This window comes from Cervus elaphus, chromosome 23 (assembly GCF_910594005.1).
Source record: "Cervus elaphus chromosome 23, mCerEla1.1, whole genome shotgun sequence".
In the NCBI taxonomy this organism is placed as follows: Eukaryota; Metazoa; Chordata; class Mammalia; order Artiodactyla; family Cervidae; genus Cervus; species Cervus elaphus.
Window position 1 is genome coordinate 6,485,931 of NC_057837.1, and position 220,696 is coordinate 6,706,626.

The 220,696-nt window shown below is 42.1% G+C and overlaps 1 protein-coding gene and 1 non-coding gene across 2 annotated transcripts; one reads left to right on the forward strand and one right to left on the reverse strand.

Moving 5' to 3' along the window:
* The first annotated feature begins 19,881 nt into the window (after positions 1-19,881).
* On the forward strand, positions 19,882-177,124 carry SPTLC3 (serine palmitoyltransferase long chain base subunit 3). The gene is made up of 12 exons (XM_043883774.1): positions 19,882-20,320; positions 55,907-56,089; positions 76,466-76,620; positions 77,254-77,402; positions 102,885-103,009; positions 105,791-105,884; positions 120,947-121,052; positions 130,870-131,089; positions 139,558-139,684; positions 160,747-160,882; positions 167,278-167,407; positions 173,078-177,124. The coding sequence occupies exons 1-12, from the start codon at positions 20,207-20,209 to the stop codon at positions 173,189-173,191; spliced, it is 1,653 nt and encodes a 550-aa protein (XP_043739709.1). The 5' UTR covers positions 19,882-20,206; the 3' UTR covers positions 173,192-177,124.
* TRNAF-GAA lies at positions 92,405-92,477 on the reverse strand. The gene has a single exon. It is a non-coding gene; the product is annotated as a tRNA-Phe (tRNA).
* Positions 177,125-220,696: the final 43,572 nt, after the last annotated feature.

Genomic DNA, 220,696 nt, shown 5'->3' on the forward strand with positions numbered 1-220,696 from the left:
AGCGGCTGTCACGCAGCGCAGCGAGCTCCAAGGTCTGCACGCCCGTCATTGCTGCGCATCATTGCTCCGCACCCTGTTACCAGGTAATGGGGTCCTGCTCAGCTGTTGGTCACCACCCACAAGCAACCAGCTTTTAAGAAACGACACTTAATAAAGGGACTCAGACCGCAGTGGAAGGGTGGTCATGAGGTGGAGAGTCAGGTAGGAGGCAGATCCTGGCCTTCTCCCCGAGACCCTCCAGCTCACCCAGCCTTGGGCCGGTGGGTAAGCTGAAGGGCCTGGGAAACAGACTGGGAATTACTCCCTGCAGGGCTTCAGAGCCCTTCCTAAGGCCCTCCACCAGCCTTGGCCCAGCCCTTGAGGCAGTGGTGAACCTCTCTCCAATTTGGGCACCCTGAGGAGACTGAGAGTCAGTTGGGCCGGATGGCTGACTCCCCCCGGGGGGATGACAGCTAGGCAGAGTGTGGGAACCGGGCCCTGAAGGAGCTGCCAGCAGAGATCTGCATCGTTTTAGCCAGGACTGGGAGCAGGGATATTGCGCATTGGGACCTTTGCCCTTCCTTGTCAGGACAGAGAGCAACATTCCTTTGATAGAAATTTACAAGAACATTGTTACCTGACCCTGGCCTGACCTCAAGAACAAAGGATCTGACATCAAGAAGTCTGCAACACTGAATCCCGCCGCTGCCTCACGTTTTCCTTTTAAAGGGGCTTGCTGAGAGCTTTCAGCCACTTTGGTGTTCTTAGGGCGTGAGCCACCCATCTCCTTCTATGAACCTGTAGTCAATTCTTCTCTGTTCCAATCTCCAATGTTTTAGTATTGATTGGCCTCACCTGCATGGGGCCTTGCGATTTGGCAACAGCTGTGCTTAGAGTGGTTTAGCCCACCAAAAGGCCCAAAGCTCGATCTCCAAGGATCCACAGTCCTGAACCTCTTATTACCAGCATCAGAAAGGCTTAGCCACATGCCTCTTGGAAGCTTAGAAAATTTCTCCATCCCAAGGCATAGAATAACCTGGGGACTCACCTCCAGGGTCAGGCCACCAGAGAGTGGATTTATCCTTTGAGAGTCTGGAACCAGATACATTTTACAAAAAAAAAAATTTTTTTTAATTTTTATTGGAGGCTAATTACTTTACAATATTGTGGTGGTTTTTGCCATACATTCACATGAATCAGCCATGGGTGTACATATGGTCCCCATCCTGACCCTCCCTCTCACCTCCCTGGAACCAGATAGATTTTTTTAAACTGCCCAGTAAGGGTGTAAAGTGACCCAGTCATACTTAGGAGTCCAAATATACTACCTAGGAGAGACAGGAGATGTAAATGCCTTTCACGGAGTCTTTGCATTCAAGAAGTTTGGAAATAGGTTTTAAACAACATGACTTAAAGTATTTTATGAACGTTTTTAAGGGACTTCCCTAGTATTCCAGTGGTTATGACTCCAGGCCCCTAATGGGGCCCAGGTTCAATCCCTGGTCAAGGAACAAGATCATGCATGCTGAAATGAAGATCAGGCACAGCAAATTTTTTTTAAAAATGGCATTGACATATACCCACTGGTATATTTAAAATGAATAAGCAACAAGGTCCTACTGTATAGCACACATTGAGCTCTGTTCAGTGATGCGTGGCAGCCTGGCGGGGAGGGGACGCTGGGGGAGAGTGGATACACGTATATGTGTGACTGCGTCCCTTAGCTGAGCACCCGAAGCCCTCGCAATGTTTAATCAGCTCTGTTCCAGAATAAAATTAAAAGTTAAAAAAAAAATTTTTAAGAGCCTTTTATCTTTCCTGCATTGCTGCCACAGTGATGTGGGCAATGAGTATATTGCCATGATTGTGGGAAAGATTGCCCAGGGTCAGACTCTGGACCATCCATGGTGAGATGTCTAGCAGTCATCAAAATCTACCTTTCTGTCTTCTTCCCAGATGCACAGCGAGCTTCATGGCATTTCCCAGCCTCCGTTACCGTGAAGTATGGCCAGGTACGCCATGCCAAGTATGGCCCGAACTGCAGCCAGCGGAATTAGGACAACAAGATGTGTGTCACCGCCAGGCCTGACCCATAAAACTCTCCCAGGGACACTGTTCCTTCTCTGCCTTTTCTCCTATGGTCAAGGGAAGCGAGTGGATCACATGGCCTTGGAAGGCATAATCTGACATGGCCTGGGTCACTCCAGTGTGGACCTCACGCTTGAGCTGAGTTATACAGTTCCTGTCGATGCCCAGGGCCCTTCCTGCTTTCCTGGGTAGCGGTGATGATTTGCAGTCACAGTCCCCAGTGGAGCCTTCATATCATTGGGTAAGCTTAGCTTGAGGTCTTTGGACCTTTTTTCCTTAACTCTGCGAATGTCATGATATTATCACTAATGTAGTTTATGGTGGCTCAGTGGTAAAGAACCTGCCGGTCAATGCACAAGACTCAGGTCCAATCCCTGGGCTGGGAAGATCCCCTGGAGAAGGAAACGGCAACCCACTCCAGTATTCTTGCTTGAGAAATCCCATTGACAGAGGAGGCTGGTGGGTTACAGTCCATGGGGTCGCAAAGAATCAGACACGACTTAGTGACTTGAGCAACAACAGTGTTTGTGAATAAAGGAAGAAGAGAGACTCAAAACTTTTGTACCACATGCTTCGGTGTTCTCTCACATAATCCATGTAACAACAGCCCTGGAGGTTGTTATCATCTTTTATAGATGGAAACAGACAAGATTCAGAGAAAGGCATTCGCTCAATCCCAGCAATGCTAGTTATCTAGGCCACCCAGCCTTCACAAGATACATATAACTAAAATAAAAGTTGAGGCTATTTCACTGGACAGAGAACATTCAGGTCACTGTTTATTCACAGACATTCTATTCTCTACCTTCTTGACTTGCAGGTAAAACAAAACTACATGGCACATTTGCTATAATGTGAAACATCAATACCACTGTGTGCCAGGAGCATGCATCCTGTATTTTAACAATGACATAACTACCTTCTCATGCAAGAATGTGACAAGAGCTGAAAAAAAGGAGACTGCTTTGAATTCTGAATGCTCTTGAGCTAATTCTTATCGCTTACTTGTGGTTTGGCACCATATCCAAGAGCTTGGAGACAAATAGGCAAACTCTCCTGATGCCTGGTTACTATGTAATGTTTCTGAGTCTCTGCCTTCCCTTTTCTAGGACAAGTGTCCCCTCAGGTCTGAAGGTAAATGGCCTGTGAAATGACTAACATGTTCTGACTCAGTCAGTCCAATGGTTCATAAGCTTGATTGGATGCTTGCTTGTGCCTTTATATTACGGTTAGCACTAGAAGGAGTGGGTTAAGAGCTTAAAGTAAACACAGTTTTCCCTCTTCAATCACAAGAGATTTAATTCCCCCAGAATCCTCTTGATAGAAAAACACACAAATTGGAATCTTAAAGTTCAAACAAGCTTGCATGCAGTCGCTCAGTCGTGTCTGACTCTTTGCGACCCTATGGACTGCAGCCCACCAGGCTTCTCTGTCCAGGGGATTTCCCAGGCAAGAATACTGGAGAGGGTTTCCATTTTCTTCTCCAGGGAATCTTTCTGACCCAGGGATCAAACCCATATTTCCTGCATCTCCTGCATTGGTAGGCAGATTCTTTTCCACTGAACCACCCAGGAAGCCCTTCAGACAAGTTTAGAGTTTGATAAAATTCATTGAATTCATTGAATTGTTCAAACAAGCTTAGAGTTTGAAAAAAAATCATTCAAACCCTTAAGATCTGTGTACTTAGCTATCTGTAAATTCTACCTTATAAAAAAGAGAACAACAGCAAACAAATAAATCTTAATGAGCTATCACTATACACTCACCCGCAAGGTTAACATATTTAAAAGACTGACAATACCAAGTGTTGCTAAGGATGTAGAACAACGAGAATGCTCATGGCCCAAACACCTGGAACACTTGTCAATATAGTTCAAAGATGAGTATGTGCACACTTTATGTCCCAGTGGTTCCATCCCATAGATACCCAACATTAATGTATATGTGTGTGGTTACAGAGAGATACACTGGAAAATTCATGGTGGCAACTTTAGTTAAAAGCTAGAAACAATCCAAATGGCCACCATGTAATGGATAACTAAATGGTGATATGTTCATAAAGTGGAAACTCTATACAAGTGAGAATGAACAAGTTATTGGTACAACAGGAAAATCTCTTAAGGCAAGAAATGACTGAAGGAAGCCAGACACCAAAGGATATATTCTGTATAATTCTCTCTGTGTCAGATTTAGAGGCAGAACGAATCTGTGATACAGAAATCGAGATACTAGTTTCTGGGAGAGAGCAGGGAATGTGAGTGAGCAGGGCAGAGCATGAGGAGAGTTCCGTATGCTAGACATGTCCTATTTCTTGATCTGATTGTAGTTTCCAGAGAAGTTCACTTGTTGAAGTGTTCTTTGGTCTATGAATATTAGATTGCAATAAAAAAAAAAATCCCAAAAGTCGTTTGGGATAGTCAATTTGAGAATGAACCTATGAAAGCCTTTAAAAATATGCATTTACTGTATTCCTTCAAAACTAAAAACAATAAACTAAAGATACACTCTGTGATCTTTTTTGAAATCTATTTCAAGTTAGTAGTTATAGGTACTGTGGTAGGCAGCATAATGGCCACCCAAAGATGTCCACACCATCATCCCAGGAACTTGTAAATATGTTATTGAACATGGCAAAAAGGATTTTATGAAGTGATTGAAATTATTCTGACATTATCTCGGAGTATCCAGATCATCACAATCTAATCACATGACTTCTTGAAAGCAGAGAACCTTCCCAGCTGGAGTCAGTCAGAGATGCCATATTGCTGGCTTTGCGGTGGAGGAAGGGGGCCATAAGCCAAGGAACACGGATGGCCCCCAGAAGCTCGAAAAGCCAATGAAACAGATCCTCCCCTAGAGCCTCTAGAAAGGGATGTAACACATGATACCTTTTTTCAAAAGTTAATTTTTACTGGAGTATATTTGCTTTATAATGCTGTGTTATTTTCTACTATAAAGCAAAATAAATCAGCTATAAGTACACACACACACACACACACACACAAATACACCCCTCATTTCTGGATTTCCTTCCCGTTTAGCTCACCACAGAGCCTTGAGCTACACAGTAGGATCTCATTAGCTACCCATTTTATATATAGTACCAATTGTGTGTGTGTATATATATGTCAATCCCTGCTGATGCCTTGATTTTAGCCCGACGAGAGCCATGTCAGAGTCCTGACTTACAGAACTGTAAGGTGATGAATCTGTGCTGTTTCAGCCAAGTCTTTGATAATTTATTATGGCAGCAATAGGAAACTAATAAAGACACTGAGTGCATGATTTCCATTTATCATCCCTTAGTAGCTAAAAACAGGGTCTCTGCCCAGGAAAACTTTAAAGAAAGGATAAATCAGTTTTACTTTTTCTCCAAATAAAATACATGCTAAAAGAATCTGTGGAGTTTGTTCCTCATTCAAATGTTTAGGACTTTTATGATATTGTAACTCAAAATGCATGGCTTTCTTTCCCCTAACTAGGGTGTAGAGACCTTCTTCTCACAAATATCTGGCAAACATTTCCTGTAGGAAGCACAGGAGCACAGCTTTCCTATCTCTCCCAAATTTATTGATGTTTTACTCAATGAATGTATTGAGGTTTTTTATATGCTGTCTCTCCTAATCTTCTGGGCAATCTGATGTCATAATTCAAAATATCCAATCAGATGATCAACAGATCTGATGGACTAACTGGGCCTTGTTTGTCTTTGTTTAGGTTTCCCCCAAATAGACTCTAAGACAAGGATTTGGATGCAAGCAGTTTATTTGGAGGTGTTTTCAAGAAGAATGACAGGCAAAACCAGGAAAGGAGGAAAGCTAACAATAGATGCTTTCACATGAGGGTTACTGTCAAAGGGAAAGGGGCACAATCGCTCTGGGACTCTAGAGAGACTGTGCACACCCCTCAGATCATCCCATAGAGAAGAAAAGTGTGGGGCTTTTATAGACAACTCCTTGCCCTCATTGGCTGAGGATTGCTCCCAGGGATGTGATTACTTAGCACATCTGGCCTCGTTGCACGAGCAGAGCACATGCTGTGGTCAGAGAACCTGCTCAGATAGACAGAGATGCAGGAAGCAGCTGGCAGGTCAGAGGACTGTCTGTTGGAAGCCAGAAGCAGTGACTGCATCGGCAATGGTGGGTATGACTTGCTTCAAGCAAAGGTGTGTGTGCATGCTCAGTTGTGTCTGACTCTTTGTGACCCCAGGTCCCACTTGTCCATGGGATCTTTCAGGCAAGGATACTAAAGTAGGTTGCCATTTTCTCCTCCAGGGCATCTTCACAACCCAGGGATCAAATCTGGGTCTCCTGAATTGCAGGCAGATTCTTTAACGTCTGAGCCACTAGGGAAGCCAATAGGGAAGCAAGGTAGGTGGTGATAAATATGTCATTCTTGACTTTCTCAATCACAGGGTGTACAAAACCCAGATGCGTCAGAACTACACTTCACTTGACCTTGGTTAAAAGTAGCAGTTTCCATCAGAGAGCAGACAAATTAATGCGGTCACTTTCCGAGTTTTCTCTGAGAATTTCAGTGACTTCTTGGTCAATTCCGATTTCCAGTTTGGTCTTGTGTTTTCCCCTGTCCCTCTCTCCACTCCAAGGGTGCTTACAGGATAGCCCACCCTGGAAGGAGTAGGAAGGGAACAACCTCACTTCTGCCCTGGGTTTCCACGTCCAGCCTGCAGTGCTGTCTGCTCAGTCTTGCTCCCTGCAACAGTGAAGCCTGGTGCTTCGCAGTACTGTGCTGGGTGTTCTCTGGCACAGACCCACACTACTAGGCGGCCTGCTGCTTACCAGCCTCCGGGACACACAGTGGTCCCCCTCTAGCCATTCTGGGTCCTCACTAACAGCCTCCTTGATTTCCTGGAAGCCTTGAAGGCACTAACGTCATCACAGCTGCTTCTCAGCCCTACTTGGAACCCACTGAAGTATCTGGATTTCCTCCCACTCCTTTGGAGATCAGAAGATATCAAGAACGCTCTAAGCAATCCATTTCCTGGGCATATATCTGGACAAAACCACAGTTCACAAAGGTACATGCATCTATATGTTTATGGCAGGATAATTCACAACAGCCAAGACGTGGAAACAAACTAAATGCCCGTTGACAGATGAATGGATAAAGAGGACGTGGTGCATACATACAGTAGCATACTACTCAGCGGTAAAAAATGTAAAATAATGCCATTTGCAGCAGCATGAAGGGACCTAAGCAGGAGTCCCCAACCTTTTTGCTACCAGGGACCTATGTCATGGAAGACAATTTTTCCACAGACTCAGGTTGGGGGTGGTCTTGGGGTGATTCAAGCACATTACATTTATTGTGCACTATATATTTCTATTATTATTCCATCAGCTCCGCCTGAGGTCATCAGGCATTAGATCCCAGTGTTTGGAGACCCCTGAACTAGAGATTTATTCTGCTTTATTGACTGTGCCAAAGTGTTTGACTGTGTGGATCACAGTAAACTGTGGAAAATTCTTCAAGAGATGGGAATACCAGACCACCTGACCTGCCTCTTGGGAAATCTGTATGCAGGTCAGAAAGCAACAGTTAGAACTGGACATGGAACAACAGACTGGTTCCAAATAGGAAAAGGAGTACATCAAGGCTGTATATTGTCACCCTGCTTATTTAACTTATATGCAGAGCACATCATGAGAAGTGCTGGGCTGGATGAAGCACAAGCTGGAATCCAGATTGCCAGGAGAAATATCAATAACCTCAGATATGCAGATGACACCACCCTTATGGCAGAAAGTGAAAAGAACTAAAGAGCCTCTTGATGAAAGTGAAAGAGGAGAGTGAAAAAGTTGGCTTAAAGCTCAACATTCAGAAAACTAAGATCATGGCATCTGGTTCCATCACTTCATGGCAAATAGATGGAGAAACAGTGGAAACAGTGTCAGACTTTATTTTTGGGGGCTCCAAAATCACTGCAGATGGTGACTGCAGCCATGAAATAAAAAGACGGTTACTCCTTGGAAGGAAAGTTATGACCAACCTAGACAGCATATTAAAAAGCAGAGACATTACTTTGCCGACAAAGGTCCGTTTAGTCAAGGCTATGGTTTTTCCAGTGGTCATGTTTGGATGTGAGAGTTGGACTATAAAGAAAGCTGAGCACCAAAGAATTGATGCTTTTGAAGTGTGGTGTTGGAGATGACTCTTGAGAGTCCCTTGGACTGCAAGGAGATCCAACCAGTCCATCCTAAAGGAGATCAGTCCTGGGTGTTCATTGGAAGGACTGATGTTAAAGCTGAAACTCCAACCATTTGGCCACCTGATGAGAAGATCTGACTCATCGGAAAAGACCCTGATGCTGGGAGGGATTGGGGGCAGGAGGAGAAGGGAACGACAGAGGATGAGATGGCTGGATGGCATCACTGACTCAATGGACATGGGTTTGAGTAAACTCTGGGAGTTGGTGATGGACAGGGAGGCCTGGCGTGCTGCAATTCATGGGGTCGCAACAAGTTGGACACGACTGAACAACTGAACTGACTGACTGACCGAACTAGAGCTTATGGGACTAAGTGAAGAAAGTTAGACAGGGAAAGACAGATGTCATATGATAAGGTTTAAATGTGGAATCTAAACTATGGTACAAACGATCTAATCTGAAAAACAGAAACAGACCGACTGACAAAGAGAACAGGCTTTTTGTTGCCACGGGGGTACAGGGTGGGGGAGGTTTGGGAGTTTGGGGTTAGCAAATGCAAATGAAGTATACATAGGATAGATAAACAACAAGGTCCTACTGTATAGCACAGGGAACTATATTCAGTATCCTATAATAAAACATAATGGAAAAGAATATGACAAAGAATGCATATATATGTATGCATAACTAAATCACTTTGCTGTGCAGTAGAAATTAACACAACATTGTAAATCAGCTCTACTTCCACTTCAATAAAAGATTTCATTTTTAGAAAGAGAGCTGTGAGGTGTCCTCTGACCACCTGCTTTCACCGCTTTCCCTTGCCCTTCCAGCTCCACGTCCCATCTGCCATTCAAAGAGGACTCCAGACTTACCGTCTCTCATGGAGAAAGTTGGCCTGTCTCTCCTCACACTTAGAACATCTCTTTTCTCATCTGTTTTCCTATACATGCCTTACATTTGCACATTCCTGCCGCTCCCTCTGCCTGAAACCTTCTTTCCCCATCTCATCTCATGATCCTCTCCCATGCGTGTTCCAAGTCTCTTTCAAATCCTGTCTTTGATGTGTGGTTTTCCATGACTTGGCAAAGTTAGCTGCTCCCTTTTCTATGCTCCCTGGTTTTCTTGAACAACCCCCCCACACACACACTCATTGGACTAGAGCTCTTGATGTCTGTCTTGCCCACAATTCTTTGAAAGTTCTGATTGTGTCAACTTAATCTTTATTTCCTAAGAGCCAGGAACAGTGATTGGCCTATTTAGGCAATCATTAATTTGAAGAAAATCTAATTGAGATGCATCTAATAGACCCATCTCAGAGGTTCGTTATTACTAGAACTCTGCTTTGATGCAGGATAAATGGGTTTCATGTATATTTTATCCATCTTATTTCAACCGTCAAAGAGGTAGCAAAATAAAATTTCATTAAAACGTTGTCCTATAACATGGTTATGGTATTATATTTTTAAATTAAAAAGGAAATAAAATTGAAATAAGCTTATCTTAAAGATTTAATTTTTAAAACTCCATATTTGGACATCATTTGATATCTATTCAGTCCAGCTGTCTATGCCCACAGAAGCCTGACAATGAGAACTGAGGCTATAAAAGATCTAAAGGTGCGATAGGTGATTAGGTTATCACAGTTCTGCTTTATTAAATACACTAAACTTATTAATACATGAGCTAATGAAAGAACTTGATGTCCAAGGAACAGCAATACAGGAAACCGGGACTAAAATCATCATTGCAGCAACCAAAGAGCTGGGTCTAAGCATACAATGGAACAAGTGTATGAAAAGAAACAGGATCCACCAAGATGCTGTAAAATGACTTTAGGTTTTTTCAAATTCCCTGGTGGTCCAGATGGTAAGGAATCTGCCTGCAATGTGGAAGACCTGGGTTTGATCCTGGGTTGGGAAGATCCCCTGGAGGAGGGCATGGCAACCCACTCCAGTCTTCTTGCCGAGAATCCCGTGGACAGAGGAGCCTGGCGGGCTGCAGTCCATGGGGTCACAGAGAGTCAGACAGAAGTGAGTGACTGAGCACATGTGAGAACATTGCGAGGAACAGTGTGACCAGAAAGAGGCAAGTGGTGGAGGATTCCAGAACTTGTTCTTCCCAAATAAGCAGTAAGAGCAGATCGCGGGGCAGTGTGAACTCAGGGCTCCCTGATGACATGATGGCAAACTGTGGGGCCAGCCGGCGCCCAGGGATCTGAGTCAGCCCTCCCAGATTCCAAGGCCGTGAGTGCCCTCACACCTCTGCTGATTCTCATTCCCCTTAGGAATGATACCAGGAACCTCAGCTTCCCCAAGAGGGTACACTTGTTCGTTAAAGTCGGATGATTGCATTTTCAATCCTGGGAATATTGAATTGAATAGGGACATGATAAAGAAAATCAACCCATAGTATTAATACTTGTCTATTAAGTTTAGGAATAATCTATGTGTGTGAATGAGCTAAAGAATCTATAAGTGTTTTATAGACAGGATTAAGATATTGAGAAGAACTTGGATTTGCCATATAAATATATTTTAATGTATTAAAATTATATGATTCACGTTTGTGCTTGGCTAGGTTTTGCTTACTCAGGCTAAAAGTTTCCCCAGTACCCATTTAAAGTATTCAAAAGAAAAGAAAATAAAAGTGTTTTACATTTTAAATTTTAAAGGTATTAAATTAACTTTTAAGTGTTTGAAGGCAGTGCTTTAGTTAAGTTTGTAAATGGCATTGTTCCTTTAAGAATTTAGCCTACTCAACATACATCAATCACACATTATTCAATTAACAATGTGAAAGTGATTGTTTTTATTTCATACAGAAGTTTATAGACTGAACTTTACTAGGTCTCCATTTGAAATTTAATATGCCAAATATTAATTTAAAACCTACTTACGTAAATCCTCATTGCTTTATACAGTGATTCCCCAATGGAAAAAAAAAAAAGAAATTCATGTTGACAGAAATAAAAATGTTTGGGGGTTTAACAAAAATCGATAGCTGTTCCCCAAAATATAGTGACATCAAGAAGCTCATTTCCAAGTATCTAGAGTTATAATAGTGACTCTCAAGTACTACTTAGGAATACCCAGGTTTATTATTTGAGTCTGAGCCCTGAAGGTTTTGGGGTTCTTTAATAAATATTCAGTTTCATAAGCAAAATGTTGGGACATCCATTGGGAAGGGAAAGTTGTCTGTCCTTTGCTAAGGGACATTCTAAAGGTAATTGCTATTGTAAAGACTTAGGTGACACTTGTCCCTGGAGGATTATACCATGAAGAAAAGCAAAATTACCCCAGCAACAAAATTGCTGACACTGGGGTAGGAACCAATTAACTTTCTTTTTTCTAACTTGAAAATAGTTTTGCCATTCTATTAGCAAATGTCTTGATACAAATTAAAAAACCAAACTAAATACCTGACATCTGTAATGTTAGTAGCTGGCCTCCTTCTGTCGTGTTATTTACAAACAATTGATGAGAAAAGCTTTGGAACAGAATTTTCTCTACACTGAGATTTTTTCCATACTGAGTTCTTTGAGAGGTGTAAGTACTTCCTTGCAGAGGAATCTCAGAGTATCAAATTCCAGTAGGTACTGAGATGTCATTACATCTTTGCATCTTTTTAAATAAATTACAGGATTTTAATGGTCATAAAGGCTAAATAAAATAGTTTGCTATAATTTGGCCAGTTCAATCAAATTTCCCAAATCATAAAAATTTCTGTTCCTTCTTTATTTGGTGGTTGATGATTTTCAGGATAACAGTTGAAGGAGAGATGTCCCATCTGTGAGTCACTGTGCACCCAGAAATTCTAGAATTCAAAACATACTTCTGACCCATATTCATGTGGCTTTAGAAAAGTCACCTAACATGTTGGAATTTTAGTTTTTGCATCAGCATCACCCTCTATTATAAAAGTAAAGACCAAATCACTGAGAATTAATGGATTACCAGATACCATATAATTCTGGTCATTTGTTTTGTTTGTTTCCTCCATTTTTCACCAACTTTCCATTTCTCAATAGGTCCCAGAACTTTTTCAGAACACACTACCAAGCTTCTGAACACCCCTTTCTTGCCTGCCCCTAGAAGCTTGCAAATGGACCAAAAAAAAGTCCCTTTAGGAAATACCACAAGGCCATCAATTAAGTAATTAGATCTTTGCCTTTAATACACTAATGGGCAGGTTTATTTTAGTCTTCAATTAAGAGGTCTCTTGAATAGAAGATATGCAAGGTGCTGCTAACTGCTTCCCTGTGAGGGCAGAAATTACTACTGTCTTGTTCATTGTTGTGTGAAAAGGTTTAGCAAATGGCCCAAGACACAGTAGTTATTCAAACATTTGTTGAGTTTACTGGTTGATCTAAAGCACACCTAGTTATTCATACTCAATATTTAGTTTGTGTTTTAGTGATTGACTCTTTAACCCATTTTGGTTGCTTTAACAAAATACCATAAATTAAGTGCCCCACTAAACAACAGAAATTTATTTCTCTCAGTTCTGGAGGCTGAGAAGTCCAAGATCAAGGCAAAAGAACACTTAGTGTCTGGTGAGAGTTTGCCATCTTTCTAGACAGCCACCTTTCTGATGTAACCCCTCAGGGCTGAAGGACCAAGGGAGATGCCTAGGCTTCTTACAAGGGCACTAATCCCACCACAAGGGTTCCACCCTTCTGACCTAATCATTTCCCAACAGCCTCACTACCTAATAGTTTCACCTCTGGGAATCTGGATTTCAACATGTGGATTTAGGGAGCATACAAACATTCAGACCAATAGCAGTAGATATCTTTAAACTCAAAACCACCACTCACTCAGACAGGCCTCCACATTTATTTTAAATGGAGATGATATGAAACAATAGCCACACTGGTTATACATACCCAAGGTACCTGATGTTTGAACAGAATTTCACCTATTCTGGTATGGCAAGTAGACCAGTTTTGAAAGTGAGAACATGTAGTACATACTGCCTGAAGGTCATTGTGTGATTACCTAAAGTTGGCAGTTGAGATTAGAAAGAAAAAAAGAGAAGCAGATTTCAACTGTGGTTTGAAATGTTTTCTTTTGTTTTTAATTTGCATCAAATATAGCTTTCATTCTGTCTGCCCTCTGAGAGATAAGGATAAGAGGCTTATGGAAGCTTTCTGTTGTAAGAGACTGACTGCAGGGGAAACTGGGTCTTGTTCTGATGGATGGGGCCATGTTCAGTAAATCTTTAATCCAATTTTCTGTTGATGGGTGGGGCTGTGTGCCCGCCCTGTTGTTTGACCTGAGGCCAAACTATGGTGGAGGTAATGAAGATAATGGGGACCTCCTTCCACACACTGTAGCACTCAGCGCCCCCAACCCTGCAGCAGGCCGCCGCAACCCACGCCTCCACTGGAGACTCCTGGACACTCACAGGCAAGTCTGGCTCAGTCTCTTGTGGGGTCACTGCTCCTTTCTCCTGGGTCCTGGTGCCCACAAGGTTTTGTTTGTGCCCTCCAAGAGTCTGTTTCCCCAGTCTTGTGTAAGTTCTGTAATCAAATCCTATTGGCCTCCAAAATCAGATTCCTTGGGGGTTATCAATCCCTTTGCCAGATCCCCAGGTTGGAAAATCTGTTGTGGGTCCTAGAACTTTCTTAGCAGTGTGAGAATTTCTTTGGTATAATTGTTCTGCAGTTTGTGGGTCGTCTGCCCGGCAGCTTTATGGTGGGTTTATTGGTGACCTCCTCCAAGAGGGTTTATGCCACAGGCTGTGTGAATAATCAAATGGATCACATGGACCACAACCTTGTCTAACTCAGTGAAACCATGAGCCATGCCTTGTAGGGCTATCCAAGATGAACAGGTCATGCTGGAGAGTTCTGACAAAATGTGGTCCCCTGGAGAAGGGAATGGCAAACCACTTCAGTATTCTTGTTTTGAGAACCCCATAAACAGTATGAAAAGGCAAAAATATATGACCCTGAAAGATGAACTCCCTAGGTTGGTAGGTGCCTAGTATGCTGCTGGAGAAGAATGAAAAAATGAATCCAGAAAGAATGAAGAGATAGAGCCAAAGTGAAAACAACACCCAGTTGTGGATGTGACTGGTGATAGAAGTAAAGTCTGATGCTGTAAAGAAAAATCTTGCATAGGAACCTGGAATGTTAGGTGCATGAATCAGGGTAAATTAGAAGTGGTCAAACAAGAGATGGCAAGACTGAACATCAATATTTTAGGGATCAGCAAACTAAAATGGGTGAATTTAACTCAGATGACCATTATATCTACTATTGTGGGCAAGAATCACTTAGAAGAAATGGAATAGCCCTCATAGTCACAAAAGAGTCTGAAATGCAGTACTTGGATGCAATCTGAAAAACTACAAAATGATCTCGGTTCATTTCTAAGGCAAGCCATTCATTATCACAGTAATCCAAGTCTATGCTCCAACCAATAATGCTGAAGAAGCTGAAGTTGAATGGTTCTATGATGACCTATAAGACCTTCTAGAACTAATACCAAAAAAAGATGTCCTTTTCACCATAGGGGACTGGAAAGCAAAAGTAGGAGGTCAAGAGATACCTGGAGTAACAGGCAAGTTTGGCCTTGGAGTACAAAATGAAGCAGGTCAAAGGCTAACAGAGTTTTGCCAATAGAATGGACTGGACATAGCAAGCACTGTCTTCCAAGAACACAAGAGATGACTCTACACATGGACATCACCAGATGGTCAATACCAAAATGAGATTGATTATATTGTTTGCAGCCAAAGATGGGCAAGCTCTATACAGTCAGCAAAAACAAGACCAGGAGCTGACTGTGGCTCAGATCATGAACTTCTTATTGCCAAATTCAGACTTCAATTGAATAAACTAACCAATAGACCATTCAGGTATGACCTAAATCAAATCCCTTACAATTATACAGTGGAAGTGACAAACAGATTTAAGGGATTAGATCTAATAGACCAGAGTACCTGAAGAAATATGGACGGAGGTTCATGATATTGTCCAGGAGGCAGGGATCAAGACCATCCCCAAGAAAAAGAAATACAAAAAGGCAAAACAGTTGTCTAAGAAGACCTTACAAATAGCTGAGAAAAGAAGAGAAGCTAAAGGCAAAGAAGAAAAAGAGAGATATACTCATTTGAATGCAGAGTTCCAAATGATAGGAAGGAGAGATAAGAAAGCCTTTCTCAGTGATCAATGCAAAGAAATAGAGGAAAACAATGGAATGGGAAAGACTAGGGATCACTTCAGCAAAAGGCAATGGCACCCCACTCCAGTACTCTTGCCTGGAAAATCCCATGGATGGAAGAGCATGGTAGGCCATGGTCCATGGGGTCTCGAAGAGTCGGACCCGACTGAGCGACTTCACTTTCACTTTTCACCTTCATGCACTGGAGAACAAAATGGCAACCCACTCCAGTGTTCTTGCCTGGAGAATTCCAGGGATGAGGGAGCCTGGCGGACTGCCTTCTATGGGGTCATACAGAGTCGGACACGACTGAAGTGATTTAGCAGCAGCAGCAGCAGGGATCACTTCAAGAAAATTAGAGATACCAAGGCACTATTTCATGCAAAGGAGGGCACAATAAATTACAGAAACAGTATGGACTTCACAGAAGCAGAAGATATTAAGAAGAGGTGGCAAGAATACACAGAAGAACTATACAAAAAAGATCGTCATGATGCAGAAACCATGATAGTGTGATCACTCACCTAGAGCCAGACATCTAGGATGCCAAATCAAGTGGGCCTTAGGAAGCATTACTACAAACAAAGCTAGTGGAGGTGATGGAATTCCAATAGAGCTATTTCAAATCCTAAAAGATGATGCTGTGAAAGTGTTGCACTCAATATGTCAGAACATTTGGAAAGTTCCATAGTGGCCACAGGACTTGAAAAGGTCAGTTTTCATTACAATCCCAAATAAAGGCAATGCCAAAGAATGTTCAAACTACTGCACAAATGTACTCATCTCAAACACTAGCCGAGTAATGCTCAAAATTCTCCAAGCCAGGCTTCAACAGTACATGAACCATGAACTTCCAGATGTTCAAGCAGGATTTAGAAAAGGCAGAGGAACCAGAGATCAAATTGCCAACATCTGTTGGATCATCAATAAAGCAAAAGAATACCAGGAAAAATCTACTTCTGCTTTATTGACTACGCCAAAGTCTTTGACTGTGTGGATCACAACAAACTGTGGGAAATTCTTATAGAGGTGAGAATACCAGACCACCTGACCTGTCTCTTGAGAAACCTGTATGCAGGTCAGGAAGCAACAGTTAGAACTGGACATGGAACAACAGACTGGTTCCATATTGGGAAAGGAGTACCTCAAGGCTGTATATTGGCACACTGCTTATTAAACTTACATGCAGACTCCATCATGGGAAATGCTAGGCTGAAAGAAGCTCCAGCTGGAATCAAGATTGCTGGGAGAAATATCAATTACCTCAGATATGCCATACCCTCATGGCAGAAAGTGAAGAAGAAGTAAAGAGCCTCTTGATTAAAGTGAAAGAAGAGAGTGAAAAAGCTGGCTTAAAATTCAGCATTCAAAAAATGAAGATCATGACATCCAGTCCCATCACTTCATGGCAAATAGTTGGGGGAAACAATGGAAACAATAAGAGACTTTATTTTCTTTGGCTCCAAAATCACTGCAGATGGTGAGTGCAGTCATGAAATTAAAAGATGCTTGCTCCTTGCAAGAAAAGTTATGACCAAACTACACAGCATATTAAAAAGCAGAGACATTACTTTGCCAACAAAGGTCCATCTAGTCAAAGCCATGGTTTTTCCAATAGTCATGTATGGATGTGAGAGTTGGACTATGAAGAAAGCTGAGCACTGAAGAATTGATGCTTTTGAACTGTGGTGTTGGAGAAGACTCTTGAGAGTTCCTTGAGCTGCAAGGAGATCAAACCAGTCAATCCTAAAGGAAATCAGTCCTGAATATTCATTGGAAAGACTGATGCTGAAGATGAAGCTCCAATACTTTGGCCACCTGATGAGAAGAACTGACTCATTGGAAAAGACCCTGATGCTGGGAAAGATTGAGGGCAGGAGGAGAAGGGGATGACAGAGGATAAGATGGTTGGATGGCATCACTGGCTCATTGGACGTGAGTTTGAGTAAGCTCTGGGAGTTGGTGATGGACAGGGAAGCCTGCCGTGATGCAGTCCATGGGGTCGCGAAGAGTCATACATGACTGAGTGACTGAACTGAACTGAACTGAACTAAAAATATAGTTTATTTACAATGTTGTCTTAGTTTAAGGTGTAGAGCAAAGTGATTCTGTTGTACGTATGTATGAATAAAAATATACATATTCTTTTCTTTACTTTCTCTTCTATTATAGGTTATTACAAGATATTGAATAGAGTTCCCTGTGCTATGCCGCAGATCCTTGTTATTTATCTGTTTTATATATCATCATCATGATCATCTTATAGTCGCTCAGTCATGTCTGACTTTGTGACCTCATGGTCTGCCAGACTCTTCAGTCCATGGGGTTCTCCAGGCAAGAATGCTTGAATGAGTTGCCAGTTCCTTCTCAGAAGTGTGTATATGTCAAGTCCAAATTCCTAACTTGTCCCTCCTGCCTTCCCCTTGACATGTTTTCTTCACATGTGATTTTTGCCCCCTTGTCAAAAAAGAAAGAAAGAAAGAAAAATATGAAGAAAAGGGGGAGAAAGAAGGATGGGGGAAGGAAAAAACAGGAAATTCAAAAAGAACAGGGATGGAGAGGAGGAAGAAGGAAAAGAGCTGAAAGGGTGGAAGCATCTAAGGTTCAGAAGTTTTACATCAAAATTCTTACTCAAAAATAACTTTGTAGGGTCAATAGAGCTCAGTTAAAATAACACCATGTATTTAATGTGTTTTTCTAAGGTGAGGTAGTCAGACCAGCAGTTATCTGCACTCCTTCTTACTTTTTCTTCTTTCTTTTATATAAATCTAGAAGGAAATAAGCCAACACAGATTTAGCTCCCAAATCCTAGTGGAACAACCACAGAAGAGAGCCATTCTCCCTTGAAGAGAAAGGCTGGGAGAAATACAATAAAAATTCTAATCCTGAGACATGAAAGGGAGGGCACACTTATTACTTTTAAAAATTTATATATTTATAATTGGAGGATTAATTACTTTACAATAATGTGTCGGTTTCTCCCATACATCAACATGCATCAGCCATAAGTATACACATGCCCCCTCCCTCTTGAACTTCCCTCGCATGTCCCACCCCATCCCACCTCCCTAGGTCGTAAGAGCTCTGGTTTGAGTTCCGTGAGGCATACAGCAAATTCCCACTGGCGATATATCTCACATGCACTGGTATTAGTTCCATCTTTTGGCCCAGGTCTCTATGGGAAAGGATACCTCACAGGCAAAAGCATGGTTGAGAGAAGCATTCTGATCACTTCCTCTCTCTGCCACATCTTCCTGGAGGGGAAACCAACCCTGCCCAAAAGAACTGAGAACCAGGACATGAGGCTCTGACAACAGGGCTACTTCTGTCTTTTTGTTGCATTTGCTTGTTTGCGTTCATTGACCCAAGATATGCGTTTGTTTTCTAAGGTGTGATGTTAAAGAAGTCTCCGTCCAAGAGAACCACAAGGGCCTGCTTGGAAGGACTCAGACAGGCTATAAAGAATTAATGCTGGCCACCAATCTGTCTCATCACAAGGGCTTTAGATCTCTCTGGTGACTGGTGCATTGAGAGAATAAGAACTGATGAGTAAACCAGAGCTATCAGGGCTAGGATGCTGCCTCCAACACTTGTGTTCATAACAAACTCCCCCATCAGAGGTTAGCCCACAAAAAAGGCTTCATCTAATTTTATAGTTGGAGAAATAAAGGCAAAAAGAGAGAAGACTGCTTTCCCAAGGTCACATAATAAAGTTAATGCAGTTATGCATGTTCAGTCACTCAGGCGTGTCCGACTCTTTGTGACCCTATGGACTGTAGCCCTCCAGGCTCCTCAGCCCATGGAATTCTCCAGGCTAGAATACTGGGGTGGGTTGCCACGCCTTGCTCCAGGGGATCTTCCTGACCCAGAGACTGGACACACATGTTTCTGGATCAGTTGATGCTTCTCCTTGATGTCACTGGTTTTAACACAACATAGGTTCTGAACGGTTTTCATTTGCCATTTTGGTATTATGGTAAAGTATATATGATATCAAACTTACCATTTTAACCACTTTTTTTTTTTTTTTAATTTTTTTATTAGTTGGAGGCTAATTACTTCACAACATTTCAGTGGGTTTTGTCATACATTGATATGAATCAGCCATAGATTTACACCATTTTAACCACTTTTAAGTGTATAGTTCAGTGGCATAGGGCACATTCACATAGCAATCATCACTACCATTCATGCCCCAACTTTTTCCATCTTCTCTGACATTAAACAGTAACTTCCCATCTCTCCTCCCTCTAGCCCCTGCCAACCACTTCTGAACATTCTTTTACAGCAAAAAAAAGTGTTGACTTTGACCTTGGTTTACAACCAGAAATGTAATTAGATGCAGGAGCAGGGTGAGGAGGGGGTAAGTGTCAATTCAGCACTGACCATCTTTGGTAGGAGACACCTGGGGAGTGTACCGTGGTGTGTGTGTGTGTGTCTTTAAAAGATTCTCCACCTCCCGGCCGGCCTCCTCACCATTTGCCACTGGCTTTTGCAGCCGGCCGGTTGCCTCAGTCCAGGCTAGGAGCTAGCAATCTCCTTTGTAGTTTCAGGAGCAGTTTTGTTGCCATGGAGGCCACTTTCTGATTTGAGGAATGTAAAGGTAATCCTTTGCTTTTAGTTCCAAAGATCTGCCCCAAAGATAGGCTGTTGCTCTTCTTCTGGAAAAACCTGATTGGTAGGTTTCCTCCAAGCGCTCAGTCTGAAGTGCTTTATCCTATCCCCTCACCAACTTCAAAACTCTAGGTTTCCCAGGGCCTCTGGAAGGGAGTCTGGGGCTTCCATCGATTTCCCACAAATGGCTGATCCTGGAGGTGGTGCTGTTTGCAATGGGACGCTTCACAATCAGAGTGCCGCCGCCGACCGTCACGGGGGAAACTGCTGGAAGAACGGGGTGGTGAAAGAAGCCCAGGTAAGAGGCGATCCCTCCCCCTTCATCTGAATGACCGGAACACTTCAGTATTTTGCTGTAAAGCTCTTTGAAGCTGTCCTCGTTGAAAGTCCTTGGCAGGAAGTGTTTTCCACGTTTGGACTCTTCGCTTTGGCTCATTTCAAATGCTTGGCTACTAAAAAGTTTAGATGTGGGTTAAGGAGGGACTTTCTTCTCTATACAGGAGAGGAGACACGTAGATCCAAGAGCTTTCAACCCCTAATGTACAAACATCCCTACTAGACTGTTGTTTTCTCTCAAGCGTTTCGGGGAGCACAGTTGCAAAGGCTAAAATTCTTGCGCTGAATTTCGGTGCATCAGAAAATCACAACAGACTGCCTTCACCATGCTTCATAAGAAATAAAAAAGGAAGTGAAAGTAAACACTGCCGAGATTATGTGGAGTGGGTGGCATTTTCCCCTGGTAGAGGAGGAATGCCTGTCTGTTTGAAAGGCGACTTCTTTTCGGGGTTCCATGGGGCCTTGTCAGAACTCACAGCTTGATTTGGGGCCAAAGTCTTTCTTTGAAATTTGACATCACAAGCATTCCTTTTTATAAGACGCTTCAGAAAGTGTGGCTTATTGTTACATGCTGCACACAGGAACCAAACAGACTTTGAATTGTTTTCCCAAGTGAGGCTTTAAAAAAATTTTTTTCACTCCTGCTGTGGCAGAATGTTTGAGGGGAATGTGCTGAGGAGGAGGAGGAGGAGGAACCCAAAAAATGTTGTCAGCTTATTCAAAGAGGGAGCCAAGCCGGGTCTGCAAGCTACTTGTGAAAACAAGCAGGCAGTCCCCAGCTTCTCATTGGATGCCCAGGCCCTCTGCTCTGAGCCGCGGGAGCAGCAGGGTGACCTCACCTGCTTGGGAGCAGATTAGCATAGGCAAACCAACAGCTTTCCCGAGAAGCTGAGTGGCAAGGAACCCACTCGGGAGAACTGGGGGGAAGGGGGGGAAGTCTGATGGTTCTAAGATCACAGGACAGGTGGGGCTGGTTGGAGGCCAGCCCACAATTCAGTGGATTAAATTCATGTGTCCAGTGGGACGAAAGAGGTGGAGAGGGGAACCACTCTGGAGTCTGGGTCGTTTGTGAATAGGCTGTAGTCTCCAGAATGTGTTCCTTTCTCGACAAAAGGCCTTTACCCTAGCCTTGAAGTGCCTACTAAAACCCTCAGGCCTGTCCTCTTCCAGCTGACTACTGGGTCGGTCAAAAAGTTCATTCTGGTTTTTCCATGCTATCTTCCTGACAAACCTGAATGACCTTATTGGCCCTCCCAATATAACGTGAAGAAAAAGTATTCAAGTCTCATTATTTGAATGAGAGGGATCATACTAATTCCCACCAACTTTTCATCACTGAATCAATTCAGACCACTACCACTCAAGACTCTCTTTGCTCCTAAAATGACTGTAACACTGACCCCTGACCTATTCACCTTCTGAACCATCCCGACCCTGAGGGCTCTCATGTGGGCAGAAATGCCTTCAGGGGATTCCCTCTCTCTGTCTCTACTTTATCTTGGTTTCTGTAACCACCCTCTAGTGTCTGAGGCTGGAGACTTAGCTAGGTGGTGATGACCACTCCTAAGTAAAAAGAAAAGCAAGAATCCAGATTTGTTACTAAGTGCTCCTACAAGACTGTAAAGAATTTTGAATTTACTGACACTTCCCTAAGAACAGCAGGAAATATTAGGGCAGCCACTGCCTTTTCCAACAGCTCTTTCTAAAGGAAGGAACATCCAGAACCTATTTGCTCAGATATATTTAGGTGTTACTAAGTTGAAATTGGCTTCCCCTGAGAGCTTCAATTATGGCTTAAAAAGTATGTTCCAGAAAGAAGAAACCCTTCTGAGTTCTTAGGGCAGTAGGGCAGACAAGGGTCTGTTTTCCCCTCTGTGGTTGTAGGTGTGGTCGCCTTTACTATCATGATCCTCAGTCACTGGTTTTAGTCCATTTTGCTTTGAGGACACCTTAAGCAAACTGAGTCTTGACCAAAAGGCTTGCACCTTGAACCCAGTCCTCATAGAACAAGCTCAGTCTTGGAACCCAGCCACCATGTTTGAAGGAAGCCAAAGCAGCTCAGGAGAAACCCAAGCAGAGAAAAACCAAGTAACCCAGGCAAGACGCAGTGCCAGCTGGTCGCCTGCGTGAGTCAGCTGGCTTAGACGTGGGTGCCCCAGCCCTGGAGTCTGTCTGTTCCCATTGTACTTCATGGAGTAGAGATGACTTGTCCCTATTGCTCCCAAGTTGCTTCAGTAGTGTCCGACTTTGTAACCCCGTGGGCTGTAGCTGCCTCCTCCCGCCCACCGCTGCCCACCCAGGCTCCTCTGTCCATGGGATTCTCCAGGCAAGAATACTGGAGTGAGTTGCCATTTCCTTCTCCATGTCCCCACTGGCCCTGCTCAGATTACAGATTCTTGAGCAAACAAGTGGTCGTTGTTTTAAGAATGGTGGTGATTTATTAAACAACAATAAACACGTAAGCACATGGGTATTCTATTTCTTTAAAATGCCTAGAAAAATCATTCTACAATCTTATTACAACCATTTTCAGTGCCTTCAATTTGAGGAAACAGTTTTGGCCATCAATCTTTAGCAAAGATTCCTTTTCCTAATCTTTGTATTTTTATCTTGTTTTATTTTGTATTTTGCATAAGGTGAGTGTCTTATGCAAAATACTCACTCTTACTCTGGCTGGTAAAACCAAACACAGTGAACTCACATGTCACCAATGCAAAAGCACAATCATTTAAATGCCAAAGTGTAATTATTCAACCTGAGGAGGTCTGTAACTTGCTCCCTTATCTATGAAGAAATAGCAGGCAAAGAAGGATGTGTGTGTTCTGGTTTAGCTGTTTTGTTAATTGAAAGAATATATATTTTAAAGTATATTTAATATCTTCCAATTATAAATTAATTTTATCTATTGGTTAAAGTTTCCTAGAAAGTGATTCTCTTTAACACAAGTAGAAGTAGATTGATGTTAACCTAATTATTCTCAAGGAATCCACTACATTTATTTTGAAATACACTTGTTTTAATCTTCCTACTCAGTATTGTTATCTCTTAGTTGGCCTGAACTAATGTTGTTTTACTGAAATTCTAAAGTATGCCAACCCATAAATTCATATGAGAAGTTTTTGCCACCATATTATTGATAGAAAGTCATTGGGCCATTAATTCACAAATTAAACACTTGGAAACAAACAAACACTATGAGCACAGCTCAGAGAAATATTCAAAACTGTTCTCCATAATCTACTTCATCCATCACAATTCTTTCTAAATAATGTTTCACTCAAACGCTTTCCACATTGAAGATCATTTGATTACAGCAGAGGTTGAGACGACAAAAACCCAGTAGGCTGGCAAGGCCTGGTGTGGACAACAGAAAGCGGTCAGCATGGATTAGGGCTTCCCAGGTGGCTCAGTGGTAAAGAGTCTGCCTGCCAAGCAGGAGACGCAGGAGATGCACGATCAATATTTGGATAAGCAAGATCCCCTGGAGAAGGAAAGAGCAACCCACTCCAATATTCTTGCTTGGAAAAATCCCATGGGCAGAGGAGTCTGGTAGGTTACAATCCATGGGGTTGCAAAGAGTCAGACACTGCTTAGCAACTAGACAACGGTAACAAAGCATGTGTTTACCTGAGTAGAGCAAAGCGGCTCAGGTAACAACAACAACTATTCAGGACAGTGTTGTATTGACAGATTTTATGATTTTCAAAAGAAGCTGGAAATCCAGGTGGGGGAGGAGGGGAAGAGAATATCCTAATTTTTAAGTATTGTCATTTAATCCTTCAAAAGGCCAATAGTGTAGATTTCAAGGAGACTTTGCTACCAGCCACAAATCTATAATCTCTGAACTATTGTTGTTTAGTCATTAAGTTCTATCTGATTCTTTGTGACCCCATGGACTAGCCCACCAGACTCCTGCATCCATGGGATTTTCCCAGCAAGAATACTAGAGTGGGTTGCCATTTCCTTCTCCAGGGGATCTTCCAGACCCAGGGATCGAACCTGCATGTCCCACATCTCTAGCATTGAAGGCAGATTCTTTACTGCTGAGCCGCCAGGGAAGTTCTTCTGAGCTACAGGATGAGAAAAATAAGAAATCATAAATAGAGTGATTCAGGGAACTTGGATCTTCTTAATGTAGACTTATTTTATATTTTAAAAAGCAATAGATGTATCTTCTTAATTTTCTTGAGTTGTTATATTAACACATGTTCCTGGAGTGTGCAAGTTTGAGGAACAACCCTGACTCACCCATGTATACTGGGCTTCCCAGACCGACCCTGATGTCAAATATTAGATGTCAAGAAGTCACAGAACTGACACCATTTTACTGCTCAGTCTTCCTCTCTCAAACTTCGTAGGAAGTGACATACAAACCTTTTGTTAGACAGTGCACTCATATATCTTGGTGACCATTATTATTCTCTAGCTATGATATAACTGGGTTTTCACAAGTTGCCCAGGAAAATGGCTTTGTGTAAATATGATTATCCTGTCAACTACACGTTATACCTGACTGTTCTTTCCATTGCCAAGTAGAGCTTATCCTTTGGGAAGTCAAGGATCCTTTGGGAAGCTAATAGATATTTTCTGTATTGCAGAATTTTCCATGTAGAAGGTTCACGTGTTCCTAGACTTTCTCGGGTCCCCAGATTAAGAACCTTAACTTTCACCCCGGTCAGAAAAACCAACAAACCCGTCTTTCCAGAGAAGTCAAGGTAAAGGGATTCATAAATTGACTTACCAAGGAGAAAACACACACACACACATAAGCCAAAGTGATTCAACAAGACCACTTGTTATTAATCTATTTAAAAACTTTATATTAGAATTTTGTACCCCACTTTTTAATACTATTTTCAAAATATTTCTTTTACTATAAAACTACGTGTATATCCTGCCTTAAAACCTTGAGTAAAAATGAACTCTCCAGGGAGATATTTCTTTTCTGGTGGCTTTTCACAACCTAGCACCCCTCAGGATTTCCCAGGGAACCACTTAAGGAAGAATGATAGCAGGAAAATGAGCTTTGACACCAGCTAGAATTGGGCTTGAGTACTAGTTTGACCCTTACTAGCTGTGCCTCATTGGAACAGTAGCTTCATGTCTCTGATCCACATCTCATAAGGCAATGGTGAAGATTTGATGAGACAGTGTATGCAAGGCTCTCCTCATGTGTACCTGGCAATAAAAGGTAGCTATTATCTGTGGAAGTTAACCTACAGCTATCTCTAACTCCTCTTCTGCTATTTTAAGAATGTTCAATACAATGTCTGGCATGCAACAGATGCTCAATAAATGACAGTCTTATGCCTTGAATTCCCTTATCCAGTGGTGGCTTTATTTTACTTGGTCTGTCAGCAGCACTTGACACAAATAATCATTCCTCCTCCTTCAAGCACTTTGTTCTCTCGGCTTCCAGGTTATGACCCTCTTATATCACCAGCTCTTCCTTTGCAGTGTCTATTCCTGGCTTTACTCATCTCCTTGACCTTTAAACAGTGGAGTGACCCAAGGCTCAGTCCTTGTACCCCTTCTCTTTCCTAACTGTAAATATTTCCTGATTGGACCTTGCCCCATCACTATACGAACATCACTATACATGTTTATGTATTATGCGTACATATGCCATTTCCAATGGCCTACTTGATATTTCACTTGGAGGATCAAAGGTATCTCCAACTTAACACGCCTAAAACTGAGCCCCTGATACCCCCTCTATCCCAAACATGCTTCCTTTAGAGTCTTTCCCATCGCAGAAAATGACAACTCTATTCTTCCAGTGGCTCAAACCAAAAACATGGCCTCGTTCATGACTTTTTCATTCTGCATTGAATGAGTCAGCAAATTCATGATCCTCCCTTCACAGGATATCCAGAATCTGACCACTCCTCACCTCCCCACAGCAACCTCTCTGGTCTCAGCCTCCACAGTCTCTCACCTTGATGGTTTTGGAAGCCTCATCCTTTTTCCCCATTCCCTGGCTATCCACCACTGAATAACCACCCGTACCAAGATGGAGCGACACTGAACAAGAACTGTTTCATTACGATCATGGACACTGCTGGGTAGGAAAACACCCTGCAGAGATAGCTCTTCCCGGTTCCGTGATAGCTAGGACTTCGATTAGCTGGACCTAGAACAGCTGAGCCTGGAGAACTCGCCTGCAAGATGGAGTCCTCACTCCAATGCCCCATGCAGTCTGAGATGGCTGAGAAACAGGGCAAGCCAAGACTGTGGGCTGGATCGCCCTTATGTTCCCATCAGCAGGGAGGGCTCGAAGAGTTTTCTTGTAAGTGAAGCAGAACTCTCACGGCCTTCTGTACTCTAGCCTCAGAGGTCAGCTTCATGAACACCTGTTGAAGCAGTCACAAGCCCGCCAGGTTCAAGCACAGTCTTTGAGAATAAACAGGCGTATAATGCCTACTTAGATTTTTACCAAAAGTAAAAAAGTAAATTTAAGAACAGCAAGTCGATGATACTGTCACTGTATTTGTTATGAGGCTACTTTGATTGAGGCAGCCTGTCTTTATTATGCAAGACTCTTGTAAGTGTAGAGATTTTTTTTTTTTCAATTGTATTGTATTTTTTTTCATTGGTATTATAAATGAAGACAGAACAAAGTAGAATGCTTTGTGATGTCGTATGGCAATTGCATTTTTTGTCTTTCAAAGCTTTGGGTAAAAATGTATTAGATCTGTAATTAAAGTCTCTTTTAAAAGCAAAAGCAAACAAACAAATTAAAAAAAAAAACACCTACTTCTCAATAGAAAGATGATTAAAAAACTTACAGACATCTTTTAAATTTCATACCCTGCTTCCACCCTACTCCCCCTCCACTCCCACCAGCAAGACTGTTCTCAATACAGCAGCAGAATGATCCTGTTGAAATGACATCAAGAGCTCACTCTTCTGCCCAAATCCTCCCCGTGGACCCCATTTCACTCAGAGTGAAAGCTGAGATCCTTACAATGAGCACAGGTGCCACGGGCTCTCTGATCCATCCACGACTCAGCTCCTTCCCCTTTCTGGGTCCTTGGGGTGTCCCAGTCACACCTGAGCCAGGAGCCCAGGATCCACCCACCTGGGGATATCTCCACATCCTCTCCCATTTACACTTCCCAGAAACCCAGCTGACTGTACCTCTCTCCTTTCAAGTCAAATGCTACTCACAATCCTATCAAAATTGCAGACCTCCTAGCTTCCTGCCTGCCTTAACTGCTTGTTTTCTTTAGTACTTAACACCATCTGCACATACACACATAGATTTACTTCCTCTGTATTTGCCTGCCTCTGGTTCTAGAATGGGAGCTCAGCTCTGGCTGAGATTTCCATCTTACTCACTGCTGAATCCCCGGAAACCTCGACCAGAGCCAGTACGCAGTAGGTGCTCAATAATGGTTGCACGGTGATTAAAGACCTGATTTCAGCTTGTTTTATCTCCTTTGGCATTTGCTGGTTCTTTAAAAGATGGAAAAGGCCCCACCCATATGACACATAGTCTACTTTGTAGGTTTTGAAGTATCTAACCTCTTATTAATTAGTTACTAATTTAATTATTAGTAATTAATTATTAATGAAAGGTTTCCTATCCTTGGTTGGAGAACATGACTACTGTTTACTTCCCTCTTTTTAAAAATCAGTAGATAGCTAGATTATTTTGTGTGACCAGGTCACTACATACTTTTATGTCGATATCCAAATATTAGGTATACTCTAAGTCTGTGGTTAGAGAACACGCTTTCAGCAAGCAGAACTTTTTAAAGGAAATTAAAATAGAAATAAATATTATTAATTTATCCTGATGATTCTACTACCTCTTAATAGAAGATGAAATATGCCTGGATTAGAGGGAAAATGACTAATACCTCAGGGTACAGAGACCTGTTATCTGGTTTTAATAAAAATTCTGCATTCTCAGGATTGCATATCCAAGAAAAATCAGAATAACCTGCTTTCCCATTCATGACCCTGTATATGAGATGATTTTTAAAATTTAATTTAACAAATTTTGCATCACACTGTATGCTAGGAACTTTCTAAATACAAGCTTATTTGATTCTCAGAACCTTATGAACTTAATTATGCAAAGCATTTTTATATTATAGAAAAGTTAAGTAAATTTGCCTAAGATTAAACCTCCTGTTAGTGGAGACTGGCCCCAGGGTCTGTGTTTTTAATCACCAGAAAAAAAAAAGAAAAGCCTTTTCTTTAAAGGCTTTTTTCTTTTCTTTTCTTTTGTGAATAATTTCAAACTTACAGAAAATTAAGAGTTCTGCAATGAATACTCATATACCTACCACATAGAATCTGCAATTAACATTTTACTATATTTCTTTTACCACACTGTTTTCTGTCTGCGCATCCCTCTACCCAGCCATCAATCCATATGTTTGGTGCATTTCAAAGAAAGTTGTAGAATCAGCACATCCCACCCCTAAGTATTAGCCAGACTTCAGTATTTGTCCATAGCTCTTTTTTTTTCTTCTTTACATTTACATTGAATTTTGGCTTACATCACATTTTGATTTCTCTTGTTGGAAAGAGTTTCATAATGTAGTTTTGACTGTAGCAAGATTTATAAAAACCACTCACTTGACACTGGAAAGCTTAACCCCTGAACAAAAAACCTGAGTGGTGTGTAAATTCACATCTAGTGAGATGGAAGATGGGCTTTCCAGGTGGCGCTAGTGGTAAAGAACATGCCTGCTAATGCAACAGACATAAGAGATGCAGGTTTGATCACTAGGTCAGGAAGATCCCCTGGAGGAGGGCATGGCAACCCCCTCCAGTGTCCTTGCCTGGGAAATCCCGTGGACAGAGAAGCCTGGTAGGTAGGACAGAGAAGCCACAGTCAGTAGGGTGGCAAAGAGTTAGACACAACTGAAGTGACTTAGCCCAGCACAGCAGAGATGAAATAAAGACTCAGCAGAGACTGTCCCTCTTGAGAAACTCCCCTGCTGTACATCTGTAATTCTACAGGGATCAAGAGCCATTTCCTTTTTTTTTTTTTTGGTTTTGTTTTCTTTAGTATAATCCAGCTAACAGGAAAGGAACTTAGTATAGAAATTCTTACAATTCCATTCCATGCTCTGTCTTTCTTACATGTGGAGGAATGAATTTCAACAAAGTTAAGTGGCTGTCTCAGAGGTCACACCAGTGTGAGACACCCTCATCATTCTAGTCTCTTGATATCTCAACCAAGGACCTTTCTGAAAAGGTCCATTTTATTGGAAACCTCCCACTTGTGAAAGTAAACAGCCAGGGAGTAAAAGGTATTTGATGATTCATAGTGGTACCAGCTATTGCAAATTCTTTAGCTTTGACTTCAAAATTGATGCTGCAAAATTGCATTTGTCTCATGTAAGATGTAAAGACCTCTTTTTTTTCCTATTTCCCAAAATAAGAGACACATGGAGGGAGCCTCTTTCTTTGTGTATCTTAGAAAACATATGTCAGAAAAATCAATATTTATTTAGAGTTAATGATTGCTGCCACACACAAGATCCCACCAAATGTTTACACTTTTTGAAATATTGTTAATTCTCACCCATCACTCTCAAATTTTATATATAAGGATCCAAGATTCAAAGAAGTCAGATAATCACCCACATGGAAGGCAAGTAGTAATAGGAGGCTAGTATGACCCCTTTTATCACATAAGGGCTTCCCAGTTGGCGCTAGTAGTAAAGAAGCTGCCAGCCAATTCAGGAGACATAAGAGAGGCAGGTTTGATCTCTGGGTTGGGAAGATTCCCCTGGAGGAGGGCATGACAACCCACTCCAGTACTCTTGCCCTCTTGCCTGGAGAATTCCATGGACAGAGGAGCCTGGTGGGCTATGGTCCATAGGGTCACAAAGAGTCGGACATGACTAAAGTAACTTAGTGTGCACGCATGCAATACCACATAAACTGCCGCCACATCTCACAGCCTTCCTGTTCTCTTAAACCGAACCATCGTATAGAGATTGGGAACAGGGCCTCTCCTTTGCACTGCTTGGGCTTGAATTTCAGCTTCACGTCATCATTTTGTGACCTTGGAAAAGTGATTTAATCTCTGTGCTTCAGTTTCCTCATCTGGAAGATGAGGATAATGGTAGTGTCTGCCCTTTGGATTCCTTGTAAGAAATAGATATGATGGCACATGCGAAGACTTAGAACGATTTCTTGAAATTTAACCAGTGCTTGGCCCCTTTAACTTTCAGCATCAGCTGTAATGATCCTAATGTATATATCCAAGATCTTGTTGGACGCTCATAACAATGCTGTGAAGCTTTGAAGGCTATTGATCCATTTCATGGATGGAAAAAACTGAGCTCAGAAAAATAATGAGACCAAAGAGACATGGATGAAGGGGAAAGAGTTTGGACAAGAATCTCAGACATTTTGCCTCTAAGTTCAGGGACGTCTCAAAGGACTGGACACAGTAGGCCGTTACTCTGCACACCAACTCCATCAACTATTCCTTATAAAAACAGGTAGGAAGTTAAAAAAAAAAAATCAGTGCCTCTATTCTTCAGTAAATATATTCATAGCAAGAGATGAAGTGCTATTTTGGTCATTACACTTAGAAGAGCAGCTTTGGGGGGTCAGTCATAGTAATTGTTTTAAATTTATGAGATTATAAAAGTCTTGAATAAAGTTAATTTCTGTCTTAGATTTCCATAGCCAGGCAGCAAAGTGATTTTACATGGCACACCAGATAGCACAACTTCCTATAAATCTTTCTTTAAAATCATTGACCTTCCTTTAAATCTTTCTTTAAAAATCATTGAGCCTTGTCAATGATATATATATATATAGCATGTGTGTTCCTCAGAATTACCTTCTTCTGAACCTTCGTGAATCCTCAATTACATTTTTAAGTGCATGCCATCACAAAGGCTTGCTTCCAGACCCAGCATGGGAATGCAAGTCACTTGGTTCCTTTGTTGAGCTTCCCTGAAGCAATGACATTGATGACGTGGTAAAAATTCTTAGGTCTTGCAACATGGCATGTTTCCCAGTCATCTACTCTGATAGTCTGAAAGAAACCAGGCTCCAGATCTTCTCAAACGCAAGAATATTCACAGAAGAATTGATCTCAGATCTCAGAGAAGCATGTTATCTCATTTTCTAGGTCTTAGCAACATATTTCTCAATAGAGTAAAGAGCAGAACTGAGACTCTCTTGCCCAATATCTCAAAACGGCCAATCTGGGATAAGACAGACCCCTATCCACTGCCAATTTCTGGAGCCTCTACACAGTACTGTTTCTCAAAGTGCAGAATTCTGTTGGAGCCCTTGACATTAAGGTCTTTTGCCAAACCATGCAAATAACGAGGGTATCTTGGAAAATCCCACAACTTATGTAAGGTTTGATGGACTGGTTTGTAAGTTTATGCAAGAGAGACTGGCATTTCATTTACTGGGCTGTGCTTCTCACTGATCAGTTCTTCCGAAGCCCACTGCATCAGTGCCTATGTGCGAAGATACAAAAGTTCTCCACAGGGTGGCCTGAGAAAATGACTCAATGGCTGAAATAAATAGGTTGCGAATATCAGTTTACTTTTTTTTCAAAGTGTTTTATCCATCTTTATACTGGTCAGATGACTCATGTTTTGTGTCCGTCCATTACTTAGGACCCATAAATTATGATGGTTAAAAAAAAAATGCCTGGAATTTCTAAATGGTTGATTCAGGTGTACAGATAAAAACTAATCAAGACTAGCCTTGCTCTGGGAGAAGTTACTTTTAATTTTTTTTCTGTTTTGTATACCACAATACAGAATAACTTTTAAAAAAATAGTTAATCAGATAATTATAGGTGTGACCATGGATGTTATCAGGTTTTCTTGGAAGCAAAGAAACAAATCATTGTGGTGCAATACTCTGGGGGAATTGGTTGGTTGGAGACATTATGCCTACTTTCCCAAGGAGCAAAAGGTTTTCATGGAAAATCAAATGCACACTGCCTTCCATGAAAACTGAAGATATCAGCCAGAGAAACTGTATGCATTCAAGCAGTGCCTCTTTAAGGACACATTCTGTCTTCAAAAGCAAGCAAAGAATGAGCCAGGTTGTAGGCTAACTGAACCTAGACTGTTCTAGACGTGTATAAAATGTAAGGGATTTTATAGGGTGATGGGCAGAGGAGGAAGGGAGGTAAGGAGAATAGTTCTGTGAAACCATGAGCCAAATCCTGATAAACACACAGGAAAGGAAGACTGGTGGAATCCTGGGCAACTTTCTTTCTTGGTAGGGGGGCTTTCTGCTTCTTCAGATTACTCAATGGCAGGTACCATTTGGTCCGTCTTCAGGGAATGAGAAGTTTTGGTTGGGGTTCAGCATAATCAAAGTGCAAGAAGAAAGTGTTTCAATTTGATTCAAAGAGAAAAGCCATTGTTTATACTTCAAGTTCAGTTCCCCGAGCTCAGCCAAGTGACTCAGAACCACACTTTGTGTGCCTCTGGAGCCCCACCCTGGTCTCAACTCACCTATGAGTCACCAGCTGCCTGGCAAGAGAAAGAAATGCTACAGCACACACCTCACTTGTACGGCAGAGCTCGTCTCTGGTGTTCATTCTCAGGTGGCTTAGGAGACACTTTTCTTTTGATTTTTGGTCATAGGTTCTAACTTTCAGAATCAACAGAATGAGTTTGCTTCATCAAATGTCCTTCCTCAACGGATACAAGAAAGACTTTAATTTCATATTGGCATGTAGTTGATTAACAGTGTGTTGGTTCCAGGTGTGCAACAAAATGATTCAGCAGTGTGTGTGTGTGTGTGTGTACATATATACCCCTGTATCTATTTTTTCAAATTCTTTTCCCATTTAGATTATCACAGAACACTGAGTGGAGTCCCCTGTGCAGGACAGAGAAGTCCTTGCTGGTTATCTATTTTAAATAGCAATGTGTACAGTCAATCCCAAACTCCTAGTCTATCCCTCCCGGCCATCCTTCCCCGCCCCCACACACACCCCCTGTTAGCCATATGTCTGTTCTCTGTGAGTCTCTGTTTTATAAATAAGTTCACTTGTATGATTTTTTTTAAAAAGATTCTCCATATAAGCAATATCATAAGCTATCTGTCTTTCTCAGAATTACCAACCACACAACCATGAATCACTGTGAATCACTGAATGCTGAGGTTCCCTAAAGATCAACTCACATACATGGCTTTGCAGGGGCTCTTATGAAAACAGATATCAGATCAGATTTTAAGCCAACATTTGCGATTTACAAGCTCTGTACAACCTCCCCAGCTGATTCATCCATTTATTCATCAAATATTTGCTGGACACCTACTTTGTATCAGATGACCATCTAGGCACTGGAATACTAATGATGAACAAGGTGGATGACATTCCCCCTTTAGAACTGACCTGTGACCATGTGTGCCCCTCTCTAGTCCCTGCCAGTCCGCTACCCAACCTCCTTCCCTCCCCACAGTTCCCAGGCTCTTCCTCCTGCTGGGAACACTGCACCTTGTTAAATCCTACTGACTTTTTGTTTAGTCACTCAGTCACATCCGATTCTTTGTGACCCCGTGGACTGCAGCATGCCAGGCTTCCCTGTCCTTCATTATCTTCTGGAATTTTCTCAAACTCATGTCCAGTGAGCCAGTGATGCCATCCAATCATCTCATCCTCTGTTACCCTTTCACCTCCTTCCCTCAATCTTGCCCAGCATCAGAGTCTTTTCCAGTGAGTTGGCTCTTCTCATCAACTGGCCAAAATATTGGAGTTTCAGCTTCAGTATCAGTTGTTCCAATGAATATTCAGGGTTGATTTCCTTTAGGACAGACTAGTTTGATCTCTTTGCTGTCCAAGGGACTCTCAAGAGTCTTCTCCAGCACCACAATTCAAAAGCATCAAATCTTTGGCGCTCAGCCTTCTTTATGGTCCAAATCTCACATCTGTACATGACTACTAGAAAAACCATGAGTTTGACTATATGGACCTTTGTCAGCTAAGTGATAACTCTGCTTTTTAATACACTGTCTAGGTGTGTCATAGCTTTCCTTCCAAGTAGCTCACATCTTTTAATTTCATGCAGATCTTATTTTAAGCATCGTCTTCTTCAGGGAGACCTTTCTCTTTTCTTTTACAAGGTCAGATCCTGTCCTGTCCACTCCATAGCCCCCAGACTTATTCATCATTTCCCTTTTTGTAAGCAATTGCTTTGCATCTGTACTTCCCTTTAGACCTGGGGTTGGCAAACTTTCTCTGCAATAGGCCAAATAATATTTTCAGCTCTTTGGGGCACGCAGTTCCTGTCCCAACTACTCATCTCTGCTTTACGGTGAGAAGGAAGCCATGGACAACAAATAAACAAATGTGTTTGCTGGCTAAATGAATGAACAAATATGTTGACAGATGATCATACTAAGTGAGTCTAAGTAAGAGAAAGACAAAATCATATAATATCACTTATATGTGAAATCTAAAAAATGATACAAATGAACTTATTTACAAAACAGAAATAGACTCATAGACACAAAAGACAAACCTATGATCACCAGAGGGGAAATGTAGGGGGGGAGAGATGAATTAGAAGTTTGGAATTAGTACATACACACTCCTATATGGAAAACAGATAAACAACAAGGACCTACACTATAGCACAAGAAACTACTCAATATCTTGTAATAACCTATAAGGGAAAAGAATCTGAAGGAGAATGCTGTTGCTAAGTCGCTTCAGTCATGTCCGACTCTGTGCGACCCCATAGACGGCAGCCCACCAGGCTCCCCCGTCCATGGGATTCTCCAGGCAAGAAGACTGGAGTGGATTGCCATTTCCTTCTCCAATGCATGAAAGTGAAAAGTGAAAGTGAAGTCGCTCAGTCGTGTCCGACTCTTAGCAACCCCATGGACCGCAGCCCACCAGGCTCCTCCGTCCATGGGATTCTCCAGGCAAGAGTACTGGAGCGGGTGCCATCGCCTTCTCCCTGAAAGAATAGATTCGTGTATAAACGTAACTGAACCACTTTGCTGTACACCTTAAACTAATACAATATTGTGAGTCAGCTATACTTCAATAAAAAAAGAGTTCCTAATTTAAAAAAAACTATATTTCAATCAGAAAGTTTAAAAAAAAACAGGAAGGGAAAAAAATGAACAAATGTATAAATTGGAAAGCCATTAAACTTCTGGTTTGCTTTTTCTACTGTTTTACACTGGATTAGATGTTGTCACTGAAGACTTCTTGCTCTCTGGTCCTGAGATGTATTCTGCATGCACAGAAAAGCTCTGTGTTCCTCAAGTGATCCAGCTGGTTTTAGGTAGATAAGAATATGTTATCCTCCCCTTGGCCCATAAGCACGAGGAAGATGGAAGTCGTAAGATAAAACTACCTGAATGACTCGTCCACTGCCAGGCATCGGTGCATAAACAGTAGTCAGCCTTCTCAGGAGAGTTGACAGCTACCCGTGCCCATCTGGGAAGGAAAAAGAGCCAGTCCCATGGCTAATTTATTTCTGAAATATGTTCTAATCTGTCATGTCTCAAAGGTCTAAGTTTTGAGCACCTCAGGGATGAACGCTCTCTCACCTGGACTGAGAAATTATAACTTAAAAAGAAGACAGTAGGTGGTAATTAATCTCAGTGATACTGAAACACATGTGCATTGCTTTCTCTGGCTTATCAGGATAGCTTCAGAAAAGCTGTGCTTCTCAAGTGATCCAGCTGGCTGTAGGTAAGATTGGAAGACTGCAGTCATTACAGGTTGATGAAGGATGACCGCTTTGTTCCAAAGTTCAGTTATGTCCGCCTGACTTTAGAGACTCCACCCCAGCTGTCAAATCAAGCAGGATCCTGGGAAAGCTCCGGCTCACCCTGCTGTGTAGCCTATGCTGTTCCACCAGGCACTACACATTTCATCTCCAAATAGGCAGGAAATGAGGTCCTTGCAAGGTCCCTTTCCTCTCCTTTCCGCCACTAAGTGCCTGTGCTGGTTCTCCTGTCCTGAAAGACCCTCACCTCCTCCCTCAGCATTTCCCAGTCTTGACTCTGTCTCATTCACTCACTCCTACTGCAGATCTTCCTGTGTCTTGCTGCTAAGGACTTCGTTTAGCCCCCTCCAAGCCATCTGACCTTTTCTGTGACTCTTTCACTTCCCAGTCTGAAACTGCAGAAGCCTGGGATTCTTCATGGGCTGCCCAGACTTGTTCCCTAACTTCCCTGGTGGTGGATGGGCAAGCCGAGACATGGGGAAAGCAACTTAACCTCTCAAGGACTGAACTTGTGCACCGTGAAAGTTTGGAGTAGCTGATACATAAAGAACTTGTGCCTTCAAGAATTTCCATGTTTATTACCTGTCTCTCTGTCTTTCTGACTTCTGTGGTCACTGAGGCCTAACTCTTATCATGTGATTCTTTCTGTCAGGCACCACCTCACACACAGAGGTGCTCAATAAATCAAGAATTAAATCTTTGACTCAGCTTTATGGAATAAGCTTGCACAGAATGATTGATTGATTTGATTGACTGATTACCTCATTCCATCTTTTTTTAAATTATAGTTGATTTACAACATGGTTTCAGGTGTATGACATAATGATTCGATACTTTAATAGATTATATTCCATTTAAAGTTATTATAGAATATTATAGAATATTCTTTACATTCCCTGTGCTGTACATTACACCTTTTATCTTATTTATTTTATACATAGTAGTTTATACCTCTTAATCACCTTTCCCTATCTTACCCCTCCCAGCTGGTAGCCACTAATTTGTTCTCTATGAGTTTATTTCTGCTTTATTATATTCATTTGTTTTAGTTTTTTAGATTCCACATATAAATGAGAAATTACAGTATTTGTTTTTCTCTGACTTATTTTACTAAGCGTAATACCCTCCAGGTCTATCCATGTGGTTGCAAATGGCAGATCTCGTTATTTTTAAATAGCAGAGTATTATTCCATTATATATATATACATACATATACATATATATATACACACACACACACTGTACATATATACATTGGGGTACATATCTTTTCAAATCAATGTTTTCAGTTTCTTCAGATAATTACTCAGGAGTGGAACTGCTGATCATATGGTTGTCCTGTTTTAATATTTTCTGAGGCACCTTCAAACCATTTCTTCAGTGGCCACACCAATTTACACTCCCCAGATTTAAAATTGAATATTGACCAATGCAGACAGGTCCTGATGCATTCTTTTCCTTGGGGAAGTAACTTGGTTCCCAGGTGTCTTCCAAACCCTTCTAAGCAAGATTTAGACATGAAAGAATTTTAAAACAATTCTTATAGTATCTATTCTTCAAGGTACTATTAGACGACATTAAAAAAATGAGTCTTCACTGGTGGTCCAGGGATTAAGAATCCACCTGCAGATGCACGGGACATAGTTCCATCCCTGGTCCAGGAAGATTCCACATGCCCAGGATCAACTAAGCCCAAGCCCCACAGTTACTGAGCCCGCAGGGTGCTTCTACTGATGCCCGTGCACTCTAGGGCCTGTGCTCAGCAAGACAGGCCACCACAGCATACAGCCCACACGCCACAACTAGAGAGCAACCCGCTGACCCAACCAGAGAAAGCCCACTCAGCAACAAAGGCTCGGCACAGCCAAAATAAAAACCCTTGCTAAAATACTTTAAAAAATGCATCACCAAACCTCATGGCATAACCCGACAGAAGTTTATTTCTCACTCCTATGAAGTCCAATGGGCAGTTATAGGAATCTGGAGGGGTAAACGGTGAGGACTCTGCTCCACATGGTCATTCAGGTCACCAGGCTGAGAAAAGCTCTGCAGACTAGACTGGGTGGCTTCTGAGGTCACAACGGCCATCAGCATTCAGATGGCAGCAGGGCAAAGAGAGAAAGAGACGGATCATGAGAGAGCCTCTTGTGGGTCAGGCCCAGAAATGGCACGTTTCGCTTCTCCCAGTTTCACACTGACCAGAACTCAGTTGCATAGTCACACTTGTCTGCCACAGACGTGGGACTTGCAGCCCAGCTGAGAGACAGAGGAGAGGGAAGTGGTATGATGCACACAGCCAGTCTCCCCCACAATGGACAATGGTGTGAAAATATTTGAAATATTCAAAAGGCCTGAGTGAGAGATAATAACAGCTATTATTTTTTGCAAGCGATCCTTTATTTTCTGTCCTTTTATTAAATAACTTCTCTTTTAAAAATATTTTTGTAATACAGTGTGGGGAGTATTACAATGGTGTCATGCAGTGAGAACACCCAGCCTGGATCTTTTTAGGAAGTGAAGACAGAACTAAGTCTTAAACAGTGGATATTAGGCAGACAAAGGTATAGGGGGTGGAGTGAAGGAGGGGGGCAACAGAAAAAGGAGTAGAAATTTAAAAAATTACAGGAAAGTGTCAGCATGAGAGAAGGTTTGGAAGGGCGTAAAAATCAGGGTATCAGGATGTGAAATGAAAGCAAGTCACCTGTTTGTGACAAGATGATACGAGTTAGACTAGAGTTTGAGAAAGCATTTCTAAACATTTATATCTATAGCAGACTGTAATTAAAATACTCATTTCTTAAAATCCCAAGCAACTTTAAGATATTAAGTACCTTTCCAGCCAAGGTAGGACTATGTCCTTCCATCTCTCTTGCCTCATTCCACTTTCATAAGCTTTGGAGCTGTGTCATTTCTACAACTTCAGCCAAATCTAACTGGCATTTCGAAGTATTTTAGAACAGAAATAAATGGCAACTTTGAAATAAATAAGATTCTCAAATGTCTTAGAATAAAAATAGAGGATTCTACTGAGGAAAGCGCTGCTTTGAGTTTTACCTGCCATTATGAATGAAAGTTTATTACACATATACAACACAACATACGGCATACACACACAGTAAGGAATGTATACCTATCAGTTAGAACAGGGCACTCATTAACCAATCAGATGGATGCTCAGGAGAAATAACTGAGATGAATATATTATGAATACTAGATGAACACCAGTCCCACCTACCCCCACCAGCCTCTCACCTCGTCTACAGTTCTTGTTACTCTCTTGACTGGGGAGATGAACTGATCTGCTGGGATCCTTTCAGCTGCCAGTACTGGAAGACTCAAATATAAGGAGATTAAAAATAAGATTTTGTTATTCTCACATAAAAACAGTCTAGAGTTGGGAAGAGTCTCTATTTGGATGGTCCCTGGATTGGTTGTTCTGGTGCCTTAACTCTTGGTCATCAAGGATGAAGTATTTCCATTTCTTCTTTCTACCATCTTTTGTGCATAACTGTCCTCAACTGTGGCCACAAATGGTTGCTTCAATTCCAGATGACCCAAGCATCATGGTCTTTCTCAGCTTCAGTATCTCAACAACACCCTCCCCCATGCCTCTAACCCCCACCTCTTTGTCCCCTCCCACATTTACTGTCTCCTCATGGGTCCTCAGTCTCTTGCTTCTCCCTATATATAGGTACTGGCCAAGGCTCTATACATATTCTTTCTCTTCTTTCCCAAATATTTCTCTAAAAGCAGCATCATTCATTCTAGCAGTTACCTTTATCATCGTACTCAGAAGATTTCAGGAACATTTAAAGAGTGTTTGCTCTGGGACAGGTACTTTGCATATATTATCTCATTTAATTTTCAAAATAAACAATGGATATCAGTTCAGTTCAGTTCAGTTGCTCAGTCATGTCCGACTCTTTGTGACCCCATGAATCACAGCACAGGCCCCCCTGTCCATCACCAACTCCTAGAGCTTACTCAAACTCAAGCCCATCTAGCCGGTGATGCCATCCAGCCATCTCATCCTCTGTCATCCCCTTCTCCTCCTGCCCCCAATCCCTCCCAGCATCAGGGTCTTTTCCAATGAGTCAGCTCTTCGCATGAGGTGGCCAAAGTATTGGAGTTTCAACTTCAGCATCAGTCCTTCCAATGAACACCCAGGACTGAACAATGGATATGAACTTAGGCAAATTCCAGGTGATGGCGAAAGACAGGGAAACCTGGTGTGTATTCATAGGGTCATGAAGAGTCGGACACAACTTGGCTACTGAACAACAACAGAAACCTTAATAGCTCCATTTTACATTGAAGGCATTTGAGAGCAAGAAAAAGTAAGTGACTTGCACCAAGTCTTACAGTCAGCAAGGGAAGTGCCTGAATTTGAACCCAGGCAGTCTCCCCCTAACTGCGCCCTCCCTGCCATCAGACCCTGCCTCCCTCCAAGACTGGGCTCAGATGTCCCTTTCTTTAGGAAGCCACTCCTGATTACCCCATGTGATACAATCTCTCCATTTGGGTCACTCAGATGGCATTACTTTTTGCTCAATGTTATGATCATACTTGCTCCCCTCCACCCGCCACATTATGCTATCAATTCTGGGAAAAAGAGGCTGTATTTTTTATTTCCTGTCCTCTCTAATAGCTATAGCCCCACAGGCTACAGGCCACCAGGCTCCTCTGCCCATGGAATTTTCTGGGTAAGAATACTGGATTAAGGTGCCATTCTCTTCTCTAGGGGATGTTTCCAAGCCAGGGACTGAACCCCAGTCTCCTGAATTGCAAACAGATGGGTTTACTGCCTGAGCTCAGGAAAGGCCAGTGTTAGCTTGAAGTGAAAGTGAAGTTGCTCAGTCGTGTCCGATTCTTTGCGACCCCATGGAAGGTAGCCTACCAGGCTCTGCCGTCCACGGGATTTTCCAGGCAAGAATACTGGAGTGGGCTGCCATTTCCTAGGGCAGTGAAAAATAGGCAGCCAATAAGGGACCTGCTCATTTGAGTGGACCTGCTCATTTCCATCGTGGTAAAGAACCTGCCTGCCAATGAAGGAGATATTAGGGACACAGGTATTATCCCAGGGTTGGGACAATCCCCCAGAGGAGGGCATGGCAGCCCACTCCAGTATTCTTGCCTGGAGAATCCTATGGACAGAGAAACCTGGTGGGCTACAGTTAATAGGGTCACAAAGAGATGGACACAGCTGAAGCATCTTAGCACGCGCAGCACGCATGCTCATTTCCATCACTCGATGGAAATGCAGGAAGTTAACAGCCCACAGCGGGTCGCAGAGTCCCAAGTGACCAGGCACTCTGGGGAAGGTAGCTCAGAATCTATTGGTTTCCAGAGCTACAAAAGAAAAAGTAGAACATCAAAAGAAGATGTATTTCCGATAGGTAGAACAAAGGAAGTGCATCACAGATTACCACACTATCTTGATCTTGGCTAGCAAATCTTTTAAGCAAGACTTTAAGCTTTATTTACTTTGACAGTACAGATTGTTATATTTCAAAAGAATTATCCAACACCAGATTGAGAAACCCTTCCCAAGAGGTGCCACCAACTTCAGTTTTCATTAAAGAAATTCGGTGAATATGTTGTTTTTCATCTGTTAAGAAATACCTATGCATTTCCAAATAACATTGCTCTCCATAAAGGTATCTCATTTCTTCTCTGCCAAGCAAAATTACGGTAAATTAAAAATAAACTCATATAAGAGAGAGTAAAGTAGATACCAGTTGAGGCCAATGGACTCTGTTGGAAACCCCTTCTTTATGATAAAGCTATCTTCCAGAACAAGTCCCAGGGGCAAAAAGAAGGAAAGAAAGAGTTACGCAAGCCCAGTCTGTGCACTCAACTGAGGGTTTTATTTCCATAGAGGTAGACAGTCTGTTACATACAGCACAGGTTTGCCTGAAAGCCAATTTAAGCAAAAAGTTCCCATTGATTAGGCCACACATGGGGCTCAGTAATGGCTTTAGGGCCAGGTAAGGGAAATGGGAAATCTCACTGATCCTCACAGGATGGCCTTGATTGTCCTGGGAATTTCTCTTCTTAGGTGTGCCTCTGAGACTTAGCCAGCTTCACAAGTGGCACAGTAGTAAAAAATCTGCCTGCCAGTGCAGGAGATGAAGGAGGCATGGGTTCAATCCCTGGGTTGGGGAGATCCCCTGGAGTAGTAAATGACAGCTCACTGCAGTATTCTTGCCTGGGAAATCCCATGGACAAAGGAGCCTTGCAGCTACAGTCCATAGGATTGCAAAGAGCGGGACATGACCAAGCAACTGATCGTGCACTCACATGTGATTCAGTCATCCTCCAAATCAGCCAAAGGGGTTCATTTGTGAGCAGGTTGCATCCAGGTTCTGAAGTCACCCACACTGGCACCCTTCACTCACCCTTCTTCATCTATGGTGCCCTTAAAATCAGGGGATCCCAAAATTTGGTCCCATGCTTCCTGCTCTTTTTTATTTTGTGCTTTATTATGTTTGCCTTTAACCATGGCTCACTCAAAGTAACTGAGTCCCCCATCTTATACTTCAGCCAGGCCTTTCTCTTTTTCTTTTTTCTCATTTAAATTAATTAATGTTAACTGGAGGATAATTACTTTACAATATTGTGGTGGTTTTTGCCATACAATGACATGAATCAGCAGGTGGACATGGGTGTATATGTGTCCCCCATCCTGAAACCCCCTCCCACCTCCCTCCCCATCCCATCCCTCAGGGTCATCCCAGTGCACCGGCTTTGAGGGCCCTGTTTTATGCATCAAACTTGAACTGGTCATCTGTTTCACTTATGGTAATATACATGTTTAAATGCTATTCTCTCAAATCATCCCACCCTTGCCTTCTCCCACAGAGTCCAAAAGTCTGTTCTTTATATCTGTGTCTCTTTTGTTGTCTCACACACAGGGTCATCATTGCCATCTTTCTAAATTCCATATATATGGGTTAATATACTGTATTGGTGTTTTTCTTTCTGACTTCATTCTGTAAAATAGGCTCCCATATCATCCACATCATTAGAACTGATTCAACTGCATTCTTTTTAATAGCTGAGTAATATTCCATTGTGTATATGTACCACAGCTTTCTTATCCACTCATCTGCTGATGGGCATCTAGGTTGCTTCCATGTCCTGGTTATTATAAACAGTGCTGCGATGAACATTGGGGTGCACGTGTCTCTTTCAGTTCTGGTTTCCTTGGTGTGTATGCCCAGGAGTGGGATTGCTGGGTCATATGGCAGTTCTATTTCCAGTTTTTTAAGGAATCTCCACACTGTTCTCCATAGTGGCTGTACTAGTTTGCATTCCTACCAACAGTGTAAGAGGGTTCCCTTTTCTCCACACCCTCTCCAGCATTTATTGCTTGTAGACTTTTGGATAGCAGCCATCCTGACTGGCGTGTAATGGTATCTCATTGTGGTTTTGATTTGCATTTCTCTGATAATGAGTGATGTTGACCATCTTTTCATGTGTTTGTTAGCCATCTGTATGTCTTCTTTGGAGAAATGTCTGTTTAGTTCTTTGGCCCATTTTTTGATTGGGTCATTTATTTTTCTGAAATTGAGCTGCATGAGCTGTTTGTATATTTTTGAGATTAATTATTTGTCAGTTGCTTCATTTACTATTATTGTCTTCCACTCTGAAGGCTGTCTTTTCAACCTTGCTTATAGTTTCCTTCATTGTGAAAAAGCTTTTAAGTTTAATTATGTCCCATTTATTTATTTTTGCTTTTATTTCGATTACTCTGGATGGTGGGTCATAGAGGATCTTGCTATGATTCATGTCGGAGAGTGTTTTGCCTATGTTCTCCTCTAGGAGTTTCATAGTTTCTGGTCTTACATTTAGATCTTTAATCCATTTTGAGTTTATTTTTGTGTATGGTGTTAGAAAGTGTTCTAGTTTCTTTCTTTTACAGGTGGTTGACCAGTTTTCCCAGCACCACTTGTTAAAGAGACTGTCTTGCATCTCTTACTGCCCCCAAACACTCCACTTAGGCAAGTAGACACCACCCCAACTCAACAGGTTCCATACACACTCATTGTCTATCCCCATGTCTCCTTCTAATCCCCTCTTTCTTCTTATCCACATCCGAGCAACATTCCTCACAGGTACTGTCATGATCTCTTCCTTGACTTTATATCTAACCAGTTATGAAATTTCATCAAATCTATTTCCCGAGGCTCTCAGCCCCTTTTCCTAGAGTCTGGACAAGTAAGGAAGGAAGGAATCCCCTTACATATTCCTATGTTGTGGAAAGAACCAGGAGGTGGATCTTAACTGGGTCGGCAGGTCACCAGGAATGCTGGAGATGGATGCAGTTCAAAGGTCATGCACAGAACAGAATCCAGGAAGGGAGCCAAAGGTTGGCACTGGCCATCATCAGATCTAGGACTGGTGTGGGCACAGAGTGAGGTCACGATCTCAGGAGCAGGGATGGAGTCTGTCTCATTCATCTAGGAATTCCCAACAGATTAGCATGTTGCCGGTTCATAGAAGACACCCAATTAGTGCCCTGTGCTCCCAAATACAAGGCATTTGTTATTTCCTTCACCTTCCATCCCAGACCTTATGTTAAGCAATGCTCTCTCACTTTCATTGTTTTAAACCATCAGGTAGCGCTTGGGGAAGATACTAGACAAAAGCAACATCCAGTAACATTGGTTTGGGTTGTCTAGAGAGGACACTATTGCCAAAACTCGGCTTCTAGTCCCCAGTGTCAAATAGAAATGCAGAGACAGAGTTTGGGGTGAAGTAGAAAAGAACAGTATTATTGCTGTGTCAGGCAGAGGGGCCACAGCGGGCTTCCAAACTGTGTGTCCCACCCTGGAGGGTATAGTGAGGACTCTCACAGTGTTTAAGGGGCAGGGCACGGTCGGCTCATGGGCATTCTTCTGATTGGCTGGTGGTGAGGTACCCAGCAGTCAGCATCATCAACCTTCTGGTTCCAAGCAGTCTGGGGTCTACATGCTGATGAGCAGCCTGCAGCTAACTTCTCCCTCCTGACAGAGGTTTTCAGTATCTGCAAAACAGCTCAAAGGACCTGGCTCAGAATATTATCTATAGTATTGAGGAAAAGCTAAAGGTCCCTGAATTTATTGAACGGCTAAAGTAATATTATTTTGCTTTGCTTGACTATTTTCCTTTCTTTCTCCATTTTCTCCCTTCTCTGATTAAATTTACTCTTTGACTTTAGTTTTTCTACAGATAAAAGGCAGGGGGAGGACACGGGTGGAGGTCTATTCTGAGAAGGCTTTATAGGGTCCTGCTCAATTGCAACACTGGTATAATGGATAAATAAGGAGTCAACCATTTTAATAAGATTTAATAATACTTTGTGGGCTTTTGACTGAACAACACAAGTGTAAAATATCATTACAAAAAGGCTTTTCAAAAATTACTTTAAAACCAAGTAATGTAAATCAAAAATATTCTTCTATCAGGTAGACTTTTTTGATTATCAGAACTAAGTCTCACAAATTCCAAAAATACTTGCAACTACAACAGTGTAGATGAAATAAAAGCATAAGGGTAGAACACTGTGTTGGTGGAATCAAATTGTGCTTATACCATGAGAGTAACAAAGACATTATTTCAAATTAGCATGATTTTTATATAATTTGCTGTTGTTCAGTTGCCCAGTCATGTCCAACTCTTTGTAACCCCATGAATTGCACCATGCCAGGACTCTCTGTCCCACACCATCTCCCAAAGTTTGCCCAAGTTCATGCCCATTGCATTGGTAATGTCATCCTTCCATATCATCCTCTGATGCCCTCTTCTCCTTCTGCCCTCAATCTTTCCAAGCATCAGAGACTTTTCCAATGAGTCAGCTGTTCACATCAGATGACCAAAATCCTGGAGTTTCAGCTTTAGCATCAGTCCTTCCAGTGAGTAGTCAGGGTTTATTTCCCTTAAGATGGACTGGTTGGATCTCCTTACTGTCCAAGGGACTCTCAGGAGTCTTCTCCAGCACCACAGTGCAAAAGCATCAGTTCTTTGGCACCCCACCTTCTTTACAGTCCAACTCTCACAATGACCACTGGGAAAACCGTAGCCTTGACTAGATGGACAGTTGTCAGCAGAGTAATGTCTCTGCTTTCCAACATGCTGTCTAGGTTTATCATAGCTTTCCTGCCAAGAAGCAAATGTAGTCTGATTCCAAGGCTACAGTCACACCGCAGTGATTTTAGAGCCTAAGAAGAAAGCTCTCTTCCACCTTTTCTCCCTCTATTTGCCATGAAGTGATGGGACTGGGTGCCATGATCTTTGTTTGTTTGTTTTGTTTTTAACATTTAGCTCTAAGCCAGCTCTTTCACTCTCTTCCTTCACCCTCATCAAGAGGCTCTTTAGTTCCTCTTTGATTTCTGCCAGTAGAGTGGCACCATCTGCATATCTGAGGTTGTTGATGTTTCTCCCGCCTATCTTGATTACAGCTTGTAACTCATCCAGCCTGGCATTTCTCTTGATGTGCTCAGCGTATAGATTAAGCAACAGGGTGACAGCAGACAGCCCTGTCATACTCCTTTCTCAATTTTGAACCAATCAATTGTTCCATACAGGGTTCTAACTGTTGCTTCTTAACCCACATACAGGTTTCTCAGGAGACAGGTAAGATGGTCTGGTATTCCCATCTCTTTAAGAGCTTTCCACAGTTTATTGTGATCCACACCATCAAAGGCTTTGGCATAATCAATAAAACAGAGGTCCATGTTTTTCTGGAACTCCCTAACTTTCTCTATAATCCAGCAAATGTTGGCTGTTTGATCTCTGGTTCCTCTTCCTTTTCTAAATCCAATTCAGACATCTGGAAGTTCTTGGTTTGCATAATGCTGAAGCCTAGCATGCAAGATTTTAAGCATGACCTTACTAGCATGGGAGATGAGTGCAATTGTCCGATGGTTAGCACATTCTTTAGTACTACCCTTCTTGGGAATTGGGATAAGGATTGACCTTGTCCAGTCCTCTGTCCACTGCTCAGTCTTCCAGATTTGCTGACATATTGAGTGCAACACCTTGATGGCATCATCCTTTAGGGTTTTGAATAGTTCTACTGGAAGTCTGTCTCATCCACTAGCTTTATTAACAGCAGTGCCTCCTAAGGCCCACAAGACTTTGCTCTCAGAATGTCTGGCTCTGGGTGGCTGACCACACCACCATAGCCATCTGGTTCATTTGGGCCTTTTTTATACAATTCTTCCATGTATTCTTTCCAACTCTTCTTGATCTCTTCAGCATCTACTAGGTCTTTACAGTTTATGTCCTTTATTGTGCCCATCTTTAGGCAAAATATTCCCTGAATAGCTCCAATTTTCCTGACGAGATCTCTTGTTTCTCCCCTTCTGCTGTTTTATTCTGCTTTTACACACTGTTCACTGAAGAAGGTCTTCTTGCTCTCTGTGCTTTCCTTTGGAAATCTGCGTTTAGTTTGAGGCACCTTGCACTTTCTCCCTTGCTTTTCACTTCTCTTCTCTCTTTAGCTGTTTGTAAGGGCTTCTCAGATAACCACGTGGCCTTCTTGTTTTCCTTCTTCTTTGGGATGGTTTTGTTTACTGCCTCCTATACAATATTATGGACCTCTATCCATAGTTCTTCAGGCGCACTGAAGAACTAACCCCTTGAAGCTATTCATTACCTCCACTGCATATTCATAGGAATTTGATTTAAGTTGTACCTGGCTGGCCTAGTGGTTTTCCCTGCTTTCTTGAGTTTAAGCATGAATTTTGCTATGAGAAGCTGATGCTCTGAGCCAAAGTTAGCTCCAGCTCTTGTTTTTGCTGACTGTATACGCGTCTCCATTTCAGCTACAAAGAATGTAATCAATATGGTCTCAGTATTGACCATTTTGTGATGTCCACGTGTAAAGTCATCTCTTGCATTGTTGAAGAAGGTTATTTGCTATGACTGGTGCTTTCTCTTCGCAGAATTCTGTTAGCCTTTGCCCTACTTCATTTTGTCCTCCAAGGCCAAACTTGCTTGTTACTGCAGCTATCTCTTGACTTCCTACTTTTGTATTCCAATCCCCAATGATGAATAGAACCTCTTTTTTGGTGTTAGTTCTAGGAGTTCTTCTAGGTCTTCAAAGAACTGATCAACTTCAGCTTCTTCAGCATTTGTGGTAGGGGCATAGACTTGTATTACTGTGATGTTGAAATGAAAAGAGATCATTCTGTAGTTTTTGAGGCTGCACCCAAGTACTGCATTTCTGACTTTTGTTGATTATGAAGGCTATTCCATTTCTGCTATGGGACTCTTGCCCACAGTAGTAGACATAATGTTCATCTGAATTAAATTCGCCCATTCCTGTCCATTTTAGTTTACTGATTCCTAAAGATGTCTATGTTTATTCTTACCGTCCCCTGCTTAACCACATTCAATTTTCCTTGATTCATGGACTTAAAATTCCATGTTCCTATGCAACACTGTTCTTTGCAGCATCAGATTTTACTTTTATCACCAGACACATCCACAACTGAGCATCATTTCTGCTTTGACCCAGCCACTTCATCCTTTCTGGAGCTATTAGTAGTTCTCCTCCATTCTTCCCCAGTACCATATTGGACACATTCAGACCTGAAGGACTCATCTTTTGGTGTCATATCTTTTTGTCCTTTTATACAATTTATGAGGTTCTCACGGCAAGTATACTGGGATGGTCTGCCATTTCCCCCTCTACTGGATCACGTTTCGTCAGAAATCTCTGCTATGACCCAGCCATCTTGGGTGGCCATACACGGCACGGTCCTGCATGATATTTTATATAATGTGTCAATCTAAATATATATAATAGGCTAAATTAGTAAGTTAAGTATGAGTAGGCACTTTACAGTTTCCTGTAAATCACTAAAAGTGATCAAAACACTGGTTACGGATCATCTCATTCAGAAATGGAGAATCTGAGGAATGCATTATCTATGTTGAATTAAAAAATGGATGAATGCATAAATATTTATTAATTACTAACATTAGGAATAATTTATTCACTAATGCTTTGAGCAAGCATTAAGCTACTATGTGCAAATTAGTTAACCAGAAATAAGAATGGTTTGATTTAAATATAGGTCAGAAATGGTATGGACCTAACAGAAGCAGAAGATATTAAGAAAAGGTGGCAAGAACAAGTAGAAGAACTATACAAAAAATGATCTCAATGACCCAGATAACAGCAATGGTGTGATCACTCACCTAGAACTAGACAAACTGGAGTGCAAAGTCAAGTGGGCCTTAGGAAGCATCACTACAAACAAAGCTAGTGGAGGTGATGGAATTCCAGCTGAGCTATTTCAAATCCTAAAGATGATGCTGTGAAAGTGCTGCACTCAATACACCAGCAAATTTGGAAAACTCAGCAGTGGCCACAGGACTGGAAAAGGTCAGTTTTCTTTCCAATCCCAAAGAAAGGCAAATACCAAAGAATGTTCAAACTACTGCACAATTACACTCACCTCACATGCTATAAAAGCAATGCTCAAAATTCTCCAAGCTAGGCTTCAACAGTATGTGAACTAAGAACTTACAGATGTTCAAGCTGGACTCAGAAGAGGCAGAGGAACCAGAGATCAAATTGCCAACATCTGTTGGATCATAGAAAAAGCAAAAGAGTTCCAGAAAAACATCTACTTCTGCTTTATTGACTACACCAAAGCCTTTGGCTGTGTGGATCACAACAAACCATGGAAAATTCTTTAAGAGTTAGGACTACCAGAGCACTTTACCTGTCTCTTGAGAAATCTGCATGCAGGTCAAGAAGCAACAGTTAGAATGGGACATGGAACAATGGACTGGTTCCAAATTGGGAAAGGAGTAGATCAAGGCTATATATCGTCACCCTGTTTATTTAACTTATATGCAGAGTACATCATGAGAAATGCCAAGTAGAATGAAGCACAAGATAGAATCAAGATTGCTGGGAGAAATATCAATAACCTCAGATATGCAGATGACACCACCCTTATGGCAGAAAGCAAAGAGGAACTGAAGAGCCTCTTGATGAAAGTGAAAGAGGAGAGTGAAAAAGCTTAAAACTCAGCATTCAAAAAATGACTATCATGGCATCTGGTCCCATCACTTCATAGCAAATAGATGGAGAAACAATGGAAACAGTGAGAGACTTTATTTTCTTTGGCTCCAAAATCACTGCAGATGGTGACTGAAACCATGAAGTTAAAAGACACTTACTCCTTGGAAGAAAAGCTATGACCCACCTAGACAGCCTATTAAAAAGCAGAAACATTGCTTTGCCAACAAAGGTCCATCTAGTCAAACCATGGTTTTTCCAATAGTCATGTATGAATGTGAGAGTTGGACCATAAAGAAAGCTGAGCACCAAGAATTGATGCTTTTGAACTGTGGTGTTGGAGAAGACTCTTGAGAGTCCCTTGGACTGCAAGGAGATCCAACCAGTCCATCCTAAAGGAAATCAGTCCTGGGTGTTCATTGGAAGGACTGATGCTGAAGCTGAAACTCCAATACTTTGGCCACCTCATGCAAAGAGTTGACTCATTGGAAAAGACCCTGATGCTGGGAGGGATTGGGGGCAGGAGGAGAAGGGGACAACAAAGGATCAGATGGTTGGATTTCATCACTGACTCATTGGACATGAGTTAGAGCAAGCCCCAGGAGTTGGTGATGGACAGGGAAGCCTGTTGTGCTGCAGTCCATGGGGTTGCAAAGAGTCGGACGTGACTGAGCGACTGAACTGAACTGATATTTGAAAGTCTCCTTGCCACTGACATTTGCTGCTTGTTGTTTAGTCACTAAGTCATGTCTGACTCTTTTGTTACCCCGTGGACGTAGCCCGCAAGTTTGCTCTGTCCATGGGACTTCCCAGGCAAGAATACTGGAGTGGGTTGCCATTTCCTTCTCCAGGGTATCTTCCCAATCCAGGATCAATTTTCTGGTAGAGTCTTTAGGGTTTTCTATGTAGAGGATCATGTCATCTGCAAACAGCGAGAGTTTCACTTCTTCTTTTCCTATCTGGATTCCTTTTACTTCTTTTTCTGCTCTGATTGCTGTGGCCAAAACTTCCAAAACTATGTTGAATAGTAGTGGTGAGAGTGGGCACCCTTGTCTTGTTCCTGATTTCAGGGGAAATGCCTTCAATTTTTCACCATTGAGGGTAATGCTTGCTGTGGGTTTGTCATATATAGCTTTTATTATGTTGAGGTATGTTCCTTCTATTCCTGCTTTCTGGAGAGTTTTAATCATAAATGGATGTTGAATTTTGTCAAAGGCTTTCTCTGCATCTATTGAGGTAATCATATGGTTTTTATCTTTCAATTTGTTAATGTGGTGTATTACATTGATTGATTTGTGGATATTAAAGAATCCTTGCATTCCTGGGATAAAGCCCACTTGGTCATGATGTATGATTTTTTTAATATGTTGTTGGATTCTGTTTGCTAGAATTTTGTTAAGGATTTTTGCATCTATGTTCATCAGTGATATTGGCCTGTAGTTTTCTTTTTTTGTGGCATCTTTGTCTGGTTTTGGAATTAGGGTGATGGTGGCCTCATACAATGAGTTTGGAAGTTTACCTTCTTCTGCAATTTTCTGGAAGAGTTTGAGTAAGATAGGTGTTAGCTCTTCTCTAAATTTTTGGTAGAATTCAGCTGTGAAGCCATCTGGTCCTGGGCTTTTGTTTGCTGGAAGATTTCTGATTACAGTTTCGATTTCCTTGCTTGTGATGTGTCTGTTAAGATCTTCTATTTCTTCCTGGTTCAGTTTGGGAAAGTTATACTTTTCTAAGAATTTGTCCATTTCTTCCAAGTTGTCCATTTTATTGGCATAGAGCTGCTGGTAGTAGTCTCTTATGATCCTTTGTATTTCAGTGTTGTCTGTTGTGATCTCTCCATTTTCATTTCTAATTTTGTTAATTTGGTTCTTCTCCCTTTGTGTTTAACGAGTCTTGCTAACGGTTTGTCAATTTTGTTTATTTTTTCAAAAAACAACTTTTAGCTTTGTTGATTTTTGCTATGGTTTCTTTAGTTTCTTTTGCATTTATTTTTGCCCTAATTTTTAAGATTTCTTTCCTTCTACTAACCCTGGGGTTCTTCATTTCTTCCTTCTTTAGTTGCTTTAGGTGTAGAGTTAGGTTATTTATTTGACTTTTTTCTTGTTTCTTGAGGTAAGCCTGTAATGCAACTCCTGCAGCTCAATTCCAGAAAAATAAATGACCCAATCAAAAAATGGGCCAAAGAACTAAACAGACATTTCTCCAAAGAAGACATACAGATGGCTAACAAACACATGAAAAGATGCTCAACATCACTCATTATCAGAGAAATGCAAATCAAAACCACAATGAGGTACCATTACACGCCAGTCAGGATGGCTGCTATCCAAAAGTCTACAAGCAATAAATGCTGGAGAGGGTGTGGAGAAAAGGGAACCCTCTTACACTGTTGGTGGGAATGCAAACTAGTACAGCCACTATGGAGAACAGTGTGGAGATTCCTTAAAAAACTGGAAATAGAACTGCCATGTGACCCAGCAATCCCACTCCTGGGCATACACACTGAGGAAACCAGAACTGAAAGAGACACGTGCACCCCAATGTTCATCGCAGCACTGTTTATAATAACCAGGACATGGAAGCAACCTAGATGCCCATCAGCAGACGAACGGATAAGGAAGCTGTGGTACATATACACAATGGAATATTACTCAGCCATTAAAAAGAATTCATTTGAATCAGTTCCAATGAGATGGATGAAACTGGAGCCCATTATACAGAGTGAAGTAAGCCAGAAAGATAAAGACCAATATAGTACACTAACGCATATATATGGAATTTAGAAAGATGGTAACGATAACCCTATATGCAAAACAGAAAAAGAGACACAGATGTACAGAACAGACTTTTGGACTCTGTGGGAGAAGGCGAGGGTGGGATGTTTCGAGAGAACAGCATCAAAACATGTATATTATCAAAGGTGAAACAGATCACCAGCCCAGGTTGGATGCATGAGACAAGTGCTCAGGGCTGGTGCACTGGGAAGACCCAGAGGGATGGGGGGGGGATCGGGATGGGGAACACATGTAAATCCATGGCTGATTCATGTCAATGTATAACAAAAACCACTACAATATTGTAAAGTAATTAGCCTCCAACTAACAAAAATAAATGGAAAAATAGATAAATAAAAAAAAATATTGACAACACCAAAAAAGAAAAAAGAAAGATTACTCCAATCCAGGATCAAACCTGCCGCTCCTGCTTTTCAGGTAGCTTTTTTTACTGCTGACCCTCTAGAGAAATATTTTCATTAACTTTTTACTAAGAAAAATTTCAAGTATGCAGAAAAGTGGAAAAATTATCTAACAATCCCCAGTATAGCCTCTAATGCATCTAGATTCAACATTCTCCCAAAATTGCTTTATGTATGTGTTTAATTTTTGATGAACCATTTGAAAGAGAACAGTTATAACTCTTCACCCTCCTTAAGCCTTCAGCATGCATTAACAAAGATTAAAACATCCTCTCACACAACTATATAACTACCATCACTCCTAACAAAAATAACAAATCCTCAAAAATATACACTTCCTGTCCACATTTGTTTAAAAATATGTCCTCTTACCATTTTTTTTTTTTTACAATAAAAGAGGATCTAGTGGAAAAACATACAGTACACTTCAGTCTCTTTTTTTTTTTTTAAATGTTGATTTATTTATTTAATTTATTTGTTTGCCCTGGGTGTTAGTTGTGGCATGTGGGATCTAGTTTCCTGGTCAGGGATCGAACTCGGGCCCCTCCGTTGGGAGCGTGGAGTCTTAGCCACTGGACCACCAGGGAAGCCCCACTTCAGTCTCTTAAGTCCCCTCTCCCACCCTTCATTCTTTTCTCCGCAGCTTGACTGAGGTGTAGTTAATAAATAATAATTGTATGTATTTGAGGTATACAAGTTATTATTGTATACATTATTGTGTACATTATAATGTATACATTGTAAACATATGTATACATTATTAAATTATCACCACAGTGAAGCTAATTAACATACCTATCATCTCACCTAGCTATGCGTGTGAGTGTATGTGTGTGTGAGATGAGGACACTTTAGATCTACTGTCTTAGCAAATTCAAGTATGCTATACAATATTAGTACCTATAGGTACCATGCTGTACAGCAGGCCCCAGAATTTCTTCATCCTATCACTGAAGACGTGTACCTTTGGACCAGCATCTCACCATTTATCCCACCCATGGTCTGGAAGTCACCAGTTTACTCTCTATTTCTGTGAGCTCAATTTTTTTTGATTCCACATGTAAGTGAGATCATGCAGCATGTGTCTTCCTGAGTCTGGCTTATTTCACTCAGTATAATGTAATCTAGGTTCATCCACATTGTCACAAATGACAGAATTTTCTTGTGTGTGTGGCTGAATGATATTTACCATGTGTGTATGCACAGCCACATTTTCCTCATTCATTCATCCTTTGATCAACAGATTGTTTCTACATCTTGGCTATTGTGAATAATGTTCCAATAAACATGGAAATACAAATATCTCTTCAACATACCGATTTCACTTCCTAGGAATATACACCCGGAAGTGGGATAGCTGGATCATATAGGAGTTCTTTTAATTTTTGGAGGAACCCCCACACTGTTTTCCATATTGATTGTACCAATTTACATTCCCACCAGCAGTGTACAACGTTCCCTTTTCTCCACATCCTTATCAACACTTGTTACCTCTCTCTCTCTCTTTTATTTTGTAATAACAGCCATGTCTGCACATGCCAGGTGATATCTCTTTGTGACTTTGATTTGCATTCCCAGATGATTAATGATGTTGAACACATCTTCATGGAACTGTTAGCTATTTGGATGTCTTCTTTATTTATTCAGGCCCTCTTCCCATTTTTGATTGAATTGTTTGAGTTGAATGAGTTCCTTATTATTATTAACCCCTTATCAGGTGTGATCTGCAAATATTTATTTATCTTATGTGGTTTGCAAATATTTTCTCTCATTCTGTAGGTTGACTTTTCATTTTGTTGATCATTTCTTTTGCTGAACAAAAATTTTTGGTTTCATGTAGTCCCACTTGTTTATGTTTTGCTTTTAAAAACCAAGTCATGGGACTTCCCTGGTGGTCCAGTGGATAAGAATCTGCCTTGCAATGCAGGGCATGCAGGTTTGATCCCTGTTCTGGGAACTAAGATCCCACATGCTGTGGAGCAACTACACTTGAGCTCCACAAGTGCACCACAGTGAAAGATCCTGCAAATAAACAAATAAAAATTGAAAAACAAAACAAAACAAAACACAAGTCAGTTGTCACATAGAAAGTCCCATATTGTGGATTATCTGATTATCTCATCATGAAGTTATTTACCTGATATTTCTTGTAAAATGGAATTTAGATATTAGAGTTTCACTAAATTCAGCTTAAATATGTCATCAGTATATTGAATATTACATCATGATAAGAGTATAGAATGGTGAGTTGTCCTAACATCTCTGATGTAATTTGATTACCTGATTAAGACTGTAATCCCAGGTTTGTGATTAAGGAGTAATTTACAGGGTGGTACTTTGGTATCTTGCAAAAACCCTATTCCTCACTAATTTTTCACTTAATGGATTTAGAATCTGTTCATAATTTTTGCCTGAATCAATTATTTCTTTAAGAGTTGTGGAATAAAATGTACATTGCTGATTACCTTCTTCGGTGATCGACTTCCAATTTTCTCCAAGTATTTTCATAATCTTAAATGTGCTCTTTGACATGTAAAAGATTGAAAGTTCAAAATTTTCAGTATCATGGTTCATTGTAATGGAAGAGTGCTAATTTTCCATTTCCATTTGTCTTTTCAGCAAAATGGAAATTCAAATTTTTGCAAGCCATTTGTGGAATCCTTTGAGGAAGCACCTCTTCATGTTATGGTTTTCACTTACTTGGGATATGGAATTGGAACGCTGTTTGGCTATCTCAGGGACTTTCTGAGGAACTCGGGAATAGAAAAATGCAATGCAGCCGTGGAGAGAGAAGAACAAAAGGTACGCATGAGCAGCTCCATGAGTCTTTGTCAATGCCAATTCTTCTCTGAAGTGTTCTCACAAGTGGTAATGCATGTACAGATCCTGAGAAGAGTGATATGCTCAGCAACAACTCAAGGCAAATTCTATTCCCCTGCACCCCGTAAAACCCCCCAAAGTTACCCATGTATTCATGGACTTGTTTTCTTTACAATATTTATTGAGCAATTACTAGTTGCCAGGCTAAACTAAAGGTTTCCATATACATTGCCATAAATATAATTTTTAAAACAATCCCATGAGATAGATATCAAAATAGCATATTAGAGGTGAAAAGTCAAAATAGGAAAGTGAGAGTATGAATGGGACTGTATTCTGGTCTTCTGGTTGTAAGCTGAGTATTATTTATATTCTGTCCTGGAATAGGAAAGTGTGCTTGAGTGACAGGTGAGACTTTTATTTCACCTAGGTCAGAGTTTCTCAACTTTGGCACTATTGACATCTCAAACTGGATTACTCTTTGATGTGGGATGCATTGCAGGATTTTTAACAGCATCCCTGACCTTGACCCACAAGATGCAATTAGAACTCTCCCACGTACTTGTGACAATCAAAAATGTCTCCAGACATTGCCAAATGCCTTACAAAGTGGAATATCACCCTCACTGTAGACCCACTGATCTGGATATTTTCAATAGTGAATGTATAAATGTCTACATCATCTCCTTTTCACATAGAGCTAACAGGGCAACTTGGAAAATATACAGGCATCTGTGAAGAGCCTGTGTCCTTTTACCATGTTTTCCAAAATTGGTTCAAATGATATACAATGCCATGAATCTCTTTTTCCTAAAACTTGCTTTAAAATATACAATTGTGGCTGCAGATTATTCCACATGATGGAGCCTTGAACACATCTAAGTAAAGCATCAATGACACATGTAATAGGAGAATCTCAAATCCTATAACTTACTGACCAGTACCCATAGCAAGCTAAACTCTTATTATAGCAACGTAACCATGAACAGGTCATGTAGAACACTTATTTTGAAATTACCAAATTGTAATTAAGTTAAGCATATCTTCAGGGGAAAATCAGGCCCAGTTTGACTGTTGAACTCTCTCTTACCTTTAGCAAGTATTAAGTCATATGTTCTATACCAAGAGCATGCGTACTATGTCACTTCAGTCACGTCAGACTCTGCAACTCCATGGACTGTTGCTGGCCAATCCCCTCTGTCCATGGGGCTCTTCAGGCAAGAATACTTGAGTGGGTTACCATGTCTTCCTCCAGGGGATCTTCCTGACCCAGGAATCGAACCCACATCTCATGTCTCCTGCATTGGCAGGCAAATTCTTTACCACTAATGCCAACTAGGAAGCCCCTATACCAAGTAATGGGGACTAATGGAGAAGAAAATATAGGTCCTTCCAGCAGAAAATTTGAAGTCTGGTATGGAAAAAAAGACTCATGAGCAAAGCAAATGATAAAAAGTGATGAGGAGGAGGAAGTTGATATGGGAAACAGGGATCTATGCCCTGTGATTCTCTTAGGAAGTTAGGAAGGCGTTATGCTGGGACTTAATGGTGAGCAGGTCTTTGCCTATTGGGCAAGGTACAAAGGAAGACACTCTAAGAGGGCTGCTTGTGTCAAGCAAGTCAGATTCATTTGGAGTGTGTATTTTGTGCCAGGCACTATACAACAGTCTGGAAATAGAGAAATAACTAAGGCAGATAATGGTTTTGGAGAGCTAACCACAAAAGAAGCAATTGCAGAGGAATTTGATAAGAGGTATCATAGAGGTAAGTAGATGACATCAAGGAGGCAAAGAATAGGAACATTTAACCTGGACTTGGTGTTCAGTGAAGCCTGCTGGGGGGAAGAGAAACTTAAATTGACATCTAAAGACGGAAAAGTAAGTAATAAGGCAATGCATGCGGCAAGATGAGCTGGAAGGAGTCTTCAGGGAAAGGAAATGTGTGAAGTGGCCCAGAGATAAGAGAAAGCATTGAACGTTTAAGAAACTGAGGAATTCGAATGATCAGAATGTTGTGAGAGTGAGATTACGTGGGGAGAAAGACTGCTTGAGAGGCAAGCAGAGACCTTATTATAAGGGGTTTTTATAAGCCATAGACATTTGTTATAAGAACAATGGGAAGGCATTGAAGGATTTCAGGCAGAGGAATGAAGATTTGCAGATTAGAAAGATCATGTTTACTGCAATGTAAAAAGTGGATTGCAGGAGGGACAACACAGGGACCAAAAAAAAAAAAAAAAAAAAATCCAATAAAGAGGCTAAGGCAGAAGTCCAAGTTGACAAAAATTCTAGATGATACCTTGGGCTGGGCCCAGGTTAGTGGTAGGTGATGAGAGACAGACCAAGAGATGCTTAAGGGTTGGAATTAGGACTACCCCACCAGAGAAAAGAATGAAATCATTCCCATTTGCAGTAGCATGGATGGACCTAAAATCTATCATAGTAAGTGAAGTAAGTTGGACAGACAAATATCATAATATAACTTATATGTAGAATCTAAACAAATGATACAAATGAAGTTATTTACAAACAGAAATAGACTCACAGACATAAAAGACAAATTTATGGTTACCAAAGGGGAAATGGAGAGTGGAGGGATAACAGAGGAGTTTGGGATTATCAGATATACACTACTGTATATAAATTAGATAAATGACAAGGACCTACTCCATAGCATGGGGAAGTATTAATATAGTCAACATCTTGTAATAATGTAAATGGAAAAAATCTGAAAAAGAATATTTATCTAATTAGATAGATAGATCTATATCTATTCTGTATAACTGGATCACTTTGCTTAAACCTGAAACTAACACAACATTGTAAATCAACTATACTTCAATTTAAAAAAAAAGAGGTAGAGTTAGGGATGATTGATTTGACTTGAGGAATTACAGAGATGTACAAATCAAAGCCCACACTTGGGCTACAACTTGGGCAACTGGATACAAAGAAGGCAGTATCACATTGAGATGGGGAATAGAGAAGGAAGATGGAGTTGGAGGGGAACGTGATCAATTCACTTTGAAACAAGCTGAGTTGAAAGAATCGACAGCCAGATATAGAGGTCTAGACTTCCAGAGAAAAGTCTGAGATGGATGCTGTAGCATCTTCAGTACACTGGAGCATATTAAATTAATCAAAACCATAGGAGTGGATGTGACCTCCCAGGGAAGGTCTATGGAAGAGAAAAAGAAAAAGGGTGCGAAGAGGACAGAGAACTTTAGAGAATGTTATAAATGGCAGAGATGGAATTCTGACTCAAGACTAGAAGCAATGTGACAATAAAAATCCTTATAATAATCTAGGAAGGAGTTAATATGTGCTTGAGTTGGGGAAGAGGCAGATGGAATGAAGAAAAGGAAGTTGGTTATAAAGATATTTAGGAGGTATAATCAACAAGTCTTGGTTGCTGAGTATATGGAAAATAAGACAGAGGAAGAAACCAGGATAATCTCAAATTTCTTCTTTGGTCAGATACAGGAATGGCAGCGGCACACCCATCACTTGAGGACTGAGTTAGTAATACTAAGTGAAAAGATTTAAAAAAAAAAAGCAAAATCTCCCTCCAAAAGAGCACTAAAAAAATCTCAGACCCAGAGCACTTGCTATCTCAACAGACTTGATTAATAATCAAGACACTAACAAGGAAAAAAGACAACCCAGACAGATACAAGGTTTCAATATTTTGCTTCAATTCTTCTTTTAACCCTTTAAAGGCAACTTTAGAGTTGAATTGCAGTGTATTAAAGATCTCCAGCTATAGTACTTTCTCAGTGATGTCATGGCCCAACTTTGCTAAATCCAGAATAGGATGTCAGAAAATATAATCAAAGGCATATCAAGCATTGTCAGGGATTTTAAAAACTTCAAGAACAGCTGTGTGTCTCAGTCCCTGTGGCCCCTCCTGGTATAAGACTTATCAGTTGCAATACCATGCTTCCGTTAGACCCAGGTAGTCCCAGAGCCCTACAAGTAAAGCCCAGATATTTCTGGCTCATCCCCAGAGATTTTTACTCCCACATATAACAAAAACGTTTCAGCAAACTGTAACTAGAAAATTTGGACATAAATCTCCAAATGTTTGCATGACTTAAAGCTTGCTCTTTCTTATCCATACTTGGCAGTTCTAAAACAACAGCAGGATTGGTGCAGCGTGACTTTCTCCGGAGTGTTTTGAAGGATGGGGTTGAGGAAGGTCACTGGGTGTGAGGCATGGTTTTGTCCAAAGCAAACAGACAGCCCAGTGCTGGGCTTCCTGTTTGGGTCTGGGTGGGTCCAAAATGAGAGAGTTTCCCTGGGAACCCAACATATTAGCCAGCAGCTTGTGGGGTGGGAACGGTTCAGTCCCTTCATTCTCTTCTCAGTTAACAACCAACATGATCTTTTTAAACCCAAGTCGGTTCACATGAGCATCTCTGGCCGAAAGCCTTTAACGCTTTCGTTTCTCGCTCAGAGTAAGAGCCGGAAGTCCTCGAGGTGCTACAGAACCGCCCCCTCGATGAGCCCTGCCCCTGTTCCACAAGCTTCTTCCTCTTCCTCAAACACAGCCCCTCACATCTACCGCAAGGATTTCTCCTTTGCCTTTGCCTCTGCTCAGAATGATCCCTCTTCCTTCAGGTATCAGCACAGCTCACCCCCTCACTTTCTTCATTAAATCCATCTGGAAATCACCAGCTTTAAAGGCTGCCTTTAAGGCAGCAGGGGTCACCAGCAGTAGTATCCTCGGACTCCCCAACCAAGCTTGGTTCCAAATACCTCCTGGCTGCTTCTCAAAATCAAATGCACCCTCACAAGAAAGGCATATTTTCCACTATTGCATCTAGATTTGGGGAAAAAACTTCAAAATCAAAGTTTGAGAAATAGTTTGTAAAATAAGACCATTAGTAAAATCAGATTATAACCACCCATGGTGAGTTTTCAGGTCAACATTTATTTTGTTGTTGTTTAGTGTGTTGTTGTTGTTTAGTCTCTAGGTCGTGTCTGACTCTTTTGCAAACCCCCATGGACTGTAGCCTGTCAGGCTCCTCTGTCCATAGGATTTCCCAAGCAAGGATACTAGAGTGGGTTGCCATTTCCTCCTCCAGGGGATCTTCCCAAACCAGGGGTCAAACCTGCATCTCCCGCACTGGAGGTGGGTTCTTTACCACTGAGCCACCTGGGAAGCCCCAGCGTTTGTTTGGATATACACAAATATCCAAATATCCAAACACCCACAGGCATGCAATTTCTGATGTGCCATTAAAATGTTGGTCAATTCATTTTGTTTTATTTCTTTCACGATATAGACCTTTCTGCTTCCCTTAGCAAGAAGGAATCCGCAGTGGTAGGTTTTTTAACAAGAGTAGTAGCAAGGATGATGGATCTTGGTAAGGTAGAGCTTTGCTAACATCTATCAACTAGTACTAAGCCAACGTGTGGAATGAGTGGGTTATGACTAGCCTCTTCCTGTGTCTTTTTTCCCTTTCCTTTTTATTATGGAAATAGCCAGCAAAAGCTATGTTCATCCTCCCTTTCTTTTTCATGCACTTAGTTACACACATGCTCATTTGTACTCATCCTTTCCCTTCCTTAAGGTATGTTCATAATATACATTTGTGTGTGACTGTCTTTTTTATTTTTTCAAGAAATTGTACACTGAAGATCTTTACCTGCCAGAAGAGAATTACCTTCATTGTTTTTAATAGCTACATGATGGTATTGTATAGTAGGGTTATATGATTTATTTTTATTCTCTTTTTTATTATTGAAAATAATGCTTCAATGACCTCAGATATGCAGATGACACCACCCTTATGGCAGAAAGTGAAGAGGAACTAAAGAGCCTCATGATGAAAGTGAAAGAGGAGAGTGAAAAAGTTGGCTTAAAGCTCAACATTCAGAAAACTAAGATCATGGCATCTGGTCCCCTCACTTCATGGGAAATAGATGGGGAAACAGTGGAAACAGTGTCAGACTTTATTTTGGGGGGCTAAAAAAATCACTGCAGATGGTGACTGCAGCCATGAAATTAAAAGACGCTTACTCCTTGAAAGGAAAGTTATGACCAACCTAGATAGCATATTAAAAAACAGAGGCATTACTTTGCCAACAAAGGTCCATCTAGTCAAGGCTATGGTTTTTCCAGTGGTCATGTATGGATGTGAGAGTTAGACTGTGAAGAAAGCTGAGTGCCAAAGAATTGATGCTTTTGAACTGTGGTGTTGGAGAAGACTCTTGAGAGTCTCTTGGACTGCAGGGAGATCCAACCAGTCCATCCTAAAGGAGATCAGTCCTGGGTGTTCATTGGAAGGACTGATGCTGAAGCTGGAACTCCAATACTTTGGCCACCTATGCAAAGAGTTGACTCCTTGGAAAAGACCCTGATGCTGGGAGGGGTTGGGGGCAGGAGGAGAAGGGGACGACAGAGGATGAGATGGTTGGATGGCATCACCAACTCGATGGACATGAGTTTGAGTAAATTCCAGGAGTTTGTGACGGACAGGGAGGCCTGGGGTGCTGCAATTCATGGGGTCGCAAAGAGTCAGACACGACTGAGCGACTGAACTGAACTGAACTGATGCATTTATTCAAGGATAACGCATAGAAATGACTTTCTGGGCCCAAGAAATAAACATTTTATCTTCCAAAATATTGGCAAATTGCCTTTAAAAAAGATTGCATAGCATGTCTCTAGTAGTAGGCGAGAGTGCTTGCTTTCTTGTCAGCACTTGATACATTGATATTATCAAAATATTTCTTATTTTTTCCGTTTTGATAAGGGAGCTTTTTTTTTAATGTTCTTGTGTTTTTTTGCATTTCCCTGGTTAATAATGAGACTGAGCTTTTCACATGATTATTTCTCATGTATGCTTACTCTTCTTGAATTACCTATTGATATCATTTGCTCATAATTTTATTAAATTATTTTTCTTATTTATTGAGAGAAGCTCTTTCTATATATCCTTTATCAATAATTTGGCTCTTAAATCTGTTTTAATTATTTTTTCAATTCTATTTCTAGGCTTTTAACTTTTTCTATGCTATATTTAGCCATACATATATCTTTTAATTTTTAAGTCACATGTATCAAACACCTCCTTTATGTTTTCTTTGTTGTTGGTTTTGCTATTTTTTGCTGTCCTTTCTCTTTGTGAAGGGGGAGTAGTTTAGGAAGGCTATTTTCATCTTGTAAGAAAGATAAAAAATTTTCCGATGATTTCATTCAGTACTTTTATAATTTGGAGTATTTATTCATTTAATCTACAAACTCATCTAGGATTTAATTCCTTGTGCTCTAATTGGAGTATTTATTCATTTAATCTACAAACTCATCTAGGATTTAATTCCATGTGCTCTGTGAAGTAGGAGGGCTACTTTTTTATTGAAGTAAAGTTGTTTTACAGAGTTGTGCCAATCCCTACTATGTAGCAAAATGACTCAGTTCTATATATATACACACACAATATATATAGTATATATAAAATATAAGAATATAATATAAAATACATATAGAATATAAGAAGATTATATTTTTAATCTTCTTCTCCATTATGGTTTATCACAGGACATTGATAATAGTTCCCTGCACTATACATTAGGACCTTGCTGTTTTCTCACCCTAGATGTAATAGTTTGCATCTACCAACCCCGATCTCACTCCGGACCCCCACACCCCAACAACCACAAGCCTGTCCTCTGTGTCTGTTGAGTCTGTTTCGATTTTACAGATAGGTTCGTTTGTCCCACACTTCAGATTACACATATAAGTGATATCATATGGTATTTGTCTTTCTCTTTCTGATTTGCTTCACTTAGTATAATAATCTCTGGTTCCAGCTATGTTGCTGCAGAAGGCATTATTTTGTTCTTTCTCATGGTTGAGTAATAGTTCATTGTGTGTACATGTATCACATCTTTATTCATTCATCTGTGGATGGACGTTTAGGTGGTTTCCATGTTTTGGCTATTGTGAATGGTGCTGCTACAAACAGGAGTGCATGTATCTTTACGAATTACAGTTTGTCTGGATATATTCCCAGGAGTGCGATTGCTGGATCATATGATAATTCTATTTTTAGTTTTCTGAGGCATCTCCATACTGTTTTCCACAATGGCTGCACCAATTTATATTCTCACCAACGATGCAAGAGGATTCCCTTTTCTCTGCACCCTCTTCAGGATTTGTTACATGTAGATATTTTAGTGATGGCTGTTCTGACTGCTGTGAGGTGGTACCTCATTGCAGTTTCGATTTGATTTCCCTGATAACTAGTGACGTGGAGCATCTTTTCACGTGCCTGTGGGCCATCTGTATTTCTCCTTTGGAGAAATGTGCACTAAGGTCTTCTGCCCATTTTTCAGTTTGGTTGTTTGTTTTGTTGTTGTTCTTTAGTTGTGTGGGCTGTTTTAATCTTTTGGAGATTAAGCCCTTGTCTGTCACATCATTTGCAAATATTTTCTCCCATGTCATGCCTTTTCATTTAGCTGTTGTTTTATAGTGGTTTCCTTTGCTCTGTAAAGCCTGTAAATTTAATTACATATCATTTGTTTATTTTTTTATTGCTACTGCCTTGGGAGACTGGCCTAAGAAAACACTGGTTATGCCAGAGAACATTTTGCCTAGGCTCTCTTCTAGGAATTTCATGGTGTCATGTCTTATGTTTAAGCCCTTTTGAGTGTAGTGTAAGAGTATGCTGTACCATCACTGGTTTACATGCAGCTGCCCACCTCTGCCAGCACCATTTGCTCAAGAGATGTTTTCCCATTTTATATTCTGCCTCCTTTGTTGAAGGTTAATTGACTGTAGATGGGTGGGTTTATTTTCCTGCTCTCTATTCAGTTTCATTGTTATCTATGCACATTTGCATAGCAATACCACCCTGTTTTGATTACTGCAGTTTGTTGTATCTGAAGTCTAGAAGAGTTATGAGGAGGACTACTTTTTCAAGGAATTTTTAAATTGTCTCAGTATCGGTAATTGAATAGTTCAATTACTTTTTACCCACTGATATGAAATATTGGCCAACGTGTTGCTTTTTTTAGGCAAATTTACAAGTTTTCAAGTAGTTTGTAAAGATTTTCTTTCTATATACCTTAGAATTAGCTTTTCAGGTATTGAATTTTTAAGAAGAAAATGTTGCTGCTTTAAATTGGTAATGTATTAAATCTATATGTTTTGACTTTGGAAAATTTGACATCTTAATAACAATATAATATTATTCTTTTTAGTCTTCTCATTCAGAAAGGTGGTATGTCTCTCCTTTTATTTAAATATTTATGTCCTCTAATAAAATTTTATTTCTTTTTAATTTTTATTTATTATTTAATTTTTTTAGCTTTTCTTATTCTAAAGTCATCATTTTCTCTTATTATAGTTATTTGGGTACAAGTTTTTGATGATGGTACTATTTAAGTAGTACTTTTCCCCTATCTTTGATTCTAATTAGTTATTGATGGCATACAGGAAAGCTATTACTATTTTCATATTTTAAGTTCAAAAACTCCCAACTTAATGAATTCTCTTTTTAGTTGTCACAGCTTCTCAGATAGCTGTATTGGAATTTCATGTGTGTCATAGAAAACTGTATATTGTCTTTTGATCTATTATAACAAACTTGTTAATTATGATATTTTTTGTTTGTTTTTATTTTTTAATTTATTTATTTTAATTGGAGGCTAATTACTTTACAATATTGTAGTGGTTTTTGCCATACACTGACATGAATCAGTCATGGATTTACATGTGTTTTCCACCCCAATCCCCCCTCCCTCCTCCCTCCCCATCCCATCCCTCTGGGTCATCCCAGTGCACCAGCCCTGAGCACCCTGTCTCATGCATCCAACCTGGACTGGCGATCTGTTTCACATATGATAATATACATGTTTCAATGCTATTCTCTGAAATCATCCCACCCTCACCAATATTTTTTCCCCTCTCAAACTTATAATTTCTGAGAAATATGTGTTAATGCCTTTCACTGTGATTGTACATATCTTAGGCTTTTTTTTTTCTAGTGTATTTCAATGTAACTCTCAGGTACACAAAAGATCATTGTTCTTATCATTCTTAATGGATTTTTCCTGTTAACTTACTTTTTTTACCTTGTACTCTGTTTTGTCTGACATTAATATTTATATATCTGCATTTTCTTCAATATTCATCTCTTTATTTTCAGCCTTTATCATTTTCAGAAATGTACACCTCTGATGAGAAACATAGATTTATCTGTAAAACAAATGTGAAAACTCCCTTTTAATAATACAACCTATGAGCAGTTACTTACTTGAACCATATGAAACTTCTTACAGGTGTCAAACATTGACAATTCTATGTGGCTAAACCTATTATTTTAACGCTCATTTGTTTAAACTCTTTCCTGCCATCTTTATATTTTACATCCACATTTCCTGTTGCTTACTTTTAATTTATAAATTTTAAATATTTTTCCTTTCATATTTTTGGTACATTTAATTGAGTTTCCCCTGTTCTGCCTTTTTTCCACCTTATCCCTATTAAGAAGTTATGTATAGGTTGCATGAGTACATGCTAAATCACTTTAGTCATGTGTGCAACACAAACTCTGCAACCCCAGGGACTGTAGCCCACCAGGCTCCTCTGTCCATGGGATTCTCCAGGCAAGAATACTGGAGTGGGTTGTCATGCCCTCCTCCAGCAAATCTTCCTTACCTAGGGATTGAACCCACATCTCTTATGTCTCCTGCATTGGCAGTTAGGTTCTTGACCACTAGCACCGCCTGGGAAGCCCATGTATAGTATATCGCCTACTATTTTTTTGATAATTCTCTTAGGATAAATAATACATATACTTAGAATCTGATTACCAGGGAAGCCTTTCCTGGGCTTGCCTGGTGGGTCAGAAGTTTAAGAATGTGCCTGAAATGCAGGAGACCCTGGTTTGATCCTTGGGTCGGCAAGATCCCCTCAAGAAGGGAATGGCTATCCACTCCAGTATTCTCACCTAGAGAATTCCATGGACAGAGGAGTCAAGGGGTTGCAAAGAATCAGACATGACTGAGCAACCAACATTTTCGCTCTTCATTTAGTAGCTAGAGTCTTCCCTTGGCCACAAGAATTTAATAAAGTTTCACTTCCTTTCCCCACATATTCGTTCTTCAGATGGTGATTTAGTTATGAATTGTTAGTTTCTGTTTCTTTATATTACAAGCGTTATAAAACTACTTGAGTTAAACCATATTCCGTCAATTTCTTCACTCACTATTTTTTAATTGGCATCTGTCTTCCTCTGTAGTTATTTCATTGTTTTACTGAGGTACATGCTCAGTTATTACAGAAAAGAGAGTTAAATTCATTACTTTTTACATATACCAGAATGTTTGTATTTGGATTTTTCATTTGTTTGCTGGCTTGGCTGAGGATAGATTTTTAAGTTAAAAATAGTTTTCTCTCAATTTTTTTCCACTTTTGTCATCTAAGTGACAACCCATTCCAATATTCTTGCCTGGAGTATCTCATGGACAGAGTCAGCCTGGTGGGCTACAGTCCATAGGGTCGCAAAGAGTCAGACATTACTGAGCAACTAACAAACACACACACACCCCTACGGAAAGCTTGAGGCAATCTAATTCTCATTCCCTTGTCTATAAACTGCCTTCTCCCTTCTCTGAAGACTTTTGAGATTCTTCCCTATAGCCTTTTGAAATTTAACCAGGATGTAGCTTGGTGTGGATTTTTTCCTTATTTTCTGCATTCAGGACCTGAGAGACCATTTACGTCTTAGAAGTGAAAACTTCCTTCCTCTCCAGAAATTTCCTTTCTTCCTTCTTCTTTACCTCCTTTTCCTCTTCTTTCACCTCATCTCCTCCTCCTCCTCCTTCCTTCAACCATGCAAATCCCTTCTGAACCTGTCCTGCATATCTCTTGATTTTCCTTCATATGTTATTTTCTCTGTCCTTTCCCATTATCTCCTAGAAAGATTAGTCAACTGACTATGCTAGTTTAATTAATTTACTTCTTAGCTAGATCTATGATCATTTTAAATGTTTATTTTTTTAATTAATTTACTTTTTATTTGAAGGATAATTGCTTTACAGAATTATGTTGGTTTCTGCCAAACATCAACTTGAATCAGCCATAGGCATACATATGTCCTCTCCTCTGGAGCCTCCCTCCCTTTTCCTACCCCATCCCACCCCCCTAGGCTGTTCCAGAGCCCCTGTTTGAGTTCTCTGAGCCATACAGCAAATTCCCATTGGCTATCTATTTTACATATGGTGATGTAAGTTTCCATGTTGAAGGATATAATTTTTTGTTGTGTCTTTCTAAACATGTTACATATTTTTTTAGTTTGTTTTCTGTTTGCTGTATTAAGTCTTTTCACTCAAAGTTAGTTTTGCTTATTGAATTTCATGCCTCTTATTGGACTAGTTTTGCTACAGTAGTGATGGCATTTTGTTTTGTGCTTATTTTTGTATTTAAGAATCCTTATTTGCTTGCATATTCACCTGTCTTGAGTGATTGGAGGAGGAAAATGAAATGTGTTGCCAGAACCAGTGGTTTGTGTTCTTGCTGGGTTGGGGGTGGTTCCCTACCTCTCTACACTAGGGCATTGTTCTTCCACTCAGTTCTTGCTGCCCATCTCAGCGCTTTGTACTGTGGACAATGCAGCTTCTTCTTACTTTTCAACCCAATCAAAGAAGAACAAAGAGATCTTCAGTTCAGCTCAGTTCAGTCGCTCAGTCGTGTCCGACTCTTTGCGACCCCATGAATTGCAGCACGTCAGGCCTCCCTGTCCATCACCAACTCCCGGAGTTTACCCAGACTCATGTCCATCGAGTCGGTGATGCCATCCAACCATCTCATCCTCTGTGGTCCCCTTCTGCCCCCAATCCCTCCCAGCATCAGGGTCTTTTCCAATGAGTCAACTCTTCACATGAGATGGCCAAAGTATTGGAGTTTCAGCTTCAGCATCAGTCCCCATTAATCACCCAGGATATCAATTTCTTGTAGTAATTGACTTTTGGCTGTGAGGTCCTCTATGGTTAGTGTACATCCAATCTTCTCTGCAAGTGTTTTATACTTTAGTCGCTCAGTCATGTCCAACTCTGTGACCTCATGGACTGTAGTCCTCCAGGCTCTTCTGTCTATGGAGATTCTCCAGGCAAGAATACTGGAGTGGGTTGCCACAGGCTTCTCCAGGGAATCTTCCTGACTCAGGAATCGAACCAGGGTTTCCTGCATTGTAGGCAGATTCTTTACCAACTGAGCTACCAGAGAAACCCAGAGCTATGGTTTGTTTCCTATGGTCTTATTTCTACATTGATCAGATCTTCTTAAGTTTTTTCTTTTGTGATCTTTCAATATTTCTGATTCATTGATGATTTATAAAACTAAAAATTTATTTTGTTACTTTTTATAAGAAATACTTTTTAAAATTAATTTATTTATTTTAATTAGAGGCTAAATACTTTACAATATTGTAATGGTTTTTGCCATACATTGACATGAATCAGCCATGGGTGTTCATGCATCCCCCATCCTGGACCCCCTCCCACCTCCCCCCCATCCTGTCCCTCTGGGTCTTCCCAGTGCACCAACCCTGAGCACCCTGTCTCATGCATCAAACCTGGACTGGTGATCTGTTTCACAATTGATAATATACATGTTTCAATGCTATTCTCTCAAATCATGCCACCCTCGCCTTCTCCCACAGAGTCCAAAAGTCTGTTCTTTACATTTGAGTCTCTTTTCCTGTCTCACATATAGGGTCATCATTACCCTATTACTCACATAAAGGGTCATCTTTCTAAATTCCATATATATATATGTTAATATACTGTATCGGTGTTTTTCTTTCTGACTTCCTTCACTCTGTATAATATGCTTCAGTTTCATCCACCTCATTAGAACTGATTCAACTGCATTCTTTTTAATAGCTGAGTATATTCCATTGTGTATGTATACCACAACTTTCTTATCCATTCATCTGCTGATGGGCATCTAGGTTGCTTCCATGTCCTGGCTATTATAAACAGTGCTGCAATGAACATTGGGGTGCACGTGTCTCTTTCAATTCTAGTTCCCTCAGTGTGTATGCCCAGCAGTTGGATTGCTGGGTCATATGGCAGTTCTATTTCCAATTTTTTAAGGAATCTCCACATTTGTTCTCCATAGTGGCTGTACTAGTTTGCATTCCTACCAACAGTGTAAGAGGGTTCCCTTTTCTCCACACCCTCTCCCGCATTTATTGTTTATAGACATTTTTATAGTTTATTTTTTATATAATATAATGTAATCTAACTTTATTATTAATTAAATAATATACATATTTACAGTCTATTGTTTATAGACTTTTTTAGAAAAACTTTTTGCCCTCACCACAATCAATATTGTGGGGTCTTAGTTTCCCTACCAGGGAGTGAACCTGGGCCCTCAGGAATAAGAGAGTGCAGTCCTAACTGCTGGAGACCAGAGATTTCCCTGTGGTGGAGTCCAAACTGCTGGAGCACCAGAGAATTCCCTGGTTTTGTTTCTTAAATATACACTTTTTTGTCATTTCACAGGGCTTTTAGATGTGTGGTAGAACACATACAAGCACTGAATCTACCATCTTTTTTCAACCTCTAATTTCTTAAGAAGAAAAATCAGATTTTGCCATCCTTACTTTGTGTTTCTCGTACTTCAATGAATTGCCTATAATAAAATTACCCTTCCCAACAAAACGGAAAACACAAATATATTTTATTATTTTTCTGAGCTCAACCCTTGTAAGAGAAACAGCTGTTTCTCAAAAGGAAGTAATACAATAAAATGAAATGTTAGGTGAAAAGAAAAGTGTCATTGTCCACACAAGTAAAAACTGTGTTTGACAATGACTTTTCCTCTCTCTACAAATCCATAGTTCTATTTACTACTGAATGGGAAGGCAGTTAAACCAAAAATGAAGAAACATACTTCCAAATTTGGTAGTACTTTTTGCAATAGACCATGGATATGTTCACTTAGCCCTGCAGTGTGGTTTGTTGAAAAGAGCATTCATTGGTACAAACATCAATCTGTCCACTCAGATGTTCTGACTTTCTGTTGAATTGTCTATAAAAGTAGGATAGATAAATCTATAACACTTGGAAAATGATAAAGTACCCTACAAGGTTAATGGTGGAAAAAGAAAGAATGTCATATTGCAGAAGAAACAAGGTCATTTTGTGGCTGTATTGTTATTACGGCTTCTCCACCCGCCTATAAGGCTTCCCTGGTGACTCAGCAATAAGGAATCTGACTGCCAGTGCAGGAAATGTGGGTTCTCTCCCTGGGTCAGGAAGATCCCCTGGAAAAGGAAATGGCACCCACTTCAGTTTCTTCACTAGGAAATCCCATGGACAGTGGACCTGGTGGGCCACAGTCATTGGGATTACAAAGAGTCGGTCGCAAGTTAGCAATTAAACAGCAACAATGACCCTCCCATACCCTACTCCAGAAAATGATTGTGTCCTTGTGGCCGGGGGTTCACTCTCACATCCAGTTTGTGTCAGGAAGAAAAATATAATAAGTAGACCACGTGATGAGCTAAATATGCAGATGGATAAAGATACGTCCCATTGCAGTACTTCAGCTTTTGCAACAGCTAGTCCAGATTCATATTTTGATATAGTGACAATGCTGTGGGAGGCCTTCCTGAGACTAGAGGACAATGACCTTTGGAAGGCATTCACTGCTCCTAAAGAAACCTCATCGTGTTCAAAGGAATGGGGTGGGGTGAAAAAACACCCACACAGAGGCAGGAACCTTCATGGGTGCAGAGGAAGAGGAACTCTGTAACCAGAAAGCAGAACTTCTTCTCTGGACCAACCAGATCTAATTCTTTTTTTATTTTTATTTCATATCGAAGTATAGTTGACTAACAAAGTTGTGCTAGTTTGGGAGGTACAGAAAAGTGATTCGGTTACACATATACATGTATCTAATGTTTTTCAGATTCTTTCCCCATTTAGGTTTGTACAGAGTATTGAGCAGAGTTCCCCGTGCCATACAGAAGGTCCCTGTTCTGTTCAGTTCAGTTCAGTTCAGTTGCTGAGTCATGTCTGACTCTTTGCGACCCCATGAATTGCAGCATGCCAGGCCTCCCTGTCCATCACCAACTCCCGGAGTTTACTCAAACTCATGTCCATCGAGTTGGTGATGCCATCCAACCATCTCATCCTCTGTCGTCCCCTTCTCCTCCTGCCCCCAATCCCTCCCAGCATCAGGGTCTTTTCCAATGAGTCAACTCTTCGCATGAGGTGGCCAAAGTATTGGAGTTTCAGCTTCAGCATCAGTCCTTCCAATGAATATTCAGGATTGATTGATCTCCTTTAGGATGGGCTGGTTGGATCTCCTTGCAGTCCAAGGGACTCTCTAGAGTCTTCGCCAACACCACAGTTCAAGAGCATCAATTTTTTGGCACTCAGCTTTCTTCACAGTCCAACTCTCACATCCATACATGACCACTGGAAAAACTATAGCCTTGACTAGACTGGACCTTTGTTGGCAATTAGGGATCTATTTTAAATCTAGCAGTGTATACCTGTCAATCCCAAACTCCCTAACAATCCCTCCCCCTCACCCTACCTTCACCCCCAGCAACCATAAGTTTGTCCTCTATGTCTGTGAGTCCATTTCTGTTTTGTAAATATGTTTATTTGTATCCCTTTTTAAAGATTGAACATGCAAACAATATCATATATTATTTGTCTTTGTCTAACTTACTTCATTCATTATGATAATCTCCAGGTCCATCCTTGTGGTGGCAAATGGCATTATTCTTGCATTCTAAGGTTTCAACCTCATTTTTCCCTCTCAGGAACAGGTAGATGACTGAGCCGGTGATTCAGATTTAAGTTAGCATTTATAACATCCACAAAGAAACGGCTCTATGTGGTTAAAAATTGCCCTGCCTCCTCAGCAGAGAAGTTTCAAGTGCCTAATTTATAGAAATTTCTATTGAGTGTGAAGATTATTCCCTAGCAGAAAGTCTTCTCTTACCCCACAAAATTGGTTAGAATCCCCATGTCTTGCCTTCAGAACATTTTTCTCAATAAAGAGCTAGCTGCCCATTTCTTCACAGGTAGAAATTCTGGATCTCTGAGCCAGGAGCCAGAAGTTTGGGCAGGATAGAGCATGTTCACACCTTTCCTCAGGGCACCTGATGAGAGGCACACACCTTCATGAGACCTCAATGACAGAAGTTGCAGACTTTTTCTTAAGTCAGTGCCGAGTTCCGTACAATGCACGCACCCTCCTCCATGGCATGGCAATTTGTTGGCCTTCATATTCCATATTATAGGTCGCTTTTTAAAATTTTTATTTTATAGTGGAATATAGTTGATTCAGTTTGTGTTAATTTCAGATGTACAGCAAAGTGATTAAGTTATATATACACATGTATCTGTTTTGTTTTTCCAAATTCCTTTCCCATTTAGGTTATCAGAGAATATAGAGCAGACTTCCCTGTGCTGTATAGTAAGTTCTTGTTGGCGATCTCTTTTAAACGTAGCAGCCTGTACATGTCTGAAGTGACTGCTGGTAGAACAGATGGAGCTGGAGGTAGACTAGGGTTGAAATTACTCATCTAATTGAGCCTAGTTTTCCTCACAGCTCAATTGGGCATTTGAACTCCATGATTTCCATTGTTCTTTCTGCCCTGGTATCTTGAGCATCTTGTGGCTCCATGTCTGAAATCAATTTTATTTTAATTTTGTAGGCATAATATTTTGGTTCTTTTCTTTCTAAAATCAACTGCTTTCTTAAACCAAAGTTTAACTTCTCCTCTAAACTAACTGCTAACTCTATTTTGCGTCAGACTTCTCATAAAACCTAGAACTATAATTCCATTCATAGTCCAGACATATTACTGACAGATACACTCTCTCTTTTCTTTTTTTTTTTTGTAGGATAAGTTTAGATGACTTCATTTCAGATAAATTAAAAATTAGAAATAGAAGGACACAAGCAATTTTTGGGAAGATAGAGTAACTGACAGATCAGTTGAAAAAAAAACAGTATGAGAAAAATGTATGAAATCAAAACAGAAGTAGTTTGAAAAAGATTTTCCTAGAATTACATAATCAAATTTTCTCTCAAATATATGTCCACTTCCATGTTAAATGTAAAAGGGTATGATTATCATAATCTATAGATTTAAATAATAAAATCTATCTAAGGGCATTTCACTATTTGAGAGAAAATATATTTGATATGAGAATTTCAACTTACAAATGTAATCAGTAGAGTTGCCCAACCATCCTTCAAATTCACATACACTAGTCCCCAGGACTTTTTTTTTTTCTCCATTTATTTTTATTAGTTGGAAGCTAATTACTTTACAATATTGTAGTGGTTTTTGTTATACATTGACATGAATCAGCCATGGATTTACATGTATTCCCCATCCCCCTCCCACCTCCCTCTCTACCCGATCCCTCTGGGTCTTCCCAGTGCACCAGGTCCGAGCACTTGCCTCATGCATCCAGCCTGGGCTGGTGATCTGTTTTCCCATAGATAATATACATGTTTTGATGCAGTTCTCTCGAAACATCCCACCCTTGCCTTTTCCCACAGAGTCCAAAAGTCTGTTCTGTACATCTGTGTCTGTTTTTTTGTTTTGCATATAGGGTTATCATTACCATCTTTCTAAATTCCATATATATGCGTTAGTATACTGTATTGGTCTTTATCTTTCTGGCTTACTTCAGTCTGTATAAAGGGCTCCAGTTTCATCCATCTCATTAGAACTGATTCAAATGAATTCTTTTTAATGGCTGAGTAATATTCCATTGTGTATGTGTACCACAGCTTCCTTATCCATTCATCTGCAGATGGGCATCTAGGTTGCTTCCATGTCCTGGCTATTATAAACAGTGCTGCAATGAGCATTGGGGTGCACGTGTCTCTGTCAGATCTGGTTTCCTCAGTGTGTATGCCCAGCAGTGGGATTGCTGGGTCATATAGAAAATCACAGTTATCCCCCGATATGATGCCATTGTCCCTAAAAACCAAAAAGTGAAATAACAGAAAAAAGCTGTGTCATGGATGCAGCCAGCAGCCATCAAAAGACGCAGATTCTATCTTTTTCCATCTGATTGGGCCATCTCAGAAGATGAGAAGGCCAGATTAGTAGCATAAGAAGCCCTTCCTCAAAGCCTTTCCCCATCATCCTCCTTGTGTCTTTAGGGCATAAGCTCCATTTCATAAAAGGAAGGAAGAATTCAAAGAAAATGAGAGGGAGCAGGAAGCTCACTGCTCCAGTCTTCAGGGGCTCCTTACTCCCCCAGGGTAACGTCTGAGCTTCTCGTGAGCACATGTAAGGCTCCCACGCTCTGTGCCCAGCAGATACGGCAGCCTCACCCACACTACGGTGAATGGTAGGGAACTCAGGCAACAGAGCCAGGCCATCAGAACCTTGGCTTTGACTCCAAGTGAAGTGTGAGCCATTATAAGCTTGGAGCAAAGAATGGAAGGATCCATCATGTTTTATTCTTGCTCATGCTTCTCAAAGATACCCTACATTTCCAGCAAAGAGACCGATTTACCCTGAGTGTCCTCTCCAAGCGTACCTACCCATTGTAATCTCATCCCACCATCAGTGACCATCTCCAAAGCCTCTCCTGCATAAAGCCATCTTGACTCCTCTGGCAAAACATGATTCCTCCTCTGGATAAAACCTTACAAACACCCAAACTACTTGACTTTGCCCAAGGTTTGCATTTTCTACCTTGTTCTAGCTTAAGAGTTAGATAACAAAGTCAAATATGTCTTGCTCTGAGCCTCACCTGGATTGCAGGTCCCTCAGGCATGGATGGCATTTGATACAGCAAAACAGTGCTGTTGCTTCAACTTTGAGAGAAGCCAAATGCCTCCAGAAGCTCTCCAGCTCAGCGTCTATGCCCTCGGTCGCCTGCCAGCAGTTACGCCAATGGGTCCAACAATTCAAGTTCAGCCACATTTCTAAACACATTATGAGTGGGGCTGTTCATTGTCAAAAAAGTTAAGACCAGATTATCATCCATCCAGTTCTCTTCCAACTAAACTGCTTTAGACATAAATACCTCTTGCTACATTTTGGATGAAATTCACCAGGATTCATTGTCTCCAGCATTCTTTTAGGTACTTGTATTGTGCTGTCATTTTTGATACCTTTATTTGCCACAGGTGTTCCTTCTCCCACTAAAATGAAAGCTCCTTGGAGGTGAAGGACTCACAGAATTATTTGTGGACCTAGCCCATCCCTTTACCCGAGACCGTTGCTCAAAATATTTGCAGATGGAATATTTTCATGGCTCCTCCACATCTTTCAGTGTTTATTTGTAAATGAACTACAAAAAGGGAGAGACTAAAAGTAAACTTCTGCCTCTCTTATAACAGGACTTTGTGCCACTATATCAAAACTTTGAGAATTTTTATACGCGGAACCTTTACATGAGAATCAGAGACAACTGGAATCGGCCCATCTGCAGTGCCCCGGGAGCTGTGTTCGATGTGATGGAAAGGGTGACAGATGACTACAACTGGACATTTAGGTGAGGCAGCCACCTGGGAGGGCTTGAAAGAAAATGCTTTCAAGGAAATTCTAGCAAGGGTGACAGATTACAGATCTGAAAGAAAAACAGAGCAATGAAACAGCTGGTCTTCCATTATTCAGCCCTTTGCAAGCCCTCATGATGCCAGCGGGGGAAGTCACAGTAATTAAGTTGCCAAGGGCAGCTTATTTGTGTTGCAATTAAGAGAAATCTGTGGCAGAAGGTGCAGGATACACAGAGCCAGCCAGAAAAGAGTCCTTTTCAGCTTTATTGACAAACTGTACCCTTCTAGTTCCGGCTGAAGGAGCCCGTGATGACCACGGCTGTTTCTCTTTAGAAAGTCCTTGCTGCAGTTTAAACCAAGGTGTCATGAAAGCAAGCACCCAAGAAAAATCGGAGCTGGGTAATACTCTGTGGCCCGGCTATCTTTTCCCAGTGCTCTGCCCAGATTCATGATGGCGTTACTCTCCTCAAAGGGCAAATAATTTTGTGGTGACAAGGTTGAACAAAAGGAAAATAGAAAAGATTTGATTTAGGCCAAGCCTAACCTCTCTTTCTGGTAGTATTTTACATGACCCTACTATGATATTGAATGAAAAAGTCCTGTGTGTTCCTCTGACCTTCTCTCTGCAGGTTTACTGGAAGAGTCATCAAAGATGTCATCAATATGGGCTCCTATAACTTCCTTGGCCTGGCAGCCAAGTACGATGAATCCATGAGGACAGTAAAGGAGGTTTTAGAGACATATGGCCTAGGCGTGGGCAGCACGAGACAGGAAATGGGTATGTACGCTCACTGTTTTGAAATTTTTTTCCAGTTAGGCCTGATTCCTGTGGCTACTTCTCAAATCTAGATCATATCTAGATTGTGTGCCACAAAAGCTATTATAAAAAACAGAAAGAAAAAGATATATTATGGTCTCTTTGAAAATATCAAACATTATGCTCATACTAGGCAGTTTATTAAGATTTTAATTCTCCATAATAAATACAAATGATTCTTTCCTGACCATGTGATCTAAAAAAGCAGCTATCATACCTCTTCCATCTGGTCCTTTTCTGGGTCGTTTTCTCCACTTTTCTTAAACAGCTTTGCTGTTTTTCAATCACTCAGTCGTGTCCAACTCTTTGCAACCCCATGGATTGCAGCATACCAGGCTTCCCTGTCCTTCACTATCTCCCAGAGTTTGCTCAAACTCATGTCCATTGAGTCAATGATGCCAGCTTTATTAAATAGGCTTGTTGAGGTTTTATTATGCCTTGAGATATAATAGGAAATGGCAACCCACTCCAGTACTCTTGCCTGGAAAGTGCCATGGACAGAGGAGCCTGGTGGGCTACAGTCCATGGGTTTGCAAAGAGTCGTACACAACTAAGCAACTTCACTTCTCATTGAGGTATAATTACTGTTCAAAGAGAAACATTATACTTATTTAAATGTATAATTTAATGAGTTTGGACATATGCATATTCCTGTGAAACTCTCACCACAATCAAGGTATAAAATATATCCATTACCTAGGAAAGTGTCATATCACCCTCCTTTTTGTGGTAAGAACATGAGATTAACCCTTTTTCTCCCCCTAAATAAAATTTTATTTTTACTTATTGAAGTATAGTTGGCTTATAACATTATGTTAGTTTCAGGTGTACACCTAGAAATTTTATATTTTGAGGTCTACTCTTTTAACAAGTGTATCAAGAGCACAGTACAGGATTGTTCTAGGCACCGTGTGGAAGGGAAGATTTCTAGAACTTATTCATTCTGCATCACAAAAGTGTCATACCCATTAAACAGCAACTTCTTATTTGGATTTAGCTCTTTCTCCTATTTTTCTTAGTGATAACCATCACTTTTGCACTTGAATGTTGCCTGTTTCTGCTCCTCCTGTGAAGGGAGGAATGAGTCTTGATGACTGTTGTGTTGAATGAATGAATGGATGAATGAACAGATGGATGAATGATGAATGAATGGGAAAGGTGGCGCCAACAACCTTTTTATTTCTCTTGTAGCTGAAACAATTTTCTCTTAGAAGAGTAAAATCTGAAGGAAACTTCTGCTCGCCACACTTCTGGGAGAATGAGGGAGCAGCTTGTTCCTGGCCCATTGTCTTCTCCTATATGATCTCACTTATGCCTCCCCAAACCTGTGCTGTGGAGGCAGTAGAAGTGGTGTTATTCGTATCTTCCAGAGGAGGAAATTGAGGACAACAATGACACAGGGATGTGCCCACAGTGGCATCTGTGGTAACTCCTAGTCTTGCTCAGCTTTTCTACTAAACAGTTTTCATCTGGGATAATAAACCCAGGGCTCACCAGGTCAGTTTCAGGCCTAAGAAAAAATGGATTTGCCATTCATGAAACATGCCACTCCTAGAGAACCAATTGGCAGAAGGGCTTTAAAAACCAGCAATTAAAAAGACCAGTGCAATAAATCAATATCACAGTAATACAAGTCTATGCCCCAACCAGTAATGCTAAATAAGTTGAAGTTGAATGGTTCTATGATGACCTATAAGACCTTCTAGAACTAATACCAAAAAAAAAGATGTCCTTTTCATCATAGGGGACTGGAATGCAAAAGTTGGGAGTCAAGAGATACTGGAGTAACAGGAAAATTTGGCCTTGGAGTACGGAATGAAGCAGGGCACAGGCTAACAGAGTTTTGCCAAGAGAACGCACTGGTCATAGCAAACACCCTCTTCCAACAACACAAGAGAAGACTCTACACACGGACATCACCAAATCGCCAACATTGAAATTAGATTGGTTATATTCTCTGCAGCCAAAGATAGAGAAGCTCTGTACAGTCAGAAAACACAAGACCAGGAGCTGACTGTGGCTCAGATCATAAACTCCTTATTGCCAAATTCAGACTTAAATTGAAGAAAGTAGGGAAAAACCACTAGACCATTCAGGTATGACCTAAATCAAATCCCTTATGATTACACAGTGGAAGTGAGAAATAGATTCAAGGGATTAGATCTGATAGACAGAGTGCCTGAAGAACTGTGGACAGAGGTTCATAACATTGTACAGAAGGCAGGGATCAAGATCATCCCCAAGGAAAAGAAATGCAAAAAGGCAAAACAATTGTCTGAAGAGGCCTTACAAATAGCTGAGAAAAGAAAAGATGCAAAAAGGCAAAGGAGAAAAGGAAAGATATACCCGTTTGAATGCTGAGTTCCAAAGAATAGCAAGGAGAGATAAGAAAGGCTTCCTCAGTAATCAATGCAAAGAAATAGAGGAAAACAATAGAATGGGAAAGACTAAAGATATCTTCAAGAAAATTAAAGATACCAAGGAAACATTTCATGCAAAGATGTGCACAGTAAAGGACAGAAATGGTATGGACCTAACAGAAGCAGAAGATATTAAGAAAGGGTGGCAAGAATACACAGAAGAACTGTACAGAAAAGATCTTCATGACCCAGACAACCACGATGGTGTGATCACTCACCTTGAGCCAGACATCATAGAGTGCAAAGGCAAGTGGGCCTTAGGAAGTATCACAACAAACAAAGCTAGTGGAGGTGATGGAATTCCAGCTGAGCTATTTCAAATCCTAAAAGATGATGCTGTGAAAGTGCTACACTCAATATGCCAGCAAATTTAGAAAACTCAGCAGTGGCCACAGGACTGGATAAGGTCTGTTTTCACTCCAATCCCAAAGAAAGGCAATGCCAAAGAATGCTCAGACTACTGCACGATTGCACTCATCTCACAAGCTAGCAAAGTAATGCTCATAATTATCCATGCTAGGCTTCAATAGTACGTGATCCGTGAACTTCCAGATGTTCTAGCTGAATTTAGAAAAGGCAGAGGAGCCAGAGATCAAACTGCCAACATCTATTGCATCATCGAAAAGCAAGAGAGTTCCAGAAAAATATCTACTTCTGCTTTATCGACTATTCCAAAGTCTTTGTGTGGATCACAATAAACTGTGGAAAATTCTTCAAGAGATGGGAATACCAGACCACCTGACCTGCCTCCTGAGAAATCTGTATGCAGGTTAAGAAGCAACAGTTAAAACTGGACATGGAATAACAGATTGGTTCCAAATCAGGAAAGGAGTACGTCAAGCCTGTATATTGTCACCTTACTTATTTAACTTATATGTAGAGTACATCATGGGAAATGCTGGGCTGGAAGAAGCACAAGCTGGAATCAAGATTGCCAGGAGAAATATCAATAACCTCAGATATGCAGATGACACCATCCTTACGGCAGAAAGCCAAGAACTAAAGAGCCTCTTGATGAAAGTGAAAGAGGAGAGTGAAAAAGTTGGGTTAAAACTCCACATTCAGAAAACTAAGATCTTGGCATCCAGTCCCATCACTTCATGGCAAATAGATGGGGAAACAATAGAAACAGTGAGAGACTTTATTTTCTTTGACTCCAAAATCACTGCAGATGGTGACTGCAGCCGTGAAATTAAAAGATGCTTGCTCCTTGGAAGAAAAGCTGTGACCAAACTAGACATATTAAAAAATCTGCATATTAAAAAGCAGAGACATTACTTTGCCAACTAAGGTTCATCTAGTCAAAGCTTTGGTTTTTGCAGTGGTCATGTATGGATGTGAGAGTTGGACTATAAAGAAAGCTGAGCACCGAAGAACTGATGCTTTTGAACTGTGGTGTTGGAGAAGACTCTTGGACTATAAGGAGATCAAACCAGTCAATCCTAAAGGAAACCGGTCCTGAATATTCATTGGAAGGACTGATGCTGAAGCTGAAGCTCCAATATTTTGGCCACCTGATGAGAAGAACTGACTCATTGGAAAAGACCATGATGCTGGGAAAGATTGAAGGCAGAAGGAGAAGGGGACGACAGAGGATGAGATGGTTGGATGGCATCACCGACTCGATGGACATGAGTTTGAGTAAACTCTGGGAGTTGGTGATGGACAGGGAATCCTGGTGTGCTGCAGTCCATGGGGTCACAAAGAGCCGGACCCTACTTAGCGACTGATCTGAACTGTGCAATAAATTGCCATTCAAATTGAACACATTTTCATCCACATACTCAGTACTTAGCTAGAACTCCAAAGTCTATAAGTGGTTTTCCAGATTTCTTCGGAAACACATGGTATCTTTTTTTTTTTTTAATATTTATTTACTTGGCTGCACCAGGTCTTAGTTGCAGCATGCAGGATCTTTGTCATGGGATCTTTTGTTGTGACATACAGACGCTAGTTGTGGTGTGCGGGCTCAGTAGTTGAGGCTCATGGGCTTAGTTGTTCCGTGGTATGTGGGATGTTAGTTCCCCAACCAGGGATCAAACCCATATCCCTTGCATTGTAAGATGGATTTTTAACCACTGGACCACCAGGGAAGTCCCAACACTGTATCTTTATTTTGAGGCATGAGGGCTGGAGAAATAAGCAGGAAGAGGATGAAAAGTTCTCCTCCTTCAGAAGAGCTGAGTCTCCCACAAGCCTGGAAGGACACCCCTGTCAAAAGACACAAGGAGTCAGAGGCAGTCATAGCCACCAGCACCTTAAGGAGACAGCCTGACACAGGCTTCCAGTGAAGACAGATCCAGAATAAGGGTCCCTGATTCTGCAGATTCAGCAAACCCAGAGAAACCAGACAGAGGTGAGGAACCATGTTTGCACTGCCTACAGCCGACATGCTTTCCCCACCTGCTCATCCTTCCGAATTGCTGGGCTTTTAATGTTCACTTGCTTCCTCAAGCTCTCCAGCTCAAGCGCTCAGAAGAAAATTTTAACAACTTCCAAGTAAACAGAGAGAGAGCAAAACAAAAGCCACCCGCAGTAATTTTAGCAAATAGAACTAAAAACAAGAATGTAAGCAGTCAAAAAATATATGATTAAACAGGGTACATTCAAAATTGTTTTGCAAGATTAATAGTAACCTGAACAGAGCAGGTACAAATTGGTAATATAGTTTTGAATGCTATTTATTTTAAGAAATACAAGTAACTTTTGAAAAATGTATACCACATAGACTTAAGAAAATGTTAGCAGGGCCGATAGACTAACAACACTTTGGAAATATACAGACTTAATTTTTAGTAACTGAAATAGCTTCTTGAGGAACCCGAAATAAAAGTTTAGGGACATTTAGATTGAAGGCAAAAAGAGAAGAGGACGGCAGAGGATGAGACGGTTAGACAGCATCACCAGCTCAGTGAACATGAATTGGGGCAAAGATACTTCTTAAGTGATTAACTTAACTTTTCAAAATAGTCTCCAACATTCAAGGGGGGAAAGAACACAGAAATCATATTACAAAATAGAAAAATTCAACAAAAAAGAAATCAAGAGGAAATATTTAAAATGTAGTAAAAGGACAAAACATCACACATAATATGTTGACCAAAAATATACACTTAGAACATATTTGCTTACTGAAAGCAAAAGACTGAGCCAAAAACTAAACTCAGTTATGGGCTGTAATCAAAAACAAATACAACTCAATGAAAGCTATTCTAAAGGGTGAAAAAATGGGAAGATTGGTGCCAACCAGACACCTGGTTCAACCTCCCTGGTGCAACCAGCACTAAAAACCCTCCGTGCCCAAGAGAGAGGTTGGTACAGTGGAAGGAGCAGTAAAAAGTGCCCGAGTCTTGCTAATGGTTTGTCAATTTTGTTTATTTTTTCAATAAACCAGCTTTTAGCTTTGTTGATTTTTGCTATGGTCTTTGGGATCGGGATTTTTGAAAGCTTTTAGCTTTCAACCAGCTTTTAGCTTTGTTGATTTTTGCTATGGTCTTTGGGATCAGGATGGGGAATACATGTAAATCCATGGCTGATTCATGTCAATATATGACAAAAACCACTACAATATTGTAAAGTAATTAGCCTCCAACCAATAAAAATAAATGAAAAAAAAAGTGCCCAAGAGTAGGGTGTTTGCCAAATCTGCACCTACAAATGTTGAAACCAGGCCCAAAGCAGAGCTGGAAATGACACATTTCCAGACAGATATGTACAGAATTGCAAGCGATATTTTGAGATGTAAAATGCTATGCTGTTGCTTATTTTTCTGAACAACTAAAAGACAGTGGGACATGGAGTGAAGGGAGGTTTTGACCCTCTCCTGGGTGGATTTAACATTTCACAGGCTGAGGGGAGTGGATGACTGTGATTTTTTTAAATGTCCTAAACATGAGACAGAGTGAAATGGCAACTTTGAATCGTCATTCAAGCATTTAAAATCTCTGACCTGTTTTCAATTGGTATCTTCTATGCTAGTGGTGGTTTTTGTTAGAATGCTCCCTGATCTGGGCTGTCTCCTTGAAACTGTGTGCCTTATGCAACATCTTTGGTCGCTAGTCTAGCTTTTTCTTCAACAATATTTTTAATGTGTTGTGAAAGATTAGACATTTTTGAGTTTAGGTGTGTGACATTATGCTCTGAATTAGGGACTTCTGGAATGAACAGTCTATTAAAAGTTGAGACTGGTACTCTTTTTCAGGTGGTTTGCCTTCAAATTTTTAGCTGGAAAGTCTGATTAACTGTCTTTGCTGAAAAGTAGCTGGAATAACTACTGAAATTTATTTAGAAAAGGATTCTAACACTACACAGTTATTTAGATTTTTAGCACTAGGATTAAGAATTGTGTAAAACTTGTTCATAATGTCTGAGTAGCAGCATCAAACAATCAGTAATATCTTCAGGAATTCCCTGGAGGTCTAGTGGTTAGGATTCAATGTTTTCATTGGTGGGCCCAGGTTCGATACCTAGTCAGGGAAATAAGATCCTACAAGCTTCACAGCATGGCCTAAATAAAGAAAAATGAAATGGAAAAAAAACCATCAGTATTATTTTTATTATGCAAGATATTTCTATATTTGATTTTTAAATTTCTTTCCTAAAAAGAACTATTTAACTTTGCTGCATGTGGAAGAGTTTGTTTGAATATATTGATTGAACAGTGGAAGACACTGATGCAGTCACCCTAAGTATGTGCAGATTGCTTGTTCTTCCTTCTTAGGAATTAAGCTTCAAGAAAAGAATAAACTTAAACTTGAAAAATAAATAACTGACCAAAGGTGTGGTGCAAATGCAAACAGAAAGGAAAGCAGTTAGGGAAAGTTAAGATTAATGCATGAATTATTAAACATAAGAGATTCATCTTATACAAATTATATAGAGAGCCTCTTCCTAATGAAGATCAATGCAACTCCTAGAGATTGTGCATTAAGTAACACAACAGAAACATAGATGATTCTTAATTTTTCTATAGAAACTGAAAATTAGTAGGATAATGAATTATCCTAGGAGGTTTCAAAAATCATGTGGGTCAACTTAATGTGCCTGATTAAAAACAAAAGCAGGAAAAATAAAAAATGAAATAGTGATAGGAGACCCTAAAGTAACTTCCAGTCTTTGAAAAATGAAGAAGTCTAAAAAATAAACACAAAGAAGACATTGATGATATAGTTATTGAGTTTAGTTTAATAATTATGTATTGAATGCTGAACTTAAAATGACCAACACAACATTGTAAAGTAGTTTTCCTCAAATTAAAAAATAAATTTAACGAAAAGAACAAAAAATAAATTTTTAGGAAAACTGTTTTGAAAAAAAGGAAATAGGGAAAGTTATTAAAGGCTGCAGAATATGAAGTTATATACCATAAAATAAAACTCATGTTTCCTGAAAAGAAAAAAAAAATTACCAGTAGATGTCATCTTTTTAAATACTAACTTAATTTTCATAAAAATTTACTACATTTTATGCACAAAGCAAAAGCAAACCTTGTTAAATTTCAAAAAATGAAATCTAAATAGGTCACATTCTTAGACCACAGTGAAATAAAACTAAAGATTAATACCAAAATTAAAAATGAAATCTTTTTAAAAATCACTTGAAAGTTTTAAAGCCCTCTCCTAAGTAGCTCTTGGATCAACATGGAAATGAAGTCACAATGGCATCATATTTAGAAACTAACAATTGTGAGAACATCATAGGATCCAAACAGCTGTGTACTCAGAGGAAAATGTGTATTCTTACATTACTAAGTAGTAACACTGAAGCTAGTAAACTAACCAGTCAAGGGAACAAGGGATAAAAGGAAAGCAGAAGTATTGAATTGTTAAAGATTAAAACAGAAACATAAATTAGAGAAGAGTATTTCTCTTGGGCTGAGGCCCCTATATTTTACTGTCACTAGAGGTGAGTCTGATGACCACTCAGAGTCGCCCACCGCTAAGCTAGCATAACCCCGATCCCCAAATTTGACAAACAAATAAACATTTCATAAGAGGAAAATTATAAGGCACTATTATTTGAGGAAAAAATATATAAGAAATTGGCATTGCATATTGAACAGCACAGTCAAGTAACAGAATACCATGATCAAGTAGTTCTATCCAGGACTGTAAGGATAGTTAGCTCAGTAAGACATTTCATAACCTTGAAAGACCCAAGAAGAAAACACATGATTATTTTGATAGATGTCACTAAAGCAGTTATAAAATTTAGTATCCATTCCTTATAAAACTTCTAGTAGAATAAAAATAGGAGATTCTTGAATGGAATAAAAAAAATATCTACTTCAAACAATAAGACTACACTTTGTAATGAAACCTCTGGTTACCAGAAACTTTCACTTTGAAGTCAGAAAAGATGAAGATGTGTTTTTACCACATTTTAATAACCTTTGGAAGTACTAGGCAGCATAATTATTCATTAATTTTTTATTCTTTATTTCAATAATTATTCACTGAATAGCTACCATGTGACAAAATAAGAAATAGATGTGCAATTAAAGAAGAGGTGAACAGATGATCTGGTCGCTTCTTCCTCTAGTTTTTAAGCCTTGATTTTTGAGGACTAAAGTGACCCTCTGAAGGGACTGTTCTCAAGACTATTATAGAGATGAGGGGTGTTGGGGCAGGAGGGACGGGGTCCTAGTCTGCTTTCCTCCATTTTACATAGTAAACTAACAAACAGTTATTAGAAACAACAAATATTTAATGACGAATTCAAAAAAGACAATTTCAGATTGGGAGAAAATAATAGCAAATGAAGAAACAGACAAAGGATTAATCTCAAAAATATACAAGCAACTCCTGCAGCTCAATTCCAGAAAAATAAATGACCCAATCAAAAAATGGGCCAAAGAACTAAACAGACATTTCTCCAAAGAAGACATACAGATGGCTAACAAACACATGAAAAGATGCTCAACATCACTCATTATTAGAGAAATGCAAATCAAAACCACAATGAGGTACCATTACACGCCAGTCAGGATGGCTGCTATCCAAAAGTCTACAAGCAATAAATGCTGGAGAGGGTGTGGAGAAAAGGGAAGCCTCTTACAGTGTTGGTGGGAATGCAAACTAGTACAGCCGCTATGGAAAACAGCGTGGAGATTTCTTAAAAAACTGGAAATAGAACTGCCATATGACCCAGCAATCCCACTTCTGGGCATACACACTGAGGAAACCGGATCTGAAAGAGACACGTGCACCCCAATGTTCATCGCAGCACTGTTTATAATAGCCAGGACATGGAAGCAACCTAGATGCCCATCAGCAGATGAATGGATAAGGAAGCCGTGGTACATATACACCATGGAATATTACTCAGCCATTAAAAAGAATTCATTTGAACCAGTCCTAATGAGATGGATGAAGCTGGAGCCCATTATACAGAGTGAAGTAAGCCAGAAAGATAAAGAACATTACAGCATACTAACACATATATATGGAATTTAGAAAGGTGATAACGATAACCCTATATGCAAAACAGAAAAAGAGACACAGAAATACAGAACAGACTTTTGAACTTTGTGGGAGAATGTGAGGGTGGGATATTTCAAAAGAACAGCATGTATACTATCTATGGTGAAACAGATCACCAGCCCAGGTGGGATGCATGAGACAAGTGCTTGGGCCTGGTGCACTGGGAAGAGCCAGAGGAATCGGGTGGAGAGGGAGGTGGGAGGGGGGATTGGGATTGGGAATACATGTAAATCCATGGCTGATTCATATCAATGTATGACAAAACCCACTGGAAAAAAAAAATAATGAAAAATAAATAAATAAAAATAAATAAATAAAAAAAAAGACAATTTTAAAAATTCAATATGTCCATGATCCACAATCAATAAGAGGACATACTGGGGAAAATAATATTATTAATAAATATGAGGGAAAATAGCACAGACCTAGGGGATAAGCTTATTTTGAAAATGTTTAGAACCTATTTGAAGAAAACTATAAGATTTTTATAAAAGACCTAAAGGAATACTTGAAAGAAACAGAAAGATATGAGTATCTTAGAAGAGAACATCTCATTATTATAATTCGATCGTCTCTTCCCTAATTGAAAAGGTACATGAAACACAATCCCATGACATATATAAAAAGAGTGGGCAGTGTGGGTCTAAACTGAAGCTCTAGAGATAGGCACAGTTTGGTCCACCCATTTGTATAAGAAAAAGAACAGTATTTCAAATCAGCTGGGAAAGGATCGATTATGTCACAATTAGTTTTGTGATAACTGGCTGATCATATAAAGAAATCATCCAGATTCCTGCCTCACACATAGTGTCTTAATAAGCTGCGCTTAGGTAAATTGCTAATGTGTTTACAATGGTATGTAAAAACAAAAACATTCACCATAAATAACTCTATAAATAAAACTGAAACTGAGTGAATGACTAAATGGATGAATGGATGAACAACTGAACAGAATAAAACTACTCAGACAATTCAATTACAAAATGCACTTGCTTTGTGCTCCTTGGTAAGGACCCTGCTGGAAATGTCCGTCTGCAGCGCCCTTGATGAGAGCAATGCTTGTGTCTTGGTCCATGGGCTGATGTAACAAAATACCACGCACTGAGTGACTCATAGACAATGAGTGCATTCCTTACAGTTCTGGGAGCTGAAAGTCCAAGATCAGGGAGCCAGCATGGCAGGTGGGGCCCGCTTCTGAGCTGCCGACACCTCTTTGTGTTTCCTCATGTGGCGGAAGGGAGGGGCCAGCTCTCTGGGGCCTTTTTTGTTAGGGCACAAATTCTATTTATGAGGGCTCCATCCTCAAAACTCCACAAAACCCCACTCCAGACACCAACACTCAGGACATGAGGTTTTCACCGTTTGGATTTTAGGGGAACACAAGCATTCAGACTCTGGCAGCCACTTCACTGCGTCATTTATCAACCCATGATGACCTCCGGTCTTTCCGGCTGCCCTCACCTCACCTGGCAGGATGCCCGCTTGGGTGGCAGGGATCCATTCTAAATGGTGTGTAGGCTGACTCCTTGCAACACAAGCTGCTCAGGTCCATCGGAGACAGGGACTCTTCCTGTTAGGAGAGACAAGTTGCTCCCAACTCACCAGTAGCCACAGCTCTCCGCCCTTTGGATTTCACAAACCTGATTCAGACAGTAGTCTACTATGAGTTTGTGCTTCAGGGAATCAGAAATAGCTTTCCCAGAAACACCAAGGCAAAAAATACAAGAAAATGGAACATTTAAACTTCTGTACCAAAAAAAAAAAAAAAACCAACAATGTCAGCTAAGAGTCAAAGAACAAAATTAGAAAGAATTATTCACCTCTATGTAACAAGATATTCATATTCTTAATGTGTAAAGTGAAAGTGATAGTCGCTCAGTCGTGTCTGACTCTGCAACCCCGTGGACTGTAGCCCCCCAGGCTCCTCTCTCTGTGGGATTCTCCAGGCAAGAGTACTGGAGTGGGTTGCCGTGCCCTCCTCCAGGGGATCTTCCTGACCCAGGGATCGAACCTGCGTCTCTAGCACCTCCCGCACCGCAGGCAGTTTCTTTACAGTCTGAGCCACCAGGGAAGTCCAGGAATGTGTAAAGACTCTAACAAATCAAAAGGAAGAGAACATCCCAGTTTAAGAAGTGGGCCAAGATTTTGACAAATTTCAAAGCAGACGAAACTTCAGAATCAGGACAGTGTGATGTTCCTCAACCCACTTTTTCATCATCACCTCCTCTGTGATGCTTTAACAGCACAGAGACACTGTGTATTTGTTTATGTGGTACATGGATATCTCTGCTTTACATAGAGTAGAGTAAGATATCCTCCCTCCAAAAACCAATGTCCAGCCGTTTGGGGGCAATATCCCTGTTTAGAATGCATACGGTACCTTTGGGGGAGGTGGATGGTGATCAAGGAGGTCACAAAGGGATGTCCTGGAAGCTGTTCATACTGTTTGCTTGTTTGTTTATCTTGATGCAGTTGTGTGAGTTCTCTTTATGGAATTTCATAGAGCTCCATGTGGACAATTTGTTTCCTTTTCTCTATGTATGGTCTGGTTTAAATGAAACTTTAATTTTTAAAAGTAGGTCCAGTACATAAGTGGACAATTAAGAAAAATAAATATAAATGGCCAATGAGCCTGTGAAAAATACTCTGCCCTTAAATGAAAAGTGATGAAGATGCAGAGTTAGCATCTTTTACTTCATTGGCAAAAGATAAAAAATAAGATCCCATAGTTTCAAAAGAGTAAAGAAAAGGGCACCCTTACATACTATATACTGTTGATAGAATAAATTGCAGGGCAATTTGAAAATGTATCAACAATAAGCTGTTTAACTCAGCAATTCCATTTTGAGACAGTTGGCTTTGCAAAATTTGAAGGTGTTCAATGAGGTGTGATTGAGAATAATCATTGAATTATATTTAATAGAAAAAAATGAAATAAGTGAATTTCCAGCAATAGGAAATTGATTGGATATACTTGGTAGATCTGTTTAGCATAATACTAATTAGTCATGCAGAGTTATAGGTAGTTGCTTAGCACCATGGTTGAGAGGAAAGTCTCTGGGATGAGGTTGCTGGGATTCAAATCCTAGTCCTTCATTTTAACGAACTAGGCCCTGAGATAAGCTCTATGCCTTCCGAGTACTCAATCTTCTCTTCTGTAAAATGGAAAATATGTTGCTAATGAAACTGTATACTTATATATGAAGCAGGAAACAGACTCACAGACAGAGGACAGATGTGGTTGCCAAGGGAGACGAGGGGTGGGGGAGGGGAGGAGGGGGCGTCTGGGCTTAACAGACAAACGCGCTATACACAGAACTGGTGAAGGATAAGGTGCTACTGTGTTGCCTAGGAAACTATATTTAATAGCCTGTGATAAATCATAATGGAAAAGAATGTGAAAGAGCATGTATGTACATGTATAAATGAATCATTTTTCTATACAGCAGAAATTAACACAACACTGTAAATCAGCTATAATTCAATTTAAAGAAAGAAAATACATTATTAAAAGAATAGAACAAGTCGTATGTCCATAGAACATAGGACAAGTCATTAGTCCACTTTTTAAAATATATTTTACATGAATAGCTACGTTAATAAAAATGGCTATATTTTATTGGGTAGTGTTTTCTATTTTTCACAATGATCTCATATTTCTTGAGCTATTTTCTTAAAGCTCCACAAGATGAAGGCATAGTCTTATGAAAATAGTTACTGTGCTTCTGAGATGTTGCCATTGAATAAGACTGACCGTATTTTTTCAGTGTATTGGAGGGTCTCTGCCACAGGTTGTGTGGATTTTTTTTTTACCTCAATCAGTGTTTTTCAAACTTTTGCTCACATTGGCATCACCTGCCAAGCTTGAAAACACACAGATTACTGGCCCCACCTCCAGAGTTTCTGATTCAGTCAGTCTGGAATAGGACCCGAGATGCATTTCTAACACGTCCCCAGGAGGGCCTATGTGGCGTTGATGCTGCTGTTCCAGGGACGACACTTTGGGAACCCCTGGACGCTAGCATAGCTGACTTTCTTGACCACATTGTCAAAAGTTTTCCAAAGTGGAATAGTCTTTCACCTTGTGTGGAATGAATACCACGTGTACCTGGGGGATGGAGCCTATAAATAAAAACTGCAAAGTAGGTAGGATAGACCTGAAGTCAGTGAAGCAATTTGATTCTGATCTCTGAGTCTATTCTGATACACATTGCTGGTCTAAATTTCCAAATTCAGGAAAGGTTAGACTCAGGCAAACTAGAGGGAAGCTTTTGTTTCCATTTGCTGATAGAAAGAATCAGTAATCTATAGGAAGAACAAAATGTTTTATTCCAGCCAAATTGAGGCCTATAGCCCAGGAGACACAGATTCAAGAAGCACTTGAATTGTGTTCCACCAGATTACAAAATCAGGGAGGTTCATAACGGTAAAAATTGCAAAGTACAGTTAGTTACATGAGTTGTTTATCAAGATTTGTTACTAGAACTAGGAGGATATAAGCATGTTTGCTAAGTAAGGATTGAGTGGAATCAGAAATGGTTGCACAGTTACGAGAGAACTTCAGACCATAAGGTGGCAGCTGGCAACTGCTGACAGGTATTGTTTTGAGAATGGCTGGTGGTGTCCTTGAGTTTGTTAGAGTTCAGAAAATTCAGGTTCTCAGTGATACTGGAACATGTCTGAAACCGCATCCGCAACGGCCACCTCGCTCCATTTTGGACGCCTGAAACACACTTACTCTATTTTGGTTTTTAAATGCATTCTTTTCTTTAATGGTTAAATTAGATGTACCGTTCTTGTTTGACAGGCCACAGGCAGGTTATTCTAGTGAGCATGGGTACTGTGCTTAGTCACTCGGTAGTGTCTGACTCTTTGCGACCCCATGGACTGTAGCCCTCCAGGCTCCTCTGTCCATGGGGATTCTCCAGGAAAGAATATTGGAGTGGGTTGCCATGCCCTCCTCTAGGAAATCTTCCCAACCCAGGGATCAAACCCAGGTATCCCGCATTGCAGCCAGATTCTTTACTATCTGAACCACCAAGGAAGCCCCCAAAGTGTAACTTGCTGAAACCCGGGATTGAACCAAGGATCTTTAGATCTTCAGTCTAACACTCTCCTAACTGAGCTATTTTAGCAGCTTAGCATAAAGACTTGACATCTGTGTCTCTCTTCATAGCGATTTCAACTAGTTAGCATAAAGTTTTTTAAATCATGTGTAGGCCAGAGTGATTTCCCCATACATCAATATGTGACAATTTCTTCCATCAGTTCCTCCCCTCTTCTCTACTTTTGGTCAGCAAAGAGATGTAGCTTTCTGGTCTTTCTTTCCCGAAGTACTGGATGGTTAAGAGTGGATGTGTGGTCATGTACCTCAGTATTCACAGCAGCAGTGTTTACAATAGCCAGAGCATGGAAGCAACCTAAATGTCCAACAACATATGAATAGATAAAAAGATGTAGCACGTGAATGTGATGGAATATTATTCAGCCATGAAAAGGAACAAAACTGGATCATGTGTAGTGATGTGGATGGACCTAGATTCTGTCATACCGAGTGAAGTAAGTTGAAAAGAGAAAAATAAATATCATATATGAATGCGTATATGTGGAATCTGGAAAATGGTACAGATGAACCTATTTACAGGGCAGGAATAGAGATGTCAAAAACAGACATGTGGACACAGATGCGGAAAGGCAGAGTGGGGCAAATTGGGAGAGAGTATTGGCATATATAGACTACTGTGTGTGAAATAGACAGCTGGTGGGAAGCTACTGTCTGGCGCAGGGAGCTCCACGCTGTGACGACCTAGAGGGGTGGAGAGGCGGGGGCAGACGGAAGGTTCCAGAGGGAGAATATGTGTGTGTGCACAGAGCTGATTCACTTCGCTGCACCACAGAAGCTAACACAACATTGTAAAGCAACTGTACTCTAACAGAAATGTAAAATTTTTTTAATTAAAAAATTTTTTTTAATTTTAAAAATTTCAAAAAGTGGATGTGTAGTAATAGCATATTATCTGAATCCACATGCTCTGTAAGCCCTCTGTGCTGCCATAGTTTCACCTCGTAAGGGTTCAGATGTTCAGAAGTTCACTCCGAAGAAAACTAACTCATGGGATGTCACAAGATTAATTCTGTGCCCACGAAAGCTCATCTCTTCACGGAGATCTTTTTCCCCCCAAGAAGGAAAAACTTGTGCTCAATTCAAAACATCAGGAAAACCTGAATAGTATGACAACCTCGTTGAGAACACTCATTCAAATCAAATAAATTTCAAGAAGTAGGTTTGAAATATTTTCATCTTAAAAACATCAGAAAGAGCACATTAACTTACAAATCAATGCAACTGGATATAATAGGGTATTCTGTTCCATTATCAGGTTTCAGATGTGAGTTTAACATTAGTTATGTACAAGTTTGCTGGATTTTCTATTTCTCAGTTTGAGAACATTGTCCTTAGTCATTAAAGATTGTGTCTCCCTCTTTATCTACCTGACAACTTTCTCTGCTATTATTTAATTCAAATTGCTAAGGTTTCTTTCTCAAACATTTATAGTTAGATTGAAGAAAGGTGCATTATTGCTGACCTAAATATTGAAGGAGGGGCCAGGCTGAATTTGCAGTTTACATTCTTAATTTGCACAAAAAAACCTTTATTCATAGACAGTACCAGTTCCTTTTAGACTAAATCATTGTAAATTCTGATCAAGGAGATTTCATTGCATTTCTCTCAAGACTCTTTAGTTTCGACTAAGAATATTTGTAAAGGAAGGTGGTTTCTCAATGCAATAGTTTGGGAGGAGGAAAATGAAAATATATCTTGGTTTCTGAAAACTTTTTGGCAATTTCCTGATACTTGTTATAATTCTAACAAGGTAATCACCCTTCTCTTGAAAGTGATAGAAATTACTGCACAGCCAAATTTCAACTAGCAGAGATGTTTTTGCAAGTGAAGAATTTGGCCCTGTAGGTTCAACAAAGCCAAGCAAACATAACAATTTAACAAGGAATGCCAATAATTTTACAAAAGTATAATACTTGCCAGCAAAGTAATACCTGGATAATCAAACAAAATTCAAAGTCACAGAATTTCAGAATATATAGGTCGTGTACCACTTCCCTTCACCTACAAAAATGCCGTAAGATACATGAAGCCTAGAGATATTTTTAATGACTTGCCAATCAACGTTCATGCAGTCAGTATGTTGAGAAGATTAGACACCAATTCTCTGAAGTCCTGGGACCCCCTGGTGGTCCAGTGGCTAAGACTCTGAGCTCCCAATGCAGTTTGATCCCTGGTCGGGGAAGTAGCTTCCACACACCGCAACGAAGACCGAACATCCATGTGCCACAACTAAGACCCAGAGCAGCCAATAAATAAATATAAACAAACACCGCAAAAGAATAATTCTCCTGAGTTCCACCCAAGAATGCTTTGCACTGCCCCATACTGTTCAAAGCTAAAACCAGAGACCAACTATTTTCAGGGGTTCCCAAACCAAACCAGTTGCCCCTGTTTTTATACCCCATGCAAGTTACAAAGTCATTTTTACAGTTTTAAGTGACTGCAAAATTAAGAATATTTTGTGACATAAAATGTATTGAATTTCACTTTTCACAGCCGTAAAGTTTGTGTATTAACTGTGGCCACTTTCACTTTACAGTGACAGAGGTGACTAGTTGCCACAGACACCACACAGTCCATGAAGCCAGAATATTTTGTCTCTGCCTCTCTACAAAAAGTGTGCTGGGACTTTGCTAGCAATCTAGTGGCTAAGATTCCATGCTTCCATCCCTGGTCAGAGAACTGAGGTCCCACGTGCCATGTGGCATGGCCAAAAGATTTTTTTTTTTTTATTAAGAAGTTTGACGATATAGATAAGTACTTGGCATCACAGTACTTGGGAAGATGAATCCCCTAGATTTAATAGCAATTGTCCAGATTTCTGAATTCGGTGCACATCAGTGTATATCAAGCTATAGTCTCCTTTACTTCATTTAGACTAACAATCCTATTATATTCAAGTATACTAAGGATATAGGTTAACTTTCATTGACATTGGTACTTGTGTATATCATTTAACCACTGATAATGTCAAAAAATAATCAGTCTCAAAGCTGCCAAGAACAAAGAGCTTTATTTGGGATCTTAAGAATTGTAGTTCAGGAAAGACAGATTTGGGTAAAACTGAAAGAGTCTTCTGAAGAAGGGAAAGCATCATCTCTCCAGAGTCATGCACACTGAATCTGAACTTTGGCTCGAGACTTACTAACCACATGCCCTTGGGCAAGTGAACTAAACTCTGGCTTTGGTGTCCTTATCTGTAAAACAAGTTCACAACTTCAAAAAGCTGTATGACAATTAATTAATTTAAATCTTGAAATGTTTCAGTAGGGCAGGTTGTTACATTGCTAAGCAGGTAGCCTGCACTTATTAGCTCCATCTCCTTTGGGTAAGTGGCATCATTTCTGTGTCTATTTCCTCATTGATAAGATAAGGACCAGGGTGCCTATTTTATAGAGTGTGCGAAGGTGTAATGATTAAATTAAATCACCACAGTACATAAGTGTACCCTCATTAGAAGTTGATTCCCCTTCTTTTTTCTACCTTTGTTTTTAGAAGTGTGTTTTTAAGTCAGAGAATCAAATGTGAATTTTCTCTGTACGGTAGATAATAGTGTATTAATAATAATAGTACTGGGATTATATAAGCAAATTTCCTGTTTTTAGGAAATAGTGAAATATTTAAGGGTAGAAAAGGCATCATGATTGTAATGTATGAAGTAGTTCAGAAAAAATTACATATAATTATATATATATACATATAATTATATATAATTACATATATGATATATAAAAAGAGAGAGAATAATGTTTAAAGAAGCATACTAAAATGATAACATTTAGGGACTCTGAGTGAAAAGTATTTAGGGATTCTTGGTAATGTTTTTACAGCTTTTCAGTATGTCTAAATTTACATCAAAATAAAATGTTTAAAAGAAAAAGTGTGAAACATAACTATTGTGCATGTGGTCAGAGGTTATGTACAGGTCATCTGATCCACTTAAAAATTCTCTTCTTATTGAGATTATTTGTGACAGAAAAGCTCATCATAGTTATGTATCCATGCCTCACTTAAAGTTTTTGTTTGCATGGGATTCTAATTATCTTTTAATGTTTTAACTTTCCAAGGGGTCTTAAGGAGTTTTCTCAAAATTAAGGCCTGGGAAGGTGGGCAGATAAAAAGTGTTTCTGCTATTTTACTGGACTTCATCAGCATGAGAGTTCTCTTGACCCAACAACAGTGGCCAATATTCAGAGTGGCAGAGTGCTCTAGACCCATTTCAGACACCACGTCTGGCTTCTAGGCTTTCCTCTGTTTCACAGGAAAACAAAGGTACTCGGGAGGCTCTGTAGCCCCACAATCCCTCCTAGACTGGACACAAGTGGAATAAGCAGAGAGCAGGTATTCTAGGAACTTTGTGGAGGAGAGCTGAGAGCTGGGATCCTTTAGGTGGAAGGGTTGATGCTCCTTCTAATGCAGGAATCACCAGTTCACGCACGGTGGCTCAGAAGTGGGCTGGGAGCCCTGGCACAGTAGGAGAGGCCAGATGAGAAAGCTGGCATGTTGCCACCATAAATGACCACCTACTTCTTGCTCACGTCTAAGGAACAATTGACAGACAGGATATTCTGGCTGACAAGTGACTACCATCACAGTTTGGAAAATAGTCTTCACATGTGCTGCATAGGCAAAGTTGGTGGTTGTGAAACGGGCTTGTTAATAACACCCATGCTCTTTACTATTAACCAGTGTCAGTATCATGGCCAATATCATTAGAAAATCAACTGAAATGTGGAGTTTTGCTACTTTTCCTTGAATCTGATTTTTATTGGTATGACTGATGGTGGCATAGCCTGTGCTTGGCATGCAAAAGCACTGCAGAGAGAGCTGCCAAAAGGATATACCCAGCTTGTATTTATTCTTTTATCACAAAGTAGATTTCCAGTAGCCACTGGATAAATAAACCATCAGGATAAGAGCAAGTGTCAATATAGGCACAATGTCCCAATTTGGATATCCATTCTTACCAGCCTAGGTGTGGTTGTTATTGACTTTCAGAGACTAAAGAAAAGATAAAAGTCATCACAGAGGGAGAGAGAAATAAAGATTATTGCGGCTTTATTTGTACCTTCAGAATCTGCCTGCCAATGCAGGAGACTTGGGTTTGATCCCTGGATCAGGAAGAGCCCCTGGAGAAGGCAATGGCCACCCACACAGTATTCTTGCCTGGGAATCCCATGGATGGAGGAGCCTGATTGGCTACAGTCCATGGGGTCACAAACAGTCGGACATGATTGGATATGCACACACACAGTATCAGTTAGGATTATAGCTCTACTTTCTTGGGATTTAAAAAACGCCCATATTTACATATCAGCAACAAAAGGTTGACTATAATTCTAGAATTCCTAATGCGCTCAAATCAGTAACTGCCACTTGAGAGGACTCAGGCATCTGCATTCAACCAGGGCATGGCTTGAACACTGGTAGAAATAAGCTAGTTAAGTTTCTAGTGCCCATTTTGTTTCCCCAAGGTCCTCCTACATTTTTATTTCCTTTTTTCAGTTTTAATATTTTTATTGAAGTATAATTGATTTACAACATTGTGTTAAACCCTACATTTTCATTCCTTGAATCTGAAGAACAGGAGCAGGAAAGCAGCAGTCCATTAATGTGAAGGAGACATATTATTTCTTTCTTCTTAAAATCCCCACTCCATCCCAGACCAGCCTCGTCTAACTTTGAAAGTCTTGGCTTCCTAGAGTAGAATGTCTAGCCATCCTGGAAATCTCTCAAATCTGTTGATGAAACTTGAGCAATGGACACTAATCAGAGAAACTCCATGATCATGGGAGTTGGGAGTGGGAACTATTCTACAAATTGAAGAAGGTAAAACCCTAGATGCAAAACCACTAATAGCTTATAACCCACCTATGAGGCATCCAGTCACAGAAACTGATATATATGAGAATTTACTAACCACCCAACTCATATGGTCACCTGCATCTCCTCCCTTCTTCTTCTCTTTGAGTCAAGCTAATGAAAGAGACCTGGTAGAGGGCAATTTCTCAGGCTGTTTGTAGGCACACCCACTTCCCATATTATCTTAAGCACTTTTCATGATGCAACTATTATAGACAAGCCCCTAAAACATCAGATTTGGGGAAGACGTAAGTGGAGGAAGACAGCACAGAGATTTACCATGAAAATCTACTCATGCACTTCCAGGTGATGGGGCCAGGACACTGTTGTCCCCTGACCTCTGGGCAGGAAAGGCTCATGGAGAAGGTTACCCAGCTGACAAAGTTTGGGAACCCGCCATCCTCACTGGAGGCAACGCTCCATCCTCACTGGAGGCCTTCCTCACGTGTCAGTGTTCCCAGGCTGATGCTTCCTGCCCAGTGGCCCGGTGGCCCTGGCATCGCAAGGCTTCTTGACAATTTTCCTGTGCTATCCCCTCCTCTAGCTTCAGTCTTGGCTTCCTTTTCCATCAAAAGGCAGCATGCAACTCAGCAAGCACCTGTCAATACTGCCATAGGCACCATGGTTGCCAAGACAAACGTCCCACACCCAGTATCTGCATGCTGAGGGCTCTTCCTGTAATAACATGGCCCCATGAACAACCCCAGTGAAACTTACTAAGTGCTATAATTATTCTGTGATGAGGTTTATGCAATCTCAGGAGAGAAAATGACCAAGTTTGCCTAGGGAAGCTGAGATGGCATCCGAGAAAAGATGTTATGTTAGGTGGACCTCAAAGAATGACTCAGAGCTGCAGAAACTCATGGTAGGTGGAGGAAAGGGCACTCCCAAGGTCAAGGATGCCTAAAACAACACTTCTCCCAATCTCTCCAGCCAGGAGAGATTGCCAGAGGCCATCCAGCCATTTAGTGGAAGAGCTGGCATCAAAACCAGTTCCCCTCATGGCCAAGCTGGTGGTCATCTCACCACCCATTCTTGGAGTTGTTCCCTTTAGGATGCAGTCTCTGCTAGGTAAAAACAAGTCTGACAAATGTACCCACATTTTATCTTTAAATTTCAGTTTCTTTTTTTCACACTGTATTATATCTTGAATAATAAAGTTTTCAATTACAATTTAAATTTCTAACTATTCACCACCTTCAAATCATGAGTGAAATTGCCTTTGCTAGAATGTTTCTTGTCTAATCAATGTTTTCAGACAATTTGGAGGATAAATGAACTCAGATTTGAGAAAAAGGCTACCAGCTAGCTGTTGTGACCTCTCAGGAAGAGAGCAAAGATGGGTCATCAGATATTCTTTTTTATGTTAAATTCAAAATAAAATTTTCAGCTCACCATGCAATGCTTTCTGAAGTTTAACCCTTCATCAGTTTAGTTCAATAAGCAGGCTGATTTACCAATTTAGATAAAATTCTTATATCACACTCTGTATAGTCAAATGTGTTAATAGAAGCAAGTTTATAACAGTCCTAAATATGCTAACAATATTCCTCTAACTTAAATCTGAGTTAAATCTGCTCCTCTGTTCTGTGAATGCAAATTACAGCATTTCTCAGTTTGTACATTTTTTTATTCTGTTAAGTGTATCACTTAGAGAAACAAAAATAAAATGCAAGAAGTGTAATTTAAACTTTTTTAGTAGCTACTTCAAAAGTTTAAAAAAATCAGGTAAACTTAATTTCATAATACATCTTATTTGACTCAATATATCCCAAATATTACCATTTGAAAATGTAATCAATAAGTAAAATAGTACTAAACCATACTATATTATTTTTATTGTCTTTGTACTATCTTTAAAAAATAGTGGATATCATACTCTTCCATGCGTGATCAGTTCTTTCAGTCGTGTCTGACTCTTGCGACCCCATAGACTGTAGCTGCCAGGCTCCTCTGTCCACGAGGATCCTCCAGAGAAGAATACTGGAGTGGGCTGCCATTTCCTTCTCCAGGGGATCTTCCCAGCCCAGGGATCGAACCCGTGTCTCTTGTGTCTTCTGCATTAGCGGGCAGATTCTTTTACCCTTCCAGCACATGTCAATTCAGACACTAAATTTTCGTTGGTTAAAGTGAAATAAATGTCAAATAATCTGACTAAAACAGTAAAATTGTGTTTAGTAGAGAATATTTTACAGAGCTTCAGTTTTAACATTTAAATTAACTAAAATTAAGTAAAATGCAAAACTCAGCTCTTCCATCGCACTAACCATGTGTAGTTGATGGCTACAATACTGGACAGTATAGATCTAGAACTTAGAGTGATGGCAAGCATAAGACTACGGAGCATTGACACTCTCCGTGAGGCCTGAGGGATTACACATCCTTTGGGGAGAGGGGATGTTAGAATCTCCATCCTGTTCTCCATAATGGCTGTATCAGTGTATATTCCCACCAACAGTGTAGGAGGGTTCCCTTCTCTCCACACCCTCCCCAGCATTTATTGTTTGTAGATTTTTTTATAAAGGCCATTCTGGGGTGTGGGGCTTCCCATGTGGTACTAGTGGTGAAGAACTCACCTGCCAATGCCCAAGACAGAAGAGATGTGGGTTCATCCTGGGTTCGGGACGATCCCCTGAAGAGTGTGGCAACCCACTCCAGTATCCTTTCCCGGAGAATCCCGTGGACAGAGGAGCCTGGTGGGCTACAGCCCATGGGGTCACAGAGAGTCAGACAGGACTGAAGCGACGCAGCGCACACAGCGCACGTTCTGGGGTGTGAGGCGGCACGTGAGCGCCGTCTTCCTATCTAATCGGGCTGACGTTGATTTCTGGCTGCGCGGGGTCTCTGTTGCTGCGCAGGCCGCTCTCTGGCCGCCGTGCATGGCCTTTTCATTGCGGTGGTTTCTCGTTGCAGAACACAGGCTCTAGGGTGCTTGGGCTCAGTAGCTGAAGCACATGGGCTCGGTAGTCTTGCCTCCTGGGCTCTAGAGAACAGGTCCAATAGTTGCGGCGCATAGGTTCAGTTGCTCTGCAGCATGTGGGATCTTCCCAGATCAGGGATGAAAACCGTGTCTCCTTCGTTGGCAGTGGTGTTCTTCACCACTGCGTCACCACTGAGCTACAACGAGGGAAGCCCTTATTGTAGTTTTGATTTGCATTTCTCTAATAGTGATGTTGAGCATCTTTTCATGTGCCTCTTAGCCATCTGTATGTATATATATGGAATCTAGAAAAAAATAGTACAGGTGAACCTATTTGCAAAGCAAAAATAGAGACATAGACAAAGAGAACAAAAGTGTGGACACCAAGAGGGGAAGGGAGGGAGCAATAATTTGAGAGATTCGCATTGACATATATTCACTACTATGTATAAAATATATAACTAATGAGAACCTACTGTAGAGAGCAGGGGGAAAATAGTAAAAAAGAAATAATAATAAAAAAGAAGAAGAGAGTAAGCTTTTTAAGGTGGTAGGGTCGTAAAAATGTGAACTTTGGAGTTAGACTTGACTGTCTGTTGATTTTTATGTGTTACCACTTCCCACTTCAGTTTTCTTATCTGTAAAGTAATAATACCTGCATTATTGGGCCCTTAAAATTAAATGAGAGAACTTAAATAGTGGGCTTTGAAAATCTAGCACATTCCAAAGGTTCAATAAATTATAGCTTGATTGCATGTATGAAAGTCATGAACTCTGCATTTAGGAGAGGGGAATCTCTGAGGTAGTTAGAATTTAATTATTCGTAGGGTGTAGGGTGGGAGGAAAGAAGAATTGTGGCATTTTTATACATTTTATTACATTATAAAACATGTATATGTAGAAAATTGCACCACTCATAAGTATAAAGTTCAGTGGATTGTCACAAACAAACATCCCCACGTAACCAGCACCAAGATCTAGAAACAAAACATCCAGAGCATCTCAAAGCTGTTTGCATGCTTCCAACAAAAGGAACCACTTTTCTGACTTTTAGAACTTCTTTGTTGGCTCAGCAGTAAAGAATCCACCTGCCAGTACAGATGCGGGGTTTCATCCCTGGGTTGGGAGGATCCCCTGGAAGAGGAAATGGTAACCTACTCTAGCATTCTTGCCTGGGAAATCCCATGGACAGATGAGCTGTGGTCCATGGAGCCAGACATGACTTGGCAACTAAACAACAACAGCAAATACCTGACTCCTAACACTGGCACTATCGGTTGTTCTTGTCTGTTTGTAAACTATAAATGGATTCATACAATATGCATGTGTACATATCTGACTTTTTTCACTCAACCACATATTTGTGACGTTTTCCATGTTGTTGCGTGGGACATTAGTTTGCTTTTTCCTCATCGCTGTGCTGAATTCTGCTATATAAACACCCCCACAGTGTAATGATCCCTTCTACAGTGGAGGAGTACTTGACTTGCTTCTATAACGAGTCTGTGGCCAACAGACTGGCCATGAGCACTCTTATATGTGTCTTTTGATGATGGGTAAGCATTGGAACTTGAGTTTTCAATCTTCAACTTATTGAGAACAGGAGACTCATCCACCCTATCATTTCATGTGCAGGAACCTTGGATAAGCATAAAGAGCTGGAGGATCTCGTGGCTAAGTTCCTGAATGTGGAAGATGCTATGGTATTCGGGATGGGATTTGCGACAAACTCAATGAATATCCCTGCACTCGTTGGAAAGGTGAGTTTCTGTTAACATAGTTGTCTTCTGCTGTGTTGTTCCTGAGACAATCTAAGTAGATCCCCTGTTAGAGGTATAGCTGAGAAGTTTGTTTCCTTAGGATTGGATATTCAACTTTTTGAATATATGTGCTATTACCAACCAGGGTCCTTTCCTAGTCAATAGAAATTGATGAGACCAGACAAGAGATCAAGGCAAGGCTTTGTTGGTGCCCCAGGAGCAAATATAAGTAAGAGTTTCCCTTACTTTCCCACTCCCTGAAAGGGGACAATCTGGTTTCTTACATGGGGTGAGGATAGAGGTGGGTCCAGAGGTCAGGCCGAAGGGATGGCTTAGGTGGTTTGCCCACCCCTTTGGTGATGTGTGCAGGGGGCATGTGCAGTACCCTGGTTTTGCTCCCAACACCCTGATTTTTCTCCTGACTCTTCAGAAGTGGCAGTTTGGCTTGCATTTTGTTGTCCATAATTTGCAGTGTACGCATGCAGCTATTTTTAGTCCCACAAAAATAGTTTCTTTGTACTTTGTTGCTCGAGAACACAGAGAGGTTTGTCTAGGTGCAAGCTCTGCAGCTGAGGGTCCCAGGTCCAGGTCCCAGCCTGCGTCAGCCCCAGCTGAGCCCAGCAAGTGTCTTCATCATGATACTTCAGGTATAGGATCTCAGCCCTAGATGTGAGTCAAAATTCCTCTTCAGTGACAGTTTAGCAAGATCAAGTAAATTTCTAAACTCCTGAGTCACCATGTTCAATGTAGCAAATGATTGTTAGGCATTTATTCTGACAAAACATTTTGCTTGTGTAATTCGCTTTTTTATTCACTCAGTAAGTCACTTATTGAGAATCTGCTGTGTCCTCTATTGAGGCAAGATGTAGGGCATACAAAGGTATACAAGACCTTTGTCCTGTAAATTCATGTAGTTTACAGTCTAATGGGGTATAGTGTCCAACTCTATGCGATTGTATGAACCATAGCCCACCAGGCTCCTCTGTCCACGGAATTCTCCAAGCAAGAATACTGGAGTGGGTTGCCATGCCCTCCTACAAGGGATCTTCCCAATCCAGGGATCAAACCCGCATCTCTTATGTCTCCTGCATTGGCAGGTGGGTTATTTACCACTAGTGCCACCTTAGGATAAATTTTACAGAAAAAGTGTGCCCATAAATGGGGAGGGACAAAATAATTCTTTCAAGAAAGCCTGGAATGCCTATGCAAAGAAGGTGACAGGAGAACAGAATCTGGTACTTATCTGTTTAGATAAGTAAGTTATTTCCTTAAGAGAAGGAAATGGAAGTATCATGTGTAAAGCACTGAAGTTTGAAAGAATTAGAACAGAAGAGGGTGGATGAAGAAGAAATCAGAATGAAGACAGGAACCAAATTGTAAAGAACTTTGCAGCATAAATGATGCTAGAGTGTTGGAAATTCTGGAGAAAAATGGAGAGTTGGTTGCTTCGTTTTCAGTAAGCAAGTGCCATACTCAAATTTCTGTTTTTAAAAATCTGACTCATGGCAACTAATATAATGCAATATATAATCTGTGATTGGATTCTGCAATGAAAAAACAAAAAAGAAGGAAATGAAGCCTCGACAAAAGGCATCAAGACATTTTTAGGACTGTTGGCAAAGTTTGACTTTGAACTATATATTAAGTGATGACTCCTTGTGACCCCACGGACTATAGCCCATAGGATCCTCTGTCCATGGAATTCTCCAGGCAAGAATACTGGAGTGAGTAGCCGTTCCCTTCTCCAGCAGATCTTCCCAACCCAGTAATCAAACCCTGGTCTCCTGCATTGCAGTCAGATTCTTTACCATCTGAGCCACCAGGGAAGCCCATTTTAGGTGACAGCATTGTAGTAATGTTTAATTATGATCACTGCATCGTGATCGTGTAGAATGTCCTTTTTCCTAGTAGGTACATGCTAAAGAATTTGAGAGTGAGATATCATGATTTACAACTCTCTTTGTTCACCAAAAAATTACAAACACACACACAATGTCTGAAGTATGGAGATGTGAGAATTTTGCTCGCTTTGGCCTCGAAAACTTAAAATGTATCATGTGTGAAATTTCTAAAATATAAGGAAGAACTCAAAGACTCTGGATGGCCACAAAGGAAAAAATGCTTTTTTTTTTTCATGTCCCTGCATTTTGAATATGGTTGGGCAATTTCATAATTTAGAAATATTTAAATTAATAAAGAAAAATAGTTTATAAACATTAACTGATAAGCAGTAAATTAGACTGACCTTCTCTCCCAACCTCAGACTGAATTGCCATCCATGCTTTTCCAGATGCAGTTTTTAACTGTAAAGCAGTGATGCTTCTGTCTACATGGATATTACTATAATGTGGAATGAGAATCATAAAACAAGAGCTTGAAATGTCTTGCAGGAAAAAAAAAAAATGAGTGAACAACCCTGCCTTCTAGTCACAGTGCTTCAAAACCATTTCAAATAATCCAGCATGGAATTGGAAAATCCCAGCAAACCCACACCCCACACAAAAGTATATTCATTTTCCTGCCAACCATCAATCCTGTAGCATAAAAATAATTCAGAAAGATGTTACTTCCTTAAGAGGATCCCCATCTCTATCAGTTAATTGCTCTTGAGGATTTTATCCATGCAAACACTTAAACCCATTTAAACTCTTGGCCTTTTAAAATTAAAGAGGGCTGTGGGAATCCATGTTACAGGTCTTGAAGTGAGGTCCTATCCCCACGTGTTTCTTCCCCTTTATTTTATTTATTGGCCTGTGATCCATGTGCTTGCTTTCTATACAGGGATGCCTCATTTTAAGCGATGAGTTAAACCATGCATCTCTAGTGCTTGGGGCCCGACTCTCAGGCGCGACCATAAGGATCTTCAAACACAACAGTGAGTATCAATGATTTTATCGAAGAGGTACCCCTTGCTCCTACAAAAGTAAAGATTATTGATGCGGCTCTGTCCTTGCTCTTCAAACTGGGAGCTTAGCTAATGAAACACAGTTATGTTTATATTCGCTACTGGCTTGTTAACCTCCGGTGACCTGGAACAAATGGTTGAACTGCATTAAACACCCAGATTGCTAAGTGTAACCCAAACATATTAGCGTCACTGTCATTAATAGTCTTGCTGAAGCTATGGCAGAGCTCTTAGAGTGCATACAATTATCAGAAGTGTAAAATTGCCTCCTTTTTTGTAACTCTCCCTTGGGAAAGTTTGGGGACTTGTTTGTTTGTTTGTTTGTTTGTGGTTTAGTTTTTTTATCAAAGTATAATTGATTTAAAATGTTATATAAACTTATCATTTATATTGTTAATTTCTGCTGTACGGCAAAGTGACTCAGAAATGGCTCAGTGGTAAAGAATACTCCTGCCAATGCAGGAGACACAGGAGACATGGGTACAATCCCTGGGTTGGGAAGATCCCCTGGAGGAGGAACTGGCAACCACTTCAGTAGTCTTGTTGGAAAATCCCAAGGACAGAGGGGCCTGGTGGGCTGCAGTCCATAGGGTTGCAAAGAATCACACATGACTGAGCATCCATGCAGTCATGCATATGGTTTATCTCAGGGTGTTGAGTACAGTCCTATACAGGAGGACCTTGTTGTTTATCCATTCTGTATGTAACAGTTTGCATGTACTAAAATTCCAGTTCTCCCCTCCCCGGTCCACCCTCTGTGAGTCTATCTCTGTTTGATAGGTAGGTTCAGTTGTGTCATGTTTTACTTAATTTTTTATTGAGTCTTGTTGATTTACAATGTTGTGCCAATCTGCTACACAGCAACATGGCTCAGATATACACATCTATACTTTTTTTTAATGTTCTTTTCCATTATGGTTTATCACAGGATATTGAATATAGATCCTCGTGCTATACAGTAGGACCTTGTTTATCCATTCTAAATGTGATAGTCTCCCTTGAAGATTCTACAAAGATGAAGACGATCGGTAGATAGGGTGATAGGACAGATGGGACGTGTTCATAGCAACCACAAGCACAGTACACAGCCTGTGCTGTGCTGTGCCTAGTCGTTCAGTCGTGTCCTGCTCTTTGTGACCCCCTGGACTGTAGCCCGCCAGGCTCCCCTGTCCATGGGATTCTCCAGGCAAGAATACTGGAGTGGGTTGCCATGCCCTCCTCCAGGGGGTCTTCCCAACCCAGGGATTGAACCCAGATCTCCAGCATGGCAGGCAAATTCTTTACCATCTGAGCCACCAGGGAAGCCCAAGACTACTGGAGTGGGTAGCCTGTCCCTTCTCCAGGGGATCTGCCTGACCGAGTAATTGAACTGGGGTCTCTTGCCTTGCAGGCAGATTCTCTACCAGCTAAGCTACCAGGAAAGCCCAGTATACAGCTTACATAAATTTACAACCATTGATTTGGTTTTTTTTTTTCCTAAGTATAGGTTTTGACCCAAGCATTTGTGTTCTTGTTTTATAGCCTACTATAATGTGGTCCTAGGCAAATTACTTAACCTTCTTAGATTGTTATTTAGTAATTCCAAAAATAACCTCTATTATGATGCCTGATTCATGGTATGAAACTAATCTCTATTATGATGCCTGGTTCACAGTATGTTGGAAAAGGAATATAAAATGCCTGGTAATAGAAGCTTAGCACAATGCCTGGTAATAGAAGCTACTGAGTTGTTTGTACCTGCTGTGTTATTAGATGCATCTAGTAAAAGGTACCTGGGGGTTCTGTGTAATATTCTTATTCTTGCAAATATTTTGTTAAGTTTGAAATTATCTTCAAACAAAATTGTAATTTCTTAGTCCTTTGGCAAAATTACAATTGAAGAATTTCAATTTATCTTCCAATTTTACAAAGCTCTTAAAACATTCAGTAATTTATTCTTCATGCTTTCTCTTTGGGCCCCAAACAATAGATAACAGTTCTCATTTATATCTTTTAATAAATGCTCACTGTGGTTATTTTACACAAGCAACTAGCATTTACTGAGAATTTACACTGCACCAGATGCTGAGTTGATGATCTTTCCTTATGTTCTTATTTAACCCTGTGGATAGCCCCATGAGGTCAGTACTAGTTTACAGATGAATTGATTCAGGCTCCACAACAGGTTGCTTAATACCTGTCTAAGATCAGTGCTGCACTCAATATGCCAGCAAACCTGGAAAAGTCAGTAGTGGCCACAGGACTGGAAAAGGTCAGTTTTCATTCCAATCCCAAAGAAAGGTAATGCTGAAGAATCTTCAAACTACTACACAATTGCACTCATCTCACACGCTAGTAAAGTAATGCTCAAAATTCTCCAAGCCAGGCTTCAACAGTACATGAACCATGAATTTCCAGATGTTCAAACTGGATTTAGAAAAGGCAGAGGAACCAGAGATCAAATTGCCAACATCCACTGGATCATCAAAAAAGCAAGAGAGTTCCAGATAAACATCTACTTTTGCTTTATTGACTATGTCAAAGCCTTTGACTGTGTGGATCACAATAAACTGTGGAAAATCCTTAAAGAGATGAGAATACCAGAACACCTGACCTGTCTCCTGAGAAATCTGTATGCAGGCCAGGAAGCAACAGTTAGAACTGGACATGTAACAGCAGACTGGTTCCAAATTGGGAAAGGAGTATGTCAAAGTTATATATTGTCACCCTGCTTATTTAACTTATGTGCAGAGTACATCATGTGAAATGCTGGACTGGATGAAACACAAGCTGGAATCAAGATTGCTGGGAGAAATATCAATAACCTCAGATACGCAGATGACACCACCCTTATGGCAAAAAGCAAAGAAGAACTAAAGAGCCTTCTGATGAAAGGGAAAGAGAAGAGTGAAAAAGTTGGCTTAAAACTCAACATTCAGAAAACTAAGATCATGGCATCCAGTCATGGCAAATAAATGGGGGAACAGTGAGAACCGTGAGAGACTTTATTTTGGGAGCTCCAAAATCACTGCAGATGGTGACTGCAGCCATGAAATTAAAAGATGCTTTTCCTTGAAGAAAAGTTATGACCCACCTAGACAGCATATTAAAAAGCAGAGACATTAATTTGCCAGCTAAGGTCCATCTAGTCAAAGCTATGGTTTTTTCTAGTAGTCATGTATGGATGTGAGAGTTGGACTGTGAAGAAAGCTGAGCACTGTAGAATTGATGCTTTGGAACTGTGGTGTTGGAGAAGACTCTTGAGAGTCCTTTGGACTGCAAGGAGATCAAACCAGTCCATCCTAAAGGAAATCAGTCCTGAATATTTATTGGAAGGACTGACGCTGAAGCTGAAACTCCAATACTTTGACCACCTGATGCGAAGACCTGTCTCATTTGACAAGACCCTGATGCTGGGAAAGATTGAAGGTGGGAGGAGAAGGGGACAACAGAGGATGAGATGGTTGGACGGCATCACTGACTCAATGGACATGAGTTTGAGTACTCTGGGAGTTGGTGATGGACAGGGAGGCCTGGCTTGCTGCAGTCCATGGGGTCACAAAGAGATGGACATGACTGAGTACTAAACTGAACTGAACTGAAGACCCATTTCAGGGTTTTAACCTCCGGAACTGTAAGATAGCAAATTTGTGCTATGTTAAAGCCATAGATTTGTGCTAATTTCTTACAGTAGAAAACTAATAGACTTTCAGATACATAAATCATTTGTTCTCACTCACTAATGTACTCAACCCAACTTTTACCCATAAAGAATTCTCCCTGCTGCTGTATTTACATCAGAACACAACCACCTTTGAGATCAGGGCTAGCTTCAGTGTCCTTAGAACAACTTCTCATTTGAGATGTTCCAGAAATGAGATGGCATAGGGAGGGGAAAATAATTCAGTTTAGCCACAGTAGGTAAGGTGTCAGTAGCTGCTGGCTGTCTTTATTGCTGGATAAGCACTTGGATCACAAATGTGGGCAATTACTGTCCGCCCTCCATTTCTGTGCGTTCCACATCCACCCGATTCAACCATCCACAGACCGGAAATATTTGAGAAAAAAAACTTCCAGAAAGTTACAAAAAGCAAAACTTCAATTTATCCTGGGATAATCCTAAATGCCTCAGTAAACAATGATACTTTAATCCTTAGTAGGTATAAGTGCTGATTGGAATAAGGTAGAGATTTTTCAGAGAATCTGCCGAAGATGCAAAGTTGCCTTCCTGTGTGTGTAAGAGGTGTGCAACCAGGCCAGATAGGAGCTAATAACTTGTGAGATGGATTTTAAGAATGGCCATCTTCATGATGTATTTAAAGTGGTGAAAGAGAAGAACCCGCAACCAATAATAGTCTACACAGCAATCTCATTCAGACTGGAGGAGAAATCAAAAGCTTTCCAGACACGCAGAAGATGAGAGAATTCAGCACCACCAAACCAGCTTTAGAACAAATGCTAAAGGAACTTCTCTAGGCAGGAAACATAAGAGAAGGAAAGGACCTACACAAAATAAACCCAGAACAATTAAGAAAGTGGTGGTAGGATCATACACGTCAATAATTACCTGAACTGTAAATGGGTTAAATGTACTAAGCAAAAGACATGGAATGACTGGGTGGATTGAGAACACGTGCATGCGTGCACTTCCACTTACCACATCACTCTACCTAACCCCCCAAATTGTGTGTAATTATTTTATATTGCTAGGTTAATCGTATTTCTGTTATGGCTTGCAATTGTAATTATCTTTTATTTTTTGTCTGGCTACTGATTGTGAAAACTGATAAACATCTTTACTGTTGTGATTATGTAACTATTATTCACTTAATATCATGGTATCATGATTGGTCAACAAAAAATGATAGAATTCTATATCACTAAAACTACTATTTAATAGAAAAAGAAAAGTTCTTCCTCTCTGATCCCTGTCTGATGGGCACATTCCAAGGCTTTGAGGAAGAAATGGAAGGCTTATTTGTCAAAACTGAAGGTGGCTTCAAGAAAAGAGGAAAATGTAGCACTTCAGGAGCAAAAAAAAAAAAGAAAGAAACTATCTTAAAATATCAATAATGTCACACAAATAAAATTAAATGTAGCTGAGACAAATGTAAAATCCTACATTTAGGCTCAAAGAGTTTACTGCAGTATGAGAAAGAACTCAATAGTGGTTTGTGTGGGGAAACAGTATTTTTGTTAACTGGGTGACATGATCGCTGAACAAGAAAACCTGACTGGTGCAATTCTTTATTGGAAAGAGGAAAGAACTGAACACGTAAATAAAGTCTGACTCATTGGGAAAAAGAACGGCCACCTAAGCTGGATCGTTCATAAGCATCAGGACGATGGGATGTCATACAACCACACGCTTTCCACTTTCTTGGACTTCGCACTATCTGTGTCCTCTGCTTATATTTAAGGATACTTTCCTGACCTTGGAAGGAGAAGAGGTCCTATTTTTATGTAGATTAATACCAAAGGATTCTTGCTTATTATTTAGAGTAACTATGAATTCATCAGAATTCCTGTCCTTGAATTTTTGTATTCTGTATGGGAAAAAAATATACCTGAATAGTTAAGACTATTCAGACTGTCATAATAAATGTTGAATCCTATGTGACTGGGTTTGACCAATAACTTTGAGCTACTCATCATTTCCCTGCCTGCCTGCTAAGTCGCCCAGGTGGAGTCCAACTCTGCGACCCCATGGACTGTAGCCCGCCAGGTTCCTCTGTCCATGGGATTCTCTAGGCAAGAATCCTGGAGTGGGTTGCCACGCACTCCTCTAGGGGATCTTCCTGACGCAGGGACTGAACCTGTGTTTCTTCTGTCTCTTGCATCGACAGGCATGTTCTTTCACTACTAGCGCCGCCTGGGAAGCCCCCATCCTTTCTCTAATCCCCCAAATCAGCATGAGGAACCAAAAAGACTAAAAGAAGGAAAGTTCTGAAAGGAAGGCAATACTCTCTAAGGAAAAGTAAACAACGCGTAAGTCTATTTTTAGCAGAATCTATCACCAGGGATTAGCTCTTCCTAGATAGCAGATGTGGACAGTTACTGTCAGCCCTCCATTTCTACCTGTTCCACAGTCATCAGATTCAACCAACCACAGACTGAAATTATTCAGGAAACCATTTTCCAGAAAGTCACAAAAAGCAAAACTTGGACTCCCTGGGGGTTCAGTGGTTAGAAATCCGCCTGCCAATGCAGGGGACACAGTTCAATCCCTGGTCCTGGAAGATCCAACATGCGGAGGAGCAACAAAGCCCATGTTCCGCAAGAGAAGCCAGCACGATGAGACGCCTGAGCTGCAGCTAGAGAGTGGCTCCTGCTTGCCACTGAGAAGGTCCATGCCCAGCAAAGAAGGCCTTGCGTAGTTAAACAATAAATAAGTAAACAAATGAAATTTTTTTAAAAAGCAAAACTTTATCACATGCTGGCAACTATTTGTACAGCATTTACATTGTATTATAAAGAAAGCTGAGTGCTGAAGAATTGATGCTTTTGAACTGTGGTGTTGGAGAAGACTCTTGAGAGTCCCTTGGACTGCAAGGAGATCCAACCAGTCCATCCTAAAGGAGATCAGTCCTGGGTGTTCATTGGAGGGACTGATGTTGAAGCTGAAACTCCAATACTTTGGCCACCTGATGCGAAGAGTTGACTCATTGGAAAAGACCCTGATGCTGGGAAAGATTGACGGCAGGAGGAGAAGGGGACGACAGAGGATAAGATGATTGGATGACATCACCGACTCGATGGGCATGAGTTTGAGTAAACTCTGGGAGTTGGTGATGGACAGGGAGGCCTGGCACGCTGCAGTTCATGGGGTCACAAAGAGTCAGACTGAACGACTGAACTGAACTGAACTGAGGTATTATAAGTAATCCAGAGATTATTTAAGTTATAGGGAGGATGTGCATAGATTCGGAGAAAGCAATGGCACCCCACTCCAGTACTCTTGCCTGGAGAATCCCATGGACGGAGGAGCCTGCTGACTGCATTCCATGAGGTAGCGAGAGTCGGACATGACTGCGTGACTTCCCTTTCACTTTTCACTTTCATGCATTGGAGAAGGAAATGGCAACCCACTCCAGTGTTCTTGCCTGGAGAATCCCAGGGACGGGGGAGCCTGGTGGGCTGCCATCTATGGGGTCGCACAGAGTCAGACACGACTGAAGCCACTTAGCAGCAGGAGCAGCAGTGCATAGATTACACGCAACCACTGTGCCATTTTATATGACTGACTTAAGCATCTGTAGATTTCTGTGTCCACAGAGGTTTCTGGAAGCAGTCCTTTGTGGATACGAAGGGACAACCATGTTGAGATCCCAACAATCATTTATTCAACATTCACTGCTGCTAAGCACTGTATTAAGCCCTTTATATAATCGGCCATTCAAATTTAACAAAAATCCAGAGTATATTTCTCTTCACTATTCTGACTTATTAAGGGAGAACTAGGCTCAAAGTGACCGAATGACCTGCCCAAAGACACACACAACATACGGTGAGAGTCAAAATTCAAACCCAAGTCTGTTGCTCCTGTCTTGGTTCGTTTTCCCCAGGACCAGACCTGAGACGTGATGTGAAGGCAAGTCCTTTCCTTAGGAAGTGATCCCAGGATGCAGGCAGATGAGCAGGGGGTGAAGACAGGGAAGGGGGCAGCCAGGAAAGAGTGTGCTGTCTACCACAACAGACAACTGGAGACAAGTCTGCGAGAAGGCTCTGGGCACCAGTGTGAGTACCTCAGCATTACCCCACTGAGGAGTGGGAACCCCAGGGTTTACCCACCACTTCCCACTCGTTGGTAGGTTGAGGGCTGTCCTGACTCAGGCTGAGTACGCTCCTCCAGCCAGAAAGAAATCTCCTGGACAAAGAACAGCCTGTGTTTGCAGTGAGAGGACCCCAGGTACATGGACATCTCTGGATGATACTCTTCCACTCTCGCTAAGTCCAGCTACTGCCAGACCCCACGCCAGACCCAGAGAGAGACATGGGTTCTCATGGAAAATCAATCTAGTGTGATGCCTTATCCTGCTAGCAGCCTGAATTTTCACCCAGAAGCTAAAGTCTGGCCTCTGGCAACATGCTAAGAATATCTCCCTGCAGAGTCTACTGCGGGTAGCCCAAGGGAAACAGCCAACACTTAGTTTGCATTTGTGACTCATCAGTGCCACAAAACAGACTCTCCAGCCATTTCACAGCACTGGCTAAGGCATCAGCTCCAACCAGGGGCCCACAGGTTGGTGCGTTGAGGAAATAGGTCCAAGCACCATGGGGAGGCCTTCGGTGAACGCATCCTCTGGGCCGAGTATATCATCACCCTGAGAATTCCAGGACCTGAAATCTTGGGTGAATTTCAACTTTCTGGAAAGGTCAACCTCTTCTTTCAGAGGTCTGTGGAAGTCAGAACTGAGTTTTGTTTCTGCTTTTTCTGAAGTGGTCACTTTACTGGTAAATGCATGGGACGTAGATTGTAGGATAATGTTTCCTGGACTTTAATGTACAAGGAGGCACTGTGTGGCGACTTGTTAAAATGCAGAGTCCAGACTCAGGTCTGGGCAGGGGCCTGAGCATCTGCCCTTCCAACAAGCTCCCAGGTGATGCTGCTGTTCTGGGTGCTGGACCACACTTGGAGCAGAGAGGCTAGGAGTAAGCTCCATACTCAAGTGAGTCACAAAGGGCTTCTTGAGCTGGTCCTGAAGAGGAGAAGCAGTCTTTTCAACTAGGAGAGTTGCATGAGGTCAGAGGAATGGGCAGGCCAAGAAGTTGGAGTGGTTTGGGGGAGAAAAAGTCCAGAGGAAGAACCAGGATTCTTTCTAGAGGCATTTACAGGCCACGAGGAGGGGGAACAAAGGATGCAGTGTTTGTGGGAACACTCAGGGCCCTGCCTCTTCCGAGGGCTCACGAGTGTCATTTGAGTGGAAGGTCAAACCTATAAACATCACTTAGGTTACTTCACAAACCACAGCCTTTTAGATCTCCAGGCTCTTGAACTAGATTTTCACTTTAATAAATAAAGCAATTGCCTCTATACCTTTTAACAGTAAGAGTATTGAACCCTCGCTGGAATGAAACTTTCACATGCACTCACTCATTTCAACCTCAGCTACACAACAAGACACCTACCAATTACCCCTTTTTCCAGATGAAGAAAAAAAGGCACACGGTGGTGAGGTGACTTGTTCATTGACAGAGCTGGAAAGAGGCAGAGCTGAGATTTAAATCAAGGAGGTTTGAGTTCAGAGTTCCTCTTTGAAACACAATGAACTTAGACCTCCTTTCCACTCCATGCCTCCCCCGGGATGGAAGGGTGATGTAGCAATACCCTGCAGTTTCCATCTCTTGTGCAACTCTCCCGGGTCAGGGCAGGCAGGCAGCACTAACTGGGCACCCTTGGCTGCCCCGCGACCTGAAACACAGCATCCAGGTGCTGGCTCGAGCTCCCACAGTGCTCCCCGAGTCAAGGCTCACCTTCCTGCCCTGACCCCACTCACCCAGGGACCCCACTCAGTACTCCGTCTATTCCCACAGGCCCTTGCCTGAGGATCTGAGACCTCCAAGCTGTATCAGGCCCGAACCTGAGTGCATGGGACACCCTGTCCCTTTATGCAGACCCTGTCTGCTCTTCACCTCATGTCCCCAAGGCCAGACATCTCTACAATGACCCCCACCCCTGCCCCCACACACCCTCAAACCCCAACCCAACTCCTCTCCTCCCAGCTGCCCTTTGCCCTCTTCCAGGAAGCTCACCTTGCTTCTTTGACTAACAAAAGGCCACATGATACCTGCCCGCATATTTAAAGATCCATCCGGAAGACCTGAACCAAAGTATGTATCCAAACTGCTTTGCCAAGGCACCACTTCTCCAGGATATCAGAAATGCGCTCACTGATCTGGCAGAAGAGACTCTATAAATGTGACTTTGGGAAGAATATTTGCTTTGCTTGCCAAAAGTGGCTGTTATGATCATGTTTTCCCCCAAAGGCTGCACAAGGGAGCAGTCCCCCCAAAAGCATCTTATAAGTAAGACTAGGGAACTTCCCTGAAGGTCCAGAGGTTAAGACGTCACCTTCCAAAGCAGGCGGCGCAGGTTCCATCCCTGCTCGGGGAGTTAAGAGCCACATGTCTTGAGGATCTTAACCAAAACTTAAAACAGAAGCAATATTGTAACAAATCCGATAAAGACTTTTAAAATGATCCACACACACACACACAAAAGTCTTTTTTAAAAAAGTAAGAATAATTTATCATCAGTCACAGTTGCTTTAAGTATATGTTGCTTAATAGTTCGCATTTGGGCTCAATATTGAAGGAAGACACTGAGCGTCTCTGAAGGCACACAGGGAGGCCGGGCGAGGGGGTGAGGGATGGGTGGGCGGAAGAATTAGAAAGAGGAACAAGCAGCATTTCTTCATCATCCAACCGTCTTTTCACTTAAGAAGCAGCAATTGAGCCGCTGAGTATCTTTTGTATGTAGGCCTGAAAAGATTTGGGCAAGCATCCCACAGAGCAGGGACCCAGAGGAGGTATACCTCTAAATGCAGCTGGGGGGCAGGTTTCCTGGAGCTTTGAGGGTTGGAGGTGAATTGCCAGCACGCTGGGCAGCATCTGGGAAGCGCAGCCTGCCACTCAGCCCCCACCACGGGCCCTGGATGGGCGAGCAGGCGGGGCAGTGAGGGATGGCTGAGGACAAAGTCCTCTTGTCTCAACAAAAGCTCAGTTGCAGGAGAGAGACGAGGAAAGAGGCAGCCGTGGCAGGAGAAACCGTTTCAGCACTGTACAAGAGAGTAAAAAAGAGGCCAGGGACCCAGTTCTAATCTCTAGGAAGACGCTCTTTGAATTACACCGAACCTCCCTTCTGAGATGACTGCGGCTTCTTTGTGATCATTTCTGACTCGGGCTCTCTTCTCAGGGTCTGTACAGATCCCAGAAGCTTGCTGATATTATCCAGGCTTTGAATTTAAAAACAGGTGCAGGAAAAAAATAAAAATAAAATAAAAACAGGTGCAGGAACTGATGCAGACAGTCATTGCCACCTAAGGCTGATCGGAGATTTGGGCACAAAGATGGGCTGTTCCTGGGATTCAGTAATTCCTTAACTGGTGACAAACCAGGGCAGCTTTGAGCCAGAACGTAGCCCCCAGACTACATTGCATCACCCACCACGCCAGCTCCCTTCTCTCACCCTGTCACAGACCAAAAGAACCCGCCTTGATAAGCCAGATTTGTGGTGAATAACGTCTAAGGCATTGTTGTTACTCAACTTTGTGATGATTGCAAGTACAGAGTGTGTTATTATGACTTTGTAACAACACGCTGCAATAGCGCTGTGTGGGTGCACCTGGATGGCGTCAAATGTATTCTTTTAACTTCCCTAACTCAAGATTCTTTTTTATACTCTGACCAGAAACTGATTTGTTTAGACTGAGTCTTTTTTGTTTGTTTGTTTGTTTGGGGTTTTATTGGTTTGACAAACTTCTGACTTTAGTTTGCTTATTTGAAAAAAGCCAAAACCTAATTGTTCCTACCTACTTCTCAGAGGTGTCATAGGGATTAACATAATGTGAGTATAAGTACTTTAATAAGTATTATTATTTGAAAATCCCTTGCAGATGTTAGCACATGATTTGCTGAAACAGTAGACTCTCGTAAGGCCTGCAGACCATAAACCACAATCCCCTGAATCCTACAGGTCTGTAACCCACGCTGTAGAATTATACAGTAAGAACTTGAGAATCAGAAATGACCAGATGTTAACATGGGCCCAGAATCCTACAGTGAGTGAAGGCATACCTTTCTGTGTCTAGCCTCAATGATTCTGTAAAGCGTTTATCCCCCATGGGGGAAACATGACTGACTGATTCTCCCTTTGCGCGAGGGTCCCAGTGGGTGGACACCAGGGTTTTTTTTCTCAAGTTCTGCTAAAAACCTCTCCCCAAAAAGCTGTCCATTCATGACAAATACTATGAGCTCCCTGCCGTCTGCAAAATACAGCAAACACATCAATGGCATTTGCAGGCTGTCTGATATTAGACGAATGGATAGAAACTTCTCTTTCCCTTAGCAGTGTTCACTTAAACTCCCAAACTCAGCCTCTAAGATGTATGTGACCTCTTTGACTGCAAGAAGAGTATGATAATCTAGGCAGATTTTTCAAAAGCTTAGAATATCAATTTTTATTTTTTTTCATTAAAAATATAGAGTGTGATAAACTTTGATGTTCATCTACAGTGGTGATATCTCCACTAAGAGAGCAATCGTCATTCTCTTCTCCTCCAGAAGTTTGCCCCTGTGCAATCTCTCATCTCTTCCCTAGGCAACTAACTAGTGGGAGAAAATTGACTTTTAAATGACTTATAATTTAGTTCTCTTGGGTTTTCTTTTATTACTGGAATACACTCATCATGTATTATTTCTGTATAAAGACTTGTAAATTCCAAGTCCCAGGAGGAAAAACCCTTTAAATTCAGTTCTGTTTAGACTCATCATCTCTTTATTCTCTGAATCATCATCTCTTTATTCTCTTCCAAGACTAACAGGCCTTCAGCGGATTACAGGAAAGGGAGCTGGTTTCTCCAAGCACAAGGGTTCCTTCAACACTTTAGGAGCCCAGCTGAAAGCAAAATGTCAATAAAGGTGAAGGGCTGTTATCCCTGAAATTCTCAAAGAAAGCTGCTTTTTGTTTCCTTGGCTGCCCTCTAGTGGACAATGATGCAGGGTCATTAAAACATACTGCATCTTGGGTCATGACTCAGAAGATATCTGCCTGTCTTTAAAACAAAAGCTAAAAAGACAGTTATTTACTGCAAGCATGAGGAAACTATCCTTACTTATAATTCATATTTGGATCCCAAAGTGTCATTCCCTTTCCTGTTTCCTCGTCTACAATCCTTTCCGTGAAAAGATAAGGGATTCAATTATTACCTATCAAATTAGCTCTAACACTGAGCATTAGGACTAGGCTAAAAGGATGAATAAGATAAGGTCCCTGCCTTCCCTGGAGGATAGACATGAACTCAAATAATGAGCAATGTGATGAGTGCTTAAAAGTAGAATAGACGAGTCTGTGTCTGTTTTGTGGGTAAGTTCATTTCTGTTGCTTTTTAGATTCCACACATAAGTGATGTCATATGGCATTTGCCTTGCTCTGTCTGACTTACTTCACTCAATATGCTCATCTCTACATCCATCCATGTTGCTACAAATGGCATTATTACAGCTGAGCAGTATTCCATGGTGTATATTTACCACATCATCTTAAGCAACAAAGTCCTACTGTAGAGCAAAGAGACTATGTTCAATAGCCTGTGATAAACCATAATGGAAAAGATTATAAAAAGGAATGCATGTATGTATAACTGAGTCGCTTTGCTATAGAGAAGTGAATACAACATTGTAAACCAACTATACTTCAGTAAAAACAAAAAATTTTTTAAACAGAATAGACAAAAATATACATATTAAAAAATCATTAAGGACACAAGGAAGAAAGTTAGTTTGCTGTATTGGCCAAAAGAGCTCTAGTGGAGTCTTGCGTGATGGGTGGAAGTTCTCCAGACAGACCAGAAGAGAAAGTGTGTAAGAGAGATGAGAGGCTGTGTGTTGAAGAATACTGAGAAATAGTATCAGGAAGATAGCCAGGAGCTAGGTCAGGAAGGGCCTTTGGAGGCTGCGTTCATTAGCTATTCCTGCAACAGACAGCCTCGAACCCTCAGTAGCACCCAATAAATATCACTGATTTTTCCCACGTGACTGAAGGTGGGCTGGGCTAACTGTCCCCCTTGTCTCTCAGCCTCTCTTGGACCCCTCCTGGGACCAGCTGGGCTAGCCCTCGGGGTGTTCTTGTCCTGTTACTGGCAGAGCACAGGAGGAAAAGCAGAAACATGGGAGGTCTCTCAAGGCCATACTCAGAACTCACCTGCTCTCTCTTCCCTGGATTCTCTGAGCCAAAGCAAGTCATTGGCCAAACCCAAGTCAGAGGCCAGAAAACATCCTGTGAGGTTACATGTCGAAGGACTCGAATGTGCGGAGGGTAGGAATTAGGGCCAGTAATGGCACCTGCCACAGTCTCTATCTTGGAAATGCTGGGTTTGAGATACTCACGCATCTCTCTGCAATGTGGTTGGGAAATGTAGCTCAAAATACAGGTCTGCTGTGTAGGAATGGAGTCTGGATGAGAGTGAATACACATACATGTGTGCTGTTTCACTTTGCCATACAGCAGAAACTAACAGCATTGTAAATCAACTATACTCCAGTTAAAACGTTAACTAAAAATGTTAAAAGTAGAGCATTTTCATTGGAAAAAAAAAAAAAGAGGTCTGGCTTTGAGTGATGGATCCAGGAGTCTCAAGACCCCAAACACCAGACTTGTGGATCCCCTCCCATGCCAACTGGTCCCGAATCTCTAGGGGTGAGACTAGTGTTAACTAGTGCCCCAGACGATGCTTCATATTCTCTGAAGTCTGAGCCCCACTGGTAGATAAATGGCATGAAAACGACACTGCTTTAAAGTTTTGAAGCCAGCCTGGGGCTGCTTTACTCCAGAATGTGGCCTCCGCGCTGCTTCCATTCACCCACTTCCCAAAGCTCAGGCGTGAGACCCTGCTGGCCAAACATGCTGCCAAACATCCTGCCACTCCTGCAAACCAGCTAAGCTCTCCCCAGCCTGGTGAGTGTTAGATAATGACCTCTCCAGGCTAATTTTAACCTGGCAACAAATCTTCAGCCTAAGAAATGCATTTCCTGTGTTTCTTCAATCTCTAAGGACAGCCAAGTAAGAGCCTGTGAAACCATGTATCAGTACCTCCACTAGAGGTTTGTTCTCCCTGCTTAGAAACCCAACCTCTCCTCTTGTCAGAGTTAAATTTTACTAAGAAATAGACTGCTCTCTCCCCTCCAGTTCTCTGATTCCAGCTTTGCTCTCTGCAAGTTCGGGCCCAAGCCTGAATGTAAAATATCTGACTCCTACTCTGTAATTAGGACAAAAAAAAAAAAAAGGAGGAAGAAAAACCCTTTCATGATTCCAATTTTTTTTGTATTATTTAAAGACATGCAAAGCCTAGAGAAGCTCCTGAGAGATGCTGTCATCTACGGCCAGCCTCGAACCCGCAGAGCTTGGAGAAAGATACTCATCCTAGTGGAGGGCATCTACAGGTAGGTAAATAACCAGAGACCGGTTCACACACTGAGGCGCAGAGCGAGCTGACAAGTGGGGCAAGGCTGACCTCTCCTAGTGAAATAGACCAATGAATGAGATAGAGGGGGTATGAGGGGACCTGGGCCAAAGCCACCAGTGTGAACTGTCTGGGGCTGGCTCACCCGACTTGTCCATGACCATACATACGGCGGAGCCCCTCAGAGGCTGGTGTCCTGGAGAAATGTCCTGACTAACGGTGCTAGCTTGCATTGATTCCTCCCACTACCCTTGGCTGCCTCACAGTTTCAAAGACCTCTGGGACTGGGTTACTCAACATCAGAACACTCTTGGCCTTTATGACAAAGGCAGGAAGGTAGGTACCGCTGATGGGAGCTCAGCTGCCCCTAATTCAACAGCACACCCAAACTCTTACTCCTTGGAGTTGGCCAGTTGTCGGCATCCGAACACAAAAGGCCTGCACGTTTTCCTCAAGGTAAGACTAACCCGGAGCGCAGTTCTGGGTTCGGAGCTGGGAAGAGCAGGAGATGGTTTCTGCATCTGAAGACATGTTCAGCCTTCTCTCAGCTTGAGGGCTGAGCAGACAAAACATCTGCTAAGCCGGTCAGAACTGCACTTTCGTATTGAGGGTTGCAACTGAATTTGCTTCATTCTCCAAATTGATGATTGTTAATAAAGTCGAAATTGCCCCAAACTCGCCTTCTGTCAGATGCCCTAATCCATGAGACAGGGAAGTTGCTCATTCCTAAATCAATGTTCAATCCTAAAGTCAGAAGAATCTAGGGTGGTATTTCCTATGACATAGTTATGGGAAGATGAACAATATTACAAGGAAGGGGGTGAGGGCTTGACTTCCCAGCAAGAGGGAACGCGGTTGTGACGGAAGTCTGCGATCAGGAGCAGCATTTCTTGCAGTTCCCAAGGGCACCGCCAAGCATATCTGTCAGCTTCCCGTTGTCACAACCACAACAGAGCACTGCTGGCCCCAGGTGGGCAGAGGCCAGGGATGATGCTAGGCCTCTTACAGTGCACGGGGTGGGCCCTGCAACAAAGAGTTATCCGGCTCAACATGGCAACAGTACCGAGGGCGAGAAGCCCTGCTATAGACTAATGTGACCAACCACAGGCCCAGAACTTGCGACTTTTAGGAAATAATCTCACTTAGACTCTCGCCTGCCACGACCTCCAGCTTGGGTCTTTCTCCCTGTGAGATCTGTGCCAGATGCCAGCCTGGGAGGGGAGCCCTTATCTAAGCACCTGTCAGTCAGGTCTGGACCGGTGAGAGGGCGGATCAGCTGAGCCAGAGAGATGGGCATCTCCCCGAAGCAGAGTAAACAGAGCCCAACTGCAAACAAACGAACTCAGCTCCACTAAAAGGAAGTTGTGTGTCCTAAGTACTTTGATTATGGCTGAATTAAGCGGACCACCGGCATTTCACTGTCAAATAGTCCGATCAGTTACATAAAGAAACCCCTCTGATAATGGCTATGCTGGGGCTGGGTCCTACCTGATATGAGGACAGGGAAACCAGAAGGGGACTTCAGTTCCAAGACAGGGTGACCCCAAACCACAGCTTAGGTTTCACTAGCAATGGTGACCGCCCAGTGACCTACTGCTGTGAAACAAACCACCTCAAACACAGTGGCGTGCCCAGCAGTGAGTTATTATTTCCCATTCCATGCTGGGTTATCTGAGCCAATAAGGGGGCTCTGCTCCATGTGACATTGGTTGGGGTCGTTCATGGGACTGCATCCAGTGGGGTGTTCAGTTGGGGCAAGAACATCCAAAATTACCTCACTCATGCATTTGAGCTCTGGCAGCTGGGTGTTGAGTGAAGTGACTTATTCTCTCCACTTCTCTGGGGCACTTTGTCTATATGTAGGCTTTCTTGCTCAGCAGTCCAGCGAGAGCTTCCTTACAACGTGGTGGCTGGCTTCCAAGAGAATGAAAGCAGACGCCAATCTTTTAAGTGATGGGCCCACAACTGGCTCAGCATCATTCTCCTGGTCCAAGCATGTCACAAGTCCAGACCCAAGGGGAGGAGAAAAGGAACCCACCTTGTCATTGGAGGATTGGCTTGTGTATATAGATGGGGAGACTTACAGGCAATACCACAGCAGCTCCTTCAACCCAACATGTACACAGAGAGACGTCTTCCCTGGCCACGGACTTGCCTTCTCAGGGAGGTTCTTTTTGTCCCACCTGCACAGGGGTTGTTGTCTTTGAGTGAGACTGCGATCTAAAAAGATGCATTCAAAAATAGGGAGCAGGGCCCTTCTCAGACAGGCCTCAGTACCTCCTGGGACCTCCTGGGCTGGCCAGGAGAAGAGTTCTGGAACATAGGGATGCTTTGTTGTTTCTCCAGAAAATGAAATTATTTCCCACGAGATTTTCCAAAAGGCCAGGGCGAGGGGTGCAAAATCAGCAATCGACAAATACACTGCTACTTTCCAGAGACGTATTATGGGTGTATACCTCGCTAACCTCCACACGAATCTTCCTTAGAGTTTTCACTCTCAGATCATTTTTGTCTCTGTCTGTGGTTTGCCCCTCTGGGCAAAGTCCCTCTACCACAGACAGCTCACATGAACCAATTTTTTCAAAAGTCCCAAAAAGAGTAGTCAGCCAAACTCAAGGTACTTATCAAGGGAGAAAAGGCTAGATACCAAGTCCTAGAAGTCAATAAGCTCCACAACAGCAGGTATAATAATAATAGTAGTAATATTAGTAGCAATGACACTATCACCATCCATAGATCTTGTAAGTATTAATATTTATATAGAGAAGAAGGGGAGTCAGGCCTTGGAGGGAGGCCTGGACACGGGCACAGATCCTGTGTTGCTGCCTATAGCTATGTGTCCTTCGTAGAATTCCTTTGTAAAAATTAAATGAGATCATACACGCCAGTGCTTGGCAGAAGCCCAGCCCATAGTAAACCCACAACCAAGGGTAGCAGTCCTCATCATTAACTTTATTTTCAGTTGAGGAAGTCACAATTCAGAAAACAATAAGTCATCTGCATGGTGAAGCTGTCTGACACCTGGAGGATGGGTGTCGGAAGACAAAGTACGCATTTATCAACCGCCTTCGCGTTGACACACTAAACATTTCATGTGTGCCATCTTGAGTAAGTACCTCCAGGACTCTTGAGGTTATTGTGAGGATGGAGGCATTCAGGTTCCAAGATCTAGATAACTTGCTCCAGGGAAGGTAACTGAGATAAAGCAGAACTGGGATTCAAACCAGGTGGCTCTGCTGGGATAGAGACCCAATGTAAACACAAGAGTCTGCCCATGTGCCCGCATCTGATGGAGTAGACATGGAAAATGCAAAGGCATCCATTTGACCTTCCTCATCAATCCATCTAGGACTTGGTTTCTTTATCTGTAAAACAGGGAGATTGAAGCTTGAAGTCTAGAGTTCCATGATTTGGGCTTCAGAGGCACAGCAGTATTATTTTGGTGTTCTCATCTGCATTTTCCTTTGTTTTAAAGTCATACTCCTCTAGTTTTGTGTTTCTGGGAAGCCTAGTAGTCAATTCATGGTGGTTGAGGAGCTTTAGAATCATTCAAATATACACTAGAGATGGGGAAAGTGAAAAGTGTTAGTTGCTGAGTCATGTCCAACTCTCTGTGACCCCGTGGACTATAGCCTGCCAGGCTCCTCTGTCCATGGAATTCTCCAGGCAAGAATACTGGAGCGGGTATCCATTCCCTTCTCCTGGGGATCTTCTGACCCAGGGATCTAACCTGGTCTCCTGCAGTGTGGGCAGTTTCTTTACTGCCTGAGACACCAGAGAAGCCCTAGAAATGGGAGAGGGGTGCAAAATAACCTGGGATATAAACTAGTGTAGCTGGAGCCCAAACTTTCAAAATAAAATTAGTCAAGAAATACTATCTAGTTGTATCCAAAACTACATATATAAACAAATGTTGGAATCTCAGCATGCCATTGTCTCTAAGAATGTAAACCATTCTCCTGACCCAAATAATATAAGTTTAAGAACAGAACTTCAGTAGTAAAGCCTAACCTGTATCCCTATGAATAAAGACAAAGGAAAAGAAAACAGTAGTTACTTGATTTTTAATTAACCTTGGCTCCTTTTTTTTCCTCCTCTCTTTCCACCTTCTTTCTTGTCTTGGATTATACTCTGGGCCCACCAAGACTTTTCCACCGTGTAAATTGGCAAACCAGTGGCTTAATTCCCAGTCATGCCAGTGGGTAATATGGTTTAAACACAGAGGAGAAGGTGGTGAGAGGGAGATCTCAAAAAGGAGTCTTGTCACTTAGCTAATACATTATGTAACAGAAAAGATACAAAGAGATTATTCACTGGCTTACTGGTTTAAGAATAATCCAAATCCCTGCTCAGAGATTTCAATTAATGAGTGAAATTATTTTTACCTACAGTTGTATTTTAGTTTTTTTTCCCCCCCTCAATTGAAGCCAAAAGAAAACATGACTTTCCACACAAGAAGAAAATACTGTTCTTGGGTTTGTTTGTTTTTTTTTATCATTTTTGACACAATATTCTTTGACAGCAATTTTAATAACATAGATAGCCTTTTCATGTACAAACCAAATTCAATACACCACTATGGGGAAAGATTCGATTCAAATTTTGTCACATCAAGAAAATTAAAACTTAGTGTGGATGAATATCGCTCTTTATAAAAACTGAGTTTTGCAAGACAGAAAAAGAGACACAGATGTATAGAACAGACTTTTGGACTCTCTAGAGGTCTTGTGTGCCCTGCATTAACTCCTGGAACCAGCAGTATTGCTGAGTCATTAATCTTTGATGAAGAAATATAAGCCAGGTGGGCAGACTCCTAACATCAGCCAGACCAGTGCCAGCAAAGACGGCTAATTAGCTGCCTAGAGTGTCTGCAAACTGTTCAGCGTGAACTCTGGCTCCTGCCAAACTCAGTTCCAGAACAAAAAATGGCTATTTGTGACATGTCAGGTTTTTAGCACGTTTGTGTTACCAACTTAGAACATTTTAAAAGGAAAGAAGAAGGTTCTAGAATTTTGAGGGCATCCATCCATGTATTGGGTATGACACCCATATGCCTCCTTCCTGAGAGATTCAACAGAGAGGGCCCCCAATTTCTCACATGAGGCCCCGGTGCTACCATTTCCTCTTAAGCACCTCCTGAGGACAAGAACCACCCAGTGGGTGCCCATGATGTGTCAGACACTTTAGAAGTATTATTTCCGGTAATTCACATTGAGCCTTCATGAGCAGTGTGCTATCATCGTGTTAATTTTGCACCCAAGGAAACTGAGGCAGAGAGCAGCAACTAAGCTGCCCAAGTCCTGAATTAGTAAGTTATGTGGCTACCACCTCAGCTTTGGGGTCAGAGGGCCGGACTCCCCTTCAACAGTAATAACTTTAACAAGCAATCACTCTAAGAAAATACTGGAATTAACTTGCAAACTTAAGTAAGAGAAGATGACTCTATGATCTTCATGTTATTAAAATCTGAAAACATCCATTCAGAATGACCTTGTGAAAAGCACAAATAAGATGGACTTCATTAACATTAAGAACTTCAGCTCTGCAAGATAATATCTAGAGTGTTAGAAAGCAAGTCACAGACTGGGGGAAATGCTTGCAAAAGATCTGATAAAGCACTGCTATCTAAAAGATGCAAGGAGGAGAACCCTTAGAACTCAACAATAAGAAAACAAACAACTGAATTTAAAAAATGGGCCAAAGACCTTAACGTATACCTTACCAAAGACAATGGACAGACAAAAATAAGCATGTGAAAGCCTGCTTCACATCATATGCCATCAGAGAAAATGCAAGTTAAAACAATGAGACACCACTACACAGCTATTAGCAGGTCAAAATCTGGAATACTGACAATAGTAAGTGCTGGTGAGAATGTGCGGGAACCCAGAGCTCTCATTCACTGGCGGTGGGAATGCAAAATGGTCCAGTCACTTTAGATGGCAGCTTTGTGGTTTCTTACCCACATACTCTTACCATACAATCCAGCAATCTTGCTCCTTGGTATTTACCCAAAGGAGCTGAAAACTTGTGTTCTCTCAGAACCCTGCACATAGGTGTTTGTAGCATCTTTATGTATAATCGCCAAAACTTGGAAGCAACCAAAGCGTCTTTCAGTCAGCAAATGGATAAACGGTGGTGCATTCAGACAGTGGAATATTAGCACTAAAAGAAATGAGTTATAGAGTCATAAAAAGACAGAGAAAATCTAGATGCATATTACTCACTGAAAGAAGCCAATCTGAAAACATCACATAGTGTATGAGTCCAACTACGTAATGTTCTGGAAAAGGCAGAACTATGAAAACAGCAAAAAGAGCCCTGGATGCCAGGGGTTGGGTGGAGAGATGGAAAAACAGGTGAAGCACAGTGGATATTTTAGAGCCAAAAAAAAGTAGCATGTATTATATTATAATGATGGATATGTGTCATTATGCACTTGTCCAAACCCATAGAGTGTATGATGATGAAACTCAGCCTCTATGCACTGGTGCTAAATTGAATCTCAGAGACAAAGTTTTGGATGGAATGGAAAGGAATAGCTTTATTGCTTTGCCAGGCAAAGTGGGACACAAGGGGATAATAATGCCCTTAAAAGTCTGTGTCCCAGCCTGGGGGGATTTGATGAGGAGTTTTGCAGCAGTGGTTCCAAGGCAGGGTTCCGGGGGTCAGGGTGTGTGCACAGGGCCTGTATTCCTTTAATCTGGCCTCAGGTGGTCTCCTGATGAGGTCTTCACTCTGTGACCTCTGGAATGAAGACTGTCATCAAGTATTTGACATCCCCCACTTGGGGGTTTTAGTTCTGCAGAAGGGCTCAGAGACCTGTGTGTGTCACTTGAGGCAGAACCAGGACCCTGCCCCAAGGCTGCTCTGCCGTTTCTTGACTGCTCTTCCCTGCACCCCTCCCTCCCCTGATTAGCAGCTGATGGGCTTCCTGGTGGCTCAGATGGCAAAGAATCTGCCTGCAACGCAGGAGACCTGGGTTTGCTCCCTGGGTCGGGAAGATCCCCTGGAGGAGGGCATGGCAACCCACTCCAGTACGCTTGCCTGGAGAATCCCGTGGACACAGCAGCTTAGCAGGCTACAGCCCATGGGGTCACAAAGAGTCGGACACGACCAAGTGGCTAACACTTTGGAACTCAGGGAAAGTTATGAAGGCTGAAGCCTATTCTCTATAAACAAGAAACGGGACAGAAAGGCTTTTGTGCCCAGGAGCCCCATAAGGCCCTGCTCAGTTTCACGAACAATACCAAGGGTGAACTCTAATATAAACTGCGGGCTTTAGATGGTGACATGCCAGTGGAGGTCAACTGGCTGAAACAAATGTACTGCTTTGGTAGGTATTGTTGACAAGAGGGGAGCTTATGACTATGTGAGGCAGACGGCACAGGGGAAAACTGTACCCTCTGCCCAGTTTTGCTGTGAACTTAAAACTGCTCTGAAAAATAAAATCCTTTTTAAAAAAAAAAAAAAAAAAAGTGAGGCTTCCCTGGTGGCTCAGTGGTAAAGAATCTGCCTGCCAAGGCAGGAGACTTGGGTTTGATCCTTGATCCCAGAAGATCCGACACACCACAGGGCAACTAAGCCCGTGCACCCCAACTACTGAGCCCAGGTCCCACAAGCACCGCAGCCGTCCAGGCCTCGAGCCCCTGCTGCACAACAGAAGCCGGTTCAGTGAGACAGCTGCACCCCGCAAGCAGGGCAAAGCCCCGGCGGCAGTGAAGACCCCGCACGGCCAAAGTTAGATAAATAATAGATGACTCTTTAAAAAGATCATCCAGTACCCACGGGTCTAGGTGGCTACCCAACAGCTGGACTGTTTTGACTGAATGGACCTAACACGTAAGCTATTTTCTTAACACGTTAAATTTAATAAATAAACTAAGAAGAAGAGACGTTCAACTCTCCATTTGCATCGGTTGACTAGTTCCTGAACTAAACTGATGGGTTGCTTGAATTGTTTGACAAGCTCCTTCATGGGGGTGAGAGTGTGAGTCTGATTTCATAGAACTCAGCTGTCGGCGCAGTCAAAACTGTGTGGGAAAACACAGCTCACAAGATGTCCTGAGAACATCAGTTCCTTTAAATCCATTGGGTTCCAGAGGTGCCATGTAAATACTGAATGCTCCTTTTACTTGCTTATTTACCTCCTGTCTTTCCCTTTGCTGGAGAACTTAAAGTGATTTTGCAATTTAAAACCCCAAGGAAATTTACCAAATTACAAACTGCCGTGAAAAGTTAAGCACTTAGGGCTAAAACAAAAGTTGATCTATAGCAATGGTTCTCAAGTGTTGTCTGCAACCAGAAATCCTGGAATCTCTCAGGAGCTGGCTAGAAACGCAAGTTCTCAACCCACCCCAGACCTCCATTGGAAACTCTGGGTGGGGCCCAGAAACCTGTGTTGCAACAAACCATTCAAATGTAATAAAGCATTCAAAGAATTCTGATGCTCACACAAAAGAGAAGCATTGCCCTAAAGGAAGAGAGGAGACACCAGCAGATGCCTCAAATGAGCCTTCAGGTTCTGGAAGGACTCAACAGAAGAGCCTAAGGCCTTTCTCCTGTGCTTTAATGAATGCTGTGATGTCTTAAGGGTAATGATGTCTTCAAGTTCATCTGTGTGTTTTTTATGTTTGTTGTTCCTTATGTTAGGCAGAATTGCCTTTCCCTGTAACTTCTGTGCTGATCTTTTTTTAAAATAATTTTATTTATTTATGGCTGCGCTGGGTCTTCACTGCTTTTCACGGGCTTTCTCTTGTGGGCGAGCAGGACTACTGCTTGTTGAGATGCAGGGGCTTCACTGAGGTAGCGTCTCGTTGCAGAGCAGAGGCTTCAGGAATTGCAGCACTGGCTTAGTAGTTATGGCGCACGGGTGTAGTTGCTCTGGAGCACATGAAATCTTCCCAGACCTGGGATCGAACCTGTATCTGCTGCATTAGCAGCTGGATTCTCTTCCACCGTGCCATCCGGGAAGTCCCTTTTGCGTGTTTTTACTTCCTTCTTTTAATATTCAGCAATTCAAGCACTGAGTTAGGTCAGATGTGCTGCTAAGTCACTTCAGTCATGTCTGACTCTTTGCGACCCTATCGACTATATATAATCCGCCAGGCTTCTCTGACAGTAGAATTCTTCAGGCAAGAATGCTGGAGGGGGTTCTGGCCAGGGATCTAACCCGTGTCTCTTGAAAGTGAAAGAGTCTGTCACTCAGTAGTGTCAGACTCTTTGCAACCCCATGGACTATATGTAGCCCAGCAGGCTCCTCTGTCCATGGGATTCTGCAGGCAAGAATACTGGAGTGGATTGCCACTCCCTTCTCCAGGGGATCTTCCCGACCCAAGGATCAAACCCACATTGCCGACAGATTCTTTACTGTCTGAGCCACAGGAAAGCCTTAACCCATGTCTCTTAATGTCTCCTGTATTGGCAGGCGGGTTCTCTACCACAAGCGCAACCTGGGAAGCCTGGCCAAATAGACAGTAGCAGGCTGATATAGATGCCTTGACGTGGAGCAATTTCATTAAAATTATCAAAATACCTGGAATCCAGTCTGCCCAGTCTAGTTATGCTAGTTGACCTTACAAATAAGCTAATCAACAGCACAGTGAGCTAATTATTTACCTGGGAATTAGCTTTAACAACTCAAAGCACTTAAATCCATTGAATGTAAATTAATTTTCCCCCAATGAAACAAAGCCAGAGCAGCCTTACAAGATTGGTGTCAGGGCAGAAAGGGAGAGTGACACAGAGCCTTCCTGGCAGGTGCACACTGGTGACAAGCATTTCTTCTTTTGCCCTAGCATGGAAGGTTCCATCGTGTGTCTGCCCGATATCGTGGCCCTGAAGAAGAAATACAAGGCTTACCTCTACATAGATGAAGCTCACAGTATTGGGTCCGTGGGCCCAACCGGCCGGGGTGTGGTGGAGTTCTTTGGAATAGACCCCAGAGATATTGATGTATTTATGGGCACATTCACCAAAAGCTTTGGAGCCGCAGGAGGTTACATAGCTGGAAGGAAGGTAAGAGACAGATCCCTTGCACCTATTAAAAACCTGAATGCCCTGGAAATGCAGTCTTGGGGGTCCTCTGGTTTCCCTGAGGGCTTCGGTTCAGTTTAGCACACCTGACTGATTAAGGCGGCCTGGGCAGCAGGGGTTCACAGGCACGGGAGGCCCCGAAGGTCAAGGAGCTCATCCTCTGATAGTGCAGAGGAGCTTGTGATGAGTAATCCCATGATCCTGAAACGACAACCCTGGCTGAGCACATAGGCAAAGAGTGCAAAGGAGAGGGCAGGACCGAAGAAGTCTCAGAAAGACTGTCAGTCTCGTAGATCAAGGGGGGTGAGGGGGTGTATGGGTTATATTTCAAGAAGAGAGAATGCTGTTTACCAAGCCACAGAAGTGAGGCTGCAGAACGGTAAGTAGCTTGGGGAAAACTTAAGTTGGCTGGTAGGAACAGTGGCCAAGGTCAAATGATGAAGACCCTGATCCTCTCCTACAAGATGTGGGTTTTCAGAGTTTTAACAAAACAATGGCGAGACTGGAGATCTTCTTTTTATATTTTATTGAAATATAGTTGCTTTACAATGTTGTGTTAGTTTATGCTGCAAGGCAAAGTGAGTCAGCCATACATATACACATATCCCCTCTCTTTTGGATTTCCATCCCATTGAGGTCACCACAGAGCACCGAGCAGAATTCCCTGTGCCACACAGTATGTTCTTATTAGTTTTCTATTAATACACATTAATAATATCAAGAATGTATATATGCCAATCCCAATCTCCCAACTCATTCCACACACCTTTGCCTCCCTTGGCGTCCATATGTTTGGTCTCTCGTCTGTGTCTCTATTTCTGCTTTGCAAATAAGTTCATCTGTACCTTTCCCCTAGATTCCACATATAAGAGATATTATGCAACATTTGCTTTTCTCTTTCTGACTTCTTTCACTCTGTATGACAGTCTCCAGGTCCATAAGAGATTTTGCTCTGCAAAATAATTCTCTCCCACAATCTTGGATAAGCTGTGGGTCAAATCTTGTCATCCTCTCATCTCTTATTTGTGTGACTGAAGATTCTGAGCTGATGGAATTAGACTAAGTGTTATCCCTGTCATTCTACTGCCAACATCAGCCAGGAGGTCACCAAAATGAAACAAATGTTTGAAAAGGTTTTAAAAGAAGAGGCAAGAAGAGAGAAAGAAAATGAAATACTAAAACCTGACTTTCAGGGCTCAAAAAGCCGGTTCTCTGCCCCTTCATACAACAGTTTTACAAAAATCCTGGTGGTCCCCTCCTCCGGGAGTACCCCTGCCCCAGAGGGACGGTGAGGGCGGCCCTGGCGCCCCCGAGGAGGGCACAGAGTGTATGCAGGTGGCTCTGTGGCTTCTCCAAAACTCCCGATTCCTCCCTCACTGTCAGCAACAGGAACGGGAGCTCAGGCTCCTGGTAAACCAGCTAGACAAACCAGGGAGTACAGCTGAAGACAGCCTGGGGGCGGAAAGCCCTTGATTTAAAACTGCAGGTTTTATTGCGGGCAACTCACCCTGCCATGAGACGCTGCACAAACGCTTAAAATGTTCAGAGCTCCCGGTGACCTCCACCCTTCAAAAAGCATCACTTTCATCTGAGCTCAAAGCACTGCATTCAGCCTCCTTCCATAGGCCTGCGGGAATTCATCGAGGGATACTAAACGCATAGGGAATGCCCAGGATCTTACAAAATTCAGCTAAGTCTAGCGCGAGGCTCGACGTTCCCTTCCACGACTGTCGAAGCCACGGGGTCAGAGGGTCCTAAATGTAGGTGAGCCCCCTCCCAGGCTACTTCGCTTCGTGAGCCTGTAGTTTTGCGGTGACTTTAGCAGCAGTTCTGAGCTGCAAAATTTTTCACCAAGCGTAGCTCTGTTTCCTGAGCCGAAGGAACCTGAATAAACTGAAGTGAGCAGATCCTTGACACGCTGTCAAATTTGGTAGCTGTCACCACGTTCCCCCTTGGAGTTCCTGCATGTGATGAGCCGCTGGAAGCAGAGGCTCCTGATTGCCAGTTCAGGCCCAGCTCAGCACGGCTCTCTCACATACTCCCCATCCTGAAGGCAGGTGGGCTATTTTAAAAGTACATTTGCTCTTGCCTACCTACCTTCTGTTGACCTGCGGTAGATACGGAGCCATTGTGAAAGTTATTAATATTTAGTATTTGCCTTAATCAGGAAGAAGAAAAAATATGTGGATCAGTTTTTGCTCTTTAAAAAACGCCTTCTTCATACTTGGAACCAGAAGGATGTCTGCTGCCGCCCCTTCCCCGTCTCCCTCTGTATTTCGCCGCAGTCTCTGAATTTACCACTAGGTGGCAGCGAGACTCAGAGAGTGTTTGGCAGAGACCCCTTAGCACTGAAACGGGAAGATCAAAGACCTAGAAAACACCGGGCAGTTTCCAGGCGTGGAGGGTGCGCAGGATGTGAGGCCTCTCGAGAGCGTGTCTCGTGTTCCCTGATGATTTAAAATTCAGCCTGGTAATGAATCCACCTGCAACGCAGCAGACCCCAGTTTGATTCCTGGGTCGGGAAGATCCCCTGGAGACGGGATAGGCTACCCCACTCCAGTGTTCATGGGCTTCCCTGGGCTCTGGCGGTAAAGAATCTGGCTGCAATGTGGGAGACCTGGGTTCGGTCCCTGGGTTGGAAAGATCGCCTGGAGAAGGGAAGGGCTACCCACTCCAGTATTCTGGCCTGGAGACTCCCATGGACAGAGGAGCCTGGCGGGCTACTGTCCGTGGGGTCCCAAAGAGTCTTACCTGACTCAGCCCAGCACAGTACAGGTAAAAACACCTGCCTGGAATCATTTTGGTGAGCCTGTGACAAATGCAGATAAACTGGTTTCCTTCCAGCCTAAGGAGCCCATGAGTTAATCGTACTTAGTATCTGCTCCTCTGTGCCTTTAACTTGTTAAATTATGTTAATTTTAAATTATGTGTAGTTTCCATTTAAATTATAGTTTTTAATTCCCCTGGACTTTGAAGAATTTTGTGAAGACTTTTCACTTTGAATTTGTTTTTTAATTGATAGGATTGGGCAAATGCTAAAGATCTTTGGGGGAAAATCTTTCTAATATCTGTTTAAATAATTCGAATTCGGTTTTCATACTTACATACTTTTTTCTGAATATTTTAAAATAGATATCTCAATTTGGGGGAGTATTACAAAATATCCAACATTCTAGATATTAAATTCTACAAAAGCAACAAAATTAATGATAAACAAGTTAAAGTCTACACACTAGGACTTGACATTTTTCTGAATTATTGATAATTTCAAGTTCACTATGTTCATGGGCTTCCTAGTAAATCTTGAGAGGTGAAATAATCAGTTGGGTCCAAAAATCTAGAAAACTATAAAACTCTCTGGGTCTTAACTCTCTTTTTAAATGTCAATGTTAGTGGTACAGGGACTGTAATCTTAATAACAGTTTCTAGGAGGCTCCAGAAATCTTAATGGAGCAGGTCAAGGTCAGAAGCACATGTATTAGCAACCAGATGTGTCACGGAAGAAAAAATATTTGGAAACACACAAGAGAAAAATTGCTTTGGTGCTAAGATACAACCACAGAGAGTAGAGATTTTTGTCTTCATCTCAGCCTTCCAATAACAAAATGTCCTAGCAATTCATGTCTGCCTTGGCCCAACCTACTTTCCTGACCCCAGGGAAACTGCTAAAACGGTCTCTCAAGAGCCAGCTGGGTTTCACTGTTTTACCCACTGTGAGTTCGGAGCTCCTGTAGCTGAGCCATGGACAGCCCACACTGAAGCTTTCTGTCCTTTCAAGGCCTTCAGGTGAAATGTCAGGCACTTCTCTCCACCTGTCAGAGCTCCCTGCCACGAATGGCTTCTTTGAAGAAAGCCTGAGCTGATGGGGCTGCTTTCCTTACTTTTTTAATTTGCATTGACCCAGTTGCCCAGGAGATGGGGTCAACAGCACAGACCCCAGCTTCTGGGGTCCAGATTTCTCTCAGGCACAGATTCCACGTCCTCTTGAGTGCCTGGAGCCGACCACGGGCTTTCACAGCCTCCACAAGACCAGAGATTCACAACTGAATGCAGCAAAAGTGACCCTCAGGGCTGGTAGGGGGCAGGGCTGGGATTCTGGAGAAGGGGCCCCGAGGGAGGGCAGCTGAGTTTGGTGTGAACATCAGCCCAGAAGCCTGGCACCAAAGGCAGAAGCCAGCTCTGTTCCGCATGCTCAGCCCTGGCTGGAATTAACAGCCCTTTGAAGCAGATGGGGGTCATGGAATGAATGCCAAGATGTTTACCCTAAGAGCCTCCTGTCCGACTTCCTCAGAAAAGCCACTCTTGTCCTTGAACTCCAGACTCAGGGTTTTGCACTTCCTAATGGTCTTGGAAATCTCAGTCTGAGAGGACCTCTAACCCTCCCTGAGGGAAAACACAGCGCAGACTCTCTGAAGCCAACTCTTAATTCATGGCTCATGGCATCCAGTGGGCGAGTGAGAGGAGGGAATCGGAAACCAGGAGCCAAGGCTGCCCTGAAGATGCTCTGCTGAGGTGACCCCTAGAGCTCCCCTTTCTGAAGCACAGAAGCAAGCTAACTTCCATCCACACACTCAGACTCTGAGAAGGTGGACTCAGTCTGAAAGAAATGATTGTGGACAAGACAGTCTTTCTCTTAAAAGGAAGTGATACTGTGCCCATGAGGTACTTACTCAAACTAAGGATGCACATGACCTTGGCTTTGTGAAATTTCTCAATGCATGAGGGAAATTGAAGACTGAGGACACACCTTTAAGGGGGCAAAGTCAGCTTTGTTTTGCTTCTTTGATCTTTGTCAGCAATGCCCCAAAGCTAAGAGAATATTGCTACGCTAGTTCCTAAGAATACAGCTTTGTACCTCCTGACTTCAGGGACCCTCATCACCCTTCCTTAGTCTCTAAAACCTCTCTGATTTCCGCTAGACCATCAGTATTTACCAGACCCCTGCTAAGTACTCACCACTGCAGATTTTAAGAGAGTATATAATAAAGTCTATAACTCTGCTACTCTCAAGGAGGTCCCAGGCTCTTTGGAGAAAGAGTAGTAGGACAGGTTTTGAGACTGATACAATTCAATCGGTGATTTAGAACTGTGAACAGGTGGGTGTATCAGAAATTCTCCCCTTCCTCTCCTCCCTCCAGGGGTGCAGCCTCTGTGGATTAGGGGAAGCACCACATGAGTAGCAATGAACACCGTCTTCTCTGCGCTCCCCAGGGCCTCCCCATCACCATACCAAGCCAGCTCCTCTGCTCTGAAGAAGTAATACAAGCTGATGCTAAAGGCTGGGAGGAGGGGGGACTCTAGAGCCAGACTCTTTGGGTCCAAATCCTTGTTATCGAGCCACTTTTTGGTGGGATGATGTTCTGACCTGTTCTTTAACGCAGTGACCCCACCTATCAAGTAGAGATCAAAACAGTACCTAACTCATAGCGTTACTGAGAAGCTAAAATGAGTTAATGCATGTAATTATGTATGTGAAATACATTTAAAATTCTTACAGTGGTGCCTCAAGCAGCCCATGGATATCAGCTCTGGGTCTATCCATGACCTGTCAGCTCTACCGTCTCTACAGTGAAGCTCTGTTGCCATCAGGTCTAGATTCTCCCTTCTTTGAAATGCCTCTTCTTTCTTTTCGCTCTCGCTGTCACCAGCCAGTAGGGATGGGGGAAGTGTCGGGGTGCAAACCTTTGACGCCCAGATCCACCAGTGTGCGGAGGCGTAAGCATGCAGCGTGACCCTCTGCTGGACGGGGGGCTGGGATAAAGACACTCCAAGTGTCAGGTTTTTGCCCCCTCCTCCCCCCTCACGCTCTGAGTGTTCAGACTGTCTGAACTGGCCACCCATTAACAGTAGCCACCAGCAGCACCAGATATTCACTGTGCGGCAGATGCTTTTCCTCATAATGACTGAAAAAAGTATGACCGCTCTCCCATTTCTCAGAGAGGAAGCCAAGGCACAGAGAAGCTTAGTAGTTTGCCTGTGGTCTCATATCAGTAAGTGGCAGGGCCAGGATTTGAACCTGAGTGGTCCAGGCTCCAGAGCCTGTCTCGTGACTCTGAGGTCAGACCTCCCCTGGAGGGAACAACCCCTCATTACCTTTCTTGGAGGCACTAGCTTTTCTCTCTGCCTTCATTTGGCTCCTCCATCCTGTGCTGATTAACATGCCATCTTTATTCCTCATTTTAGCCCATGTCCATGCCTCTCCCCTCGTCTGCAACGATCCAAATCTACTCATCCTTCAAGGCCAAGTAGCCTCTTTCAAACTCCCCTTCCTGGACCACAGGAGCCCACATCATCACATTTCCTGCATCCCATGCAGCATCCTGCCGGGAGGCACCAGCTTTCAGTAGAGAAAGAAAACCCCTGCTTCTGCTCATAAAGGAGCATGAAAAATAGTCTGGCTCCTCTGGAAAATGACCACCTCTTTCTCCCAGATGTTCCCCGCCCCCATCCTCCATGCGCAAAAGTGAACTTCTCAGATACCATGTGGTCAGTGCCTCAGTCAGGTGGTGAAAACACTAATGAGATTCACTAAACAAAAGAACAAACAGAAACTTCATTTTGATTTTAGTGCAAGTGGAGAATGGCTGCCAGGGACAAGGCTTTCTGTCCTCCTCCTCGTCTCAGGTTCCTGCACTCAGAGCATAGTCCAGAGCAGACTTGTCCTTGTACAGACTTGCTAGAAAGAAAGATAGAGGGAGCGCAGAGGCGGGGGGATGGGGACAGAAGTGGGGGGAGGAGGGAAGGAAGGGAGGCAGGGGGGAAGGAAAGAAGGGAGGATATAGAGAAGTAAAAAAAGACTGGAATGAAGAATCTAAAATTTAAAGCCCTAAAGAGGAAACCAGAGTAGAGAGATGCAGAAGGAAAAGAAGACACAAAAATCAAGGACTGAAGGTGTGAAACGCAGGAGAAAGAAAGTCAGGGGAGCAGGAGTGCGGGAGAGGGGACCGCAGACGAAGGACATTCCGAAGGGAGCAGGGCAGGCGGACTGGAGCTCCCTGGTCCCCCAGGGGGCCAGGCAGACGCATCACGCCACCAGCCGCCTGGGAGGCAGGCCACTGACTTTACTGTGAGAACATTTAGGAAAGGGCATAGTGGCTTCAGGTACCTTACTTACGTCACTACTAACTTTAGTTACCAGTTCATAGGACGATGAACAATGTACACTTAAAACACTTGGGTAAGGACTCATGGCTGGGAGCTACCAGGACACCCACCCCTGAGGGAGGAAGCTGACAGGCAGGCATGGGCATGGTGGCAGGCACAGAGGTGGGAGTGGATGTGCCAGTGGAGGGGGGCCAGGAGGAGATGGTCCGCTCAAAGCAGAGCTCCCCCCAGGTCACCTGCCAGGCAGTGACTGAGAAGACACCGAAGTGGGGCTCTAAGCTGTCTCATGATCCTGGAAGAAAAGTGACTGCCTCTTCATGGACCTCAGTGCTCACTCAGAGCCATCCTGAGCGCACTGGCTTTGCTGCAGGGCACCCCCAGGGTCCCAGGCTGTGAGCCAGGAGGATGTCTTCCCAGCCAGGCTGAGTGCCCCTGGGCGCCAGCGCTGAGCCCCTCCTGACGACACCGCTGTAGAAGGAGGTGACTGGAGCATCTGCTGGCCCTCAGCATGCTTACCACTGACCTCAGGTTCAGCCTGCTCAGGCATGCTGGTGGAGAACCATTTCTACCACCGTAGGGACCAGCATCCTGCAGCGAGTCAGAGCTCCAAAGAGTGTGGTGCAAAAATCCCAGTGGTTCTCTCCAGCCCACGGCACACCAGGGTTCATCTTGTCCTCGCCTCCACGTTGGGTCAATCTCTCCTCTCCCTTCTGCTGCTCCCTTACACTGGAACTTTTCTTGTCATCTTTGTCTTTCTTCAAGACATAATCCCACCCATGTCTACTGCCAAGCAGCACATCCCCTCTTTTTCCTCTGCCTTCTGGTAGCCTCGCTGCATATATTAGTCTGCATATCTTGTTACTTCCCCTGCCGTTACTTCTTCATGGGCACAAGCTCATGTACTATGCTCAAGGACAAAAATAAAAAGACACATTGTAGATCATTCTTTGAACCCTCCTGAATACTAAACCACTGCTCACATGACCTGGATAGCCAAACAAATGTCTAGGAAGCCGTTTTTCCTTTACACATCTGGTTTTGAGTTTCCCTGGTGGCTCAGATGTGAAGAATCTGCCTGCAATGCAGGAGACCCAGGTTCCATCCCTGGGTCGGGAAGATGCCTTACAAACCTCAACTCCAAATTTGGAGCTCCTATTTTTGCATACCTTCTATGTTGTTGAGGGAGAGGCTGAGAAGAATGGACAGAAAAAATAAATAGCTTAGTGATGCACCTGGAAAATCAGACTGCATTCAAGAATCAAATGTCTTCTGCTATAATGGGTGGAGATGGGGCCACCAACACAGATTTATTTGCCTTCTTTTTGGATTTCCCTCCTTCATTAAAGGACCTTGTGGATTATTTACGGACTCACTCCCATAGCGCTGCTTATGCCACGTCCATGAGCCCCCCAGTAGCAGAGCAAATCATCAGAGTAATGAAACTCATCATGGGACTAGATGGGACCACAAAAGGTAAGCGGGTCTGCAGCAAGCCCATCTCCCATTAATTCCTTTCCTAGACCCCTCTCTGCCTCCCTTCTGCCCCATCCACCTCTCCCCTTCTCAAATATACTGCTTGGTCTTAATGTAACCAATTTGTAAATTAAGCCACGTGCTCGTTAATAGTACATAATGCGTAATAGTATGGAGTACATAAATGTACTGGAACTGCCATTAGTGCACAGAAAGGGTGAGTAGGGCAAAGCTTTTTTAAAGCAAAGAACACTTTCTAATTCACCCCTTCATGTGATCAGCAAATGTGGACAATTTTGTTTAATTAGTCGTGTTAAAATGAAGCCTACCTTGGTGTGTGTTTGCCTATGCTTTCTGGGGATGGTCATGTGTTTCCCTGAGAATGAACTAGTCAATTTAATATTCTTTTTTTAATCCCCTGCCCATCTACTCATTCATCAATTCATTTATTCATTCATTTCTTCAATCATTACTCACCAGGGTTTGGGGAGAAGGAATCCACCACTCCCCATTCAAGTATATACAGACAAAACACTCACAACAATAATCCATCAGCCATTTCTCTGACGTTGGGTCTCCACAGCCAAGACGTGCTACTTCGTTTGACTCAAATGAGCTTAATCTTTTTTTTTTTTTAATATGCTTTCATCAAGGGCTTTTAGACTTCACCTCCTATCTTTAAGATATAGTTTATAGAGCTTCTACTGTATATCACAATAGGGGACAGTGATGACTAGGGGAGTTCTTGCGGTCAAGCAATCTGGTGAGTGTGTTTATAGAAGCAGCAAGCTGTTCTGGCCCCAGAACTGCCCACTGGGCTGTACCATCCATGTGCCCTGCCCCACCTCCCAGCTGATGTGAAACCCTACGATGCTTAGTGCAATGTTCCGAGCGAGCCTCCTGTTTCAGTAGAACCATGGAGAGGTCCATCATTGTTTAACGTTACTAAAGCAACAAAATACTTGATTCACATACACTGTGTACCCAGAAACCTACTGTATAAAACGGACTAGAACAGGGCTGATATGGATATCATGGTGTCTTTGAAAAAGTGACAGTCGCTCAGTTGTGTCTGACTCTTGGCAACCCCATGGACTGTAGCCCACCAAGCTCCTCTGTCCATGGGGTTCTCCAGGCAAGAGTACTGGCGTGGGCAGCCATTCCCTTCTCCAGGGGATCTCCCCAGCCCAGAGATCAAACCAAGCCTCCTGCAATGCAGGCAGACTCATCACCACCTGAGTCACCAGGGAAGCCCTTACCTACCTCCAAGCTGATGGTCCCTGAGGCCCTTCCGCTGAGCGCTAGGGCTCCCCAGGTCGCTGGGTTGAAAAGATATGATAGATTTTCTTTGTCACTAAAGAAGAAATGGATTTGACGGTGACTTTGTCCCTCCATGTAAAATGTAATGATTGACTGATTTCTATGGTCATTTCCCGCCTTGCCTTTGGGGTTTTTATGATTCTCTGTCTTACTGAACAGTCCATGTGAAAAGGAGACGTGATTCCAGTCTATCCATGGTGCAGTGCTTAAGGGCATAAGCTGAAAGCAGCTGCTGGGACTTGATTCCTGGGACACTGCTTAACTTGCTGTGTGGCCTTAGGCAAGTGTCTTCATTGATCTGTTCAACTCTAAGTTACTTCTCTGTACTTCAGCTCCTCCAGTTGCAAACCAAGGGAAAGGATATTGACGAGCTAAGGTTTTTGTGAGAATTAGGTAAAATAAGACATATAAAATATTTCATTATGACTGAAACAATTCTATCCATAGTAAGCATTATATAATTGCTTGCTAGATTATTTGGTATCATTCCTGAAGTGTTCAAGAAGTATTTGCAGTATCTCAGGGAGGCTGTAGGAAGGATTCTTAGGATGGAAGTGAAGTAAGACTAGATTTCCTTCAAGGTCCTGGGTTAGTCAAGCTAAGCTAAATTATGCCAGTGTAACAAATAAGCCTGGAAAATCACAGTGACTTAACCGAACCAAGGTTTATCTCTTGCTCATAGATCTAATATCAGATCTAACACAAATTGGACAGCTCCCTGTCCACGTCCCGTCATGGGAAGTGACTCGGTGCTGCTGGCTTGAGGCTTGGCTGTCTCAACACATGGCCTCCACAGTCACCATGGTCACGAGAAAGAGCATCAGCCTGGAAGTAATGCTTATCATATTGCTCACCATCCACTGGCCAAAACTAGTCACATGACCCAGCTGAATTTGGGGAGGTGGCAGAGGTAAATTAATGGGTATGAATATGGACATGAATAAGCATTTACCATTCAATCTTTTAAAACTGAAGCTCAAAATAGACCTGTCTCCATTCCCACATGAGCTACCAGGTTATGTGAAAAAATTGGTCTGGAACCACTGGCCTCTTACAAAGTCATCTTAGTGATATTCTTGACTGCATGGATTTCTTAATGAAAAAAAGTTATTTGAGACTTAAGTTAAAGTGCAACTTAAATGAATTGTACTATGATGACCAGAATTATCCATTGATCTTATTTTAAAGACAAATAACTAGAAAAAAGTTTACTCTGAAAATTAGCCTATGATTTCATAAAGATCACTGACTTTTTAAGCCCTGTAGGTTATATGTTTTTTGTTTTCTTTTTTTAATTAATTTATTTTATTTGGAGGCTAATTACTTTACAATAGTGTGATGCCTGTAGGGTATATGTTATCATCATCCATTGTGATTCACACATACCCAACTTGACAATCTTTTCCTTTCTGCCTCTGAACAGCTTTGCCACTTCATCACAAACAGAACTCACTCTGTTTGATCAAAAAGATCTGCAGAAAAGTTACATTCAAAGATATGATCGTAAGCCCTTTGATAGCCATCTGTCATCAGTTTTTCTCTCTCCAAGGAGGGAGATATTTCCTTTCATTTTCTCTCTCAGCCTCATAATTAAAGAATCGCTTGGTCATTATTTTTAACCTCCTAGTTAAAGTGTCTCTCTTCAGTCGTATTGCCGTTTTAAGAGAGAACAGAAAGAAAAAATAAGAGAAAAAGCTATGTACAGTCGGTGTCCTCAGAATCTAGATAGGGGAAGCAGGGAGAAAGATTGAACAGTTTCTTTTCAAAGAAATGAACAAAAGAAAGTGATAGAGAAGAAAATTGATAGAATCATCAGCCAAGTTGCAGATGGTTCAGCCTGACATGGCTTTTGAAGAATTCAAAGGCACCCAGTGAATGATCACCCTGGCCTCATTGACAACAGTGCCTGCTTTAAATAAGATAAACAAGACTGGTTGGGAGCATTGCATTAACTCACCCCTTTCTGCAGAGGTAGACCAACTCCCAGGGTAAAGTTGACCAAAGCTCAAAGGGCTGCACTACATCAACCCCAAACTGCCCTTAAAGGATCTGCGAAAGTGCCCTGCTCTGAGCCTTCATCTTCAGCCTTCTTCCCTCCGGCTCTGATAGGAGCCTTTCAAGACTTTGTTTTCAGATTGAGTTTGGGGAGCGGTTGGCCAGATCTGTTCCTTGATGAATGTCTTCACTTTAATCTGCAAGGCAAAGCCGTACGCTTCAAAGAAAGACAGGCTGCAGGAATAAGGTCAGTGTTCCTTTGAAGCCAAGGTTCAAAGATGAAATAGCAGTCCCAGTGAAATGACAATGTTTATGCACAAACAGCCACCTTGACTGCAGCCATGCTCCTCGCGGAGCTAATACACACAAGCTGAGGGGCTACAAGCCGCCCGATCCTTTCCCGAGCACCGAGGCCCTTTTCATCCCCTGGCCTATCATCCTGTACAGCACAATGAGCCCAAAGTGGAGACTTGGTTTCTCTACCCTACCGGACGTTGAGTGGTCCACCAGCCAAACACCGACACTGTGAGCCCCTCAAGGGCAAGAGCTACGTCTTACATTAATCTGATGTTCCTCTGAGTATCCAGCCCACTGCTTGGCTTAATAAATATTCCATGATTCCTTGCAGGCCCACTCAGTTTCAGGTCAGTGTTTATCCTGAACGAGATGGAGGGAATGTTTGTCTCACAGGACTGGGAGCTGGGGGGCAGTCCCACGCCAGTTGTGGCAACTGCAGAAGGGCTCACTCAGCGATGGGGATTGTTCAGAGATGGACACCACTTTTGAAGAGGTCCAGAAAGATGGCAGCTCTGCCGTTTTCTTTATAACCCAGACAGCCCCAGGAGGGTGAGCCCCAAGCCCCACCAACCACTCCCCAAAGGAAGCATTGTCTACAGTTGTCATCTTATTATTTATTTAAATCTTTGCTGCATATTTTTCAATTAATCAGTCAACATTCTTTTTGAACTGCTGATTGGGGTTCTCTGTCCCCCCAGCTCTGGGTAACCTTTCACTTCTCAGGGAAAACAGAAGTTGTGTCACGTGGAGGGTTCAGGGCGCGTGCTTTGCGGCCAAACTGTGTGGGGCCCGGTCCCTGACCCACCACGGCTCCACGCATGGCCAGTTACCTGCCCTGTCTTAGCCTCAGTTCATTCATTATAAACTGAGGCTGTAGAAGGATTAAGTGATGCAATACGGGATAGTGAACTCGGCATGATGCTTGACGCGTAGGAAGCACCCGATAAAGGCGAACGATTCCTTTCTCCTCTTCCTTCTCTGGTTTTTCCAACAGTGTTTATGCACCTGGAATCTCCCCATCTCTCAGGCCTTAGACCTACTCGAATAGCGAATCCAGCAGCACTTCCTCTGATGTAAACCCAGATGCGGGTCCCTTCTTTCGCTCTCCACCACCCCCTCCATCAGCTCTCACCCGGATCACTGGAGCGAGTCCCCACCACGCGTGCTATCTTATGACAAAGTCCCTCAGACCGCATCCCTCCTCCACTCAGAGTTTCCCACTCTTTTCCATCTTAGTATAAAAGTCCAAACCGTGGCCTTCTAGGCTTCTTCTCCTGGCGTGGTCTTCCACATTTCCCACCACGCTCTCCCCCGCTTGGTATGCCCAGAGCAGCTAGTGTCCGTGCTTTTCCTGGAACCAGGGAAGAGCTCCTTCAGAGGGTCTTCGCGTTTGCTGCTCTTCCTGGAACAGCGTGTTCAGCCAACACGTGTGTGACCCGCTCCCTCACTTTCTGCCCGTCTCTGCTCAGAATCGGCCTCACAAGAGGAGCCGCTGCGTCCTGAAGTGCAGCCCATCCCTCTAATCCTCCTCACCTTGCTTCAGTCATCACAGCACTCATGAGCAGCGGGCAGATAATCCACAGATCTGCCTGTTTTTCTGGTTTCCCTGGCTAGAATATAAACTCCAGGAGAACAAGTGTATCATCTTAGTCTTTACACTGAGAACAGTGTCTGGCAGTGATAAGTTCTCAACAAATATTTGCTGAATCCTTCTCTCTTTCCCTTTCAGCTCAGTAAATACAAGACCCTTATCTCCTCCACACCTCTGTGCTTGATTCTCTTCCTTCCCACCTTCTAAATGGCTTTGGCCCCTTTTCTCAACTATGAACTTGATCATTTCCTCCCTCCTAAAAAGCGTCCCCTCATCCCTCCTTTTGTTTCAACAGCCATTGAGTCGCATCCCTTCCGTTGCTGCAAATCTTCCTGAAAGAACGGCCCATCTGCCAGCTCTCTTACTCCTCCCCACGCAGCCATCAGCCTCCGTCCTCTGCCCATTTCCCTGGACCCTTTTCCCTCAGAGGTCACCACCGCCCACCTACCCTGCCGCTGCTCCTCCAGCCAAACTGGACAGACGTCTCCACCTCACCCTGTCTTCCTGAGAACAGTCTTCCCTTAGTTGTGGAAGAAAGATGCTTTTCTTTCTGGTTCTTCTTTCTTTGTCTGTCCTTCCTCTCCTTTTCTGCTGGGTCCTCTTCCCCATCTATAGTTGCCAGAATTCCATCCTCTGCTCTCTTTATGTTTCCCTCTGCACATGTTTGCCCCCCTGTTCTGTTCTGTTATGTAGAAACATGCTTCTCAAACTTGAACCACATCAGTCACCTGAAAAAAGTGATGAAAAAAGCCTCTCCACCTCAGGACACACAATGGATTGCTCCACTGGCTAACACATTCCTTATCTCACCAAAATGACAGTTGATAAAAGGACCTCTGTGATTTTGTCAACTTTTCCTGCTGTTCCTTCAGTGCTAGGCTGATGGAATTCACCAACTCTGTGAATCACAAACCCTCTTTTGCTATCATAAAAAAATTGAAAGTGTTAGTCACTCAGTCACGTCTGACTCTTTGCGACCCCATGGACTGTAACTCTCCAGGCTCCTCTGTCCATGGGATTCTCCAGGCAAGGGTACTGGAGTGGGTTGCCACGCCCTCCTCCAGGGGATCTTCCCAAACCTGTGTATCCTGCATTGCAGGCAGATTCTTTACCATCTGAGCCAACAGGGAAGTCTCTTTGCTATCATATACATACCAATATTTGGTTTGTTTATAATTGAGTGGCCAATAGGATTTCCCTAGAGAGGACAGAGTAGTGGAAATTTACATATAAGTGAAAATAAATACAGAGTTCCAATTTCTAATATATAATATCCAACTTCAGTAGAATGCATTTTCATTTTGCTAATAGAATTTCCTGTGCTTAAACAATAAAGAAAAATAGAAGATTCTTCTAAAAATAGAATCTTCTAGTTTTCTTCAAAATCACACTTGTCTTGCCCTTAAAGTGTCTTCCTCTGGGTACCACCTTCTGAGTGGCAGGGTGGGTGGTGAGATGGAATAATGAATTGTGTTCTTTCTTGACATAAAGCAATGAGCTATACAGGATTTGATAGGACAGAACACAATAAGCTGTCTTACCTTTGTAATTTTAATATGTTTTCTCAATATAGAATACTGGGATTATTGCTGCAAAAAAGATGAGACAAATAGTATTACCAGCTTCCTTCTTCAATCATCTCACAAATCAAACTTAGATATTATCCAGATATTTACCTCAATTCTCCACTTTCAACATTTCAGTGTGAGACCCAGGCTTTGGTAAACATTAGCAGGAAGGTCAGTAAGAGAGGGGTGGGGTAACTGACCCCCTAAGTGAAATCTAAGTACCCCATCATTGTGCCAACACAGCGGAGCTGTGTCTTCCTCAAGCGGAGCTTCCTTTGCTCTTTAGAAAATAAAAATTGTGATGAGCCCAAGATCTGAGGAGGAAGTGTTAAATAGACATGCTCCCCAACAGAGGGCCTCCTCACACTGATTTTCTGAGGTTCTTTTTATTTCTTGCATGACTTGAGAGGTATTCACAACATTCTCTCTGTGAAGACGCTCTTAGCTCAGCCCCAGGTTTCTGTTTGCGTGTCCCCATGCTGCCTTTGGCAAGATTAAGGAATGAAGATTCAGCTAATGTGATCGCTCTCTTTTCCCTCTGCAAATTGGTCTCTGGTGTGGGGAGGCTCTCCACCCCTGAACTGGGGAGGTGATGTCTTTTAAACCCACGTTTTGATTAGATTATAGCATCACTAGTTTATGGTGACGTTGCCCATTCTCAAATTAAAACTGAGTGTTCTGTCCCTTCCCTGCAAAATCTCTGGTTCTGTTCACTGAGAATATCCAAAGGGTTAGAGAGGACTGTGGTTTCTGTTCAAAAACGAACAACAATGGCAAAGGGAGAGTGGATGATTCTGTTAGTGGATGAAGTCGAGATCATGTTTAAAAACACAGATAAGTCAAAATCAGAGGAAACAATGGTGGTCCTTTCTGCTTTCCAGCAACTTCCACTTTCCTCGTTGTTGACCTCTGGACCATCACCCAGGCCTTCCTTGCTCCCAAAACCAGACACAGGTGCCCTTGTGTTTTCTGCCACTCCAGCTCTCTCTCAGAACTTCAGACTGAAACTTGGGGACTGGATGAAATCTGGACTCAGCACAGCCTGGAATTGTGGGAGGGGGGTGTTGATGCTGGAGTGACGCTTCTAACTTGTGCCACCAACCCCAGACCTTCCATAACTATCCTTCCTAAAGTATCGTCCCCTCCACTGTGGGTGACTGTCTACTCTGTCATTCCACAGCATTTTCCTCCATAGGGTCCATCACCACCTAGAATTATGTTCTTGTTTCTTTGGTGATTGTCTGTCTCCCCCAGGAGAATACAAGTGCCATGAGTGCAGTGACACTGTCTCAACCTCAAGCAATCCATGTTGGCTGGATGAGTGACGCCCCCATTCAGTGTGAGCTTTGGCCATATCCTATAACTATTCACAAGGCTTTGGTACCACCCTTCTGCATACATGTCTTGTTTCCTCTGTCTAGAAGACGCTCATCTCTCCCCCCACATCCACTATACCCACTCTTCATCTTCTGAACCTTTGTTCAGGCTTCTAAGCCCTATCTTGATGCCACAGACAGGAAATAATCCTTTCCTCCTCTGTCTCATGCAATCCTTGGCTCTTATGTAAGTCCCACACACACCTTAGTCCAGTCCTCCAAATAGGTAATGATTAGTTAATTATTAGTAATTGTGCCTTAAGCATCAAATGGGCTTCCCTGGTGGCTCAGATGGTAAAGAATCCACCTGCAACGCAGGAGACACAAGTTCAATCCCTGGGTCGGGAAGATCCCTGGAGAAGGGAATGGCTACCCATGCCAGTATTCTTGCCTGGAGAATCCCATGAACAGAGGAGCCTGGCGGGCTACCGTCCATAGGGTTGCAAAGAGTTGGATGCAACTGAGTGAGCACACATGCAAGCAGCAAGTATATGAATGAATGAAAACTGAATGACCAAATTTAGGGCTAAGCAGATTCCTTGAATTCTAATTACTCTCTATAAATAATTATAGTATCATTTCTTTAGAGGTTACTTAATAGAATTATTTTGGTTCAAATACTGGAGTTATGATCACTTCCTTGGTAGATATATGCATAAGCCAAAATGTATAGTTCCTTTTCTATTCTTTTGATAAATGAATAGTTTTACATGATTACATATGCTAAGGTTTGTTCTGGACACCATCTAATATAGAGATGAGTAAGCAGGATAATTCAAGTTATTGCTACCAAATCACAGAAGCAAAAATGGAGTTTTTCCTTTAATTATCCAAGTAGTAGCTGAATCCCTCACTTAAGGTTTCCTATGGAGACACCATCCAAAGCTCAAATGTGCATCTGACTCACAGGGTAATCAGCAAAGACTGGCACCAGCTAATCCTTGGTCCAAGCTGAAGCGTATTGCCAAAATAGAGGTAAGAGGGTTTTCTTACACATCCAAAATGGCATTTTCCACTGAGTATGCTGAGGGATCTCCTGCCTTCCTCTGCCCCATCTTAATGGTGATTTGCACTTAGGATCCTTTTCAATCAAGAAGTTTCATGTTTTCATGACATTCCTTGGCAACTAGTAATGAGAGATTGAGGAACTAAATTTCCCACAGAAAAATTAGAGCTCTCTTGTTTCCATTTAGCCAATTTAGCAAATGGTCATTAGGATTTTGAATCCTTGAAAATTTTTCATGGTATCTTTCCTTACAAGGTCAGTTTTAGTTAAGTTTAACTCCTTGTGGTAATAAAGTCCAACACATAACAGAATAGACATTTATTTGTTGTTCATATAAAGTCCAAAAGGGATGTTAACCCAGCCTCCTTCCATCTTGTGACTCCTCCCACCTCAGTCTATGGTTTAAAGGTTGGGGTAAGGAGCAAAGATGATCTGTGTGTGCGTGACGTTTTCAGGGGCCATGACTGAAAAGGCATGTTTCGTTTCTGCCCACATCCTCTTGGTAGAACTTGGGCGTGTGACCTTGCCTAACCACAAAGGACCCTGGGAAATGAAATTAGCCATCTGCCTGGGGGAAGGAAAGGGGTTTGCTGAATAGCCAGCCAGTCTTCGCCACAGTACTGAACCTCAGTCCACGACATTCTCTCCCCAGCCTTTCTGATGGATGTATATTGTGGGAAGACACTGTATATTTTAGACAGTTTCCCAATCTTTCTCTATTGACATAGTAAATAAACTCTTGACCTGAAATGGAATAAAAGTAGCTAAAGAAAAAAGAAAAACAAAGTCCAAAAGACTGAAGATGAATCTGTTCCTTTTATAGGGACTCTCAGGGCTTCTAGTCTGGCTTTTACTAGAAACACTTCTTTTTCACAGAACCTGATCCCAGGCCACAGCAGGTACTGAGATCATTATCATTATGATGGTGCTAAATTCCCCAATGCTGTGTACTTTTTGGAGGCTGAAAGTAGACCCTGGGCATAATGCTTCCCAGAAGAAACTAAAAAGACATGAAATTGGAACAGCTCTGGAAGTCAAGCCAGAACAGGGGGGAATGTATATTTTGGAAGGGGTAACACACTCTCAGAAATTCAGGACATTTTGGGGGAAGGGAGGATGTGATGAGACAGAAAATTATAAACTGCGTCTTTACCAGAAAATTATAAATTGCCATTTAAAACATGCAATTTAAAGCCGTGGGCATTTGGGTTAATTATCTGAATTGGGTGGGTTCATTTTGAGACATCCCAACTCTCTTATTCAGCCACACTTTGGTTATCTGGGGACACGGACTAAAAGGCAAAGAGGCTAAAAAAGTATCAAACTTCTGATGTTCATCATATCAGCACCCAGCAGGTGACGAATCAAGGCAAACCAATCAATGGGAAACTAAATTCTAAACCCAGGTAGGAAGATTAAACTAGCAATTTTATATAAAGATTGAATTTATATGAAAATACGATTCTATGCAACATTGCTTTAAGCATTCCATCTATTTTGGAAAGCATTAAAAACTGTGTGCTTCTGTTTTGTACACATGGGCGAATTCAGTCCACATAATTCATTCTCTACCATATCTGGGATTTTATTTAAAGATTTTCCAGAGCTTAAATTTCTATTTTTTATTCAATTTATAACATGAGTTGAATAAAATGGCAAGATCTTTCAAATAACTTCATTCATTTATGAACCTCAATCATTTTTCTTTTCTTTATCCTCCAGAGAGGAAACTTAAAAGAGTGAGACTTAAACTATAATGCATTTGCACTGGAAAATCCAGCCATGCCTCATTTTTAAAATATTTTGTCTGGATTATTTCATTCATCCTGCTCGTTTGTGAAATTTTATCGTGAGATTGGCAGGTGAGATACTGACCCCACTCCTAACCCTACACGGACTTGGAGAAAGTGGCCCCTGCGCCTTCCAGCTGTGACCTTGGACCTTTGCTCTGGTCCCTGGAACAGGGCACACATATTTTTACACTTGAGTTTGATAGGTTTTAAAAAAAGGGAATACTAACTGGGAAGATTTAGGACTTTGAAGGTGGAAAGAAATGAGTATACCGGTGACAGCAATTCACTCTCCCGAGTGGAGTTTTCTTGCTTTCCTGCTGTTTACATTTGACATGAGACTCATTCACAAACTTCTCTCCTAAGATATTGCTTCTCCAGAGGGCAAGCTGTTTGGAGGGCTGCAAACCATGCTTTTCCATCCAAACCATCAAGCTTATCCTGTGGCCATCCTTGCTAACTTACTCTTCACCCAGAATCTCTATGAGGAATAAAGAGGGACAACCAGACAGGACTGTGATCAGGCAGATGAAACCATGATAATGAGATGCGGCGTTTGTAAAGGTCTTCTCAGTACCTACCTTGGCAGGGAGTTTAGCGGATACAAAATGGACTTCCTCCAAGTTCTTTTCTCCCCTGAAACCCCAGCACACATTGTGAGTTCTGTCCCTCTGAAGCCCCTCTGTGAGTGCAGAGAAGTCCACGGAGAATCCCACCTGAAACGGGCTGTCTGGAGCCCCTGGCATCTGAGATGCCTGGCCTTGCTCAGAGAAGACCCCTGCCGCTGCTTCCTAAATCTATTTGCCCCTTGGTTACCAGCTGGAGACACAGAGAAATGCAGAGAAAGCGGCAGAAGGCAGAGGGCTGCGCTTTCTAAACGGTTACAGGCCACTGGCCTTTCAGCAACAGTTAATGCAGAACATATGGCAGGTGCTACGCTCGGCTGGCTTTCAACTGAGAGGCTGCCTCTGTCCGTGATTAATCACCTGTGCTGGGGGGACGAGAGCTCTACCTGGCCTTTGTGGTGGTGGTGGGGGGGCAACCTAAGGTTGGAGTCAGCAAGCAAAGTGATAGTCATTGCCTCTCTGCCCTATGGCTGCTCACAGGTTTTCAGGACCACTGCGGGGTGGCGAGGGCATCCAAGAAACAGAATTAGCCAACCCGTGGAACCCTACCTCGGAGGGGAAGTTTGTCTGGTTGTGCAGATATGGCTCAAAAACTGGTCCATAATGTTCTGTCCCTTCATTTACTTCCCCTTGAGTTAGCCAAGGGTAGAATTTTATGGCAGATCCGTAAATTCTGCACTTGCTTTGAGGCCTTAAATGATTTCCCCAGCATGAGTGTAAAGAGAATCTGTTTGTCTTTTCCATGGCACTGGGGCAAAAGGATAGTGTAGCCACTTCCTTCCTCCCATCCTACAAACAAGATATCCTTTTACAGCGTGAGTCCTGCAGAAGTTTCCTCTTCAAGCTTTTGTTTCCTCTGTGTGGATGGTGAGATGGGGGCGTTGTGATGTAACACACATGGAATTCTCTGCTGGTTCAGTCCAACTGGAGAAGAAGGTGATTCCAGCTGTAGGATCTTTGAGGGTGCAGGGGAGTTGCTGTTACACATTGATCTTTGTTTTCCCTGTCACAGGTTAATTTTCAACTGAACAGCAAAAATCACCAATACACCGGGGGCTGTACCCCAGCCCTACTCTTGACTGGAGATGTTGGGGAGAAAACCAGTTACCCGCCAGCCACAGCTGGGGAGGATTAAGCAGGTGGATTTGTGGCTGTGCTCTGGGCTAGAGAGAATGTATTAGTGCTCTATTTCTGTATAATAGATGACCACAAATTTCAGGGCTTCCTTTTTTTATCTTTTGGCCATGCCGCACAGCATATGAGATCTTATTTCCCCAACCAGGGATTGAAGCTTTGCCCCCTACACTGGGAACACAGAGTCTTAACCACTGGGCTGCCAGAGAAGTCTCAAACCTCAGGGGTTTCAAACAATACCCATTTATTATCTCACAGTGTCCTGGGATCGGGAGTCTGGGCAGTCTCTGGCAAGGTAGAAGTCAGGGTGTCAGCAGCTTTCTTTAGCGCTCACCCTTCTCTTCCAAGCTCACATGGGTGTAGCAGAATCCAGTTCCTGAGGGTCGCTGGACTGAGATCCCTGAGATCAGCTGGGACCCCACCTCAACTCCTAGAGACTTGAATTTCTTACCATGTGACGCCCTCCATCTTCAAAGTCAGCAGTGGAGAATGTCCCTGTTAAGACCCCTCTCTCCCTCCTTGAGTCTCTTTCTTCAGGAAGAGCCCAGGCCTTTCTCAGAGTTAATCTGATTAGGTCTTAAGTATTGGTTAATGCCCCTAAAGTTCATTTTACCTTTCTAGAATAGGACATTATGTAACGATTTCCAGTAGTTATAAGCTTCATCTTGAATACTCATAATGAATATTAGTCTAGTGAATGCTTAGTTCTGGGAGATAAGAACATATAAAAAGCCATGTCCTGGGCACCAAAACAAAAAAGAAGCAAACAAAAAACTGAGGTTATAGGAACAGGCAGAATGGCTGTAGATAGCACAGGTCACTTCCGTTGGTCACAGTTTCAGAGGGCAAATCCAAGCAAGTCAGTTCAGTGCTCGATGATGACTGAAAATGAACGGTTTTCAATCTTTTTGAACTGTAGAATTTTTTCAGATGAAATGTACATGGAAGTCCACTTTATAAAATTGTTTTATAACTTTACAACACTCTTATAGGACTTATTGGGTACCAGATGCTCTCCAAAGTGCTTAAAATAAAATCCTTGTAACGGTACAAAATGGACATGCTTGTTATTGTCACTGTCATGATTCACATTTTACTGGTGAAGAACCTCAGTTGCAGAAAGATGAGACGCCTTGCTCGAGGTGGCAGAGCGGATTTTGAACCCAGGAAAATCAGGCTCCCAGTCCTCGACGCTGTTGGCAAGGAGGCGAGCTGGAGGTGGGGGGCCTCTTGTCCCAGCTGCTGAGCCCCCTCGCCTTTTCCCCGCTCCCCTCGGCTCCCTCGGTATGCCCTGCCCAGCACGCACTCTGAACACTGGAGAGATGCATGCTGCCCACACTGCCCCCAGGGGCTGCCTGGGCGCTTCTTCCGTGTGCGCCGTCCCTGGGGCCCTTCCGAGGAGCTCCAAGGAGCCGGGTCCTCAGCCGCAGTCTCTCGTTCGCCACGGCCGCCGCCGCAGCACCTCTCTTGCCCATTTCTGCTGCCACCCTGGCCTCCTCCGTGCCCGGCCCCCTCCAGCCTGCCCGTTATCCTACCCACGCACTAGGCGCTGCAGTCTCCTCTTCCAAAACCCCCTCAGAACATGGCGTGTCCGCTTTGAGGTGCCGCCTGGGCTCTCTAGTACCCACCAGCTCCTAGGGTGGCAGCCAGAGCCCTCTGGGCCTTATTCCACTGGTCTCTCTCCTGACGGTGAACCAAATGTTCCAGGCAGGCCGGCCACCCATCACCTCTGGTGCACAAGGCCTGCACTTGCCAACTCTAGGTCTTTGCTCCAAACTCCCAGAGCGTTTCTTCCACAGGGCGTTCAATTTTCTACCGTTTAGGATTATTATATTAATGTTTCTCGTCTATGAGCCCCTTGAAAATAGTAGACACGTCCGTCTTTTAATCCTGCCATGCAACAGCCACCCACACTGAAAAGTACTGGGTAGCATTCTCCCCAGAGTCCTAGGAAATAGACTGTCCTCATCCCCATTCAACAGATCAGTAAGTTAATGCTCAGGCATGAGTGAATGCTCATCTTCAGAACAAATAGAAAAGGGTGGCTGGAAGCTGACATACGGGTCTGTAGATGGAGCAGAAAAATGCAAAAATACTCGGAGACAGAATTGCTCTCCAGAGTCTTCAATTAGAATCACCCTTGAGTCTTCATAGAATCAACAGCCACAATAATTTATGACTACAAGGGCTGGTTTTGAACTAGGGTACACACCACAGTCACGCAGGGGAAGGTTTTCAAGAAGGTCCACACCAGTCCCTGCAGGAGCAGAATCTCTGCAGGTGGGGACTTACCCGTGAGTATCCTAGAAAACAAAAGATTCCCTGAAGACTCTGGTGTGTTCCCCTATTTAAGAATCACCAATTCGCAAGGTTCCCAGAAGACTCCAGCCTCCCAAATTACCCTCATTCCCCATTGTTAGTAACTTTCTAAGAAACTGCTCTCTATTTAAATGCAAATTAAAATTAAATCATATCACTTACTCTGTATGGATTCAAGAAGCACTGCTATGTGGCAATCCTGCTGACTCTGTCTCTGTCTTACATCCCTTCTCCTGTGTCTGTTATCTGATATCTGCCCAGTCTACTGGTAGACTGTGTGCACATGCTAAGTTGCTGCAGTCAGGTCTAACTCTTTGTGACCCCATGGACTATAGCCCACCAGGCTCCTCTGTCCATAGGATTCTCCAGGCAAGAATACTGGAGTGGGTGGAGAGGAATGCCCTCCTCCAGGATATCTTCCCGACCCAGGGGTCAAACCTGTGTCTTTTATGTCTCCTGCATTGGCAGGTGGGTTCTTTACCACTAGCAACACCTCGGAAACCCTAAGTGGTAGATTATTTCTTGCCTAACTGGTAGATTATTATACAGCTCTAGGATTTTTTATCTTCTCCTCCATATTAGCAGCTGGCCCTTCCCTGGTACATAGTGAAGGCTTTTCATTTGTGAAATGTATGAACCCATGAATCATGGGACTCACACCTCATCAGGAGTGAGTTTAACAGCTTCTTCAAAGAGCAGACTCTGATAAACTCGGTGGCACCACCAGTGTCCAGGTCCACTGGGTAACGCAAAAGCCATCTCCCAGCCTCAGTCTCCTCGTCTGTGAAGGGGACCCAAAAACACAGCTCCTGGCTCATAGTAGCTGCACAAGGGATGCTCATTCTTACCTCTCCTTGTGGAGTAAGCCCCTAACAGTGTCTTTGAGCTTCGAGTGGCGAGGTGGAGGCACGGAGATGAAACTGTCCAGCCTGCCCAGTCCTGCTCCTGGTGCATCAACGGGGGCACAGAGAGGCCTGGGCAGTGCTTGGCACGTGTGCATGTGAGCATAAAACACGCCGTAACCTTGGAATCTGGACATCAAAAGGGAGCGCTTCAGCGCCTGATAAAAGTGTGTGTTCCTTTCCGCAAACCACTCCAAACCCTGTTTTCGCCATCCCACTGGGAAGCTTGTCACTGCTAATGTGATTCTTATGATTCTTGCTGCTCTGTAGCCTCTTGATCTTTCCTGAGATCTCCCTGCCCCAGAGTGTGTTGGAAACAAAATGTCCTGTCTGGTGTCCAGAGCTTAAAATAACAGCCGTTGGGTTCCTGCTGCCACAGTTGAAATTTTACTCCAAGGTCTCTCCCCAGTACCCCCGCCCCCGCCCCTCTCTGTGCCTGGAGGAGAAACCTAGTGTGAGCATCAGACTAATAAATGGAAGGAAGGGGGAGGCCGTGGAGGGTTGGGGTGGGGGTGGAGGGGCAGGGGAGACCTGAGACCACTGCGGGCACTCTGGAGGATCGGTTTGGTTGTTGAGAAAGATCAACTTCTTAAACTGTGAGACAGGTTTTAAGGGAAGATTCTACCCTCCTTTAAAGGAAAGAACCACACTTCCCCAGCATGGCTGCCAAGAAGCAGGTTTGAGGTCTCCCAGTCTGTATTCTGCATTGGTGAGAGGAACGCCATGTGTATTTCTGTATGTGCCATTTTCAACCTAGGGCATGATAAAATGAGTCCCCCCCGCCCCCCGCCATGGAATCTGGGTCTATGCACGTTTCCTCTGTTAGACAGCAAGCTTGAAAAGTCTGCAGAAAATAGAGACTGTCATTGGTATTGGCTGGCAAACGCGCCGGAGCCTTACAGAGGGAAATGCCTTTCTCTTTCTTGCCAGCTGATGGTTCCCAACAGAGAAGAAATTTTCCTTCTTTAGCTTCTGACAGGTCATTCTGGGTGTGTCCTCTGTCCATGGTGCCTTCTGGCCCTCTGAAGATTGAGTTGTCCCAAGCATATTTTTGGAAACACCACTGATGATTGTTTTTATTAGGGGACTGCATGGCTTTGTAGTGGGATGCTTAGGGTTTTATTTGTTTTCCTTCCCCGGCCCCAGCTGTTTTTGTTTTAACAGCATTGGAGAGAAGGTTAAACCCAGTCCATCCCTCAAGCCAGCAGAGCTAGAAATCCAAGTGGGCCGAATGGCACCCTACAGGTCATCTGCCCAATTGGGTCCATCCCTGACCTTATCCATCCTCATGGGAGGGGCGAGGTTGACAGTGGGGTTGATCTCCAGTCGAGTGAGCATTTTGGAGCTGATAACTGTCCAGGGAGCAAGTCACCCCCAAAATGTACCACTGGAGACTCCAGGTGTTCAATTACTGCTGGCATGTCATCTTGCCAAACAAGAGGCAAGGACATATACCCATCTTTTTACTTTCCATGGCCAACCAAGGAGCTTGACTCAGCCAAGACACAGCCAAACACAGCCACCCATGGCCATGGGGCTGAACTGGTGATGGCCATTGTTTCTGAGGCACTGAGTTTCCTTGGCTGCACCTGGTGAAAGTCAGCACTCACGCTTGGTCTCACTCCCAGAGATGCTGATTTCATTGGTCTGAGGTACAGTCCAGGCATGGGGCTTTGCCAAGCTCTCTAGATGCTCTAAGGTGCCACTGAGGCTGCTGAGAACTGCTGCTCATGGAAAAATGTAACTAACTTTGTAAATATCTATTTCCCAGACACAGTACTAAGCATGTTCCTGCACTAACCCCTTTATTGTTCCAAGTCTTCCAGTGAAATAAGTTTATTTCCAGGTAAAACTGAGGTTTTAAAGCTGTAAGTTGTCCACATGGAGTTTGGAGTTTCCTAGTCCATTTAACTCCAGAGCTTATTCCTTTTCCAGAGAACCAAGAATACAGCAAAATAACACAGTTGCATAAGCTCCCCAGCACTCTACATAAAAGAGCTGACCCCTCACTTATTTATCTGGGTGAGGCCTCCCCGTCTTCTCTGTAACAGGTTGAAGAAAAACCAGAAAGTATTTAACTAGGGACCTTACGTGTTGCAAAGGGAAGGTCACTACCATGCCCAGTCTTCATGTCATCCTGGCATGCCCACCCCTGTACAAAAGGACAAGTGCAAACATTTCTTCTACTTTGACAAAGTGCTTTTCAAACAAGAAGCTCAAAGTACAGCATAATTAATCAAATCACCCACATCCTGTAGATGAGTAGCATTTTATATGTACAGATTTCTCTCTGCCTCCAGGCCCTCCAACGCTAGGAGAATGTTTCCAATTTTCAGAAGTAAGCAATAGAGTAATTGAAAGGAGCTGTATCTTGGCCAGCTCAAAAGACATCAAGGCATCTATAGGAGCCCTATGTGCGAAAAAGTGGTGTCCACAAAGTATGTCATAATGGTTTGCCTGCCATGCTGTGCTGCGTGGTTCAAAGAGGGAAAAGACAGGGCAAGAATAAAACATCCAGTTCTTAAGAGTCAGCTGCCCCTGTGATCAATATTCTGATCCATCTGGTGAACTCTCCAAAGGATCTAGAAGCCAGAAAGTGATGACATTAGCTGGTGATCCAGTTACTTGGGTTAATCAAGGCAGAGAGGACAGACCGGGCCGATTAAGTAGCGGGTCAGCCCAATGATGGATGAGTCATTATGGGCAAGTGCAAAGATAATACCATTGGGAAAAGCAATTTAAGTCATTCAGGTACTTCCAGACCAGGAAATCCTTCTAGTCCTAGAGGGGGATCATTTAGGAAGTATCAGACCCAGCCTGATGAACTCATCTATTCATTGTACAGCTAACAATCAACAGAAGAGCTGAACGCACAAGGGGACAAGCCATATGGAATACATTTTGAAGACTGGGATGTATATCTGTGCCTTCATTTGAAACACCTTCTTATTTTTCTTTTTTATTTTATTGGTGTATAGTTGATTTACAATGCTGTGTTAGTTTTAGGTGTGCAGCAAATTGATTCAGGTATATATGTACATACATACATTTGCTTTTAGATTTGTTTCTCATAGGTCATCACAGAGCATTGAGCGATGTTCCCTGTGCTATTAATGTATAGTAGATCCTCGTTGGTTATCCATGCTGAGTATAGTCACATGTGCGCATTCATCCCAAACTCTTGATTTATTCCCCTGATGTTTACCCTTTAGTAAACATAAGTCTGTTTTTCTCAGGTCTGTTTCTGTTTTGTAAATAAGTTCATTTGTATCTGAATCACCTTCTTTAAGCAAGTCATATTCCAGCCCCTCTTTTCTGACCCACAATACCCCTGCTTCTATGTCCTCCTCTTCCTAAGCACACACTGTTTCAATGTAGGGATGAATAAATTTTTTTAAAATAATGACAATATTTTTCTTCTTCACTTCTAGTTCTGTCCTTCAAGTAGCTTCCTCTCTGTACCAGAAGACACTTCAGCATGTTACAAAACAATTTTTTTTTTTTAAACACAGAAGAGGCTATGTCTATGCAACAAAATGCATGCAAATGGTTCTACACCTCTCCAAGTCCCTTTCTTGGATTCATGTTGCAAATCTGAAATTTTAGGGGACAGAGCTTATTGTTTCAAGAAGGTGGGTAGGAAACTAAAAGCCCATATGAATGAAAGTAAACTATACCTGCAACTAACTGTTTGTTTAAAACTAAGTCCCAGCTAGGAACCCTCAAAGCAAAAGTTATCCATGAGCACCGTATTAATAATGCCAATGAATGCCAGTTCTCCTGACTTCCCTCCCTGATTGCTCTTGCTTTTGTCTCCCTTTTAACCTCCTCTTCCCAAGCACTCAATGCTGGATTCTCTTATCCCTGTACTTCCGGTTTTGCAATCTACTCACTGTTCCTCTGTCTTGCCCTGCCCTCAACCACATCTTGCTGGTTCTCAACCATTCTGTTTTTTCTACGAACTATAGGAGCATTGCATCTGTGTCCTGGGTGAGGAATCCCCTCCTCTTTATTTTGGTAACCTTTGTCTATCTTTCAGATCTCAGCTCACTCATCACGCGTTGCTTTCCTCAGACTTGGTCTAAGCTCGCCACTGTGGACTCTCAAACACCACATGGCATTCGTCACCACCCTCATCAGAGTTGCAGCTTTACATTCATTTGTGATTATCTGATTCATGCCTGTCTCCCCCGGGAGACTGTTTCTATCTCTTTTCTCTCGTTGCTTCTGACTGATCTTGCACTGCCCACTTCTCTACTTCGCGGCTACCCTAGTTTCTACTGACCAATGATTTCCTCTGTCTCATAGATTCCAGTAATACACTTGTCTCTCAATTCCCATCATTTTTTGTTTTTCATCCAATTGTTGATTCTCTCTAAATATTTTATATTCATGTGCTACTAGCAAGACAGTCTTACTGGATTAATTCATATGTATTATCTCTTTGGCAAACTTCTCGTGAGAAACCAACTCACGGCCCCCTGGGCAGCACCCAAATGATCTGCCCTTGGGCTGAGCATGTCCTCCATCCGCGGGCAGTTGCCATCATGGGGACAGGTCAGCTTTCTTGAGAAAGTACAACAAACGAGGTGTTTTCTCCATCGCGGTCTGCTCTCTGAGGACTGGCAGAGCTGGGGAGGGATCTTCCTGGAGAACGAGGATGGGGGAAGGTGTGAAGAGTAATAACAGAAAAGAAGAGGGACAGTTGAGGTTTGCAACAATCTCCTTCTTGGTTGGTGTTCCGTTTCTTGTCACATTCCCTTCGCCTGATCTAATGTGTCTACAGTACTTAGCAGATTCCGCACACTGTGGATATCTAGTAAATAGTAGTTCACGTCCTTTGTTCTGCCGAGACACCCTTCCTGCTCCCTGCTGCCCTGCAGCCCAGCCTGACTATAGTTGGCAGAAGTGGCCAGCAGCACTGTCCCCCCAGACCCTGTCTTCTAGGCGCAGGGCAGGTCCCGGGCATCAGTGCCCACACCTGCCCACCAGGAGGTCTTTGCCCACCCTGCTCTGACCCTCCTCCAGCCCTTACTGCAGGCCTGCAGAAAGACTTAACAGCCCTTGCCAAGACAGTCTGACATCTGCTTCCCTCTTCCAGGTGGGAATTGATGGATTTCATGCCTATTTCCTTTCAGGGCTGCAGAGAATACAGCAACTGGCAAAAAATACAAGATACTTCAGACAGAGACTAAGCAAGATGGGATTCATTGTCTATGGCAATGAAGAGTCTCCCGTGGTCCCGCTGCTCCTTTACATGCCTGCAAAAGTAGCGTGAGTATCCAGCAGACGCCCACCGTAACACCTCAGCCCCAGGGTGATCTGTTGGAGATGGCGCTCCGACACCAGGGGAGTCTTTCAGCGCAGGTGTTCTTTGCATCTGGAGCAAGATGCTGAGCTCAAAACTCACTTGTCCAATTTCTCAGAAGTTACAAGGTCTTGTGGGAAGGCAGCCAGGTGCTATGGCCCACCGTTCCCACACTCTGTGAATTGGGCGAAACCGCTTGCTGCCTGAGGCCTCAGCTGTAAGTGAACAAGGGTCCTGCGCTTCCTCTTGCCCCAAGATCTTTCTCAGGGAGAACCTCAAAAGACCATCTCTCCCAACATTCAAAAGCAACATGACCAGGCCCTGTGCTTTCTCCCATTGAACTCTCACAGCCACCCTCCAAAGAAGGCAGCCTCGTGTGTGGGGAAACTGAGGCTGAGAGCAGCTAAACAGCTTTCCAAAGTCAAGATCAAGTGTAGGAAAACCAATGGGCAAACCCAAACTTAGGCTCTTGCTCCAAAGCTCTTGCCCCCAACACCAAATTTTAATACCTCTCCTGTAAGCCGACTTCAGGTTGTTTTCCGCTGATTGTGACTCTGAAGTTGAGCATTAGTAACAAATGCTCAAAGAGAAAAAAAAAATGACTTTTTCTCAGGATGGTGTTGATGAGTTTTTCCAGGAGTCGTTCTCCAATCTGCTAGGCATGAATGAACTCTATGATTAAAAAGAAATTAATTAAAATCTTTTCTAAATATAAAATATGTGTGTGTCTGACCCAGCACATGGGAGAAAGTGATTATCAACAGATGTTCATCAGATTCTGGAGGTCCTGACGCTGCTTTAACACAACCGTATTGTTGGAACTTTCTGTTTGTTTCTCTGACAGTCTAGGTTGATTGGCAGACTATTAGAATAGTATAGAAAAGAAATTCTGGAGCTATTTGTTGAAAACTCATGATGGTTAGGACTGAGTTAAACATTCCTAAAAGATGGTTTCTTTGATGTCCACTCTCGCGTCACGTCACCAGGGCCAAACGACACACACATGAGTTGCCTCATGCACCACGGTTGTCCACCACTGAGCCCTTTGTTTGTGGATCTGGGTCAGGAAGTCAGCGCTTGGAGTGGCCCAGAAGACAGTGTGCTTCGGGAATGTCACAGGACACTGCTCTGTGCTAATGGCGGGGAGGGGAGACAACGGTGATTCCAAGTGGCAGATACCCCAAAGCCCTCTACCATCTGATCGTGGACGGCACAGAAGAAAATCCGCATTTACTCAGAGTGGTTGGGGAAGTGGTGTGTTCTGACTCCACGCTTAGCCCATGCTTATCTAATCCTTTATGATTCGCTCAATGAGGACACCAAAAGTAAGCCTGCTTTACTTTGGAATGTGTCAAGTACACAATACTTGAGGGCGGTGTTAGGGAGCGTGCTTGATATTTGAAGATAGAGGCTGGAATTAGAACCTCAACAGGACGGGAAGTTGAGTCCATCTAATGAGAAGAGTCCATGACAGACAAAAACAAATGCCCTTAAGTGTATGGTGACAGAATGAGAGAGAGTTCCTCTCCTCCCTTATATGACAGGAGTCCTGACTTGACAAAGCTAATGTGAAAAACGAAAATAAAACTGAGAAGGAGTTTCCTGGAAAAGTTATGTTCTAGAGTTTAATGAGATGTTTGGAATGAAAAAGAATTTTCATTCTGTCTCTTCCTCATTAAACCAAACTTCTGAAGCCCTGCTTTTCTCATATTGAAAATGAGATATATCAGGGTATATTGGCCAGCAGTGGGATTGCTGGGTCATATGGTAGTTTTATTCCTAGCTTTTTAAGGAATTTCCATACCATTCTTCATAGTGGTTGTATCAATTTACATTCCCACCAGCAGTGCAAGAGGGTTTCCTTTTTCTTATACCCTGGCCAGTGTTTATTATTTATAGGTTTTTTAATGATAGCCATTCTGACCAGTGTGAGATGATACTTCATTGTAATTTTGATTTGCATTTCTCTAATGATGAGCAACGTTGAGCATCTTCATACCCTGAGAAGATCATAATTCAAAAAGATGCATGTACCCCAATGTTCATTGCAGCACTGTTTACAATAGCCAGAACATGGAAGCAACCTAGATGTCTATTGACAGGTGAACGGATACAGAAGTTATGGTACATATATACAGTGGAATATTGTGCTAAGTCACTCAGTCATGTCTGACTCTTTACAATCCCATGGACTGTAACCTGCCAGGCTCCTCTGCTCATAGGGATTCTCCAGGCAAGAATACTGGAGTGGGTTGCCATGCCCTCCACCAGGGGATCTTCCCAACCCAGGGATCAAACCCACGTCTCCCATATTGCAAGCAGATTCTTTACTGTCTGAGCCACCAGGGAAGCCCAGTGGAATATTATTCAACCAATAAAAAGAACGAATTTGAGTCAGTTGAAGTGAGATGGATGAACCTAGTGTCTATTATGCAGTGTGAAATAAGTCATAAAGAAAACAAATATCATGTATTAACACATGTATATGGAATCTAGAAAAATTGTACTGATGAACCTATTTGCAGGGCAAGAAGAAAGACTGTGCAGTGGAGGGGGAGGAGAGAGTGGGATGAAGTGAGAGAGCAGCACCGACATGTGCACACTAGCATGTGTAAAGCAGACAGCTAGTGGGAAGCTGTGTGTAACTCAGGGAGCTCAGTCGGCGCTCCGAGGACGGGAGGGCGGAGGGAGGCTCAGGAGGGCGGGGATGCGTGTGTCATTGTGGCCCATTCAAGCCGTACAGTGGAAACTAAACGGCGTCATAAGACAGTTATCTTCCCATTAAACATATATTTTTAAAAAAGAGAGAAAATGGGATGGAATAGGACCTGTTTCCTAATATCATTTGAAGATTAAACAAGATGAGGTCTATCAGCATCGTCACCTCTTACATAGGGTCTATTCAGCATTGGCTATTATTTTTAATAGTATTAATAGTGCACATGAAGCACTTCGTATACTGATTGAATAAGCACTCAGTCAGTGGTAGACATCATTATTACAACTACTTCTACTACTACGTCTACAATGATTATTATTACTAGTTTCAACAGAGTGTAAGATTGAGTCATTGCGGTTGCATGTCTTTTTAAACTAATTACAATATTTTTTAAAGTCTTTATACAGAATAAAGTAAAATAATTATTATCCTTTCATAAAAATAAAACTTCCAGGAAAAGAGTAGGAAAAGATCTTGCTATGCCCTGCATCAACTGGACCTTGGATGATAGGTCAAATGATTTAGTAGCTTCCCATGTAAGACAGTTTTAAGGAGGAGCTAATATTGCTGAATGTTAATTTTATGCTAAGGAAGGCTCTTAAACCCAATGTTCAGCCACTGCAGGTGGGATGCCTAGCTCAGGTTTACAAATGAAGATACCGTGATGCACAAAAGTCAAAACTATTTTCTCGGTGTCACTCCTATTGTGGGTACTAGAGCCCAGAGTTCAGTTCCGTTTGCCTCCTAAACCAGGGCTCTTTTCAATGCACTGCACAGCCTCTCAAGCTTTAGTCCACAGGGGGAAATACACATCTCTTTAAAGCAATGCCGAGTATAATTTAACCCCTTTAATGTCATCATCAGTGAATCAAAAGGGCATGGATTAGTACAACGGGGACTGTACAATTAGTACCAAAACAAAATCTAATTATTTCTGTTGTTAAGGAAACTTAGAACAGGTTAGTTCCAGAAGGTAATGTTATTTACTTTTGGCAGGAGGAGTCATTCCCTGGTCTTGTTTTCTTCTCTGATATTCCTTCAGTGGAAAGTTTATACGCAGAAAAGCTTTTGAAACAGGGAGTTAGCTGTCTTAGCCAGTGTCTGAACACTTTTTCCATTTGCTCATTTGAAAACCTTTGATTTTATTAAAGAACTGCGATTTCTCCACATTTCCCCCCACTGCAGAATAGAAATATGATCTCTAGCCAGGTATCCTTTTGAATAAACTCTTACTGCAGCTCTACCACTGGACTCTTCTATGTAGTAGAGTAGAATGTGATTTCACCGATAAAAATTCACTTAAAGCATCAGAAGAATTGTATTTCCTATTCGGTAGAAGACTGACATTTTCCAGCCCCAGGCCTCGTCATATGCTTGGAGGATGGTGGTGCAGAAAATGCAATGATGCTGTGAGCAGTGCAGGGCTAACATTTTATTCTTCTTCTTATTCAAGTAGTTTAGTTTCTTTCAGGCTATGCCAGCTCTAATTTGATTTGGGGAGTACAGACCCAGAGGCTCATTATGCTGAACAACCATATACATTAACTGAAGGAGGCTAGCTTTAGTTGTGTAAGTTGTAAGCTTTAAATTTAGACATGCTCCAGGGAGGCCTCAGATTAACCTAATGAATCAACAGTCATATATTTCACTCTACATTCTTTGGCAAAACTCACTTCCTCTGGTACAAAGAGAAAAGTGCAGACAGTGAAAATGGTCTCTGGGGAGTCCCAAAAGCCGGCCAGAAATCATGGGTCAGGTGGTTTGTACTCTAGCAATAAAAGCACTTGACTTGTTTCTCAGACAATTACAAGCTCTCATCCTGTGCAGTTCCGTGGGCAGCCTTCCATAGGGTGATCAAGAAAGAAAAAGAATGGCCGGTTTTCAAGCTTCCTCAGTTAGAAAGCTCCATCTCCTTGCAACCTTTCCAAATCAAAGGCTGAATCTCGCCTTGCCCGAGCCAGGGGGCCAGAGAGGCTGTGTTTGGTGGTCCCCGCAGTCTCCATCGCTTCCTTTGATAACCCGCCTTCTGCACGAAGAAACCAAAGAGCCGTCAGCTGAACAGGAGGAGAAGGAGGGACCCCACACCCTTCCTCTCCGCGGCTGCATCGAGGATTCTTCCTGAAGCTCGGGGTTTCTGTGGTGCTGTCAGCTTCTAGCCTAAAATAAGACACCCGCAAAGGACAAGGAAATGGCAACCCACTCCAGTATTCTTGCCTGGAAAATCCCTGGACAGAGGAACCTGGCAGGCTGGGGTCACAGAGTCGGACATGGCTTAGCGACTAAACAGCAACAACCACCTCTTGATGCTTAGAAGATCTGAAACATTTACCCCACTTGTGGGCAGAGCTTCTCAGGGAGGAAGGATTCCCGTGGGGAGTGATGAGCACAGACAGGGAAATAATCACTCACTTGGACACATAAGCCTGTGTCTGAGGTTGGATCTCAGTGCAAGAAACTTCCAGACTTTGAGAGCTCAGTATTCTAGAATCGTTACTGAGATTAGCTCTGAAATAAAAAGATGCTAGAAGTGGTTAAGGGGAAGGAATCATAGCTTTAAAAGGTTTTACTCTGTATCAAAGGGCTTTGTAGTTCTATGACCTATGCCTCTAGGCTCCTTCTAGAGAAGGACTCTGTGAGTGCACACTTCTTTCCCTCCCACCCCCCTCCCCATCCCCCCCTTAGTCCAGCCAATGGGTTTATTATCCCTGAAGGCACACATAAAACATAAGAAGACCCTTACTATTTCCTATCTTTGACTTGATGGAAAATAAAATCCTTGTCTCTGGAGAGAGAACGTGGCTTGGGGTTGTCTCCCGTAGACCCTCTGATCCTGATTCTGAAATTACAGTCACGAAGTAGAGGCGTCTGAAATCTCCACACTATTATCGGTACCGTATTATGTATTTAAAGCATATAGGTTTTCATCTAACAAATTGTTTCTTTATGTAGTTGCATTGTGTTGCGGTTCTTTTTATTGGAGTATAATTTCTTTACAATGTCGTGTTAGTTTCCATGTACAACAACATGAATCAGTCGTATGTATGCATACATCCCCTTCCTCCTGAGCCCCCCTCCCACCTCACCCCCACCAATCCCACCGCTCTGAGTCATCACGGAGCAGGACTGAGCTCCTTGTGTATGCAGCAGCTTCCCACTAGCTGTCCATCTTACACAAAGTAGTGTATATACGTCAACGCTCCTCTCTCACTTCATCACACCCTCTCTTTCCCCTCTGTGCCCACAAGTCCCTGCTCGAAGTCTGTGTGCCTATTCTTGTCCTACAAGTGTGTTAGGGCTTTTATTCCTTAGGAACTCTACAGACAAAAAGTTTACATATATGCAAATTTGTTCAACCAGGGTCACGGGCATGTCCATGTCCATCCACATTTTCTGCTCGATGTCAAAGACTGAACACACAGTTGTGTAACGAATGGGCCATGTCCCACAGTATACACACACAGTTATGGGTGCCGGCAAGTGACTGGCTGCCACATTTCCTGGTCAACTGTATTTGACGGAAGTTTCATTACTTCAGTTATCTTCTACTTATTTTTTAAAAACAAAGTCATTAGCCACATTCCTTTTTTTTGCAGTAGAATTTCGTCATCTCTCACTTAACCTCCTTCTTAATCTTTCCCTTAGGGCTTTTGCAAGGCACCTATTAAAGAGAAAAATCGGCGTGGTGGTCGTTGGATTTCCAGCTACGCCTCTTGCAGAAGCGCGGGCTCGGTTCTGTGTTTCAGCAGCACACACCCGGGAGATGCTGGACACGGTGAGTGCCCGCAGCCCAGGAGCGGCAGCGGGACGGGGGCCACCTCGGAGTCTGGGCGCCTTCTTTTACAGAGCTTGCTTGGGTTTCCCTAGATTTCTCTTGGATGGTGTAAGAAAACAATGCCAGTAACACCCACTACTTTAAAAAAAGGGTTGGGGGGGAGTCCCAGGAATGCACAACAATGTGATCAACTCAGCCGATACAAAAGAAAATCAACTCAGTGAAGACTTGAGTCAAGTCGCTGTTTTGGTTTCACAGCAAAGACTGACTGAGAAGCCAGGCGTCCTGCTCTGGGCTTCTTTTTAAGCGCTGATGCTGATTTCTTGTGCTATTTCAGAAGCAATTGCCTACATCCTGGCACTGGCCATAGCCACTATGTCCATCACAAGAAAATAGGACTCAAATAAGCCACATTTGGAAAGCCAACAGCAAAGACAGACCTATTGTAAAAGCTCATCCTACCTGAGGTGCAAAGGATTTCAAAACCATTTTACCATTTTACTGTCCTTAAATTTCAACCTCTGTATGAATGAATAATATCACAGATCCAAGCCAGGTCAGTCAGTTTGGGGTTGATGAAACTGTCTCATGAAAATCAATGCAGTTTAGCAAACACTATCAGGTGTCTGCTCTATGCAAAACTCTGGGGCAAAAAGTCTAAGAGGACATACTATAAACAGGCACCTCATAATAACACCAGAGAGAATAAATTCATCTAGTAAAGAATGACAACCACAGGACAGACATTCTAGATGGCAATCTAATAAAGACAACCACAGGAGCATGGAGGTGCAGTGAGTCAGCACATGTATGGAGCTATTTTGAGCAAAATAAGAGATGATGAGGTCAAGGGCAATGGGAGAAAAGAAACGAATCTAGGAACAGACATTGTGCATGCATGGATCTGCCAAGACTTGGCAAATATTTGGATGCAGGACACATGTGGGCCAGGGAATCAATGATAATCCGAGGTCTCTAGCCCTCTAGTGAATGAAGAACAGCAGAGCTAAGTTACTAGGAAATAAGGTATGTGGCAAAGAATAGCAAATCATCAGCAGGACTAGGGGAATCAAATGAGCTCAGTTGTAGACATGTAGGGATTACATGTCTATGAACCATCGGTAGAAAAGTTCAACTATTATACACAGGGTGGATAAATAGTGAGGTCCTACTGTATAGCACAGGGAACTAAATTCAATATCCTGTGACAAACCATAATGGAAGCGAATGTGAAAAACAATATATATATGTATAACTGAATCACTCTGCTGTGTAGAGAAAATTAATACAACATTGTAAATCAACTATATTTAATGAAATTTTTAAAAAGGAAAAGCCAATTCTAGAGCTTAGGAGAACATGCAAGACTGGAGTTTTGAGGAATTTGAGGAACTAAGGGGAGATCGGGGCTTCCCAGGTGGCTCGGTTGGTAAAGAGTCTGCCTGCAACGTGGGAGACCTGGGTTGGATCCCTGGGTTGGAAAGATCCCCTGGAGAAAGGAAAGGCTACCCACTCCAGTATTCTGGCCTGGAGAATTCCATGGACAGAGGAGCCTGGTGGGCTACGGTCCATGGGTCACAAAGAGTTGGACATAACTAAGTGACTTTCACTTCACTTCAAGGAGAGATCACTAACATCAGTGGTAGAAGAAAGAATTGTCCAAATATAAGTACATGGGCCAAGGGCAGACTCCAGAAGTGCCTGCATCTGTGGGTGGATCACAGATGAAGACGTGGGCTCAAATGGAGCTAGTGCAATCCAAAAAGTCACGAGCTGGTGTACTGCCCAACACTAAAAAGGCAAAAGCTTCAAGTTGGGGGAGAATTAGCAGAACATCCAAATGCTGTAAGAGGGGAGAAGAAATCATTAGCTTAGCAGTTACCAGGAGCTTGCTGTTGCTCAGAGCAGAGCGTTTTAGGGGAGTGAAGGGAACAGAAATAAGAATACAAAGAATTAAAAATGAAGATGATACTTTGAGCTCGAATTGCACACGTGTGCAACCACACACATACACATGGATCCATATCTTTCTGCTTCACCATTATATCTTTAGGACTCAAACCAATGTATAGAACATAGTATGTGATGCTGGGAAAGACTGACGGAGAAGGAGGCAACACAGAAAGAAATGATTAGATAGCTTCCCTGACTCAATGAACATGAATTTGAACAAACTCCAGGAGATAGTGAAGGACAGAGGAGCCCAGCGTGCTGCAGTCCACGGGTTCACAGAGTCAGATGTGACTTAGCGACTCAACAACAACAATAACAAAACACAGTAACGATTCATTAGATGATGTATTAACAACTGAACTAACCCTAGGTTTTGAGATGATGGGAGAACTTTGCTATTTCTGTTCTACATTGTCCAGTTTCTCTAAAATGAGTGCATATTCCCAGTATATTAATTTTAACAAATCATTTCTTCTAAATGTAATGAATGATGGTAAGAAAGGGTAGACAAGATTTTCGAGAAGTTTGTAAAGGCAATAAAAACCAGTTTAGAAAAAGCTTTTGAAAGTGGAGGGAGACTTGAGCATGTTTACACTTTGATAGAAGAAGGGAGTTATGAGCAGAACATTGCAGGTGTGGGGAGAAGTCGAGGTGCCCAGATGCAAGCTCTAGAGACAGCAGAAGGGATGGGTAGCCTGGGTGAATTTGCATCTTATTTCTGACCCAAACAGCATTGAGGAACTCAATGAATAGCCAGTTCAGTAGATATCAGACCCTGTGATTGTCTTCACGAGTAGTTCCTACAGATTACCTGGTTTGGAAGAGGCATGGAACTCTTGCCTAGACAAACGCCTCTAAACTTTTGAGATCATCAAATCAATACAAAATTTTGAGCATTGGAATCCATGGAAGAGCATGGAAGAGAATATGAAAAATGACCCCTTGAAAAGTCAGGGCATTAAAGTGGTTACTGAACATAGACAACACTTGCCAAAAATGCACATTATTAGACAAGTCTATTCAGTGACCGTGTTTGGAAGAAGACAGAAACGGGGCCACTTTACAAACACAAAGTGGCTTAAAATGTACCTCTTCTAACATGAACGGCAGTCCTCAGTAAAGGACTGAGGTCAGCTTTAGTAGTAACAGTGGTAGTGTTTGTTGCTCAGTCACATCTGACTCTTTGCAACCCTATGGACAGTAGCCCACCAGGCACCTCTGTGCATAGAATTCTCCTGGCAAGAATACTGGAATGGGTAGCTATTTCCTTCTCCAGGGGATTTTCCTGACCCAAGGATCGAACCCAGGTCTCCTGCATTGCAGGCAGATTCTTCACTGTCTGTGCCACCCAAGAAGCCCAAGGTCAGCTCTAACCTCCTTTTAATCCTCCCACCTTCCAAATAAGAAGTCTACATATGACCAACACTGACTTTCTCTCTCTTCTTAGCAGCATCCTACCCAGAACTGGCCCCCTATTTCCTTAGAATCCTTTCATGCACGAGTCCACAGGTGGCAAGTGACTCTTCCCAGATGTTACGAAGATGGCTCGGGAGTGTGCATTCCCTGCTGCAGCAAAAGCTGCATAAAGTCAACTTTGCTTGAGTCCTGGTGTGTTTCAGGCAGTTGATCAATGAGCCTCAACATAAATCCATTTTGAGATTTATGCATTACCAGCATATTATACACATTTTACAACAGAGACCAAAAACAGTTAAATAGTTTGAGATACTACATCACATCTATCAGAATGGCTGTCATCATAAAGAACGCAAGTCACAGGTGTTGGCAAGGACGTGGAAAGCAGAGAGCCCTTGTGCACTGTTGGTGGGAACGTAAATTGGTGCAGCTACCATGAAAAACAGTACAGAGGTTTCTCAAAAGAATAAAGTAGAACTGCCACATGACCCGGGAATTCCATTCCTAGGCATATATCTGGAAAAAAATCCACTAATTTAAAAAGACACACACACTCCCAATGTTCATGGCAACATAATTTATAATTGCCAAGATATGGAAGCAGCCTAGGGGTCCATCAAGAGACGAATGGATAAAGAAAATGTAATGTGTACACACACACACACACACACACACACACAATGGAATACTATTCAGCTATAAAAGAGAAAGAAATTTTTCCACTGGCAGCAACATGGATGGATGTGGAGGGCATTATGAGGAGCAAAATAAGTCAAAGACAAATTCTGTATGATATTGCTCATCTGTGGACTCTAAAAAAATACAACAAATTAATGAATATAACAAAAAAGAAACAGACACAGACATAGAGAACAAACTAGTGGTTACTACTGGGGCAGGAGGGGCAATATTGGGGGAGGAAGAGCAGGAGGCACACACTACTGGGTTTAAGGTAGACTCAAGGATGCATCGTACAACATGGGGAATACAGCCAGTATTTTGTAATAGCTGTAAACAGAAAGTAACATTTAAAATTGTATTAAAAATAAAAATATACTTTTAAGAGATTGAAATTAATAAATAATTGAAGTCCTATGCTTCCCTCCCACATCATCCATGAATTGTCTCCCATCTCCCCCAAGTATATGGGTCCTTCACTTTCAAAGCCACCAACCTGCCCCATCTCCCACCTTCAGCAAAAGCAGTAGAAACTATCCCAGACTTATGCCACTTAAAATGTAATGTCTGTTGCTTTTTCTTAGTGCTTATATTTGGTATAAAAGTTAAGAAAATGCATTCAAGTGAAAAGAAAACTTTAATCACCCATAATTCTACCACCTATAAATAAACTATTCATAACATCTTAATAGAGATCTTAACGGATGTCAGTTTGAAAGTCTTCCTAACAGAGAACGTCCATAACCCCATGAGTCATTTATTCTGATGTTAGCAACTCTTACTTTCCATTTTTTCAAAACATTAGACTCTAATATCTTTCCATTTTCTTTTGACTGATTGAGAAAAAACAGAACCAAAAAAAAAAAAGCATGCCCAATTCTGTAGGATTAGCAATAGACTGGAAGGAAAAATTATATTGTGTATATTCTGGACTTCAGTTGTTTCATTTGTAAAATTGTATGTTTACCTGCCTGGATTAAGAGAATTGAAATAGATGAGTTCTTGGTCCCTTGCGGTTTTAAACTCTATTATTCTATGGAGCATAGAGCTGAGTATTTAAAAGCTGAGAGTGGGAGGGATGGGGGAGGCATGGGAGAGAGAGAGGAGGATGCTCATTTCCCTATCTAGGGATTAAACCCTGGTCTCCTGCATTGCAGGCAGATTCTTTACTGTCTCAGCCACCAGGAAAGGAGTTAGTTACCACCATGTTCATTTTCTTCCTGATCAGGTTGGTTTCTTGTGTCATGAAGACTTAGCTCAAATGTAATCTGCAAACTTTTTTCTTTTTCTCTCACAAGTTTATACTGTCATTAAATTTTAGAAATAAAGACTTCCATGGTAAGCATAAATCAAATGCGTTTCTTCCTCTCTTTACATCCCCACAATACCTTAAACACACGTAATGTGGAGTTAGACTGTTAAAGAATACGAAATAAAATGCATTAGCCTCTAACATTCCTCTAGGGCTGGTTTATGAACCTAAGCGTACTGACCTGGATCTTTTTCCTTTTCTTTAAAAATCAAATAAGCTGGCAAAAGAAGAGTGTGGTTTTCTGTGAGGCCTCAGAGGGCAAGGCCACTTGGGAGTTTAAGTAAAACTAATGGAAGGCAATCTCTTTGCAGGTTTTGGAAGCCCTGGATGAGATGGGTGACCTCCTGGATGTGAAATATTCCCGGAACAGGAAGTCAGCACGCCCGGAACTCTATGATGAGATGAGCTTTGAACTTGAGGATTGAGTTTCCTGGACCTAAATGGACCCTAAAGACTTGGCCAGAAAGACCTCCTTCCTTGCCTCAAAAGGAATATAAATGGATTTCTCCTCCTTTCTAAGGACAGTTTTGGTTTCCAAAACAATTTCATTGAACCAAGGGAGACACAATCGTTGTGTTTTTAATGTCTCTGCAGAGACATTAACGTTCTCCTCCCCCAAGCATCCTGCCACAAACACACACACACCACACACACATTTCTTAGAATATTTGTAATGGCAAAGAGCCTGCGTTTTAGCTGCTACTGTGCAGCCTCTTCAGTCCAGACCCTTTTAGGAATTCCAGCCAAATTAGAGAGTTTTGATTTTTTACTTCAGTAGATCTCACCGTGTGTTTGCTAATTTTATCTGCAGATGGGGGCAAGGGCGGTGGGCGGTAGCTGGACTCCTTGTTACCCATGAAAGAACCAGCTAGAACTCATTCATATCATGGGAAGTTCCAGGCAGGAGGGTAAAGAAATGTTGCCTCTACCATTTGCCACATTTGGACTTTTTCCAAGGACAAGTGTCAGAAGCCATATTGAGTGTTTGAAGGGAGAGCACAGACCTGGCCAGCAAGACCAAAGACGTCTTTACAGGAAACTTTCCTTCTCTTCTTCCCGGTTTCCTGCAGTTTCATAGCCGAGTTTTTGAGGTTTGGAAAATGCAAGACTTTTGTTTCATCGGGAAGAGGGAAGAAAGCAACCAGCCAACTGTAGGCCTGGACTAAAATGATGAAGGTGTAAGGGTGTGAGCGTCCTTGGTGCGCTGCGGACTGAACCTTTCGCATCGGTTTTACTACACTGAGCAACGAGCTGTCCTTTTCCTGCTGAATGTGGAGGACATGGGGAAATTCAAGTTCCTCTAGAGTGGACTCCCAAGGCTACACTTGAAGAACGGGTGTTTCAAAAGTGACATTTAAAAGTAAATGCTACTCAGCTTTTCAGTTCTGACCCCTCCATTCAGACCCATTAAACAGTTAATTAAACATTAAACTGTACTGTGGCACAAGCACTCCACTCGGCTGCTAAATGGGCTTTACTTGAGTTGCCGCTGTCTCTCTCTGTCTGTCTCTATACATCTGCCTGTCTGTCTGTCTCTCCCTCTCTAAATGTGAACACAAACTTCTCTGCAAAAGTAGCCCTTTGCTAATTGAATCTAGTCGGTATGGAAAAAAGCCAGTAGAAAACCTTATCTTTAACAAGCCCCCAGATGGTGCCCAGATTGGGAAACTCTTAAAAAGCAGTGGTGACCTTTTACCAAAGCTTCTGTAATAGTTCAAATGAGTTACAGAACATTCCACTCCATCAAATGACACTCTAAACAAATCACTTCAAGAGAGGTTTGACTTCACATGACACAGATGGACGCGGCTCTCACGCTGCGCTGGAACAGAAACCCTGCCCACAGCCCCCGCGGTCTGGGGGCCCGGAGGCTCACAGCTCTTTAAAGGATAAAGGTGATCAGTGTGGAAAGCTTTTTATGGGGGAAACTATTACCTGGTGGCTAAGACGGTAAAGCGTCTGCCTGCAGTGCAGGAGACCCGGGTTTGATCCCTGGGTCAGGAAGATCCCCTAAAGAAGGAAATGGCAACCCACTCCAGTACTCTTGCCCGGAAAATTCCATGGACACAGGAGCCTTGTAGGCTATAGTCCATGGGGTCACAAAGAGTCGGACACGACTGCGCGACTTCACTTCACTTCACTTCATTACCCTAATAGGTACATCAGCTTAAAAGTGGATCCCATGATAAAGTTCCCCCTGAATTTTTGTAAGGAGTCCTATAAGCAGAAGAGGACAGGAAGTGGGTCCTGAAACTTCAGTTGCTCCATCCAATGGCTGATTTTGGTAACTAAATTCCAACAGAGACTAAATTCCAACTCAGCGAACCGGTGCAGCATTCCTTGTGCAAAGAAAATACATATTGTATACATGTGCCAAGAAACGGAAGACATGTAGGACTTTTCTCTTGAAAATGAATGTTTAAATGAAGTTTATATTAGTTAATTGTCCAAAATGAATCTTCATCAAGATGCCAGAGTGCTGAGCCATTGATTACATTCTCCAACATGAGATCAAGAACCTAGCTCTGGCAGACCGTCTGTGTTGAATATGAACTTGTGAGAACAACTGTAATCCAAATGGAATGTTTCCTGAGTACATTAGAGGGGTTCAGGTCCCAGAGGGTTAATAATATAAGGATATATGTCTTATAGAGTGAAATTGGTTAAGAGGGTACTTGTGAGAATTTTTCATTTTTATAAGAAAAAATCTACTGCTAAATAGAAGTATGATTTCAGTTCAATAGGTATTATTGGGTCTCCATAGCTATACCAGAGCAAAAAATGTCCCTTTGGTTGGCTTTGTTTGGAAAGATAATTTTCTAACAGAACTATAATGTCTTACACCCCCAACCCTCCCAACTGGGAAGAATGCATGTATGCATGCACACACACATACAAGCACACTTTCCCCTTTCTTTACAGAGCAAGAGTTTAAAGATTCAGAGATGAGAATCTGGCTGACTAACAAATAGATGGAAGATGCTATTTCTAAAAATGACCTTCAAGGGAAGCAGAAGATGAAGGATCCAGACTGATATTTGTAAGGAGGGTATATTTGCATAATAGCAAACTGGCATAGACACCTTCCTAATCTTACGGAATGCAATATCCTGTTGTTGACTATCTTGCCTTTCAGCATGTTTTGGTTTGACAGAGACCATGGGCTTCAGAATGTGCTAGTAAGCTTATTAAAACAAAGATCCTTGGGCCCCAAACCAGACTTCCACCGAATCAGAATAGCTCCAGTGCCCAGGAATCTTGCATTTCAACCTGTCTTCCCAGGGGATTGTCGACCAGGTCATAATTTGAGAACCAGGGCTTCCCTGGTGGCTCAGCTGATAAAGAATCCACCTGCAATGCGGGAGACCTGGGTTCAATCCCTGGGTTGGGAAGATCTCCTGGAGAAGAGAAAGGCTACCCACTCCAGTATTCTGGCCTGGAGAATTCCATGGACTGTATAGTTCATGGGGTCACAAAGAGATGGACAGGACTGAGCAACTTTCACTTTCATTGGGACTGGTAACTCTAGTAACTTACCAGGAACTTTGCTCTGATTGTTGGTGATTAAGAGTGTTTATTTTGTTAAAATAAATTAATTATTCTAAACTTTTCACCCCAATGGGACATTTTGTTCCCACTTCAAGGTACGTTCTCTTTCCCCAAAAATGAACCCAATGTTGAAGAATAACCTGCCATTCATTTGAACAAAAGTATCTCTTCTCTAGTTCTCCTTTGTCTCCTTTGTGTCATTTCTTACAAGATGTTCCTTACTCTTTTCATGACCTTGTTCCACTGATTGTGGTATCTTGTTTCCTTTTTTTCTTCCCACCCCTGAAAAAATATCTTCAACTTCTGATTACTGATTTATTCCAACAGTAGCTCTTGAGCCAGGTGAAAGTCATAGTCTCCAAACATGCAATGCTCCTCGGTGTTTGTCTTCAGAGATAACAAATACTATAAATGAGTTACTTTGACTTAAAAGTTTCAGTGAGGAAACCTTGGCTCTCTTAAACATAGGATTTGATTTTGGCAATAATAACAATTATAATTTGAACTTATCAGATACTTCCTTGGCACTTTTTCCCAGTTTCACTAAGAACAACATATTTGAAGTCTTTTTTCTCAGAATGCTGCATGGAGCTGTGTAACGTTTAAGAAATTAAAAGGAGTCTGTATTTTAAATGTTTCTGGGTAATTATTGTGGGACATTGTCTTATGGTGTTGTGGTGTGGTGTTTTATATGTGTATGTATGTGTGTGTTTCACTGAAACATTTGAGGTGACCAACTTCATTTCATTCTGCCTGTGATACATTAATTTCTTTAATAAACCAATCACCCAAATTGGCAATATAAAAAAGAGTTGATGTTTTTGTGTTGATTTAGTTTGGGTCACCCACTCCAATATTCTTGCCTGGAGAATCCCAGGGACAGAGGAGCCTGGTGGGCTGCCATCTATAGGGTTGCACAGAGTCAGACACGACTGAAGCGACTTAGCAGCAGCAGCAGCAGCCCTTAAAAAAAAAGACTAAGATTTGCTTTTAAGAATTTCACTGAGAAAAGTTGGCCCAGGGTGGAGAGCTGTGACTTGCGCTACGTCACCAGAATCAATGGTGCTCATCTCTTCCCAACTGGTTTCAGTGACATCACCTTGGTAGCTGGAAGTTGGCCTTGTTGGGGGTATTTGCACCAAAGAAACTGGCAAACACTGCAGATTAGTGGTCTGGAGAGCTGGCTGTTCAATGTTGACCAGGACACCCGTTGAGACTGCATACAATGTTACAATATCTAGGTTGGCAACAGAAGTTGCACTGTGATATCATCATAACAAAGGCTTCAGTAAGCCCCAGAGAAGCTATACAACTGAGATGGGCCTTTAGAAGTAACTCAAAAGAAGGCCAGGGAGCCAGGTCTGTCCCCTCCCACCTACTAATTATGGGATGCAGGCTACCAGGGCATCCCTGGGGGAAAGGGTAACTTAGACAAGATAATTCCTTTCAGTCAAGGGAAATTCTTGGGGAAGGACTCAGCTGTGAGCTGACAGCCATCCATCCACTTAAAACTTTTACTTCTAAAATGCATAATTAAATACCACTGAGTCTCTGAAGACAAAAATAAATATTTTATATTTTTTTAATTTATGCATGTAGTTTATTTTGTTATACATACCTATATATAATAAAATATTTATTTTTAATAACTAGTTATGTTATTCTCTTTAATGACTATTACAAAGAAATTAATGAATACAGTTTAACATTACTTTAAAGATGTTGACTTCCTGGATTATTTGAAATATTCAGTCAATAAAAAGATGACCCTAAAGTTGAAAAAAATTTTATTTCTAATTTACACACTTTAAAAAGTTTTATAATGGAAAAGTCTAAGTACACAATAAAACAGAGCAGTATAATAAACCCACACGTGCCTATCACCAAGCTCCAAACATTATCAGTTCACGGCCAGCCGTCTTTGTCTGGTGCCCCCTCCCACCAGATTACTTGAAGGCAACCTCCAGGAATCTTATGACGTCATCAGCATGTATTTCACTGAGCCTCCAAAAGGGTTCAGTTCAGTTCAGTCGCTCAGTCGTGTCCGACTCTTTGCGACCTCATGAATCGCAGCATGCCGGGCCTCCCTGTCCATCACCAACTCCCAGAGTTTACTCAAACTCACGTCCATTGAGTCAATGATGCCATCCAGCCATCTCATCCTCTGCCGTCCCCTTCTCATCCTACTCCCAACCCCTCCCAGCATCAGGGTCTTTTCCAATAAGTCAGCTCTTCACATGAGATGGCCAAAGTATTGGAGTTTCAGCTTCAGCATCAGTCCTAGCGATGTCTTAATTTGTTGTTTCAACCTCATTAAAAGATAAGTCTTCAGGATAAAAAGAAAAAAGGCACCAAAATGAGCTAAATTTTCTCTCACATCCTGCACGAGAATTTTCCAGAGTAAGAGTAGGAATTATTTCTGAAGCAGATATGTGGTGTCTGAAAGATAATAAATCAATCATTTGGGGACATTTGTCATGCACCAGACTCTGTATATGGATCTGCGACATTGGGACTTCCCTGGGAGTCCAGGGGTTAACATCCTGTGTTCCCACTGTAGGAGGAACAGGTTTGATCCCTCGTCAGGGAGCCAAGATCCTACATGCCGCCCAGTCCAGGCAATAGATGGAAAAAATTTCCCACTAACCAACAGTATATCATCCTTAAAAAAAGTAACAAAGAGCTCTGACATACATTATCTCCTAGGACTCTCTTGGAGATGAGTAATGGACTCACGGCCACCATATTGAAGATGTCAGGGGAGGAGCAGGGCCTAAAGAGGACTTCCAAGACTCTGACAGGGTGTTGCTTTTTTCTGCCCTCCTCCTTCTTGAGTCAAGTTTCTTAAAAAGTTATTTCAGCTAAACTTGATATATTAGCAGAGGTCATTCAAGCAGGAGTATGTGGACCCAGCTCACGTACTTGAAAACAAGGTGATGCCTATGACAGGGCTGAAGGGAGAAATTGTCACTCCCACACTCATTGTACCCTGTGGTCCAGATGACAGGCTCACATCTGATGTCTGCAAGTCAGCTGCCCCAAAAAGTTATCACTGATACAAATCAATGAAACATCCATCATGAGCAGGTAGGAGTAGAAGAAAGAGGGTATGTTTTTTTTCCCACTATGGCATGAAACAGTGCTCCCTTTCATTCAGTCCAGATGCTGATTTTTATATCAAAACTATTGATTGAAGGGGCTAGTGATTTTGGCTCACAGCCAAGTTTACTCAGGATCTTTCTTAATTAGGTTTGGGTATACTGCCCATGGCCAGGGTAAAGTGTGGCTCCAATCACCACATGCGCTCCACTTCATCATCGGCTGAGGAATCAGGCAAGGAAATTGCTGCTGCTTTGTTTCTCCAAGCCCATGAGTTTGTTTTTTCTTTTTTTCCGGATTAGAAGCTTGCATGGAGCAAATGTGCAAGAATGACTGAAAGAAGTGTAATGGCTTCACTGAGATGAGCTCAAACTAGCCTGCTTGACTAGGGATCCCCAGCATGAATAAGGCCCTGTGTGTGAAAAATGAAGGCGTAGCCATGTGAGATCATGGAAAAAGATCTTGATATCTTTTTAAATGAAAAATGTTCACGAGGTTGATGCAGCCAATCAGACTATGAATTTTTATTTTGAAGAGAAAAATAATCTCTTTAACCAACAATACATGATTTCCTCATAATTTGTCTACTGTGTAGATGATTCTAGTTCTCATACAACTATTTTAATAATGTTCATATCACTTTCATACACTTTATACCAGTCTTCTAAAAACACTTCTGCATGCATAAATATCAATAAATCTTGGTCCATAATTGTAGACACCTATGATGAAAGCAGCAGCAGCATGATGATGAAAAGGTTTTCCAATATGCATAAAACAGTGTGCTGATCTTAAAAAATACAACCCAGATTCCCGAAAATATTTTCAAATAAATATCTAAGAGTTTTTAACTAAAAAAAAAAAAAAAAAAAAAAAAAAAAAACCCTAGGCAAAACTTCAAAGTATATATTTGTAAGATTTTTTATTAATGGGACAATTCATTAAGTTGGATCAACTAAATAGGATGAACCAAATGTCAGAGATTGTCCACATGGATATTTCTGTAAGTCCTATAGGTGTTACAGGTACATTACATGGAAAAATTAAAATACTATATTAAAGTGGGTCTATTTCTAATAGAATTGACATTAACTCACTGAAAAATTGTATTTTTTACAGGAAATTGCATGTCCTATTTCAATCAGTCAGTCAGTTCAGTCACTCATAGTGTCCAACTCTTTGCGACCCCCTGCACTGATGCATGCCAGGCCTCCCTGTCCATCACAGACTCCTGGAGTTTACTCAAACTCATGTCCATTGAGTCAGTGATGCCATCCAACCATCTCATCCTCTGTCGTCCCCTTCTCCTCCTGCCTTCAATCTTCCCTAGCTTCAGGGTCTCTTTTAATAGGAGTCAGTTCTTCGCATCAGGTAAACAAAGTATTGGAGTTTCAGCTTCAGCATCAATTCTTCCAATGAATATTCAGGACTGATTTCCTTTAGGACTGACTGGTTTGATCTCCTAGCAGTTCAAGGGGCTCTCAAGAGTCTTATCCAACACCACAATACAAAAGCATCAATTCTTTGGTGCTCAGCTTTCTTTATAGTTCATACATGACTACTGGAAAAACTATAGCCTTGACTAGACAGACCTTTATTGGCAAAGTAATGTCTCTGCTTTTAAATATGCTGTCTAGGTTGGTCATAGTTTTCTTCCAAGGAGCAAGCATCTTTTAATTTCATGACTGCAGTCACCATCTGCAGTGATTTTGGAGCCCAAGAAAATAAAGTCTCTCACTGTTTCCGTTGTTTCTCCATCTATTTGCCATGAAGCGAAGGGACCAGATGCCGTGATCTTCATTTTTGGAACGTTGAGTTTTAAGCCAACTTTTTTACTTTCCTTTTTCACTTTCATCAAGAGGCTCTTGGCTTTCTGCCGTAAGGGTGGTGTCATCTGCATATCTGAGATTATTTATATTTCTCCCGGCAATCTTCATCCAGGCCAGCATTTCGCATGATGTACTCTGCATATAAGTTAAATAAGCAGAGTGACAATATACAGCCTTGATGTACATCTTTCCTAATTTGGAACCACTTACTGTCCAGTCCCAACTGTTCCTTCTTGCCCTGCATACAGACTTCTCAAGAGACAGGTAAGGTGGTCTGGTATTCTCATCTCTTTAAGAATTTTCTGCAGTTTGTTGTGATCCATACAAAGGCTTTAGCATAGTCAATGAAGCAGAAGTAGATGTTTTTCCGGAATTCTCTTGCTTTTTCTGTAATCCAACGGATGTTAGCAATTTTGGTTCCTCTGCCTTTTCTAAATCCAGCTTGAACATCTGGAAGTTCTTGGTTCACGTACTGTTGAAGCCTAGCTTGGAGAATTTTGAGCATTACTTTGCTAACGTGTGGGATTAGTGCAATTGTGCGATAGTTTGAACATTCTTTGGCATTGCCTTTCTGTGGAGTTGGAATGAAAACTGACCTTTCCCAGTCCTGTGGCCATTGCTGAGTTTTCCAAATTTCCTGGCATATTGAGTGCAGTACTTCAACAGCTCAGCTGGAATTCCATAACCTCCACTAGCTTTGTTCATAATGAGGCTTCCTAAGGCCCACTTGACTTCACAGTCCAGGATGTCTGGCTCTAGGTGAGTGACCATACCATTGTGGTTATCTGGGTCATGAAGATCTTTTTTGTATAGTTCTTCTGTATATTCTTGCTATCTATTCTTAATATCTTTTGCTTCTGTTAGGTTCATACCTTTTCTGTCCTTTATTGTGCCCATCTTTGCATGAAATATTCCCTTGGTAACTCTAATTTTCTTGAAGAGATCTCTAGTCTTTCCCATTTTAATGTTTTCCTCTATTTCTTTGCATTGATCACTGAGGAAGGCTTTCTTATCTCTTTTTGCTATTCTTTGAAACTCTGCATTCAGATGGATGTATCTTTGCCTTTTGCCTGTACTACTTAATAATAGCCAAATAGAAAAGAAACACACCAGCTATTTAAACTATTAATATGTTCCTTGGTTGTGAATCTAGATGGAAGATCAAGGATTAACAGATATTTGAAGAAAGCCAATAACACCAAAATGAGTAGCAAAGATGAAAAAAGAAAAAAAAAAATTCACCAATAACAACAGACAATCATAGAATAGGGAACTTCTAAAATATTCTAATTATTACTCTTATGGGTCAGGTTGAATGTGTAAAGATATCACATTACCAAAACAAAAAGAAGCTGATATGAAAAGGAACCAGAGTTCATGAAATTAAAAATAGTATTTAAATATTTGGTGAAAATACATTAATACAGCAAATTAAAAAAACAACTTTAAAATTTAAATCTCTCTCAGAATATAAATCCAAGGACAAAAGAAGAGAAAATTTTAAAGATATAGGAGAGCCATGCAGAAGAACCAATATCTATCTAACAAAATGTTGAGAAAGAAAGAATAAGGAAAAGTTAAGGCAGGAAAAAAAATTAAAGAAATAATATAGAACTATTTCCCTGAGGCTGAATCAAAACAGATGGTAGGAAAGGTCCAGTAAGTACTGAGTTGATGAATAAAAATAGATTTTCACTTAAAAGCATCTTTGTGAAACTTTGCCACAAGGATAAAGAAAACTAAAAAATTTCCAAATAGAAAAACAAAACAATCTCACTTACGAAAGTAAAAGTAACAGATTTTACTTCTGAATATTACAAATGTGTCCTCCAGAAAGTTTGTTCCAATTTTCATACCCATCAAGTAGTTTATAAAAATATTCACTTCCACCTTCTAGGTCAATGCTGAATATTACCATTTTTATTATCTTTGTCAACCTGATGGAGAAGAAAATGGGTTCTTATTAACATCTGACTCCCATTTACTAGTGATACATTTTTGTATTGGTCTCTTATGCATTTTTAGTTTGTATCCCCTGCTGCTTTTTCTTTAAGGATGTCTCATTAGCATTTCCTGATGCTAGAGGAGAATGAAGAAATGACTTCGATTTCAGAGGGAAATAGTTTTGAGTCTAAAATCCTATATCCAGTAAAATACATCTAACCAAGGGAGTGGGAAATAGGGACTTTGGTAAAGTTTTTTTTTTTTTTTTTTTTTTTTAATGTAGGCCATTGTTAAAGTCTATTGAATGTGTTACAGTGTTATTTCTGCTGTTTATGGTTTTTGGCCATAAGGCATATGGGATCTCAGCCCACCGGCCAAGAATCAGATCCACACCCCCTGCACTGGGAAGTCAGGTCTTAACCACTGGAACTCCAGGGAAGTCCAGATAGGGAGTTTCTAACATAAAAAGTTGACAAAGTGTACTTGCTCACTACCTTTTTGTTACAAAATTTCTTATCTAATAGTTCCATAAACACATCCAAGCAAAAGAAAGGCAGGGTATATAGAAAAGAACAGAATTAACCCAGGAGTATAATAATAATAAACCAAAATAATCATTTATTCAGATCAGTTCAGTTTAGTTGCTCAGTCGTGTCTGACTCTTTGCGACCCCATGGACTGGAGCATGCCAGGCCTCCCTGTCCATCACAAACTCCCAGAGTTTACTCAAATTCATGTCCATCTAGTTGGTGATGCCATCCAACCATCTCATCCTCTGTCATCCCCTTCTCCTCCTGCCCCCAATCCTTCCCAGCATCCGGGTCTTTTCCAATGAGTCAACTCTTTCCATGAGGTGGCCAAAGTATTGGAGTTTCAGCTTCAACATCAGTCCTTCCAATGAACACCCAGGACTGATCTCCTTTAGGATGGACTGTTTGGATCTCCTTGCAGTCCAAGGGACTCGACTCTCAAGAGTCTTATCCAACACCACAGTTCAAAAGCATCAATTCTTTAGCACTCAGCTTTCTTTATAGTCCAACTCTCACATCCATACATGACCACTGGAAAAAACCATAGCCTGGACGAGACAGACCTTTGTTGGCAAAGTAATGTCTCTGCTTTTTAATATGCTATCTAGATTGGTCATAACTTTCCTTCCAAGGAGTAAGCATCTTTTAATTTCATGGCTGCAATCACCATCTGCAGTGATTTTGGAGCCCCCCCAAAAAAGTCTGACACTGTTTCTCCATCTACTTCCCATGAAGTGATGGGACTAATTGATTAGTTAAAGTAGATTAAAATTTGTAAGAAAGGTGATGGGCTGTTTTTTTTTCTCGTAGAGAAGTCAAAATCCATGTCTCTAGGTGGCAAGCTCCTCCTCATGTTTCCAGGACACAGCTACCCACCACGGCTCCACTAAGCCCTAGGACCTTGTTATGTCATGTGTGGTTGAGGCTGCAGATGTCAGCTTGTGAGAAAGGAAAGGTGAGCATAGAAGAGGCCCAACTTTTAGCACCATCTTATAGTCAACCTAACCTTGACCCTTTGGACGTCTTCCAAGGAGGATGACAGGCCCTGCTTCCACAATCCCAAAAGGAGTATCCAGAGACCAATAAGAAGTAGAATTGTGTGGTCACTCACCTAGAGGCAGACATCCTGGAATGTGAAGTCAAGTGGGCCTTAGGAAGCATTACTACGAACAAAGCTAGTGGAGGTGATGGAATTCCAGTTGAGCTATTTCAAATCCTAAAAGATGATGCTGTGAAAGTGCTGCACTTAATATGCCAACAAATTTGGAAAATTCAGCAGTGGCCACAGGACTGGAAAAGTTCAGTTTTCATTCCAATCCTAAAGAAGGACAATGTGAAAGAATGATCAAACTGCCACACAGTTGCACTCATTTCACAAGCTAGCAAGGTAATGCTCAAAATCCTTCAAGCTAGGCTTCAAAAGTACATGAACTGAGAACTTTCAGGTGTTCAAACTGGATTTAGAAAAGACAGAGGAGCCAGAGAGCAAATTACCAACATCCGTTGGATCATAGAAAAAGCAAGGGAATTTCAGAAAAATATCTACTTCTGTTCACTGACTATGCTAAAGCTTTTGCCATCAAAGGTTCATCTAGTCAAAGCTATGGTTTTTCCAGTAGTCATGTATGAATGTGAGAGTCGAACCACAAAGAAGGCTGAGCACCCCAACTGTGGTGTTGGAGAAGACTCTTTAGAGTCCCTTGGACTGCAAGGAGATCAAACCTGTCAATTCCAAAGAAAATCAACCCTGAAAATTAGTTGAAAGGACTGATGCTGAAGCTGAAACTCCAATACTTTGGCGATCTGATTTGAAGAGCTGACTCATTGGTAAAGATTCTGATGTTGGGAAAGATTCAGGGCAGGAGGAGAAGGGTGCAACAGAGGATGAGATGGTCGGATGGCATCATCAGTTCAATGGACATGAATCTGAGCAAACTCCAGGAGATAGTGATGGACAGGGAGGCCTGGCGTGCTGCAGTCCATGGGGTCACAGAGACTTGGACATGACTGAGCAAATGAACAAGAACAACACCCTGATTTCTTAGTCCCTAGAGATCCAGCCCTCCTCCCCCAGCACTGCTCCAATACCCACCCCATTTACTCCTGACTGATGCATGAGACCTTGTAAGCTCCATCCATAGGCTGGTCCTGGAGCCCAAAGTCAGGTCCCTACAGCTAGTCAGTGAGCAGTTCAGCCTGTCCTTTATCCCATGTCTCATTCTCTTTTCATTCACTTCATTCCTCAGAACCAATATGTGCAACACTCTCAGCCAAGGCATCTTTGGAAGGGCTGAGCTGAGCCCCACTGGAGGAGGGGGCTCTGCAGTGCTGGGTGTCCATCCACATGCAGCTCTCCAGCAGTGGGAACACTCTCCCGGCCACCAGAACTCTGAGCGTGCTAAGTCTGGCCCATATGCTCCTCAGGATATGAGAGGAGAGGTGGTAGTTTTCTCACCTCTATGATCTTCACTCTGCCTCTCAAATTGTCACACCTCACTCTGGGACCCTCCTGTGTTTCATTAGTGATGGGGAAAGCCAGCCAACTGGGGATTAGTATAGGTTTGTTTGGGGTTGGTTCTTTTAAAATTCCACTTTCACAGGGGAATAGCCTGGGGTCAACGCCTCAGTGAAATGCTGGAAACAAGAAAATATGGTGCACTTTATGGCTTGTTTATCCATCTGCATCTTCCCTGGTGCATGTTCCTGAGGTCTCTCCCCCTCCTAGGTTGTGACCTTTCAGGATTTTGCAGATTGTTCAAAGCTACTCTTCAGTGACAGTTTAAGGACAACAAGAGGTAGCCACTAAAAATAACAGTGTGTGCAGCAATTCATCCCTGGCCCATCCCTATGCAGTGTCTTCCTCCATGTTGACTTTTCAGCTTTAAATGTGAATATAAGTGAGCAATGTGAAAGTAGGATCTATATGTAGTTGGTCCTCATCTTGCAGAAGTAAGAATGAGGTAATGTGCTTTTAGAAAACTCTTATTCAGCAAATCTCCAGGAGCATTCTTGTTTAGCTCTTTTAAATGTGCACTTCCAAAGTTTATGATGAGACAGATGTTCTATTAAAAGGGGAAAGTATTAGAAACAAGAATCTAACAGTGAGCTTCATACTTTGAAACTTGCTGTTTCTGCCCCTGGAAAAAAAATTTAAAGATGCTTAAAGGAGAGACACATGAATTGAACACAGATTTAGTTAACCAAAGAGATAAGAAATTACTTCGAAGCTGTTCTGTGTTCATTATTGTACCCTTGAATTATTCTGATATTCCAGTGGGGACAAACTTTAGTCCTGGTCGAAGTCACCAGGCTCACTGATCACTTAAGCACCTGCCTCCTTCTGTCTAAGGGTTTTCTGGGTATCCAGGAGCCCCCATCCACACAAAGCAAGAGTTGACGCCCCAAGAGCAGCCCTCCTCAGTGAGTGAAGAGAGTCAGCAGATGAGCACCTTGATTCCTTTCCCATCTGGGGACATCATTTGAAGGCAAGTTCTACACAGTCTCTCAGAGTGTCCTCAACAGGCTAGACCTCCAGCTGCTCACTGGGGTGACCTGCTCATCAATGAACATTTTATTGGCTGTCTTCTCGCCTACATCTCCCTTCCCCCTGCTCTCATCTCCCAAATAAACTCCTACTGTTCAAATACTTGCCCCTGAGTCTGCGGTCAGGTGAACCCAAGCAAGATACCTCTTCCCTTTGGCCCACCAATATCTAAGCTTGAGGTCTGTGATCTTGCTGAAGTCACAAGAACGTGTCCAGTCTAGCATGACATTATTACAACCTCCTCCAAGAAACCAAGAAGTGACATTTCCAGAGGACCATCTTGCCACAGATGTCACCAATTACACAGAAAGTGCCCGGGCTAGGTCAGGTGGATCTCAGCTCACTTACAGAGAGATGAATGAAAAATAAATGCCAGGGAGGGAAAGAGGAATCCTTGGAAAAATATGTGTCCAAACATTTTCCACCACAAATACCTACTCTGCATGGGTAAAAGCATTGCAAGAGTCTTATCCCATCTGGAGAAGGTGTCTGTCTCTCCCTCCAGTCCCCTCCAGTCTTCTCGTTCCATCTAATGTCGGGGAAGCAGGGAGAGGCGAAGTCACCAGGAGGTAAGGCTCCAAAGGAACAGCTCAGGAGTTCTACAGCCAGGGAAGGAAGCAGAGAGCAGGGGAAGAAGTAGCTGTACCACTAGCGATTCACTTGTGACGGCCACAGCCCAAAGGCACAGCATGACTAAAGCACTGGGATTTAATTGAAATATTATAAAACATTCCCCCTTCCCAATATATTACCACCATTAAGACTCCAGTACAAGAACAGGGGGTTACAGCTGAAAGTGCCCATCCAGAATTTCTCTGAGAAGAAACACTTAGGGAAGCCCAGGGTCAATACAAAAACAAGAACATCAGAGTTAGTTAAGACCTCTTGAACCTATAGCTATAACAAGCCTTACACAAACTCCTAAACAGAAAAACATCAATCCTCACACTAAAGGCTTATTTTCCCATGGTCCTAGAGGCCAGTAAAGCATACAGAAAGGGAAAAAAAACTAGTCTGAAGAAGAAAGCAATCATTAGAACAAGATCTATATATAACATAGAAAACTGAATTATAAGGCAGGGACTCTAAGGCTTCTCTGGTGGTTCAGTGGTTAAGAATCTACCTACCAATGCAGGAGACACAGGTTTGATTCCTGGTTCAGGAAGATCCCACATGCCACAGAGCAACTAAGTCCAAGCACTACCACCATTTGGCTCCCCAGACCGCACTAGTAGTAAAGAATCCACCTGCCAGTGAAGGAGATGGAAGAGATGCGGTTTCAATCCCTAGGTCAGGAAGATTCCCTGGAGTATGAAATGGCACTCCACTCCAGTATTCCTGCTTGGAAAATTCTCTGGGCAGAGAAGCCTGGTGGGCTACAGTCCCTGGGGCCACAAAGAGTTGGACACCACTGAGTAAGTGGTATATATACTAAATATGATTAGTATAGGGCTTTCCTGGTGGCTCAGATGGTAAAGCAGCTGCCTGCAATGCAGGAGACCCAGGTTTGGTCGCTGGGTTGGGAAGATCCCCTGGAGAAGGGAATGGATGCCCGCTCCAAAATCCTTGCCTGGAGAATTCCATGGACAGAGAAGCCTGGTGGGCGAGGTCCACAGGGTCACAAAGAGTCAGACATGACTGAGGGACTAACATGCACACATGATCAATACATTAAAGGTTCTAAGGGGAAAAGTAGAAACAGGTAAGAACAGAAGGGTAATATAAGCAGAGGGATAAAAACTCCAAGAAAGAATCAAAAGGAAATGTTAGGGGAAAAAATTGTAACACAAATAAAGAACACATTTGGTGGGCTAATCAGTAGACTTGACGTGACTGAAGAATGAATCAGTGAGCTTGGAGACAGAAATTTTCCAAAGCAGAACACCCAAAAGCTGCAGGGCAATTTTGAAAGGCGTAACAACATACAAGTAATTAAAGTACCAGAAGAAGAAAGAAATGATAAGGCATAAGAATTATTTGAAGTCGTAGTGGCTTAGAACTTTCAAAAACTAATGACAAACACTAAAACATCACAGATCCAGGGAGCTCAGAGATAAAGAATAAATACAAACAAAACAAATGAAACCCTTTTGTATACCATATTCAAACTGAAGAAAAAGACTAAGAGAAAATCTTGAAGAAGCCAGGGAAGCGGGGGAAGTACCTTACCAAGAGAAGAACCAGGGTTTGGATTACAGTGGACTTCTCATCAGAGACTACGCCAAGAAAGGAAGGTGGCACGAAATATTTCAAGTGTTGAAAGAAAACACACCATCAACCTAGAATTCTGTATCCAGTGAAATTATCCTTCAAAAATTAAAGAGAAATAGAGATTTCTCTGACAAACAAAAATGAGGGAATTCATCACCAGCAGACCTGGTCTGTAAGAAATGTTAAAAGTTTTCAGACAGAAGGAAAATAATACAGGTAGGAAACTCAGATCTGGATAAAAACAGGATTGTCAGGGAAGGAATAAGAAGAGATAAAGTAAACTATATCATTCTTATTATTCTTAAATCAGTTTGAATAATCACTTTTTAAAAGTAATAATAGTAGCAATGAATTACAGTGAAAATAGCATATAGATAAGTGAAATTAATAACAGTGATATCACAAGGGATAGGAGAGATAAGTTGGGAACATTCTGCTGAAAGGTACTTGGACTTCATGTGAAGTGTTGTAGTGTTATCTGAAGGTGGACTTAGCTTTTTTTTAAGATATATTTTACACTCCAGGAAAACCACAAAAATTATTTCAAATGTAACTGATATGCTAAGAAAGAAGATAAAATAGGATTGATCATGTAAAATGCTCAATTAAAACAGACAAAGAATTCCAACAGGAAGAAAAAGAGAAGGGAGAAGAGGCAAAAAAAAACAACAACAACAACAACATACAATGAGAAGAAAACAAACATGGTAGTTGTTAATCCAACCATATCAATAATCACTTTAAATGTGATGCTCTAAATACAGAGATGGTCACTTATGGATACCCAGGGGGAAGGGCGGGGCGGTGGGATGAACGGGAGGTTGGGACTGATGTATATATACCACTAAGTACAAAACAGATAACTAACGAGAGCCTACGGTACAACACAGGGAATGCTACTCAGAGCTCTCCGGTGACCTAAGTGGGAAGGAAATCTAAAAGAGGGGGTATACGTACACGCATAACTGATTCACTTGGCTGTACAAGAGAAACTAACATAGCATTGTAAAGCAACTATACTCCAATAAAATTTTTTAAAAAACAGAGATTGCCGTAGTGTTTGGAAGATCAAACAGGTGGTGACTGGAAGAGCTTAGCTATGCTCCCAAGACTGAATCCACGATAGAGGTTCTTTCTGCTTTATCGGAGTAGTAGTTTCTTTTATTAAAAAAAAAAAAAAGCACTGACATGTTTGATATACAATTATCTCCTGATCCAAGTTACAGAGCCATCAAAACATAAGAACAAAAACATAGAGTAGAAATCTGAAATAAGCCTAGATATTTAAAGAATTGTTAAAGTGATTGCATATACCAGTTAGAAATGCATGAGGCTGCAAGTAAAGTAATACTAAATAAACACTGGCTTAAATAAACAGGGCTTAGATTTCTCACCTAAAAGAAAGTCCAGAAACAAGCAGTTTCTGGAAGGAGTTCCATTGCTCCTGTACCATCTGGGAGCCAGACTACCCCTGTCCCTTCACCCCCACTTTCCTTGGCTTTTGTCCTCATGTTTTTTGCCTAATTATCACAAGCTGAAAACCATAGCTCTGGACTTCACCTAATTGCCTAAGACAGGGAAAGGAAGAAAGGGAAAGAGCCATCCTGGTAGAATATGCCCCATTTTTAACAGAAAAAGAAATGGAACTGAAAGTCTCTCTGAAGAACTTGTTTACATCTTATTGGCTGAAACTGTATCACATGACCACCTGTAGCTGCAGGAGGCTAAGAAAATGAGTATTTTGCTTTTCTAAGCTATTGAAGTGAGGTAGGTGAGGGAAAAGAAGGCAGAAAAAAGCCCTGTATAGTGGCCAACATTGCATATCCAAATAAAAGAAGATTATCTGATTTTATAGCTATCATTAGTTTCAATTTCTTCTTTTGTTTTCTTGAATGTGTGATTTCTTGGGGGGAAAAACATGGCTCCAATGAATATTCTCCATATGAGGCATAATGTTACTTAAAACTGAAATATCTTTCTTTTTCCTCTATTTAAGTTCCTTGCTGGTCTCCAAGCTATAACCTGGACTGTACTGAAGCTTTCATGGATTATGATTTACACTTCAAGTGATAAGATATGATAATTTAGGTGAATATGTTGTGCAGCTGACAAGTAAACTCCCTCTAGGTTCTGCATATAGGAAGTTTAAGTTATTTCATCCTGGGATGATGAGGGGCCTTTGGTGTGCAGCACCAAGCGAGGTGTTCTCAGAATATTCTCAACTGCAGTTTTTGAAAATCCAACTCCAGATGACATTTTTAAACAATAAATGGAGTTTCTCAGCTTCAACAGTTTTATCCACCTAATCAAGAATGTGAGGACCCTGTTTTTGTTTTTCACTTTGGGGGGTGTTTTTATCTGTCTTTTCTACCATCAATGTCGTTGGCTTCACCCTAAGGCTGAGTTGCCTCACGCTCACATGATGGCTGCCAAGAACTATAAGACAATGAATTTTCTGATACACGTGTAAAATATAAAAGCGATATTGAGATATATTTTTCTTATCCTGCCCATTTAGTTTGCCACAGTCCTTCACTTGGCTCTGACTGAACTGAATCAATCATTGTGTCTACTAAGGACGCAAAAGTCTGGCTGGCTTCAGCCAGTTGAGGCCCATGCCCATAGCTGGGGATGGAGTCAATCCCACACAACCTGCAAAGCATAGTTGCAGAGTGGGAGAGAGAAGATATGGGGGTGCTGGGGAGGCAACAACCATTTTCAGTAGAGCCAGATTCCTGCACTGCTTCCTTACCATCGGTGAAAATGGGTCCCTGTGAACCTCTGATCCCTCCTCTATATGAATGGTAAAACCTGCTCACCATCTCAACCCATCCCTCAAGTCCTTGTAAAGATTAAGATAACGTAAATGAAGGTCCTTTGTAAACAGTGAAGTATTCAGTGTTACAAGGTACACAAATTATCAAGTGCTAAAAGTAAACTACTGGATGAGTTTCCACTGTACCTACTGAGCAGCTACTCTCATTGACCTGCATCACTTGGCCTTTCCCATTCCTGCTCACACCATCCACCCTGCAACTGGCCACAACTCAGTTCAGTTCAGTCGCTCAGTCGTGTCCGACTCTTTGCAACCCAATGGGCTACAGCATTCCAGGCTTTGCGGTCCATCACCAACTCCCAGAGCTTGCTCAAACTCATGTCCATCGAGTCGGTGATGCCATCCAACCATCTCATCCCCTGTAATCTCCTTCTGCTCCTGCCTTCAATCTTTCCCAGCGTCAGGGTCTTTCCCAATGAGTCAGTTCTTTGCATCAGGTGGCCAAAGTATTGGAGTTCGACTTTGGCATCAGTCCTTCCAATGAACACTCAGGACTTATCTCCTTTAGGATGGACTGGTTGGATCTCCTCGCAGTCCAAGGGACTCTCAAGAGTCTTCTCCAACACCACAGTTCAAAAGCATCAATTCTTCGGTGCTCAGCTTTCTTTGCAGTTCAACTCTCACACCCATATATGACTACTGGAAAAAGCATGGTTTTGACTAGACGGACCTTTTTCAGGAAAGAATGTCTCTGCTTTTTAATTTGCTGTCTAGGTTTGTCATAGCATTTCTTCCAAGGTACAAGCATCTTTTAATTTCATAGCTGTAGTCACCATCTGCAGTGATTTTGGAGCCCAAGAAAATAAAGTCTCTCACTGTTTCCATTGTTTCCCCATCTATTTGCCATGAAGTGTTGGGACCAGATGCCATGATCTTAGTTTTCTGAATGTTGAGTTTTAAGCCAACTTTTTCACTCTCCTCTTTCACTTTCATCAAGAGGCTCTTCTGTTCTTCACTTCCTGCCATAAGGGTGGTGTTATGTGCATATCTGAGGTTATTGATATTTCTCCCAGCAATCTTGATTCCAGCTTGTGCTTCATCCAGCCTGGAATTTTGTATGATGTATTCTGCATAAAAGTTAAATAAGCAGGGTGACAATATACAGCCTCAACTGTTGCTTCTTGACCTGCATACAGATTTCTCAGGAGGCAGGGCAGGTGGTCTGGTATCCCCATCTCTCAGAATTTCCCACAGTTTGTTGTGATCCACACAGTCAAAGGCTTTGGCATAATCAACAAAGCAGAAGTAGATGTTTTTCTGGAACTCTCTTGCTTTTTCAATGATCCATCAAGATGTTGGCAATTTGATCTCTTTTCTAAATCCAGCTTGAGCATCTGGAAGTTCACGGTTCCTGTACTGTTAAAGCCTGGCTTGGAGAATTTTGAGCATTACTTTGCTAGCATGTGAGATGAGTACAACTGTGTGGTAGTTTGAGTATTCTTTGGCATTGCCTTTCTCTGGGACTGGAATGAAAACTGACCTTTTACTGTCCTGTGGCCACTGCTGAGTTTTCCAAATTTGCTGACATATTGAGTGCAGCACTTTCACAGCATCATCTTTTAGGATTTGAAATAGCTCTACTGGAATTCCATCACCTCCACTAGCTTTGTTCATAGTGATGCTTCCTAAGGCCCACTTGACTTCATATTTCAGGATGTCTGGTTCTAGGTGAGTGATGACACCATCCTGGTTATCTGGGTCATGAAGATCTTTTTTGTACAGTTCTTCTGTGTATTCTTGCCACCTCTTCTTACTATCTTCTGCTTCTGCTAGGTCCATGCCATTTCTGGCCTTTATTGTACCCATTTTTGCATGAAATGTTCCCTTGGTATCTCTAATTCTCTTGAAGAGATCTCTAGTCTTTCCCATTCTATTATTTTCCTCTATTTCTTTGTACTGATCACTGAGGAAGGCTTTCTTATCTCTCCTTGCTATTCTTTGGAACTCTGCATTCAGATGGGTGTATCTTTCCTCTTCTCCTTTGCCTTTCACTTCTCTTCTTTTCTCAGCTATTTGTAAGTCCTCCTCAGACAACTATTTTGCCTTCTTGCATTTCTTTTTCTTGGGGATGGTCTTGATCCCTGCCTCCTGTACAATGTCACGAACCTTGGTCCATAGTTCCTCAGGCACTCTGTCCAGCAGATCTAACTGCTTGAATTTATTTGTCACTTCCACTGTATAACTGTAAGGGATTTGATTTAGGTCATACCTGAATAGTCTGGTGGTTTTCCCTACTTTCTTCAATGTAAATCTGAATTTAACATTAAGGAGTTCATGATCTGAGCCACAGTCAGCTCCTGGTCTTGTTTTTGCTGACTATATAGAGCTTCTCCATCTCTGGCTGTAAAGAACGTAAGCAATCTAATTTCAGTATTGACCATCTGGTGATGTACTCTACAAGATGCAGAATGTTCTCTTATGTTGTTGGAAGAGGGTGTTTGCTATGACCAGTGGGTTCTCTTGGAAAAACTCTGTTTTTAGCCTTTGCCCTGCTTCATTTTGTACTCCAAGGCCAAATTTGCCTGTTATTCTAGGTATCTCTTGATTTCCTACTTTTGCAAGAGCAAAGGAGAAGTCTCAGCAAGATGGTCGGAGGGGCAAAATCACATTTAGAATCAAACCTCATGCCCACTAGAGATACTTGGAGGGCTCAAACAAAGCCTTGTGCATGCCAGGAGACCCCATAGAGACTAGGCCAGACCTGCCTTTGCGTGTTTGAGTGTTTCATGCAGAGGCACGGGCCAGCAGTGGCCTGTTGCAGGGCCAGGGTATCTGGGTGTAGCAGTCCTTGGTGTGCCATAAGTCCTCTTGGAGGTGGTTGCCATTAACCCCAAGCAGACGACCCATAAACTGCAGAACAATTATACCAAAGAAATTCTCAGACTGTTAAGAAAGTTCTAGGACCCACAGCAGATTTCCCAACCTGGGGATCTGGCAAAGGGGCTGAGAACCCCCAGGGATTTGACTTTGGAGGCCAGTGGGATTTGATTACAGAACTTCCACAGGCCTGGGGAAACAGACTCTTGGAGGGCACAAACAAAACCTTGTGTGCACCAGGACCCAGGATAAGGAGCAGTGACCCACAAGAGACTGAGCCAGACTTGCCTATAAGCGTTCGGGAGTCTCCAGTGGAGGCGTGGGTCGTGGCGGCCTGCTGCGGGGTCGGGGCACTGTGTGTGGCAGTGGGTGCAGAGGACCGTTAGGAGGAGGTCGCCATCATCTTCATTATCTCCACCGTAGCTTGGTCTCAGATCAAACAACAGGGAGGGAACACAGCCCTGCCCATAAAGATTTACTGAGCATGGCCCACCCCTCAGAACAGGACCCAGTTTTCCCCACAGTCAGTCTCTCCCATCAGGAAGCTCCCATAAGCCTCTTATCCTTATCTTCCAGAGGGCAGACAGAATGAAAATCACAATCACAGAAAACTAATAAAACTGATCACATGGACCACAGCCTCATCTAACTCAATGAAACTATGAGCCATGCCCCGTAGGGCCACCCAAGATGGGTCATGGTCGAGAGTTCTGACAAAATGTGGTCCACTGGAGAAGCAAACAGTAAACCACTTCAGTATTCTTGCCTTGAGAACCCCATGAATAGTACCCAAAGGCAAACAGATGTGACACTGAAAGATGAATTCCCCGGGTTGGTAGGTGCCCCATATGCTACTTGAGAAGAGTGGAGAAATAACTCCAGAAGGAATGGAGAGACAGATCCAAAGCAAAAACAATGCCCAGTTGTGGACGTGACTGGTGATGGAAGTGCAGTCTGATGCTATAAGGAACAATATTGCATAGGAACCTGGAATGTTAGGTCCATGAACAAGGCAAATTGGAAGTGGTGAAACAGGAGAGTAAACACTGACATTTTAGGAGTCAGTGAATTAAAATGGACTGGAATGGGCAAATTTAACACAGATGACCATTATATCTACTACTGCAGGCAAGAATCCCTTAGAAGAAATGGAGTAGCCATCATAGTCAGCAAAAGAGTCTGAAATGCAGGACTTGGATGCAATCTCGAAAACGACAGAATGATCTCCATACATTTCTAAGGCAAACCATTTACTATCACAGTAATCCAAGTCTATGCCCCGAACAGTAATGCTGAAGAAGCTGAAATTGAACGGTTCTATGAAGCCCTACAAGACCTTCTATAACTCACACCCAAAAAAGATGTCCTTTTCATTACATGGGGCCGGAATGCAAAAGTAGGCCACATCTGTGGCTGAGGTTTTTCTCTGGGCACCAGAGCCCTCTTCACGTCTGTGGGTGTCAGGTCCCAACTGCTGGGAATTAACATCCTTTCCTGCAGCTCAGGAGCAGCCCAGCCTGTGTCTGATGCAGTTGGGGAATAAATTCCTTGCTCCTGTGGTGGGATAATTCTGGGGCTTGTTCTGCGCAAATCCCAGAGTGGTGTCTCCAGTCGTCTGCTCTGGTAGCTGGCTTGCTGATGCCCCTGGTAGCGGCTTTCTTCCCTCTCTGTCTCATTTCTCCCCTGAACCCCTGCTCCCTGGGATCACCCCCAATAACCTCCTTGCACTTACAACCTTTTTTCAGAGTCGCCTTCTAGAGGAATCCACATGAAGACATACACCAAAATCATATCACACAAACCTGAGAATGCTTATTTGACACAAAAAGCATATTCCAGACATTGTATTTTAAAACATATGTAATGATTCTTTTAAAGTAATTTCTGTGTGACTTTTCTTTTTCTATGTATAGAGTACCTTTGTTGCTGATTAATTCATTATGTTGCTAAACTCACTGAGAGGTCAAACATAGCCTGACTCCAGACAAAGATGAAACACAAGCAATGGTCCCCAGATGTATTTTTTACAAAGTCCTGTCCTGAAGATAGATAATGCTATTAGAACCCAGAATTTACAATTAGTATATTTATCAGTAAAATACACACTAGACTGTGATGAATTTGCATGTTTGAAGGCAAAAGAAAAAAAAAATTTGTTCAAGATGCATCCACTTACCCACTGCTTTTTTAAAAGAGGTTTTGTTTTGCACTGAGTTCATTTTTATTGTAATCAAGTGATTAAACTGAACTGGAGAGATCATTTCAGTTAGGCTCATAAGAAATAATGGCCTGTTGTGTTACGTAAGCATTCTGAAACATCAATTTGGTTTTAAACCATTTAGCAGAGTTGCATACAAGTATTATAAATGGAATGTCTAGCTATATTTGTTTCCTTATTTTCCAATTGAGTTCAAATTTGTTTCAAAACTTAACTCTGCCTCAGAGCCTTTGCACTTGATGATCCCTTTATCTCTGCATGACTGGCTCTTTCTCATTGTCTGGGTGGTAGAAAGTCCCTCTCCACCTATATAGTCAGGTATAGAAGCCACTAGTTGTATGTGGATGTTGAGTACTTCATAGGTGCCATCAGTCCAGTTCAGTCGCTCAGTCGTGTCCGACTCTTTGTGACCCCATGACGGCAGCACGCCAGGCCTCCCTGTCCATCACCAACTCCCGGAGTCTACCCAAACCCATGTCCATTGTGTCGGTGATGCCATCCAACCATCTCATCCTCTGCCGTCCCCTTCTCCTCCTGCCCTCAATCTTTCCCAGCATCAGGGTCTTTTCAAATAAGTCAGCTCTTTGCATCAGGTGGCCAAAGTATTGGAGCTTCAGTTTCAGCATCAGTCCTTCCAATGAACACCCAGGACTGATCTCCTTTAGGATGGACTGGTTGGATCTTCTTGCAGTCCAAGGGCCTCTCAAGAGTCTTCTCCAACACCACAGTTCAAAAGCAACAATTCTTTGGTGCTCAGCTTTCTTTATAGTCCAACTCTCACATCCATACATGACCACTGGAAAAACCATAGTCTTGGCTAGATGGACCTTTGTTGGCAAAGTAATGTCTCTGCTTTTCAATATGCTGTGTAGGTTGGTCATAACTTTCCTTCCAAGGAGTAAGAGTCTTTTAATTTCATGGCTGCAATCACCATCTGCAGTGATTTTGGAGCCCAGAAAAATAAAGTCAGCCACTGTTTCCACTGTTTCCCCATCTATTTGCCATGAAATGATGGGACCAAATGCCATGATCTTAGTTTTCTGAATGTTAAGCTTTAAGCCAACTTTTTCACTCTCCTCTTTCACTTTCATCCAGAGGTTCTTTAGTTCTTCTTTACTGTCTGCCATAAGGGTGGTGTCATCTGCATATCTGAGGTTATTGATATTTCTCCTGGAAATCTTGATTCCAGCTTGTGCTTCTTCCAACCCAGCATATCTCATGATGTACTCTGCATATTAGTTAAATAAGCAGGGTGACAATATACCGCCTTGACGTACTCCTTTTCCTATTTGGAACCAGTCTGTTGTTCCATGTCCAGTTCTAACTGTTGCTTCCTGACCCGCATACAGGTTTCTCAAGAGGCAGGTCAGGTGGTCTGGTATTCCCATCTCTTTCAGGATTTTCCACAGTTTATTGTGATCCACACAGTCAAAGGTTTTGGCCATACAGAAGCCATATACATAAAACATACATTGGGCATTAAAGACTTAGTATAAAGAAATCTAGGAAACATCTCATTAATAATTTTTATATTGATTATATGTTGAAATGATATTTTGGATATATTGAGTTAAATGTATATTATTAAAATTAATTTTGCCTGTTTCATTTTACTTTTCTTAGTATGACTACTAGAAAATTTTAATGTTATATGTGGCTCATATTTTGGCCCACATGATATTTCTGTTGTTCAGTGTTGACCTAAAGCTGGGCCCACACCAACCTCAGTACTCTGCTTTATTGTCATCACAGCACTTTACCACCCTTGTGTGTGTGCTCAGTTGCTCAGCCATGTCTGACTCTTTGAGACCCCTAGGACCCCTAGTAGCCCACCAGGCTCCTCTGTTGATGGAATTTTCCAGGCAAGAATATTGGAATGGGGTGACATTTTCTACTTCAGGGATCTTCCCAACCCGTGGACTGAACCCTCATCTCTGGCATCTCATGCATTGGCAGGCGGATTCTTTACCACTGCGCGACCCAGAAGCCCCTCATCACCCTTACACAAGCCAGTTCTAAGCTGTGCTGTGCTGTGCTTAATTGCTCATTGAGTCTGACTCTTTGCAGCCCAATGGACTGTAGTCCGACAGGCTCCTCTGTCCATGGGATTCTCCACGCATGAATACTGGAGTTGGTTGCCATTCTCTCCTCCAGGGATCTTCCCAAATCTCCTGCACTGTGGGCAGATTCTTTACCATCTGAGCCTCTAGGGAAGCCGATGAATACTGGACTGGGTACCCTATCCCTTCTCCAGGGGGTCTTCCCAACCCAGGAATTGAACCGGGGTCTCCTGCGTTGCAGACGGACTCTTTACCAGCTGAGCTACCAGGGAAGCCCAATTCTAAACTAGTTACTTGTACATGATGCCATTTGCTGTACTATAGATAGACCTAGATATCATCATACTAAGTAAAGTAAGTCAGAGACATAGCAGATGATATCATTTATTTATATGTGGAATCTAAAAAGATAATACAAATAAATATGCTTACAAAACAGAAATAGACTCACAGACATAGAAGACAAAGTTATGGTTACCAAAGGGGAAAGGGGGTGGAGGAATAAATTAGGATCTTGGGATTAGCTGATACACACTAGTATATTAAAACAGATATAGCACAGGGAACTATATTCAATATCTTGCAATAACCTACAATGGTAAAGAATCTTAAAAATTACATACATATGTACTATATAAAGCTACATATATATATATATATATATATATATATATAAATGTAACTGAATCACTTTTCTGCACACCTGAAGCATTGTGCATCAGCTATACTTCAATTAAAGACATAAACTACTTGTATAGTACAATTATACAAGTAAACTCTGAATTGTTAACTTGTGTACTGTAAGCTATGGACTTCCCTGGTGGCTCAGATGGTAAAGAATCCGCCTGCAATGCAGGAGACCCAGGTTCGGTTCCTGGGTCGGGACGATCCCCTGGGGAAAGAAATGGCTACCTACTCCAGTATTCTTGCCTGGAGAATTCTATGGACAGAGGAGCTTGGTGGGCTACAATCCATGGGGTTGCAAAGAGTCAAACCCAACTGAGCAACTAACAGTTTCACCTTCATCCTGTAACCTCCAAGGACCTGGTCAGCCAAGCTTACCCTACACCAGTGTCTAGCACACAGTAGAGCTGAAAGCATACTTTATGATATGAATAGATGAAGAAATTAAGGAATGAGTGGCCCAGGCACTCTGTCATCCTAAGAGGTCCCCTGTCAATCACAATTCAACTTCATTCATTTTCCACCAGGCTGATGTGCTGGACAGGATCTCCTAAGAGGCAGAGAAAGGGCGGGCACACTCACTGGCCATTTCTTAATTCTATTTCGTGGTTTTCTTTATGAAATCACAATCAGAAATGCAATACTTTTGGTTCATCTGGTAAGAATGACCAACACACCTAAGACAGACCTAGTTGAGCAGAGGATTTGCCAGTTATTAGGAAGCTAATGACTCAGTAACTAAGGCCACTGACTGGGATCAAAAAGACTTCAACTGACCTTCTGCTTAGCCAACAATCATTACAACAATCAAGAAGCTGGAGGTACTTGATTGGGCTAGAAGTCACCACTAATTGCTGGCCTCTGAGTCCTATAACTGCCATCAAATGGCTACCAGTGATATAATTAAACTTCACAGTTGACAACCCTGTTAGGATGAATGGGAAAGTTCACACTAGACTCACTACTATTATTTTTAGACTGCCTTCCTAAAGACTCAAAGACTTTGTCCAGACCAAGTCAAAGTCTACTTACCTTTTGCTCACAGAATTGGCTCTGTCCTGTACGGAAAGCCACGAGTCTGGAGTTAGGCAACCACTGTGCTCTATAAGTTATGTGATAAATCGAACTGTTTTCTCCTTATTACCCTAGAATAGAGATTTCTGTATTCAAAGAACAGGAAAGGTATGCAGTGTTCAGCTCACATCCAGAGAGCCTAGGGTTCAAATTTTATCCTGGCCAGTGATTTACAGGCAGGTTTTAAACACATTTTTAACCTCTTTCTGTCTCTCTTTCCTGATTTTGGATATGCCCACACCAAAATACTTTAGTTGCCATGAAAATTTTTTTTAAAAGAATTTGATTTTCATGTATCTTAATTATGCCTTTCCCAACACAAAAATTATTTCCAAAAATTAATTGAAAATATCATCCTGTGTGAATATATAAATAGCAAAACCTGGAAAATTTCAGTCTAATTAATATTTTGATATTATTCTAAATATATCACAAATATTCAATTATTTGGGAATGTCTGAAATTTTTTTTTCAAATTATGAAAGTATGATAACACATTTACAGGAGACTTGGAAAATACAGAACAAAGTTACATTTCATTCCACTACATATCACAACTATTTTTTAAGTAGATAAATTAAGATTTTTGGTTGGAGTTTCAATATCAAACTTTCAAAAATTAACAGCATGAATATATAGAAAAGTAGAAGGATATAGTAGACTTGAAAAGCACCATGAACCATTCAACATAATTAATGCAATAATTTATGCAATTTTCACACAACGTAGGATACTATTTCTATTCAAGTTCCCATAGACTACTGTATCACATATTTATTTCCTGTGTTCTTTTTTCTTACAACATAGTACTTCTTTATATTCTCAGAGTTGGATTAGAATGTCTAGTGGAAATATCTGAATTTTTAAATGCTTCGGTTTTAATTAGATTCTCATTAATATGTAGACGTGACCTGGTGAATGGTTACTCTCTCTTCCTACCTCACACCTCGTGCTTAGACACTCAGTCACGTCCAACTCTTTGTGACCCCATGAACTGTAGTCAGGTTCCTCTGTCCTTGGGATTTTTCAGGCAAGAATCCTGGACTGGGTTGTCAGTTCCTCCTCCAGGGGATCTTCCCCGCCCAGGAATAGAACCCGTGTCTCCTGTGTTTGCTGCATTGGCAGGTGGATTCTTTACCACTGAGCCACCCAGAAAACCTTATACCTAAATGTCTGGAAATTAGCCCCACTCTCTCTGGGTTTGGTTTTGTTTGTTTTGCTTTTTTGTGGGGTTTTTGCTTTTGTTTTTTTTTTGTTTTTTTTTTGCCATTAACTCCACCTCATTCACAAACCTACATATTCTTTTTCATTCTTGGTCTTGTCATTTCCCTCTACTAAAATGTTCCTTTTCCCACCTGTTTCTCCATCCTGCCATTGGAGGCTTGTTCAGTGTCTTCCTCCTTCCTGAAAACTGCCTGTGTTAATTGGCTTCTATTTGAATAGCAACAGCATGGATAGTTTAATTCATTTTCCCCCTCCTGCCCTTCCTTCCTTCCTTCTTTCTTTTTCCTTTCTTGCCCCCTTCTTCCATGTATTCAAAAAATATGTCTTCTGCTTCAACTCGTCGCTAAGACCCAAACAGTGAGTGAAACAGACCTGGCTCCTGCTCTGTGAAAGCTCCTCTCATGAAAGAAACACACAGGAATGCGTTTATCTCCGCAGCTCATTCACCAGCCCTCTTGAGGCGAGGAATCCTTCACATCCTGCCAGACAGAGGAGGTTCTGAGGAATGCCTCTTAAACTGACGAAGAGCCTGTAAATGAATTAATGTTTGTGTTCATGACCGATGTGTCTGTGTTTGCCTCCTCAACCCTAGTTCTGATTTTCAGTAGCCCACCATCCCTGAGGAAGTCTCCTAAGCCTTTCTGGGGAATACAGAGGAAGCGAAGAGGGGAGAGCCTGTGCTCAAGAAGCTGCCAAGATGGGGACCAAGCAGATTTACAAGTCAAGACATCACTTGCACTCCAGTTTCCGAGACTTTCTCTTCTGAGCCAGGATGGCTCTGCTGTAGATTAACTCTGTTAACAATGGTGTTGATCCCACTCTGTGGAAAGCCCAGTCCCAAGGCCTGAATTGAGAACTCATACACTGCAGATGGTGATTGCAGCCACAAAATTAAAAGACGCTTACTCCTTGGAGGGAAAGTTATGACCAACCTACACAGCATATTGAAAAGCAGAGACATTACTTCGCCAACAAAAGTCCGTCTAGTCAAGGCTATGGTTTTTCCAGTGGTCATGCATGGATGTGAGAGTTGGACTATAAAGAAAGCTGAGCACCAAAAACTTGATGCTTTTGAACTGTGGTGTTGGAGAAGACTCTTGAGAGTCCCTTGGACTGCAAGGAGATCCAACCAGTCCATCCTAAAGGAGATCAGTCCTGGGTGTTCATTGGAAGGACTGATGCTGAAGCTGAAACTCCAATACTTTGGCCACCTCATGTGAAGAGTTGACTCACTGGAAAAGACCCTGATGCTGGGAGGGACTGGGGGCAGGAGGAGAAGGGGACAACAGAGGATGAGATGGCTGGATGGCATCACCGACTCGATGGGCATGAGTTTGAGCAAACTCCGGCAGATAGTGAAGGACAGGGAAGCCTGGCGTGCTGCGGTCCATGGGGTCCCAAAGAGTTAGACACGACTGAGCGACTGAACAGCAACAATCACTGGCAGTGATAAAAACCAGCTTCACAAACGTGTGAATTTATCCTTAGAAGATCCTTTCAGACTCCAGCTTCTCTCTTCAAAATGATTCCAAATAAAGTAGCCATTGTCCCCTTTTCATAAAATATGAGCTGATGTCCCAAAGCTCAAATAATAAGCCATTAAAAAAAAATTCACAAAAGCCCTGCTGGCTCCTGCACTGACATTTTTGCATTTGCATCCTTCCTGATTTCCAAAATCAAAATAAGAAGCTGAGATAGAAACCATAGAGATTAAAAAGAGGCCATTAAAATGGTCATTTGCACCATAATCTGTGTTAAGGAAATGGGGCTCCCTATGAATGATGTTGGTTGTTGAGTGTCTCAGTAGGAGATGATGCATCTGTTTCATTAAACTGTGATTTTCCCAGAGTAGCGATCTGGTAGGGGTGTCTTCTCTACTTCAATGAGCACTAAATATATTCCCAGAAGTTGTTCAACCCCCAGACTAAACAATAAACCTCAGTATCATAAGAATGTCACTATGAACTGTCACTTTCTAGTAAAAGCTCCTCTCTCTCTCTCTCTCTCTCTCTCTCTCTGTGGATCCCAATCAAGGAAACAGTGGAAACACAGTGTCTGAGGCTGGAGAAGAGCATAGTATTTAGGATATGTTTTGCTTATTTTACCATAAACCCAGTTGACTTAGTTCATCTACATCCAATGTATAGTTTCAAAGAGAAGGGGAAAAAAAAAAAAAAAGCCTGAAAATACTAATAGAATGACCAAAGGAGGAAAATGACATTTGAGTTAAATTGCCACCTTCTCTGGACTATGTTCAGGGCCACTCCCCCACCCTCAGTGAATGGGAGGGGTTAGCATCGAGCTTCATTAGCCATAATGATAATTACACATACTTTCAAAGAGGCTTTTATCCCCAAAGCTTGAAGTGCTCTATAAACACTAATTAATTTAAGCTCTGGTTAGTCCAGTGCCATTATGCCTTTTGTAAAGAAGGGTAAACAGAAGTGCAGGAAGTTAAGTGGTTTCACCAGGCTCCTTTGCCAGCTGGCTGCAGAACTGTGAACAATATCAGGTCTGAATGACAGCCTCCCACCCCAGTCACAGGCCGCGAGGCTCAGGTGAGGGAGGGAAGCGGAGATCCTGCAAAATTAGGGAAGGTGAGGAAGTGGCCAAAGTTTAACCAAAGACACAGGGCAACAGTGCAGCTGATAGGATGGACATCAGCATACAGATCACTGACTCCCTTTGTTCTTAAGGTGGGGCTTCTCTAAATTTAATGTGCAGATAAACCTCCTGGGGCGCCTTGCTAACCTGTGGATCATGGTTTGGCAGGTCCCTGGAGAGGCCTGAGGGTCTTTACGTCTAAAGAGGCTCTCTGGTTTTGCTGTGATTTATGTGTAGGAGTGTTTTTCCTATGTTTTCCTCTAAGAGTTGGATAAAGAAGAAGTGGCACATGTGTATACAGTGGAATATTACTCAGCCATAAAAAGGAACCGAATTGGATCTGTTACAGAGATGTGGATGAACTTGGAGTGTGTCATACAAAGTGAAGTAAGCCCGAAACAGAAAAAATATTGTGTATTAACACATGCATATGGAATCTAGAAAACTGGTACAGATGAACCCATGTGCAGAGCAGCAACAGAGACGTGGATGCAGAGAACAGACATGTGGACACCAGCGCGGGACAAACAGGGAAATGAGGATCGACAATACACATTAGCACGTGTAGGATAGAGGGCGAGTGGAAAGCCGCTGCATGGCTCCGGGAACTCAGCTCAGCGCTCTGTGATGACCTGGGGGTGGGCTGAGGGGGTGGGAGGGAGGAGACACACGTGTGCATATAGCTGATTAACTTCATGGTACAGCAGAAACTTGGCCTTCCCTGGTGGCTTAGCTGGTAAAGAATCCACCTGCAATGTGGGAGACCTGGGTTCAGTCCCTGGGTTGGGAAGATCCCCTGGAGAAGGGAAAAGCTACCCACTCCAGTATTCTGGCCTGGAGAATTCCAGGGACTGTATAGTCTATGGGGTCGCAAAGAGTCAGACAAGACTGAGCAACTTTCACTTTCACAGCAGAAGCTAACATTGTAAAGCAATTATACTCCAGTTATATAAATAAATAAACTTTCAGGTGATACTGTGTGACACATTGCTCATGTATGCTCATGTAGTTTTTCTTTTTTTATTGCTAGAGTTTTGTGTTTTTTTTCACCCAATTCTGTATTACTTGACTTTCTCTAGTAAAATTCTGTGTATTATCTTTTTTTCTTTTAAAAATTGTCATATGATATTTGTAGGGGGGAAGTACATAGCTCTTGAAGTGCTTGATTCTATGAGTTCTAATGAATGCATGCACCCAGATGACCCACAGTCCTATCAAGATGGAGGTCATTGCCATTACTGCAGGGATTCACAGACCCATTCTTTGTAGCCAGGGTATAGGACATTTCTGTAAAAGGTCAAAATAGAAAGGGATATTGGAATTTCTAAAATGAGAAGCATGTTATACTCTAAGCCTTTTAAGTTAAGAAAATGGAGTCATCACAACCCCACACATTTCATTGTGACTTCCTTTGGAATTTGGAGGCAGGACTGCAAACACATTTTGCTGCAAACATCAGGCTGGAATCTAGGTCACCTGCCCTTTGATCCCAACATACAGAGACTGCCAGTCCTTTGAGCAGGTCTGCCTTCGCTCTTCCTACAAAATGTGCAAAAGGAATTTCACTTCATGACATTTATTATTCAGTATTGGTATTTGTAGTATTTCTCAGCCTTTCCTTAAAGAGGATATACTAAAAAAAAAAAAAATTTAAGATGATTTTTAAAGAGCAAGAACTAGACTGAGGCAAATTTGCACTCCTAGAGCAAGGGAGAACATAGGTAAACTGAAAAGAAACAAACCCCAGGGACTTTTTAAACAATTCTAAACTACCAAGATGAAAAAGGAGGCATCTAAGCAGTCATGCAGAGTTTTCTTTTTTCTTCCATGAAGATAAACATCTGGACATTTGGGGACATTTGGATAATTAGCTCAGTTTTTCATCATAAACAAATTAACTGGTCAACTTTTACTGAGAGTAGGGCTATCTGGAAAGTATAGTGCTAGGTTCCTGCCTGGGAGTCACAGCTACTGGGCCAACACGCCACAGCTACTAAGCCCAAGCACCCGAGAGCCCGTGTTCTGCAACGAAAGCCGCCGCTGCAATGAGAAGCCTGGGCACACAGCTAGGAAGGAGCGCCTACTCGCCACAACTAGAGGAAAGCCCATCAGCAATGAAGAGCCAGCACAGCCAGAGATGAGTAAATACATACAATCAGCTTTATTTTTAAAAAGCAGACGGCACCAGAGAGGAGGTGAAAAGTTCAATAAGGGCGTACCATCAGTGAAGACCAAAGGCAAGCCCCCGCCAAGAGTGGCCTTTGAGACGGGCCCTCAGGGAGAGCAGGTGGACAGGGGAGGCAGTGGGCAGTCTGGCACAAAGAAACAGGCACGTGAAGGAATAAAGCTGGGAAGACGCGGATGCAAATGTTGGGAAACCAGTTCTCGTTATCTTGTCAAAGGAGGGAAAAAGCAAAGTGACGGGTATTTTCATTTGAAAGCGGTAGTTATAGGAAAATGTAAGTCTGGGCTTAAAGAAGTCTTCGCGCATGGCCACGCTTTCATCTTTCATTCGGGAAATGTTAGAGAGAGCCCGCCATCTGCCCGGCACTGTGCTAGGCTTTGGGTGGGCTCTGATGGAGCCGACATGGCCTCTGAGGTCAGGGAGCTTACAGACTCACGAAGGAAGCAGACAGAAAAACCAGTAAGTAAACTAATACACAGTGACACGCAATGAAAAATTCAGTGAAGGAAACGCAGACTTGTGGTAAAGATGTATAAGAGGAGGGGCATATTTTATAGAGGATGATTAGAAGACCTCTCCGAGGAGGTAACACTCCAGCTAAGATCTGTAGGACTTCAGGATTGGGAGTTGGAAGGATGGTGACTTTTTCTTGGCTGGCTTGTGACGGTCTCTCGTTGTCTGAGCTCTTGCCAGGCAAGAAGAGAGTCTTTCTTCTCTCTGGTGGGCTCCGCCACTGTTGTCCTAGGGCATGAGAGCGCCCCCTTCTGGCCTCCCAACTCTATTTTAATTGAAGTTTCTTTTTAACAATTTTTTTTTTTTCTTTTTTTCCTTTTTAACAATTTTTAAAGCCCCAAGACAGAAAAGAAAGAATATGTTCCAGGAACTGTCAGAAAAGCAATGACTCTGGAAGTTAGAAAGGCAGGCAGAAAATGACCCAAGATCAAGTGGGGCAAACAGGCAAAGACCAGATCCTGTAGTCTTGTGGGCCATGGCAAGGAATTTGCATTTAATTCTATGCAAATCACAACCCCAGCTGGGTTTTAAGAGAGGAGTCACATGGTTTCATTTGCATTCCTATAACCAAGTCCTAGAGATCTAAAATGAAGCATAGGGCCTATAGTTACAATACTATATTGTGGCCGTTAAAATCTGCTGAGAGGGTAGATCACAAAAGTGTTCTTATCACACACACTCAGAATAACAATAATAAATAGAGAGGGTGGGAGGAAACTTTTGGAGTTGATGACTATGTATATAGCACAGATTGGGGCTATGGTTATACAATCATAATTCAATAAAGTTATTTTTAATGGAAAAAATAGAGTTAATGTATTCTGAAAAAAAATGTAAGGTCATTTCCTTCTGTTGTGAGAAAAGGGGATTACAGAGGGGAAAAATGAAAATGAAGTCAAGACTTTTGGAGGCGCCTTGATGAGAGCCAGCAGGGATCTGGCTGAGGGGCTGGCATTGGGGGTGAGAAGCTGGTGAATTTCAGATGTATTTTTGGAGACTAAGATCCAGCAGGGCTTGCTAATGGACAGGATATGGAGAGTGAGGGAGAGGAGAAATGTAACTGGGTGGATGATGGAGCTTAATTTGATGCTACTTCGGATTTTCCACGCCATAGCTTCCTGTATTAGTACACATCTTTGAAAAGTGAAAGTGGCTTAGTCCTGTCTGACTCTTTGCGACCCCATGGACTACACAGTGCGTGGAAGTCTCCAGGCCAGAACACTGGAGTGGGTAGCCTTTCCCTTCACCAGGGGATCTCCCCAACCCAGGGATTGAACCCAGGTCTCCCGCATTGCAGGTGGATTCCTTACCAGCTGTCACAAAGTAAGCCCAACAATACTGGAGTAGGTAGCCTTTCCCTTCTCCAGGGGATCTTTCTACCCAGGAATCGAACTGGGGTCTCCTGCATTGCAGGCAGATTCTTTACCAACTGAGCTATCAGGGAAGTCAATGCATCTTTAAACACTACCAATTAAAAAGGAAATGCAATATCCAATTCTCCTATGAATTCTTAAAATACTACACATATGCTACCAAACGTTAACTATCTAAATGTTTAAGGGCAAAGAAAGAAAATAAGGGGAAATACATGCAGATTTCATTCTGAGTGATCAGAAATATAACAAATATGAGTTTAGTTTTCTGATGTGATAACCTGTGAAAATTTAAATGTGAAGAAAAATTGGGGATGAAGCAACAAAAAATTGCGGGCTTTTTTAGATGACAAACTTTTTGAAGATTTCTACCCCTCCCAACATCTCTCCTGTCCCACAGGCCAGACAGAGTCAGTAATATGCTGATTATCATTTATTTGGGGTGGGGGGGGATGCTTGAGGTTGGGAGTAGAGAGTTGTGGAACTCTGATTTGCATATTTACTGATTTCTATGGTATGAACATGCCTTCCATGGTCGATTTCAACTACCAACATAAATGACACAGAATTGGGAGGAGATGTACAAAAGCACACCATTATACAGTATTTTCAGCATATTGCTAAAACAGATATGAATAAACTCAACACCATAGGTAATCGTAAAATGGAAGATAATGAGGAAATAAGCTTTGAGCATCACCTTTGCTCTTATTGTAACTTGTCTCTCAGTTGTGTCTGACTCTTAATTAGTCAGACCTATTTAATTGTGCATTTATGTAATTTAATTCCTAAAAACAGCCATGTTTAAAAGCAAGCCCATAAAATTCCTAGTAATCTAACATTTGACTCTCACAAGGCAGTCTGTCTTTCTCCCACACGCTATTGATCATTTCATAACTCACAACACATACCAATGAAAGTGTGCTAAATAAGCTTTATTGGCCACCTCGACTAACAAAACCTCTATCTTCTTATTCAAATTCTAGAAAAGATTTATCTTGGAACTTCCCTGGTGATTCAGTGGTTAAGACTCCATGCTGCCAATGCAGGGGGCACAGGTTTGATCCCTGGTCAGGCAACTAAGGTCCCACGTGCCTTGTGGCCAAAAAAAAAAAAAAAGAGAGAGATTTGTTTTCTATCTTAACTGAATATTCATTAATAAGCAATTACTAAGCATTAGCTACATGCTCAATAACTAGGGGTTGAGGAATATAAGTGACATATATTGAATGTGACTATGTGCCAGACACTATTGGAATTTTTAACTGAATTAATACTTGCAGCAATAGTAACTACTAGCATCAACAATAGTATCTACTAGTATAGCAGATACAGTTATTGTACCCATTTTATGAGGTGAATTGGAGCACAGAGGTCAATAGGTTGAAAATATGACAATTTGAATCCTTTCTCTAAAGTTAATATAAATAAATTAAAATGAAGCAAAACCTGTCCTTCAGCAGTCTCAGGATGATCCATGTGTATATGTGTCTATTTCATATGCAAATATCCATCTTAATGTTCTTGGGTCAAACTCTCCTGCCTTGTAGATACTAGAAGTGTTTCTGCATTGTCAGTTGCCTCCATGCATTTCAAATAGTAATCTATTTTCATAAACTGTGCCTTTATGGACAAAATAGAATTTAGTTAAGTGTAGGAAAAAGCAATCATTGGATTCAGTTAACATGGCCAATACTTAATAATCAGCAATGATTTATCATACATTTTTTATAGCCTTTGACTATTTCTCTTCATGCCACAACTTGTAGAGATTTAAGTTATAAAAATAGTTTATATGCCTATAAAAACCAGAAGCTCTGCTCAATGGAAAACAAAGAAAGTAATTTGTACTGTCAAACTACCTTTTACAATTTTAAAATAGGACTGGGGGCTGGGATCTTCAGACTAAGAAGTGCAAAAACTACAAGGATAAGCTTACCTTTTAAAACAATTTCTGACCCAACTCTTTACATCCATTTTGAAATGACAATAAATAGGCATCTCAGAAGGGGGGAAAAAGTGTTTATCCAAGTCATTGTCACATTGGTTCACACCAAAAACAGCTTTGCAAAATCATTTTGCATAAAACTTAACGACGCAGTAAGACTTCTCAGAATCCTCATGAATGTAACAACTCAAATAATAGTACTCCAGCATCTATACATTTAAAGACAGACTTAATCAGTCTTTTGAGTACTGATTGGTTTTGGATTTCCACAGTTTTATTTTAATTATGGGACGTCTTAGTTCCAAGTTTCAAACAACATAATTGCTTTCACAACAGAATTCCCCCACCTTTGAAGGAAATGGAGTGACAGAGGCTGCCCTTAGAGTGCTGAGTTGCTCTGTCTGAGACGCTTTTAGTCAATTATTTTACAGTTACAGCTCACAGTTGCCCTCCACCCCACCCTCTTTGCCATCTCCAGGATCCCTTGCTGGAGTTTTCAAGGGCCCATTCTGTTAACCTTCGTAATAGAATTCTTCCCCTGGGCATGGAAATATTGCTGGAGCCTCCTTCAATAATTTTAACAGGGTGTAGTACAAAAAGATAATTATTTCTTGTGGGGGAAATGTCCCTTTAATCGTGGCTTATATTTTCTTCCCATTTTGAAGGAAGCCCACTTTGGATTTCATATGAGGTAGCGGGCAATTTAAGGGGGGAAGACAGGAGAGTGCCCAAGGTGTCAGCTAGAGAGCAGTTGGGGTGTCCTTCCAGCCTGGCCACCTTTACTGCCGGTTCTGACTGCAAGGAGGAGCAGACAGCCCGCAGAGGGCCTGGCAGAGGGGAGCAGGGGTTTGGTCGGTGTGTATAGAGGCCCTGACCCCACCTGGCCAGCCTCCCCTCCAAGGGGAGGGGCTCACAGTCAGGCAGCTATGACACCTTCTGCTGAAAGAGCCAATGCCTTGACTCCCACATTTTCTGGAAAGTTCTGTCACTGAACTCTGGAAACATTAATCAGGTTAAATGGCTCCTCCGCCTAAGACCCTTGGCTGGCTTCCCATCTTTCTTAGTATGAATTCAAAGCTCTCTCCAAGGAGGTAGCCCACACCCAACTCTCTCAGAGCTGCCCCCGTCGTCCACCTGCTCATCTCTCTCAGAGCTTCCCCGTCGTCCACCGGTTCATCTCTCTTAGAGCTTCCCCATCGTCCACCGGCCTGGTGTAGGCCCTTCCCACTTCCAGGACCGTTTGAAGTACCTGAACCTCTCCTCAGTATGTTTCTTCTCAAATTCTTGTCTCTGTTCACAAGTCATCTCCTCAGAGGTGCTTTCCCTCAAGCTGTCTGCCGTGGTGTGCTGGGGAGGGGCATGAGTGTGAGGTGGGGTATGGAGGCAGGTGTTAGTGGGCAAGATGCCCCTGTGGGCAACGGGGACACCAGGCCCTCTGAAGACCCATTGGAAGACTGCGGAGCAGGTGTTGAAGGAAGCGGTGGATTTGCCCATCACCTCCTGGGTGTGCTTTGGTGGAGGGGGGCTCCAGAGTCACAAGCCATCATAGCGGGGAGTCCTGGACAGCTCTCAGTGGCTCCAAGGCAACACAGGGCATTGGCAGTGGGGGTTACCAGCTCCTCCCTAATCCTGCCAGGACTAAATCTGTGGACAGCGTTCCAGGAATATAGCTAGTCTGAGGTTTGAACTCCAGCTCTAAATCACTGGTCACACTTGGGAGGCCCCTTCCCTCTTTGAGGCTGTTTCTTCCATTGTAAAATGGGGATTTGGATCAGAGCAGTGGTCAGGAAGGTCCCCTGGAGGAGGAAAAGGCAACCCACTCCAGTGTTCTTGCCTGGTGAAGTCCATGGACAGAGGAGCCTTGCGGGTTACTGTCCATGGGGTTACAAAGAGTCGGACACAATTGAGCGACTAACATTACTACTACCAGTGTTTCTAGGGGCATATATGTTACAAGTGGCACAGAGGTAAGCTTAGCTCATCAATGGCTGGGTATGTGCTCATCCTAAGGGTTATCCATTTTTATTAGAGTGGTAACTCTAATAGAAATACCTTCAGGGTTCCCAGTAGTTTAACACAGTCAGCATCAATTTCTCACCCCTGAAGGGTCCAGGGCAGACTGGTGGGATGGCAGGAAGGGTGGAAGGGATGTAGAAAGATCTCTTATCTACAAGGTGGTTTAAAAATCAAGGTTCCTTCTTGCTACTGACTCTGCCATTTTCTAGGACCCTAGAGTCCTAAACTACATTCTTTTGCATCCAGGAATCAGACAAGGAAAGAGAGGGGAGATTTCAAGAACTGAGCCTAGAAATGAATAAGTCAGTACTGCTGATCCTGACTATTCTTGATCTAATCATTCTTGTCCAGAATTCAATCATATGGTCCCAACTAACTTGGAAATGCAATCTTTCTATGTTCTCAGAATAATGACAAATGAGATTTGATGGATGCACACACAGAATGATCACTGCCACAGTATGTAGAGATATATACACACAGAAACATATATAGACACAAGTACCAATATAGATATGAAAAATATAATGCACTGACATTTATACACTATTGGTGCTGTGAGTAAAACAGATAACTAATGAGAATCTGCTGTATAGCACAGGGAACTCAGTGCTCTGTGCTGACTGAAAGGGGAAGGAAATTCAAAAAAGGGGGATACATGTATAAGAAAGACTGATTCAGCTTACAATAGAAACTAACACAATATTGTAAAGTAACTATACTCCAGTAAAAATTAATACAAAATATAACACACCAAACTTTAATTTCATGACTGTTACTGCTTAGATACGGATAGGTGTAAACATGAATCTAAACTATTGAATTAGAATCAAGTCAAAGAAAGGCATTGGGTTGGTACTAATAGAGAAGTTATGCAGATGTGACAAATTGTAAAGGTGGGATACCAATGCCTTCCGACTCAATAATTATATGTAGAATTTTTTTTTTCAGGACAATTTTTTGTGTGTCCAGGACAAAGAATTTAGATCATTTTCATGGAAATTTGAGGACTCCATTAACTAGTTCTACACAAATGCTGGATAACGATCACTCTAAAATTCAGTGGCTTAAAACAATAATCATGTATTCACGTGTCTGCAGAGCAGGTGGGGGATGGGTGACCTGCTCAGACCCAGCTGGCCTTGACCCTAGGCTGCCAGTTGGGTCTAGGTCTGTTCCACACACACCTCTCTTGCTCCTTAGAACAATATCTGCCCCAGGGCAGAAGCACAAGAGAGAAGCAAAACACAATCTCTCTCTGCTTTTTAAGTTAATTTCTATTAGAGTATAGCTGCTCTACAATATTGTGTTAGCTTCTGCTGTAAGCAAAGTGAGTCAGCTATCAGTTCAGTTCAGTTCAGATCAGTTCAGTCGCTCAGTTGTGTCTGACTCTTTGCGACCCCATGAATGGCAGCACGCCAGGCCTCCCTGTCCATCACCAACTCCCGGAATTTACTCAAACTCATGCCCATCGAGTCGGTGATGCCATCCAGCCATCTCCTCCTCCGTCGTCCCCTTCTCCTTCTGCCCCCAATCCCTCCCAGCATCAGGGTCTTTTCAAATGAGTCAACTCTTCGCATGAGGTGGCCAAAGTATTGGAGCTTCAGCTTCAGCCATCAGTCCTTTCAATGAACACCCAGGACTGATCTCCTTTAGGATGGGCTGGTTGGATCTCCTTGCAGTCCAAGGGACTCTCAAGAGTCTTATCCAACACCACAGTTCAAAAGCATCAATTTTTTGGCACTCAGCTTTCTTCACAGTCAGCTATATGTGGGCATATATCAAGCTTCCCAGGTGGCTCAGGGGTAAAGAATTTGCCCGTGATGAAGGAGACAAGGGTTCAATCCCTGGGTTGAGAAGATCCGCTGGAGAAGGAAATGCAACCCACTCCATTATTCTTGTCTGGAGAATCCCATGGACAGTGGAGACTGGCAGGCTACACTCCATGAGGTTGCAAAGAATCGGACATGACTTAGCAGCTAAATAGCAGCAGCAGCCTACATATATCCCCTCTGTTTTGGACTTCCTCCCATTTAGGACACAACACAGCACTGAGGAGCATGCCCGGAGCTACACAGTCAGTTCTCATCAGGTATCTACTGTGTACATAGCATCAATAGTGTATATATATATCACTCCCAACTTCCCTGAAGGCCTGGCCTCAGAACTGGCACAGCATTGCTTCCGCTTACATGCTATGCTTCAGTCATGTCAGACTCTTCATGACCCTACGGACTGTAGCCCTTGGGGTTCCTCTGTCCATGGGATTCTTCAGATGAGAATACTGGATCTTCCCAACTCAGGGATTGAACCCACATCTCATATGTCTCCTGTCTTTGGCAGGCAGGATCTTCACCACTAGTGCTACCTGGGAAGTCCGCCTACATGCTATAAGCCAAGGGCCAAGGCAAGTCGCATGGCTAAACCATGTGTAATCAAAATAGAGATTATAGACTTTTAGAAAAAAGTATATTCTATTTAGGAATCAGTGAGCTAAAATGGACTGGAATGGGTGAATTTAACTCAGATGACCATCAAATATACTACTGTGGGCAAGAATCCCTTAGAAGAAATGGAGTAGCCATCACAGTCAACTAAAGAGTTGGAAATGCAGTTCTTGGGTGCAATCTCAAAAATGACAGAATGATTTCTGTTCGTTTCCAAGGCAAACCATTCACTATCACAGAAATCCAAGTCTATGTCCCAATCAGTAATGCTGAAAAAGCTGAAGTTGAACAGTTCTATGAAGACCTACAAGACCTTCTAGAACTAACATCCAAAAAAGATGTCCTTTTCCTTATAGACAACTGGAATGCAAAAGCAGGAAGTCAAGAGATACCTGGAGTAACAGGCAAATTTGGCCTTGGAGTACAAAATGAAGCAGGGCAAAGGCTAACAGAGTTTTGCCAAGAGAACACTCTGGTCATAGCAAACACCCTCTTCCAACAACATAAGAGAACACTCTACATCTTGTAGAGTACATCACCAGATGGTCAATACTGAAATGGACATCACCATATGGTCAATACTGAAATCAGATTGATTATATTCTTTGCAGCCAAAGATGGAGAAACTCTATACAGTCAGCAAAAACAAGACCAGGAGCTGACTGAGGCTCAGATCATGAACTCCTTATTGCAAAATTCAGACTTACATTGAAGAAAGTAAGGAAAACCACTAGACCATCTAGGCATGACCTAAATCAAATCCCTTACGATTATACAGTGGAAGTGAGAAACAGATTCAAGGGATTAGATCTGGTAGACAGATTGCCTAAAGAACTATGGACCAAGGTTCATGACCTTGTACAGGAGGCAGTGATCAAGACCATCTCCAAGAAAAAGAAATGCAAAAAGGCAAAATAGTTGTCTGAGGTGTTCTTACAAATAGCTGAGAAAAGAAGAGAAGTGAAAGGCAAAGAAGAAAAGGAAAGATACACCCATTTGAATGCAGAGGTCCAAAGAATAGCGAGGAGAGATAAGAAAGCCTTCTCCTCAGTGATCAATGCAAAGAAGTAGAGGAAAACAATTGAGTGGAAAGACTAGAGTATCTTCAAGAAAATCAGAGATACCAAGGGAACATTTCTTTTTTTTGGGGGGGGGGGGGGGACATTTCTTGCAAAGATTGGCACAATAAAAGAAATGGTATGGACCTAACAGAAGCAGAAGATACTAAGAAGAGGTGGCAAGAATACACAGAAGAACTATACACAGAAGATCTTCATGACCTAGATAACCACGATGGTATGATCACCCACCTAGAGGCAGACATCCTGGAAGGTGAAGTCAAGTGGGCCTTAGGAAGCATCACTACAAACAAAGCTACTGGTGATGGAATTCCAGCTGAGCTATTTCAAATCCTAAAAGATGATGCTGTGAAAGTTCTGCACTCAATATGCCAGCAAATTTGGAAAACTCAGCAGTGGCCACAGGACAGGAAAAGGTCAGTTTTCATTCCAATCCCTAAGAAAGGCAATGCCAAAGAATGTTCAAACTACCGCATAATTGCACTCATCTCACCCACTAGCAAAGTAATGCTCAAAATTCTCCAAGCCAGGCTTCAACAGTACATGAACTGTGAACTTCCAGTTGTTCAAGCTGGATTTAGAAAAGGCAGAGGAACCAGACATCAAATTGCTAACATCTATTGGATCATAGAAAAAGCAAGAGAGTTCCAGAAAAACATCTACTTCTGCTTTATTGACTATGCCAAAGCCTTTGACTGTGTGGATCACAACGAACTGTGGAAAATTCTTCAAGAGATGGGAATACCAGACCACCTGACCTACCTCCTGAGAAGCCTGTATGCAGGTCAGGAAGCAGCAGTTAGAACTGGACGTGGAACAACAGACTGGTTCCAAATGGGGAAGAGAATATGTCAAGGCTGTATATTTTCACCCTGCTTATTTAACTTACATGCAGAGGACATCATGTGAAATGCAGTACTGGATGAAGCACAAGGGGGAATCAGGATTGCCAGGAGAAATATCAATAACCTCAGATATGCAGATAACACCACCCTTATAGCAGAAAATGAAGAAGAACTAAAGAGGCTAGTGATGAAAGTGAAAGAGGAGAGTGAAACAGTTGGCTTAAAACTCAAACACCCAAAAAACAAAGATCATGGCATCTGGTTCCATCACTTCATGGCAAATAGATGGGGAAACAATGGAAACAGCGAGAGATTTTATTTTTTTGGGCTCCAAAATCACTGTGCATGGTGACAGCAGCCATGAAATTAAAAGACACTTGCTTCTTGGAAGAAAAGCTATGATCAACCTAAACAGCATATTAAAAAGCAGAGGCATTACTTTGCCAACAAAGGTCCATCTAGTTAAAGCTATGGTTTTTTCCAGCAGTCATATATGGATGTGAGAGTTGGGACTATAAAGAAAGCTGAGCACCAAAGAATTGATGCTTTTGAACTGTGGTGTTGGAGAAGACTCTTCAGAGTCCCTTGGACTGCAAGATCAAACCAGTCCATCCTAAAGGAAATCAGTCCTGAATATTCATTGGAAGGACTGATGCTAAAGCTGAAACCCCAATACTTTGGCCACCTGATATGAAGAACTGACTCACTGGAAAAGACCCTGATGCTGGGAAAGACTGAAGGCGGGAAGAGAAGGGGACGACAGAGGATGAGATGGTTGGATGGCATCACCAATGGACATGAGTTTGAGTAAACTCCGGGAGTTGGTGATGGACAGGGAAGCCTGGCGTGCTGCAGTCCAAGGGGTCGCAAAGAGTCTGACACTACTGAGCAACTGAACTGAACTGATATGCTATTTAACTCAAAATAGCATATATACTTTTAGAAATTATGAGATTACTGTATACTAAGGAATTTATGGGCTTCCCTCATAGCTCAGTTGGTAAAGAATCTGCCTGCAATGCAGGAGACCTGTGTTTGATTCCTGGGATGGGAAGATCCCCTAGAGAAGGAAATGGCAACTCACTCCAGTATTCTTGCCTGGAGAATCCCTGGTGGCCTATAGTCCATGAGGTCACAAGAGTCAGACAGGACTTAACGACTAAACTACCACCACCAGAGGACTTTATAAGAAATGTAGTCCAAACCTATCTTCAGACTCGTATCACAGAGTATGTTTATTCTTATTTCAGTTAACTGAGGTACAACTTACCAGCACCCAGATCAAAAATGGAACACTTCTGGTACTTGGATGATTTCCTTGTGCCCCATCCTAGTCTATACTCCTCCCAAGACACTATTTCGATCACTCATTTTGATCACTTTATTTTTAATTTTTTTAATTTTGGCCACACTGCACAGCTTGTGGGTTCTTAGCTCCCTGACCAGGGATGGAACCATGTCCCCTGAATTGGAAGGCAAAGTGTAAATCACTGGACAGCCAGAGAAGTCCCACCACTTCAGGGTGGTTGGCCGTATGCTTGAGCTTCATATAAATGGAGTGATATAGAATGTATTCTTTTGTATCCATTTTTCCTGTTATTCATCATGTCCATGAGAAGCTCCCATATTGTTATACACAGCAGTCAACCACTAATTCTTTTCCATTGATGACATTGCGTGGATTTACTGAAAATTGTTTATCCATTCTAAAATTGATACACATTTGGATTGTTTCCAGCTGTAGATTATTAGGAACAAAGCTGCTCTGAAGAGTCTCACATATGTCTTTTTGTTAATATAAGCACTTATTTTGTTGGGTATCTCTCTCTTAATGGCCTTTCAATTAAGGGGATTTTGTACAACATGTGTCTGAAAATAGAAGTTAGGCTAATTAAATTATAATATATTCATACAAGATAATATGCTGCAGCCATTAAAAGTTTTCTTATAGACAATTTTCAATGACCATAATCAATATGGTTTAAGTCATGTCCCTAAACTATGTAAAAATATCTAAATAGGTATGCAGGCTATGTATATTTGTATGTGCATATATGTGTATATGTTTAGTGTGTGTACATGTATGTGTAAACAGAAAAACACTATACTAGAAAGCTAATGGTGATCATCTGTAGGTGACAGAAATATGCATAATTTCAATTTTCCTTTTTTTATAATTTTCCATATTTCCAGCAGTGAAAATATATTACTTTTATAATGACAAAAAAGCTTAATAAAAGAAATAATAAGAACATAAATCTACTCATTAGTAAAGTCTTGTACTATAAACCACATTTCCACAATGCTTCTTTTCATGTATTACATTTACTTAATCTACATGATACGTAAAATCTTCCCTCTTACCATACCAGCTAATGAGTCAGGATTGATGTGGTCAGGCCAAGCAGACATCCTCCTCCGTGGTTCTCGCTAGACTATCCTGTGAGTTCAGGTTCTCATTATTATAGTTGTATAATAACCAGGAAAAATAACCATCCTAACACGAGGAGAGAAGGAGGAGCAAGAAGAAAGCCAGCACCTGAGGCCTTAATTGAGATCCAGATTACTAGATGAATCTCCATAAACACAGTCATTAAAAGTACCTAGAAAATATTAGCACAATATAACTGCATGTTATGTTGCAGAAGCAAACCCTTTTATAATGACATAAAAGTTTGCTATATTTTGAAATATAATCTAATATTTCTTATTATTATCCAGGTTAGAGTAAATGTTTTTATTTTAACTGCTATCTCCTGTCACTGTTGTCACACAAAACTGGTGTTTAATTCTGCCTCATCTTCATCATTTCAGTTAAGTCTATTTGTTGCTGTTTAGTCGTTAAGTCGAGTCTAACTCTTCTGCGACCCCATGGACCATAGCCTGCCAGGCTCCTCTGTCTGTGGGATTCTCCAGGCAAGAACACTGGAGTGGGTTTCCGTGCCCTCCTCCAGGGGATCTTCCCCACCCAGGGATCGAACCCGAATCGCCTGCATTGCAGGTGGATTCTTTTTCATTGAGCCATGGGGGAAGCCCAGTGAAGTCTATATTCTCCTATAATTTGCCACAAATGTTTATCTGAAAAACTCAATCATAGTCAAAATCAGCTTAGGAAGGGTCCGAGAAACAGGAAGATTCTGCAGAGTATTTCCTTATAGAATTTATCTAGTCCAGGGCTCAGTCCAGGGGCATGGTCCACAGGCCACCGCCAGCCCACACTGTCTCCTTCTGTACCATCTCGGAGCAGAATGGTTTTCACATTTTTAAGCAGTTACATTTCAAATGATTATAAAAGTACATG

Coding starts and splice junctions, on each gene's coding strand:
- SPTLC3 (XM_043883774.1), top strand. CDS start 20,207: ATGGCTGATCCTGGAGGTGGTGCTGTTTGCAATGGGACGCTTCACAAT. Junction 76,621..77,253: donor GACTACAACTGGACATTTAG/GTGAGGCAGCCA, acceptor TTCTCTCTGCAG/GTTTACTGGAAGAGTCATCA. Junction 103,010..105,790: donor TCCCTGCACTCGTTGGAAAG/GTGAGTTTCTGT, acceptor CTTTCTATACAG/GGATGCCTCATTTTAAGCGA.